The sequence below is a fragment of the Toxorhynchites rutilus genome, chromosome 3 (genome assembly GCF_029784135.1).
Source record: "Toxorhynchites rutilus septentrionalis strain SRP chromosome 3, ASM2978413v1, whole genome shotgun sequence".
Taxonomy (NCBI): Eukaryota; Metazoa; Arthropoda; class Insecta; order Diptera; family Culicidae; genus Toxorhynchites; species Toxorhynchites rutilus.
In genome coordinates this window covers 213,134,076-213,422,433 of record NC_073746.1, presented here as the reverse complement: position 1 = coordinate 213,422,433, position 288,358 = coordinate 213,134,076, and the positions used below count along the sequence as shown (strand labels likewise).

At 40.1% G+C, this 288,358-nt stretch overlaps 10 protein-coding genes and 1 pseudogene across 14 annotated transcripts; 6 read left to right on the top strand and 5 right to left on the bottom strand.

The window, feature by feature from the left end:
- Positions 1–10,670: 10,670 nt before the first annotated feature.
- On the bottom strand, positions 10,671–11,658 carry LOC129778413 (zinc finger CCHC domain-containing protein 10). The gene is made up of 3 exons (XM_055785301.1): positions 11,497–11,658; positions 11,281–11,442; positions 10,671–11,223 (listed from the first exon to the last, which is right to left on the bottom strand). Exons 1-3 carry the CDS (start codon positions 11,532–11,534, stop codon positions 10,941–10,943), a joined length of 483 nt encoding a protein of 160 aa, XP_055641276.1. The 5' UTR covers positions 11,535–11,658; the 3' UTR covers positions 10,671–10,940.
- Positions 11,659–14,310: 2,652 nt separating this feature from the next.
- Positions 14,311–16,005, top strand: LOC129773913 (tigger transposable element-derived protein 2-like). Its single transcript, XM_055777578.1, has 3 exons — positions 14,311–14,315; positions 14,368–15,474; positions 15,624–16,005. Exons 1-3 carry the CDS (start codon positions 14,311–14,313, stop codon positions 16,003–16,005), a joined length of 1,494 nt encoding a protein of 497 aa, XP_055633553.1.
- Positions 16,006–22,590: 6,585 nt separating this feature from the next.
- On the bottom strand, positions 22,591–23,839 carry LOC129777920 (protein unc-50 homolog). The gene is made up of 3 exons (XM_055784508.1): positions 23,459–23,839; positions 23,331–23,396; positions 22,591–23,270 (listed from the first exon to the last, which is right to left on the bottom strand). Exons 1-3 carry the CDS (start codon positions 23,706–23,708, stop codon positions 22,774–22,776), a joined length of 813 nt encoding a protein of 270 aa, XP_055640483.1. The 5' UTR covers positions 23,709–23,839; the 3' UTR covers positions 22,591–22,773.
- An 8,259-nt stretch (positions 23,840–32,098) lies between these two features.
- On the top strand, positions 32,099–41,336 carry LOC129773912 (uncharacterized). Its single transcript, XM_055777577.1, has 3 exons — positions 32,099–32,413; positions 39,955–40,237; positions 40,288–41,336. The coding sequence occupies exons 1-3, from the start codon at positions 32,099–32,101 to the stop codon at positions 41,334–41,336; spliced, it is 1,647 nt and encodes a 548-aa protein (XP_055633552.1).
- Positions 41,337–49,579: 8,243 nt separating this feature from the next.
- LOC129780924 (U4 spliceosomal RNA) lies at positions 49,580–49,661 on the top strand (annotated as a pseudogene).
- A 554-nt stretch (positions 49,662–50,215) lies between these two features.
- On the top strand, positions 50,216–81,590 carry LOC129774998 (ubiquitin carboxyl-terminal hydrolase 8). 3 transcript variants are annotated; one of them, XM_055779132.1, is made up of 12 exons: positions 50,216–50,346; positions 50,410–51,196; positions 51,258–51,743; positions 51,802–51,932; positions 51,989–52,232; positions 73,901–74,031; positions 74,086–74,185; positions 74,253–74,369; positions 74,431–74,640; positions 80,655–81,016; positions 81,081–81,198; positions 81,258–81,590. In XM_055779132.1, exons 2-11 carry the CDS (start codon positions 50,465–50,467, stop codon positions 81,187–81,189), a joined length of 2,622 nt encoding a protein of 873 aa, XP_055635107.1. In that variant the 5' UTR covers positions 50,216–50,346; positions 50,410–50,464; the 3' UTR covers positions 81,190–81,198; positions 81,258–81,590. The 3 variants fall into 3 exon arrangements, with proteins under 3 accessions (XP_055635107.1, XP_055635106.1, XP_055635108.1); XM_055779131.1 differs by having other exon boundaries at positions 50,265–51,196; XM_055779133.1 differs by lacking the exons at positions 50,216–50,346; positions 50,410–51,196; positions 51,258–51,743; positions 51,802–51,932; positions 51,989–52,232 and adding an exon at positions 60,031–60,550.
- LOC129774999 (transmembrane protein 169) lies at positions 81,515–106,048 on the bottom strand. The gene is made up of 3 exons (XM_055779134.1): positions 105,754–106,048; positions 105,028–105,487; positions 81,515–86,085 (listed from the first exon to the last, which is right to left on the bottom strand). Exons 1-3 carry the CDS (start codon positions 105,916–105,918, stop codon positions 85,478–85,480), a joined length of 1,233 nt encoding a protein of 410 aa, XP_055635109.1. The 5' UTR covers positions 105,919–106,048; the 3' UTR covers positions 81,515–85,477.
- A 14,308-nt stretch (positions 106,049–120,356) lies between these two features.
- LOC129777412 (mitochondrial import inner membrane translocase subunit Tim16) lies at positions 120,357–121,049 on the top strand. 2 transcript variants are annotated; one of them, XM_055783665.1, is made up of 3 exons: positions 120,357–120,435; positions 120,499–120,710; positions 120,768–121,049. In XM_055783665.1, exons 2-3 carry the CDS (start codon positions 120,548–120,550, stop codon positions 120,986–120,988), a joined length of 384 nt encoding a protein of 127 aa, XP_055639640.1. In that variant the 5' UTR covers positions 120,357–120,435; positions 120,499–120,547; the 3' UTR covers positions 120,989–121,049. The 2 variants fall into 2 exon arrangements, with proteins under 2 accessions (XP_055639640.1, XP_055639639.1); XM_055783664.1 differs by having other exon boundaries at positions 120,384–120,710.
- LOC129777413 (uncharacterized) lies at positions 120,851–121,626 on the bottom strand. The gene is made up of 2 exons (XM_055783666.1): positions 121,334–121,626; positions 120,851–121,278 (listed from the first exon to the last, which is right to left on the bottom strand). Exons 1-2 carry the CDS (start codon positions 121,469–121,471, stop codon positions 121,087–121,089), a joined length of 330 nt encoding a protein of 109 aa, XP_055639641.1. The 5' UTR covers positions 121,472–121,626; the 3' UTR covers positions 120,851–121,086.
- A 13,501-nt stretch (positions 121,627–135,127) lies between these two features.
- On the bottom strand, positions 135,128–268,355 carry LOC129777133 (uncharacterized). Of its 2 annotated transcripts, XM_055783212.1 has the most exons (7): positions 267,004–268,355; positions 215,872–215,908; positions 158,469–159,399; positions 136,519–136,946; positions 136,204–136,464; positions 135,966–136,145; positions 135,128–135,900 (listed from the first exon to the last, which is right to left on the bottom strand). In XM_055783212.1, the coding sequence occupies exons 2-7, from the start codon at positions 215,879–215,881 to the stop codon at positions 135,365–135,367; spliced, it is 2,346 nt and encodes a 781-aa protein (XP_055639187.1). In that variant the 5' UTR covers positions 215,882–215,908; positions 267,004–268,355; the 3' UTR covers positions 135,128–135,364. The 2 variants fall into 2 exon arrangements, with proteins under 2 accessions (XP_055639187.1, XP_055639188.1); XM_055783213.1 differs by lacking the exon at positions 215,872–215,908.
- On the top strand, positions 209,606–211,176 carry LOC129777134 (putative nuclease HARBI1). Its single transcript, XM_055783214.1, has 4 exons — positions 209,606–209,845; positions 209,909–210,341; positions 210,405–210,549; positions 210,611–211,176. The coding sequence occupies exons 1-4, from the start codon at positions 209,733–209,735 to the stop codon at positions 210,868–210,870; spliced, it is 951 nt and encodes a 316-aa protein (XP_055639189.1). The 5' UTR covers positions 209,606–209,732; the 3' UTR covers positions 210,871–211,176.
- Positions 268,356–288,358: the final 20,003 nt, after the last annotated feature.

The following is a 288,358-nucleotide window of genomic DNA, read 5'->3' as shown; positions in this document are numbered from 1 at the left end:
CCCCAGACATGCCCTGTCCTCCATCTGACATTATCCGCTGGGTAAAACAGCAAGTCCGTGAAAGTTGGGACATAGGCTGGATAAACAGCCGTCCCACTCATCTTCATAAAATCAAAAACTCCACTCTCCCTTGGGAGGACTGTCTCAATAGTAGGGAAAGGCGAGTCCTTACCCGTCTTCGAATTGGGCACACTAACTTCACCTACTCACACTTGTTCGACAAAGCCGAAAAACCCCAATGTGCTTGCAACGAAGCACCCGTTTCCGTTAGCCATCTTTTACTAGAATGTCAACATACCAAAGATGCTCGAGTCCGACACAATCTAGGTCAAAGTCTCCGAGATATCCTCAGTAGAGATGAGACCCAAGAAACCAATCTAATTGCGTTTCTGAAAGAAACCGACTTCTTTGGTGAAATCTAAATCGAAATACTAAGTACTTTTGAAATTGTTTATTTATAACAGCTTGCCACTTCACAGTCATGTATGCGTGTTTATGTGTGTATACACATGCATGTACGGGTCGGAAGGAAGGAAATCATACATGTGTATACACGCATTTAATAATAATAAATAGCAAAAAATACAATATATACTTACATACTCACATCTATCTTCTATCCATTACATTATACTTTAATCAACTCCCTATTCCTACAGCCACACACACCAAGGAGGATAAATCCATTAAATAAACCTCTCCATTTTTCAGCTCTACTATACACCATTAAATTCAAATCCACTATATTTTATCATCTATTCAAACTGTATTTCATTTCATTTCACCCCACCCCACACCCCACTCCTCCCCTCTTTCCTTCCCATACCACTCCCACCCCCTTCCACTCCTTTAATCCCACCCAAATCCTTTCCACTCCTTTCCTTCCCATCCTCCTGAGAAGGGCCTTTTTTTTATTTTTGGAGCACGCCCTGCACTTGGAGTCTAGGTCATTTGTGCTTCGTCACTGCGTCGGTCCTCGGATCAGTAAATATTTACTTTTCATTACAGCATATATTAAATATCTTATGAAGCATAGGATCCCTTCCTACCTTCTTTTTTAACCGAGGGTCGAGCGGACAGATCTGATGAGTGATTTTTTGGTTTCCCTTTCGCCAGTCCCCTCTGGACTGGTTTTATTGTGGCCCTTCACTGGGCTAGAGGCGAATGAACTGCAAAGTTTAAAGCCTCTTAAAAACAAAGAAGATGCTTTCGTTCATTTCTTACTCTACTCTCGCACCGTGAGGACTCGTTTGTGTGGGACCAAGCACACAGCTCGTTAGTCTTTCGGTGGTAAGGTACCACGAAAGCAGCTCGGATAAGTGTACCAACCGCGGGGAGTGTGACCACATCGCTATCGACCGGGAACTTTGCGTGAAATTCGTCGCTATCAGAAGTCGACCGAATTGCTGATCCGCAATCTACATTTGCAGCATTTGATTCGTGGAATTGCTCAGGACTTCAAAACCGATTTGCGCTTCCAAAGTTCCGCGGTTATGATGCTGCAGGAGGCCTATTCGAAAATAACAATTTGTGTGCTGTCCATGCAAAACACGTCACATCATGCCCAAGGACATCCAGCTGGCCCATCGTATCCGAGGAGAGCGTGCTATTAGCTTAGCATAAAATCAACGGCCCTTTTCAGGGCTACAAATTTGATGGATAAGAGTTCAGAAAAGTTTTTTGCAGGCCGGCCGAACTGAAGAAGCATTTAACGAAAATCTTTGTGTCGATGATAATTCGATACCAAGAAGTGCCATGGATATGGATTTGATAATGAAAAATATGAAATATATAACATGATGTAGTGAATATATCCCCATATCAAAGAAATCTCTTTGATGAAACTGTTTGCCGTTTGTTGTTTTTAATTGTTGGCACGAGGGGATTATTTTTGCTGAGTAAATTCCAAGAAAAAATCCATCCCTTCTTTAAGCGTGATTCATTCTGCTTCGGATCATTTCATACAAATTTCATACAAAAGATAAAGTGTCCAAGAGTTATATGATTGCTATCTATTGACTTGAAAAATTGTTTCAATAGCTTAATAATAGCTTCGAAAACAGGTTATTGAAATCATTCGTATCCGTATGTAGCGCGCCCTCTTGGAAACCCATTAATCTTATTGGAATGTGAGATGGGGAAGCTCATACTCACGTTTATGCATTATGCTGTACTCTTCCAATTAATTTCGTTTTTGCAGGCCGAACTGAAAAATTTTCAGTCGAGTTAACTCTCTTTTACAGTAATGTTTTTGAATCCGGACGCTTTTTAATCCGGACACTTTGCATTACATTCAATATCATATCACAGCCATAACATTTTTTTCATGTTGAATTTATGCGATTAATAGTTACTAACATAGTTACTGATAGTTACTAATCAATCGTATTAATTCAACATGCATAAAATGTTGTGGCTGCGGTATGATATTAAATGTAACACAAAGTGTCCGGATTCAAATACATTACTGTATACTTACTTCGATGTTATTCGTTTCTCTCTCAGGCTAAGCTACGAATATAATAAAGAGGGTGGGGTTTACATTTTATACTTTTATGGTTTATAATATGATGCTTCCTTTGCTTTAGTTCATTTCTTACTCTACTCTCGCACCGTGAGGACTCGTTTCATCGGGACCAAGCTGACAGCTCGTTAGTCTTTCGGTGGTAAAGGACCACGAAAGCAGCTCGGATAAATGCAGCTGCGGGAAGTGTGACCACATCGCTATCGACCGGGAACCGGGAATTCGTCGCTATCAGAAGTCGACCGAATTGCTGATCCGCAATCTACCTTTGCAGCATTTGATTCGTGGAATTGCTCAGGACTTGCGCTTGCGCAGGAACCGACTTGCGCTTTCAAAGTTCCGCGGTTATGACGCTGCAGCTATCCATGCAAAACACGTCACATCATGCCCAAGGACATCCAGCTGGCTCATTGTATCCGTGGAGAGCGTGCTATATTAGCTTAGCATATAATCAACGGCCCTTTTCAGGGCTCCAAATTTGATGGATTAGAGTTCAGAAAAGTTTTTTACAGGCCGAACTGAAATGAGCATTTAGCGAAAATCGTGGTGTCAATGATAATTCGATACCGATAGGGGCCATGGATATGGATTTGATAATGAAGAATATGAAATACATGACATTATGTAGTGAATATTTCCCCATATCGAAGAAATCACTTTGATGAAACTGCATTATAAAATTATTTGCGTACGAATGCCGCAATCGATGGTCGACTCTAATTTGCGCTGGGTTATTTCCTCGGAGGACTCGATTCCTCCTTTGAGCAATAATAATCTCTTTCCGGCAAAACGAAGTGGTATGAATCACATTATTCGAAAGATAAAATGAAGATATTTTCTGCCAATTTTCTTCAACCTCCAAACATCTTCTCTCCCGTTTGTCGTTTTTGCGTTCGCTAATCCTTTCTCACTTGAGAAATTGTTGAGTAAACATCGTTTGTCAGTGCGCGTAGAGCGGGAATTCCTCAAGATTCATTGCACCTCTAATAAATTGCCGAAAGACGTGGTCTTACTTTGATCGCACTTGATTGAAAAATCCAAAACGAAATGTATTTGGTCGCAGCATTATATGAGTAGGAAGCAAATGATTACTCGAAAATTACATGTTTTTCATGTTATGCATCCAATATTGGATACGAAAATTATCTACTGATGGGGAAAAATAATAGAAGCTTTCCTGTCAATTGCGATTGATTGAAAAATCACAAAACCAAATGTATTTGGTTGCAGTGTTGTATGGATAGAAAACATTCAAATAAACTCTTTCGCATGAATATATTTTTTCAATTCCCAGGGGAACTGGTAGATTATTTTTCAGCAACGATGATAGCAACGAGGGTTCCGCGCGTGTATTTGTGTGTGTGGCGGCTGCTCCGTTGTTTCAAGCGGAACCGTGGCATCACTCTCCTCCTGATGGATTCCCTTCTGGCCTAAGGTGTACAAACAGGCACTTGGTAACACCGTTCATCAGCGCTTTCATGATAAACGAAGTGATCTTCATCACAACAGCGACAACATGCTTCAGTCGCTGTTTAATTATAACTGAGTGGGTTTACGAGCGGCGCTCGCTTATATACCGATTGGTGATTTCAATAGCCTATTTTGAAAGCAATTTTAAGGCTATTGAAACAAGTTTTTGGATGAAAAAGTAACAAGTATATAACGCGTAGACATTTTATCTTTCGAATGAAGTGTTTATCATACCATTTCGTTCATTTGTTTAGGAGCTATTAAAGCTCAAAATCTCGGTCTCCGGCGTAACGCTTTCGTTTTCGAAACTTTGATTTTACACCCCGGTATAGAAATGAAAGACGTAGTCCTACGTCAAAAATGCCATTTTGCCATTGCCAAAAATGCCATTAAAATTGTAAAATAATCCACGCTGCAGAAATCTGCAAAAAGCGTGAGTATAGCACAATTTTCACCAGAGAAACGGTGTTGAAAGATTCCAATCGATAAATTATAAAAATGTTCTAGACTTTCAAATCCACGTAGCAGAGACAAAAACTGCAACACACGTGAGAATCACCCACCAGATAATCGGTGTTTAAAATTTTTAATCAATAAATTCGAAAATTTCAGCCTTCCAAATCCACGTAGCAGGGATAATACCTGCGACATGCGTGAGAATCACCCACCAAAGGATAGGTGTTTAAAATTTTCATTCGATTAATTCTTATATTTTTTCAACCATCCAAATCCACGTGACAGAGATAATCTCTGCAACATGTGTGAGAAAAACCCACCAGTGATTTGGTGTTTAAATATTCAAACTGATAAAAATTTGTAATTCTATGTAATTCATTAAGAATAAACCACGCAGCAAAATGAATTTTTGAAACATGCGTGAGAACAGCATACGACTACCTGCAAATAATCCACCAAAAATGGTGTGTTCCCTCATAACCATAAGAATTACAGAATATTTGTTACAAAAGAAAATATATAAATAATTTTCATATATGAGTTATCAAAAACTGTGGAAAAACGACGGAATGATAACTAATTGAAAAATATATTTCGTATTATTAATTTTCAATTATAGGATATGATGGAGCAACATAGCCCAGATGATCGAGAGTTCGATTCAAGCGGAATGAGCTCATCGACGAATCAAAAACTTATCTCTCCGTCATCTCCCCAATCCCAAGCCCAAACTCAATCGCAATCTTTTGTTTCACCTAATCAGAAAGAAGAACGTAATGAAGATGAACGAATTGCGGAAACACATAAAATGTTCCAGCAAGCGGATATAATATTAAAATCTCTGCAAACTCCACAAGCGGTACGTGAACTACAGCCGTTTGATGGGAACCCCGTTAAACTGCATAGCTTCATAAGAGCAGTTGAAAATATCATGCCATTCATCGAACCATTGAAGAATACACCGTTCGAAAAAATTTGGCTCCAAGCTATTAGAGCTAAAATTATCGACAATGCTGACCAAGTACTAGAAACCTATGGAACCACTCTCGATTGGGCTACAATTAAAGCGAATCTAATAACATACTACAACGACAAACGTGACCCTGTAACACTTACACGAGAATTATTCCAAATCCAGCAAACGAGCTCCATTGAGAATTTTTTTGGACAAGTTCAGAACTTACTATCGCTGCTTATTAATCATACTTATATATCTGTAAATGAAGAAAATGTTAAACAGGACCGCATTCGTACGCACCAAGAAAATGCCTTACAAGTCTTCCTTGCTGGATTAATGGAGCCAATTGGGGGAAATGTTCGTGCTCGACAACCAATGCATATCAAACAAACGTTCGATGTTGCCATAGAGGAACGAAATTTCCAAAGCCGAGCTGGTTTATTGAGACTGAATTTACCAGTATCAATTCAACAACCTAAACCAACGAATGTTTACCCTCAACCGATGCAAAATCAATTCAAACCCTTACCAACAACATTCCAGTCGAAGGCCCCAAGAAGGTCAAATTTTATCCCACGTCCACATATGCCCTATTACAACTCAAACCCTAGGTATACTCCAAGAATATTGGCACCTTCAATACAAACGAATGCAAATATCTCAAATCGATCGAACGGTTACGTGAACAGACGTTATAACAGCAATCAACAATACTTTCCTCGAGCACCTCAATCTACTTCAAAGATACCCCCTAGAATACATGAATTACGAAATATAGAACAAGACAACCAAAATAGATATATCGCACATACACACGTCGCTCCTCAACACGAAGTTTACAACAATCAACGGTTGGCTTCCGATACAAATGGAAGTAATATTGTGGGATATGAACAAGGTCGTACAAATAATGGAACAAATTCAATCGGCGGAGACGTTCAACAACAAAGAAATTGTGACAACGTAAATTTTCAAATGGAATCGTGGATACACTTCCCCAGATAGAATCGATGAACTTTATCCCCTATTTGAGACTCCCTACGAAGCAAGGATTCGAATTGAAATTGCTTGTGGATACAGGGGCAAATAAAAATTATTTATGCCCGAGATTTGTTAAGAATTCCTGCAAACTTCCTGTTCCTGCAATGGTTTCGAATATTTCGGGACAACACATTATTGATAGATATGTCAACTTTAACCCATTCCCGGATCTCACGAATGAAATATTCAAATTTCATATTTTCAATTTTCATAGCTTTTTCCATGGCCTGATAGGCTATAGACTCTTCAGAAGTTGAAAGCTAAAATTGATGCACACGAGAATACCTTAACTATATTCGAAACAAAAATTACAATGCACAAAAAATATCTGGAGCCATTTTCAAGAGACATTGCAGGAGGATCGATTTATAGTATAGAAATACCTGTTTCCGAAAAATCTGGCGACTTCTTATTGGAGGATGACCATAAAATTGGTCCATATTTATATATTCACGCTGGACTTTACCAAGCAAAAGAATTCAAAGCAGTTGTCATCATGCAAAATAACTCGGTGCAAACTCAAACAGTTTCGCTATACTATCCGTTTGAAATATCTACGAATAACTTCAAAAGTCCGGTTATTAGAAATGAATTTAATTACAACGGAAATATTCCAAATCGATGCAAAACACTTATAGACCAACTCCGTTTGAACCATCTGAACGTCGAAGAAAAGCGTAATCTACTTTCTGTAATCGGTAAAAATCAAACTGTGTTTCACTTGAATAATGAATCAACAACTAATGTTGTAAAGCATAAGATTTTGACGTAAGATGACATACCCATTTATCAGAGATGTTATAGATACCCTCACTGCCATAGAGAGGAAGTTTGTAAACAGATCGAGAAAATGTTGAACGAGAATATAATACGACCATCAACCTCGCCATGGAATTCACCCATATGGGTTGTACCAAAAAAAATAGATGCCACTGGTGCTCAAAAATGGAGAATCGTTGTGGACTACAGGAAGCTCAATGCAAAAACAGTAGATGACAAATTTCCTATCCCGAACATTACCGATATCTTGGACAAGCTGGGTAGAAGCAGATATGTCACTACGTTAGATTTAGCTTCGGGATTTCACCAAATTATGATGGATGAACATGACATACAGAAAACAGCCTTCTCAACGGAAAATGGACACTATGAATATTTGAGAATGCCTTTTGGGCTTAAAAACGCTCCAGCAACTTTCCAGAGAACGATGAATACTGTGCTTTCTGGATTGACCGGATTGATTTGTCTCGTGTACATGGATGATATAATCGTATTCAGTTATAGTCTCCAAGAACATTGCATTAACCTCAGTCGGGTTTTTGAAGCATTGAAAAAAGCCAACCTGAAAATTCAACCCGATAAGAGTGAATTTATGAAGAAAGAAGTTTCTTTCCTCGGTCACATAGTGAATGAAGAGGGTGTCAAACCCAATCCCAAGAAGATTGAAGCCATACGAAATTGGCCAATACCGAAAACCGAAAAGGACATAAAATCCTTTTTAGGGACTCTAGGCTATTACCGGAAATTTATTAAAGACTTCAGCTGTATTACCAAACCACTTACACAGTGTCTCAGAAAAGAGAGAAAGATTGAACACACGCCCGAATTTATAAAAACCTTTAATAAATGCAAGCAAATTCTCAGCAGTAGCGCGATCTTGATTCACCCCGACTTCAACAAAACTTTTGTATTGACTACTGATGCATCAAAGTATGCAATTGGAGCCGTGTTGTCACAAGGACCTATCGGGAGAGACAAACTCGTAGCATTTGCCTCACGCACCCTTAACAAAAGCGAAGAAAATTACTCTACAATCGAAAGAGAGCTCCTAGCTGTTTATTGGGCCACACAATATTTCCGTCCATATCTTTTTGGATACAAATTCATCTTGTATACAGACCATAAACCATTAACATGCGCAGTGAATCTCAAAGATCCATCAGGAAAAATCGCTCGATGGATGATTGCACTTCTAGATTATTCATATGAAATTCGATACAGAGCTGGTAAGCAAAATGTAGTTGCTGATGGTCTTTCACGAATTCCCGATGAGATAAATCAACATGAACAAGAAGGTGAGCGATTTTCCGAACATGAGACGACGCAATCTGTTGACACAAATGATCCAGAAGTTATTCCTCGTACTGAAAAACCAGTCAACACATTTTCAAATCAGATTGTATTGAATATTGGTCCAGACGAATCTGAATCTACTGGAGAACAAGTTTTTCCCAAAATTATGAGGCATACATTCACCAAAGACCGTTATGAGGAGTCCTTTTTATCAACAATTTTCAAAAATTTTATGGATCCAAAACGAGTCAATTGTATCTACTGCCCAGAGAATGTTATCAATTCACTCTAAGTAGTCTATAGAAAATATTTCTCTCGTATTCGGACATTCAAAATTATGATTTCTCAAACGCTTTTAGTTGATCTAAAAACCGAAGAAGAACAAAACGAAATAATCGAAGCTACACACAAAAGAGCGCATAGAGGCATTCAGGAGAATCTATTAGTCATCAGCGATAGATATTTCTTCCCGGGAATGAAAAAGAAAATCAGAAAATACTTGATATTATGCGAGACTTGCAAAACTGCCAAGTATGAGAGACACCCGTACAAACTCAGTTTGGCTGAAACGCCAATACCCAACAAGCCTTTAGATACAATTCATATTGACGTCTATATTTGCCACCCGAACATTTTTTTATCTGCGGTTGATAAATTATCCAGATTTGGAATGTTGATACCAATCAAGTCTAGATCGATTCCCGATATTCGTTCAGGATTGACAAAGCTTATCTCCAATTTTGGTATCCCAAAGGTCTTGGTTAGCGACAACGAACCGGCGTTAAAATCTGTGGAAGTAAGAGAAATGCTCGAGGAACTTGGAATTAAAATGTATTTCACTCCATCCAATAAGAGTGAGGTGAATGGAATCGTTGAACGATTTCATTCTACAATTAACGAGATATTTCGATGCATACAAGGAAAATACGAAGAATTGAACCGTAAGGAAATATTTCGCATAAGTGTTGGGTTATGCAATGACACTATACATTCTTCGACAAATATGCGACCCAAGGAAATTTTTTACGGCTTAAAAGAAGGAGAAAAAAGACCCACTGATATTGCAGAAATCATTGAAAAAAGGGATAAAGTTTATGATGAAGCCCTAGTAAACCTTCAGAAAAAACAAAGAACGGACCTCGAATATCACAACAAGAAAAAGGAAACTGATCCACTTATTCAGCCTGGCGAAGCAGTATACGTCTCTCGCCAAGGAATAAAAAGTAAAACAGCAAACAAATTTCGGCGACACCTGGTTACCAAAGACAACAGCAAAACCTTTGTGGATGACCAAGGAAGGAAAATTCACAAAACAAAGATCAGATGTCAACGAAAGTAGTATCAATCAATCATAACATAAATCATAATGTTTGAAAATACCAATAAATTCAATTTCTTTTCAGATTCAGACTTTTCAGATAGATTTCCTTCTAAATGCACAGAAAACTGGAAACCGGAAATTGTCGTGATGGGATTTTTTTTAATGAAATGATGAAGAATATTCAATCGCAAAATTAATTCTTGTAATAGTTCATTTATATAGGCTAATATCTCATATAAAAACCATATCTGAATTAGAAAAAATTCTTGAAGCAGTGCTTTTTATGAACCAACAAAAACAATTGGAGAATATCTTGAAAATTATAGAAAATGTAAAGCAAAAAGTAGTATAGTTTTCCAGGATTCGAGACGAATCTCGTTTTAGGGATGAAATAGTTAATATCTTAAAATTAATAAATAGCAGGTGATAATAAAATAGTAAAAATCCAGGGAGCTCAAACTTGAATGTCTGTAATAATTATACAAGTACCAGGCACTCACAAATTCTCAGAAGAGAGAGGAATAATTTCGGCAGCTGCAGCAGGAGTACGAGTGCAGAGCCGAAGAAGTTCAGGGATCCGAAGAGTTCAAAATCTCAGTCTTTGTCGTACCAGTGTCGAGTTTAGAATCATACTCAATAAACGCGCAATATCAAAACGTATTCCACCATATCATAAAATTATAATTTATCCGAAAAGTAGTTATATCGGATAATTTATATATATATATATATATATATATTTCAGCAAATCGATCATCAACAAAAATTCAGTGTGAAATACTAGAGTATAATGCATTACATCAGAAATACAATATTTATTTCCAATTGCTTTATATATAATTCATAAAATAATTTTCCAGTGTTATAAAATTCATGATAAGTGAATAACGACGAATCTCTCCAAGACTTATGCTATTTATGCTATGCCGAAAAAAATATTAGTTTAATTTTCAGGCAAGGGCCTTCTTATTAACGAAAATCATTTTTTCTTGGTTGGAAACTAGCGATTCTATAGTCTTCCCGAAATCAATGAATTATAAACAACGTATCGTTTATTCGTCAACAGCAACGGGATAAAAGACTAAATGCAAGTGTTTTCATTTTTTCCTTTTGGTTTTTGATTTCTTTTTTGTGGTGTTTTCATCAGAATCTGAACTAGATGAGCTACTATCCGATTCACTATCGCTACTATTACTACTGCTACTACTGCTGAAATCACTTTCAGAACTGCTGCTCGAACTACTATCACTATCACTAGAGCTCGAGTCAGATGAAGAATCTGAACTTGATGAGCTATCATCGCTGCTACTACTATTTGCTGTTTCGTGATTATTTTCATATTTATCCTTCTTGGCTTTTGGGGCGTCACTCCTCATGACTCTATAAAAGACACTATATTAGTATTGTTTTACAGAACCAAGCTCCATTCTAACTTACTCTTTGCTTTCCAGTTTATTTAAATTCTTCTTCAGCACTTGTGTCCGGGAGGAACGATGCACATACTTTCGTTTGCCTTTACATTCATAGCTCCAATGACCGAATTCTAGACATTTCTGACACCGTATTCCTTTGGGAAATGCTGCAGCTAGTTTCGCTTCCCTGCGGTAGAATGGGTTTGCTAGTGAAAACACTTCGAGACTCTTATATGCTTACTTTTGTTTTTTGGCTAATTTCAAAGCTCCTAGATGCATTTCAACAACTAATAACTATTTACTGAAGTTAGTCCCCAAAAGCTGAAATTGTGGCAATACAATTGGAATACAATATTTTAGGAAATTAATGTTTATGTTTCGTTCTTAAACGTTATGGTTGGGCATATGTTGAAGTCCTGAAATAAATGTCCGTACATATAACACGAACAGCTCAAACCAAGATACTTAAGTAAGGTAGAACGTTTTTTTAAATTTATGTTCAGCCTCTGCTCGACTTGTTTGGTTCAGCTTTTGTTCTAGAGATGTGCCATCCGCTCATGAGCTGTTCATCCGACTCACTTCATCATAGTAAGCTGATTCGGATCGGCTCGCAATAAAAAACGCTGAGCTGTTGAGCGGCAGAGCTGCAAAGAGTGAGTTGCGAAAGAATTATCTGTCTCCCGCTTTTTGTGATATGACGTCATTTTATTTTCGTTCGTCGCTCTCCGTTCTGTAGCAGAGATGTCGGATGGAAAAGGGTTTAAATTGAATCGCTCGTTTTTTAAATTATATTTTCCATAACACGCATTACATTATGATTTCTATCATCATTATATCAAAAACTATATTATATATATATTAGGCTGTCAAAAAAGTCCTGCGGTATTTCCGCGAGGTGTCGTTGTAAGCGCGTAGTTCTAATTGTATTCATTGTATCGAGTCATACTATAGCTTGTTGGAAAGGTATTTTTGCGCGCTATATATAGTCCTTGACTTTGTTTGGTTAAGTCGTTCGTGAGTTATAGTGTCGCAAATATGGAGCAAAATAAAGAGAAAATCCGACATATTTTACAGTACTACTATGACAAAGGCAAAAATGCAGACAATCGGATATCCCCGTCCGGGATATCTTAGGTAGCCGTGATCCTGATCTTCTGCTTCATCTATACCTGTTCCTCAGAAACGCCGATGTCAACGTTTAATGATGTTTCCTTCGTTGTGTCCCTGTTTCATATCCCTCCTATCCGATCTATGAACTATGAACTTAGTCGCGGCAATACATACACACACTCTTTACAGATACACGGGCTAAAGGTTGTGCAGTCCACTGATCATTCAACAAGAGCCAAAGGTTGTACCGATCATGACAACTCTACACGAGCTGATGTTTGCGCCGGCTAGTGACCATTCTATCCTGGATTCCTCGAGTCGAGAAGACGCACCACGCTAGATATGGGGTACAGACTAGGGAGGCGTTGCTGATTAATGGTCAGCTGCATCCCAATAGGAAGTATCCCGTGTCGGGCACAGGTACAGAGCATTGAAGACAGCAACATCACAATTACGAAAACACTTGTAATACTAACCTCGAGCCAACCGCGAGTAATCGGTTACATATTACTAACATAGTTATAAGGCAAACATTGTCGAAATATTGAACTCCCGGCCCCGTCAGGTTGACGCCATATGAGCCTTAATAAAAATATATATTTTGGATAAAAAAAAGGCAAAAATGCATCTCAAGCTGCCAATAAAATTTGTGCAGTTTATGGACCCGATACAGTCTCCATTTCCACCGCACAACGATGGTTTCAACGTTTTCGTTCTGGTGTAGAGGTCGTCGAAGATGCGCCACGCTCCGGAAGGCTTGTCGTCGAAAATTGCGACAAAATCTCTGAATTTGCCGAGAAAGACCGGCATAGTAGCAGCCGTAGCATCGGCCAAGAGCTGGGGATAAGTCATCAAACCGTTATAAACCATTTGAAGAAGCTTGGATTCACAAAGAAGCTCGATGTATGGGTGCCACACACGTTGACGCAAAAAAACATCTTTGACCGTATCGACGCATGTGAATCGCAACAAAATTGACCCGTTTCTGAAGCGGATGGTGACTGGCGATGAAAAGTGGGTCACTTACGACAACGTGAAGCGCAAACGGTCGTGGTCGAAGCCCGCTGAAGCGGCTCAGACGGTGGCCAAGCCCTCATTAACGGCCAGGAAGGTTCTGCTGTGTGTTTGGTGGGATTGTCAAGGAATAATCTATTATGAGCTGCTTCCCTATGGCCAAACGCTCAATTCGGACCTGTACTGCCAACAACTGGACCGCTTGAAGGTAGCACTCATGAAGAAGAGGCCATCTTTAATAAACATAGGCCGCATTGTCTTCCATCAGGACAACGCCAGGCCTCACACTTCTTTGGTGACGCGCCAGAAGCTCCGGGAGCTCGGATGGGAGGTTCTTTTGCATCCGCCGTATAGTCCGGACCTTGCACCAAGTGACTACCACCTGTTTTTGTCCATGGCGAACGAGCTAGGTAGTCAGAAGTTAGCCACAAAAGAGGCCTGTGAAAATTGGCTATCCGAGTTTTTTGCCAATAAGGAAGCGAGCTTCTATAACAGGGGTATTATGAAGTTGGCATCTCGTTGGGAACAAGTCATCGAACAAAACGGCGCATATTTGACAGATGATTGTAACGAATTTTATGAACAAATGAAAATTCAAAAAAAAATACCGTAGGACTTTTTTGACTGTATATGACTGTATATATATATATATATATATATATATATATATATATATATATATATATATATATATATATATATATATATATATATATATATATATATATATATATATATATATATATATATATATATATATATATACAGTCGAATTTCACTCGTTGGGCTGAACTGTCAAAGTCGAAAATCGATCGAGGGTCACACCGATTGTTTGTTGTTATGGGAAACGCAGAAAAGTTTTCACACCACTGACGTTTATTTCATTCGTGGTTGAGTTTCGTTCTAGGTTGGATTAATTGGTAAGTTCTTAATGAAGTTTGATATTAAAATTAGCGTAGATTTAATATACGTTCATTTCGATCGCCAGGCTCAAAATAGATGGTTTGCAAGGATCCAGTACGAACGTTAACCGGAAACGGAGGAGCAATTTCCTGACGCTGGTGGAGAAGGTTCGCATAATTGAAGATTTTGAAGCAGGAGGTGGTACGCATGACTTTCTTGGGAAGAAGTACGGCGTAGGATCTTCTACGGTCACGAGAATAATCCAAAAGAAAGAAGCAATTCGTGAGGCGGTGGACAAGTTCAAGGAATATGGTGTAAATAATCGAAAAACATTGAAAGAGCAGACGTTCCCTTTGCTGGAAGAAGCTCTTTACATCTGGATTTTACAGCAGCGGCAGTCCAACATTTTGTTGACAGTGGATATTCTTAAAGCAAAGGCGGAGCTGCTGTTTAAGATGTTCCAGGACCGGGGGCTCTATGCGGTGCACGGTTTTTCTGCTTCGGATGGCTGGATGCATCGTTTTAAGCAGCGGTTTGGATTGCGCGTGAAAGCCGTAACAGGAGAAAAGGCATCGGTAAACGTTGAAGCGTACCTAAATTTCAAGAAGGTTCTACAGAAGAAGATTCAGGAAATGCAGCTATCACTATCCCAAGTCTTTAATGCAGATGAATCTGCCTTGTTCATCAAGCTCCTAGCCACACGCTCTATCGTTACCTGTGATGAGACCGTGGCAAGCGGACGGAAGCAAAACAAGACAAGGTATACGTTTATGCCTTGCTCCAACATAGATGGTTCCCTAAAGCTTCCGTTGTATTTCATTTGCACTGCTGCAAAACCACGAGGAATCAACATCGAAGAACTTCCCGTTTCATATAATCATTCCAAAAAGGCTTGGATGACCAGACTGTTGTTCCGTCAATGGTTCCACGAAGAGTTTGTCCCCGCTGTTCGAAAATTTTCGGCCGAGAGAGGATTGGAGCCAAAGGCATTGCTGGTTCTTGATAATTGCACCAGTTATTATGACGTTGACGAATCTCTACAGAGTGACGATGGACTGATTCAAGTGATCTACCTCCCACCAAATGTAACTGCTGAATGCCAGCCGATGGACCAAGCGGTCATCAATGCAGTCAAGCGAAAGTATAAAAGAAAACTGATGCTCGCATTAATTCTGGAAAACGAACACTTAAGGTAAATTTCCAAATATTAAACATTAAATTTTTGTAATTAATTCCAAATATAAACACAAAACTATGCGCACGATAGTTTTTCGTCTGTGCTTTTTCAAAATTTAAATTCAAATTCTAATTGAGGTTTTATTTATGTACTTTCCTCTTTAGTTTCGAAGAACGATTGAAGAAGATTAATCTTCAACAGTGTATTTCGTGGTTGGCAACCTCTTGGGAGGAGATATCTGACAAAACTATACGTAATTCGTGGAAGAAATTGATCGATGGTTTGCCGGAGGATGCTGTTAATGTAGACTCGAAAGCGGCCGATGATGACTTCAAAGCGCTTGTGTCCAGGATTGACAGTTTGGCAGGAACAAAAACATCTGAGCAAGATATTGATCTGTGGATCAAAGATCAGGTGTATGATGCTGATCATAATCCAGATTGGGTAACCAGTGAAGTGTTCTCTGATGACGAGATTTTGTCATCAGTTCTCAAGAAAGATCAACCTGAAATGCAAGAAGAATGGTTGGTAGACACAAAAGATTGAAGTAATTCGTTTGATACTTCCATTACTAGTACCGGAGATCCTGATTTTGGCGATGCAATCAAGTCAATTGATTGCCTAGTTCGCTATATGAAGCATGATGTTGCAGAAGTATGCCGTTTGAACGCGCTACGTTCGAAAATCACTGAAGTTGAATGGCTAAAACGAGCATGTTGAAGAACTCTACCATTTTGTTGAAAATGAATTTACGTGGTTTGTTTAATTTTGTTTGAAACGTTTAAAATAAATATTGTTTTTGTTGAATAATATTCGATTTTATTTATTTTTTATTTTTTTATTATGATTCATTTAAAATTTATTTTAAACCTAAAAACACCATCCACGAGCCCCTCGAAAAAAATTTTACGTTGTCAGAACTGACGTTTGTCTTCGATTTAGTTGGGCTATAGCCCAACGATATATATATATATATATATATATATATATATATATATATATATATATATATATATATATATATATATATATATATATATATATATATATATATATATATATATATATATATATATATATATATATATATATATATATATATATATATATATATATATATATATATATATATATATATATATATATATATATATATATATATATATATATATATATATATATATATAAATATATATATATCATTATATTATAGTTTTTGATATAATGATGATTTCTATCGTGTAATGCGTGTTATGGAGAATATAATTAATAATAACAGACTTTTAGAATGAAACAAATACTACTATCTTCGCTTTTGCTAATCTGGTAGAGATGGAGGGTGGCTGTGATACGAACCAAGGCGCGTAGTAGAAGTATATCATAAGGTGGGTCAACTTGCTAAAACCACTCTTCAGCTATCTACTAAACATAGTCTACTATGTTTTGTTTGTAAACAAAACACAATACGCTTGTGCCCAAGCTCGCTCGTGATCGGTCTGTCTCTTTCACGCTTCACGGAAATAATTCCCCTTCTGCTTTATTCCGTACTGTTTTCATATACCGCTTCCTTAACCAACTTAGTGACGAAACGGCCTCACCTAGTACTATTCCTACATTATATTTCTATTTCTAAACGTTACGCCGGAACAACAAGATTTTGAGCGGCAATACCTCCTAACCAACTGAACGAAATGGAATGATAACCACTTCATCCGTAGGATAAAATACCTACGCGCTATATGTCATATGTTAATTATTAATCCAAAAACATGTTTCAATAACCTAAAAATTGCTTTGGAAGCAGGCTATTGAAATCACTAATTGAAATCACAAATCACATTTGCATTTTTGGTGAACGGACGGAATATGTGTTTCCGAACACGGACACATAATCAAGTCGCTACGTTTCTATTCAGGACTAGCAACAAGTGCAAAGTAGCTGAATTTCCGCACACTAGACGGCTCTCCCGCGTGGATTTTGGAATGTTGTGCCGCAGCGGGGCTTCATGTAATGGCGGGTTCACATGAGGGAGATCTTTAGCTATTCACATACAACATCCACGTCACGTTCACGTCCCGTCACATTCCGTTACGTCAGTTATTCTACCATGCAATTCATGTGAAAACATTCACATACACCGGCAACGTAACGACCCGTCAGTATACGTTCAACGAAAACGACCAGCAGGATTTGTAGAAAAGAATAATTGACGGAGACGGACGGCTCGTTGGGTTTTTGTCTGGGCTTTGTGTCTCGGCTTTTGTTTTGATTTTGGCTGCATTTTTTATTCCAACTTATCTCCCAGTTTCAAATTTCTCAGTCAAAATCAATTCACGACCAGCTCAGGAAAACAGTATATATTATAATTGTTAAGAAAGGGTCGGGACTACAGGTTTTAGGCATTTAAATAATATAGTTCAATGATTTTCACTGAATTGTTCTTAATTTAGGACTGATTCTAGGCATGCTGATTTGAAAGAAGGCATTGCAAATTAAAATTGTTGTAGATGGCGACACCATGAATAACATTGAATAAATCATTCGTTTGACATTTGACTTGACGGTGCTGGTGCAAGCATTGACTGCATGTGTGAATTGGTGGAGACGTTGACGGAACGTAGACGTTCTTTTCCGTAACGTTCTATGTGAATCGCACATTACTCATCAATTTGGATATGTATCATATATATTCTCACCCGTTTACATCTATTTTCGGGTGAATAAATCCATCTATAGCTATAGATCTCCCTAATGTAAATCCGCCATTACTGTCCAAATAGTTGCACCTTTTACCATAGATTTGTCTTGCATCCGTCCATAATAATATAATAATGGCAGCCAAGTCAGGGTACGTTTATGAGAAGGTATCCTGGACTCGAACTGTGTCCGACACAATTCACTTATACACTCTCAACTATGACATCTTAGCTTTGACGGAAAGCAGCGATCACAAAGCAATTCATAACAAGAGTTTTTTTTTGTTGCGAATGTTACGTGTTTAGCTACTTTTTATTTGAAAATACGTCAATAATACGTGAGATAGAGGAGCTAGTGAACCATTAGGCTAGGCGCAAATTGAGAAGCGTATAGCGCTCGTAAGCGAACGCGAGACTACCAACACGACTCATACGTGCCACGTAGCGTGGTGGAGCGCATATTGAGTCGCAGTTTGGTGTAAATAACATGCCACTCGCATACAATGACTAACACAGAGTTGCGCGATATATTTATTTACTAACACAATCACCCGACCAGTACAGCCATACAGTGTCAAACCCACGGCGCTATATGATTGTTCACCAACACAACTACCACAACCGGCATGACCAGCACGAGAAACTGTGGTTCAGCCACAGCGTCGCGCGAGTCGTGTCTCACGAGCGCTCCACCATCTCGCGTCATCTGGCCAATTTGCGCCGTTCTATCTGTTTTCATTAGCCACAAAAACAGGCGCTATATCGCGCCAAGTTACTCGCGCTATACGCGTCTCAATTTGCGCCTTGCCTTAAAGTTGGAATAAATGAACTAGCACCCAGGATGTGTTGTTTCTGTGTTGCTTTTTAAAGTGATCTTTTTACGGCGGCCCGACGGCGATGGAATTTATATATAATACTAGCTGACCAGGCAAACGTTGTTCTGCCAAATAAATTATTTCTAGTGAATATTTTGGGTGTTGAATAAAACACACTGTTTTTCTCAGCTAGTCGTGAATTGATTTTGACTGAGAAATTTGAAACTGGGAGATATGTTGGCATAAAAAATGCAGCCAAAATCAAAACAAAAGCCGAGACACAAAGTCCAGACAAAAACCCAACGAGCCGTTCGTCTCCGTCAATTATTCTTTTCTACAAATCCTGTCGGTCGTTTTCGTTGAACGTATACTGACGGGTCGTTACGTTGCTGGTGTATGTGAATGTTTTCATATGAATTGTATGGTAGAATAACTGACGTTACGGAACGTATACGAGACGTAGATGTTGTATGTGAATCGCACTTAATGCAATATTTCAGACGTTTGTGATCAACTTCTCTCTCCCTCTTGCTCAGATAAACCCCAATTTTAACCTGCATTCCCCTATTTTTAATCGCGATTTTAGTGTTTTCGTATGAACAATACATTAATGATTTAACCATGTGGAGGCGATCTGGCGTAGTGGTAAAATCCATACCTCTCACGTTAAAGGTCACGAGTTCAATTCTCACTCCCGACATTCCTCCAAAAAATGGAAGTATAAGTGACGAGCCAGCCAAAAGTGTTGAAAGTCACTAATACAGAAAAAAATCAACCATAGTTCGTTTTTCAAGCAGAACGAATTTATTTACGTCGTTAACACTCCTATACTCGCGCATTGGTCTGTCAGACCGAGAAATCAATAATTCGTTCATTTCTCAGAAAATATCAACACTACGACTTTGCGATTCTCTCTAGCTTCGTTATTCGTCGTTCGTCATCGTTTAGCGTATCGCATGTGTTGGCACAAAGGGAACGTGTGCCACTTTTTTAACACTTTCGGTCTGACACACCGACGCGAGTATAGGAGTAACTTTTTTGGACAAGTGCCTTTTTCATATTCTAGAATATTGTTGAATGAAATTATAAATTAATGTTAGTGGCGTGGAATATTTATTGAATATAATGCATAAGAACATTACCGGACTATTCTTATTTGATTTCAGTCCCTTTTGTAACTGAATAGAACGGATCCATATATTAACTATTCGTCGATATATTCATTGTTAGATTCATACATTCAAAAGCAAAATATAAATGTTTGACTTTCGTATAGTTATTCGCTAAATATAATGGTCATACATATACAAACATTTGTGAAAGAATTTCACTTGTGGAGGAATTGTAAACAGTAAACTATAAACTAATCGGTAGCTTATGATAATTTTTAACAGTAACATTTTCGGAGATATTTTTTATAATGGACAATATCGACAATAAAACAAGAAAAAGAAAAGGAAGTTCCTAGAAATCCTTTTATATAATTTTTTTATGCCCCTCTGAAAAAAGCATTAATTCTTAGTTTATCAAGAAAACAGAGACAAAAAATATTAGAAATATGCAAACTTTGTATTCCAGAACCTTTATCATCTGGTAATTATCTATAAGGTCGTTATACATTCTTCTCTTCGATAAAAGACCCGAAAAACATGCAATAATTGCATGAAATGCAAAAAATATGTTTGTTTCGAACATGCAGTTATGCTATGTTCTGATTCTTACTCCAATGAAACCACAATCGATTAATACGTTTTTATGTTATTTTATAGCTCTTGATACTTCCATTCAATTAATAACAATAAAAAATTCGAATTTCGTTATTTGTGTTGGAGTATCAAAAAATACTCAACTTTAAAGGAGGCTGATTTAATTCTATTAGAACATAATAAAGATGAGGAAAAGATATTTTTTGGAGTTTTTTCATTCAATCATACCCTCTTCTTCAAATGAATACCTATAAAGCCTGAAAAATACACAATGGTAACATTACAGAGAAGTTCCATTTTCGGTCTGTGACACCGCGCGTTTGGGTGTCCATATACAGGAAATCGATAGTGTAATTTCCTCAGAAATTCCTGATCTGTCAACTGATAAACTGAGGGGGTCTCCGTAGCCTAATTAGTTGCGTGTCCGCTACTAAGCGAACGATCATGAGCTCATAACTCAGGGCCCCTCAACTGACCATCTTTATGTGTTATTCTAGCTACTATGTCCACGCAACAATCATTATGTGAGGGTAATCCCAGTCCCTTACCGCTCACATTTTCGGTCTGCTGCCTCATATCAACAGTCCCACTGTGAACAGCCCATCTGTGAACATTCGAACAATAGCAATATTCTTACGCCGAAAAAAGCGACATGTGTTGTGCATCGATAGAATTAGGAATTACGCCGAACAATAGCAATATTCTTACGCCTAAATGGCAACTGTGTTATAGATAAAACAAATGTTTATCGATAGATAGCGATACTCTGACGCCTCAAAAATGGTAACAGTGTAACATACAACAAAAGTTATCTTAAGATAACAAATGTACACGAATGAATTCGGCTCTGTTACAGCTGAATTGCTAAATGAGCCTGATAAAATAAAACTGTTGGGATAAAAAAAAACTACTCATCCGTATTCTGGAAACCGATTGAGAACTGCAATTTTGCATTCTTCAATCCGTTCGACTCAAGTCTACAGGGGTTGTGCAAAAGTGGCAGCATTGTTGTGTAATTTGACATTGACAACACTGAGCTCCGTGTTCCATTTCTGTGAAGCAATAATGATAGCGGATATTCGGATGGAAAAAACGCTCTAAAACAAAAATTTCAAACGAAAATTAGCTCTACATATCACATATGTGTTCTATGTAAAAAAGTAATACATTCTGTATACGTGAAGAAAAATCTTGAGCGAAAATTGTGTCTGATGACGATTTTATATTATGGATAAAGTTGCACCTAAATTTCCTTACACGAAATCCAAGGAAATTTATAGAAAAGGTTGAGATAGGATCAGGGCTGTCTTCTATGTATTTAAACAACATCAAGTGATAATCTTCATTCAAATTTCAGCATTTCAAAATTGCTTTCTGGTTTCGTTGGGAACAGATTGCACATAAAATTATCATATAAAAATTTCACATAAAAATTAAACACATAAATCCTTTTACGAAACACGACTTAGCAAAATTCTTACTGTTTGCTTACTGAACCAGATGGTAAGGATGTCGAACGAGACAGACACCCCTATTCTGTATTCCGATCGATTAGAAATATTTCGACTTGATAAAATTGCATTCTGTATTCCGTTCGAATTGTTTTTGTATTTCGTTCGATCTGTTTCTCTTCGAATAATAGATGGGTATAACGTTCGGAATAGGGAATGCGAAATTATAACTCGGACGAAATGGAAATCCGCCGCAATACAGAATGGGACTGAGAATTTGAACGAAAATAATATTGATTTTCTTTTTTTAATATTTCTACTTTACGGCAAAAATATATTACTTTTTTTTTTAAGAAATCAAACATGTTAGTTCCCTTATGAAATACATTGAAACAAGAAACATCGTACAAACATCCGATCGAATCGTTTCATTCGTTCGTTTTTATCGATCACATTCGATTAATATGTCCTTGTCCGTTAACTACCTTATCTGATAGGTGTCCGTAAATTACCTGATAGGTTTTTATTGAACTCGTTTGATTATTATAAAACAAAATAACAGCTGTGTTCGCATTTTATTCTCTATGATGAATTGATCTAATAATTTCACAGTATATATGCGTTTATTATCTCATACAAGTTTGCTTATAAAACTCTATAGTGATAAAAATACATCAAAGAAACACTTAAATTCCAACGTATTATGAGCGTAACTACATATGAAAGAAAGACTAATGGTAGGGTGACAAGAATTATTCGGGTATTTCGAAGATTCGGTATCACATTGTAACCCAAGAAGGTAATGTATATGTAATAACTCAATGCCGCAAGCCAAATCGTATTTCCAATAAGTGTTGAAATTATCCAGTCCTGACTGATGAGGTGGTGGTAGAAAAATAATTGAATAAAATGAAGAAGGATTAAAGGTGGGAAAAATGCATTCAGATGCACATCGAACGCATATCCCCATTCCACATCAATATCTGTAGCGGATGAACGTAAGTATCTGTTGGCTATAAACCACAGCAAAGTTGCCACAACCATTCCACAAAGAATGCAATCCACGAATACTACATATAGAAGAAAGAGAATGCTCTGGCCAAATCCTAAACTGAGTACCCAAGCAAAACCGATCGATGTGACTGAAAAAGAAAAATATATTGATAGTTTTGCGATTTTAAAAAATTTGAAGCATACAATACCGCATAGACATCCTACAAGTAGCACCAAAAAAGCTGGATCATCTCGGGCAAATTGTGATTTGGTTTCTGAACGAATAGAAAATCCATAGAGAAAAAGCACGAATGAATTTAGAGTTTTCGATACTTACGTTTCCGGTAATTGAAATCCCTATATACCTTTTTGGGGGAGATAAATAAATAGAGCATTTGCCAGAGGGCGTATTCAAAATCCATTTGATCGAATTTTATAAATCGCCGAAGATATTTGTAACTTTTGCTGGTGGCACTCATGCAATCGGTCCGATAGTTGGCCGGTGGGGGCAATGGTGATGTGGTTCTGTACATTCCCGTTAATGAGCTATTACTACGCGAAGGCGTAGGAGACGTGGAGTATTTCATTCTCGTTGCGTCGAGTTGTTTCAACCGTATTAATCGTATTATTCAAGCAAAACTAAAAACAATTGAATATTGTTTCGTCCAAAACACTGCTTGAAAGAAAGTAAACAATCGTCATAACATTTTGACGGTACATATTGCACTCAGAGAAACAAATAGGTAAATACTATTAATTCGTTAAGGTAAAAGTACAATGTTTAACTGAAGCCAAATGTTTGACATTGTTTTAAATATTTGTCTGATACTGATATGGTAGGCGTCGTATTTGACCAAAGCAATCCGAATTTTTGACGTAGGACTACGTCTAACCGGAAGATATAGGGTGTGAAATGAAAATCTAGGCACTGAACAAGTAGGAAAAAATGCAAGATTTGGAACGCTTATAACTCGAGCATTTCTCAATAGATCGCAAAGGTGTTTGCATCAATTGATAGGAAATATATCTACGCATCTATCATAACGAATAACATTAAATATTTCTTGAGATAAACAATTGAATAATTGTGAAATATCAAGCATTGTCCAAATGCACTATGTGCCCATTTTTGATTGGTCCATTTTGTGCTCCTCAAATCGTACCGACCAAAACGGGCAACCACAGCAGCAGCGAAATACAATGAAGCACGATTGGAAAGGAAAAAGAAAAAAATGAACGAAACATTGGTCGCAGTCTCACACATGCGTAATTCTCGAGCGAGCCAGACGATCATTCTCATCCAAACCGTACACCACATAGTTTCGCATCACATCACATCAACAAAGCAACACAAGCAGCAACGTGGACGTGACAAAGGAGGACAAGTTAAGGGAAAGGCAAAATCCCGCTCGAACCGTGTTGGACTGCAGTTTCCCGTAGGTGTATCCGCCAATTGCTCCGCAAGGGTAGCTAGGCCGAGCGCGTTATTACCAGTGCACCAGTCCACCTAGCCGCCGTTATAGAGCTTCGTTGCCGAAGTGATCGAGTTGGCTGAGAAACTATAAGAAAAAATTTTGAAAAGAAAAAAGTTTTTTCTTTATACAAACTGCTTTGGTGGCAAATCCAGAACAAGGCGGCATCGAGGGCGTTCGAAATGGTTTTTTTCAAAGCCACGAATACTAAGTTTTCTAAATTGGAACCATTCCATAAAACACGGCGCTTATCAGGACCATTAAACCTTTCCAAAAAGAGTTTACAAAATACAGTTCAATGCTTTCTAAAACAATATCCAAAATAATAATAACACAAATAGATTTTTTCATAATCCTGTTTTCCAGGATATGATGAGTATGAGAATTTGGCAGTTGTTCTGAGCTTATTGATGGTTGGGGACTTTCCCGATTATTCAATTTTCACCAATTCTTAAATTGTTTCCAGATTGAAAGTACAGTAATTTACATTTAGTTCGATATTTAGCTAATTGGACGGTCATGCAATGCGTCATATTTAGTTGGATATTTGTAAACATAGAGTTCGGGTCCAAATTATGACCCCACATTGAAAATCGACACTGTACCACTGTCATCGCAAATCGGCACGTCGCATTAAATATAATTTACCGTACAACATGTCACGAGCTGGATGGGAAGAAATTTTCCAACTGTGAAAGCTGTGGCGAGTGGTAAACGCAATCGCTAAACAGGAAGGTTTAGCCGAACAAGATGGGGATATCGAGTGATAACAAAACATTAAACTCTTTAGATTAAAGGTAATTTTGTGATCCTGAAAAGCACCCTTTTTAGCCTGCATCTGAATCCAACGAGCGAACAAATCGTAATGAACGTATTTTTCTGCCATCGCTGCCTTTTAACGCTCTTTCGTTCGTCTCGTTGGACTCGCCCCTTTGGCTGAGTCTGCCGATTTGTCTCTATCCTGTGACCGTGTACCGCTAAAGTACAAAACGCGCGGAAAAATTTATCATTCTCTTTCAAACCGTAAATCAGTGTGGTTGTATGGCATCGTTTCACATCACATCGCTTCAACGGATTGGTGCCGGAGCACCAGTATACCTAATAGCGGTTATAGAATTTCGGCCGCCGGAGTGCTCGAGATGGCTTGCAAAGCTGCTCACGACAATAAGAAAACCCGCTTACAGAACAGAGCATATTCGGTTCGGTGGCAACAACTAGTATCAGCGAGTGGCAAACGAAATCGCAAAACGGCAGCAGGTAGAAGAAGGGAAAAGTTTGTTTACTGACTGTTTTGGTGGCAAAACCAGCCACCGTAAAACACGGCGCTTTTCAGGGCCATTAAACCTTTCAAAGAAGAGTTATTAAAAGTTTTTCACAATACCAATGCATTCTAAAGTGACATAATATGACATATAATATAAACTGATTTATTTTGTTTATGCTTATTCTTGAACTTATTGGTTTGGGGTCTTTTAAATTGATCATTCAGTTTTCACAAACCCATGCATGGTTTCCGAATTAAAAGTGGCTTCAAATTACAACACATTGTATGCAGGATGCGATTAACGAATTTTCTCGGTACCAAGAACTGCTTTCTTTGGTTGATAACTGATGTTGAAAATTGACTGACGTTACATCTGCATTGTATAGAAAATTAACTAAGGAGCAACATGATGAGCTATATATTTCCTGCTGCTCTGTTCTTATTTTAAAGGACTTTAATCCTGTGTTAATTTACTGTTGGTTTTTCAGAACGCTTATAGCTCGTTTAATTCTCGGCAGATCGTAGAGTTCGTCTCCAAAACCTCAGTTCTTTTTCATTTCTATTTACTTTGTTTGCGGAGATACAAATCTTACAATTCATTCGTCTCCGAAACCACAGTTTAAGGTACGGTAATGTGCTCAATAGTGAAATATATGATAGTGAATGAGCTGATGACCACCTATGCATTCCCTATCACAGCCATCATTTTGATTGTACGATATGTGCATATGCCAAAAGATGCCCGGCGTTGAACATTTAATAAGTACAAAGCCTTCAGAAAAAAATCAAGAATCAACTATAAGATAGTGAGAAAAAATTGAAAAAGTTTGTAAAAAAAAAGCAAAAGGTTCTTTTCAGAACCCCCAACATGTTCATAAAGAGTAAACAGTAAACTAATCCATTTTTCAGGTAGATAGTTAGGTACCCAGCAAACATTAAATCGCATAACAAGCGTATATATAACATCATATGCCCTAAAATTTGGTTGGCATATAATGCGCCTAATACCATGGACAGACATACAACTGTACTAGCGCTGTACGTGTACAGCGTTGTACAGGTACCACGATAGCATGACACACATACTTTGGTTGTACATTGTACCGCATGTCAGACTGACAATCTGAAGTTTGAATTTATTGCATTGTATTTTCACCAATATTTCAATGAAAAAGGTTTTTATTTAGCGTCTAAACTATCGAACACAACAAATATGTTTCAATCTGAGTTATTAACTCAACAGAAAGTCAATGAAAAGAATGTATACCAAATGTTTTGATTCGTTTTGTTCATGCTACCCACCACTAACCGTCTATGGCGCTGCGCACAGTACAACTGTAGCCATGTACAGCGGAAAAATAGGTCGGTACAGGTACAGCGATTGTACCGAGTTGCTTGCATGGTTCTAGCGCTGTACATGGTGACTAGACATACAATTTTCGAAGTACAACGCAAGTACAGCTGTATGTCTGTCATAAGTATTATACCAGGGACAGACATACAGCTGTACTTGCGTTGTACGTGTACAGCGTTGTACAGGTACCGTCGTACCATGACAGATATACTTTGGTTGTACATTGTACCGTATGTCAAACTGACAATCAGATATTTTTCCAATTTCCACCACATATTTCAATGAAAAAGGTTTTTATTTAGTGTCTAAACTATCAAACACAACAAAAAAGTTTCCAATCTGAGTTATTAACTTAAAAGAAAGTCAATGAAAAGAACGTTTATCAAGTGATTTGATTCTGCTTGTTCATGCTATCCACCATTAACCGTCTATGGCGCTGCGCACAGTACAACTGTAGCCATGTACAGCGGTAAAACAGGTCGGTACAGGTACAGCGATTGTACCGAGTTGCTTGCATGGTTCTAGCGCTGTACATGGTGACAGACATACAATTTTCGAAGTACAACGCAAGTACAGCTGTATGTCTGTCATAAGTATAACAGACATATGCATGCAAAAGTGGAGGCCATATACATACATGGCAAATGCTTACCGAAATTGTTTGGATGAATATGCAACTTTGACCGGTTATAATAGCGATTATGTTGAATTGAATTGCGATCTAATATGAATATATTCATGAATTGTCAAAGCACCAAACACGACTTTTGCCATACTCATATACGATTTATTACAGTCATAGAAAAAAAAACAAATGGCGCAAAATATTTTCGTGAAATGTTTATTATAGCCTCACAAATCGCCATTTTAATATATGAGTATTTATGTTTGTAGAAATAATAATTGTTAGATTGACTTATGTTGGGAGTGGACTATGAATGTTTAAAATGGCACAGATTGATGTTTGGTGAAAACTGCTGCGATGTGGGTTCGAACTCCGGTCGTCTGGATTATCATCCACCAGCTATCTCGCGCGGCTATCTGAAATTTAATTCAACAGCAGTTAAAACTCTCGAGTGCATCAGCATTTCATTGACATTTCAATATGATGTAATATGTTCTTTATTAGGATCTAATATGATTTACTGTTTCATGATTTTCTTCAACATGCAACACGATTTACTACAGTACTGAATCGATTTAAATTATACGCTTATACGACACACAAACTGCATCAGCGTAATATACGCATATGATGCGGATTAAATATATTTTACGACAATGTACATCATAAAATTGATGTTTATTAGACCAAATTGCGACTTAATTTGATAATGGAATATAAAATCAATTTTTTACATTTCATGCGATTTCAAATATACACGATACATACTTTGATTGATATTATATGCGATTATGATTTACTTGGATTTCTTGTAAGACTTGGCACGTGCAAAATTATACGATTTAATGTTTGCTGGGTATTCACGTAGGAGAAGAAAATAAAACAATATATTGACGTAGGACTACGTCTTTCATTTCTATACCGGGGTGTAAAACCAAAGTTTCGAGAACGAAAGCGTTACGCTGGAGACCGAGATTTTGAGCGTTAATAGCTCTTAAACAACTGAACGAAATGGTATGATAAACACTTCATTTGAAAGATAAAATGTCTACGCGTCATATACTTGTTACTTTTTCATCCAAAAACTTGTTTCAATAGTCTTAAAATTGCTTTCAAAACAGGCTATTGAAATCAAAAATCGGTATATAAGCGAGCGCCGCTCGTAAACCCACTCAGTTATGATTGAACAGCGATTGGAGCATGTTGTCGCTGTTGTTGTGAAGCTAATTTCGTTTATCATGAAAGCGCTGATGAACGGTGTCACCAAGAGCCTGTTTGTGCACCTAAGGCCAAAAGGGAATCCATCAGGAGGAGAGTGATGCCACGGTTCCGCTTGAAACATCGGAGCAGCCGCCACACACATACACGCGCGGAATTCTCGTTGCTATCATCGTTGCTGAAAAATAATCTGCCAGTTCCCCTGGGAATTGAAAAATACATTCATGCGAAATAGTTTATTTTAATGTTTTCTATCCATATAACACTGCAACCAAATACATTTGGTTTTGTTATTTTTCAATCAATCGCAATTAACAGGAAAGCTTCTGAATATTTTTTTCCCCATCAGTGGAAATTTTCGTATCCAATATTGGATGCATAACATGAAAAACGGAAAATGTTTCACATCGCGAAAATCAAGTCATTTTCGAGCGATTATTTGCTTTCTACTCATATAATGCTTCGACCAAATACATTTCGTTTTGGATTTTTTCAATCAAGTGCGATCAACGTAAGACCACGTCTTTCGGCAATTTATTAGAGGTGCAATGAATCTTTAGGAATTCCCGCTCTACGCGCACTGACAAACAATGTTTACTCAACAATTTCTCAAACTAGAAATGGGTGTTGTGAGAACGGATTAGCGAACGCGAAAACGACAAACGGGAGAAAGATACGTTTGGAGGTTGAAGGAAATTGGCAGAAAACTTCTTCATTCTATCATTCAAATAATGTGATTAATACCACATCGTTTTGCCAGAAAGAGATTATTAATGCTCAAAGGAGGAATCGAGTCCTCCGAGGAAATTACCCAGCGCAAATTAGAGTCGACTATCGATTGCGGCATTCGTACACAAATAATTTTAAAATGCAGTTTCACCAAAGTGATTTCTTCGGATATATTCACTACATCATGTCATGTATTTCATATTCTTCATAAGGAAATCCATATCCATGGCACCTATCGGTAACGAATTATTATCGAAACCACGATTTTCGCTAAATGCTCCTTTCAGTTCGGCCTGTAAAAAACATTTCTGTACTCTAATCCATCAAATTTGGAGCCCTGAAAAGGGCCGTTGATTATATGCTAAGCTAATATAGCACGCTCTCCTCGGATACGATGGGCCAGCTGGATGTCCTTGGGCATGATGTGACGCGTTTTGCATGGATAGCACACAAATTGGTATCTTCGAATAAGCCTCCTGCAGCGTCATAACCGCGGAACTTTGGAAGCGCAAGTCGGTTTTGAAGTCTTGAGCAATTCCACGAACCAAATGCTGCAAAGGTAGCTTGCGGATCAGCAATTCGGTCGATATCTGATAGCGACGAATTTCATGCGAAGTTCCCGGTCGATAGCGATGTGGCTTCTTCACGCTTCCTGCTACTGGTGCGCTTATCCGAGCTGACTTCGTGTGCCTTACCACCGAATGACTAACGAGCTGTCTGCGAAAGACTAACGAGCTCGAGTCCTCACGGTGCGAGAGTAGAGTAAGAAATGAACGAAAGCAAAGGAAGCGTCATTTTATAAACCATAAAAGTATAGAATCTAAATCCCACCCTTATTATATTCGTGAGTATACAGTAAGCTTATACAATAAAGAGGGTGGGGTTTACATTCGATTCTTTTATGTTTTATAAAACGACACTTCCCTTGCTATCGTTCATTTCTTACTCTACTCTCGCACCGTGAGGACTCGTTTCATCGGGACTAAGCAGACAGCTCGTTAGTCTTTCGGTGATAAGGCACCACGAAAGCAGCTCGGATAAGCGCATCAGCCGCAGGAAGCGTGAAGAAGCCACATCGCTATCGACCGGTGTTACGGACAGCTGAGGCTTATCGCGAATCGAGTTAGAGATCCATAAGATAAGCACTATTTGAGATTATATTTAGAAAAGACCTCCAAGCGAGGTATAGAAACGTTTAGAAAGGACCAATGTAAGGCAATTAAAAGATGTAAGAGCTCAAGTGTTTTGTTAGGCTAGAAAACGCTTGTAGTTCGAAATTATTGCCGGTCATAAATTCAGAATGGACGAATATTTAAATAGCGTCCGGTAAACAATTTAATGCATGCATCATTTAGGATGCATTTTTATTACCCTTTTCCATCCCTAGCTGCGCTCAGCCAGATACACCAGCAGGGTGTAATAAAATAAAAGGATGTTATTTAGAGCGAAGGATGGAAAGGGGAAATCCAAGAATAAGATAGGCGCACCGACGAGGTGCTATAAACTTAAGGTATTTTCTTAGGGTAGTGCAGCCGTCTCAGACTGCACGTTACCATACGCTAGAAGAAGGGACAAGGAAGGTAGATGATCTAAACGAAACCGATATGTTATCGGTTTTCAAGAGAGAGAGAGGAGATGTTCCTCGTCAATCTTAGTTTAAGGAACCATGTATATATTGTGAAACTTTTGAATAAATTTTTTAGTATTGTAACAGAACTCACGCGAAAGCGTTAAAATTTTTCTTTCAATAGAGAAATTTTTCATGGTGGCTCCAGAGAGGAGCAAGTTTTTCCTTTTATTTAAGTACAAAATGTGTTAATTTGCGAACTCTTCTCGGCAGTGGATGCCAGAGGTGATGTTCGTGAAATCTTCTCAGCAGTGAATGCGAGAAGTGTGAATTTGTGAATTCTCAAAGGCAGTGGATGCCTAAAAAGTGCATTTCTTTCGTGAATTTTATCAAAAGGCAGTGGATGCCTAAAAAGTGTATTCGTTTCGCGAATTTTCCTAAGGCAGTGGATGCCTAAAGAGTTTATTATTTTCGCGAATTTTCCTAAGGCAGTGGATGCCTAAAGAGTGTATTATTTTCGCGAACTTTCCTAAGGCAGTGGATGCCTAAAGAGTGTATTATTTTCGCGAACTTTCCTAAGGCAGTGGATGCCTAAAGAGTGTATTATTTTCGCGAACTTTCCTAAGGCAGTGGATGCCTAAAGAGTGTATTCTTTTCGCGAACTTTCCTAAGGCAGTGGATGCCTAAAGAGTGTATTCGTTTCGCGAACTTTACTAAAGCAGTGGATGCTATATACACACATAAATATATGTTAATTCAAGTACCAGAAGGCAGTTATTATAAATATGACCAACTGCCGCAGCAGCACGTGGTCGTGGAGTTAGAAGCAAGAGGTAGCAGCAGTATCCTCGGCACAATCGGAGAGACCATCGCTAGAGATACCAGGAACTGTCAACCAGCGGAACCAGAAGCAAGCGGTGGCATTAGATGCAGCAGCACCAGCATTGGCACTATCAGAAGTGACAAGAACAATCCGAGCCAGAAGGTTTGGACCACTCAAGAACCAGTCGGCACCAGCAGCAGCAGTAGTATCCCAGCACCAGATGAGTTAATCGAAAAACAGGTATAGAATTAATCTATATTAAGAATTATAGGGGTTGCGATAGCAACCATGGGAGTTTTTAAAATAGGGGCCAAGAGAGCAAAGAAATGATAAAGGAATAAATTCGTACGGTCAAGTGAGCCAACATTAAAATATAAACAATAAAATTAGTAGGAATATGGAAAACACATACAAGATGATTACCACTAAATACTTCACACGTAATGTGAAGGGTCACTGTCACCTATGTCACGAGTCTGATGAGGAACAGATGATTTATTGTTGCGAGTGTGAGCGATGGTTCCACTTGAGTTGCACTAATCTAAAGCAAGCCCCTCTAACGGGTGATCGGTGGATCTGTGTCAAATGCACAGATCTAGAATATAATTATTCGAAGAAAGTGCGAATAAGTGACTTAATAGGAATACTCGCTACTAGCATATATCCTAGTGGGTGGGGAAATTATTATAAGGAGGATATGCCAACCAAGCCGCCTCCATTTAGGGTAATTAGTGAATTGCATAGGCGAGTAAATGGCAATTCTGAATCTGAGTTTAGAAACTCAGAGGAATGCCATCAATTAAAAATGCCTCCTCCTTGGAATCCTGATCTAGTTGATTGCAGGAGGAAAGGTAATGATTCAGATGACAAAGTATTTGAATCATCTAAAGTAACCAGATTAATTGCACCTCCTCCGTGGAACCCTAAGTTGGCTAGGTATATGAGGAGGAAAAATGACAATTCATCTGAGTCAGAAGATTCAGATGATGAAGACAAACTTGAAGTGATACAAGTTGAAATGAATGAAAAACTAGGAGATGTTAGTCCTCAGAGCGGTGAAGATGGCTGCTCATTCCCAGTGAGGAAAGAGCCATTTAAAACCATATCAGTCGCAAAACGCGAATCTGATTATGAGAATAGTTTGCCCGCAATAGGCAAAACGGGTATCATCACAGATGTATGGGCTGTGATAGAAGAAAATACGAAAACCTCCACAGAAAGAGGAATTATGGCGGAAAAGAAAAAACCATGCGTGATGCATGAAGTCAGGGCGGATGAGATATCTGCAAATAAAGAAATAGCGGATTCCAATAATGGAAACGCTAAAAATTTTAAGATAGAAAAACTATCTATCAACCTTCAAGATCCAGAATGGGAAAGGCCAGCTACTGGATTAATTAAGAATTCTGTTGCAACACTGATTGTTGAACAGAAAATAAAATACCCAACTGAAAAACGGTTTGAAGAAATAGAACCACCTGTAGCAGTAGAGGAAGTAGTCCTCAGAAATAGAACAAAAATATTAGCAAAATTTTATTTGAAGACGAAAGCCTGGCGTGAAGGTTTTAAAAAATTCCTTAGAAGTGCAAAGTTCATCCCAAAAATTGGGAGCCAATGTAAAACCAAAAGTGTTATCATCAAGATGGATGATTCATCACAAGATGCTAACATACAATTTGAAAACTCAACAAATATAGAGATTTGTGTTATTGAGCCTCCGAGGAAGGTAGCGCCAGAAATAACACCAAAGGAATTGTTTATAAATGAATCTTCATTTCTTCCAAGGAGAAATAATTCCCACAATAGAAAATCATATTCAGTCGATAATTATAGTATTGGAAATCTCGATAAATACTGTACCCCAGATTACCAGTATCCTCGACGTCGTATCAAAAACGACTTCCACTCTGTAACCGCGAGTTACACTATTGTACCATCATTAACGAAATATGATGAATATTCTATTTTGCAAAATTTGTGACATGTTGACAATATTTAGTCATAGGGCAACACATATAAAATAATGCGATCGTTATAGTTAAAAGCCATAGATTCGTATAAAATAGGACTACTTATAACCAAAAAAATTATGGCTCTGAATAACTTTCAAATCTTTAGAAGACTGTTTCCTAAGTATTAGGGGCGTCTATTTACCTGTATGACAACGAGAGCAATACATCTTGAGTTAGCGCAAGATATGAGTTCGGATTCTTTCATTATATGTTTCCGCAATTTGCAAAATTATGGCCCAGATAGGGAAATTATTACCGTAGATCAAAACTATAAACTCTCTAATATAGAGGTTGGAAAGTTTGTTTTTCAACGTTTGTAATATGTTGATATTCTTTATATCTATATAAAGTATAGAAAATCTTAAGCTTGATAAAATATAAAGACGAAAATCTTAAAATGGAAATTTAACAAAACTGTTAACTGAATTAATTAGAAAATATTTTTAGGCAAATGATTTGCTTGAAGTTCAGCAAGTGAGCTGCTGAAAGACTTTAATACAATTTAAGATACAATTGTTTCGTTATAAAATGGACCCAATAAAATGATAACTTGTAAGGTCCAAAATATCAATTAGAGCAAAAAAGAAGAGACTGTCTGGTCAAGCGTCAAGCATTTGGAATGCTCAAAACATTACTCTGATGGGTTAAAAGTATAGCAAGTATTCTGCTGAAAAATATACATTGACCACTAAAGAAAAAATTATGGCGCAGCAAGTGATATGCTGAAGCCAGTTTCTATACGAATGATTGGCTCAAAGCTCAGTAAGTGAATTGCTGAAAGGAGCGATATCAACTGTAAATTAGTTGATGGTAGAAAAAATTAAAAATACAGCTATGAAGAATTTGGAAGACTGATTTGTTAGCAAGTGGATTGCTTAACCTTCAGCAAGTGATTTGCTGAAGGGGTCAAAACCAAAAGTTTCTTTTTTAAGCAAGTGAATTGCTTAAAACTCAGCAAGTGGATTGCTGAGAGTAACAACATCACCAGTAAGTCGGTTGATGAAATACAGCATGTGAGATGCTGAAGAAAGATTTTTTAAACAAGTGGTTTGCGAAGCTCAGCATGTGAGTTGCTGAGAATATGATCAATGCATTATTCAAATGAATATTAAAAGCATAGCTTCCAGTCTTAACTGAGGGAAAGATTGGAGATGGTTAACTATACAATGTAGATGACATTATGAGTTATTTGAATACAAGTAACAGGAAAAAAAAATTGAATGAAATTTTTAAATGTATTTCAAAGTATATCACACTATGAGAGCATGAGTTGCATGCATAAAGAAAACGACTTGAAAAAGTTTATGTGAGCTACGATCAGTCGTATTATATGATTAGTCGGAACAGTTACATGAGAACTGAGGCTTTAAAATTGGATTTAGTATTCAGAGACAAACTTTAATGTTAATACTTGCTGAAGGAACGGTAATTGTACTACCAAAAGATTAGCACATTGACTAATTATTTCAAAAGGATGTTTTGAGAAAAACAATATCAGCAATGTAACAAGACAACTAGCAAAGGGATGTTGGATTCAAGATTCCTTTCTTGGCAACGAGATAACTTAGCATTAAAATAGAACGTTGTGTTTGATGAAAGAAAATCTTATAAGAGAAAAGAAAATGTAATTTGCATTTCCTTTAATGGAAAATATTATATAACACTGAACCTCAATGAATAATTTTCCAAAAAGAAACTTGAAGTTAGTTTATATAATTAACGGTTATATCAAATTACTAGTGAGAGCAATTATTCGAAATTTACGAATGTTTACGATTAGTTTGCATAACTGTATGCAGAATAAAAATGAAACAAAAAATACTATTATTAATAAAACAAATAATAAGTTATGTTTTCTAGTATAAACTTGTAAGTGTAAGTGTAAGGAAAAGATAATAATGTGAGTGAAATCAAATCACACAATAAAACACAGAATAAAGCGATACAGCTACAGATGGAAATATGTTCAAGCAAATGTATATGATTTAGAACATGTAGAACGACTATCAAAAATTTAAATTAAAATGTAGAAAAGAATGATAATACTGAAGAATTTGGTAAATCTATGTAGTAGATTTACGGAGTCCGGAATGTTACGGACAGCTGAGGCTTATCGCGAATCGAGTTAGAGATCCATAAGATAAGCACTATTTGAGATTATATTTAGAAAAGACCTCCAAGCGAGGTATAGAAACGTTTAGAAAGGACCAATGTAAGGCAATTAAAAGATGTAAGAGCTCAAGTGTTTTGTTAGGCTAGAAAACGCTTGTAGTTCGAAATTATTGCCGGTCATAAATTCAGAATGGACGAATATTTAAATAGCGTCCGGTAAACAATTTAATGCATGCATCATTTAGGATGCATTTTTATTACCCTTTTCCATCCCTAGCTGCGCTCAGCCAGATACACCAGCAGGGTGTAATAAAATAAAAGGATGTTATTTAGAGCGAAGGATGGAAAGGGGAAATCCAAGAATAAGATAGGCGCACCGACGAGGTGCTATAAACTTAAGGTATTTTCTTAGGGTAGTGCAGCCGTCTCAGACTGCACGTTACCATACGCTAGAAGAAGGGACAAGGAAGGTAGATGATCTAAACGAAACCGATATGTTATCGGTTTTCAAGAGAGAGAGAGGAGATGTTCCTCGTCAATCTTAGTTTAAGGAACCATGTATATATTGTGAAACTTTTGAATAAATTTTTTAGTATTGTAACAGAACTCACGCGAAAGCGTTAAAATTTTTCTTTCAATAGAGAAATTTTTCAACCGGGAACTTCGCATGAAATTCGTCGCTATCAGAAGTCGACCGAATTGCTGATCCGCAAGCTACCTTTGCAGCATTTGGTTCGTGGAATTGCTCAGGACTTCAAAACCGACTTGCGCTTCCAAAGTTCCGCGGTTATGACGCTGCAGGAGGCTTATTCGAAGATACCAATTTGTGTGCTATCCATGCAAAACGCGTCACATCATGCCCAAGGACATCCAGCTGGCCCATCGTATCCGAGGAGAGCGTGCTATATTAGCTTAGCATATAATCAACAGCTCTTTTCAGGGCTCCAAATTTGATGGATTAGAGTTCAGAAAAGTTTTTTACAGGCCGAACTGAAAGGAGCATTTAGCGAAAATCGTGGTTTCGATAATAATTCGTTACCGGTAGGTGCCATGGATATGGATTTGATAATGAAGAATATGAAATATATGACATGTTGTAGTGAATATATCCCCATATCGAAGAAATCACTTTGATGAAACTGTTTACCGTTTGTCGTTTTTAATTGTTGGGAAAGGGCATTATTTCTGCTGACTAAATTCCAAGAAAAAATCCATTCCTTCTTTAAGCGTGATTCATTCTGCTTCGGATCAACGGAACAGTATGATAATCATTTCATACAAAAGATAAAATGTCCAAGAGTTATATGATTGCTATTTATTGAGTCGAAAAATTGTTTCAATAGCTTAATGATAGCTTCGAAAACAGGTTATTGAAATCATTCGTATCCGTATGTAGTGCGCCCACTTGGAAACCCATTAATCTTATTGGAATGTGAGATGGGGAAGCTCATACTAACGTCTATGCATTATGCTGTACACTTCAATTAGAGCCCCCGCACACTACAGACCTTCCTTCAGCCGACAGTTTGGTCGGATCGGCTACTGGTGCAAACACCGACCCAACGGAATCGGTGTAATGTGCGCACATGCATACCTCTCCGTACTGATTAAGAAGCCGACCGAACTATCGGTCGACAAGTCAGTCTGCAGTCGGCGGGGCTCTTAATTTCGTTTTTGCAGGCCGAACCGAAAAAATTTCAGTCGAGTTAACTCTTTTTTACAGTAATGCTTTTGAATCCGGACACTTTGCATTACATTCAATGTCATACCACAGCCATAACATTTTTTTCATGTTGAATTTATGCGATTAATAGTTGCTAATATAGTTACTGATAGTTTCTTGATAGTTACTTATCAATCGCATTAATTCAACATGCAGAAAATGTTGTGGCTGCGGTATGGTATTAAATGTAACGCAAAGTGTCCGGATTCAAATACATTACTGTATACTTACTTCGATGTTATTCGTTTCTCTCTCAGGGTAAGCAACGAATATAATAAGGGTGGGGTTTAGATTCTATACTTTTATGGTTTATAAAATGACGCTTCCTTTGCTTTCGTTCATTTCTTACTCTACTCTCGCACCGTGACGACTCGTTTGTTTGGGACCAAGCAGATAGCAGGTTAGTCTTTCAGTGGTAAGGCACACGAAAGCAGCTCGGATAAGCGCACCAGCCGCAGGATAGGTGAAGAAGCCACATCGCTATCGACCGGGAACTTTGCGTGAAATTCATCGCTATCGGAAGTCGACCGAATTGCTGATCCGCAAGCTACCTTTGCAGCTTTTGGATCGTGGAATTGCTCAGGACTTCAAAACCGACTTGCGCTTCCAAAGTTCCGCGGTTATGACGCTGCAGGAGGCTTATTCGAAGATACAAATTTGTGTGCTATCCACGCAAAACGCGTCACATCATGCCCAAGGACATTCAGCTGGCCCATCGAATCCAAGGAGAGGGAGAGGGGTTTGATTTCGTAATTTTTCAATCAAGTGTAATTAGCTGGAAAGCTTCTGAAGATTATTCTTTCCCATCAGTAGGATATTTTCGTATCCAATATTGGATGCATAACATGAAAAACGGAAAATGTTTCGTATCGCGAAAATTATATAATTTTCAATCGATTATTGCTCAGTCGCCGAAATTTTCATACTCAGAGAGTTCATTCTCCTCTAGTTTGCCTTCCAAATTGCCATCGTAAACCACACCTTCTCTCGATTCAATCACGCACAAAAACATACTGAAATGATATTCTGGTGGTGAAACCGATTCATTTTTCGTGAGGCGTCGTGCACAAATTACGTAACGCGATAAGGGGGGAGGGGGTAGATGTTGCGTTACTTTCTGTTTATTAGAGATAGGAAATTGCGTTACGAAAGGGGGGGGGGAGAGGTGGTTCAAAATTCGGATTTTTAGCGTTACGTAATTTGTGCACGACGCCTGAGGACATCGACAAGACAACATCGTTACTGAACGAGCTGAACGGCGAGGGATCGAGGGATTCATTACCTGGCCTGACCTGACCTGAAATGCAATCAGTTTGTTTTAACTGTGAGGGAGCGCAGAAAAGCCGATGCTGATACTCTCGTGACGAAGAGAGTATCAGCATCGAAATACGGTTCCTCGGGAAGACATAGAAGCAGCCGCCACACACACACATACACGCGCGCAACTCTTTTCGTTTGCTGGTTATCGAGAGGAAACCTGGAAAAAAATGATCGTTGCTGAAAAATAATCTGCCAGTTCCCCTTGGAATTGAAAATTACATTCAAGCGAGTTTATTTTAATGTTTTCTATCCATATAATACTGCGACCACATACATTTGGTTTTGTGATTTGTCAATCAAGTGCAGTTAGCAGGAAAGCTTCTGAAGATTATTCTTCAGAACAAGGTTTTTTGTATCCAATATTGGATGCATAAAACCTTGAGTCTCCAACGTAACACTCTCGTTTTTGAAGTCACCCAAATATTTATTTATTCATTCATTCAGGATGGATTTAGATTCAACTTCAAACAAATGATCTCTAAATCAACGATAGTCCTACGTCACCCTTGCGGTTATACCATAGATATAACCCACTTCCTGTTTTTAAAATATATATTTAGCAAAAGCTGTCCCCTTTGTATAATCCTACGTCACTCCGGTTATGTCCCCGACAGTACCCACCCGTCTTTTGTGATGCCAGCAAAGCGGCGTTCTCATGTGCTGCTTACTTTCGTGTAAAACTAGACGGTGAAATACAGGTGGCATTCATCGGATCCAAGACTAAGGTTGCTCCACTCAAAACGATTTCGATTCCCCGGCTCGAGCTGAATGCCGCCGTGCTCGGAACTCGCTTTCTGGAAACTCTACAAAGCTATCACAGTCTACCAGAGATCTACGGAGATTTCTCTGGAGCGATTCGAGTACCGTCCGCTCGTGGATTTGTTCTGAGCATCGCCGGTACAATAAGTTTATTGCCGTCCGCGTCGGTGAAATCTTATCAAGCACAGATCAAATAGAGTGGAAAAGGATCCTCACGAAGCTTAACGTCGCCGATCAAGCAACAAAGTGGAATAGTGGACCACGGCTTTCGACAGAGAATCCTTGGTTTCGAGGACCAAATTTTCTGTACGAAGAAGAAGTTTCATGGCCAATACAGCGTTTAGTTGCTCCGACTACAGAAGAGCTCCGCTCAGATGCCATCATTTTGTGCCACCACACACCGCGGTTGGATATCCCAATCGATGTATCCCGGTTCAATTCGTGGACTAGGATTCAACGAACAGTAGCATTCGTGCTCCGCTACGTGGATAACTGTCGTCGAAGGAAAAGACACGAGAGTCTGCAACTGGGAGTTCTCACTCAGGACGAACTGAAGCGAGCTGAAGAACTACTGTGGAAGGTCGCTCAAAAGGAGGTATTCGCGGAAGAATTGTCAATTCTCGCTAAGTCACAGAGACCTCCAGAGAAACGACACTGTACAGTGTCCAGATCCAGTTCTATTTACAAGACATGGCCATTCATGGACGATCGTGGAATCTTGAGGATGCGTGGCAGAATCGGTATGGCTCCTTACATACCAAAAGAAGCTAAATTTCCCGCAATCTTGCCGAGAAATCACCCAATAACATTTCTGACAATTGACTGGTATCACCGTCGCTTTAACCATGCAAATCGGGAAACAGTCGTGAACGAGATCCGTCAACGATTTGAGATTCCGAAGCTTAGATCGATAGTGGAGAAGATTGCAAAGAATTGTGTTCCGTGTCGTATCTTCAAAGCTGCTCCGAATCCTCCACCAATGGCTTCTCTACCAGCGGTGCGTCTTACATCCTTCGTCCGTCCTTTTTCATTCGTTGGGCTCGACTACTTTGGACCGGTTTTCGTAAGAGTTGGTCGAAATCTCGCAAAACGGTGGATTGCACTGTTCACATGCCTGACAGTTAGAGCAGTGCACATGGAAGTGGTGCATTCTCTCAGTACGGTATCCTGTATCATGGTCGTTCGTCGTTTTGTGGCTCGCCGCGGACCCCGCGAGAATTCTACTCGGACAACGTGACATGCTTTCAGGGTGCCAGCAAAGAGCTCAAGGAGGAAATTGAAAAAAGAAATGACGCCCTCGCATCAACATTCACGAGCGCCGAAACAAGCTGGAAATTCATCCCTCGTGCTGCGCCCCATATGGGGAGGTGTTTGGGAGAGATTAGTTCGGTCAGTCAAGGTGGCAACAGGGGCTGTACTGGATGCGACCCGCAAACCCGATGATGAAACCTTGGAGACAGTCATCCTAGAAGCTGAGGCTATGATCAATAGTAGACCGCTCACCTTCGTGCCACTGGAGACAGCTGATCAGGAGGCTTTGACTCCTAACCACTTTTTGCTGGGCGGTTCTACTGGAGTGAAAATTCACCCTACGGCTCCCGTGGACAGCCGCACTGTATTGAGGAGTAGCTGGAAGCTAGCGCAATTCATCACTGAAGAATTTTGGCGGCGTTGGCTCAAGGAGTACTTGCCTTTAATCACCCGCAGGTGTAAATGGTTTGAAGAAGTGAGGGATCTGGCCATTGGCGACTTAGTGTTGGTGGTCAGTGGATCCACGAGGAGCCAGTGGTCAAGAGGACGCATCGAGCAGGTGTTTCCCGGCAAGGACGGGAGAGTACGTCAGGCGCTCGTACGCACTGCAACGGGAGTTCTTCGACGACCAGCAGTAAAACTTGCCGTTCTGGACGTCGTGGACAGTGGTAAACCTGGTTCAAAGACATCCGGAGTTCCAGAAGACCACCAAGGTTTACGGGTGGGGGAATGTTACGACGGACCCCCTGTTGCAACAGCGCTGTGCGTACGTAACGCGAAATGAACCATTGTCCTGAACTTCACGAAATTTATGGCGGTCTTTTATAATAATCGCTATTGGTTTATACCAGAGGCAAAAACAAAAACAACTCAATAGAAATCCAACGTGTATTCTCGATTGTATCAATATTTTGTTAAATTCATTACATAAATCAATTGCACTTAAACTAGTGGACTTAGTACCTATTTCTGTTCATTCTGTTCATGTAATCTAACTACACTAAAAGTGAGTCAATTTGCTTAAATCTATCTTATATATATTGAACTAATAATATCTTAACCTAAATATAGTCCTAAATACTGCAGCGTAGAATCCGACGACTCACAACTTCAATCGCTATCAGTTTACCAAATTTGTAGGTTAATTCAATATTTTGTTAAAACTTATACTAAATATATTATTTTCTAGCTAAAAGCTAACAGCATATCAAACCAGCGTTTGCTATAAAGAGTTGGAAACCCCCTTCGAGTCTTCTATCGTACACCATCCATAACAGACAGAACGCGAAACACGAGAAAACTCGTGGGCGGTCCGCAACAGATGAGACGCGAAGCACTAGAAAACTCATGAGCGGTCCTTAATATGTTAAGAGGAATATGGGCTAGTATAAAACTCATTGGTCCAATGCAGTAGTTTTTGTCGTTACATTTCTCTACTTAAAAAAGATACTGGGATGTTCTTACGTGACGAGTAAATTACTGGGCTTTCGAACTAATTTCGAATTTCAAACTAATTCCGCTTCATCGATTTGGGAAATTGCGGACTCAATATATTCTACTTTGACGGTCCTCCATCCACATCAATTATGATTACTGGCTTGATTATTTCTTGATATCGAATAAACACGAATTCAGGCAGGCACGTAAATTTATTCAGGAATAAAAATGGAATTATGTTAAGTAACAACCACGGCTACGCCTCTCCCTCCTATGACACATTAAGGAACGCAATCTTTACCCCCCTCCCCTCTACTCGCGTTACCTAATTTGTGCACGACGCCAAAATCGAATCTTTTAAACTTGAAAAATTAATTCGATTGACTCCGGACCACATAGATTCAGGAGAATACAACGTACAATCTTCCCAAGCGCAAGTCCAAATACGCATGAATTATTCATTGGATTCGCGAATAAAGGTGTTTAGACAGGAATTTTACGTTTTATTTCTGTGAAGAAAATTTATCGTAATGTAAACGTACCCTAATTTCATGATGAAACGTAGCGTAGCAATAATGTTGGACTCCTTGGCGAATGTTTCGATCAAGGCGCCTAGAAGTCGATCCTAAGGTGGGCCAATGTGTAAAAACAGGAAGTGGGTTATATCTATGGTATAACCGCAATGGTGACGTAGGACTATCGTTGATTTAGTGATCATTTGTTTGAAGTTGAATCTGAATCCATTCTGAATGAAAGAATAAATGAATAGTTGGGGGACTTCGAAAACGAGAGCGTTACGTTGGAGGTACAAGGTTTTATGCATCCAATATTGGATATGAAAATATCCTACTGATGGGGAAGAATAATCTTCAGAAGCTTTCCTGCTAATTGCACTTGATTGAAAAATAACAGAACCAAATGTATTTGGTCGCAGAAAAACAAAAAAAAACATTAAAATAAACTCTTACGCTTGAATGTAATTTTCAATCCCAAGGGTAACTGGCAGATTGTTTTGCAGTAACGATGACATCTTTCTGGATTCTTCTCGATTCTTCTCGAAGTCCACCACCAGTGGTTAATGTTAACTTGATAACCACCTGCTAATTGCACTTGATTGAAAAATCACAAAACCAAATGTATTTAGTCGCAGTGTTATATGGTTAGAAAACATTTAAATAAACTCTTTCGCATGAATGTATTTTTCAATTCCCATGGGAAATGGCAGATTATTTTTCAGCAACGATAATATTCTTCCGGAATCTTCTCGATGCTGGATGGCATTTAAACGAAAGAAGTTCCGTACGTATATATGTGTGTGTGTGTATGTGTGTGGCCAGGTAATGAATCTCTTGATCCCTCACCATCCAGCTCGTCCAGCTGGTTCAACTCGTTCAGTAACGATGTTGTCTTGTCGATGTCCTCACGAAAAATGAATGCGTTTCACCACCAGAATATCGCTTATGTATGCTTTTTGTCCGTGATTTAATCGAGAGAAGGTGTGGTTTACGATGGCAATTTGGAAGGCAAACTAGAGGAGAATGAACTCTCTGAGTTTGAAACTTTCGGCGACTGAGCAATAATCAATTGAAAATTATATAATTTTCGCGATGCGAAACATTTTCCGTTGAGCGCGCATACAATATTGGATACGAAAATTTTCTACTGATGGGGAAGAATAATTTCTGAAGCTTTCCTGTTAATTGCCATTGATTGAAAAATCACAAAACCAAATGTATTTGGTTGCAGTGTCATATGGATAGAAAACATTAGAATAAACTCTTTCGCATCAATGTATTTTTCAATTCCCAGGGGAACTGGCAGATTATTTTTCAGCAACGATTAGATTTTTCCCGATTTTCCTCGATACTCGAAGCCCACCAGTGGTTAATGTCACTCGATAACCACCTGTTAATGGCACTTAATTGAAAAATATTTGGTCGCAGTGTTACATGGATAAAAAACATTAAAATGAACTCTTTCGCATGAATGTATTTTTCAGTACCCAGGGGAACTGGCAGATTATTTTGCTGAATGGCATCCAAACGAAGAGTTCCGCGCGTGTATGTGTGTGTGTGGCGGCTGCTCCGATCTCTTCCCGGGGAACCATTTGCGGCGTCACTCTCCTCCTGATGGATTCCCTTCTGGCCTAAGGTGCACAAACAGGCTCTTGGTGACACCGTTCATTCGCGCTTTCATGATAAACGAAGTTAGCTTCATCACAACAGCGACAACATGCTCCAATCACTGTTCAATTAGAACTGAGTGGATTTCCGAGTGGCGCTCGCTTATATACCGATTGGTGTATTCAATAGCCTGTTTTGAAATCATTTTTAAGACTATTGAAACAAGTTTTTGGATCAAAAAGTAACAAGTATATAACGCGTAGACATTTTATCTTTCGAATGAGGTGTTCATCATACCATTTCGTTCAGTTGTTTAGGAGCTATTAATGCTCAAAATCTCGGTCTCCGGCGTAACGCTTTCGTTTTCGAAACTTTGATTTTACACCCCGGTATAGAAATGAAAGACGTAGTCCTACGTCAAAACCACTCTGCAGATATCTTGGAAATCTACTGCGTTTTGTTTTAAAAAAAGGCAAACAAGGGCAAACAAAACACAATACGCTTGTGCCCGAGCTCACTCGTGATCAGTCTGTCTCTTTCACGCTTCAAGCAAATAATTCCCCTTCTGCTTTCTTCCGTGCTGTTTTCATATATCGCTCCCCTAACCAGCTTAGTGATGAAACGGCCTCACTCAGTACCATAGACCCGTCTTGGTTTCAATCAAGGCGCCTCTATATATACCAGGTGAAACAATCATATGAAATGCACTTTCAGCCATATTGGAATTGCTGTCGGTACCCAGCAAACATTAAATCGCATAACAAGCGTATATATAACATCATATGCCCTAAAATTTGGTTGGCATATAATGCGCCTAACTGGCATATGCATGCAAAAGTGGAGGCCATATACATACATGGCAAATGCTTACCGAATTTGTTTGGATGAATATGCAACTTTGACCGGCTATAATATCGATTATGTTTAAATTGAATTGCGATCTAATATGAATATATTCATGAATTGTCAAAGCACCAAACACGACTTTTGGCATAGTCATATACGATTTATTACAGACATGGAAAAAAACAAATGGCGCTAAGCCTCACGAATCGCCATTTTTATATATGAGTATTTATGTTTGTATAAATAATAATTTTTTGATTGACTTGTGTTGGGAGTGGAATATGAATGTTTAAAATGGCACAGATTGATGTTTGGTGAAAACTGCTCCGATGTGGGTTCGAACTCCGGTCGTCTGGATTAACATCCACCAGCTATCTCACGCGGCTATCTGAAAATCAACAGCGGTTAAAACTTTCGAGTGCATCAGCATTTCATTGACATTTCAATATGATGTAATATGTTCTTTATAAGGATCTAATATGATTTACTGTTTCATGATTTTCTTCAGCATGCAACACGATTTACTACAGTACTGAATCGATTTAAATTATACGCTTATACTACACACAAACTGCATCAGCGTAATATACGCATATGATGCGGATTAAATATATTTTAAGACAATGTACATCATAAAATTGATGTTTATTATACCGATATGCGATTTAATTTGATAATGGTATATAAAATCGAGTTTTTACATTTTATGCGATTTCAAATATACACGATACATACTTTTTTTTTGTCCCATTTATTTTATTTTAGGCTCATTGGCATTTTAGCTGTAACAGAGCCGAATTTTATTCGTGTACATACATGTCACATGTTTATCATATCTATAATTAGCACATTACACAGTTGCCATTTTTCGGCATTGAAGTATTCCCTTATATACCATTGCATATGGTACTCATTTACACAGTAGCAGCCATTTAGGCGTAAGAGTTTTCTATCTGTTTTTGCATTATCCAGTTAGACCGGACAGCGGAGACAGTTGATTGATCATTATTGAATTATTTATAGAACAGCAGCCTGATGTGTCTTGCAGAGCAGAGCAGTTGTATGGATGAATCGATCATATTTCGACCGTGGATCGATCTCCATCGCTAATGATTGTTGCGTGGACGTAGTAATTCTGTAATAACACAAAGATGGGCAATGAGGGCCCTGAGTTTCGAATTCACGATCGATCGCTTACTAAGCGAACGCGCAACCAATGTGGCTACGGAGGCCCCCTGATACATACTTTGATTGATATTATATGCGATTATGATTTATTCGGATTTCTTGTAAGACTTGGCACGTGCAAAATTGTACGATTTAATGTTTGCTGGGTATTGTTTACAAACAGCATCAGAACGCTGCTGTCGGCTCTCTACAAACTGATACGACGCTCATTCGATCGATGCCTACTATGTTCGCCTTTGCGAATTTATGTGAAAAAGGATGGATGATTTTGTAGAATTTCATTCTCATTTCCACTACTCTCGCCTGTGAAAATGCAAAAATGGCGTATCCTAGCAATAACAAAACAAACAACCCTCGCTCCACAAACCGTAATAGCCTTCTTATTGAAGTGATGATGTTGCTTCACCTGTTACACATTGATATAAGCGCCTTGATTTCAATCAGATCAAACGCAAAACGTAAACGATCGATGAGGCATCTGGATTTTGTTTTTGAACTAATAAAACGATGACAATGTAAGAAAAAGCTCAAAAATAAATTAAGCATATTTTACTTCCGGGCTTTCCAAGATAGTTCTCACATGCAGAAACCATGCACTTTTCAACTTGTTTTTGATTGTATTTTCGAATTTCCTTTTTTGATTCAGCCATTGTTAATATTTATACATAAAATCGCGCAGAATAAAATTTCTTCCAAACTCATCGCAATCAAATATATTTTTATGATTAGAACATTCTAATTTATAGAAAGAACTACAAACCTTCATAAACTCACATTGCAAAATTGAAAACCATCAACACAATCAGGTGTAGATTTATACGTTAGATCGCCCAATTGTAGATTTGTACGTTAGATCGCCAATTCCGCAACTGCGAACTAAATTTTATGAGTTTAGAAATGACAATTGGCTTGAAATGCCGCTGATTGAGTGAATATCGCCTTAGCTCTCCCACAAAAAAGGAACTGTAACTCAATTTGTTTATTCTAGCCTTGACGTTTTGGTTGTAACTCAAACCATATCCAAAAAACTAATTATTGAAACGGTATGTAACCGGAAAACCTTCGTTTTGTGAAGTTGTCGTTTGAAAGATCTGGGTTAATTTATTGTCTAGTCAGTGCGGGACGCGCCCGGGTACACGATTTTAGGGCGATGCATAAACACCCCTACACTAACAAAAACTTTACCATTTGGCATACACCATATACATAGAGCAAAGAAGAGAGGGGTGCAACCAGACACTTCCGCCCGGGTGCGAAAGCTTCACTCGACGCCACTGTGTATAGTATAGGCCCAAAATAATGAAAATGCAATGTCACAATCATTCTGATTCTCGAGTGCAGATGAACAAATGTCTTCTAGAGACAATATGTATTCAGACTAGGACTGGGCGATCTTTATAAAAAGATCGATCTTGACGAATCGATTTTCAAAACGGCGTAGGGATCGATCTTTAAAAAATCGAAAACGTTTTTCCCAATTTATCTGTCTATTTTATATGAGTATCGTCTTTTCTTGGAATAAAAATTTCATGATTCTATTCAAAAATCAAAAGCGGTTTGTTTTGCCACAAAACAATTAGATCTCCAAAAAAAGTGTTTCCAGAGCATCAATCTTGTACCATCATGAAGTCATTAAATTAAAAAAAATAATTGAAAACGCATCATTAGAAACTCAACAACCAACCGATGTATATTGAAAAACAAATCTACAAATAAATTGTCTTAGAAAAAAAAAATCGAAAGAAAAAATCGAGAAAAAAATGTATCTTCTTAATATCGATCCAAGATCGCCCAATCCTAGACCACAGAAGGATTGGGCGATCTTTTCAAAAAGATCGATCTTGTCGAATCGATTTTTTTGAATGGCTTAGGGATCGATCCACTAAGTAAATCGGTACCAAAAAATCGATCTTTGAAAAATTAAAAGCTTTTTTTCGATATATCTGCTTAATCTATATGAATGTCGTCTTTTGTTGAAACAGGGAATACAAATTTCATACTTTTTTTCAAACATCAAAAGCATTTTGCTTTGTACCTAAGCATGAAGGCCATAATGCATTCATATTTTGCCGTCAGGCAGTCGTTTTATTAGAAAAATTGATTGAAAAAGCGTTAGAAATTCAACAACCGCCCAAAACCAAACCAAACCTTTCGCCTGTAATTGGTGTCAACATCAGGTTCAGTGATCCTATGCGTAACTGGTTACAGTACATTGCCTCAGTAGCTGCTGCTAGTTCGCCTCTGTCAGCATTTGTATAGAAGTAAATCGTAAAAGAAGCGATCTAAATGTTAACATTATGTTTCAAATAAATGTTAGTTGGCGTTTGGTGAGATAAGAAGTCGATGTATACCGAAAAATAAATCAACAAAAAGTTTTTATAAGATCGAAAAGATCGAAAGCAAAAAAATCGATTTTCTCGATTTTCTAGAGTACAAAAGATCGATCCAAAAAATCGGAAATCGGAATGGAAAAGGTCGATCTTCTAAGAATCGATCCGAGATTGCCCAATCCTAATTCAAACAGTATGAAGTTCTCCAGAATTTGAAGTAAAAGTCACTTTGTTGTTGAATACATTCAATAAAGTTGTGGATTCTTGGAAATGTTTGAAAAAAGCGAGTGAATGACCCCGAGACTAGCATTGTGCAGTGGCGATATCGTAACCAATGAGGTTTATCCGAGGCGCGATGGTTGTTAGCTGACAACTAAAAAAAAGCCGAGACAAAAGTCTCCGTTGATTACTAAGAACAAAAGTAAACAAGTGACATTGATAAAACAGCGAGCAAATGACACTGAGACAAAAGACCTGCTTCTTTTAACAATATTTTCCAATAATTAGAATTTTTTGGAAATATTCCTCAAAAATTCACATAATTTCATACTGAAAAGTCTTCACAGTACCAAATGTCTTCACAGTAAGCCAAATGTCTTCAAAACGAAGACATATCTTCAAACCTGGCATCTCTGGTTTCGATTCTGAAAATCAAGACGGGTCTATGGTACTAGGTGAGGCCGTTTCGTCACTAAGTTGGTTAGGGGAGCCGTATATGAAAACAGTACGAAAGAAAGCAGAAGGGGAATTATTTGCTTGTAGCGTGAAAGAGACAGACTGATCACGAGCGAGCTTCGGCCCTAGCGTATTGTGTTTTGTTTACAAACAAAACACAGTAGACTTCCAAGATGGCTGAAGAGTGGTTTTAGCAAGTTGGCCCACCTTAGGATATACTTCTAGGCGCCTTGCTGAAAATAATGTCATTAGTGTGCACTGTGTCTTAGTGTTTTACATTCGTCGTGTACTGTCAAATGCACTGTTTCTTGTTATGTGGATACATTGTTTTTCTGCAAATTAAATTTAATTCTGCGCTGGAGTTGGTCGAAAATTTGGTATACAAGTTAATCATAAAGTATGTGCTTTCGAATAGGTTGAGTCGAATTGAGTTAATGAAATTTGCGTACCCCGAGTGTAGCTTCGTTTAGGGCAAACTATTGAAAGGAAGCCGGGTTTGTAATAAACCACCGATAATGACCCAACCAAAGCTTTTGCATCTAGGCCGCAGTCTAGATGATTTGGAAAAACACTATCAGTTTCCGAAATCAGTTACCAACAAAAAAGTTATGCTGTTATGTTCCAGTGCCAACACATTGAAGCAACGCGCAGATATATGCTATTTAGATCGAGATGAAGAGCTGGCTTTTGTTTACTATATGAAGTACATGAACCTGATAAAAATCATCAAGGAAAACAAGGAATATAGAGAGAAAAAATCTCTAATTCATTCAGCGTTGGGAACAAACAGCGAACTACTATCCATTTACGGCAAATTGGAAAAACTTAAGGGCAGCTTAGAACGTCGGTACGCTGAGCTAAGGAAGCCGGAAAAAGAAATTAATGGGGTACGAAATATGCCGGGGAATGCACCTCCAATCACCTCACATGTGAAACATTCAATCGATGTCAAGGAATTGTTTGACATGATAAACAGCAATCAGCTCAGCGTGTTGATTGTGGATTGTCGCCCAGCGAAAGATTTTGACAATTCTCATATACGGTATCAGTACATTGTCAATGTACCTGAACATTTGCTGGTGGCCGGAATGACCGCCGGGAAGATTCACGACCAGTTGGAGCCCCCATCGAAGACCATGTGGACTTCTCGTAAAGTTAAGGAACACATAGTGTTGATGGATTACAACAGCCAGAATGTGCCAGCGAAGGATACTCCGTTGTGGATTCTGCAGGATGTTTTGAATAACGTAACTAATTCAAATTTAATCATTTAACTTTTCAAATTAACTAAAATGATTGTATTGTTAGTGGGATCAGGATGTTGCGTACAAGAATGCTCTACTTAAGGTGGAAGGTGGATACGAGGCGTTCCAACTAAGCTACCCAATGTGTTGTACAAATCCCAGTTATTCACCGCCCGTTACAATAATGAACGATTATGCTCGACTTGAGGACATCGAATATCCCAACATCAGTGACATACGGATGAAGGATGATAGCTTTGGGTCCCAACCAAGTCGCCCGGTAGTGGACCGGAATAGTAAAGCAGCAGCGCTGCATGTTTATGAGGCCAAAAGTAAACCGATCACGGAAATCTTAGACGAACAGGAGAAACTTATCGATAAGACGCTTCAAAATGAGATCGCGATGCTTACGGCTGAGAATGAGTTGGAACAAATCCAGGACGAGGAAGAAAAGGCGATGTCTGATGCTGAGGAGAAAAAAATGCTCCAACAACAGGCCACTGAATTGGCCTATAAACTTATGCAGTTGGAAAACTCGAAGAAAGACTATGTAAGTGAAAATGTTTACTATATCCTTAGTCTTTAATCCCAAAACTTTGCCTTCGCAGATGACTGAAAACAAAAACCTGCGTGAGCAGATTCACAAGTATGAGGAGATTGAAAAGGGTTTGACGGAACGGGGTGAACGTATTTCAGCGCGGGAAGCTGCAATACTGGCCGACGAGGCCCGCATCAGAAGGTATTCTTTGTTTGATTGACATTCAACAAAGTCTATAATCCTTATCCTCTGTTCAGAATGAAAGAAAAAGAGGAAGAACAGAAACGAATCGAAATCAAGCGCGATCATCAGGCTAAAGAACGTGAATCTAAGCTAAAAATTGCCAAGGAACACAAGCGCCACCTGGTGGAGAGTAAGGACGACACGGAAACCCCGCGGTCGAAAATTCCTCAGTTTGATCGCACAGCCAAGCCGACGAACGCATATCCAGATTATAATCACAACGTTCAACGCGATTTTGCTCCAGTTCATGGGGTTGTGGTGAGTATGAATGATCTGTTTGGAAATGATTCAAATGTTCTAGCTTTGAGTTGTTTTGTTACGTTGATAGTTTTGATCGCCATATTGTAGCATCAGAAATATTCGTGTTAATTCATTTTCGCAGAGCATTGGAGGGAATCTGCTCGGGTTAGAACTCGAAAGTTCCATCTTGGTTCTCTATTTCTTATTCCTAAACTGCAAATATCGCAAGCAGTGTTGCGACATATAAATCTGTACCAGAGGGGTCAAAAATCATCAAAAATATTCGTAGTAGAGAAAAAAATAATAATTTATTAGCATTAAATAATTATAATTATTCTCTACAAATACTACAAAAACTACATTTACAAATACTACATTTACATTTGCAAGTCATTCGTGTGTTTCATGATGCTTATACACAGTTTATCTAAATCTAGATTGTAACCTATCATTTTTTTAAATTTTCGAGCTGCCATCACGATGTTTGACCAAATCCTTTGATCACAAAATAGCATTCAAGATATCATTGCTGAGCCGATTTCAAAGCTTATATTTGTTTTGATTATATTCAGAAAAAAATCGCTCGACAGTTGCCGAGGAGTGAGGCATAGTGAGAACGCTACAAACAAGGCATCGAAGAAAAATAGATGCAAGCTGCGTGTACGTTTGTACTTGTTTGCGTTACTGGATATTAGAATGTTTTCTTCCAAGCACCTCCAACGCCGAACAGCAATTTCTTTGTTATCTGGAAGACGAACTTTATCAGAGCGCCACACCAGTCCCGTTCTATAGCGAAGTCCATTGAAGCGTGTGCGGGATTCAAGCAGAAGCATTGCCCGTTCATCATTCGTTGACAATTGTGGATGATTTTGATTGACCACCAAACTGTCGATGGAAAAATAATCTTTAACCATCTGATTAAGATTTATCGCGTTCTGTTCACTGCAGGTACAAATGTGATACGTATGGCTGATAGTATGTACGGAGTTCTCATTCGCCCTGACTCCGCATACGGTCCAACCGAGGTTAGTCTTTACTGCGATCGGCGCACCAACTTTTCCCTCTCGACTCTTTCGCACTAGCATAAGGTTAGCGTGGCGTAAGTCAATTAGTATGCGTGGGCGAACATTTGAGTACGAGTCAATCGGAAGTCCGTATAGATAACCGCACTTTGATCTTAGATGTTGTATATCTAAAGTTTGAAAAGGTAACTGCGGTTGCTTTACCGTTCTGGCGTCATGGAGCGAGGACCGTTCATCCCACGTCCACAGATCTCGACATTTACGCTCCTAGAATTAGACTCATTACGGTGTGTTCCGCCCGTCCATTTGAGACAGAGAGGGCGAATATCTCCAGATAGCTTGAGCTCATCGGCTAGCTCCTCATCGATGAGGGTCAGCTCTGATCCGTCGTCTAAAAACGCATAACACTGCACTTGAACTTCTTCACCAAACAACGTCACTGGTAAGTATCGAAACGACCCCGGAACAAGACCAGATTGATGAGTACAAATATTGCGTTCCTCTTTCTGATTTGTGGTCTCATGCCTACTGCCATTACTTGATCCTGCTGGAGGAGTGAAATCTTTATGGAGTAATACATGGTGTTCAAACGTGCAGCCGTTCTCTAAGGGTTCTGTTTCAATACAAATGAAACACAAATTTCTACATTACTCGAGAATTATTCAAGTAAATTAAACCAACTTTGGGATGTGGGGGTTTAAGGATTTAATAAATATTTCTATGGTGGTTACACTCTCCACTCCCTCTTTAAGGGGGGCTGCCATACAAATTTCTGCATTACTCGAGAATTATTCAAGCAAAACCAAATTGGGCATGTGGAGGTTTTAGGGTTGTTTCTATGGTAGTTAGACTCTCCACCCCCCTCTCTAAGGGGGGGCTGCCATACAAATGAAACACAAATTTCTGCATTACTCGAGAATTATTCAAGCAAATTAAACCAAATGTGGCATTAACCAGATTCAACCATGCAAATCTGCAGTCAAAGCAGTATGTACACTTGAGAGATGCAACTAGTTTGAAGGGATATAAAAAAACATTAGTCGTTCGATAAATCTACTGTCACATATGTCGGAAGTCCACGATACATGAATATCATACGTCCATACTATTTCATTACATTTATTCGCAACGAAGAACGTAACCACACAGAATTGAATTAATCAAATATGTGATCCGTTTTATCTACAAAATAAAAAAAAGTCTGAAATTCAATCGAATTCGAAAGGTGTTTCGTGAAGTCACTAATTGAATTACTATTGGAAAAATTATTTGGAGAGAAATGTGAATGTTCAGAATTATTGGAATCTATAAAACGATTTTGGGCGGGATGAGATTCGCCCAAATCTGCTGGTAATAAAATTAATCAATTGCATCCATTACCCGTCCGCTGTTTATCGGGCGGGAGACGACAGCAAAATAAAATCGACACGAGACTGAGTCAGCCACTCACTGCGGTCAGTGCAATAGAGAATTAAAAATCCCTCGATGAGTGTCGTAAGATTTCAGTTGGTCGTCTCTTGTACACTTTACGATCAAGAACTCATCATCCGCTCTATGGAATGGGATTAATCGTTTGTGACTTGCACTCACGATAAAACTTGAGTAGTAGAAGTAATGCTTCGAGAGTGCAAGCAGTGGGGATTCCGTTTTCATATTGCTTTTTTGAGATCTTGGTAGCTCACCGTTCCAAGTAATCTCTCTGTGTACATATGAAGAATAAAAGAGCATCGCCTGCTGGGGGTAATTTAAAAACATCCGACTAGAGGGATATACTTATTCATTGATCGTTGAATGTGATTTTTTACCATCCCTGCTCGAGAACTAATCAAGATGTGTAGAATAAAGGTGTGACCGTGTGGTCAATAAGTGCGCGAGGGGAAACGGTATAAATATACAGAGGATTGTGGGAAGGGATTTGACTGCAAGTAGAGATGTCTAAATTTTTCGTTTATTCGATTGTCGATTAATCGTGGGGTGATTTTTATATATTCGATTGATTCGAATAATTGTCTTTCAGCATGAAAAAAAATATATTTATCCAGATTCTTTCAGGAGGTAATAGACGATCATATTTGATGAATTCCTTCTTGAAATAAGTCATACTTAAAATATAAAAAAAATATTTTTTTCCAAACTGTATATAATCGAGTTCAAAATTGTATATAATCGAATCACATATTATCGAGTCTGTCGATATTAGTCGAGTCCGACATGCATTTTTTTTGCACCAACCAAAATTTTGGCTGTTCAAAATTATCTGTTCTTCGAATGTTGTTTGTTGAAATAGCTGATTTGTTTGAATATCTCTGCTTGGTCATATAATCATTGATCACTAGTATGGTATATTTTCCTCGGCGCTCTGAATTTGAATACTACTATTTTAGAACGGGAGCTGAGACCACCTTCTTCAAGTCCGCATTTTACTCCTGCAGACCCTGAATTCTTCTTCCCAGTCTTTTCCACCACCTAGGAATCAAGCTTCTACCGTAAATGATTTAGCATATTCTATGAATTTCGACGAAACACCATGACGGTTAAACAAATTTTGCACTGTATTTTCTGAAAAAAAATGGTTCCATTTTTCATTAATCACGATTACTTTGATAATTATTCGATGTATTCATACCTTGATTTTTCATTATTTGATATAAAATTACTGATACAGATATTCGATCATTTGAATTAATCGAACGATTAACCGACGTCTCTAACTGCAAAACACGGGAAAAATACCTCCATCTCCGACCGACACCGAAAGTCGATTTAATCTCTTGAGCTGAAACATATAAGATAGAGTATATTACAAATCTAACTTTAACCGTAAAAGACTTACCTTTCAATTTTTCAATGCTCTTATTCCCACCAAAACAATACCTCACACAAAGAGCAAAAAAAATATATTGCAAAATATTGCGGATTGTTTACATACAAAATCCAAGATGGCTGAAAGGCCTTTCTCATAAGTCGTGCTACCGTATTGTATCTATCGTGGAACTAATCAAGCACAATTTGGGATGTAAGGGTTTTTGGCTATGAGAAATGTTTCTATAATGGTATGACACCCCTCTCTCTTCTGGAATGGAGAAGGGGTCCCATAAAAATATTACACATATTTCAACCAAAAATATTCCAACCAAGCATGACAATCGAAAATTTTCGAAAAACTCTGAAGGAAAAGGGAAAATTCGGAAAATTAAATTCCCATATGTTCTACAATTACATAGTGACAAGTGCTGTTAGTCCATTCGATGTTTGCGCTAGCGAAATTGATCTTTGATCGAAACTGGAAATGGATTTTAATGTGATGAAACGCACTCCTATATATTCTTCTATGTATACAAAAAAAAAAGGATCGCCGGATGTGTTGATAAGAACAGAACTCGAGGAAGGAAATCTCCGATTTAGGGTTGTCTTTATTCTATTATATTTTCTGTATAAAATATTTATTCCATGTAACGGAGAAACATGTTATTTACAAGTGGTTGAAAAATCTTGAACGAGAATTGTGTTTGAAAATAATCTGATATTATAATGATGAGTTTTGTTAGAAAGGCTAGTTTGCTATAAAACAATTTATGCCTCCATACGTGCAGTAAACGGAATCAGAACAAACTTCCACTGATGATCGTAAATTATACCGAGAGCCTTGAAAACCGTAGAAACACTAAATATGTAATATTTTACTTTTATTAACAACCTGCAGAAATCTCACACAGATCACTGGGACTGACTGGGAAATATCGAACTGTTGTGCTATTAATAACACAACAATGATCATATCAATTGTGTCCGCTGCCCGTTCTACTGAACAATCGAAGAACAGAAGGAATACTCTTGTACATGTACACGATTAACACGTTGAGCGCCGAATTATTTTTGCTATGCTTTCCATTCAACCCGCATCAAGAGCATTTGCACAATATCAGTGACGATCCCCTTTCTCAAAGATATATATTGTATAAAAAAAATAGTCAGAAATTCGACTAGAAAGTAGTCACATATCGTAAAACATCCTAAACAACAATTTTTTTTATGTTTCTTCATTGTGTAACTGTCAGTCCCAGTGATCTGTTGGAATTTCTGCAGGTTGTTAATAAAAGTAAAATATTACATATTTAGTGTTTATACGGTTTTAAAGGCTCGCGGAATAATTTACGATCATCAGTGGAAGTTAGTTCTGATTCCGTTTACTGATGTTTACTGATTCCGTCCGTATGAGCCAATATTTTGCAGAGGGTATTTTATCGTGCAAATCAACATTTCCTAGGGAGTCCCGTATGAAAAATCGATATGACGATTATCATTGGCATCCAAAACCATACGTTTTGCCTCGTATTCCGAGAAAACGACGAAGTCCCAGAGTGTCAATCTTTGACATAAAAAAAAACGAGATGACAGTAGATTTCATGCAATTTGAAGACATTTGGCACCAACTTTTTTTTTTCGAGAACCCCGATTTCCTTTAATCACCCAAGGGTGGTGATTTTTCGGTATTCAAAAAACTCAAACTTTGACCGCTGTGCGACACTAGTAAATGAAGTCCGATGTAGCTGATATTTTGCATAGGGTAGTTTTTCGTGGGAATCAACATTATTAATCAAGTTCGCTTTGAAAATTCGAAGGTCACTTTTTTCCCATACATCCATTGGCACTCTAATGCTCATGCATTCCTGGCCTGACTTCAAGTGGATACCTCTTATCGGTGACTTTTTCGATCAGATTGTGGAAAATAAGTATTATTTTTTTACAAATTTTGTTACATTCAGGTGTTATATGACATTTGGTATTTTAAATGTTTATTGTCACACAATTTTCACCGCTCTACTATCACAATTGGAAATATTCTATGTTTCGAGTTTTGATTTCACAACTCTATGTTCACAAATATGTAATACATTCTGTCAAATTTATACCGGGAATATATTTTATAAAAAATTACTTTATTTATCATCTAAATTTATATTGTCGCCTTCAAAACATGTCCCTTCTTAATCAATAAACTGTTTCCAATGCGGAACGCATTTTTTATAGCTGTATTCAAAAATTTCCTTAAAATAGTACGTTCAAACTCGATTAATTATGAAAAAATCATGAATATAATAAATATAACTACGAACACAGCAGCAGTGTGTCTCAAAACTTAATTTAATAATTCCAAAATTTCAAATTATTGAAAAATTGTACCGCAAAAACCCTCTAAAATTCTGAAAAACACACATCAAAAACTAGTACATTTAAATGAAAATTATGTTTAAATGGATCTAAAAATTAAAAAAAAAAACAAAATTTCGAAATATCAAAAAATTACTTTAATTTTGAAAATTTTATTTTCCATAATTTTTTTTATAATTTGTCGTGGTACACCATAAGAGACGTACTCTTATAGTGAACTATATAGGGATTCAAAAGAAAAATACTTTATTTTCTGATTTGATATTTTATACAACTTTTTCCATAGCGCTGGTGATAAGATTTGATGGCACTTTTCACGAACATATGAACAATACAATTATAGATTTTAGGATAATAACAAAATATTAGAAAATGAATAAAAAATTTTTTTAATTATTGTATATTTTCGCACCGGGTAGTTCTCTGAATTTTCTGAAAATAATCACAAATATTAAAAATCGCATACGAACACATTCAAATAGAAATTGAACCAATACTAAGTCTCAAAATTCTAAAAAATTTTATAAATACAATTTTTTCGTATCGCGCAACACTGTTAAAATTCTGAAAAAAATGATACATATCTAGAAAAGAAGAAAACACATTCAAATACGAATTAGTAGTTAGTAGTAGTGAATCTCTAAATCTTCCAATTTTTTTTTTCAATATTTCAGGATTTTTTTAGTACTTAAATTTTTGATGAAATTTTTTTTAAATAATATTTCTCGATACTGCACTTTCAATATTTTTTTCAAATTTTCATCTCGAAGCTGTCGAGAATGGCGTGAAAAACATTGGAAAGTACGTTTTCTACCATAGATCCTATGGTAAACCTCATAGGAATTCAAAAAAATAGTCAAAATTTCTTATTTAGTAGCCTACACAATATTTTCCATAGTGCGGGTGATTATGGAAGTCCTGGCCAGGCCCTTCACTCCATTATGCAAAGAAGGGTTGATGTCAACGTCGACAGAGTTTAATAAGTAAAAATCGAATGCTACATAGTCAAGTTTAAAACATTTGTCCTAAGTGATATATACTAATATTTATGCGTCGTCCTTTTCAAGTGTTAAAATGAAAGATGCGTGGTGTTTATCAACAAGTAACAACGGAGCAGATATTTTAATTAAGTCAAGATAGTTTTAGTAAGAGCCATGTCCAGAAGTCCATCACTTGTCATATCTGCCCTAAGCCGCCCGCAAGCATCGCCTTAATAAATTGTTCATGTGATTACGATTAATATTTCCTCATACTCCCTCATCACTTCAGTAACATAATTTCTAATTGACTTCACAAAACTAATGTTACACAACAGCTACTCGAATGATGTTCCTTGCATGTTTATTCGAGCATTTCTTAGCTCGTCCTCCTACCGTTACACCACCTCTGGTCAATTGAATCCTGGTCAATCGGTGGTAGGCACGTTTTCCTGGCGATGGTGTAGCATTCCACACCGATTGTTCCTCTGCAAGTTCGTCATGTGCCTGTTACACTCCATTCTGAATAGTGAAATTCTTTCCTGTCCACGTGCACTCTTCATTGTCACTGCCGTTGGCGCGTATATAACGATACAGTTTAGAAACATAATTGCGTTGGGGGTGAAAAGAGAGGGACAAATAGTGGCTTCGTGAATACGAACCAACGGACGACGACGAGGTTGTTCAATTATTCATTTTCAAATACATCCCGCGCTCAGTTGTTCTACGGGAACGTTACTAAAATGTAGTGCTTTCGGTGGAGTGTTTCGGAAATTATGCTGTCGGGAATCAAAACGGTGGAATTATTTGGCGGTGATTTTTGTTTCGCAGTTAGCGTGTTGAAGATCGGATCAAGCAGCATGTGATTTGTGTTTTTTCGGTTACTGATTTGCATCGAAGATAATAACAGTATCGAAATTGAAACACGCGTTGCAACGATACGAGTATTTATGAATTGTTCCTAATTGAAACGTCTTCAACGCACAAAGGAAACATAAATAATCAGCAATAAATCTGAAGTTTACATGGGAAGAAAAACGGACATAATTCAATTATTTCGACTAGCGTTGCCGAAATTTAGCTGCTGCCATCAGCAAACATGGTTGTGGTAGCGGGATATAAAATCAAATTGCCACACTACCATCTGCTGATACCATACAAAAAGGTATGTTTTCATGTGTACATCAATTCCACCTCGTCAATTTGCTGAAATTTTGCCTTCCTGTTCGGTTTGCTTGGGGATAGAAAACAATCAAAAAGCTCTGAGCGGAACACTTCCAAAGGTAATCCAACAGTCAGAGCCATACTGGCATGCTGCTGCTGCTATTTCTGAACATATTACGTTCATTAAACGAATGTATTACTTTGTCGCACTAATTCTGTTGGAAATTTTTCTTCGTGTAATTCGTTTATATTAGGTTGGGGAAAAAAGTAATCCATTATTTTTGGGTGAAATTCAAAACCATTTTTTAATATGATTTGGATTTTCCGATTTGGATCAAATATACACCGTTTTGTTGGAAAATTTGTTGCCATTCTAAATGTAGCTTCATAATGTCTCTATCATAGAGGTCTTGGTACTTATTAGCGAAAAACCATAGCATTGTTTTTTTCAATCTTCTCTTGATCCCAATTTCTTATCACTTTGGAAATTTTCCAATGCGAGAAAAAGGTTATAATCGTTTGTTGCCAGGTTTGAACTATATGGTGGATGCATTAAAACATCCTAATCAAGCTCTCGGGATTGTGTGGCCATGCGTTGACCTGATGGAACACAACGCCGCTTCTGTTGGCCAATTCTGAACGTTTCTGGTCAATCGCTAACGTCAAACGGTCCATTTGTTGACAGTAGAGATCATAATTTAGTGTATAGTACTGAAAAAAAAATTAAAAACATTTTTTTTAATTTAAAATTTTTTTTAAAAAAATCTTTAAAAAATAAATTGCACGCATTTTACTGTTGCAGTATCGGTGACAGAAACATCAACCACCATTTCAGCGGCCTGGCTTGCATTTTGGCATTTAAAAAAAAAGTGTGAAATGCACTGAATTTTCTCTTTGTAGACCTCCATTGTTAACACCTTGTAACTTACAACTGAATGAAACAAACAAAAAACAACAAAGTTTTTTTAGTGTAAAATGCCACCTTTACAAGGAACCTAAACTTGAAATTGTACGATCGATATATTGATATTGATGATTGATATTGATCACTAAAGCCAGCCAACGATAAAATAATGGATAACTTTTTCCCCAACCTAATATTTGTTGTGGTTTTTTTTATTTTACATAATGTGTATCTGATCATACCGCTTTGAAATGATGATGTTTACTATTTATACCAGATGGTTTTATATAATTTCGATGGTGTCTCTTGTTCATATTCTTCACTGATCAGTTTTGGTCGAATTTTTGTCGTTTTTTTGACTTTTGGATATTTTTTGTGTTTCATTTTATAACATTTGTGGGAATTATTCCGTTTGCTGTTTTATTTGTAATTCTACATAGCAAACCCATTTTTTTGTCAACTTTCAGTCAAATCTTCCTGTTTATGCATATTTACAAGAAATTGAAAATCTGGGTATGAATATTCCTTATAAATTGGGTGTCTCGGTTGCGTCAAATTCTTCGATTCTAATTGTTATGCTGTTGATGTTGAATCATCTGGAATTTCGATTATTGGGTTGCCCGAAAAGTAATTGCCGATTTTTTTTTATCACAAATAAAATACCTTTTTTTCGTACATAAAATGAACATAAATCAATTATATAATTTCCTGTTTGTTCGTTAACCTTTTGCCATCTTTCTGGCAAATATGTAATTCCACGCTCATAGAACTTTTGGTTTTCAATCGGCAACAAACTGATTCAAGTGCGATTTCACAACTTACCAAGTTTTACCATCCAAGTGGTTCTGCAAAGATCGAAACAGATAGTAATCTGATGGTGCAAGGTCAGGGATAGAAGGTGGATGTAACATCATTTTCCAACCGAACTCCATCAATTTTTGGCGAACGACCAAAGATGTATGTAGTCTGGCGTTGTCTTGGTGAAAGACGACACCCTTACGATGGGCTAATTTTGGACGTTTTTCGATAATCGCTGCATTCAGTTTGACCAGTTGGCGACAGTAGACTTCCGTATTGATCGTTTTATTCCTTGGAAGCAGCTCAAGAAATAACATTCTATTCCAATCACACCAAAATTGGAAGCAAAATCTTTTTTTGTTGAATATCAGCTTTCGAGGTGGTTGGTGGTAGTTCATCATGCTTGGACCAGCAATTTTTCGCTTCAAAAAAAGGATCGAATTTCTTGCGTCTAAGATGCATACCGCAAACATTGATACGCTTTATTAAATTAATTTCTCATGTGGTGCCCAAATATATATTTTTTTAACTTGTCCAAGACGTCGATTTCAATATTTTCAACTTCTTTGCAATATTTTGCTCAGTTGCATGACGATCCAATTCAATAATGGTTTTTATTTGCTCATCATCAGCTTTCACTGAACGATGCTCATCTTGCTGTGTTTTTTTTCCTCTACGGAAATGAAAAGCAATTTTCATATGAAGGAAACTGAAAGTGACAGCTAACAAATCTCAGAGAAAAACAAATCATAACATTGACATAAGACTCTCAAAAACACCATTGACGCCATCTATGTGTGAAATCGGCAGTTACTCTCCGGGTTACTCTTTCTACAGTGTGTAGAAAATGATCATTTTCGCACACTTCCCATCAAGAATTATCAACCAAACTCTCATCGATGACTCATAAGATATTAAATTTTCATCTGCCGTCGCAATGTATAGTGGAAAACGTCGGAAAACTCGAGCTTGTGCTCTGAAAGTTAAATTTTCAATTTTCCGCAATGGTTTTGTTTGTATTGGTGAAAGCATCGTTATTTTTTCGACACTGATGCCAGACAACATCATCGAAACAGGTATAAACACCACTCAATAAAATGTTATTCCAGGGTCATAGTGTCTCATATCATGAATGGTAAGCGGCATATAACATTAAATTTGAAATAAAACACAAATGAATGATGTTAGTTGCCATGAATTTGATTTGTTTTGAAAAATAATACTTTGTCATTTCTATTTAAATATGAAGAGAAGTCCAATTTTCGATCACTTTTTTCAGCGATGGCGGATGTGTATATCAGTGGCGAATTTTCTCTTCCAAGGCGCTGATCGTTCACATATTATCGGATTAGACAGGAGATTCTGCATAGCTCTACAAATAATAGCCCAATGGTATTAAATCGCATGATCTTGGAGGCCAAATCACGAGTCCATTTTACTATGATCGGTGATCAAGGCTCTAAAGTGGTCACCATTGACAGTTACGTTCTGGTCGATATCATTTTGAAGAAAAACGGATCAATGAGCGTCTTCATTCATCTTTGGCTTCGACTTCAACAGAACGTGGACGACCTCCAGTGCTATTCACCGAGCAATAGTGTTAGCCCAACAAATTGATCAACGTGGAATGATGCCAAGCATTTAGTGTTCTCATCGAAATAGAAATGAATAAATTCGCAGCCGTTTCTAACGATATTCTTAGTGCCGACCATCGTAGCATCAGCCTGTTCTCTAGCTTCAATTGGAGCGACATATTAGACACCGTCAACGTCGAAACTGCAGCTGTAACATTCTCCGACTTCATATGTTGTCGATTGATATGTGCCGAAGAAAAAGTGCCACTATACATCCCGTAAACCATGACAAACCGGCGCACTACAATGAAAGAAATTCTTGAAAAGAACCGCATTGAGAAAGATCTTGAGACTAGACAACACTAATTAGCTAAAATCAACGACGAATATAAACATATTGTAAATTATCAGTGGGAATCCAAAGGAAACTCAAATCACGTCCCTAATGGTTTTTGAATTTTGTCAACGAGCAGCGTCATGAAGCTGGTCTGCAGCATCCCTAGTCACTTTGGTACCCTTCCTCCATTTCCGTTGATTTTTAAACAATATTTTTCGATTGTACGAAATTGGGGTCACCCGGGAGGATTGAAGTTTTTTCAATGTAATGGACCCAATTGTCACGGACCTATAAAGCATCTATTGACTATAGTGACGGCTTGTCGAATCTAGCTAAAACTTCGCCGGATTTTGTGAGTTTTAATAAATCGAAAGAGACATTTCTGCAGGCACTCTTCCCTATACATTTTCGACTCCATTGTCTTGTTTATGAAGAGAACCTTGGCTACAGCTGCAAACCCTTTGTCAAATCAAGAATATCATGACAAATGGCCTGGCCGGGTAAGGGAGTAAAAAGTGCCCCCAAACCAAATCACCATCTGTATGGCAAATATTGTATAGGATATTAAATAAGAAATTTTGGCGGTTTATTTGAACCCCTATGTGGTTTAACAAGGGATCTATCGTGAAAAACGTACTTTTTCTTTTATTTCACGCCATCCTCAAAAGCTTCGAGATACAAATTTGAAAAAAATACTGAATGTGCATCTTACTACGGTGTATCAAGAAAAATTATAAAAAAAATTAATCAAAAATTTTAGTATTTAGTATTGAAATTTTGATTTTTTTTTGGGATTTAGAGATTCAGTACTACTCTAATTCATATTCAAATGAGTTCCTACGGCTTTTCTAGATATTTGTGATTTTTTTCAGATTTTTTTCAGTGTTGCGCGGCACAAAAAATATTTTTTTATATTTCTAAAGAGCCTGGCTGGGTAAGGGAGTAAAATGCCCCCCAAACCAAATCACCAGCTGTATGGGAAATAGGGATTGTTAACCGGTTTTACCGTTACCGGTTTTATCGGTAATACCGGGCCATTTTCCATTACCGAATTACCGGTCATTTTACAATCAATAACCGGTAATATCGGTTATATTTATTTTTACACTATAAAGAATATTTGCCTTTATGCCGCTTTGAAATATTACTCGAGAATCAAATAAAATCGAAAAAAAACACGCCGATTCTAGGTTCTCTGAACTTCAGTTCAAAAATCGCTACCCGATCTGAAAACGAAACAAAAGATAAGCTTCAGTGATGAAGAACTGACAGCGATGAAGGAATTGGTTGATGCCCTCAAACCAGTTCTGGTCGCTGTTGAACCCTTAATGAAGCTGATGCCAGATTGCACTTTATGCTAGAGCAGCTATCGGAGCAACCATCAGGAACTTTGAAGCAGCTGCTGGAAGTCCTGATTGGAAGGATTGCAGAAAAACGTTTCGTATATGCAGATTTGTTTCCGTACATGAATAATCATTCTGCTCGTGGTGGTAACACAATTCATGATGATTTTGGCGTCTTCTATCCAATGTCACGGACTGCATTGATCAAACAGGCATTTCAAATTGTTCCTGACTAAATCAAATTTGACGATAATGATATTGATTCAGTAGCTGGACAACAGGAGGAAGAAATCCTGCGAAACCTGCAGAACAGTTGAGCATCAACTTGAACGACGATTGCAACAATGAAAAGTATCAACGTCCAGTCCAAGTTCAACGTCAATTAACGGATTGATGAAAAGCCTCGGACAAGAGTTTTCGTACAGAGGGCATCAGAGGCAAATACATGACAATCAGGGTTGCCACATTTAACTCTGTATTTTTTTTGGTAAAAATCTGTATACCTGTATTATTAGCAAAAAAAATCTGCATAAAAAATCTGTATCGAAAAATTAAGGAAAACAAAAATGAAATGTAGGTTTATTTTGTTGAAGTCGTATCAATTCAACAAAGTAAATCATAAAAAGGTTCTATTCTTCTAATCCTCTGAATTGTATGTTGTTTATACACTTTGCTTTAAAACTTTTCGTCCATATCATCCTTGAAGCTCCTCCTTGAGCCGATACATAGTTTTTCGCTTCCAAAATAGTGTCTGTAATTGTGGGGGCAAACCGATTTCCGGTTTTCGTTGGCATGCGAAAATACTTGCTCTACAGACGCTGATGAATGTTATCAAAAAGGCGCCTTTCGACATCCAACAGCTGGGACCAAATTATTCCTGACTCACTCAATTTTTGCCCAATAAGATTCGTCTTGAGTAGCCTGAATTCGTTCCCCAAGCCTAGTCTATTACTTCAACAAATTGTGGAATTTGGCGTATCAAATTATTTAGGTTTGGTAATTTGACGAAAATTTGAAGGGTTTATCAAGGCCGTAGTTTTGATAACCGGATCGCTGAAATCAAATTTGAAATTTCTTTGAAATCTGTTTCACGAGTTTAATATAGAAATCACAACAAATCGAATTGAAGGTCAGCTTCCTAGCTACATCCAATATTTTTTCAGCTTCTTCTTCCCGATACCAACGTAAACATTCTCAGGCTTCTTCAGAACGTGTTCAAAATCTTTCACATTATAATCAGCATTAACGAATCGTTGCACGTAGCTCTGAAATCATAAGTTACCCGACATGATCAACAATAATATATTTGTCTCATTATAAAGTTCGCAAAATTGAGAACTTTCTGATTGAAAAGTGGAATGACTTCATTGATGAGCGATAGAACAATGTTTAGGAACAGCATAACCGATTTAGTCATAGGACAGTTTAAATGAGTGTATGGTGTATGGTGGATGTATGGTGGATTGATTATGGTCATACTTGACTTGGAATGAATAGAATAGTTTAAGCTCTTCGATTCGCTCAAGATTTCGCTTAACAACTGCCTCCAATGAAAGCCATATTGTTGCGTTGTGTTCTACTTTTTTTTTTGTGAATCAAGGTATCAATGTATGCGCAGTAATAAATTCAATATTTAAAATTGAATTTAAAAAAATTCTATATTTTTGCTGAAAATCTGTAATTCTGTATATACAGATTCTGTATCTGAGATTTGGCGAGAAATCTGTAAAATACAGAATATTCTGTATATGTTGCAACCCGGATGACAATGGTATTCGATACTCTTCGTGCGGTACACCCAACATAATTGGACTCTGAACGGGCGTTTTCCTCTTTTGGAAATTTTGTTAATGAGATCCGATCGAGATTAGAAGTCAACCAAATTAACATTCTCTGTGTCCTTAAGTATTACTTTAACACTAGGTTTACACGTCATTTTCACGCATTTCGAATTGTATATGGAAAATTACAAAAATCGGCTGCATTTATATTCCATCTCCACATATTCCACTTTTATGAATTGATCGAGGTAAGTAATTGATCGCGTGTTCGTAGAGATAGGTATATAAGAAACGTCCGCAAACCTAGTGTTAATCAGCAAAAACTTGCAAAATGTTTATTTGTAAACTGATCATTATAAATAAAAGTCGTTCCTTCATTTTAAATTTTAGTAGGTTTTTTACCGATAATTTACCGGTTTTACCGGTAATAAAATTTTCATTACCGAATAACCGGTTATTGAAATTTTGGCACGGTAATGCAATCCCTAATGGGAAATATTGTATAGGGTACTAAATAAAACATTTTGACAGTAGCACCATATATTTGAGTCCTTATATGGTACACCATAAGATCTATGGTGAAAAAGGATCTTTTGGTTTTTTTCACGCCATTCCCAATAGCTTTGAGACAAAAATATGAAAAAATACTGAAAGTACATCTTACTTAGGTGTGTCGATGAATATCTTCAAACTATTTTTCATCAAAAAATCTAATAATAAAAAGAAAATTAAATACGCAGTACAAAATAATTTTATATATATTAGGCTGTCAAAAAAGTCCTGCGGTATTTTTTTTGAATTTTCATATGTTCATAAGATTAGTTACAATCATCTGTTTTAAGTCAAATATGCGCCGTTTTGTTCGATGACTTGTTCCCAACGAGATGCCAGCTTCATAATACCCCTGTTATAGCTGCTCGCTTCCTTATTGGTAAAAAACTCGGATAGCCAATTTTCCCAGGCCTCTTTTGTGGCTAACTTCTGACTACCTAGCTCGTTCGCCATGGACAAAAACAGGTGGTAGTCACTTGGTGCAAGGTCCGGACTATACGGCGGATGCAAAAGAACTTCCCATCCGAGCTCCCGGAGCTTCTGGCGCACCACCAAAGAAGTGTGTGGCCTGGCGTTGTCCTGATGGAAGACAATGCGGCCTCTGTTTATCAAAGATGGCCTCTTTTTCATGAGTGCTACCTTCAAGCGGTCCAGTTGTTGGCAGTACAGGTCCGAATTGAGCGTTTGGCCATAGGGAAGCAGCTTATAATAGATTATTCCTTGACAATCCCACCAAACACACAGCAGAACCTTCCTGGCCGTTAATGAGGGCTTGGCCACCGTCTGAGCCGCTTCAGCGGGCTTCGACCACGACCGTTTGCGCTTCACGTTGTCGTAAGTGACCCACTTTTCATCGCCAGTCACCATCCTCTTCAGAAACGGGTCGATTTTGTTGCGATTCAGCAGCGATTCACATGCGTCGATACGGTCAAAGATGTTTTTTTGCGTCAACGTGTGTGGCACCCATACATCGAGCTTCTTTGTGAATCCAAGCTTCTTCAAATGGTTAATAACGGTTTGATGACTTATCCCCAGCTCTTGGCCGATGCTACGGCTGCTACTATGCCTATGCCGGTGGCGCATCTTCGACGACCTCTACACCAGAACGAAAACGTTGAAACCATCGTTGTGCGGTGGAAATGGAGACTGTATCGGGTCCATAAACTGCACAAATTTTATTGGCAGCTTGAGATGCATTTTTGCCTTTGTCCATAGTAGTACTGTAAAATATGTCGGATTTTCTCTTTATTTTGCTCCATATTTGCGACACTATAACTCACGAACGACGTAACCAAACAAAACACTGTCAAAGACTATATTATAGCGCTATATTAAATACCTTTCCAACAAGCTATAGTATGACTCGATACAATGAATACAACTAGAACTACGCGCTTACAACGACACCTCGCGGAAATACCGCAGGACTTTTTTGACAGCCTAATATTACTGGCATTTTGATATTTTGAAAAAAAATATGACTTTGATACCCACTTCTGCTCTGATTTTTATTTAAATGTGTCTTTATTTCTACATGTGGCGTAATTTTTCCTGAATTTTTAAGAGCATTGCATCGACTGCATTAATATTTTTGTTTTCTTGAAATCGATTATTTCATTGTATTCGTGGTTTTCAATTGTAAGATTAAAATAAAAAAAATTAAAAACAATTCGGATTTTTTTAAGTGTTCTTCTCATTAATCCGAATGATCTTTCCACAAGGACTTTATTTTTTCTCACAGAGCTCTATCGTACTACTGACTCCTATGAATTTGGTAAACCATCTAAATCCAATGTAAAGATAACCTCATGTATTTTAAGATACGAGAAAAACAATTGCACAGCGCAATGCTCTAAATATACCGACAAAATTTAGACATATGAAAAGCAAAATTTTAAAAAAATATTAGAGCAGTAATGGGTCTCCAAATTCAAAATAAATTAAAAATGCCCAAAGGCCAAAAAACATTTTTTTTGCGCAATTCTTCTAAAAATTCAAGAAAAAATTACGCTACATGTGGAAAAAAAACACATACGAATGCATTTAAATAAAAATTAGAGTAAAATTGCGTCTCAGAGTAATTTTTTTTCATGATTTCGAAATGCCTGAAAATATATTTATATTTTTTTTTTACCGCGAAAAACACTCTAAAAATTCTGAAAAAAATCACATATACTTAAAATAGACGTAGGAAGAAATTTCAATACAAACTAGAGTAGTACTGAATCTCAAATTAAAAAAAAAAAATTTAATTTAATTTAAAATAAAAATAAAAATTAATTTAATTTTTTTTTTACTGTTTGATTTTCTGATGAAAAAGTTTTTTTAAAATATTGATCGATACACCTAAGTAAGATGTACTTTCAGTATTTTTTTTCATAGCTTTGTCTCAAAGCTATTGAGAATGGTGTGAAAAAAATGAAAAGGTGCATTTTTACCATAGATCCTATGGTGTACCATATAAGGCCTCAAATATACGGTACTACTGTCAAAATGTTTTTAGTACCCTTACCCAGCCAGACTCTTTGGAAATATAAAAACAAAAATTGTTGTACCGCGCAACACTGAAAAAAATCACACATATCTAAAAAAGCCGTAGAAACACATTTAAATATGAATTAGAGTAGTACTGAATCTCAAAATCCCAGAATTTTTTTTTCAGAATTTCAATATTTTTTTTAGTATTAAAATTTTTGATGATTTTTTTAAATAATTTTTCTCGATACACCGTAGTAAGATGCAGATTCAGTATTTTTTTTTAAATTTTTATCTCGAAGCGTTTGAGGATGGCGTGAAATAAACGAAAAAGTACGTTTTTCACTATAGATTAACAACCACATAGGGGTTCAAACAAACCGTCAAAATTTCCTATTTGATATCCTATACAATATTTGCCATACAGCTAGTGATTTGGTTTGGAGCACTTTTTACTCCCTTACCCGGCCAGGCCCTTTATCAGCGAAACCGAACCTCAATTTGCTGGGGATATCTCCTCTGGCAGTCGCCTTACAGAATATCAGGCCTGGGAGATGTCCAAAACTCGTCTTCACGTACGTTTCGTCATCCATCAGCATGAAACCCTGGTTCTTTGTCAAAACCTTGTTCTACAACTTTTGAGTACGTCTTCAGCTTCAGCGTTTTGTTTGATTGATTGCCATCCGAACAAAAGTTATACTTTACGGAAACGTTTCAGCACTCATACTCGGTCGTTTTAGCTACTTTCAGCGATTTCGCGATTTTAGTGCTGACCACACCGGATTTCTAATCTGGGTGTTCAAAATCAAATTTCTTCTTTCGGCTTCCATCCTGCGTATTTTGACGTAGGACTACGTCTTTCATTTCTATACCGGGTGTAAAATCAAAGTTTCGAAAACAAAAGCGTTACGCCGGAGACCGAGATTTTGAGCGTTAATAGCTCCTAAACAACTGAACGAAATGGTATGATAAACACTTCATTCGAAAGATAAAATGTCTACGCGTTCTATACTTGTTACTTTCTGATCCAAAAACTTGTTTCAATAGTCTTAAAATTGCTTTCAAAACAGGCTATTGAAATCACCAATCGGTATATAAGCGAGCGCCGCTCGGAAATCCACTCAGTTCTGATTGAACAGCGATTGGAGCATGTTGTCGCTGTTGTGGTGAAGCTCTTCGTTTATCATGAAAGCGCGAATGAACGGTGTCACCAAGAGCCTGTTTGTGCACCTTAGGCCAGAAGGGAATCCATCAGAAGGAGAGTGATGCCACAAACGGTTCCCCGGGAAGATCTCGAGGCAGGCGCTACACACACACACACACGCGCGGAATTCTTTCCGTTTGGATGCCATTCAGCATCGAGAAAGATCCGGAAAATAAGCTGCCAGTTCCTCTGGGAATTTAAAAATGCATTCATGTGACAGAGTTTATTTGAATGTTTTCTATCCATGTAACACTGTGACCAAATATGTTTCAATCAAGTGCTATTAACAGATGGTTATCGAGTTAGCATTAACCACTGGTGGGCTTCCAGTATCGAGGAAAATGTGGAAATATCTAATCGTTACTGAAAATAATCTGCCAATTCCTCTGGGAATTTAAAAATACATTCATGTGAAAGAGTTTATTTGAATGTTTTCTATCCATGTAACACTGTGACCAAATACATTTGGTTTTGTGATTTTTCAATCAATCGCAATTAACAAAATAGCTTCTGAAGATTATTCTTCCCCATCAGTAGGATGTTTCCGTATCCAATATTGTATGCGCCCGCAATCGATTATTGCTCAGTCGCCGAAAGTTCCGAACTCAAAGAGTTCATTCCCCTCTAGTTTGCCTTCCAAATTGCCATCGTAAATCACGCCTTCTCTCGATTCAATCACGCACAAAAAGCATACTTAAGCGATATTCTGGTGGTGAGATGCATTCATTTTTCGTGAGGACATCGTCAAGACAACATCGTTGCTGAGGGTGCTGGACGGCGAAGGATCGAGATCTGCCCTGAAACTCAAGCAGTTTGTTTAAACCTGTGAGGGAGCACAGAGAAGCCGATCCTTCAGGAGAAGAGAAGGTGACCATCAAAGCAGCCGCTACACACACACATACACGCACGGAATTCTTTCCGTTTGGATGCCATTCAACATCGAGAAAGATCGGGAAAAAAATCTGCCAGTTACTCTGGGAATTTAAAAATACATTCATGTGAAAGAGTTTATTTGAATGTTTTCTATCCATGTAACACTGTGACCAAATACATTTGGTTTTGTGATTTCAATCGCAATTAACAGGATAGCTTCTGAAGATTATTCTTCCCCGTCAGTAGGATATTTCCGTATCCAATATTGGATGCATAAAACCTTGTGCCTCCAACGTAACACTCTCGTTATCGAAGTCCCCCAAATATTCATTCATTCAGAATGAATTCAGATTCAACTTCAAACAAATGATCTCTAAATCAACGATAGTCCTACGTCACCCTTGCGGTTATACCATAGATATAACCCACTTCCTGTTTTTTTCCAAACAATCGAACAATCGAACAATCGAATTAATAAAAATGAACGAACTACATTTCTTCATCAACTAATAGTAGCGATTCAAATCATAAAGGCCCAACTGACATTCTGCCAGATACTGAACCTTCAGTGTTATCAACTTCTGAACATACATAAACTTGATTACGATTTAGTTTCACTCTCCGCCAAATATTAGGTGTTTATTATTCTGAAAGATAAAATTATATTATTTGAACTTTTATCTTTGATTATAAATATATTAAAAAATATTAAACACAAATTACAACAATTATTCAAACACTGGTTCGGTCAAAAAAGTTAATAAATAAAACTCAAGTTACGAAATCGTTGGCTCTTTTTATAGGAGAAACATCTGACAGCATGGGGAAAAGTGCAGTGCAGAAAATTCATTTTTATTGACTCCACATGACCCAGGTTAGAACCATTGGTGGCGAAAACAGGTTTAGTTTTAGTTTCACCAAATAACATTCATTTACATTTACATTTCCAGAGGAACATTATCTTTATTATGAGTTAAATGAAAAGTGCAATTAAATTATTTCCAATTAAAAAAAAACAGAAAAGATAAGACACGAGACAAATACAAATAGTTACTAGATTCATACAACATCGGCCATCCTTTTCTATTTTCGAGCTCGGTAAAATTTCATCAAAACGGTGCAACTAATCTTTACGCAACGAACATTTATTTATGTCTACTTCAAATCGACGGACGAAAGCAGAAAACAACACGTGTAAAGAGATTACAGTAGTCCCGGGCACTGCAAAAACTTACCAAATGCCATTCTGATTACACCATGAACACCAGACTAATTTTTCCCCGTTTCCCTTATGGGGTGCCCTTCCGATGTCCAATGTGATGCAAATTTTTCGCGTTTTCTATCACCATCAAAACGGAACCTGGTAAATTGTATGACGTACTCTACAACGGATTTGTTCATGTTTCTCTTTGTTGTGCCAAACACTGGAATTTTTGTTGTTTAATTTGATTAGTTTTTCATTGCTTGGATTTTGGATAACGTTGTTCTGTTTTTTTACACTTCCACGCAGGGATTTGGGTTAACTGGTCTCAAGAACTTGGGAAACACGTGCTACATGAACAGCATCCTTCAGTGCCTGAGCAACACATTTTTCTTGAGAGACTTTTTCGTCGATGGCAGCTTCAAACAGTATCTCAATAGGTATATGTTTTACGCTAAAAATCATATAATAAAAATAAATGAATAGTTTCATAGGAACAACAAAACGCAGGGGAAAATTGCAGAGGAAGTCGCCGCGGTAATAAAAGCTCTGTGGACCGGCCAGTACAAGTGCATTGCTAGTAAGAATCTGAGGGTGAGAAAAAAATTGTTTTTGGTGTTGTGTTGTAAGAAATGAGAATATTGTTTGTGCTTAATTTTAGTATGTGGTTGGGCAGTATGAACGTCAGTTTGGAGGAATTGAGCAACAAGATTCTCATGAATTCCTAACCATTTTGATGGATTGGCTTCATTCTGATCTGCAGACCGTAACAATGAAGGTGGGTCTTCGGATACACGATTTCTTCGATGAATATGAATGCCAACAACTTTTTTTTTCAGCTGGAGACAAGTCTTGAAAATCGGCCGGCGTCCGAAAAAGCTTGGATAGAATATTTGAAAGGCAAAGAGAGCTATATAGCAAGGCTATTTTACGGTCAAATAAAAAGTACAGTAAAATGCGTAAGGTGTGGGAAGGAAAGCGCTACATATGAATCTTTCTCCAATCTCAGCCTTGAGTTACGCCCGGACTCCAATCGATGTGATTTGAGCGTGAGTACTGTGTTTGTCGATATTAAATTACACTGATACCTTATTGTTGTAAGAAAAACGCAAACAAAGGAAAAACGACCGTTTCACACAAATGTCTAATACCGAATGACAGATTTTATTATTCCAATTAGAAAAGAGAAACTGAACAAATTGTCTAGAATAATTTCATTTACGTTACTTGTTTAATTCGTTACATGCGATTTATATCTACACGCAACACTCCTGCTCAACGAAGACAACTATCGCTTTCCACGTTACCTCGGATGCCAACTGCATTTCGATGCCTTTCCAGCTTGATCCGCTCTAACGGCTTCGTCATCAGGGCGGGTTCCATTTCCGTGGTTGGTAGATATTGCAGATCAATTAATCCTTGTTGACGAAGATCTTTGGTGAAGGCGTATCGCATTTCGTATCACTATGTTTAGACCTCCTTCCCAAACGATCGGATTCCACCATCTTGATACACGACTGATTGTCCTCCCACACGACGATTGGGTATGCTGGTTCTTCGTCGATGTCCTGCAGAAGTTTCCGCATCCACAACAGTTCTTGGCATCACTAAGCCAATGCAACAAACTCGGCTTCTGTTGAAGAGAGAGCAACACAGGTTTGTTTGTGGGTGCCCCAACTTACCAGTCCGCCACCAAATTTTATCAGGAAGCCAGAGTTTGATTTACGATCTCCTGCCCAATTTGCATCGACAAGACATTCCACGTTTTTGTTCCGGATCCTAGATGTAGAGAAAGGTCCTTGGTTGACTTGAGGTATCTCAGTCAGTGTCTTAGAATATCAACAAATATTCACGAGAAACGAATATGATTTTGTTCCAGTGTAAATGCCTTTTTTTTAGCTTAAAACACACTGCCCTCATCATATTGATGACAATAACAAACAAGTTCATTTTGTTCATATCGCTGTTGCATGAGCAAATTTTCTATAATGAATGAATGCGACATTGAGTGGGGTTCATAACTTCGCTGTTATTTATACTTTGGATATCAAAAGCAACAAATTGATATTCATCACATCCGAAACGATATTCGTTCTGGCAGTGAATTTAAGTTCAAAATAAATTTTATTTGGCGAGACGGTAGCAACGGCATATGCAGAATGGATACAATGAGTGGTTTTAGCTACCGTCAAGTCATTTGCGACAACGGGAATTTCATAAGGTATTTCCGATTACGGCATCCAGCAACTGCAAAACCTAACCGCACACAGCAGCCTCAGGTTAGAAGTTAACAACAGCTGATATTCATTTGGCTTTAATGAAATTCAGTTCTGACGTTTCCGATAATCAAGATGAAAATGACACTGGGTGGAAAAAATAACCATCAAAACATATTGAAGTACAAAAGTTCATTTGCTCATATTCAATGGTTGCCTGGATCTGTCATTTTAATTTTCGTTTGGAAATATATAGGTTTTCGATGCAACCTAGCCGGAAAATCTGTGCAATTTTCTGGTTCCAGACCCGTGCCGATTGTTTCAGCAGCATTTATGCGTTTCAAAACTTTATTAGCTTCAGTTTTGAATCCAGGGGGTGGTCGTTTGTAGATTTCCTCGTCCAACTCGGCATACAAAAAAGCAGTTTTCATATCCATATGCTGTACCAGCATGTTGTCTCGTGCGGCAATTGTGAGTGAAAACCTCGTCGTAGTCTGTCCCGTATTTCTGAGTAAAACCTTGGGCTACCAACCTGGCCATGTATCGCACGATATTGCCAGTTTCGTCAGGTTTCTTCTTGAATGTCCATTTGCACCCTACAGCTCTTCTTCCGGGAGACAGATCTACCACCTCCCATGTTTGGTTGTCCAGTAACGACTGCACCTCTTCTGACAGCGTTTTTCCAAGCTTCTGCTTCTGAGCATTGCGTTGGTTCGGAATAATTTCTTGGTTCATAGCAAATAGTACTGGTGACACTAGTTATTTCTGTATAACGTTTGGCTTTGTTCCCTTCGTGGCTCTCGTGGATCGTCGCACTTCGTCTGGTGGCTCGACATTCACATTGGCTTCATCATCGCTCTCGATAATTTGACTCGGATCTTCAATATCATCGCTTTCGTCGTTTTCGGATTTGCTCCCAGCAGCAGTATCATCACCATCATATCCGTCGTCGTCTTCTGCTATTTCACTGTAGTCGTCTTTTCCATCGGTTGTATTGAATGCGGTGGACTTCAATCTCGAAAAGAATTCAACTTTGTTCACCTCCTGAATATTTTCGATGGGATTTCCTCGTTTGCCATCGACAAACGTTGCGTCTCGGCTGATGTAAATTTTTCGTGTTGCTTTAACTAGAAATCGGTACGCTTCATGGTCTTGGGAGTATCCGACAAAAACTAACCTATTTGCTGCAGGCTGAGCTTCTTCCTCTGTTGTTTCGGGATGTGTACCCAGGCGCTGTTACTAAAAACTTGAAGATGACTAACGTCTGGTTTTCGATCGTGCCATAGTTCGAATGACGTGAATGTAACGGATCTTGATGATGATATATTTTGCAAATATACAGCCGTACTCAATGCTTCCGCCCAATAGCAATGGGGCAATCCGGAATCAAACAGAAGGCATCTACTCATTTTGAGCAGATAACGGTTTCGGCGCTCCGCAACTTCGTTTTGCTGTGGAATATACACGCAGCCGTGTATTGTGCCTTGATCCCTTCTTCTTCTTCTTCTTCAATGGCACTAACGTTCCTAGAGGAACTTCGCCGTCTCAGCGTAGTATTACTTGCGTCATTTTTTATTAGTACTTAGTTGAGATTTCTATGCCAAATAACACGCCTTGAATGCATTCTGAATGGCAAGCTCTAGAATACGCGTGATCACAGTGCAAGTCGAAGGAAATTTCTTTGACGAAAAATTCCCCCGACCAGAACGGGAATCGAACCCGAACACCCGGCATGTTAGTTATGACGCTAACCACTCGGCCACGGGAGCACACAATCAATCCTTGATCCCTTCTCGTCGGTAAAACGAACGTAATATTTCACTGCTGTATTCTCTTCCTTGATCGGATCGCACAATTTTTGGTTTACAGACAAATTGAGTTCTGACCGCCTCGATGTATTCTTCTAACTTTTACGCTACCTCCGATTTCTCTCGCAGAAAGTACAGTGTGCAATACACCATGGTTTTTTACGCGGTTTTTTATGAGGTTTTTTTTCGCGAATTTTCCAACTAACGCGGTTTTTTACGTGTTTTTTTTACGAGGTTCGTATCCCCCCGGGGAAAAAACCTGGGTGTACCTCAAACTGTCATCAATAGCGGTCATGGAATATCTGAACCCACTCACCGAAGGTACTTCTACTGTTCCACACAAATCCGTGTGTACTATGTCCAATGGCGTCTTCGTACTCGACTCCGATTCCTTGGGAAATGGTGTATTTGAGCTTTTACCCTTACAGCAACATTCGCAAGTTTCGTTAATTCTGCACTAGTGGATCTTTAATCTGCTGACTAGGATGTCTCTCTCTCCATTCTGAATATCGCGTTGAGATCACGATGGCCTAACTTCTTGTGCCACTCGTGTTTGCAGCCCTTTTTGTGGTTTCTATTCGCCAACATGATGACTTCATTCGGTTGCTTCAAATAAAGGGTGTGTCACATCAAATTGCATCACAGGAAAAACGCTGTATAAATTTAATTTTTAGAAATTATATTTTCAGCTTTCGCTTATAATCAGATAAGAGTGTATAGATCACGTTGGCCATGCTTCACTGTCAATTTTTCGTAAATTTGGAAAAATGTCGTCGAACGAAAAAGAGCGTCGTGAATTAATCTTGTACACTCATTTCGAGAATCCGGAGTTGTCACATCGGGACATCGGTAAGATGCTGGGAATCGTCAGATCCACGGTCAGCAGAGTACTAAAACGATACTTCGAGAACCTAACCATCGACCGGAAGGTGAAGAACGGCAAAAATGGATGCTCCGTCAGTGAAAAAGATCACAAGCGCGTAGTTAAGCAGTTTAGACGTGATCCGAGAAGTTCGGTCCGGGATGTCGCCAATAAGCTGAATTTGTCAAGTTCATTCGTCCAGCGGACCAAGCAGCGGGAGGGCCTGCGTACATACAAGGTTCAGAAGGCTCCTAACCGCGACGAAAGGCAAAACATGGTGGGGAAGACGCGAGCCCGGAAGCTGTACACCGAAATGCTGACGAAGCCGCATTGCCTGGTAATGGACGACGAAACCTACGTCAAAGCGGACTTTCGTCAGCTGCCGGGCCTGTTGTTCTTCTCCGCAGAGGACAAATTCAGCGTTCCGGAGGAGATTCGCAAGCAGAAACTATCCAAGTTTGCCAAAAAGTACATGGTGTGGCAAGCGATCTGCTCTTGCGGAAAGCGGAGCGCCCCCTTCGTGATGACCGGCACGGTAAACGGGCAGGTTTATCTTAAGGAGTGCCTACAGAAGCGCTTACTACCATTATTGAAGCAGCACGAGGGCCCGATCATCTTCTGGCCGGATCTCGCTTCGTGCCACTATTCAAAGGACGTGTTGGAGTGGTACGAAGCCAACGGGGTCACCTTCGTGCCAAAGGAAATGAACCCGCCCAACGCGCAGGAGCTCCGCCCAATAGAGAAATATTGGGCGATTATGAAGCAGGCCCTCTGGAAGAATCCAAAAGTTGTCAAATCGGAGGCGGACTTCAAGAGAAAATGGATTTCTGTTCAAAAAAACCTACAACATGACGTTGTACAGAACCTTATGGACGGGGTAAAGAGGAAGGTGCGAGCATACGGGCTTGGGCTCGAAGTATGAATAAAAAGAAAATGCCAAAAGTTGTTTAATAGTTTTTATTTTACTGTCTAAAATTTTCAAAAGGATCGGTCTACTGGGCGAATTTCTACAGCGTTTTTTCCGTGATGCAATTTGATGTGACACACCCTTTAGTACAGACCTTGCTTAAGCGTTGCTGAGGCAGCCGTTTGTTTGCCATACATCACTCTGCAACCGCTAATATCAAAAATAACAGTTGCGTTTTCCTGTGCTAACGATGGGACTGACAATAGGTTCATCGCCAACGTAGGCGTATAAAGTGCTTTGCTCAACTTAAGTTTGGTTTGTTTACCTTTATCATCGTAGCACTGGATAACGCCGGGACCTTCTCCTCGAGCGATTGCTTGTTTACCATCAACAAGTGTAACTTTTTTCACATCACTCTCGTACAGAGAAAATCGCGGCTCGCGACAGTGTACATGACTACTCGCGCCCGAATCCACGACCCAAGGCTTATCACCACTTGCTTCTCCTTGCTCTTCGATTAGAAACGCAAATGAATTTTCTTCTTTCTTCACAGGAGGATTTCCCTGCTTTTTCGGCTTCGAATCTTTTTCGTTATCCCGAATAAATTGTCGACACTCTCTCTGTATGGGGCCTGCTTTCTTGCAGTAGTGACAGACTATCGTTTTCTTATTCTTCTTGCCCTCTTCTACCTTCATCGTGGAATTCGTTTCGATACCCAGCCGTTTTGCAGCTTCGTCTAGGAGTTTCCGTTTAGCAAGATCCAGGGTCAGGTCAGGGTCATCTGACCGACTTTCAAGAGCGGTAGTCAAGGTATCGAACGTACTTGGGAAACTCCTCAAGATCATCGCGACCATTAGATTTTCCTCCAGCTTCTGTCCGGCATTCGCAAGGCTACTGAACAATTCCTTCATAACGACAATATGATCGACCATATCCTCTCCTTCCGTAAAATGCTTGTCGCAGATTCGCTTCAAAAGCGACACTTTTGAGGTTAGGCTAATCTTTTGATGATGGTTTTGGAGCGCCGTCCAAGCTTCCTTCGTGGTTTTCGACGGACGGATCAAAGCATGTTGATTGTCTTCTATTAGCAACCCGATAGTTGACCTGGCCTTGGCATCTCCTGTTTTCCAATATGTAGCGCAGATTTTATTATTTCAATTAGAAAAGAGAAACTGAACAAATTGTCTAGATTCATTTACGTCACTTGTTTGCTTCGGTGTATGCGATTTATATCTATACGCAACATTTATGTCGTTGCTTCAATTCACAGGAATGTTTGGATATGTATTTCAACGGCGAACACATACGGGGTTGGAGTTGTCCCCAGTGCAGAAGCAATCAGGATGCCATAAAAAAACTGGATATCTCCCGGCTGCCGTCGATACTGGTTATCCACTTCAAACGGTTTTATGCCGATCCGGACTCGATGACAACTGTGTACAAGAAAAAGCAAAACTACGTAAAATTCCCACTATCAGAGTTGGATATGTCGACACATATCGCTCCATCTGAGTTGAATCGCAATCAAAGGCTGAGAAGTCATCGGTATCATCTGTACGGCGTTTCGAACCATTATGGTTCGATGGAGAGTGGACACTACACAGCGTTTTGTCGCAATTCAGAATTTCAGAAGTATTTTTACACAATATGTATTTTAGAAACGCACGGTGTTTTACAATTTCTTTTTCATGTTCAGATGGTACAAATTCGATGATCACACCGTTTCGAGCCTTGACACGTCGGATGTATGTTCCAGTGCAGCTTATATTCTATTTTACTCGTTGAAACCGACGTCCGACATGTAAATACAAGAGGTAAGAAGGTGGCCAAACAGGTATGACAATTACTAGCGCATTCTCTTCACCTCTTCCAGAGAACACCGGCTTTTCAAACCAATAATTCCAAATTCTCCGCATATTGACGCCTTTGTGTGAATCTGTGTATATCAACCAAGGGAGGGTCATCATTGACAGTTGTACTGTGATCGTGAATCAAATAGTTTTGAAAGATATATCAGAAACGTTAGCAGACAGAGAAGTTAAGTTATTTAGATATATTTTACGAGACGAATCGAACTGTTTGAGCTATTCGACTTCAAATTCTGTCCTCGATTGAAAGGAAAGATTATTTTCGATGACAAATAGCGTTTTATTTACTAAATATATAATAAACGTTTTCAATCGATTAAGTATAGTCTGCGATTTCACGGGTCGCATTTTTTTTTGATTATGTTACATTCCAGTGGCGATGACAATTATATTCCAGACTAAAATGTTGACTTTTTGCTAACTCATTCGTTTATGATAAAGTTATAATATATTTTTTGTTTTTTCTTAATTATCTTGCCGTGGTATAATTTTCTTAGCATATTGTTTTTTTTTCATTTTCTTTTGCCTGGTGATTAGTTTGAATAATATCACATCAATACATCACTTCAATTAAACTATTTTCGCGGAATATTATTCCTATTCATGTTTTTAGAATGCATTTTTTTCAAATATTTCAGACAACCATTTTGCAATTTAGTTTCTTTAGATGCGAAGAATCCGGTGACCTACCGGCGTGGGTACTAAATACAGCCGGTGTGTTTTATAAATTACCCGGATGGACCTATGTCATGCATTCACCTTAACACCTGGTGGTGAGACCACTTGTGCACCACCAATCATAGTAACCCATGAGTTTTAAAACTGAATTTGACAGCGCTATCAGTTGAACTACGGAATGGCGAAAACAGTAAAGCAACTACGTTCCATGGGTGTTACGTATTGCGAGCTCCATCCCGCTACGAAGAAAGAGGACAACGTATTTTGATTCCGCCCGTTCCGGCATCTAAATGGTTTAGATAATTATCCATTGGTCATTTTCTATTGAAAATTTGAGTAGAAATAGTTTAGAGTATATTGTTTACGCTGTATTTTTATCGCTGTCAGTTATTCAAAAAATTGAAAAAATGGCGCGAGCACCTGGGAAATCCTCAACTCTCCCATCGAGACATAGGAAACTCGGAATCGTGCAGCCAACGGTGAGTTGTGTGAATAAACGTTACTAAGAAACTCTAAGCATCGAACGGACGGGAAAATGCGGTTGTGGTGTACCAGTAAAGGCTGAGTAAATGTTGAATACCCCTGATAAGAAAATGACTCTACTGTAAGTGTATATTGAAGGAGAATGGATAAAACGTTCAGTTTAAATAGTGAACTGAGGACGTGAGGGTGTCACTCTAAAAGTTGTATTTCAATTATTATCAGATAAAGAACATAAACGCTGTCAGAATGGTTGTTCTATTAGTTATCGAAATCAAAATCGTGTCGTGAAAGCGTTTAAGCGGAAAACTCAATGCTTCGGTTAGGGATGTGACCAAAAGTAGAATCTGTCCAAGTCTTTCACTCAGAGAGCCAAGGTCCGGGAGGGACTGCTTACGTATAAAGTGCAGAAAGCTCCCAATCATGACGAACGGCACGGGTCCGGAAACTGTACACTCAGAGGCTGACGAAGCTCCATTGTCTCATCATGGATGATAAGACTAACGTCAAGGCGGACTTCCGGCAGCTTCCGGGGCTATTGTTCTTCACCGCACAGCAAACTTTCAAAGTTTGCCAAGAAATACATGATTTGGCAAGCGATCTGCTCACGTGTCAACGGAGTGCGTCGTTCGTGACTACTGGGAATGCGAACGGGAAAATCTACATCAAGGAGTGTCGACAGAAGCGTCTGCTACTTCGGTTGAAGCAAGGGCCTGGCGATTTTGTGGCTGAATTTAGTTTCGTGCCACTATTTAAAGGATGTCCTGGATGTTTAAATTGGTCATATGATAATAAAAATTGTAATTTAAGATAGTTTCCATCATATGTACCAAGTTTCAATAAAATCGGAGAGGGTCGTGTCAAAACTTGCTGTTTTTTTGCAGATTTGGGGTGGAATTGCTCTATATCAATATTTGCGTCTCCATCGCAATCAAAATTTGAAAATTTGAAGTGCCACGCGTCTCCATATTGAAATTCAAGAACACATTAACAACTCAGTGTCTCCATCGCATCTCTTCAAGGTGAAAGCAACGATCTTGAAATATTGGGCCCTATTGTAGAAATCGAGTCGATAAGAATTTTGCTCGATAGCTCCATTTTGCTATCATAGATACCGAGCAAGTCGATAGCATCGACCGAATGAAAGCTATCGGTGCAATTGTCAGAATTTTTCGCGTTGTTTGGTTTGCTTGTTTCATATCGTCAAAGAATTCTTTCGTTTTGGTTTGCGTCCCTGATATTTTCCTTTGGAAAACGATTCAGAAACGCTTAAATATATGCAATTGCTTCACATGAAATTCGAGCTCGACAAGAGATTATCTCGATTTGCAAAATACGAACTTTCGTTCGGTGATAGTGATTGTATCGACTTCTCGATTCGATTTATATAATCAGCCATTCCATATCAAATCGTTACAGTGGTTCTCAGATTTTCGTGAGAAGTGGTAGTTTTGTTCCTTTTCGCAAAATACTAGACCCGTATTTTTAGGGTGATCCGAAAAATCAATTTTTCCTTTTTTTTTTTTCCTAAAATGACTTTTTTCAAAAATTCAGAGCTTTTGAACTTGAGTAGTTCAATTCAGATGATCAACGTATCAAATCTGAGCCAGTTAGCTAGTTTTCCTTGGAAAAATATTACATTTGCAAAAGCAATTGGATTTTGTTTTTCTAATTATTGATTGTATTTGTATTTTATTTGCTGATTACATTGCGATTGGACTAGAGGGCGCTATATTTTTTAATATTTTTTTCTTGAAAGCTGAGGTTTTACATAACATATCCAAAAATAAGCCTCGCTGATTTTTAGTTTATGCGTAATGATTTTTCAAAGTTAACCGATGATTCAAAAAAACTTTCCCTTCTTTTTCCACTATAAAAATTAATAACTTTCTATGTGACTGGAATTCAACCTTTTTCTTTTTTTGCTAAAAAGGTTAAATTATTGGCTTTAATTTATTATGTCAAAAATTATGTAAAAAACCCTCAGCTTTCAAGAAAAAATATAAAAATTATATCGCCCTCTAGCCCAAAGTCATGTAAACCGTAAAAAACAAACACAATCAATAATTACAAAAACAAAATCCAAATTTTTTACAAGTGTAATATTTTTCCAAGATTAGCAAATTGGCTTTATTTTGATATGTCGACCACCTAATTATGTTAACTAGTTCAAAAATTATGAAAGAAATAGTCATTTTCGGAAAAATTGGAAAAATCTGATTCTTCGGACCACTCTAAAATGGAAATGGGCACCCTAATGAAAAAATAAAAAAAAAATTCAGGTCTAGTATTTTGCGAAAAGGAACATAACTACCACTTTTCACGAAAATCTGAGAACCACTACATCGGTTTGACAAGGAATGGCTGGGAATGGAATGGACATGGGAATGGTCCATTGTGATCGCTTTATTCACGTGAGTACTGAATAACCAGGGGGGGGTCATCCGGGAAAGGACCCTCTAGATATATGGTTAAGGAGACTTTTCTGGACCAATCGAGAATGCACATTGAGCAGAAGTGTATCCGATAAGGACCAAAAATGCAACAGGTGGAAAAAATATTGAAAATGACTCAGGTAATTGACGATACGGAGAAATTATGTATTCCATTCCACGCGCAACGTATCCGCCATCATCCGCTAGCGGATAATCGGGGGTCTACTGTATTATATACGAAAATGTATATCGTTGCAGACACATTATCATTTATTCACTAACTCTACCTAGAATTTGTATAGAATTTTTGATATTTCAGTGTTTCTCGCATGTCTTAACTTTTTCGTTTTGATTGATGCATGGACACTAGAAAATCAATTAAATTATATTAAAAGTAATCCATAATTGATTTGATATCTTTAAAAATTGAAAATCGAAAACTCTGCTACAAATGGAAACAAATATTTCAAACTATTCTAGGGAAGATTCAAATTGGTCCCTCGCACCTCTTTGTGCATTCGGAAAATCGAATATATCAGGGTGAGGGATTTGAAATAACCCAGACTACAAATAATAGTATCACGGCAGTTGTCTTCATTACAGTATATACAAAACATACCCAGCTTCCGACATTACAAGGACAATTCCTCGGTAGATGAATTGATCTGGAGCGATTCGTTGTGCAGCGGCATTTCCGATCCTACCCCAACGCTTCCGGTTGGGCAAATGTCCGTCAATATGACTACCTCGTACGGGCTACAGTCGGAAAGGTGCAAAAAGGAACACAACCAACCGTAGAACCCTTTCTCGATATCGCAGATCTCATTCCACCACGTGGTGAAATGCAAGCTAACCTGCCTAATGCCGGCGTAAATTCCTAGACCTAGAGTGCAAAGTGTGATAGCTAGTGGATATGCCAATATCAGCAACGGAGACATGACTAGTTTATGGAGATACGACTTTTCCTCGTTGAAGTAGATGAACATGTTGTACCACGTGACGGTACCGATGTAGAACGAGTAAATACTGGTGGCTATCGTAACGAAGGGAAGACATAGGATCGTGAGAATTAGAACGTGAACTCCGGTACGGAGTGTACACTGACAGCAGTTTTGTTTTGTACGACAAGCCTCGTCGTGAGCAGCAATCGCTTGCTTGTTGATTTGTTCTAGTTCTTCTCGTGAAATGTTCAGCTGTACATCCAGAGACTGTCCTTTCTTGCGGCCACGTTTTATGGTGCCTGTGAAGTACATAAAGGAACAATTTGTTGTATTAATAATTTGAATCTATATAATATGTCTCTTAAAAAGCGTTTATGAATCATAAAATTAATATGTTTTAATTGCATGTTTAGAATTCGAAGGCTAATCAATTAACATTCCATATAATCAAATTATGATGACAAAGGTAAGTGAAGCACCCTTAACGTTTCGCGTCTCAATTGAATCGAAAAATTCAAAATTAGTGGACGATAAAAATCAAGTGTCTCCATCAATTTTCTCTACCAAACATAATTCAGCGGTGAGTGACGAGCCGAAATAGTTTAGTGTAGAAGCATTTAAATGTAACACCTCTATTACTATTACTCTATTAAGAGTAGGGACGTCCACCAAGAAGATAAAGGAATGAACGCTTCTCCTCACGGGGTAAAACGGAACAAACCTACCATGTAACTAGTTTATAATAGGGAAGACTATTGGAAAATTTGCCGAGACCGAGAGATGCAAAAAGTCTTACGAAACGACGGAACTGAAGTATAAATCGAAATACATCCAACACTTAATGTACGTTCGATTTATTACTTCTAAGTTAGGAGGAGATTCATCATTCATCATTCGCAACAACAAACATCAGGCATGCCATTCCCGAAACAGAAAAAAGCCCGATCAGGCATGTTACCATCTCCAACAACCCAAGAAGCCCAATCATGAGAAACTAAGCAGCAAACCACCAGTTGTGATGCAGTGCAGAAGGTTCATCTAACCGATTCCGAAACCAGCCATGGTTCCGATTTTCCTAAAATTTTACGTATATTTGGCCTTTTACAAAAATGCTACGAAGCCTTTATCAGTTGACCTGCAGTAGCATTGGCGGAAACTGTGAAACAGCAACGTGCGATACTTTGTTCGTACAATCAGTTTCTCCCCAGACCGCGAAGAAGTTTGACATCGTGTCGACTTTTAATTCGGGGCCATAATTTGGGTCCCGAACTAGATAGTGTAATCTCTATCAGATTAGAAGGCAGGCACGAAATTAGTTTTAAAATGTTGAAATTTGAATGAAAGTGGTGGAACAAGATAGCAAATATGGTTACCAGCAGTATTGTGCAGAAAATGATGGGTGGTATCACACGAAAAGTTCGAAAATTCATCCAAACAGCTGACGAATGATCTTCATGTATTTTCCCTTAAAGTTCATTTAAAAAACCTACAAAATAACATCCTTCATTTTTTGTACGTTATTTCTATGCTGTGAAATGCCTTACTTTATGCAACCAAATTAGAACTGAAATAAACTTTACTTGAAGCACGTATTCTTGACACTTTTCTAACGTTTCTGACATTTTTACTTAAACTTTTCAAACAAAATTGTCTTTAAAAACAATTTTCATATGAGTTTTTTTTCACCATTTGCAAAAAAAAATTTTTCATTTAAATAGAATACAGTAGAATCCCGATTATCCACGGAATAGTCTGGCAACGTCACCTCGGATAGCGAAAATCGCGGATAAAGCAATAGTTGACTAAAAATGTTGTCCAAACGTGAATAAAAGATATTCAAGCATGAAAACTATGTGTTATTAAGACAGAAATCATTCAACTATCCATCTATAAGATCGTGAACACCAGTGCACAATGGTCCAGGAAGTGCATTTAAGTGGAAATTAGCATCTGGAGCGCTTATTTTGATGAAGTAAAAATAGGGTTACCAAAATTATGGATGAAATAAAAAATATATCTTTCTTATCTTTATGGATAGAGATAAACATAGTTCGACAATGTTGTAGTCCAAGTTAGTTGAGACATATTTGTAGAACAAAATTTTTCCCTATCTCTTGAAATAACCGGTATAGCGCCTTTTTTCTAAGTTGGGTCACCATGAAAAAAACTGTTTTTTTGTTCTAACTTTTATGTTGCCAATTTTACATGCAAACTGTCTTCAGAAGACTTTTAGAGCTTACTAAGACAAACATTTTGCGATACGGAACTTGTCAATATCTCAACTCTACTCAAAGTTATTGATATTTCTTCCCGAAAATTACGCTCTCTTCATTCGCTTATCATTGTTTTTGGGGCAAACATAAAAAAATGTTCATTGACGGCATCTGAAAGAGCATATTTGACTCTACATAATGTGACATTTCCAAAACTATGTTATTTTTTGTATTTCGGAAAACTAAAATTGAAATCATGGGTTTTTGGGAGAAAAAGCATCAAAATTTAGGTAGGATTAAGATATTGACGAGTTTTGCATCGCAAAATATTTGTCTTAATAAGTTCTAAAAGTCGTTCCAATACAATTTTGATGTAGGATTTGTAATATAAAAGCAAAAAATCCCGTTCATTCATGGTCACTCTAATGAAACTTAGAATAAAAAGCGGTATATCGGATATTTAAAGAGGTAGAATAAAATTTGGTTCTACAAAGCTGCTTAGAATAATAGAATTTTTATTTGCTAAATACATTTTTAATACTACACTTTTTATACTACATTGTCGATCTATGTTCATCTATAAAGATAAAAAAGTTAGATTTTTTATTTGATCGAAAATTTTGGTCACTCATTTTCTGATGACAAGAAAATGTCATGTCAATCACGTAGAGCAACTACGAATTGTACAGTCTACCCAAGCTCAAGCTCATTTTCTGATGACAGGAAAATGAGCGCCGTATCATATTGAACAACTTTGTCGAAGACAGTTTTTGTCTAGAGAATAAAGATCTTCCATAAAGTTGTATTCTATCTAAGTTGCGTTAGGGACACTATGAAAAAACGGGTTTTTTGCTCTAACTTTTATATTTCAACCTCTACATCAAAATTGTCTTGGGACGACTTTTAGAGCTTATCATTACCAACATTTTGCGATGCTGAACTTGCCAATATCTAAATACTACTCAAAGTTATTGATGGGTTTTCACCCAAAACTCATGATTTCAATTTTAGTTTATTCAAATACTAAAAATAACATAATTTTGGAAATGCCACATTATGTAGAGTAAAGTATGCTTTTCCAAATGCCATCAACGAACATTTTTTATGTTTATCCCAAAAAGATAGACAAGCGAATGAAGAGAGTGTATTTTTTGGGAAGAAATATCAATAACTTTGAGTAGAGTTGGGATATTGACAAGTTCTGCATCGCAAAATATTTGTCTTAGTAAGCTCTAAAAATCTTCTGGAGACAGTTTGCATATAAAATTTGCAATATAAAAGTTAGAGCAAAAAAAAATGGGTGGGTTATAACTATGATATAACCGCAAGGTTGACGTGGAACTACCTTAGCTTAGCAATCATTTGTTTGTATTGATTGAGTTTTTGATTGAATGAAACAATTTACGAATTCAACTGAATTCAATTTAATTGCTGTGTGAGTAAAAAGACTGTATAAATGCCATGTAAGGTCAATTCATACATTGTGATAGATCATGTTCTCCACTACAAGTGAATTTAATGACAGTCCCTGTACGTTTGGTATGATTCCTAGGACAAAACATATGAACGGAAGAATTATCAAACAATTATTTTATTTTACATTTCCCTCTGAAGTTTGCATCTCTCAAGTTTACGTACTTCTCGAACCGCTAATTTGCTGGATTTGATGAGCTTCAGGCACTCAATTTCGATTTTGACATGTACGTCGAACGCATATTGTATAATCAATAGGCGTTATCGTAGAAAATGGTTTTCAATATTTTGCCTAACCATCAAATGGTATGCGTAGAAATTCAGTGAGTAGAGGATATGAAGGCATATCCTTCAATGCAATCTTGAATAACCGAGCCAAAGCGTTGTGTTCGTAGCCGCTTTTGTAATTCGTGTTAGGAGAACGCTTTTTGGAGTGCAAAACAAAACATACGTGTGCAGAAGTATTACCGGCTTGCATGAATCAATAACTTCTACTTCTACTTTTTATACTACAAATGCTTTAAACTTGAATGTTCTTCTAAACTCTTTGAATTAGTAGTGATGGAACCCGTCTTCTCGTTTTGCAAACAGTACATAACTGATGACCAGCATGGATTCATGCCGAAACGCTCAACATCGACGAACCTGTTAGTATTTTCAAATTATATAGTGGATAGTTTGTCACGGAATAGCCAAACTGATGCCATCTATACGGACTTGACTGCTGCATTCGACAAGATTCATCACGACATCGCAATCGCAAAACTGGAAAAGCTCGGATTCACAGGAAGGATGTTAGATTGGTTCAAATCCTATCTCAAAGAACGAAAACTTCGCGTTACCATCGGTGATAGCAGCTCCAACATTTTTTCTGCAGCTTCCGGTATTCCTCAAGGAAGCCACCTCGGACCCCTGATCTTTCTAATCTACTTCAACGACATTTGCTTGGTATTAGAAGGACCTCGCGTTTCGTTTGCGGATGATTTAAAAATCTATTGCCGTATTAGTTCTGTAGCCGACTGCTGGTTTCTTCAACGACAACTGGATATTGTAGCCGAATGGTGCGCCACGAACTGTATGGTTATAAATCCATTAAAATGTTCCACGATATCCTTCTCTAGGAAAAAAGAACCGATCACGTTCGAATACGTTCTCTCTGGTGTTCCCATTCCACGAGTTATGAAGATCAAAGATCTTGGAGTGATACTGGATTCGAGACTGTCGTACAAAGAACATGTATCGTATGTTGTAGACTTGGGATTCATTATGCGGGTTTCAAAAACTTTCACGGACGTACATTGTCTCAAATTCCTGTATTGCGCTCTAGTTCGGCCTGTTCTGGAATACTGCAGTATCGTTTGGAATCCACACTATCAAACTGGCATTACGAGAATCGAGTCCGTTCAGAGAAGATTCATTCGGTACGCACTTCGCCTGCTTCCGTGGCGCAATCCTCATCAGCTCCCTAGTTACGAAACCCGATGCTTGTTGATCCATCTGGATTCACTGCACTGCAGAAGAAAGCTAGCTAAGTCTTTGTTTGTAGCGGATACACTCACTGGTCGCGTCGATTCTCCAGAAATTTTAAGCCACCTAAATCTCAACGTACCACCTCGACGGTTGCGGAGAGTTCCTTTTCTGCGGACTATACTTCGGCGAACGAATTATGGCATGTATACAGCAATAGCAAGCCTTCAGCGTGCATTCAACACAGTTTCTACGGCGTTTGATTTTAACATTTCGCGTGTTACATTGAAACAACGGTTTTTAGAATTAATTAGAGTTAGATAATTGTATCATTTGGACCACTGTAGTCTGTTGATGCCAGAACAAATAAACAAATTGCCTCTAGTGTCTGCACGATTTTCCCAGGTTCTTAAGTCTAGAAGACCGTGTTAAGGAAACATATTCTAAACTGTACAAAGGCAAGCGAGTATAAAAGATCTCGCATTTTGCATCGAAAGCCGATTTCCCCGGACACCTTGCCAATTTCCACACGCTCCATGGATTTGAAGTCTGTGTTAGGGAAACACATTTCAGTCGGAACAAAAATACCCCCGACTTGCACGTATTTGCAATGCCGATTTCCCCCGGGCACCTTAGTTTAGAAATTTCTGTTAGGGAACAAAAGCTCTCCCTACTTTCATGTATTTGCAATACAGATTTCTCCAACCCTGCTTGGTTTTGAAGTCTGTGTTAGGGAACATATTTCGGTGAGAACAAAAGTCCTCCTACTTCCATGTAGTTGCCATGCTGATTTCCCCAAGGCTGCTTGGTTTTGATGGCTGTGCTGGGGAAACAGTAATTTGGGCCAATCAAAACGAGGCAGTTAGGGCGTTTAGATAACGCATAACATTTTACAATTATTCAATTGTTTATCTAATGAAGAATAACATTTTATTGACTGCGATAGATGCGTAGAAATATTCACTTTCGATTGATGCAAACATCTTTCCGATCCAGTAAGAAATGTTTGAGTTATAAGCATTCGAAATCTTGCATTTTTTCCTGCATGTTCTGTGTTTAGGTTTTCATTTTACCCCCTATATATTCCGGTTAGACGTAGTCCCACGTCAAAACCGTTTTTTTATGGTGACCCTAATGCAACCTAGAAATTGTACAACTATGTTTACCTCTATCTATAAAGATAAGAAAGTTAGGATTTTTATTTCATCGTAAATGTTGGTCATAACCAAAACAAAAGATCAAGAGCTTACCACTCTCCGAAAAATTTCAGAAAGCTCTATAGAATTACTATACAATTCGCTTCAGCGGATAATCCGTTCGCTGATAATCGAGGTTCTACTGTACTAATTTGATCCCGACCCCGTCAGGTTGACGCCATATGAGGTATGTTTTTAAGATGGTATTTACTCGGACAGTGTCCTGTTACAAGACCAGTGAATGTGCTGAAGTCTTTCTTATTAAGGCTCAGCAGTTGTTGAGTAATTTTAATACTCGGCGTAAATTTTTTATTTGCCTTTTCAAGTTTTGCAGCCATCCAATTGGCTGTCATTTCCCTTTCTTCCCATTTCTTCAGCTCACTTTTCAACACACAGTCAGAAAGTCCACAGAATGGTTCTGGACCAGTGAATGGTGAGTTTGAGCCGTTCCTGGCAAGTTCGTCTGCTCGCTCGTTGCCCTCTATACCGCAATGGCCAGGAATCCAGTACAGTTGTACCGAACTTATCTGACTTTAATTCCGTGAAAGGGAAATGCATTCCCAGACAATTTTTGAAGAGCATTTAAAAGCATTTAGAGCTTTAAGTGCCGTTTGACTGTCTGTGAATATGGAGATGTTAACATGTCTATGACCATTTTTGTCCCTGTCTAGTATTTTTTTTGACGTAGAACTACGTCTTTCATTAAGGGTGCAAATCAGAAAACAGGTCACGTTTTTATGAAATAAAGTTAACGTTAATAACTATTTTTGTCGTGAACGGATTCTGGCGATTTACACACCAAACGAATCGGAAATTCTCTAAGATTTGTTTGATATGCTATACATTACAATCTCATAGTCTGTATATGGTTTCAATTGATGAAAATAGGAAGCATTCCAATTTCCTCATACATTTGTTCTGTCCATTTGTGTGCTTTCCCGAACAGAACTTTTAATAACGAGCAACGAAGGGGAAATCGTGAGATGTAAAGTCTCCGTGAACAAAGGAAAAGAAGAAGAACGAAGGAGAGTATTTGCTTAGGGTATAAACAGTGGATCTTGCTAAGGCAAACTTCATTCTACATTCTTCATATTTAGTTGCTTCAAGCCATCAATATATGGATATTTGTGTGCGTACGTGTATGCTTCATAACCCGTACGTAAAAATAGTGCATCTTCGCTACGCTGTAACCCCATTTGTAATGATGAATATAATCTAGGAGGGGAGATAGCAGGAGGGAATTATTTACGCTCACGAGTTCAATTCTCACTCCCGACATTCTTCTAAAAGTAAAGTAAATGTGACAAACCAGCCGAAATGAGTTGAAAGTCACTATAATAGAGAAAAAATAATTATTTACGCTATTGTATTAGTAACGAACCTCTACTGAGCCAAATATTCAGCCTTTTTACAAGCAGTTAACATTGCTTGTGTTCTGTCACATAAAGGCTTCGTTGGTGCCTTTGACATTGCATCAATGCATTGAACTAATGCTATAGTGAAGCAGGTGTTAGGGTTGTGCACCAAGAAATTATTTGGGAAATACCAAGTTATTCAATAAGTTATAATAAGTCATTAATTTATTTGGATTCGCGTGCGGATAGAGTTTATTTAGTCACCAAGGAAGTAAATGTCGTTCTGAAATTTTGTATGTGATTTGGTTTCGCTTGCAAGTAGCAAAACTTTCTCCACTAAAGATGACAACTGCGCTTATATCGAGCGTGTATTGTTCTGCGAGCACAAGAATGAATCATCAAACAATTATCGTCACATGATTCTACAATAAAAAAAACATTTCAGGACTATCAAACTGGTAGAATGGTTATTTCAAAATTTTTGTATCATTATAAAATAATATCCGCATTTTAAACAAGCTACTTGAATTAAACTACAGCGTAGCTCTACGTCAACAATGCGGTCGTGTCCTGAACACAACCTCCTATATTTTTTCCATCTTTTGAGCTGTAGAGCACTTTTTTAGCCTCTAGCTGAACATATTGGTGCAAAGGTACCAGGTGAAGGATAGCCTCCAATGCCTTTGAAGGAGTGCTTCGCATTGCTCCAGTGATTGCAACGCATGCTAGTCGTTGGAGTTTGTAGGCACTAGGTACTAGCCTAAGATGTCACATTACTGACTTACGCTGACCCGGCTCTGAACACGGTCTCCCGTGTCAACCCTCGCACTCAAGGAATACTGGCGAATGGCAACTGTGTAATGTGCTAGCATTAAAGATATGATAACCATGTGACATGTACACGATTAAAATTCGGCTCTGTTACAGCTAAAATACTAATGAGCCTAAAATAAATAAATAAATGGGATCAACCCTCGCACTGCACAGATAACCAAAAAGCGATTATGTTCAACGAGTGGAGATAGCGGCCTGAAGCTGGGACCCAACAACAAATATGAGTTTTCAAACAAATTGCACAGAAATCGGGAGCGAAATCGAAGAGATAGGCATCTTTGCCAGAAGGGCATAGGTGATGAGATCACCGCCGCTGAGCCAATAACTAGCACCAAAATCCAGCAGCGACAAATACATCGAAGAGCAGCCTATTCTGCAATACGGAAGATTTAAGCCAAGAGAGCATCTGAGGAACTCTACGAGTACATTAAGCCTCGCAATAAAGCTCAAGCAGTCATAAGGACCTTGACGATCAATATCAAATCGGTCCTTGCGGCAGCTGAACGCGAACTGCAATCTTGGAGAACAAGAGCTGAGGAGTCGAGAATGCACTGAAAGAAGCTATGCAGAGTGAGAAGCGGTTCCGAACCAATGGCCGACTCGACCCCATTAACCACCAAAAGGAGAAGACAAACTCCTGAAGAGAGAAGGGCTGCCAAAAAACAAAAAGAAGGTAGCGAAGTGGCCAACAGTGAAAAAAATCAAAGCAATGCAGATATAAATGAGTGGTAAGAAGTTGAAAGGAAGAAAAATGAAGAGAATTAGGGAGAAAACGTGGCCTGAGTAAGGCGCATCCTAAAAGGAGAAATGCTTTTCGAACCGAAAAAGGACCCAACGATTAAAAGCTCGGCCTTTGAACAGTTTTTTTTTATTAAATCGTTTGTTTTTACAGGCTCAGTTACATAAGTTTAAAGGAGCCAAACTCTGAACTATATTTTAACTAGAATATATTAACATGTTTCCTTAATTCTATGGTTAATAAAATAGGAAACCGATCACTCGCGGTCGACTCGAGTTTAGAAGGGTGACACATTTTCGTTAGGAAAAGGATGGGATGTAAGGAGATTGAAACAATATTCACACTCATACTCACATTCTCATTCATACTCACACTTCACACTCTTTTCTTAAAAACTATCCTTACATCTAATATGTATTACAATTCACCTTATTCTAATGGAAGTGAACCGATAACTCACCAAGGACGAAAAAGAGGGGAAAGGATATAATGAAAATCACATACGAAGATCGATAGCTTTTAGGAAGACATATATTTGGGACATGTAATCAAGATCTTGCCGAGCCAACACATCTCTCACCGGCATCCATTGTACAGTTGGTTGAGAAACAGCAAAAGTTAGAGCTCTGTCCCAGGAAAAAGTGGTCGAATGCAGAAACCTGGATGAGATCACTACATAAGCCAAGTTGACAGAATCCCTAATTGAGCAGTTCGAGCTGGAAGTAGTCTCCCTAACAATTCGGCTGAGGAAAGCATTTGGAGATACTCAAACAGCAACCATAAGACTACCAAGCAACGCAGCAAGCAAGTTGTTGGAGATTGGCATAATGAAAGTCGGGTGGACAGTGCACTCTTTGAGAGCTACTCAGCAAGTATTGAGGTACTTCAAATGCATGGATTTTGGCCATCAAACCAAATACTGCAAAGGATCTGATAAATCGAGCCTTTGTATAAGATGCGGTGACAAATGACATTTGGCAAAAGCTTCTACTAAGCCTCCAAGATGCATGCTCTGCACGACAGAAGCAGAAACCGATCACGCTACAGGTTGCTCGAGATGTCCGGTCTTTAAAAGGGCGTTGGCTGCAATAACTAAATGGAGGTAACGAAAATGAACCTTAACCACGGCAACAGCAACTGTTGGCTATGGCAAGTCGCATCAGAAACCAAATGCGATGTGGCGATCATAGCAGAGCCGTATCAAGAACCTCCAGATAACGGAAAAAGGTTGTCTGATAGAGCTAGAATGGCTGCAGGCTGCACTAACAACGATGGGAAGATACCCCATCCAGGAAGTGGTATCCAATGCATACGAAGGGTTCGGGATAGCTAAAGTAAACGGAATCTCCGTATGCAGCTGATATGTTCCCCGAGATGGACTCGAATAGTTCGATTTGATGCTATATGACCTAACAGAAGAGACGGAGCACGGAGTCCCAGAGTAGTTAGGTAGTTAGGGACATTCAGGCATAAAGTACAAGGAGGTGGTTTAGTGAGTAGAAATCTCACGCTATCCAGTCAACATGTCGACTGGGTGTCTATTGAGTTGTGATTAGAGGACGCCAGTCCGACGAGTTTGTGGAAGAGAATGGTGATCTTCAGGGTTTCTCAGTGTCAACTCCACGTTCCAGTATAATATAGAAAGTGGACCGTGCTAACTGCTCTGCGGTATTCCCGAGGACGATGCAAAATATGAAGACAGGCACCCGCCAATCCTCACGCGGCTTGTTCTGCCAGTCAGACAAGATTGGAACCATTGCTTGGCCAACTGCGACTGCGTGACTCGTCTCGTCTATCCGAGAAGCCTTCGGTGACATGCGATATGAAAGTGAGCAAGTTCGTAGTTGTGGAGCGTCTAGGTATGAATTCGTGTTGATTGTTGCTGATTAGTTGCTCATAATGGAACAACATAGAAGGCAGAATTGCGAGTTCGTAAAGCCCGTTGGGACCCACTGATGTTGTTGACTATAGTTTGGCAACAGCCTTAGGGATTTACTCATCGTTGATAAGAATTCGGTTCAACGAAACCACATGAACTGAAACATTTCAGACCGCTGCTTGTTCGGGTGATAGTGTATTGCAGCGACCCCATAATAACCAGGGGTACGACTAAAACGTCAAATCCCTCATATTGCCAGTGTACCCAATATTGCTGCGGTTTACTGACATTTTGGTTCAATCAATTACTGTTGTGTACAACTCGGTGCGGTTATATAGTCGAATAGTGGCTAACTTTAAACTCCATGTTAAATGTGAACACCTCCATGTGAAATCGAAATATGAATATCGCTCATGCAGTTAGAATAAAGCAGCGCATTTTTCGATTTCAATCCTCGTAAATGATATGTTGATAAACAAATGACGCCATATTGATTTTGATTTTGGGTAGCCTATATTCAATTGATGTCTAACCCCTGATAATAACAGACGGGTTTATTTACCCAAGTTTACGATAGGGCCCGATCTAGGCAAAATAAACACATCATTATCGCATGATCCTTTTTCCGGATCGTGTGAAACATAGGTATAGGTTTATGATAGGGACGGATCGATCCCAAATAAATAAATACATCTCTCCTCGCACGATCCTTATTTGCGGATCATGTGATTCATAGTTCGTTATATTTATTCTAAAAGAGTTTTATGATAGGGACAAAACTAATCGCAAGTTCGTTTTGTTTATTGTAAAGGAAGACGAAATAGATATACCAAACTTGGGTATAGAAAGATAGGCAGAAATAGAATAAAGTATTGAGTTTTTTTTTAGCTGTTAGAGGAAGAACATCGTCGCGTTTTTGATCGTCCGAAATTGCTGTTGCCTAGACCGCTAGGCAACGTGTTCATGTGGTGACAGCGGTGGGATGCTGTCCATGTGGGGACAGCAGCCCACCCATCGAAGTGTTTAATCAATCAAGAGGAAATTGATTTGGATGAAGGAAATCATTGTCAATCATTATTGTCGTACGATGGTGTATTGTGTGCAATTAAAAAAAAGTGACTGAACATTGAACGTTGTACACGCGAATAAAGAGTAGTGTAAAGCTATTGAAAATTGTTATGAAAAAAAATGCAGAAGACAATAAACCAGTGCTACGAAGAAGGATTTATTCTATTGATACCGGATTTATTCTATTGAACAGATTTAAGATAAGAAACATTAACAACGAAGTGAGCGCGAGTGTGAGAAAGCGCGAGGTAAGGGAAGATACCCATCGCTGATTTGCCAAAACAAAATTCCCAGAAACAGTAAAATTCTAGTTTAGTGAGTGCTTTTCGCGAGCATCGTGAGCAGAGGCGGCAAAACAACTAGAATAGTGGAATGCATGTCTAAAAAAATGATTCCCGCTCGGAGTCTATTGGAGAAGCTCATTTGGTTGAGCCACCACGGTTGCAGCTGTCTGCTGAGAAGTTCGATTCTTGATCGATGTTTTTGCTGGACTGTGACCCCGAGATGTTCATCTACGTCAAATCGAATGTGGCACCAGCCATTTTGAGGGATGTTATGGGAGTAAACTCTGTTTCGGAGATTCCCGTTCTCTGCATTGATCCATTGAGTCGGGAGACGACCGCAAGTGAGGCGCTGTTTGCTGTTGTAGTAAATTATATGTAGTAAATAATGTGGGACCCATTTAATGCTTGCAAATCATGGGTTGAAAAAAAAAACAAACATAATTGTATAATATGTAAAAAAATAATAAAACCTAGACTACCGTAAACGAGAAAAAACACTTACATTTTTTGACGTAGAACTACGTCTTTCATTAAGGGTGTCAATTCAGAAAACAGGTCACGTTTTTATGGAATAAAGTAAACGTTAATAACTATTTTTGCCGCGAACGGATTTTGGCGATTTACATACTAAACGAATCGGAAATTCCGTAAGATTTGTTTAATATGCCATGCATTAGAATCCCCTGGTTAGTAAATGGTTAAAATTCATTAAAACTTTAAGTGTTTCTATTTTCCCATACATTTGTTCTGTCCATTTGAGTGCTTTCCCGAACAGAGCTATCAATAACGAGCAACTTATCGACGACCAACGGAGGGGAAATCGTAGGATTTAAAGTCTCCGTGAACAAAGGAAAAGAAGAAGAATGAAGGGGAATACTTGCCTAGAGTATAAACAGTGGATCTCGCTGAGACAAACTTTCATTCGGCATCGGACTGTTGAGTAATCCAGTTCACTTTGTTTTCGCTACGCTTCGATCTAAGATTGGACCCCACCAGTGGTAATCCAACTTGGAAATCGTCGTTTGATTTTTCTGTTCGTTTTTCGCGTTGTTCGTATCGTGTGCTCTTCTTTCCGCGTCGTAAATTGGACGCTCCGCGTAGTGTGCGATGAGCAAGAAGAAGAGGAAGGCAGGCTCGAGCCCTGCAAAAAACGAACGCATTGCTAGGGGCAATAAAATTTCGAGGTAAGCGTCATCTAATGATGCACGCGGTGTTGGTGCAGTGATAGTACTCGTGATAGCACCGCACCGAACAACAGCGAAGTAGGCGATTTCGGCGCGTCGGTCGAAAATGTAAACGCCCAGCCAGCAACCAAAATCAAGCTCCCCCCGCTGGTGGTGAAGGCGGTCGCTCTTGACAAACTCATCAGCGAATTCGCATTGATGGGTGTTACAGCAGTGTAAAAGCTGTGTGGCATAATTCAGTCTTTTTCCAAGCAGTTAACATTGTTTATTTTCCGTCTTCATAAGGGCTTCGTTGGTGCCTTTGAGAATGCATCAATGCATTAAACTGACGTTATGGCGAAGTAGACGTTTTAAGGTTGTGCACCAAAAAAATATTTGGGAATACCAAGCATCTTGAATATCTTACTGGAATGTTTTAAGTTATTTGGGTTCGCGTGTCAGTCGCAAAACTGCCTTCAACTAGGATTGCATTTGCGCTAATATTGATCATAATGAAGCATTGCTACTGTTTTCGAGGTTGTCATTAACAAAAAGAGTTTATTTCTCTTGTTTATTCATCAAGAAAGTAAATGTTCTGGAATTTTGTATGTGATTAGGTTTTGCTTACCAGTAGCAAAACTTCGTCCACTAAGGATGACAGCTGCGCTTCTCTCGAGCATGAGAAAGTGATGCAACTCTTTTCGAGGCCAGTAATATTAACAGAAGCGTTTCTTTTGAGAATAACGCAAAATGATGAGAAATGTTTAAATTGCTAGTAGTCTCAAGCCACCAATGTATGGCTCTGTATGCATGCTATGGTGAATAATCGACTGTAGCCGAGTCTATGTCAATTTCGAAAAAGGCCACCGGAATAGCCTTCGAGGTAAATTTCCAATGCATTGACATGAATTAAATTGCGACATACGATTGTTTTGCGAGGGCAAGAATAAATCATCAATCAATTATCGTCAACTGATTCTACAATGAAAAAATCATTTCAAAGATTATTCTATTAAACAGTTGTTTCTAAAATTTCACAGCATTATAGAATAATATCCGAAGGTATAAACAAGCGACTTATATAAAATGACAGCGTAGTTCTACGTCAACAAAGCGGTCGTATCTTGGACACAACCTCCTATAATTTTTTCACGGCTGCAAAACTCAATTCCATTGTAACAAATTAGGATAACAGCGAAGAATAGGATCAATTTACATTTTAATTGCATGTTTTGCATCATTAAATGTTTCAGTAAACTGTTGATTTTAGTCGATAGTTTTAACTATGCTTGATTAAGTTATTCGACCCAACAGCGAAAGGCATTGTGAAACATAAATAAATGAAGGGACAATTGTTATTTCATCAATTCTGTAAAAACTGTTTATTTTGTTTGAAAAAAACATTCTAGTCTCCCATACTTTGATAGTATGAACCTGAGAGAGAGGAGCCAGCTCGCGTTTGTTGTGATCACCCTTATGTCAGCGCGAACCAGTCACGGTGAACCAAGGGGAAGTATTGAAATATGTAGAAAATTTCAACATGACATTTTTTTGCAAGACGTTTTATGTGAAAATAATGTTGACGCCGGACTACATCTTTCATTTCTATACTGGGGTGTGAGTTCAAAGCTTCGAGAACGAGAGTGTTACATTGGAGAAACAGGATTTTGAGCAAACCCTTTTCGCCGGTTGAAAGAAATGGTATGATAACCGCTTCATTCGAAAGATAAAATGTCTACGCGTTATATGTATGTTACTTATTGATGCAAAAACTTGTTTCAATAGCTCAAAAATTGTTTTGGAAGCAAGCTATTGAAATCACAAAAATCTGTATATAAGTAGGTGCCAGCTCCACTCAATTATAATTGTACAGCGGTTAGATCATTTTGGAACAGTTACTGCTGCAAAAAAAAACAAACTTGCTGCTGTGAAGAAGGCGACCAGCAAGAAGAAAGCTGCTGCTACTGTTGGTGTGGCTGCCCGAAAGCAAAAGTCAAACAAATCCTCAAAAATCGTTGCATGCAAGCCGAAAACGCCGAACTCATAAAAATCAGTAGCAGCTTCGAAAAAACCACACATAACGCACAACACGAGAGAAAACAAGATAGTGTTTTCAGCAAATCAAATCCAGTTCTTTTCAGAAAGAGTTTATCAAATACTGCGGTCAAATACATTCTTTTTGTAATTTCTTCGATCAAGTGCGATCAACGTAAGATTACATCTTTCGAGCACTTATTAGGAGTACAATGAATCTTGAGAAAGACAATTCATTCCTGCTCGACACTCGCACAAAAAATGTTCACTCATCAATGTCACAAACGGGAAGTGGGTGTTGTGAGGGAGGGCAGAGTGAGCGCAACATTTATGCAGACTGATTGGAAGCGACAGATATGTTGTATATGGGAAATGGTATACAAATTATATCACACATAAAGGGGAGAAAGAATCTTGATCCTTTTAGTCTTTTGGACAAGACTATTGGTTCACCTTCACTATCGGTCAATTCGATTGGATCTTCAGTGATACTATTGCCTTGATTTAACCTGCATGTCAAATTTGAATATTGCATATGAATGGTCCATCAGTGATATCATATCAGGAATATCATGGCAAAGATGATGAGAGACTGGTAGTATAATTCTCATCTTTATCCGAATGCCTGTTAAAAATGCAGACACAGCATCCTTTTTAGTCAACCTAGTATTATTTCCATCGGACACAAACAAAATTCCCTCAAAATGCACCTGAAAGAAATCAATGTTGGCTATTTTCATTGGAAGATTAGCTCTTATTTTTTGTATTCCACAGACACACTGGTTTTTTTTACGCGGGGGATACGTATCTCGTAAAAAAAACCGCGTTAATTGGAAAATCCGCGTAAAAAAAACGCGTTAATTGGAAAATCCGCGTGAAAAAAACCTGGGTGTACGCTGCATATTCAAATTGCATCGGAGATAGACAATCATCGCCCACATTGCAAAAAGCGATTCGTCGAGCTTGCAGCAATAGATCAATCTGAAACCAGTGAATGAATACAAGAATTCGCGAAAACTGAATAAACGATCAGGAAAAGTCACTAATGGGCCCAAAACACCCATAAATTCACACAAGATCTCCACCGACAAACAAATCATAAAAGTCAGTTTGCTTCTAATTTTGGATTTTGTTTTAGAAATCATCGAAATAATTCTTTAGGACAACTATATCGAAATTATCAAAAGTAAAAAATGTTTGAATGGGCCGATGCCGCTAGAAGCCATGATGTGGGCTGACCTGGTACATCTTTTATTATTTCCTACATGATCAGTGTTCAAATTTTTACCCCCCATATATTCCTGTTAGACGCAGTCCTATGTCAAAAATCAAATCGGGGATAAAACGCACAAAAGTACTCACTAACAAAGGTTCACGTCAAGTTTGAACACTTTTCTCATAAATGAATGACAACAACTTGCTTGATTGAAATTGTCAGTTTGGAATTTTCTTGATGAGAATGCGTAAAAAGAATAAGAAGAAAACAAACTATCTGTCATTCAGCTGGCTCCTCTCTCTCAGGTATGAACAGGGCAATATGGGGAAATGCACTTATCGAATTTTAAATGTGTGATTTAAATGTTTACTAAAACATAGTGGGATTTTTATAAAAAGCACAATTTGCATTAAAGTTCATGAGTGACTCAAAAGGTGGAATAAAATTATATAATGAAACATATAAAAATGAAACAAAATAGGCAAAATGCGAATATAATGCGAAGAAAATTAATGGAAGAGACATTCAAATATATGACAAAGGAAATAAATAAGAAAACAAGTGGATATAAATAAACGAATTATACAAAGAAATAGTTTTAATGTAGCTGTAATAGCTCAACAATGTTGATCGATAAGACGTATTGGGAAATGTTATGGAGATATGATCATTTTATTTTTCATTTGGAATTGCAGAATTATAGAATTGCAGGAATTAATTTTGTTTTGATTACAACCGGAAATTAATTATATTTCAAGTCAAGCTCATTTGTAGGAGGCGGAGCGAGAAAAAAAACAAACATTCGGATGTAATTCGTAATTTTACCAACTTTTCAACAAATATTGTACATTAGGAAGTTAAGATATATACATATTTTATAGTAAACGTCAACTTATGAAGAAAACAGTTTTATAGAGATACATACATTTATATAACATATATCCTGATGAATATTAATCACAACAATGAATAACAATAAATAATAATAATAATAATATATTGAAAAAAAAGATACATAGTTATATAGACAAATATTATGACGAACAAAATTATATTAAATCACACATCAAATATTATAATACGTTATGACAAGGTCAGCCTTACAATAAATTTAAAAAAAAAAACTCTTCTAGTTTTCCCTTTAAACTCGTTGAGTAGGGGGAAATGCAGCGACCGTAACAGACGGGTTTTTGTATACCAATAATTATCAATAGCTCGAGCCTAAATAAATACATCTTTATCGCACGATCCTTATTGCGGATCGTGTTAATAAGTTTCCGATAAGGTCGGGTCGATCCCGAACCTAAATAAATACATCTCTCTTGAGTCTAAATAAATACATCTCTATGAGTCACACGATCCTTTTTCGCGGATCGTGTGACTCATAGTTCATTTTTGTTTATTCTAAAAGAGAAAAGGTCTAGTTTTACGATAGGGTTTTTGTTTATGCTTATGTGTTACTCATAGTCTTACTGTTAGGTTATCGCAAGTTCGCTTACTCATGTTGAGTCATAAATTTTAAGAAAAACTTGTATTTAATTTCTAAGGACAGAAAATAAAGGAGTTAGTTTTTGGACAGAGAAGAGAACGGTTGTATCTCTCATATAGAAAGAAAGCCTAAGACCGCTAGGAAACTGTTCAGTATCATTAGCAAACATTCCGAAGAATTTGAGCACAAAAAGATCGACGTATATCTTCGGTATCTGTCGCAATTCAATCCTTGTGAAACATTTATGAAGGCTTTCCCTCCGTTGATTGTTGAAATATTTCCAATAGGCCTTTGGGTTATATTTCAGCTTTTCCTAGGGATGTATATGATGGTTAGCAAAACAGCGTCTACCTTCCAATTATAAACTTGGTTCAGTCTACGGTAATGTTCTCCAAGCTGTAGCACAACGTGATTCACGGAACGACGTGCATGAATCCAGAAATATCAATTCTTGACAACACTGCGCACATGCCGTCGATGTCAGCTTTAGAGATATTATAGTGGACGGGAGCAGTAGTTGATTCTAAACTGGTGAAGGCCTTTGTGTTGAGAGATAGCATCAGAGTAGGATGATGGAGAAAATGTTTCACAATTGGAGCGATAGCCTCGGATATTACGGCTTATTAATATTATTGCGAAACGAAACAGAGGTCCAACATTCTCATTTTTGATGTTGTTAATATGAAATGAGTTCAAAAATCACTTTATGAAAGCAATGTTTCCGATCTTTCTGCTTAACAAAAAAAGGCCACTTCAAAAACGCGTATATATATTCTTCATTACAGCAAAACGACAGTAAGCCAATTTATATTGACGGTCTATTACACTTACCTGTCAACGTCAGATAGTTGTCGGATGAATGCGAACGTCTAGTGTTGTATTGATCCAAACTGCATTGATCCATATCCGCATTCAGAATACTAGTCTCCCCCGATTCTAGATTTTCATAATTACATATAGCAGACGGAGACTGCCTACTACTGATTTCGTCGATATCTGTACGAATATTAACCCGTTTCTTGGAGCGTTTTCCACTCCCTGTCAGCAACTCATGCGATTTACTAGACTTTCTGTCGAGGCTGCTCTCGGAAATACTGCTTGGAGTTACGGTTGAACTATCTTTCAAAGGATTGAAATGCTGCAGCTCATTCAGATCATCATCCTCATCTAAACGATCATCCTGAATGCTTGAATTGGCATTGTTGAACTCAATTATTTCCTCACTATTCCATCTTTTACTTTTAAGCACATCATTGCGGTCTGCCGATAAATCCCAGTCTTTCTTGTTTCCCTAGAAACAACATCGATCATGAGCACGTGTTTATGTTGGCGCAAAACGAAAAAAAAGAAAACAAAACAACCCTCACACAATGAACCACCCTCTCGGGCGTGTTGCATTCACAGCATAGACGTCAAAACAAAACTTGATGCATGCGCATAAGCCGAATATGAAAACAAGCATAAGGCGGCTCAAAGTGGACCCACCCCGAAGGAAAATATGCGATAATGTTGAATTATTTTCTGCCTTTGGAGAGCATTTCAATGATTTCACCGTACCTGTACATTTGCTATATGATCTACGTGATTGCCAAGCGGAGTCTTCTTCCCGGCGAGCCGTTTTCTCGGTGGTATAAAGACCGGTAAATCTGGCTGTTGTGATTGAGATTGACGGGGAGATAATTGTGGCCTCACAATCATTTCTTCACCGTGTCCAACCATCATTTATGATTTAAACTGACATCCAATACAAACTAGCATCAATATATATCACTCGGCTTATACTTATCGGTTAACTACACTATTAACAAAGAGGGAAATGTTGCAGAAGGAAAATGTTAGCCTGCCATTGCGGAGAGGCGAAAATCTACTGATAACCATAGTGAACCGACGCATCAGTCACATGCTAGTGGAGGAGCGTTTGGGAGTTCATTCGCGTATATTCATTCGTTTTAGTTTCATGTTTCCTCCCACAACTTGCGTCAGCATTGCCAGTATTCAATAGATTTGGTTTCCTATTTGACGAACACAGGGCCCTGGAAACCCTATTCCAACCAACACAAATTGAGCGTAGGCAGCATAAAGCTGGCTCAGGGCTCACGCATTGTTTATTGTTTGGAGTCAATATTGATGCAATTATGTTCAGTATTTGCAATGACATGTAGCCAACGATTCCATTGGATAGTTGTTTGAAGTTTGGATACCTGCCCGGAAGCTTCATTTTGTGATTTGCACTGCTGCAGAATCGCACGAAGCAAACCATTTTTAAAGGCGAATGAACTCTTAGAGTTTCAAGTCTCTATAATTCAACACAACAACAACAACAACAACAACAACTACTACTACTACTACTACTTCTACTACTAATACTACTACTACTACTACTGCAACTACTACTACTACTGCTACTACTACTTCTACTACTAATACTACTACTACTACTACTGCAACTACTACTACTACTACTACTACTACTACTACTACTACTACTACTACTACTACTACTACTACTACTACTACTACTACTACTACTACTACTACTACTACTACTACTACTACTACTACTACTACTACTACTACTACTACTACTACTAATACTGCTACTACTACTAGTACTACTAATACGACTACTAATACGACTACTAATACGACTACTAATACGACTACTAATACTACTACAACAGTTACTTCTACTACTACTGCAACTACAACCACTACTACTAATACTACTACTACTACTATTACTACTACTATTACTACTACTACTACTACTATTACTACTACTACTATTACTACTATTACTACTACTACTACTACTACTACTATTACTACTACTATTACTACTACTACTACTACTACTACTACTATTACTACTACTACTATTACTACTATTACTACTACTACTACTACTACTACTACTACTACTACTACTACTACTACTACTACTACTACTACTACTACTACTACTACTACTACTACTATTACTACTACTACTACTACTACTACTACTACTACTACTATTACTACTACTACTACTTCATTTTTAATTTTAGGTTATGATTACTATGCTGATGATTTTCTGCTGTTTTTTTTTTTTTTTTTAAAGTGGTGAGGAACGCTCTACCAGCCTTACCTGGGAAGGGTTAACCCAGACGTCGAGTGGGGATCGCACCCACAAAAACCAAGCCCTCTACTCGTTGCCTTATTCCCCCTGGGACCACATCTAGGCGACTACTTCAGGGGGCGGCTGTGCTCATGCACTTCTTGAGTTTTCAACGCTAACTAGCGTTGTCCTTCCCTTTTTCTCAATATTTTTTCCTTTCTATTCGTTATTAATTCCACTGCGCTGATGTCCTCTTCGCAGGTATCCAATTACCCGTCGAGACGTGAACCGATTAGGAATTGCCCTCCAAATTGACGCGCAACCCGTCACAGCCACCCTCGCGGGGTTTCTCACCTGTCGAGACGTGAACCGATTAGGAAGCGCCCTCCAACTTGACGCGCGCCCCGTCACAGTCACCCTCGCAGGATTTCTCTTCCCAGCGGAGAGCCGATTAGGTGGTGCCCTCCAACACAACGCGCACCCCGTCACAGCTACTCTCGTGAGGTACCATCTCTTGCAACAGCCGTCGCCGTTGTTCACCTTTCACCGTCGGACGTTGTCAGCACTTTGGTCAGCCCTCCACCTTCGCATCAGCTCCGACATGATTTGTGTGATTGCACTGCTCACGGCATTATCTCGTCGCGACACATCTCCTCCACGATATTCCCGACATGAAGTGCAGGCAGCCCCTCGCGCCTTTCGGTGAACCTGGGACAGACAAAAACGACGTGCTCCGGTGTTTCCTCCATATCTCCACACTCCGGACAGAGGGGTGAAACTGCGTGCCCGAACCGGTGTAGATATTGCCTGAAACAGCCATGCCCAGACAGAAACTGCGTCAAGTAAAAGTTAACTTCACCGTGTTTCCTGTTCAACCAGGTCGAAAGTACCGGTATCAGCCTGTACGTCCATCTACCATTTTCTGCCGTATCCCATTCATACTGCCATTTGTCCAACGACTCCGCCCTCATCAATTTCCGGATACCTCTGCTTTCCCGTCGCTTGTAGCACTCGCTATCTTCCGCCAGAGTGATGCAGATGGGAATCATTCCGGCGATTACACACACAGCCTCTGTCGAAATGGTCCTATAAGCACTTACGACTCGCATGGCCATGAGTCGGAATGTGCTGTTCAGCTTCCTCCGATTTCGGTGGGTTTCCAGAGCCGCCAACCAGGCAGGGCCACCATACCTCAGTATCGACGAAGATACACTTGCCAAGAGACGCCTCTTGCTGCTGCTTGGGCCAAAGCTATTTGGCATGATCCTCGCCACCACGTTGATGGCCTTTGACGCCTTCCCACATGCATAGTCGACGTGCTGGTTGAAGTTCAGCCGGTCGTCGATCATGACTCCGAGGTACTTCACCGCCCGCTTCGAAACGATGGTATGTCCTCCGACCGATACCTCTGCCCGCAGCACTGCCTTACGATTGCTCACTAACAGCACCTCGGTTTTGTGATGTGCCATCTGGAGCTTTACGCTGTCCATCCAACTACCGATCATGTCTACAGCCTCAGTCGCCAACATTTCCACCTCCTGAAGCGTCTCGCCGATTACCGTTGTTACGATGTCGTCCGCGAAGCCCACGATCTCCACACCTCTGGGTAGCTTCAGCCTTAGAACACCGTCGTACATCGTGTTCCAAAGCGTGGGACCTAGGATGGAACCTTGTGGAACTCCCGCCGAAATATTCTTCACTATCTGTCCCCTGTCTGTGTTGTATACCAGGATCCGATTCTGGAAATAACTCCTCAGTATCCTGTACAGGTAGCCAGGGACCTTCAATCTGTGTAGCGCCTCGGCGATGGCCTCCCAGCTGGCACTATTGAAGGCGTTCTTCACGTCAATCAAAATCACCGCGCAGTAACGGTCGCCTCTTCGTTTTTGTTTAAGCGAGACCTGAGCTTTCTCGATAACTGTCCGAATAGCGTCCACTGTCGACTTTCCTTTCCGGAACCCGAACTGCATTTTCGACAATCCGTGGTCATCCTCCGTGCATTTCACCAGTCTGTTGAGAATAACCCTTTCCAAGAGCTTTCCCAAAGTATCCAGCAAACAAATAGGCCTATACGACGCTGGATCTCCAGGTGGCTTTCCTGGTTTCGGGAGCAGCACCAACTTTTGTATCTTCCATTCCGCAGGGAAGAGACCGTCATCCAGGCATTTCTGCAGCACCACCCTGAACATGTCGGGGAAAGCAAGGATCGCCGATTTCAGGGCCACATTGGGGATTCCGTCGGGGCCGGGTGCTTTTTTCAACTTTAGACCTTTTGCCACCACGATGAGTTCTTCGTTGGTGACTTGTGCGTTCTCTGCTTCGTCCTCACCGTACAGTGTGGGTGGCCACGTCGGTGGGTCGTGCTGCGGAAAGAGTCCATTCACAATGACCTCGAGTTTTTCCGGACATAATTCCATGGGAGTCGTTGAACTACGGAATTTCGCCATCACGATTCGATAAGCTTCACCCCAAGGATTTGCGTCGACGTCTCGACACAGCTCCCTATAGCAGTTCGATTTGCTCCTACGTATCTCTCGTTTCAAGGCGGCTCTGGTCGCTCGGAAAGACGCGCGGTGCTCCTCTCTCTCTACATCGGTTCGTGCCCTCTGGACTCTTCTTCTGGATCGTAGACAGTTAGCGCGGAGGATGTTGAGTGTCTCGTTCCACCAGTAGGCTGGACGTCGTTCATTCGTCGGGTTCAGTCTTCTCGGCATCGCTGTATCGCATGCCCTCACCAATGTTCCTGTCAGCCCGTCGGCGCTCAGATTAAGAGTTCTGCTGTCTATGCGTAGTGCTTCGACGAAAAGCTCCTTGTCAAAAACCTTTGTCCTCCACTTCCGCTCAAAGGTTCTTGTATTCCGTACCGCTGCGGGATTCCGTTGGCCGACACTATACAGGATTGCCTGGTGGTCGCTGTGTGTGTATCCCTCCGACACTCTCCACTTCGTGTTAGCCGCCAGTGATGGACTGCAGAAAGTTACATCGATGATGGATTCGCGGCCGTCCCTTCGAAAGGTGCTGCTAGTGCCTTCGTTCAGAAGTGTGACGTCTAGTTTTGCGAAGGCTTCTAGTAGGCTGTACCCCCTGGCGTTGGTGCATCTGCTTCCCCACTCCTCAGCCCAGGCGTTGAAGTCTCCTCCGATGATGACTGGTTTGCGGCCGCTGACCTTATCCGTGAGTACGTCCAACATCTCGTGAAACTGTTCCGCTGACCATCTTGGGGGTGCATAGCAACTACACATGAAGATTCCTTTGATTTTGACGATCACGAAACCTTCCTGTGAGCTTTCCACCACTTCTTGGATGGGGTACCTTCCCTTCACTAGTATTGCAGCCATCCCTGCTTTATCCACCACCCATTTTCCGTTATCGCGAGGAACTCGGTACGGTTCTGCGATCATTGCAACGTCGCATTTAGTTTCAGTTGTTGACTGCCACAACAATTGCTGTGCTATGTCGCAATGATTCAGGTTGAGCTGGGTAACCTCCATTACTGCGAACCCGCAATCGCCTTTTTGTACGCCGGACATTTGAAGCTACCTGTGACGTGGTCGTTTCCGTCCTCCTCCTTGCACAACATGCACCTCGGTTGCTTTGTGCAGTCTCTAGCAACGTGACCTTCCGTCCCGCACTTCCTGCACAATTTCGATCTGTCAGGACCACCGCAGTTTTTCGCCTGGTGACCGAAGCCCATGCATTGAAAGCATCTCTCCATTTGCTTGGCCATACGAGGGGTAGCTTTCATCGGGCACACGGACCACCCCACTTTTATTTTACCCTTCTCCACCAGTTTATTCGCAGCTTGTTTCGAGAGCCGTATCGAGGCCGTTTGTGTCCCACCGTATGCCTTTCTCAGCCGGATTGTCATTGGCACATCGCCAAGGTCACATTGTGACTGTAACGCAGTTCTCAATTCCTCAACAGTCGTGATCTCGTCCAGATACCGGCACTCGATGGTTGATTCCTGAGAGAGAGCTCTCACCTTCGCCTCCTCCCCTAGTGACTTCTCAATGAGTTGTTTGAAAGCAGAGCTCTTAACCGCTGGATCTTTTGACGTAGGACTACGTCTTTCATTTCTATACCGGGGTGTTAAACCAAAGTTTCGAGAACGAAAGCGTTACGCCTGATACCGAGATTTTGAGCGTTAATAGCTCTTAAACAACTGAACGAAATGGTATGATAAATACTTCATTTGAAAGATAAAATGTCTACGCGTCATATACTTGTTACTTTTTCATCCAAAAACTTGTTTCAATAGTCTTAAAATTGCTTTCAAAACAGGCTATTGAAATCATCAATCGGTATATAAGCGAGCGCCGCTCGTAAACCCACTCAGTTATGATTGAACAGCGATTGGAGCATGTTGTCGCTGTTGTTGTGAAGCTAATTTCGTTTATCATGAAAGCGCTGATGAACGGTGTCACCAAGAGCCTGTTTGTGCACCTAAGGCCAAAAGGGAATCCGTCAGGAGGAGAGTGATGCCACGGTTCCGCTTGAAACATCGGAGCAGCCGCCACACACACACACACATACACGCGCGGAATTCTCGATGCTATCATCGTTGCTGAAAAATAATCTGCCAGTTCCCCTGGGAATTGAAAAATACATTCATGCGAAATAGTTTATTTTAATGTTTTCTATCCATATAACACTGCAACCAAATACATTTGGTTTTGTTATTTTTCAATCAATCGCAATTAACAGTAAAGCTTCTGAATATTTTTTTCACCATCAGTGGAAATTTTCGTATCCAATATTGCATGCATAACATGAAAAACGGAAAATGTTTCACATCGCAAAAATCAAGTCATTTTCGAGCGATTATTTGCTTTCTACTCATATAATGATGCGACCAAACACATTTCGTTTTGGATTTTTTCAATCAAGTGCGATCAACGTAAGATCACGTCTTTCGGCAATTTATTAGAGGTGCAATGAATCTTTAGGAATTCCCGCTCTACGCGCACTGGCAAACAATGTTTACTCAACAATTTCTCAAACTAGAAATGGGTGTTGTGAGAAAGGATTAGCGAACGCGAAAACGACAAACGGGAGAAAGATTTTGGAGGTTGAAGGAAATTGGCAGAAAATTTCTTCATTCTATCATTCAAATAATGTGATTCATACCACATCATTTTGTCAGAAAGAGATTATTAATGCTCAAAGGAGGAATCGAGTCCTCCGAGGAAATTACCCAGCGCAAATTAGAGTCGACTATCGATTGCGGCATTCGTACACAAATAATTTTATAATGCAGTTTCACCAAAGTGATTTCTTCGGATATATTCACTACATCATGTCATATATTTCATATTCTTCATTATGAAATCCATATCCATGGCACCTAACGGTAACGAATTATTATCGAAACCACGATTTTCGCTAAATGCTCCTTTCAGTTCGGCCTGTAAAAAACTTTTCTGTACTCTAATCCATCAAATTTGGAGCCCTGAAAAGGGCTGTTGATTATATGCTAAGCTAATATAGCACGCTCTCCTCGGATAAGATGGGCCAGCTGGATGTCCTTGGGCATGATGTGACGCGTTTTGCATGGATAACACACAAATTTGTATCTTCGAATAAGCCTCCTGCAGCGTCATAGCCGCGGAACTTTGGAAGCGTAAGTCGGTTTTGAAGTCCTGAGCAATTCCACGAACCAAATGCTGCAAAGGTAGCTTGCGGATCAGCAATTCGGTCGACTTCCGATAGCGATGAATTTCACGCAAAGTTCCCGGTCGATAGCGATGTGGTTTCTCCACCTATCCTGCTACTGGTGCGCTTATCCGAGCTGCTTATCGTGTGCCTTACCACCGAATGACTAACGAGCTGTCTGCGAAAGACTAACGAGCTCGAGTCCTCACGGTGCGAGAGTAGAGTAAGAAATGAACGGAAGCAAAGGAAGCGTCATTTTATAAACCATAAAAGTATAGAATCTAAATCCCACCCTTATTATATTCGTGAGTATACAGTAAGCTTATACAATAAAGAGGGTGGGGTTTACATTCGATTCTTTTATGTTTTATATAATGACACTTCCCTTGCTTTCGTTCATTTCTTACTCTACTCTCGCACCGTGAGGACTCGCTTCATCGGGACTAAGCAGACAGCTCGTTAGTCTTTCGGTGGCAAGGCACCACGAAAGCAGCTCGGATAAGCGCATCAGCCGCAGGAAGCGTGAAGAAGCCACATCGCTATCGACCGGGAACTTCGCATGAAATTCGTCGCTATCAGAAGTCGACCGAATTGCTGATCCGCAAGCTACCTTTGCAGCTTTTGGATCGTGGAATTGCTCAGAACTTCAAAACCGACTTGCGCTTCCAAAGTTCCGCGGTTATGACGCTGCAGGAGGCTTATTCGAAGATACAAATTTGTGTGCTATCCACGCAAAACGCGTCACATCATGCCCAAGGACATTCAGCTGGCCCATCGAATCCAAGGAGAGGGTGCTATATTAGCTTAGCATATAATCAACGGCCCTTTTCAGGGCTCCAAATTTGATGGATTAGAGTTTAGAAAAGTTTTTTGCAGGCCAAACAGAAACGAGAATTTTCGTTTGGATGCCATACAGCATCGAGAAAATTCCGGAAAGATCTAATCGTTGCTGAAAAATAATCTGCCAGTTCCCTGGGAATTGAAGAATACATCCATGCGAAAGAGTTTATTTTAATGTTTTCTAATTATATGGCGAATACAGCGACCAAATACATTTGATTTCGTAATTTTTCAATCAAGTGTAATTAGCTGGAAAGCTTCTGAAGATTATTCTTTCCCATCAGTAGGATATTTTCGTATCCAATATTGGATGCATAACATGAAAAACGGAAAATGTTCCGTATCGCGAAAATTATATAATTTTCAATCGATAATTGCTCAGTCGCCGAAATTTTCATACTCAGAGAGTTCATTCTCCTCTAGTTTGCCTTCCAAATCGCCATCGTAAACCACACCTTCTCTCGATTCAATCACGCACGAAAAGCATACTGAAATGATATTCTGGTGGTGAAACCGATTCATTTTTTGTGTGGCGTCGTGCACAAATTACGTAACGTGATAAGGGGGGAGGGGGTAGATGTTGCGTTACTTTCTGTTTATTAGAGATAGGAAATTGCGTTACGAAAGGGGGTGGAGAGGTGGTTCAAAATTCGGATTTTTAGCGTTACGTAATTTGTGCACGACGCCTGAGGACATCGACAAGACAACATCGTTACTGAACGAGCTGAACGGCGAGGGTTCGAGGGATTCATTACCTGGCCTGACCTGACCTGAAATGCAATCAGTTTGTTTTAACTGTGAGGGAGCGCAGAAAAGTCGTGATACTCTCGTGACCAAGAGAGTATCAGCATCGAAATACGGTTCCTCGGGAAGACATAGAAGCAGCCGCCACACACACACACACACATACACGCGCGCAACTCTTTTCGTTTGCTGGTTATCGAGAGGAAACCTGGAAAGAAATGATCGTTGCTGAAAAATAATCTGCCAGTTCCCCTTGGAATTGAAAATTATATTCAAGCGAGTTTATTTTAATGTTTTCTATCCATATAATACTGCGACCACATACATTTGGTTTTGTGATTTGTCAATCAAGTGCAGTTAGCAGGAAAGCTTCTGAAGATTATTCTTCAGAACAAGGTTTTATGTATCCAATATTGGATGCATAAAACCTTGAGTCTCCAACGTAACACTCTCGTTTTTGAAGTCACCCAAATATTTATTTATTCATTCATTCAGGATGGATTTAGATTCAACTTCAAACAAATGATCTCTAAATCAACGATAGTCCTACGTCACCCTTGCGGTTATACCATAAATATAACCCACTTCCTGTTTTTTAAGCTCGAAGAGCATCTCGCCTTTCTGCGTGCGCCTAGTTTTCACGACGTTCTCGCCCAGTGTCTGCAACTCCGGATCGTCTCTCACTTTCCGAAGGATAGCTGCATACGATACTCCTGCTGACACTTCAACGATCAAAGCATCGCCCTTGATTCGCTCCACTTGAGGTCCGAGTTTCTTCTTTTCCTGCTCAACTTTTTTCTTCTTCTCCTTCTGTTTTTTGCGTTTTTCTGTCTGGTTATCGACAGTACGCCATTCACTGCTTTCACCTCCTTTCGCGTTACTCAGATCGTTCTTGGCCTTTTTCAGCTCTTCTTCTTCTCCTGGGGTGTCCCTCCTTCTCTTGTCCGATCGTGTGTTCAGAGGACCCTTCGGCGTCTCAAGTATCTCGACGGGTTTCTCATTCGCCTCGAGCAGAGCCTTTTCAGCACCCTCTGCTCTCATCTGCAGCTCCTTATGCTCGCGTTCAGCAACCATGACGACTGATCTGATGCTCGTCACCAGATGTTTTATTTTTAAGTGGACATTGTTTTTGTCCTTTACGAACTCGTAAAGTTCGTTGACCTTTTTCCTAACGTCCGTGATGCTGAGCCTCCCAAGTTGCCCTTCTTGGGATGCGCTTGAGGTCAGCGTAAACAACTGGCTCTGTACGGAGCCAAGATCTCCTTGGAATGCTTGGGCAGCAAACACTTCTTGTGGTTTTGTGTTGCTTGTACTCGTTGTGGCTACTCGAGTGACAGGTGACCTCAGCATTCGTCCGCTTCTCGCGAACACATTCTCCTCTCCATCGTTTGTTGGTGTGTTATTTTCTGCTGTCGGTAAGCCATCGTGTTCGTGGGTACCGTTCAGGATTCCGCGGTCAGGGAACTCTTAAAAACAGCACAACGTATGATGACGGACGCTGCGGGGCACTGCGAACACGCCGAGTGCCGGTCGGACGATCCTCTCTCGACTCACGTCCGATCATTGTGGATAAAGATTCCTTTGCTCAGCAAGTAATTCCGAATCATTGGGGGATCCAGAATACACCTTTTCATAGTATAGGTTCAAGAAAGATACCTTTTTTTGAAACAAAAGGAATAGGCGTAACACTATATGTTATGGAAAATTACCCGGTACTGGGAGTAAATGCGTGCGAGAAACCAAACAGGTTCTTCGTGAATTGCGGACTCAACCACGAGCGGTAGATGAAGTGTTAACCGTTTTCATTGGGTTTGCCATAGGACTTCGTCTAAAAGCCCCCGCAGACTGCAGGCTGATTTGTGGGCCGATAGTGTGGTCGGCTTCTCAATCAGTACGGAGAGGTATGCATGTGCGCACATTACGCCGATTCAGTTGGGTCGGTTTTTGCTCCAGAAGGCCGACCCGACCAAACTATTGATTGACAGAAAGTCTGTAGTATGCAGGGGCTCTAACCGGAAGATATAGGGGATAAAATGAAAATCTAGGCACTGAACATGTAGGAAAAAATGAAAGATTTCGAACGCTTATAACTCGATCATTTCTCAATAGATCGCAAAAATGTTTACATCAATTGATAGGAAATATCAATGTTATATCATCAATCACAATGAATAATATTTTATTTTTCTTGAGATAAACAATTGAATAGTTGTGAAAAGTCAAGTATTGTCCAAACGCACGACACTGAGTGGTGCCTCGGTTTGTCGAATTAGAGGTAACATAACCGCCAATCGTACATTGTTGACTCATTTAACGATCCTATGACTAAACGGATTATGCTGTTCCTAAACTTTGTTCTACCGCTCTTCAATAACGTCAATTGCACTTTCCAATCAGAAAGTTCTGAATTTTGCGAACTTTATAATGAGACAAAAATGTTATTGTTGATCATGTTGGGTAACTTTTGTTTGTAGAGCTACGTGCTACGATTCGCTGATGCTGACCTTGATGTGAACGATTTTAAAGACTTTCTGAAGAAGCCTGAGTATGTTTACATTGATATCAACGCAGAATAAGTTGATGAAGGGTTATATGCAATTAGGAAACTGACCCTCAAATTTATTAGAGATATTTTTGTATTCATTGCGAAGGTCGTTTGTAAGACACCAACAGAATCGATTAGGTTTTTTTTGTTTCCGTTCTGCGAAAGATGCTGAATAGTATAATTTGTGAATTATTTGTTTGAGAATAATGTTTTTGGATCGTTGGAGATGAAATTTTGTTAATAGGTACAGAAAAACTACTCGTTTTCCAACTATAAGTTATTTAAATTCGCAGCCTTTGTTGTAGTTCTAGAGCTCTTCGGTTATGTCCCCGACAATACCTACTTTTATTTAATTTTTTAAATTTTATCTTTTATTTTATCAATTAGAATATTCGTTTTACGAGCATCTTCTGAATGAGTATTGCAATATTTTTGTATGTTGCTATTATACTCTCTTCTTCATAGAAAGAAACATTGTTTCATTATTCCAGCGATACCATAATGATAATATATTTACATAGAATCGTATCCTGTTTCAAGCCAACCGGACAATCAGGTGTGCGTGCGAGAGATCGCCGCTTCCGACGGTCGGTCGGCGGTCGACTCGGATCGTATCATCTTGGCGGCTTGGGCCGCCTCGATTCCTTATTCTTGTTAAATGATGACTTCGTCCCATTATATTGACCTCTGAATGAATTTCGAGAATCGAAAACGAAAAATTATAATAAATTTTTTTTTTCAGTGAGGCATTTAAACCCGTGATGTTTTTCCCGCGCCACAATATTTCAAGCTTACTTGTTACATTACACTTTTCTGAGCGATTCTTTCTGTTGCAGTTGGTTTCCGGAGCGATTTTTTCCAGTCACTTGCTAAACGTTCCCCTGTTTATACCTAAGTGGTGCGGACTCAATCCACTTCATTTTCAAGCAAATTCATGCATGGTTTCAATCAATTTCTTGCATTAAATTCTCAGCCCACCAGAGATGCCAGATTTACAAATATGTTTGTAAATTTACAGACATATCTGTGAAAAACATTTTATTTTTGTTGCAGACTTTTTTTTGCATATACACAATATGCATATTGCCACAAGTCTTGGTGGATGTCCAATATATCAACGAAGAAATACTGATTTTTATAAAAATTAACAACGCAGGCATTGACATGCTGCGTGAGGTGCAATATTCACCTCAGTAGTGATCCCCGATAATCGTTCGATTAATCGATTAATCGAATACTTCCTACAGAAATCGATTATTAATCGAACGAATACTGCGCAACCAATAATCGAAGTGAACGAAGAATTTTCCTTAATTGGGAAACAAAGCTCAATGCCGTCAATGCGAATTGAGCTTCATCTACGATTTTAGGGGAGCATAAAAGTTAATAATTGATTTTCAGGCGGAACGAACACTGTTTTCATTCCAGATGGCTTTCTAGCAAATGAGAAATGTTAGTCTAACTAATTATTTCTCTCAGTGTGACAATTAATCGATTATTTGGGGCAATTAATCGTATCGAATATCAAGCTGCTGAAAAGTATTCGATTAGCTGATGAGCGCTTAATTTCAAAAATCGGGGATCACTAAAAACAACACATTTGCAACAACGAAATTTACATTGATTTTCTTTATTTAATTCGTCAACTTTACGACAAAAAGATATTCCTTTTTTCACTGTATATTTAACGTTCAAGAGAACAAACATGTCAGATTCGTAAATGAAATATCGGGAATAGAATACAAGGAATGGCTTGCGTTTTTTTTTTATTTTTGTCGGTGGTCATCGACTTGGCGCTCTATTCCTCGGTATGTAAAACACAAGTATGGTAATCGAAACACAAAACGAAACACGAGGAAGTAATCGAAATTCACCCAAAGGGTGGAAGGACATCATTCTTCAATCAACCCATCGAAAGATTCTTATTGGAACGAAAAAAACACTTGTTCATCGCTCCCAACTTATTCGCCAGCACGTATGCAATCAGCAATGCCCAGACTAGACATGACTACTATCCTTTTGTTCGCGTCGTTAGTTAAACTATCGACTACGAGAGTATTTACATGCTGATTTCCCCAGACACCTTGGATTTGAAATCTCTGTTAGGGAATACATGTCGGTGGGAAAAAAGATCCTCCTACTTTCATGTATTTGCAATGCCGTTTTCCCCCAGGCAGCTTGGTTTTGATGTCTCTGTTGGGGACCCGCAGCATGTGTCGTCAATTCCGACCAATCAGAAGTGGGTATTTCCGTTAGGATAGAGGTTGAGATTTTTCAATTGTTCGATAGTTAATTTCATGTCATATATTGTTTTCTTCAATATAAAAAATTGTTATGAAGTGCCGAAATCGATTGACGCAAAAATTTCTTCAATTCATCATTAAATGATTGAGCAATAAGCGTTTGGAATTGGAAAATTTTCACGATGTACTCGATTTTCGATTTTCAATTTGTACCCCAATATGTTCCCGAAAGACGTAATTCTACGTCAAAACGCCCCATTAAAAAACAACTACAATCAATAATTACGAAAATAGTGTCCGCATTCTCTTCCAGTCCAGTGTTTTTTCAATTGAAAGCTAGCTCATTGGCTTCAATTTGATATGTCGATCATTTAAATCGGTTAAGTGGTTCGAAAGTTATGAATTTTTGAAAAAAAGTCGTTTTTGGGAAAAAGTGGAAAACATTGATTTTTTGGACCACCCTAAAATGGAAATGGGTACTCTAATTAAAAAAATTAAAAAATACGAGTCTAATGTTTTGCGAAAAAGAACAAAATTACCACTTTTGACGAAAATCTGAGAACCACTATATCGGTTTGGCTGTATGGCTGTATATATATACAAAGTAAACATTTACGTGACTCTGACTTCGTTTGTTTTTATTTCGTTCGGAAAAACGTTATGAAAAAGAAAGTGGACAATCAAAATGCGTTGCTCAGTGAAAGACTGAGATGCTCTTTCAGAGATGCAATGGTCAATTAAACATTTGACGGGAAAATGTAGTTCGTTCATTTTATAATTTTAATTATTTTTGCCCTTGATAACAATACCCTTTTTTAAGTGTTGATTATCATAAGAAGAACAACATTCCTGATCGTTGGATCTCTTTTGATATTTCAATTGGATCTTTTTTGACAGCCGTTTTGATTCAGTCCGCACTACCTAGGTTTATATCATACAAATTTCATATTCGAAGCCATTAATGACGACACAAGTATTGTTCACCTACACAAATATACTTCGTCAACTACTCCACCCTGATATGTAAACACTGACACGAAACCATCGATCAAACGTCAAAGCACTTCATGCTCTCTCCTCGCGACGTTGTTTACTGTTGTGTAACAACATGTATTGTATGATTTTGTATATTTCGCATTAGATATTGAGATTGAGCTGTATTTATTTGTTAAGTATAGTTCGTGGAAGGAAAAGTACAAACGAAATCTAGGAACGGACACTGGAGTGATGGCGAAGTACATCGCACAAATCATTGTTCTGGGTACACAGATAGTCGGCAGGGCATTCGCTCGCGCATTGAAACAGGAATATGCCGCATCACAAGAGGCAGCTAAAAGAGCCGGTGGCGGCATGGAAGGACAAAACCGTGTTACAGCTAATCTTAAAATGGGTAAACAGATAATTATCAAATTCAAGAAAACACAAATCAAGTTCTTTTTCTCTGCAGGAATGACGTTGGAAGAAGCTCAGCAGATTCTGAATGTTTCAAAACTCGATAGAGAATTAGTCCAAAAAAATTATGATCACCTGTTTCAAGTGAATGACAAGTCAAAAGGGGGATCATTTTATTTACAATCGAAAGTATTCCGGGCGAAAGAGCGAATAGATCAGGAATACAAAGCAAACAAGCCACCGGAAGAAGAACAAATCAAAGCGGAGCAAAAATAGGTTTATTTCCAGTGGCTGTAAGTTTCGATTAGAACCAATTCAAAGCATAACTAAAAATCAATGAACACTTTATCAGTCATTGTTAATATCACAGCATATCAGTCGTCTTCTTCACTCTCCTCCAATGATTTCAATAGCTTTCCACATTGGATGTTTAGATTCAATTCCTGTTGATTGATCTCGGCCGAAGTGGCTGCAGTTTCCTGCTTAACAGAGGTTCTCTCATCCGTATAACTGTCCTGGGGAAATTTCTGATCCAGTTCTCTTGATTTTAGTTGTAGTTCTTCCACCTGGAATAGTCACCAATTTTGTCAATTAGCTTGGAAAATAAGTGAATATACTTACGAGTAATTGATTTAACTGGTTATTGATTTTGTTAATCATCGATTTTAGTTTGGCTTCCGTTGCATTGAGTTGGCGTTGTTCCTTTAGTAGCAAGCTGATTCCGTTGCGAGAACTAGAGGATGATTTTTTGTTTTCCATGTTTCGAATTTACTATTTATCATATCTTAAATGTTTGTTTCTAATAATTTGTTTGATATTTGAGGCTGTTCGTCTTCGAGATAATCTATTAAATGGGTATAAAATATATTGTGTTTATTTCAAAGTTGTACATTACAGGGATGCCAGATATGAAAACATGTCATCAATTTTAAGATGTTTGACTTAAGGCTGATTTAGACCTGAGGCGAGACATGACAATAGGGGGCTGATTCCGGACCACTTTTCTGTCAAACTCGGACCACTTGCAACTCGACTCCTGATTGGTTGATGAGACAAACAGTTGACAAAGATAAATATACTAAAATGGGATTTCCAACATTTTCACAGTGTTGCGAAATATATTCAAAATTGACTAATAGTTGCATTCATATTTCAATTTAGCGAAAATTTCTATTATGGATTCTTTGTATATTTTCGTTTCTGCTACGTCCTGTGTTCAGTTCCCGAAGAGAGGGAAACATTGTACAGTACTGTTAGTTTTTGAACGATGTCAGAGTTGAATTTTAAGGCCTTATTTCCGTATACACTGCACGGTGAAAACGAAATGAAGTGTATCCGCGATGACAACTATACAATGTTGACACCTGGAAACAAAATTAGTTTTTAACAAGGCTTACTACTCTCACCACATCAGATTAGCCGGCCCGAAGGCAGTTTTAAATTTGTCAAGATCTGAATGAAAATTTTTACTTGGCGTTGTTTATTTACTTGAAGCACGTCTTTCTTATCATAACTCAACCCATTTTCTATACACTTTCCGATATTCTCATTAAAATTTATTATAATATAAAATTATCTTCAGATACCATTTTTGTGAGAGATTATTTTACCATATGAAGAAAACAAATTTTTCCAATCACATTGAACATTAATTCGATACGGAGAAGTTAATTTTCATTCAATTCATGTATTTCAACATATCATACTCCTGTTATCAAATCTACGTTTCCTATTTCTTTTTGCTTTCCCTACATTTAAATTTGTTTTGGTTACCAAAATAACAGGAAAATACTAACTGTTTAAAATATGACACCCGATTTTATAATTAATATGAAAAATTGTACAGCTCAAATAATACATGATACGAAGAACACATGTTTCTCTTATGGAAAAATAATCTTCCGAAATTTTATAACATTTGGCAACCTTCACATCTCGCGTGGCTCGGCTCCCTGTTAGAAGAGTAAGAAGCCAGTTGTCACGTCTTGTCTTAGATTTAGACCAAGACGGGTCTATGGTACTAGGTGAGGCCGTTTCGTCACTAAGTTGGTTAGGGGAGCGGTATATGAAAACAGTACGGAAGAAAGCAGAAGGGGAATTATTTGCTTGTAGCGTGAAAGAGACAGACTGATCACGAGCGAGCTTCGGCACTAGCGTATTGTGTTTTGTTTACAAACAAAGCACAGTAGACTTCCAAGATGGCTGAAGAGTGGTTTTAGCAAGTTGGCCCACCTTAGGATATACTTCTAGGCGCCTTGATTTAGACGATGCCAGTCAGTGCTGTAGTTGAAGTCTCCAGTGAACAGAGAACAGACACTCTGTTCAAGTTACTTGTACCAGTATCAAACAAGTAATTGGCCTCTAACTTAAACAGAGTGTCTGTTCTCTATTCACTGGATACTTCATCTAGAGCGCTGACTGGCATCGTCTAAATCAGCCTTGAGTGTATATTAAGCTTCAGGCCATCGATATATGGGTTTGCGTGCGTACGTGCGTGCTTCATAACCTGTATGTACAAATAGCACATCTTTGCTATGCTGAAATCCCACTTGCATCTGTTCTCGTGCAATTTTTTTGACGTGGGACTACGTCTAACCGGAATATATGGAGGGTAAAATGAAAACCTAAACACAGAACATGCAGGATAAAATGAAAGATTTCGAATGCTTATAGCTCGAACATTTCGTACTGGATAGGAGAGATGTTTGCATCACTTGATAGGGAATATTTCTACGCATCTATCGCAACTAACAAAATGTTGTTTTTCATTAGATAAACAATTGAATAACTGTAAAATATTAGGCGTTATCTAAACGCCCTAACTGCATCGTTTTGATTGGCCCGATTTACGGTTTCCCTAACACAGCCATCAAAACCAAGCAGCCTTGGGGAAATCGGCATTGCAAATACATGAAAGTAGGGGCACTTTTGTTCTCATCGAAAAATGTTCCCTAACACAGACTTTAAAACCAAGCAGCGAAATCGGCATTGCAAGCACACGAAAGCCTAGCCTAGAGGCGAGTGAACTGAAAAGTTTAAACCCTCTTAAAGCCAAAAAGAAGAAAAAGAACACACGAAAGTAGGGGGAGCTTTTGCTCCCACCGAAATGTGTTCCCTAATAGAGATTTCTAAACCAAGGTGCCTGGAGAAATCGGTATTTCAAATTCATGCAAGTCGGGGGTATTTTTGTTCCGACTGGAATGTGTTTCCCTAACACAGACTTCAAATCCATGAAGCGTGGGGAAATCGGCATTGCGAATTCATACAAATCGGGGGTATTTTTGTTCCGATTGAAATGTGTTTCCCTAACACAGACTTCAAAACCGAGGTTTCTGGGGAAATCGGCTCTGCAAATAAATGCAAACTGCGAGTACTTTTGTCCTCGCTTGCCTTTGTGCAGAGTGGAATATGTCTGTCCTAACATGATCTTCTAAACTTAGGAACCTGGGAAAATCGTGCAGCCACTAGAAGCGAATGAACTTCCCAGTTTCAAGCAAATTCGAGATTCGAGAAGTATGTACACTTTTGGGATGTAACTTCAGAGGGAAATGTAAAATAAAATAATCGTTTGATAATTTTTTTTTGTCTTTATTGGAAAGATTTTCAGCCTTAGGCTGGTTCATCAAACGTTTGATAATTCTTCCGTACATATATTTTGTTCTAGTCATCATACCAAACGTAAAAGGTCCGTCATTAAATTTACTTGTAACGAAGAACAATCAATCACAATAAATGAATTGACTTTACACGGCATTTGTTCATTTTTTTCACTCACAGAGCAAATATATTGAACTCAATTGAATTTGGAAACTGTTTCATTCAATCAAGAATTTAATCAATACAAACGAATGATTGCTAAGCTAAGGTAGTTCCACGTGAACCTTGCGGTTATATCATAGATATAACCCACTCATTTTTGACGTAGGACTACGTCTAACCGGAAGATATAGGGGGTGAAATGGAAATCTAGGCACTGAACAAGTAGGAAAAAATGCAAGATTTGGAACGCTTATAACTCGAGCATTTCTCAATAGATCGCAAAGGTTTTTGCATCAATTGATAGGAAATATATCTACGCATCTATCATAACGAATAACATTTCATTTTTCTTGAGATAAATAATTGAATAATTGTGAAATATCAAGCATTCTCAAAATTCACTATGTGCCCATTTTTGATTGGTCCATTTTGTGCTCCTCAAATCGTACCGACCAAAACGGGCAACCAGAGCAGCAGCGAAATAGAATGAAGCACGATTGGAAAGGAAAAAGAAAAAAATGAACGAAACATTGGTCGCAGTCTCACACATGCGTAATTCTCGAGGCAGCCAGTCAGCTTAAAAATCCCCGCTCCGCTGCCGTAACGATCATTCTCATTCAAACCGTACACCACATCGGTTCGCATCACAACACATCAACAAACCAACCCAAGCACCCATGTCTGGACATGGTAAAGGAGGAAAAGTGAAGGGAAAGGCAAAGTCCCGCTCGAACCGTGTTGATATGGAGTTCCCCGCAAGGGTAGCTAGGCCGAGCGCGTTAGTACCAGTGCACCAGTCGCCGCCGTTATATAGTTTCGGCCGCCGAAGTGATCGAGTTGGCTGGTAAAGCTGCTCGCGACGATAAGAAAAACCGCATTCAGAACAGAACACATCAAGACAACAACAGGCAGTTGCAGCGAGTGGCGAGTGGCAAACGCAATCGCAAAACGGCAGCAGGTAGCAGAAGAAAAAAGTTTGTTCTTTTTACAATCTGCTTTGGTGGCAAATCCAGAACAAGGCGGCATCGAGGGCGTTCGAAATGGTTTTTTTTTCAAAACCACGAGTACAAAGTTTTCTAAATTGGAACCATTCCATAAAACAAGGCGCTTTTCAGGGCCATTAAACCTTCCAAAAAAAGAGTTTAGGAAATAAAGTTCAATGCGTTCTAAAACATTATCCAAAATAATAATAAAACACAAATTGATGTTTTCATAATTTGTTTGCCAGGATCTGATGAGTATGTGAATTTGGCAGTAGTTCTGAGCTTATTGATAGTTGGGGACTTTCAAGATTATTCAATTTTCACCAACTCTTAAATTGTTTCCAGATTGAAAGTACAGTAATTTACAATTAGTTCGACATTTAGCTAATTGGACGGACATGTAATGCGACTTATTTAGTTGGACATTTTTGTAAACATAGAGATCCAAATTATGACCGCACATTGAAAGTCGACACTGTACCACTGTCATCGCAAATGTTCAATTACAGGTTCAAATCGCCTCCAATGCGACACTGAGTGGCGCTTCGGTACGTTGCATTGAATGTAATTTACTGTAAAATATGTCACAAGCTGGATGGGAAGAAATTTTCCAACTGTGAAAGATGAGGCGAGTGGCAAATGCAATCGCTAAACAGAAAGGTTTAGCCGAACAAGATGGGGATATCGAGTGACAACAAAACAATAAACTCTTTAGATTGAAGATAATTTTGTGATCCTGAAAAGGACCCTTTTCAGCCTGCATGTGAATCCAACGAGCGAACAAATCGTAATGAATGTATTTTTTTTGCCATCGCTCCCTTTTAACGCTCATTCGTTCGTCTCGTTGGACTCGCCCCTCTGGCTGAGTCTGCCGATTTGTCTCTATCCTGTGAGTGTGTACCGCTAGAGTATAAAACACGCGGACCCCAAAAAAATATCTTATTTTCTTTCAAACCGTAAACCCGTGTGGTTGTACGGCATCGGCACCGTGGACGTAACAAAGGAGGACAAGTTAAGGAAAAAGCAAAGTCTCACTCGAACCGTGCAGGTCTCCAGTTCTCTGTTGGTCGCATTCACTGATTGCTCCGCAAGGGTAACTAGGCCGAACGGATTGGTGCCGGAGCACCAGTATACCTAACAGCGATTATAGAGTTTCGGCCGTCGGAGTGCTCGAGTTGGCTTGCAAAGCTGCTCACGACAATCAGAAAACCCGCATCAAGAACAGAGCAGCTTCGGTTCGGCGCTCATCAAGGCAACAATTAGTTTCATTGAGTGGCAAACTGCTTCTCCGGCACGTCGCATTAAATGTAATTTACTGCACAATATGTCACAAGCTGGATAGGAAGAAATTTTCCAACTGTGAAAGCTGTGGCGAGTGGCAAACGTAATAGCTAAACAGGAAGGTTTAACCGAACAAGATGGGAATATCGAGTGATAACAAAAACACAACACCAAAGGTTCTTTTCAACCCTCAACATATTCATAAAGAGTAAACAGTAAACTAATCCATTTTTCAGGTAGATAGGTAGGTATTCACGTAGGAGAAGAAAATAAAACAATGTATTTAAAATATATATTTAACAAAAGCTGTCCCCTTTGTATAGTCCTACGTCACTCCGGTTATGTCCCTGACATTACCCACCCGTCTTTTTTTTTTAAATGGTTTTAATTGTCAGTTTATTTTATAAAGGTTGCTTGTTTCATTTTAATTCTTCAAAATTGCATATGTAGATGAAACTTCAATTGATCTATATCAATTCTATCATTGGAATCATTGATAAAGCAAATATAATTAATGAAAAGTTTAAGAATTTTCACTGTTTTCCTTCTGTTAATTCCTAGTAGGGTAGGTTTTTTTCAGCTCCTCGAAATCAAGCCTCCTCGATCCGCCTAAGATGCCTGATATCATATGTTGAAGTACCGTCCAAGCTAGTTGGACGCGAACACATGTGCAAAACTAGTGATTTACTGTTTCTGCAACTCGGTTGTCGCAGTGTGTACAATTTTCGTCATCTACACGCTGCATCACGAAAAATAATTTTCGATGTTCAATTTTCTCGTTCACAAATAAGTACAGTTTTGAACGCTGTTCTGAAGTAAGATGCTTCGATGCAATATTTCGCCACGTGCGTGGCCAGTCATCTGCTGGATTATTTCGTTCCACCCTTGGTGTTTCGATTTGAATGACGAAGTGATTGTGGATTTGATCGGCGGAGTGGTTTTGTAGGATTTGGTGTGGAATTTGGGATAAGTTTTGTAGGATTTGTTTGAGGTCAGGAAGATCTAATGAAATTTGTGGTCGAGGATTTGTTTGGAAAAGAAAGGAACTGTAATAAGGAAGGGATCCGATCTCTTTCAAATGACGATTAATTGCGAGCGACTTACACTTAAGCGCTGGTAATTGTAACTTCAGACCGCCTTTTTTCTTGCAGCGAGCCAACTGCATCATCGGGACGCGTGCAACAGTCCCTCTCCAGAGAAATGTTCCCATCGTTGATGTAATTCTCGCTATATGTACGTTCAACGGTGGGAGAATGGACGCGAGGTACCATATCCTGGAGGTACCGAACGTGTTAAGCATGATCACTTTTTGATGCAGCGTCAGCATACGCAGAGAGTGCAGCCACATTAGTTGCGAAAACTTCCCCACCAGCGCATTCCAGTTTAGTGTTGTCATGTGTTTTATCGAGTTTGCGAAAACTACACCCAATATTTTGACTACATCGGCTGTTTGCAGCCACTGGGTGTTGAAAATGTCGTTTTCGCGAAACCCAACATCGATAGCAACAGTTTTTCTCAAATTCAATTTTGCCCCAGCAGCATTTTCGAAGCGAGTAAAGAGTTCATGCATCGCTTCAATTTGCGCTGCCGATGTGACGATCACGCTGATATCATCTGCATACGCTACCAGCAGATCGTTCCCGCATACACTTTCGAGTATGCACACTAGTGGATGGAGATACAGTACGAAGAGGTGCATTGACAACGGGTCCCCCTTTCGTACCGATCGTTGAATCTCGAACGACCGTGAGAGATGTCCGTTGATAAGCAGTCGAGACGCAGATCGACTGACGATGCGCGAGAGTAGAGAGATGAAATTGTCGTTGAAGCCGAGAGAACGCATGATTTGGAAGAGAAAAGAATGCCGGACCCGATCAAACGCATGGTCGAGATCGAAGCTAATTAGCTTCCCAGCACGACGGTCATGACGGAGACTCGCTATGCGGTCTTTCAGAGCAAGAGTGGCTTGGAAAATGTTCCGCTCTGTGTTCGAGCATTTCTGACCTTCGCTTAGCACGTGGTGTTCCCTCATCACCCGCTCCAGCCTGGTTTTGAGGATACGGGAGAACAGCTTATAATCGCTGTTGAGCAGTGAGATCGGACGGTATGATCGGGCCGTATGGTCGCCTCCCCTCTTCTTGACCAGCACGATGATACCCTCTACAAACGCTGGAGGAATATTTCCGCTGAGCGCCTCGTTCAGCAGAAGGTTCAGCTCGCGGTGGATGACGTCGAACATGCGATGGTAAAACTCTCTCGGTATTCCATCGCAGCCAGGAGATTTTCGTGGTGCGCTTTCGGTTATCGCAGACCATATTTCTGCTGTCGTAATGTCGCTCATGCAGACTTCGTCGTTTGGCGGAATAACACGTTCACATATGAAACTGTTCCAATCGGCCTCTCTCGCCTCCTCTGAGTATAGTGATGAAAAGTAGGTGACCATGTGGTCCTCGATCGATCTCGACTCTGTTATTGTTTGCTCCCGCTCTGTCTGCAGCTGCGTGATTATGGTTTTCTTTCTCCGTCTTTCCCCCAACTGGAATATCGATATGGGTTCTCCCGCCACGTATTTTTCGTTGATTCTCATGAAATTGTGAGAAAATCTTCTTTGGAGCGCTAGCATTTCGCCTTTCAGTCGGTTGATGGTGGTCAACATTTCTGGATGCTGATAGTATCCGTCGTATGCACGTCGTAGTTCGCCGTACAGACGTTGATGTTCACTGTGGAATTCATCGAAAACGGATCGACTTTTCCACTTAAAGAAGCGCTTTATTTTGGGTTTCGCTAAACAGAGCCACCACTCAATCCAAGAGCCGTAATTTCTGCGTTGTCGGGTCCAGTATTGCCACTTATACTGGAATTCCGCAACGTTTTCGTTAGTCATAAGATATGGTCGAAGGGACCAAAATCCACGACCATGTTCTTGTCCATGGTGGGGAAGACATAGACGAAGTGTGAGCGCTTTGTGGTCGGTGAACGAGCAGACATGGGTGTGTGCTACTCGCAAGTGGTCGCGCAGACCGCTGCTGACATAGATGCGGTCTAGGCGCGACTGGGCGTTGCGACAGACGTACGTTAAACCACTATCTCTGGGACATAGTTTCTCCCATACGTCGTGCAGCTGTAGTTGCTGGACGGCTGCTTTGAGAGCGGGACTCGCATTCGGGATGCTTGAATCGCATGTTCGAAGCACGCAATTGAAATCGCCGGTCAAGATTACATTCGTGGTGTTATGACGAAGGTAGTAGGGAAGCGTTTCGTGGAAAAAAAAATTCCCGAACGGCGCGTTGTGAAGAACCGGAGGGAGCGTAAACATTGCAGATCGTCGTGTCTTGCACTCGCAGCGCAATCAGTCGGCTGTCCAGACTTCTCTCAACGTTTGTAACTTGTATATGTTGTTTCAGAGCAATAGCTGTGCCCCTTTTCGTATGGTCTACATTGAAGAAAACGACGTAGCCAGGCAAAGAGAGCTGCTCGTTCTCTACTTCTTGCAGACACACGATGTCGAGGCTCTGACTGTTGACGAAGTTTCGTAAAGCGTTCAGTTTCGTGGGGTTCGTGATGGTAGCGATGTTGATGGACGAAATGTTATACGATGTGGGAGCCATTTAGATTAGCATCACTTCAAATCTCTCTCCGTCGGTATCTTCCCGGCGAGGTTTTTTACCAGCCGGTCGTCCTCGGTTCGATTTGCTGCTGTTGGATGTGGTAGAGTCATCTGTTTCATTACCATTGCTACTCTTGCTCTGCGATCGCAACGCTGGTTTTTTGAAAAAATCGTCCACAGCTACGACAGCTTGCGGTGGCGCTAGCAATTTGATTCGTTGAGATTGGGCTACAGGCTGGCTGTTTGCATTCGGTTCTGGACATGAGGTGCTTTCGGGCTGCCCACTTGTGTGCGTTTTTGAACCCGAGGGTTCACTCTGGTTCGTAAAGGCGCGTCCACATTATGCCGAATGATGCCGATCGGCCTGTACCAGGCGGTACATTCGGTTCGTTATGTAATGTGGACGCCCCATCGAGTGCACGAAGCCGAAGCCCCATCGGATGGGGCTTGGACGCGTCTTAACACTCGGCAGTTCCGGAAACACTTGTGATGATGTCAGTGGTGGAGCGGTAGATTTCTTCGTTTGTGTCGGTCTCTCACCAGCTGATTTCTTGTGTTGTTGATTGGAGGTTGACCTATTCGTCTGTCCAGATTGCTTCGCCACGTTCGCGTAGCTTTTCTGATACATAAGCTTTTTGTTCTGGACACATGATATGCCAGTGTGTGCTTGCTCTTTGCAGTGGCGGCAGGAATGAAGCTGTCTCTCATACACGACAAACGCTTGCTCTCCGTCGATTGTTACCCACGAATCTATATTGCGCTTTACCAGCATACGAGCGGACCAAATGCCGAGCGGTATACCTTGGGATTCATTGTTTTCGCCCCACGATACTTCTCTGATCGAGATTACTTCACCGAACGCAGTGAGAAAATCGACGACCTTCCTTTCGGATACATCTTCCGGGAGATCGTAAACACGTACTTCTACACTACCATCTTCCAGCGTAATTCGAAGAGTGTGTTTCTTCCCCTCACACTCCACTTCGTGCTTTCCGTCATGTTCATCGACGACTTTTGACGTAGGACTACGTCTAACCGGAAGATATAGGGGGTGAAATGGAAATCTAGGCACTGAACAAGTAGGAAAAAATGCAAGATTTGGAATGCTTATAACTCGAGCATTTCTCAATAGATCACAAAGGTTTTTGCATTAATTGATAGGAAATATATCTACGCATCCATCATAACGAATAACATTTCATTTTTCTTGAGATAAATAATTGAATAATTGTGAAATATCAAGCATTGTCCAAATGCACTATGTGCCCATTTTTTATTGGTCCATTTTGTGCTCCTCAAATCGTACCGACCAAAACGGGCAACCAGAGCAGCAGCGAAATAGAATGAAGCACGATTGGAAAGGAAAAAGAAATAAAAATGAACGAAACATTGGTCGCAGCCTCACACATGCGTAATTCTCGAGCCAGCCAGTCAGCTTAAAAATCCTCGCTCCGCTGCCGTAACGATCATTCTTTGTGTGGACACCGACTGGACAACATCGTTGCTGGACGAGCTGGACGGCGAGGGATCGAGTGCCTTTCTCAAGGCAAGAGGGTGGAGGTGGTAGCGCTGGAGTAAATAGAGTAGAGTTTTCAAAGGGCCTTTCTCAAGGCTAGAGACGAATGAACTGCAAAAGTTTAAAGTCTCTATAATACAAGACCGACCTACCTACCTACCGTAACGATCATTCTCATCCAAACCGTACACCACATCGGTTCGCACCACAACACATTAACAAACCAACCCAAGCAGCCATGTCTGGACATGGTAAAGGAGGAAAAGTGAAGGGAAAGACAAAATCCCGCTCGAACCGTGTTGATCTGGAGTTCCCCGCAAGGGTAGCTAGGCCGAGCGCGTTAGTACCAGTGCACCAGTCCACCTAGCCGGCGTTATATAGTTTCGGCCGCCAAAGTGATCGAATTGACTGGTAAAGCTGCTCGCGACGATAAGAAAAAACCCGCATTCAGAGCAGAACACATCAAGACAACAACAGGCAGTTGCAGCGAGTGGCGGGTGGCAAACGCAATCGCAAAACGGCATCAGGTAGCAGAAGAAAAAAGTTTGTTCTTTATACAAACTGCTTTGGTGGCAAATCCAGAACAAGGCGGCATCGAGGGCGTTCGAAATGGTTTTTTTCAAAACCACGAGTACTAAGTTTTCTAAATTGGAACCATTCCATAAAACAAGGCGCTTTTCAGGGCCATTAAACCTTCCAAAAAAGTGTTTACGAAATACAGTTCAATGCTTTCTAAAATAATATCCAAAATAATAATAAAACACAAATTGGTTTTTTCATAATTTGTTTGCCAGGATATGATGAGTATGTGAATTTGGCAGTTGTTCTGAGCTTATTGATAGTCGGACATGTAATGCGACTTATTTAGTTGGACATTTTTGTAAACATAGAGATCCAAATTATGACCCCACGTTGAAAGTCAACACTGTACCACTGCCATCGCAAATGTTCAATTACAGGTTAAAATCACCTCCAATGCGACACTGAGTGGCGCTTCGGCACGTCGCACTGAATGTAATTTACTGTACAACATGTCACAAAGCTGGATGGGAAGAAATTTTCCAACTGTGAAAGCTGTGGCGAGTGGAAAACGCAATCGCTAAACAGAAAGGTTTAGCCAACAAGATGGGGATATCGAGTGATAACAAAACAATAAACTCTTTAGATTGAAGATAATTTTGTGATCCTGAAAAGGACCCTTTTTAGCCTGCATGTGAATCCAACGAGCGAACAAATCGTAATGAATGTATTTTTCTTTCTTTCTTTCTTTGTTTTTAAGAGGCTTTAAACTTTGAAGTTCATTCGCCTTTAGCCCAGTGGAGAGCCACAATAAAACCAGCCCAGAGGGGACTGTCGAAAGGGAAACCAAAAACCGCAAAAACACAACGCCAAAGGTTCTTTTCAGAACCACCAACATGTTCATAAAGAGTAAACAGTACGCTCATCCATTTTTCAGGTAGATAGGTAGGTATTCACGTAGGAGAAGAAAATAAAACAATATATTTAAAATATATATTTAACAAAAGCTGTCCCCTTTGTATAGTCCTACGTCACTCCGGTTATGTCCCCGACATTACCCACCCGTCTTTTTGTGCGATCGCTAATTCACTGACTTTTACGAACGCACATGCATCTCCTCTGTGGCACTGAAGTCGTTTGATGTCTTCCATCTTCAATCCGAGAATTGAAGAACAAAATCCAACAAGCTTTTCGACCGACGGCATAACGGCGAATTGAGAATAGTCTATTTTAAACGTGTTTTCTCGCCTCATCGCGGAACACTGATCACGCGACGCGGCACAGTATAGTATTAGAAAAATCAACGGTTAATGCTTCACTTGTGATAGGCGCAATGGGAATATACGTCTGCACGTCTCAAAAGCTGAGCGGTATATACACATTGGCATTTGCGCTAGTTTTGATCATAATGAAGCAATGCAACTCTTTTCGAGGTTGTTGAGATTAACAGACACATTTTATTTCGTTTAGTTAGTCACCAAGAAATATACAGAATTTCTAGTATGTGATTGGGTTTCGCTTGCCAATAGCAAAACTTTCTTCACTAAGGATAACAGCGAGGACGAAGCCACCGATCCCTCCGCCCCCCCTCCCTACACTACGCCACTGCTTGCAAGTATTGCCATTATTGTTGTTTCCATTCGGTGCCAAAGAAAGATTGATCTAGTTATGAGATGTGGAAGAATGGTGCTTATGCAACAAGTATATAATCGCCTGTAGCCGAGTGTATGTCATTAGCGAAAAAGGCCACCGAAATAGCTTTCGAGGTAAATTTTCGATGCATTGACATGAAACAAATTGCGTCATACGAACAGCTTGTGCCAAACCATTTTACTAAATAGTTATTTGTAAAATTTCGCAGCGTTCTTAAATAAAATCAGAAGTTATTAACAAGCGACTTGAACAAAATAATAGCGTAGTTCTACGTCAACAATGGAGTCGTGTCTTGGACACAACCTCTTATAATTTTTTTGTGATATTGACGGTGATGAATTGCAGCACTGGGTGTGTTTGGATTTATTGGTGTAATGATGATGTTTTCATTTATAGAGGCCTTTTCAGAGTCTCAGATTTTCTTAGTTCTCTCGCACTAGCCTTAGAAAAGGCCAATTTGGGAAACAACATCAAATACTCGACCTCGTGAAAGGCTATTTAGAAAGTTTCCCTGTCACTTCCATCTGGTCACTAGCAGGATGACAGATAAATCGCGAATGACTTGTTGGTGATTTTTCCCGATCCCTCAATTAATTTTCGCGAATTCAAGCATTGTTTCCGGGTTAGAAGAGGCAGTGTAGTGCATCTCAATCCGAATGTGAAGAGGGTAATTTTTAACAATGCGGGTTGCGTGTTTATGGCCCCACTGAGGAAAAGGTTGAGTATCACTGACTTAATGGAATGGATCAGAAATTGGTAAGACTTTCTGTCGGCTGATATTCTAAGAATAATATCAGTCAGAAGGAATGGAAAAAATATTGATATTGCTGTAACTTCAGTAAGCAAGATGACCGTTGCAAGAAAGATGAACTATCAGAGGTTTTGGGTGAGATATTTGAATGACGGAACTCGATTTCACACTGGATTCGCTTTATGGTTTTATGAAGCTGAGCGTGTACAATTTTGAACATCCGAGGTAGTTCTAACGGATCAAACGGTTTGGCTTTTGAGATTTTCCACTAAAAATAACTTCAATCATGAAATAAATACAGTTTATTTTATCTAAAATTCAGATAATTGAAAAGCTATACAGACGTCGATAAAATAAGGAAAATAAACTATAGCAATCATTTCAAATAGTTAGTATACATCATAAGTTTTTTTTACAACACAAATACAAAACAATCCACATATTTAAATAATGATATTAACAATTTTCTGTTCAGAGTTTTTGGCAAAACTGTATTAAAGGTTTGCTTTTCAAAATAAAGAATTGGCTACGATTCGTTCACGCCAGGACAGCGTGTCTAGTTCAAGTTCTGCAAATTAAGACGCTAACAAAATCCGGGATTCGTATGTTCAATAACACATCGTTTGCAGTACTTTTTCACAGCACGGTAGCCTTCGACTGAAATTTGGCAATCTTGAATGTTGAGCTGTTGTAATCCTCGACAGTAATACGCAATGCACTGAATCCCTCGATCCGTTATCATATCACAATTTCGCAGACTAAGTTTCTTCAGATTGGGACAACTTTCGGCTAGCGCTCGCAGTCCGGCGTCACTAACGTCGCACTTGCCAATGTCGAGGGCACGCAACCGAGGACAAGAACGGGCGAGAATATTGATCGAATCATCACTAACGGCCTCGCATCCCCGGGCATTCAAATACCGCATCTTGTAGCACCGTCTAGCGATAACCTTCAGACCAGCGTCCGATACTTGGTCACATTTGGCTACCGACAAATACCGCAATGTAGCACCCAGCTTGGCCAACTCATACAGCCCAAAGTCCGTTATGTTGGTACAATCTGAAACGCTTAGTTCTCGTAAAGCTATGCAGAAGTTTGGGATGAATTTGAGGCCTGCATCTAAAATGAAAGAAATGGGTTGATGAACACAGAAAATACAATTATTTTGACTTGTGAATACGTACCAGTGATTTGAATACACCGTCTCAAATAAAGATACACTAAGAGTGGACAGTTTCTAGCTATGATTTTTAGTCCCGAATCCGAGATTGAAGCACAATCTGTGAGATCCAGGTACTGTAGAAGAAGACGACGGGGTGGTTCCAGTCCCGGGTTCACGTTGATGCAAGTAATTTGAGCACAACCTAGAAAGTTATATTAACTTGTTCATCAATACTTATAAGTTTAATTTATCTATTTTACCCGTGATATCGAGGTGCTGCAAATTGGTGCACTTTGTAACCAAATCAAACAAGGCTTGATTTGTGACGGTCACACTATTCTGAATCTGCAGATGCGTTATCTCAGGGCAGCGCCTCGTCAGCAATTGGATACCTTTATCCGTTAACCTACAACCATCGCTTAACAGTACTCTCTCTATGCCAGGGCATGCACCGTTCCTGGTTTGACCACATAATCGCCTTAAGATTGTTTTGATGGCTCTGTCCCCACTGTTGCTCTCCCCTGAAATAGCCAATGATTACGCTGAACCTCCAGAACTTGAAGATGTCATATTACCTTTAATTTTAATGATTCTCCAAAGCGTTGGGCTCCAAATAACGACTTCGAATCGTTTGCAAACACGCGCAATATTGCACAGTTCGTGGCTGTCTAGCCATTCGAAAATTTTCACCATCATCTCGTCGGACAAACGATCGAAAAGGGGACCGGAGCGGAGCAGGATATTCTTGCTTCCGTTGATGAAATCATTCCCCACATGGCCACTGTTGTGTTGACTACTGCTACCGAGATTGTTCGATCCGTTCACGGTAGCAACGCTATTGCTTGGGGCTTGGGTTGTGTTCCACGAAGTTGGAATGGACGATTGCTGTTGGCCGGATGGAGACGGTGAAACCAGCGTATGATAGCCTTGATCCAAGCTAGGCGAGAAGCGACCATACCGCGTGAGACCATCATTGAAATGATGGGATTTGTTTAGGTTAATCCTGGAATGAGATCGAATAGGATGTTAGCTCTCAGAAATTCATTATTCTATTCATTCACACCATATTCAATTCAATGTTGTTTTCGTATAATAATATGAGGAAAAATACAATAAAACCTTCGAATGATGCTAAATAGTATAGGGATGTTTAGTGAGATGAAAAGTAAAATTCGAATTGCAGTTTTATGCGACTAAGCGCTCCAGAAATGTGTTTGCTAAGGTAATAAATCGGTTCTAAAACATTGGGATGTTTCGCAGAAACCAATCATCGATTTTCATTTCCAGTTCTGCATGTTTGGAGTTGTATTTGGTTAGATAGAAAGTTTTTACAGAATCCATTACACTTAACTTTACATTGAATTTCAGACAGATTAAAACAATTTTGTTCTCTTCATTTCCTTGAAGAATTTCTCAGGGCTTGCTCGACTTTCTGTTGTTGAGGATTCTGCGCCGTGAGAAGATTGTTCCCTTTGATTTTGAAGGGGAAGGCACAAGGATCTTCGTGGTTGGTCTATTGTTGATTTCTCAAATTCGGCATCTTTCCAGTAACAGAATAATGCTTTTCGTCATATCGTCCTTCAGGACGTTCCGTACACTCCCACTGATCCCGTGCATGTTCCTCGGGTTCTTATTTTTCGAGCAGACGCATCGGAATTGCTTTACCTAGTCGTGGATGTTGCAATGGTCGCAGAGTTGGTGGAAAGGTCTCCTGTTGTAGAAGTGCGAAATTGAGCAGTATTCAGTTCTTGCCATTTTCGAAATCTGGAGGTAGAACATTTTACTTTCCGTAAAAATTGACTTCTCTCTGCAAGTCACCTTTCGGTCCAAACTGTACAAAAGAAGTTGCTGATCCACAATCCACAGCGGCACCTCCTGTGTAAAAAATTATCCAGAAAACCGGTTAACCACTTCGTTACCTTCCGCACAGATCGCCGAGTCGGAGACGGCCAAGAGCGGCTTTGTTGACTGGATAGTAGCTGTCGGTAAGGCTCTTACTGGAATCGGGTTTGTAATTTCTGTTACTTACTACAATGGCTGAAAAGTTCCGGGATTATGAAAACAATCGTTTTTTGGACAAAGTTGTATTCATTCCTCAACATAGTTTTTTTCGAGGGCAATACATATGGTATAGAGAGTTTCCAACATTTCGATTCCCTTTCTGTAGAACGAAACATCTATGTCTTCGGAATAAGCCTCAGTGCCACTTTGCAGACCGTTTATTGAACTCAGGGGTTTGGTAATGGATCCACGTTTCATCCAATGTCACGTAACGTCGATAGAAGTCCACTCGATTACGCTTCACAACGTCAAACCGGCTGTTGAATCATCAACGCACCGCTGTTTTTGGTCGACGGTCAGCAAACGCGGCACCTATCGCGCGGATAGCTTTTTCATGCCCAAAATGCCGTGCAAAATGGATCTCACTTCGCTTTACGATTGTTCAAAACGAGTCGATGCACTTGTTTTACGACTTCTGGATTCGTAACATCTTTTGGCTTTCCAGAGCTTGTAGGCCCATTTTAAATTCACTAAACCTCCGATAAACTGTTGTTCTCGAAGGAGCAGAAGTGGAATAACATTTCGTCAACCACTACATTGATTGTTCAGTAGTTTTTCCCATGATAAACAATGTTTGATCAAAATACGATATTCCTTTTTCTCCATTTTCCATACGAATGTTCAGTGACACTCAAACAACTGTAGTTTGTGAACAAACAAACGAAATGCCATGAAACTTCACACATAAGCTAGTGACAGATGAACCTCTCGAAATGAATCTTGTTCATTTTTAGTGCCACCATCTGTTGAAAAATCCCGGGACTGCCGATGATTTCTTAGAGCCTCCTGATCTAGTGGAAACGGTATATATCTGCTCTCATTGCTATGAAAATCTGTTGCAGGCCTACCGAGCTCGTTCCAGTGTGGATGTCGTTATTGATATCGTTTTCCTCTCGAACAACTAGGAACCTCCGAACATTTGGCACAACCAGTTTTGTTAGGCCAGCGTGGGAAGGTTGGAACATGACACCCGCTACAAGATGGTGTTGTTAAGAAAATTTGCCGTCTTGGACACGAAATGGGGTTATCCCACTTCAGAGCATACAGAGACTGCTGACGTGGGTGGCGGTATACCGGAGACAGTCCATAGTGCCTTGTTGTTAATTGGTGCCAGTGTTTTTGGGAGCATGTCTCCGGCCAAATATGTCAGCTCAAGATCATGGGCGAGGCAGCTGTTTTTGAGATTGTTTAATTAAGTTTAACCGAGTGTTGATTGTTTTGAGTAAGTTTAAACCGAGTGGTGCAGCTCTTCTTAACTTCCTCCAAGTGCCGCTGGAAGCTAAGGTTGTGGTCGACCAATAGGCTTGTTGTAAATTGCTCCAAGGATCTTGAATGGTGGGTTGAACCGCCATTGAGTGTTTGCTCATAGCAAGACTGATTTCCTATAACTCTTCTTCAAGATTTTTGCTGGCGCCTATGAAGTTCGTACCATTATCTGTGTACATCTCTTGCGGTGCTGCTCTGCAAGCGATGAATCGTCGAACTGCCTTCTTACACGAGTCGGTTGTTAAACTTTGCACTACCCCCATGGATATAGCTCATACAGTGAGGCATGTGAAGATGGCTACCCAGCGCTTAACAGCCATTCGACCTATCTTTATTAGATAGGGCCCGAAGTAATCGAAGGTGAAAGGTCGAACAAAAGGTGTAACACGAAACCGAGGTAGTTAGCTCGTATTTGGAACCACAGGGGTGGCTTTGTATACACGGCACCACTGGCAGCGTTTCGCTATGGATCGAATCTGCGTTTTTAGCGCCGGAATGGTAAATTTTTGACGGATTTCTTTAACCACCGTTTCATTATTTGCGTGACAAAACTTCCGATGGCACCAATTTACCAACAAGTTTGTGATAGGATGACCCTTAGGCAAAATTATTGGGAACTTGATATCATGTTCCACGTAATCTGCCATAGCAATTCGACCATCCACGCGCATTAATCCACTTTCCTCCAGTACTGGAGAAATAATTTGAAAGTTACTTGCAGCTATATATCACATTGTTCATTAGGTGTATACAAAATAGCTTGCCTCCATCCGTAAGTCATCGCACATTACAACACCATATGTTCTCCTACCCAAAATATATTGGACAGTGGATCCGATTGTACTTGATTGTACGAGTCCGACGAAGAGAAATAAACCAACGCCCGAAGCAGACGAGTTTGAAAAGGAAAGCAATACAACCACACCAATACGATCCAATGCATAGGATTCCACGAGTGCACACGACCCGTAAGGCCACACTCTCACACTCAGCCGCATCTATAAGGCGCTTGCAGCGTGCATATGTATTAGTGATCTGTTGGGCAGGCAAAAGAGATCGCTGCATAGGATTTATATGGATCGACTAGATTAAGCTTTGTTTAAAAAGGGTGGGTTATATCTATGATATAACCCAAGGTTGACGTGAGACTACCATAGCTTACCAATCATTTGTTTGTATTGATGAAATTTTTGATTGAATGAAACAATTTCCGAATTCAATTGAATAAAATATATTTGCTTCGTGAGTAAAAAGATTGTATAATGCCATGTGAGGTCAATTCATGCATTGTGATAGATTATGTTCTTCGTTGCAAGTAAATTTAATGACAGTCCTTTAACGTTTTGTATGATGACATCTTGGTTTTGAAGTCTGTGTTAGAAAGACACATTTCAATCGGAACAAAAATGCCCCCGATTTGCATGTTTTTACAATTCCGAGTTCCCCAGATACCTTCGTTTATAAGTCTATAATAGGTAAACACATTTCAGCCGGAACAAAAATGCCCCCGACTTGCATGTACTTGCAATCCCAATTCTCCCACGCTCCCTGGATTTGAAGTTTGTGTTAGGGAAACAAATTTGAGTCTGTACAAAAATGCTTCCTGCTTACATGTATTTGCAATGCCAATTTCCCCACGCTCCTTGGATTTGAAGTCTGTGTTAGGGAAACAAATTTCAGTCGGAACAAAAATGTCCCCGACTTGCATGAATTTGCAATGCCAATTTCCCCACGCTCCTTGGATTTAAAGCCTGTGTTAGGAAAGCACATTTCAGTCGGAACAAAAATGTCCCCGACTTGCATGTATTTGCAATGCTAATTTCCCCACGCTTCATGGATTTGAAGTCTGTGTTAGGGAAACACATTTCAGACGGAACGAAATTACCCCGACTTTCATGTATTTGCAAAGCGGATTCCCTCAGGTACATTGATGAGAAGTCCGTGTTAGGGAAACACAGCTCGGTTGGATCAAAAATACCCCCTACTTGCATGTATATTTATTAAGCGGATTTCCGTAGGTACATTGATTTTGAAGTTTGTGTTCGGGAAACCATAAATCGGGCCAATCAAACTAGGCAGTTAGAGCGTTCAGATAACGCTTGACATTCCACAGTTATTCAATGAAAAATAACATTTCATTAATTGCGATAGAACCGTAGAAATATTCCGTATCGATTGATGCAAACATCTTTCCGATTCAGTTAAGAAATGTTCGAGTTATAAGCATTCGGAATCTTTCATTTTTTCCTGCATGTTCTGTGTTCAGGTTTTCATTTTACCCCCCATATACTCCGGTTAGACGTAGTCCCACGTCAATCATTATTTATTATGCGGATATATGTTTCTTTACATAAAAATATTTACTTTTAGCGTCAAAGCCATATAAACGGAGAAAAATAGAAATTTCTGTTACGGTTTTGATCCATATCAATGGAAGCAGATTGATTGTTCGAATATTTTCACAGAAACAGTGCAAACTGCACATTGTGATTAGGTGAAGTGTTTTCCCATTTAGCCTTTGTGCTTTTTCCCCTAGAATGCTGGTCTCGAGACATATAATAAGCTATAATAAACATTCGTGTGCAGATATCCTTGATCGGTGGTTAGTTCTGCCGAAGAAGCAGTTGACTATGTTGAAATTAATGACATATTCAGCCAGAAAGATTAACCAGCTTTCAGATATGATTTTCGGATACCTGAGAAGTTAAATATGTTTATAAGAAAATTGATCGGAAACGGAGAAAATTAATCGATTAGCCAATTCGTGGAATATACAAGGAAGCATTCGAACGCTGAATTTGTCCTCTGCAGAGAAGAACAACAGGCCCGACAGCTGACGAAAGTCCGCTTTGACGTAGGTTTCGTCGTCCATTACCAGGCAATGCGGTTTCGTCTGCATTTCGGTGTACAGCTTCCGGGCTCGCGTCTTCCCCACCTTTCGTCGCGGTTAGGAGCCTTCTGAACCTTGTATGTACGCAGGCCCTCCCGCTGCTTGGTCCGCTGGACGAATGAACTTGACAAATTTAGCTTATTGGCGACATCCCGGACCGAACTTCTCGGATCACGTCTAAACTGCTTAACTACGCGCTTGTGATCTTTTTCACTGACGGAGCATCCATTTTTGCCGTTCTTCACCTTCCGGTCGATGGTTAGGTTCTCGAAGTATCGTTTTAGTACTCTGCTGACCGTGGATTGGACGATTCCCAGCATCTTACCGATGTCCCGATGTGATAACTCCGGATTCTCGAAATGAGTGCACAGGATTAATTCACGACGCTCTTTTTCGTTCGACGACATTTTTTCCAAATTTACGAAAAATTGACAGTGAAGCATGGCCAACGTGATCTATACACTCTTATCTGATTATAAGCGAAAGCTGAAGATATAATTCCTAAAAATTAAATTTCTACAGCGTTTTTTCCGTGATGCAATTTGATGTGACACACCCTTTAGTTTCGCCAAAAAAGCAGATGATTATGTTGAAATTAAGAACATATTCAACCAGAAAGATCAACCAACCCTCAGATATGATTTCCGGGTACCTGAATGCTCTGCTCCGCTCTGTGAAATATGATTATAAGAAAATTGATCGGAAACGAAGAAAATACATCAATTGGCTAATTCATGGAAAATACAAGGAACCATTCGAACGAGCCTCTCGAGCCTCTGTGTCTTGAATCTAGGTCCGAACATTCTGATATTCCTTTTCTGTTATTTTTTCGATTTAAATCTAGTGGAAAAGTCGCTCAATGAACATATGAAATATGAAATATGAATTAGGTGCTAGTAAGTTAAGCGATATGCGTCACCCAAAAGTTCTTGTTCGGAGAATAGTTTGTCTAATTGTTTCACAAACTTCATGTTAGTTCTCTCTACAAGTTAGTTAATCTACAAGAATGTCGATTGATAATGAATCCGCTTCTGCTGCCTAGAAGCTATGAATGTAAACAAATGATGTTTGCCCAACAGATGCTCTGCATGTATGTGTAGCAAGAGCCCTATTGACTGACGCTTTCTCTCTCTCACACTACACCGATAGACTCTCTGCATACGGAATACATTACGCGCTGCTTTCGGATTGGTCATCGAAATCGCACCACACTAACACATAACCACAGTACACGAGAACGACGTGAAAAGAAAGACGCCAAAACTTGGAACTGCAAAACTGAATATTTAAAGTTCAACAAATCTTCCATTATAGCACCATTATCACACTGGAACTAATAATAATTTTTCACAGTAGTCTTTGCGAACAAACCGTCCCCAACACCGGATTGGACTGAAGCATGCTAAAACACGTTAAACGACAAAGAAACAAAAACCAAACGTGGAGCAAAGAAAAACTCAACCGCACCCGACGACTCGAGACTCCTGTCCGGAAATTCGATGATATTTATTTATTTATTTATAATGATACTACATCCCATTGAGAGATTAGATCTTCTTCACAATTTTTCGCCAATAATCCCGATCCATGGCTGCAGTTCTTCAACTCCCGGATGCACCGATTCTTGCCAAGTCCTGCTCCACCTGGTCCAACCACCTCGCTCGCTGGGCTCCTCTCCTTCTTGTTCCTACCGGATTCGATGCGAACACTATCTTTGCAGGGCTGCTGTCCGGCAATCTTGTAACATGCCCTGCCCATCGCACTCGTCCAGCCTTGGCGACTTTCTGAATGCTGGGTTCGCCGTGGAGTTGCGCCAGTTCGTGGTTCATTCTCCTTCTCCATACTCCGCTTTCCTGTACACCACCGTATATTGTTCTGAGCACTCGGCGTTCGAAAACTCCAAGCGCTTGTGAGTCCTCTTCAAGCATCGTCCATGCTTCGTGCCCATAGAGAACAACCGGTCGAATTAGGGATTTGTACATGGTACACTTCATACGGGGTCGGAGTTTGTTGGACCTCGAGGATTTGCGGAGCCCATAGTAGGCTCGACTTCCATTGACAATGCGTCTTCGAATTTCACGGCTGTTGTTGTCAGTTGTTATCAACGAGCCAAGGTAGACAAATTCCTCTACCACCTCGAGCTCGTCGCCGTCGATCACAACACTACTACCAAGAAGAACTCTGTTGCGATCAGTCCCTCTTGCTAGCATGTATTTAGTCTTAGACGCATTGATCCCAAGCCCAATCAGCCCTGCTTCCTCTTCCTCTACCACCTCGAGCTCGTCGCCGTCGATCACAACACTACTACCAAGAAGAACTCTGTTGCGATCAGTCCCTCTTGCTAGCATGTATTTAGTCTTAGACGCATTGATCCCAAGCCCAATCAGCCCTGCTTCGTGTTTCAGTCGGGTATACAAGTCGGCTACCGTCGCATGTGTTCTTCCGATTATGTCCACGTCGTCGGCGAAGCAGATAAACTGACTAGACTTGTTGAAAATCGTGCCCCGCATGTTGAAGCCCACTCTCCACATAACACCTTCCAGCGCCACGTTGAAGAGCAGACAGGAGATTCCATCGCCTTGTCGAAGTCCCCTGTGAGTCTCAAATGATTCCGACAGCTCACCTGAGATCCGCACACTGCATCGCACACCGTTCATCGTTGCCTGAATCAGTCTTGTCAGCTTTCGTGGAAAGCCGTGTTCGTCCATGATCCTCCATAGCTGTCGTCGGTCGATTGTATCATATGCGGCCTTGAAGTCGACGAAGATGTGGTGTGTAGGGACCTGATACTCGCGGCACTTTTGGAGGATCTGCCGCAGTGTAAAAATCTGGTCCGTCGTCGAGCAACCGGGCATGAATCCGGCCTGATAACTTCCCACAAATCTAATTACTATTGGCGATAGGCGGCGGAAGAGGATCTGAGACAAAATTTTGTAGGCACCATTCAAGATTGTGATGGCACGATAGTTCCCACAATCCAACTTGTCGCCTTTTTTATAGATGGGGCAGATTACCCCGTCCTTCCACTCCTCCGGTAGCTGTTCTGTGTCCCAGATCCTGACTATCAACCGGTGCATACACTCTACAAGTTTTCTCGGACCTCCCTTGAAGAGCTCCGCTACGAGGCCATCCTTACCAGCTGCTTTGTGGTTCTTGAGCTGATTAATGGCCTCCTTAACTTCACCCATCGTCGGGGGTGGTACGTCGTCGTTGTTCATTGCACCGGTGTAGTCCTCCTCAACGCCGTCTAGGTCTCCTGTCTGCGCGCTGTTCAGGTGTTCATCGTAGTGCTGCCTCCACCTTTCGATCACCTCGCGTTCGTTCGTCAAGATGCCTCCTTCCTTGTTTCTGCACATTTCGGCCCGCGGCACAAAGCCTTTGTGCGAGGCGTTTAGTTTCTTGAAGAACTTCCGCGATTCTCGAGAACGATAAAGCAGCTCCATCTCCTCACACTCTTTCGCTTCCAGGCGGCGCTTTTTGACGTAGGACTACGTCTTTCATTTCTATACCGGGGTGTAAAACCAAAGTTTCGAGAACGAAAGCGTTACGCTGGAGACCGAGATTTTGAGCGTTAATAGCTCTTAAACAACTGAACGAAATGGTATGATAAACACTTCATTTGAAAGATAAAATGTCTACGCGTCATATACTTGTTACTTTTTCATCCAAAAACTTGTTTCAATAGTCTTAAAATTGCTTTCAAAACAGGCTATTGAAATCAAAAATCGGTATATAACCGAGCGCCGCTCGTAAACACACTCAGTTATGATTGAACAGCGATTGGAGCATGTTGTCGCTGTTGTTGTGAAGCTAATTTCGTTTATCATGAAAGCGCTGATGAACGGTGTCACCAAGAGCCTGTTTGTGCACCTAAGGCCAAAAGGGAATCCATCAGGAGGAGAGTGATGCCACGGTTCCGCTTGAAACATCGGAGCAGCCGCCACACACACACACACATACATACACGCGCGGAATTCTCGTTGCTATCATCGTTGCTGAAAAATAATCTGCCAGTTCCCCTGGGAATTGAAAAATACATTCATGCGAAATAGTTTATTTTAATGTTTTCTATCCATATAACACTGCAACCAAATACATTTGGTTTTGTTATTTTTCAATCAATCGCAATTAACAGGAAAGCTTCTGAATATTTTTTTCCCCATCAGTGGAAATTTTCGTATCCAATTTGCATAACATGAAAAACGGAAAATGTTTCACATCGCGAAAATCAAGTCATTTTCGAGCGATTATTTGTTTTCTACTCATATAATGCTTCGACCAAATACATTTCGTTTTGGATTTTTTCAATCAAGTGCGATCAACGTAAGACCACGTCTTTCGGCAATTTATTAGAGGTGCAATGAATCTTTAGGAATTCCCGCTCTACGCGCACTGGCAAACAATGTTTACTCAACAATTTCTCAAACTAGAAATGGGTGTTGTGAGAAAGGATTAGCGAACGCGAAAACGACAAACGGGAGAAAGATACGTTGGAGGTTGAAGGAAATTGGCAGAAAACTTCTTCATTCTATCATTCAAATAATGTGATTCATAGCACATCGTTTTGCCAGAAAGAGATTATTAATGCTCAAAGGAGGAATCGAGTCCTCCGAGGAAATTACCCAGCGCAAATTAGAGTCGACTATCGATTGCGGCATTCGTACACAAATAATTTTATAATGCAGTTTCACCAATGTGATTTCTTCGGATATATTCACTACATCATGTCATGTATTTCATATTCTTCATAAGGAAATCCATATCCATGGCTTCTATCGGTAACGAATTATTATCGAAACCACGATTTTCGCTAAATGCTCCTTTCAGTTCGGCCTGTAAAAAACTTTTCTGTACTCTAATCCATCAAATTTGGAGCCCTGAAAAGGGCTATTGATTATATGCTAAGCTAATATAGCACGCTCTCCTCGGATACGATGGGCCAGCTGGATGTCCTTGGGCATGATGTGACGCGTTTTGCATGGATAGCACACAAATTGGTATCTTCAAATAAGCCTCCTGCAGCGTCATAACCGCGGAACTTTGGAAGCGCAAGTCGGTTTTGAAGTCCTGAGCAATTCCACGAACCAAATGCTGCAAAGGTAGCTTGCGGATCAGCAATTCGGTCGATATCTGATAGCGACGAATTTCATGCGAAGTTCCCGGTCGATAGCGATGTGGCTTCTCCACCTATCCTGCTACTGGTGCGCTTATCCGAGCTGTCTTCGTGTGCCTTACCACCGAATGACTAACGAGCTGTCTGCGAAAGACTAACGAGCTCGAGTCCTCATGGTGCGAGAGTAGAGTAAGAAATGAACGAAAGCAAAGGAAGCGTCATTTTATAAACCATAAAAGTATAGAATCTAAATCCCACCCTTATTATATTCGTGAGTATACAGTAAGCTTATACAATAAAGAGGGTGGGGTTTACATTCGATTCTTTTATGTTTTATAAAATGACACTTCCCTTGCTTTCGTTCATTTCTTACCTTACTCTCGCACCGTGAGGACTCGTTTCATCGGGACTAAGCAGACAGCTCGTTAGTCTTTCGGTGGTAAGGCACCACGAAAGCAGCTCGGATAAGCGCATCAGCCGCAGGAAGCGTGAAGAAGCCACATCGCTATCGGGATCCGGGAACTTCGCATGAAATTCGTCGCTATCAGAAGTCGACCGAATTGCTGATCCGCAAGCTACCTTTGCAGCATTTGGTTCGTGGAATTGCTCAGGACTTCAAAACCGACTTGCGCTTCCAAAGTTCCGCGGTTATGACGCTGCAGGAGGCTTATTAGAAGATACCAATTTGTGAGCTATCCATGCAAAACGCGTCACATCATGCCCAAGGACATCCAGCTGGCCCATCGTATCCGAGGAGAGCGTGCTATATTAGCTTAGCATATAATCAACAGCCTTTTTCAGGGCTCCAAATTTGATGGATTAGAGTTCAGAAAAGTTTTTTACAGGCCGAACTGAAAGGAGCATTTAGCGAAAATCGTGGTGTCGATGATAATTCGATACCGATAGGTGCCATGGATATGGATTTCATAATGAAAAATATGAAATATATGACATGATGTAGTGAATATATCCCCATATCGAAGAAATCACTTTGATGAAACTGTTTACCGTTTGTCGTTTTTAATTGTTGGGAAAGGGCATTATTTCTGCTGACTAAATTCCAAGAAAAAATCCATTCTATGTTTAAGCGTGATTCATTCTGCTTCGGACCAACGGAACAGTATGATAATCATTTCATAGAAAAGATAAAATGTCCAAGAGTTATATGATTGCTATTTATTGAGTCGAAAAATTGTTTCAATAGCTTAATGATAGCTTCGAAAACAGGTTATTGAAATCATTCGTATCCGTATGTAGCGCGCCCACTTGGAAACCCATTAATCTTATTGGAATGTGAGATGGGGAAGCTCATACTTACGTCTATGCATTATGCTGTACACTACAGACTTTTTTTCTCCGTACTGATTAAGAAGCCGACCGAACTATCGGTCGACAAGTCAGCCTGCAGTCGGCGGGGGCTCTTAATTTCGTTTTTGCAGGTCGAACCGAAAAAATTTCAGTCGAGTTAACTCTTTTTTACAGTAATGCTTTTGAATCCGGACACTTTGCATTACATTCAATATCATACCACAGCCATAACATTTTTTTCATGTTGAATTTATGCGATTAATAGTTGCTAATATAGTTACTGATAGTTTCTTGATAGTTACTTATCAATCGCATTAATTCAACATGCAGAAAATGTTGTGGCTGCGGTATGGTATTAAATGTAATGCAAAGTGTCCGGATTCAAATACATTACTGTATACTTACTTCGATGTTATTCGTTTCTCTCTCAGGGTAAGCAACGAATATAATAAGGGTAGGGTTTAGATTCTATACTTTTATGGTTTATAAAATGACGCTTCCTTCGCTTTCGTTCATTTCTTACTCTACTCTCGCACCGTGACGACTCGTTTGTTTGGGACCAAGCAGATAGCTAGTTAGTCTTTCAGTGGTAAGGCACACGAAAGCAGCTCGGATAAGCGCACCAGCCGCAGGATAGGTGAAGAAGCCACATCGCTATCGACCGGGAACTTTGCGTGAAATTCATCGTTATCGGAAGTCGACCGAATTGCTGATCCGCAAGCTACCTTTGCAGCTTTTGGATCGTGGAATTGCTCAGGACTTCAAAACCGACTTGCGCTTCTAAAGTTCCGCGGTTATGACGCTGCAGGAGGCTTATTCGAAGATACAAATTTGTGTGCTATCCACGCAAAACGCGTCACATCATGCCCAAGGACATTCAGCTGGCCCATCGAATCCAAGGAGAGGGTGCTATATTAGCTTAGCATATAATCATCGGCCCTTTTCAGGGCTCCAAATTTGATGGATTAGAGTTTAGAAAAGTTTTTTGCAGGCCAAACTGAAACGAGAATTTTCGTTTGGATGCCATACAGCATCGAGAAAATTCCGGAAAGATCTAATCGTTGCTGAAAAATAATCTGCCAGTTCCCTGGGAATTGAAGAATACATCCATGCGAAAGAGTTTATTTTAATGTTTTCTAATTATATGGCGAAAACAGCGACCAACTACATTTGATTTCGTAATTTTTCAATCAAGTGTAATTAGCTGGAAAGCTTCTGAAGATTATTCTTTCCCATCAGTAGAATATTTTCGTTTCCAATATTGGATGCATAACATGAAAAACGGAAAATGTTTCGTATCGCGAAAATTATATAATTTTCAATCGATTATTGCTCAGTCGCCGAAATTTTCATACTCAGAGAGTTCATTCTCCTCTAGTTAGCCTTCCAAATTGCCATCGTAAACCACACCTTCTCTCGATTCAATCACGCACGAAAAGCATACTGAAATGATATTCTGGTGGTGAAACCGATTCATTTTTCGTGAGGCGTCGTGCACAAATTACGTAACGTGATAAGGGGGGAGGGGGTAGATGTTGCGTTACTTTCTGTTTATTAGAGATAGGAAATTGCGTTACGAAAGGGGGGGGGGGAGAGGTGGTTCAAAATTCGGATTTTTAGCGTTACGTAATTTGTGCACGACGCCTGAGGACATCGACAAGACAACATCGTTACTGAACGAGCTGAACGGCGAGGGATCGAGGGATTCATTACCTGGCCTGACCTGACCTGATGATGATGATGTTGAATTAAAGAGGCTTTAAACTTTTCAGTTCATTCGCCTCTAAACACCTGACCTGAAATGCAATCAGTTTGTTTTAACTGTGAGGGAGCGCAGAAAAGCCGATGCTGATACTCTCGTGACCAAGAGAGTATCAGCATCGAAATACGGTTCCTCGGGAAGACATAGAAGCAGCCGCCACACACACACATACACGCGCGCAACTCTTTTCGTTTGCTGGTTATCGAGAGGAAACCTGGAAAGAAATGATCGTTGCTGAAAAATAATCTGCCAGTTCCCCTTGGAATTGAAAATTACATTCAAGCGAGTTTATTTTAATGTTTTCTATCCATATAATACTGCGACCACATACATTTGGTTTTGTGATTTGTCAATCAAGTGCAGTTAGCAGGAAAGCTTCTGAAGATTATTCTTCAGAACAAGGTTTTTTGTATCCAATATTGGATGCATAAAACCTTGAGTCTCCAACGTAACACTCTCGTTTTTGAAGTCACCCAAATATTTATTTATTCATTCATTCAGGATGGATTTAGATTCAACTTCAAACGAATGATCTCTAAATCAACGATAGTCCTACGTCACCCTTGCGGTTATACCATAGATATAACCCACTTCCTGTTTTTTCCCGAAAGAGATGTGTTTGCTGCCTTCGTTTCAGTCTGTATCGTTCCACGTTTTGTCGAATCGCTCGGTGCAGCATGGCTGCGCGTGCTGCATCCTTCTCGTTCAGGAGCGCTCGGCACTCGTCGTCAAACCATTCGTTCCGTTGTCCTCGTTGTTCATACCCGATGACGGTCTCTGCTGTGCTGCTAATTGCTGATTTGAAGGAGTTCCAGCATTCATCGAGGAGAACAGCATCCAGTTCGTCTACCCCCGGTAACGCAGCTTCAAGACGCTGCGAATATGTTGCAGCAACGTTCGGCTCCTGTAGTCGTCGTAGGTGGTACCGTGGTGAGCGCTGGTGTCTTATGTTATTGACGACTGACAGTTTAGAACGCAGTTTGACCATCACCAGGTAGTGGTCTGAATCGATGTAAGCGCCACGATACGTTCTGACGTCGATGATATCCGAGAAGTGCCGACCGTCGATCAAAACGTGGTCAATTTGTGTTTCTGTTTGCTGTGGTGATCTCCAGGTGTAACGGTATTGGAGGCTGTGCTGGAAGAAGGTGCTACGTATGGCCATGTTCTTGGAGGCAGTGAAGTCGATAAGTCTTAGACCGTTTTCGTTGGTTCGCTGATGGCCGCTGAACCTACCAATTACCGGTCTGAATTCCTCCTCCTGGCCGACCTGAGCGTTCAAATCACCGATGACGATTTTGATGTCGTGTTTTGGGCAGCGATCGTATTCACGCTCTAGCTGCGCGTAGAATTCTTCTTTATCGTCGATGATATCTTGTACCCAAATTAGACTAGTTCCGAACAATCCGCGTTTCGTCCGAACCGTCGTCTCTTCGAGGATTTTGCGTGTTTGTTAATCCTCAACTCCTTCCAAGTTGGGAGCTATAGCAACTCCAAGGCTTTCTACCAAAAAAGACGGGTGGGTAATGTCGGGGACATAACCGGAGTGACGTAGGACTATACAAAGAGGACAGCTTTTGTTAAATATATATTTTAAATATATTGTTTTATTTTCTTCTCCTACGTGAATACCTACCTATCTACCAGAAAAATGGATTAGTTTACTGTTTACTCTTTATGAACATGTTGATGGTTCTGAAAAGAACCTTTGGTGTTGTGTTTTTGTTATCACTCGATATCCCCATCTTGTTCGGCTAAACCTTTCTGTTTAGCGATTGCGTTTGCCACTCGCCACAGCTTTCACAGTTGGAAAATTTCTTCCCATCCAGCTTTGTGACATGTTGTACAGTAAATTGCATTCAATGCGACGTGCCGAAGCGCCACTCAGTGTCGCATTGGAGGCGATTTTAACCTGTAATTGAACATTTGCGATGACAGTGGTACAGTGTCGACTTTCAATGTGGGGTCATAATTTGGATCTCTATGTTTACAAAAATGTCCAACTAAATAAGTCGCATTACATGTCCGTCCAATTAGCTAAATGTCGAACTAATTGTAAATTACTGTACTTTCAATCTGGAAACAATTTAAGAATTGGTGAAAATTGAATAATCAGGAAAGTCCCCAACTATCAATAAGCTCAGAACAACTGCCAAATTCACATACTCATCAGATCCTGGCAAACAAATTATGAAAAAATCAATTTGTGTTTTATTATTATTTTGGATAATGTTTTAGAAAGCATTGAACTGTATTTCCTAAACTCTTTTTTGGAAGGTTTAATGGCCCTGAAAAGCGCCTTGTTTTATGGAATGGTTCCAATTTAGAAAACTTAGTACTCGTGGTTTTGAAAAAAACCCATTTCGAACGCCCTCGATGCCGCCTTGTTCTGGATTTGCCACCAAAGCAGTTTGTATAAAGAACAAACTTTTTCTTCTGCTACCTGATGCCGTTTTGCGATTGCGTTTGCCACTCGTCACTCGCTGCAACTGCCTGTTGTCTTGATGCCCACCGAACCGAATGTGTTCTGTTCCGAATGCGGGTTTTCTTATCGTCGCGTGCAGCTTTGCCAGCTAACTCGATCAATTCGGCGGCCGAAACTATATAACGCCGGCTAGGTGGACTGGTGCACTGGTACTAACGCGCTCGGCCTAGCTACCCTTGCGGGGAACTCCAGATCAACACGGTTCGAGCGGGATTTTGCCTTTCCCTTCACTTTTCCTCCTTTACCATGTCCAGACATGGCTGCTTAGGTTGGTTTGTTGATGTGTTGTGATGCGAACCGATGTGGTGTACGGTTTGAATGAGAATGATCGTTACGGCAGCGGAGCGGGGATTTTTAAGCTGACTGGCTGGCTAGAGAATTACGCATGGAGAGACTGCGTCCAATGTTTCGTTCTTTTTTTTTCTTTTTCCTTTCCAATCGTGCTTCATTCTATTTCGCTGCTGCTCTGGTTGCCCGTTTTGGTCGTTACGATTTGAGGAGCACAAAATGGACCAATCAAAAATGGGCACATAGTGCATTTGGACAATGCTTGATATTTCACAATTATTCAATTATTTATCTCAAGTAAAATGAAATGTTATTCGTTATGATAGATGCGTAGATATATTTCCTATCAATTGATGCAAAAACCTTTGCGATCTATTGAGAAATGCTCGAGTTATAAGCGTTCCAAATCTTGCATTTTTTCCTACTTGTTCAGTGCCTAGATTTCCATTTCACCCCCTATATCTTCCGGTTAGACGTAGTCCTACGTCAAAACTCCTGCACGTAATAATGAAGATCGTGCACTGATGTATCCGTGCTCTTTGTAAATTCTTGGCCGGCAGATGTCACATGTGCTTGAACTCTTTGGCCAGCTGTTCAAAGTCGAGCGATTGCTCTGGAAGCCCCATGCTTTCCACGGTATATACTTCAGACAGACTGAAGTGTTTTCCTCTTCCAGTCTCCGAAATACTCAGGTTCTCAAGTTCCCTAGTCTCTATCTTCTTATTTATTCATCTAAACTAAAGGATGCATAGGGAATGCGGTCTACTGCATTCCCCAGCCCGTCTGCAAACGCCTGCTCTAAGACTGTCACAGACGAATCATCTAAGAACGCGTAGGTGTTCACCGTACCTTTCCTCCCATAAAGCGTCACTGGAATGACCTTAAACAATGTCGACGAAACTGGATACCGATGAATGGACACAGTAGCATCGGTGGAATTTACAAACGGCTTTCTTTCAGGCTCGGAGTGTAGCAATCGATGCTGGCGTTTCTGACAGTAATTATTTCAAAAACTTCGCCTTCGCATGGCCAGTGAGTGTGTGACATCGGCGACAAAGCTTGTTATCTTTGACAGAAGCTTTTTAAAGGCTACACAGTTTTCAGTTTGCCCGTCGATCGCAGAGTGGATTGCTTGTAAAGGGTATTTCAATAGGGACGCTACAAAAATAGACCGATAGGGACAGCAAACAACGCCATATTTTCCCCCGCTCTTTTGACATTTCTTTTCAGTAAGGTTTGCCATTTTATGATGAAAGGTATACGATCCAAGAACGAGTCGAGATTATAAACATTTACTACCAAAATTCTGAGTCAATGGCCTCAACTTTAAGAGCGCTACGTCCAATTTATGGTTGTCATAATCGTCCTGCCAGATCAACAACTGAGCGTCTAGTGAAAAAAATTGAATCTACAGGCACAGTACAGAATGTTCCCGTGTCAGTGAGACAAAGGAGTTCCCGTAGTGTCGAGCAAATTGCTGCCGCTAGCGCATCAATTGAGGAAGACCCAAAACAGTCTCTCACACGTCGTTCTCAAGCGTTGGGCATCTCTGTGACGTCGTTATGGCGAATTTTGCGAAAAGATCTTGGCCAACATCCTTACAAGATAAAATTAACGCAAGAGCTGCAGTCGCTTGAACACCAGAAGCGTCGGATGTTCGTGAATTGGGTTGAGCAACAACTTGAAAATGATTCGGATTTTCATCGAAAAATCATCTTCAGCGATGAGGCCCATTCCTGCTGAATGGCTTCGTCAATAAGCAAAATATGCGTTATTGGTCAGACAGCAATCCACACGTACTCCATGAGTCACCATTGTACCCCGAAAAAATTACGGTTTGGTGCGGTTTATGGTCCGGCGGCGTCATTGGGTCGTACTTCTTCCGTGATGATCAAGTCCGGCACGTTACTGTGAATGGGAATCGCTACCGCTCAATAATAAGCAAATATTTGTAACTTGGACAATATGTGGTTTCAACAGGACGGCGCCACAAGTCACACAGCGAATATAACTATGGGTTTATTGGAAACCAAGTTTGGTGAGCGTGTTATCTCACGAAATGGCCTAGTCAATTGGCCGCCTCGGTCGTGCGATTTGGCGCTGTTTGTACGGTAATTTGTCCACCAGCTCTTGAAGCAAGATAGAAAGTTAGAAGGTAGAAGGTTAGAAAGGTGCGTCATTCCTACAGCCACCAGGTGACCGCACAAGTTTTGCACAGCCAAGCCGAACTGGATTAACGTTTTCAGACATTCTGCTTTGGGAGCAGTCGTAGCTCGAACTATGGCCACTAAATGGCGGACAATCTGTTCTGGCCTACCAAACAACGCGTGTACGGTAGACAAAAGTGTGACACGATAGAAGGATGGAGGAAAAAGCTACTGACCGCTTCTTTTGCAAACCCTTTCAAAGCCCGTTGCAAACGCAGCAAATTTTCTGACTCAGTGTATCCACACGCTACTAATGAAAAGAGGCCCCTCGATGGGATCCCCACTGAAAACGGGAAGCTCTCTTGAGCCAACTTGCCTCGCTGTCAACTGATGAGGTGTAGGATCCTGTCGATGTTCAATAACTTCAAAGGGGTTTGAATGTATATTTGGGGGTCCTAACGGATCGACAACAGGAGGAAAAGGCTACCCTAGTCTTGGAGGTACATATGGTGTATGGAGTATGTCCCTACTCTCTCTACTCCGTTCGGAATCGTTTACGGGTAGTCACTCACAGTAACTCCTTTCTGCTGGGTTGTATCTGGTGCGTCATACTGAAATGGTCCCTATACTGTTCTGCTGCCGATTGTTGTTTGCTCTGCATGCGTAACGACTTAAGTTGCTCAAGAAGATCTTGTTCCTGCGCCATAAATTGTTGCTTCACTTCGTCTCGTTTCCCTCTCTCCACAAGGCATTGCTGTTCCAGTTGTTTGAATCGTTTCACAAGGTCGTATTTTTTCTACTGGTACTGCTTTCTAATCTCGTGTTGCTTCCACTACGCAGCTTCGATTTGCAACAGATGTTGTTTGTCCTGTTCACGTTGATCCTCTGCACGCTTCAGTACGTTGGTCAACTCCTGCTCACGTTGTTCTCGACGTTGAAGCTCTTTCTCCTCATTCTGGCGCTGCTGTTGGAATATTTCTTCCATTCGATGTCTGTCCTGCACGCGCTTCAGAAAATTCGTCAGCTCCTATTCTCGCTGTTCTCGACGACGGAGCTCTTCCTGCTGGACAAGCTGGATTATGCTTCTCACTCGTTTCGCGTTGCCATTCTAGATATGGAACGTGATTTCCAGTCATCTTCGGGTGTACATCTACCTTTGACGATTTCGGGATCTGTTCGCTGATGTCCAGCAATCTGACAAACGGCATAACTAGCGGTATATTTGTCGTGTTGGCAGTATGTTGTATTTGACGGTGGGACTGCGACTCTACAGCATCAACATGGGATTTCCTCGATGCAAATACTATCGGTGGTGCGAGGAACGAGGACAACATTTGCGACATCGGCCTGTGCTCTATTCGGGTCTTCATCGGCGGCTTCACTAATTTCTAGAGGAGTCGATGATCCTACCGGTTCCACGGATTGAACGGGTACTGGTTGATTTGACTTATTTTCGATCGAACCAGGCATCACTTGTTGGTTGAACCAAGCTTCAACGTTAATTCGTATGCTCCGCATACTGTCCGCATCTTCATCCTGCTGGCGAAGCAACTCAAGCTTTCGAGCCAAGTATTATTTTTCACGTTGAAGTTTTTCGTTCATCGCCTTCTCGACTATTTGCTCCAACTTCTGCAACTTTTCTTCTTCCAGTTTCTCCCGCAGACACCTTTCGTCTTCCAACCATTGCTGCTCTGCGGAAACTTGGCGTGCCAGACATTCCAGTCCTATAGCATGCACGTGACGGAGGAACACATATGAAGTCTCTGGATCGCACTGTAACTACGTCCACTTTCGCACATGAGAAATGGTACCGAAGCATGCATTTTCCGCTTTGTCCCATATACAAATCCGCACTGTTGGGCCGAGTACATTCCACGCAATCGAAATCCTCTCCATGTTCGATGTTGATCACCCATCATTCAAACCCATCTTCTTTCGACTCCGGTGAACGGTGAACTAGCTGAAGCTTGTCGAGTTGCTCGAGTTTTCGATCGAGTCTGACAAACAAACGAGCCCTGCGTGTTCATGTTCGAATTCATTGAGATTGTTACGTCCTTGGGGTTGGGTTTACTGTTTCGAGGACTTCGTAGAGGAAATCACCAGGGCTCCCGATGATATCAGCTCAAAGCTGTAAATTTATTGGTTCGAATCAATTTTGACTGTCGCACCAGTGTAGCATCACAAATTTAATATTATAGGGTATTTCAATTTCTAGTCTGTAAGTAGGTTTTTCAATTATAATAATTAGCTATATAATAATCAAAATCAAATTTACTTCGAATGCTGTTTCTTTTCACTATCAAGTCAATGATAATGATAATCTGATATTGGTTATTTCGGTTATTTGATAACAACAACTGCATCGGGAGGGGACCGTAGCCACATTGGTTGCGCGTTCGCTTAATAAGCGATCGATCGTGAGTTCAAAACTCAGGGCCCTCATTGACCATCTTTGCGTTGTTAGAGAATAACTGCGTCCACGCAACAACCATCAGCGATGGAGATCGATCCACGGTCGAAATAAGATCGATTCATCCATACAACTGCTCTGCTCTGCAAGACACATCGGGCTGCTGTTCTATAAATAACTCAACAATGATTAATCAACTGTCTCCGCTGTCCGGTCTAACTGGATAATGGAAGAACAGAAGGGAAACTCTTACGCCTAAATGGCTACTGTGTAAATGTGTACCATATGCCATGGTATTGAAGGAAATACTCTAACGCCGAAAAATGGCAACTGTGTAATGTGCTAATTATAGATATGATAAACATGTGACATGTACACGATTAAAATACGTCTCTGTTACAGCTAAAATGCGATAGAGGCGAATTAACTTCAAAGTTTAAAGCCTCTTAAAAACAAAGAAAGAAGAAGAAGCTAAAATGCTAATGAGCCTAAAATAAACAAAAGGGATAAAAAAACAGCATCGGGGGGCACGATGATGGATTCATCGAAGCAATCCGTCGTAATAGTATAGTATAGAATGTTACTAAGGTATACTCTCGATATTGCGCCTAGAGAATGTAATCAAGAGGGTAGATCTTTATTGAATTAATAGTCGAAAAAAACAATTCACTTTCAAAGTTTGAAAAAGTTTTGGAAATAATATAATGAATTTAAATTTTGCTATAGGGCATACTGTAAGAGGTGATTATTGCGCTACTTTAAGAATCTAGTTGGTGTGGAATTGCGACAACTTACCTGCCATCAACAAAATCTGCAGAATTCACATTCACCGGCTGGCCAAGCCGAGCGCCTCTTCGGTGATACGCGGGAGAGCTTCGTATCCTATCGATGAGGTACCGATCGGACCCGCTGGTTTCCGGACTGGATGTACGGCGCAGCAGGTTCGGTGAACTAGAATCCAGACAATCGTTATGGCTGGAGGAAGCCTTCGAGGAGGAATTGTGCGAGTTGAGTGCCGCGACACCTGCCGTGGAGTGACAGAAGTTGTAGATCACATCGATGTTTTCGTTTTCCAAATAGTAGCGCTCGGTGCTACTGCTAGATTGGTTCCTTGTTAGGCTGGACGGAGTGTTGGCGTTTCGTCGAATGGCACCTTGAATGTAGAGCGAATCCATTTTCTCCTCCAGAAAATAACGATCCGCCTCCGAGAGCGAAGTGAGTGCTTGCTCCTCTGGTTGGTAGTTTACGTGATTTCGCTGGATGTTCATCATAACCGGTGACAACCTTTGATGATGTTGATAAGTGTTTGTGAGGAGGGCATCTATTGGAGTGTATGTTCTGGGTCGTAACGGGCGGTAATCTACCCGTCTATTGACTGTCGGTGGGGGCGGCTGATGTAGAAAGGAAGTATTTTGCTCAATCGATGACGATGAGCTCCTAGATAGCATGATGCCATTTTCTAACACTTTTTCCTTCTTGCATCCGTTCGAGTTTGCGTGATTGGTCACGAGGCTCGTTTCAGCGGTGTAAATATTGGAATCAATGCCGAGAATGGGTGATTTTCGTGACATTTGATAAGCTTGCGGATCGAGCGGACTGGAGCTCAATGGATGGTGATATTGGAGGGCATCCATTGACGGTGAATTGCGCCCCAGGGATGCTAGAGGACACTCGACTGGCGCACCTCTCCGTTGTGGGTGCGACATGTTTGATGATTCGATGCTATCTGTAAAAAAATAGAAAGAGAGGAAGGAAATAAAATTTAATACACATTGTTCTTTGAAAGTTGCTCAAAAATCATATATATCCATTTACTGATCCCAGAGATATCCCAAATTTGATGACAAAAGAACATCGAATTTACCCCCCTTTGCCCTATGTGAACTGCAATGTATATAGTCAGATAGGTTTTTCCCCACGGGGCGTCAGATTTGATAGATATTTTATATCATTGCATTTGCTGCTGTTGTGCTTCTGCATCCTAGCCTGGAGTGCTGAAATTGTTTGCGATGAATTTCTCGATTTCAACTTGATAAATTTCGCGTATCAGGGGTAATAAAATACATTAATCAATAGCAGCGTCCGAGATTAAAATCAAGCAGCTGAACGGCGCCGGATTGCGCAAATTCCTGCGGGCATCCGTCTTTTCTGCACTGGTTGATGCTGCTCCATCTCTCGTGTCTAAGAGTAGCACAGGAGCAATCAAATGCACATGTACATCAATCAGTTTCTTTCACTGCGATAAGGTGCATTTCATTGGGAAATTCTATTTGTTGGACAGACAAGAAGCGGAGGTCAAGCAACTCTTCAAGTGGCTTGAAACTTTGTATTCGAAAAGATTAAAAAAGTATAGAATACAAGTTAACCCGGCGAATGTTATTCTGCCGTATGAATTATTTATAGTGGATATTTTAGTATTAAAATAAAAAAATAACTAATCTAAAAAAAATAAGTTTATCGAATGTGAACGATAAAATAGAAGGAAGGAAACGATTTGAACAAAAGTGTGTTTGACGTTTATGCTGCCGGAAATGACGGTGCGTATCATCATTCGAAAAACACACATGAAATGTTTGTTCGTTCGTTCTATTGGAAGTAAAATGTCACAGCGCTATATCGACGCGGAACAATTCAGAAATATCAGTAGGATCATGTTTTTCATAGCATATCTCGTCGGTTCGTCTCGACACCGAGGCGAAGATTTCAAAGAAATCGAAAGTAAATTAAAATTCGAAACTAAAGTATGAAATACTTTAGTTTCGGGCCCGATTTCGGATGCAGCTCTATTCGGCCTCAAGTACGAAGACAGTAAACACAACTCATACGCCGATTGAAAAACGACAGATATGCCCGAAAACTTCATTGGAGTTGATATTATTATGTCATTCGAAGAGTATGTCATCGATAGTGGTACCGGACAACGGATATCCGGCCAGCTTCGAGGCCAGATAGCCGGATATCCGGCGGCCTGATATTCGACTCTTCATAAGTTTATACTATATTTAGAGAAACGACAGACGCACATGAAGTAAATTAGGCGTTAAATTTTAGAAAGAAATAAACACATTTATAACACTAGTTCACGGGACGCGTCATTTTGACGCATTTCGAATTTAATGAGGAAAATTACAAAAAATGATTGCATTTTTATTGCATTGCTTGTAATGACTTTTATTCATTGATCGAGGTAAATATATATTTTTTTTTTGTTCCTTTTATTTATTTTAGGCTCATTGGCATTTTAGTTGTAACAGAGCCGAATTTTAATCGTGTACATGTCACATGGTTATCATATCTATAATTAGCACATTACACAGTTGCCATTTTTCGGCGTTAGAGTATTCCCTTCTATACCATTCCATATGGTACACTTTTACACGGTAGCAGCCATTTAGGCGTAAGAGTTTTCTATCTGTTCTTCCATTATCCAGTTAGACCGGACAGCGGAGACAGTTGATTGATCATTGTTGAGTTATTTATAGAACAGCAGCCCGATGTGTCTTGCAGAGCAGAGCAGTTGTATGGATGAATCGATCATATTTCGACCGTGGATCGATCTCCATCGCTGATGATTGTTGCGTGGACGTAGTTATTCTGTAACAACACAAAGATGGTCAATGAGGGCCCTGAGTTTCGAACTCACGATCGATCGCTTACTAAGCGAACGCGCAACCAATGTGGCTACGGAGGCCCCCGAGGTAAATATATATTGAAGTCTATTTTCTTCAAAAGTGTTGAAATATCGAAATTCTCTATGTGGTATACCTATCTCTACGGATATGCGTCAATTTGACGCATTGTAGTGTAGACAAAATTTTGTGTAAATATACAAACACCAATAATATAAGAATAGTATATAGGACTGTACCGACACTTCGATTCGTTGTATCCGTTATCCGATATAGTTATCTCAAAAGAACCTTAATTTTAATATTTTCATTTTTTGCTTTTTTTCTGTTCTGTTCTTTATTGGAGGGAAAAGGAGGGAAAAAAACCTCATCTTTTACGTATCAACATACTACATAAAATCCTACAGATACATTTACCTAAACCTAATCTTAAACTAAACGCGAACACATTAAAAAGGCCTGGATACAAAAACAATCAATTAATAAGAAGAACACCGTAAAACAAATTCTTAAGCCTAACAGGGACACATTAAAATCGAAACAATTGTAACACTTATTGAACGCCTTGCACATGCCGGTTATCGGCTCATTTGCACCGTAGTTCGTAGGAAAGACTGGGACGTTTAAAAAATAGTAAGAACGTAGATTCACGCGTCTGATGTTGATGTTCAGTTGTTGCAATAATGCACCACAATCAATATCAGACTGCAACAGATCAGCGATAAATATAGATTTTGAAACGTCGCGGCGAACGCTTAGTAACTGTAGGTCCATCAAAATGCATCGGCATTTATAATCTGGAAGATTGAGCCGATTCCTCTAAGGTAACCAACGAAGAGCAAACCGTACGAATTTTCGTTGGATGGATTTGATGCGATTCACACTGTTACCGTAAAAAGGAGCCCATACTACCGAGCAGTACTCCAGTGTTGAGCGAACCAAAGATGAGTAGAGAGCTTTCAAACAAGAAACATTCCTGCATTCTTTGGCGAACCGAAATATGAAACCGAGTTGACTTGACGCCTTGGCGGAAATGTAATCAACCTGATCCTTAAAGGTTAGTTTCGAATCAAGTATGACACCCAAGTCTTTGATGTTTGACTCACGATTGATAATATGATCCGTCAGGCAATATGCGAAACAGATTGGCGATTTTTTCCTGCAGAACGTGATAACTGCACATTTTGAGGCGTTTAGCACCATTCTGTTCTTGTGACACCAATCAACGAAAACGTATAACTCCTGCTGCAGAAATAAAGCGTCACCTCGGTCCTTTATAACAGAATACAATTTGAAATCGTCGGCGTAAGACAGCTTCATGCAATGAATTGAAAAATAAACGTCGTTCAAATAAAGTAAAAAGATGAAGGGTCCTAGATGACTACCCTGAGGCACGCCAGAAGATACTGGAAACGATTCGGAAATATGATCACCTATTTTGACTGCCATATGTCGACCGGTAATAAATGAGCGAGGCCAATTAAGAAGAGAACCGTGGAAGCCAAGTATCTCTAACTTGGCAATTGCAATGTCATGATTAATTTTATCAAATGCAGCCGAGAGATCGGTGTAAATAGCGTCGACTTGATGTCCCTTTACCATCTCGCGTATGATTGAAGAGGTGTATTGTACGAGATTTGTAGCAGCTGATCTCTTCGGCATAAACCCGTGTTGCTCGGAGGCAATGTAGCTGGAACAATTGTACTTCAAATAATCCAGCACCAACAGTTCAAATAGTTTAGAGACTGCACATAAAGCAGCGATACCTCGATAGTTCGTAACCGATTGCTTATCACCCTTTTTGAATATAGGAAAAACGAACGAGAACATCCAGATCTCGGGGAAAATTCAACGAGAGGTTGAAGATCGATGCTAATGGTGAGAACAAAACTTCAATGCAATTCTTAATGACGAGCGAAGGTATTCCGTCTGGACCAACGGAGACAGAGTTCTTGAGACGGAGGCTAGCTTTCCGTACGTCATCACCCGAAATTGGCGGATGCGACCCAATGTCACGATGTATAGGAACCTCACTAGCGGCAGCTGATATATGGTCTCTAGACAAATGTTCGTTGACGAAAACACTGCTAAATTGCGACCGGAACAGATCAGCAATTCCCACAGTATCCGTTGCATCTTGATCTGCATTGAACATAGAAGAAGGTAATCCTGACTCTTTCCGTTGATCATTCACGTGTCTCCAGAAACTTTTCAGATTCACTTTAAGCTTGTTTTGAAGTTCACGTTGATGGGCTTGGTAAAGCTTATACTGTTTGTTGACGTTGTTATAATTCCGTTTTGACACGACCGTACGCTGTTTGCAAAATTTCTTTAAAGCAGCACGTTTATATGACTTTAGTCGCATCAGTCGAAGATTGGACCAAGGTGCGTTAATAGGTGGGGACGGAATTTTCTTTGGTACGATCTGATCGATTGCATAAACAACAATATTCGAAAAAACAGGAAGTGGGTTATATCTATGGTATAACCGCAAGGGTGACGTAGGACTATCGTTGATTTAGAGATCATTTGTATGAAGTTGAATCTGAATTCATTCTGAATGAATGAATATTTGGAGAACTTCGAAAACGAGAGCGTTACGTTGGAGGCACAAGGTTTTATGCATCCAATATTGGATACGGAAATATCCTACTGATTGGGAAGAATAATCTTCAGAAGCTATCCTGTTGATTGCGATTGATTGAAAAATCACAAAACCTAATATATTTGGTCACAGTGTTACATGGACAGAAAACATTAAAATAAACTCTTTCATATGAATGTAATTTTAAATTCCCAGAGGAACTGGCAGATTATTTTCAGTAACGATTAGATATTTCCACATTTTTCTCGATACTGGAAGCCCACCAGTGGTTAATAGCACTTGATTGAAACATATTTGGTCACAGTGTTACACAGTGAAAACATTCAAATAAACTCTTTCACATGAATGTATTTTTAAATTCCTAGAGGAACTGGCAGATTATTTTCCGGATCTTTCTCGATCCAAACGGAAAGAATTCCGTGCGTGTATGTGTGTGTGTGTAGCGGCTGCTTCGAGATCTTCCTGGGGAACCGTTTGTAGCATCACTCTCCTCCTGATGGATTCCCTTCTGGCCTAAGGTGCACAAACAGGCTCTTGGTGACACCGTTCATCCGCGCTTTCATGATAAATGAAGAGCTTCACCACAACAGCGACAACATGCTCCAATCGCTGTTCAATTAGAACTGAGTGGATTTCCGAGCGGCGCTCGCTTATATACCGATTGGTGATTTCAATAGCCTGTTTTGAAAGCAAATTTAAGACTATTGAAACAAGTTTTTGGATCAGAAAGTAACAAGTATAGAACGCGTAGACATTTTATCTTTCGAATGAAGTGTTTATCATACCATTTCGTTCAGTTGTTTAGGAGCTATTAACACTCAAAATCTCGGTCTCCGGCGTAACGCTTTCGTTTTCGAAACTTTGATTTTACACCCCGGTATAGAAATGAAAGACGTAGTCCTACGTCAAAACGGATGAGGCTGCGTTCGCGTCACAATCTCGAAATTCATCGTCCCAGTTGATATGATCAAAAAAAGCGATCATTCCCTCGAAGTCAGCTTTACGATAATCGTAGGAAACGGTGTCTATTGTACTACGAAACGAACAAGCCTGACGGAAACGTAATGTTACTTGCAGCGGTGGATGACGTCTGCTTCGTTTGACTAGTGGTTCGAGTGCCTCAAGAACCGCGCAATTAGAGGCAAGTTCGCGGCTGACGAAACAAAGATCGAGTAATCTGTTGTTGTCATTGAAGACCCCATTCAATTGCTGAAGATCAGCGGTATTATAGCAGTCCAGCAAAGATGTTACTAGAGATGTTGTACTAGAGCCATTGATGCGAAAGTGGTAGAATCCTGTATCATTCTTGGTCCAGTTGATTGAAGCCAGGTTGAAATCACCGACAACAAATCACCGACAACAAAAATACTTACAGTATATAATGAAATTGCTTTTCAAATGTTGTTATACATTCCATGCCAAACCGATATAGTGTTTCTCAGAATTTCGTGAAAAGTGGTCGTAAAACATTAAAAAAAAGTGGTTGTTAGTATTTCTAACAAAACTCATCATTATAATATCAGATTATTTTCAGAAATAATTCTCATTCAAGATTTTTCACCCACTTGCAAATAACATGTTTCTCTGTTACATGGAATAAATGTTTTATACAGAAAATATGATAGAATAAAGACAACCCTAAATGGGACAATTCCTTCCTCGAGTTCTGCTCTTATCAACACATTCGGCGATACTTTTTATTGGTATAGATAGAAGAAGATATAGGAGTGCATTTCATCACATTAAAATCCATTTCCAGTTTCGAACAAAGATCAATTTTGCACGGGCAAACATCAAATGGACTAACAGCACTTGTCACTATGTAATTGTAGGACATATGGAAATTTAATTTTCCGAATTTTTCTTTTACATTCAGAGTTTTCCGAAAATTTTCAATTGTCATGTTTGGTTGGAATATTTTTGGTTGAAACATGTGTAATATTTTTATGGGACCCCCTCTCCATTCCAGAGGAGGGAGGGGTGTCATACCATCATAGAAACATTTCTCATACCCAAAAATCCATCACATCCCAAATTGTGCTTGTTTAGTTCTCGAGTAATGCAGAAGTTAGTGTTTCGTTTGTATAGCAGCCCCCCTTAGAGAGGGGCAGGAGTGTATTCACCATAGAAACGTTTCGTGCCCCGTAAAACCTTCACATGCCAAATTTGGCTTCATTTGCTTGTTTAATTTTCGAGATATGCATAAATTTGTGTTTCATTTGTATGACAGCCCACCCTTACAGAGCGGGAGGAGTGTCTAACCACCATAGGAACATTGCACCCTAAAACCTCCAAATGCCAAATTTGAGTTCGTTAGATAGGGAGGTGGGGGGGGGTGGAGAGTCTAACTACCATAGAAACATTTATTGCACCCCCCTAGAGATGGGAGAGGGGTCTCAAACTATCACGAAAACCTTCCCCGGCCGGACAGACAGCATACAGACAGAAATCAATTTATATATATATATATATATATATATATATATATATATATATATATATATATATATATATATATATATATATATATATAAATCCCAAAAATCCCAAAAATCAATTTTGGGTGTAGGACGTAAAGCGAGGTATGGGTGTACTAATAAAAATTAGGCAATAAATACCACTACGTTAAGAAGGCGAACATTAGGAACGTTAGGATCGTTAGTGCTACTTCACTTGGTGAAAGAATCTCTTGTCAGAAAGACAATCGAACCTGAAGCTGATATGTGAGAATCTAGCCACTGGGCACGGGAGCCACTTCCCCAACTAATAGGGGAAGTGGGGGCATAGTGGTCACCCTAAGGAATATGCCCATTTTCAGTGCCCACATACCGATTCAATTCCCGTTTCTCGAAGAATATTATAGTTCAACTCATTGTTCTTCAAGATAGCAAACGGCTTTTACTATAAAAATTCAAAATATTACACTTGTCATCATTAGAAAAAAGGTGAAAAATTGAACTTTTTTTTTGCTTGGAGGTAAAATGGTCACCTAGTGGGGGCAAAGTGGTACATATCAAGCTAAATTGGATAGATTTATGCGTTTTCCGTCGTCCAAATTTGTTCGAATCATATTTGATATAGTAGATACATGTATGAAATAAGCTTGGCCTATTCACCTACAGTCTCAATTTAAGTTTTCTCTTGCATACAAAAACGTAGTAAGAAACACATAACGTACACATAAACATAAGGCTTGGATTGGTTGGAGTGGCATATTAATCCAGGGTCAAAGCCACAAAAGGATCTTTTTCAAGAGCAGAATGTGATAAGGTATATCAGCTTCAGTAAACAGAACATTGTAAGTTGTTATTCACCTATGACCATTCTGCCCCCAAACATCAAGATCATTTTAATGCTAATTAATCGCTGAAATTAAACAAAATATCTGTTCACCTCTTCCAGAATATGTGAACAGTCGTCCAAACTCATTATATGTCCAACATATCAGATTGAATAAAATAAATTTCACGAGAAATTCCTTAGATACCATCCGCACAGAACTACGGCCGAATGGCTATCAAGAGAGTAATTTCTGTTTTTATTTGTATTTTGACATGCGACAGCTCTACTGAAGAACAGGGTGACTCAAAAGTCATTAAATTCTTCAAACTTAAGGTGACTAGCACTACACTGACCACTTTGCTCCCCATGACCAATTTGCCCCCACTACCCCTACATCTCTTTTTTAAAGTTTAACTAAAATATCTTGAAGGGTAAAAGGATAAGAGTTTGTCGGTGAGATTTAGAAAGATGAGGATCACAAAGGATATCATTCAGTCAAATGTTAAATTTTGTGCCGTTCCATTTTATCGTTAGTTGAATGAGTTGTTAGTCGAACTCTCTGTTAAGTAAATTGAGATATGAAAAAGTAATAAATAACGCGTTCTTGATCCCACCCCCTTCACGAATTACGTAATTTGTGTATGAACAACACAAAATTACAACATACAACAAATTTTGGTAGGTAGTAGTCTTATAATCTCATAGTAAAAATAACATTTTACTCAAATTTACAACTTTTCTCAACATATTTGATCGAAATGAACGAGAATTGTTGGCAAACGATCATTCCGTTACGTGTTGTTGTCGAGCACGAGATAAAAGGGTTGATTCGGCCAAGTACACACAGATTCCAACTCCAGACAGCAGTTGCGTGGAATGTTATGGTTGGATGTAAAGCGGAGAGTGCCCTCGAGCTCCCCTATCAGAGCAGGAGGAGAGCGAGAAAAAAACAAGCGTAAAGATTTTCCCTACCGCGCGCGGTGCACATACTTTTCTTTATAAATATCTTATATTCAAAATCAGATCTCGAAAAACAATTGCTGGTAGTTGATGGATGTGCTCTGATCGATCCTGCCCCTCGTCATCGGCATCAGCAGCAGCAGCAGCAGCAGTCTTGCTACTTCTTATGAGCGATCGATGTTGTTCTATTTACTACCGTGAGAAGGCATCCATTCGCTGCTGCAGCATGAAATTTAAATGACGCTGTAATTTGTATATCCTCTGCCAGTTATAAATTTTATCAGATTATTAAAGAAGGTTCTAGTGCCCCTTCGGCAGTTGGTACGACAGCGATTATCTTACACGTATCTGAGCCACATTTTGGACAGCTGGGGAAGTACACATAATTCGTTCGTTCAGCAGAACTGCAACGAACTATATATCTCAGTTAAGCCACTCAAGGTTTTTGAGGTCGATTACACATCATATGTTCATGCAATACAAAATTTGCTATCTTCTGTATCAACCCCGCTCGAATAAAAATGACCAGACATTCAATATCATATCCTAAGCTTTACCATTCCAGCAAGACAAATGAATTCATATGTGGATAATTTGAATTTAATTAGCAGTTTTATGAGCATTCTGACAAACCAAGGCACTTGTGCATATCGTAATGGTATAGCAGTTTGTTTTGCCATGGGCAAACTTATGCAGTAAAACTTGTGGAGGGCGTAGAAAGTTTAGGTGGACCATCAAACTTAAAAAAAACGCAATGCACATAAGAAGAATTATATCATCCACCATCAATTATACTTTTGCTATTTGTTGCCCCGTTTGCATCTTGCACATGCTGCTGATTGTATAAGTTCTTTCTTTTTGCTACAATCTTAAATCAAAATGGAACGAGTTTCGCATGATTATTTATTATGTTCAAACTAAACTGGAAATGGTGAGTGGCCACTTACCCACAATTATAGGGTTATCCATTTCGTTGATAGGAAGACTTAACACTGTTCTCTGACAGTGGTTAAACTTGGATGAAATGTAACTTCTGATTTGTTTACAAAACAAAGAGTGGTGATTCTGTCGGGCCAGCGGCCCATCGAAAGGTTCCCGAATAACGTTATTTCAAGATTTGGCTCTACGGATGAACCATTTTTGAATCTGTTCAATCATGACGATCCACATGTGCGAAGTAAACCCATGCTGACGATTGGCGTTGGATATCAATGTAGATCGGTGTGAGTCGAAGGTGAGCTTAGGGTCGAGAGCTACCCACAAGTCGTTGACCTGACTGACTTTTTCCAAGATGGAATCATCGGTCGTGTAGTCGAATATAATTGGTTGTCTTTTTCGATAGAAATTCGTGATGACACAACTAGTTATGCTGATGGTTAGTGTATTCAGGCGATACCAACTCACGAACTGGTCAAGCAGGCTCTATAACCGACGGCAATCCTGGAGAGTTTTGATGGCTAGATAGATTTCAAGTCGTCTGCATAGATCGACACACAGTCAGATACTAAAGGGTGTGTCACATCAAATTGCATCACGGAAAAAACGCTGTAGAAATTCGCCCAGTAGACCGATCCTTTTGAAAATTTTAGACAGTAAAATAAAAACTATTAAACAACTTTTGGCATTTTCTTTTTATTCATACTTCGAGCCCAAGCCCGTATGCTCGCACCTTCCTCTTTACCCCGTCCATAAGGTTCTGTACAACGTCAGGTTGTAGTTTTTTTTGAACAGAAATCCATTTTCTCTTGAAGTCCGCCTTCGATTTGACAACTTTTGGGTTCTTCCGGAGGGCCTGCTTCATAATCGCCCAATATTTCTCTATTGGGCGAAGCTCCGGCGCGTTGGGAGGGTTCATTTCCTTTGGCACGAAGGTGACCCCGTTGGCTTCGTACCACTCCAACACGTCCTTTGAATAGTGGCACGAATCGAGATCCGGCCAGAAGATGGTCGGGCCCTCGTGCTGCTTCAATAGTGGTAGTAAGCGCTTCTGTAGGCACTCACGAAGGGGGCGCTCCGCTTTCCGCAAGAGCAGATCGCTTGCCACACCATGTACTTTTTGGCAAACTTGGATAATTTCTGCTTGCGAATCTCCTCCGGAACGCTGAATTTGTCCACTGCGGAGAAGGCCCGGCAGCTGACGAAAGTCCGCTTTGACGTAGGTTTCGTCGTCCATTACCAGGCAATGTGCCTTCGTTAGCATTTCGGTGTACAGCTTCCGGGCTCGCGTCTTCCCCACCATGTTTTGCCTTTCGTCGCGGTTAGGAGCCTTCTGTACCTTGTATATACGCAGGCCCTCCCGCTGCTTGGTCCGCTGGACGAATGAACTTGACAAATTCAGCTTATTGGCGACATCCCGGACCGAACTTCTCGGATCACGTCTAAACTGCTTAACTACGCGCTTGTGATCTTTTTCACTGACGGAGCATCCATTTTTGCCGTTCTTCACCTTCCGGTCGATGGTTAGGTTCTCGAAGTATCGTTTTAGTACTCTGCTGACCGTGGATTGGACGATTCCCAGCACCTTACCGATGTCCCGATGTGACAACTCCGGATTCTCGAAATGAGTGTGCAGGATTAATTCACGACGCTCTTTTTCGTTCGACGACATTTTTCCAAATTTACGAAAAATTGACAGTGAAGCATGGCCAACGTGATCTATATACTCTTATCTGATTATAAGCGAAAGCTGAAGATATAATTCCTACAAATTAAATTTCTACAGTTTTCCGTGATGCAATTTGATGTGACACACCCTTTAGAATAAGCAACACATCAAACAAAAAAACGGAGATAAAGTGTAAGACAGGAATTTGACACGGAGTGTTCTTCCAGGAAGGTAAGACCTCAGGCAGATGATGGATCCTTCAGAGGCACCAAGACGCGAAAGTTCTCTCAGTAGGATGCAGTGGTCAATTCGATTGAAAACGGCTTCAATGTTGATGTAGATAGCATCAACTTGAGCACGTTCATCTAGAGTCTAGACGGTTGACACAAAACGATGAGAACTCGAGAAGATTGGTGCTAACCGAGCGTCCTGGCATAAAGCCATGTCTCAACCATCTGTGATGTAACGACGAATGGTCCCAAGTCTATTAAACTCTCTGGAACGTTAGCTGCAGCTCTCTAGGCTTCTGACGGGTTGGCTGCATCGGCGACAAACACCGATGCAAAGTGTTTTGAAAATAAATCACACATTTCAGGAACAGAGGACAACTCCTGAACGCCCGAGAACATCTTAAACGGAATATCTGCAGTTTTTCGTCTGGAATTGACATACATCCAGAAACTCCTTGGATTCATACGCAGGTTTGTCTGGACACGAAGCACATATGATTTGTAGAGGGCACGGTTAAGGCTGCGGTATGCACTGTTAGCGAGTTGAAAGTTGTGTATGGTTTCAAGAGTTCGTCGACGGCGTAATTTACGTTGGCAGGAATTTTTGTCGCGCCGTAGGACACGAAGGAGTGGAGTGCTCCGAGCTGAAGACATTGGAGGTTTCCTTTGTGGAGTATTCGTTACGAGCCAGCTGCAAACGATTTCGCAAAAACGCGTCGCCATGTCATTGACGTCCTGACCAAGGGCACTCCAATTGTAGCTAGTCAGAAAACGCAGCATAATTAATTTCAGCGTAATTCAACGCTTGTTCGCCTTTGTTACGATCCTCAATAGCCAACACTGCTCCTCCTGTAGCCGATAATGATAGAACTAACGGAGGATGGTTCCCATGCAATATTAAGCTGATTGCAATCGCCACATACGAATACGGTGTCATCAGAAGACGCACGGTCGTGCAGCTCTTGCACGGAAGCCAAATGGGAATCATAAAATGGAGTGTATACTGCGCAAAGTGATGCCGTAAATCGTACGTTCCAGTGGTCGAAGCTCATCATCGAGTTAATCGGTCCATATAAATTGGTGATTGCTGCTGATAAGACTCGCTGAATACATATTCTACTCGTTCTCCTCGTCTAATCTGCTTTTCTACTTCAACCGGGGTGTTTTAGAGAACCCCGACTGAGTTTTCCGATCTTGGTAGTCGATGAATTCGCGAAAGTATAGTCCATCAAGCCACGTGTCAGCACATAGAGCCATTTCCCGTTATTTTTCTTCGATTCCAATTTTGAACGAGACGAAACGCATCAAATTCAGGTCAGCGTCCTTTTTTACCAGTTTTCTAACAACTCTGGGTTCGTCGCACGGAATGCATTCGGTGACTCGGGCTCGACCACGGTTTTTGAGTTGTAGAAACAGTGGAGACCTTTGTTGTTAATAATGCCACTTGCTCCCGGTCCTTCACCAACTCTGATTGGATACCTTCTAATGCAGTACGATGTGTTTCGCTCAGTTTGTGAAATGCATTATTCAAAGTGGCGAACGCATCACGAACATGCTTTGACTTCATTTGATGAACTTCAATGTTTTCACCAGCTCAGAGCACTGAAGGCAACTAAATTCCATCATAAAGCTTAATGCGGGAGAAACCAACGCCAACAGTTATGCAAACCTTAAGGTATGCAATATTGTGTGGTGAAAGTTGATGTTGTTGGTAATTCACAGTACCACTGCTGAACTGTATGGTAAACAGTCGTTGGATTGTGCGTATCAGATAAAAGATACCAAAGTGGAACGAGATGTGATGAAAATCGCTCTCTGTGATCCTAGAAGAGATGCCTGTGTTATGTATGGATGAAATAAAGAAAAAAAACTCACCAATGTTATATAAGATAATTACCAATACCGAACTGAGTTATCAATTTTTCTCATCAGTATAAAGATGTTACTTTAATATAGAGAAAACATATTTGAAATGGAAAAAATAATTTTGTTTTATAATTTTTACTTTCTGAGTGTTTATTCATCCCAATGCGAATTTTAATTGGACTAACAACACCTAATACTATATGTAGAGCAATAACTTTTTTTTAATATTTCTTAACTTTTCTAATTTTTCTCGTCGTATAAACTTTTTTTGGGTGAAAATGAACACAACAAAACAGACAGCTTAAACCAGACGACCCATTCTTGACCGGGAAAACACCTTGGTTTTAATTTATATAAATTGAAATAAACCGTTTCATATATCAAGTCATTTTTAACACAACTGCTACCATATACAATTTTACACCTACACTTGTGATAAAATTTTCCCAATACAGATCGGTCATTAATACGAAATTTCACGAAGCAACCAACATTAAAGTTTCAAATTTAAATTTTATTTGCTAGAATTAACCGTATCACTCACCTTACTTGCAATATAAAAATACCCCCGACTTTCATATACTTTCAATGCCGATTTCCCCCTGGCACCTTGGTTTTGTTCTTTCTGTTAGAGCCCCCGCACACTACAGACTTTTTTGACGTAGGACTACGTCTTTCATTTCTATACCGGGGTGTAAAATCATAGTTTCGAAAACGAAAGCGTTACGCCGGAGACCGAGATTTTGAGCGTTAATAGCTCCTAAACAACTGAACGAAATGGTATGATAAACACTTCATTCGAAAGATAAAATGTCTACGCGTTCTATACTTGTTACTTTCTGATCCAAAAACTTGCTTAAAATTGCTTTCAAAACAGACTATTGAAATCACCAATCGGTATATAAGCGAGCGCCGCTCGGAAATCCACTCAGTTCAAATTGAACAGCGATTGGAGCATGTTGTCGCTGTTGTGGTGAAGCTCTTCGTTTATCATGAAAGCGCGGATGAACGGTGTCACCAAGAGCCTGTTTGTGCACCTTAGGCCAGAAGGGAATCCATCAGGAGGAGAGTGATGCCACAAACGGTTCCCCGGGAAGATCTCGAAGCAGCCGCTACACACATACACACATACACGCGCGGAATTCTTTCCGTTTGGATGCCATTCAGCATCGAGAAAGATCCGGAAAATAATCTGCCAGTTCCTCTGGGAATTTAAAAATACATTCATGTGAAAGAGTTTATTTGAATGTTTTCTATCCATGTAACACTGTGACCAAATACATTTGGTTTTGTGATTTTTCAATCAATCGCAATTAACAGGATAGCTTCTGAAGATTATTCTTCCCCATCAGTAGGATATTTCCGTATACAATATTGGATGCATAAAACCTTGTGTCTTCAACGTAACGCTCTCGTTTTCGAAGTCCCCCAAATATTCATTCATTCAGAATGAATTCAGATTCAACTTCAAACAAATGATCTCTAAATCAACGATAGTCCTACGTCACCCTTGCGGTTATACCATAGATATAACCCACTTCCTGTTTTTCAGCCGATAGTTTGGTCGGATCGGCGTACTTGTGTAAAAACCGACTCAACTGAATCGGTGTTATGTGCGCACATGCATACCTCTCCGTACTGATTAAGAAGCCGACCGAACTATCGGACGACAAGTCAGTCTGCAGTCTGCGGGGGCTCTTAGGGAACACATTTCGGTAGGAACAAAAGTTCCCCCTACATTCATGTATTTGCAATGTCGATTTCCTCCAGGCAGCTTAGTTTTGATGTCTCTGTTAGGGAATACATTTCGGTAGGAACAAAAGCTCCCCCTACTTTCATGTATCTGCAATGCCGATTTCCCCCAGGCAGCTTGGTTTTGATGTCTCTGTTAGGGACTCGCCGCATGTGTCGTCAATTTCGACCAATCAGAAGTGGCTACTATTTCCGTTAGGATAGGGGTTGAGATTTTTTAATTGTTCGATAGTTAGTTTCATGACATATAATATTTTCTTCAATCTAAAAAATTGTTATGGAGTGCCGCAATCGATTGGCGCAAAAATTTCATCAATCCATCATGAAATGACTGAGAAATAAGCGTTTGAAATTGGACAATTTGCACAATGTGCTCGATTTTCTATTTTCAATTTGTACCCCAATATGTTCCCGAAAGACGTAATCCTACGTCAAAACAAAAGAAGTATTTCAAAAAACGGTACACAAAAAAGAACAACAACAAAACCGTACAATCAGTCAACTAGTGTTGCCAAAGTCAGTTCCAAAGTATTCTCTCAGTGATGGAGTATGGCCGTTTCTGTATCCAATCAGTTGCCAAAACATACCTCATAAAACTCGAGAGAATCTTCAGTATCTTTGTCTTCGTATTGCGTTGGGATGTATGCCCTCAACGCACACTATGAGTCTCGATGTTTTGGCAGGGATATTCCCACTAAAAGATCTTCGGTTCCTCATCCGGTGTAAGGTTATAAACCCATTGGTGATCAGAAATTTTGAGCAACTGATCGAGCTAAACTTTCACTCTGGATTCATGAGTTCATATCATGAATTCATCTTCATGCAGGTTGATCCTTCTTCGTATATTCCCAACCGTGTTTGTTTTCCTGACTACATCAATTGGACATTTTGATGTGTCCATGAAGCAGGATATCCACGGCCAGTCTAGCTAATGGTCACCATCGTATGACTGTTCATGGAGACGTATGTGCTGTGTCACTAATGAACATCATAAAATGAACAGTCAAACAACCGTCGAACTAAAAATGGCATATGACATTTCGGCTTTTTTTCGTATTATACATTAGGTATCCATCGCCCCATATGTATATACAACAGTGTTCACGGGGAACGCTCACCGCTTTAAACGTTCATTCAACACATTCGCACTTGATAGGAGAGAGTTTGACGGTTGCTTTGATGTAAGCAATCCGTCTAAATACCATCCATCGTGTATGGATGTGTAAGTAAGCAGGTGGATGTATGTGTGCAGCTACGCTTGAATACAAAATAAAGAGAGGAAAAGCATGCACACCATTGCAGTTTTAATGTCAAATGACATTAAAACTAGTCATATTAGCCCGAATTAAAGGATGGTTATGAGCACGAATGGTGGAATGGGAATAGCATATTTTCACCGCTCTTCTGGGTACGTTCGACAGAAAGAGAGAACATATAAACGTTTATTTGATGGTCGTGTTTGCAGCTGTGCGTTTATTTCTGATGAGACTGTTGAAACCGAGCAATGCCTACTTGGTCACATTCGCAATACATATTGAGCCGTAACTCTTGAACAAGAGCAGTATGTGATGGTAGAGAGAAATGTCGACCGTTTACAACACTGTCCACGGCATTATCATCCATCGGAGTTCGTTCCAATGATCTTCGATGCAAAGTATGGGGGTATCAATTGTGATAATATGTACTTTATTGATGAGTCCTCTATGAATGAGTTCACAGGATTTGGAGTGTTCAACGAATTTTCTAGCACCTCCCACAGTCTTCAGTATCCCTGCTCAGTGTCTCAGTCTTAGTTCTGTCGAAGCTATCCGTTCACTGAGGCCGGAAAAGAACTCGTCGTACTTCCTTGAGACAATACGAGAAATTTTGAGTGCTTTATCCAGACGCTGGTATGTCATTACCTTTGTCTGGGTTCCTTCACATTGCTCAATTCCGGGTAATGAGAGAGCTCATTAGCAAAGCTGGGTGTGATTTTGAAGGCGAGATTTATTTGCGTCAAACCGCCTTCAATTAATTTTACTCTTCAGTCCATAAAAATACCATTGCTAACTGGCAACGCAAATGGAACGAAGATGAATTAGGCCGGTGGCTCCACTCAATTATCCCTGAGGTTAGCCTTATACCATGATTCAAAAGTCTGGACTTGAGTCGGGACTTTATTCACACCCTCTCCCGACTCATGTCCAATCACTACTTTTTCGTTCAATCTTGCGAACAGCAATCACTGCGTTTGTTGCCATGGGTACAACGACATCGAACACGTTGTTTGGTCGTGCGAGTTGTTTCTTGTCGCCAGATCGAATTTAGAAAATCCTCTTCGGGCCCGAGGAGGGCAGGCCAATGTGCCGGTGAGAGATGTGTTGGCTCGGTTAGACCTTGATTACATGTCCCAAATATATGTTTTCCTTGAAGCTATCGATCTTCGAGCGTGATGTTCTTACATCCTTATCTGATCCTTTTCGTCCCTCGCGAGTTATAGGTTCCCTTCTTATCAACATGAGAATAAGTTAAATTGTAAATACATGACGGATGCAAGATTAATTTTAGGAATTGAGTGTGATGAGTGTGAGTGTGAGTATAAACATTGTTACAATCTCCTTATATCCCATCTTTTTAATGAGGAAAATGTGTCACCCTTCTAAGCTTGTGTCGACCGCGAGTAATCGGTTCCCTATTTTATTACTCTTAGAATTAAGGAAACATATTACTATATTCTAGTAAAAATATAGTTAAGAGTTTAGCTCCTTGAAACCCATGTAACTGGGCCTGTAAAAATAAACGGATTAATATTAAAAAAGAAAAAGTCAAACATTATTAGAAAATATTACACAAAATTTCAAGACAAAATCCTGTGAACAAATGATACAGATACAATGAAATGGTGCTTTTTCGAAGCAATAAATGCTTTTTGACTTCATGTTAAAGTAATGTAATCACAACACACAGTCAATTGAAACCGAAGTGTTGCGCGGGCGCTGACCACAGAAGAAGGTTCATGGAGTGCAATTAAATTACTTATTTATGACGAAAAACGTTGTTGTTTAGTAAAAAAAAATATATTGAAATTCTTGAATGTGTTTCCCTTTTGTTTGTGAAATAATGAAATATGCTTGTGTAAAATGTCGTTTTGCCAATAATACTGCAATATGTGGGTAATTATTATAATTTGGGAAGGCTTATGTTTTGTTTGCAATTCACGCGGTCGCGAATTTATGCAGATAGTCGGCACAAAATATGCGACAAGCTCCGATGGAGATGCTGATGAATGCATATGCAGCGCAAGAGCAAAACGTGGTAGTGATCCGATCTTTATCCCTTCTTCCTTGTTAACCGAGTGCTCGGGGTACCTGTTCCTGTGCGGAGAAGGTAACTCGAACCATTTTGCCGCAACAACTTCTGGCCAGTAGTGGGTAAGGGTAAGCAGCGGTGTGGGGAGAACAAATTGGTAACCGTGCGACAGCCGCATCAACGCACAACCATAACTTCACATAAATACAAACGGTTGATGGATGAATTAAGCTTTTTCTGCACGTCGCTCGATTTCGCAGCTCAAAGGCCGCTGATGATGATGACACACGGAGAATCGCAGAAGATGCACAACACCACAGTGCGAAACAGGATGGTCATAATTCCTGTCCGAGTATTTGTGATAAGGATCTGGATGCTGTTTCATTATTGTAATCGTTTGCAATGGTGGAACGGATAGCTTCGATCCCAGCGTAGGAATTGAGTAATTCGTGGGTTTTTTGTGAGCACAATTTTGAAATGAATATACCCATATTGTCCCATATCACCCTTTTTTTAACATGCAATCAGCAGGAGATAAGCAATACATACCGTTTGATCACTGAAATTTACATGCTTACACATACGAAGACGGTTCATCGCTCGGTGCGTTAATCCCTCAGAGAGATTCGTGAATGCGGCATGTGCAACTTCCTCTTCATGATAGATTGCGCGAAAAGCAAATTACTGGGTATCCCGAATGAAGGAAGTTCGCGCCGGCGGCAAACGGCTTTTCAATAGTAATTTCGCAAAAGCTCACTGCCGTTCTACGCATAGTTGTCCCATGTCACTTTTTGACCATTTTCACTTTTCTTCATAAAACGATGTTTTTATGCCTAGTCTTCCGGAAAAACACAAAAAAAAAGTTATAGTTTTTTCCCAACTTTAAAAAAACAACATCAAGCCCAATTTTCCCATGTTGATATTCTATTCATAACTGTCCCACCATATATTTTTTGTAGATCCATATCAAATAAATCGGTTCGAATACAATAATTTTGAATCTCGCTTTCAGCAGGGCGAATGTGCTCATTTCTGGTTTGGAAGAACGAACTAATTTTCAAAGAATGGGGCGAATGTGCTCATTTCTGGTTTGGAAGAACGAACTAATTTTCAAAGAAATAAAAAAAAGTTTTACAGAACACGTGTACACCTTGTTAGCGAATGCTTAATAACAATGAGATTTATATTCCGCAAATGTGTTGCAGCTCACTTCCTTTTTCATAAAACGATGTTTTTATGCATAATCTTTCTGAAAACAAAAAAAAAACTTGGTGTTTGTTTCGAGTATTGAAAAAAACAACGTCAAGTTCAATTGTCCCATGTTGATATTCTATGCATAACTGAAGATTGATCGATTAAAGGGATCTTTTCTCATTTGATTAAACAATAGTTTACTGCTTATGAAAAAAAAACCCTGTGTATTGGTAAACTGAAACGCTTAAAACTTCTGGTAAACAAATATTTTAGAAAACTTTGATTGCGTTTTTCTCAGTTGCTGATTTTGGAACATGGGACATCTATGCCTAGAACGGCAGTTCAGCTTTTGCTAGATAAGAGAGATGTGGTATTTGCAAGTTGTGCGCTGCAGAAAAACAACAACCCAAAGAAAATGCATTGGACTTAAAAAAGCCGAGAAAACTCGTCTGGTTTACTGTTTTGGTTAATGTGTTCCTAATGCAATTGGGATGAAATGTTTCGCTGCAGTTTACTCACTGTTCAGGAGCTGGCAGGCTTCTATCCGCGATGATTAATGTACAGTGTCGACGTATGGTGACTTATGAAGCAAATAACAACTTTTAAATGAAAACCTTTACTTTATGTTATATGATTACTTAGGACATGTAGTCCAGGCCCTTACCTAAATTTTTGGCTATAGATTTACCTATATTTTCACTAAAACCAATCGTTATAATATAAAATTCTTATTCAACACAATTTTCATTTGATATTGCTTCATTTCTTCAAAGAAAAAAACGTTTTACTGTATTATATAGCAGCCATTCCATTCCAAACCGATATAGTGGTTCTCAGATTTTCGTCAAAAGTGGTAGTTTTGTTTTTTTTTTGTTTTTTTTTTTTTTTATTAAATTCGTTTATTTTTACAGGCTCAGTTACATAAGTTTAAAGGAGCCGAATTCTTAATTATATTTTTATTACTATACATAAACATTTTCTAAATCTAAGGTAAGTAAGGTAGAAAACCGATTACTCGCGGTCTACTCGAGTTTAGTAGGGTGACATATTTGTTCAGGAAAAGGATGGGATATAAGGAAATTGTTACAATAATGATAATCTCACACACTCAATTCTTAAATATATTCGTATATCTATTGTGTATTTACATTTCAACTTATTCTACTGTTTGTAGCAAGGGGACCAATTGCACGCAAAGGATATAAGGATATAAGGATAATCACACACGAACATCGATAGCTTTAAGGAAAATATAGATTTGGGACATGTAATCAAGGTCTAACCGAGCCAACACATCTCTCACCGGCACATTGGGCTGTCTTCCTCTAGCCCTGAGGGAGTTTTCTAAATTCGATCTGGCGACAAGATACAACTCGCACGACCAAACAACGTGCTCGATGTCGTGGTAACCGTGGCCACAAACACAAAGATTGCTGTCGGCAAGATTAATACGAAAGAGTAGCGCGTCTAACGAACAGTGGTTGGACATGAGTCGGGAGAAGGTGCGAATAAAGTCTCGACTCAAGTCCAGACTTTTGAACCATGGTTTGAAGCTAACCTTAGGGATAATTGAGTGGAGCCACCGGCCCAATTCATCTTCGTTCCATTTGCGTTGCCAATTAGCGATGGTATTTTTACGGACTAAAGAATAAAATTCATTGAAGGCGATTTGACGCTGATAAATATCGCCTTCAATCGCACCTACCTTTGCTAATGAGTCAGCCCTCTCATTACCCGGAATTGAGCAATGAGAAGGGACCCAGACAAAGGTAATGACATAACAGCGTCTGGTTAAAGCACTCAAAACTTCTCGTATTCTCTCAAGGAAATACGGCGAGTGCTTTTCCGGCCTCACTGAACGGATAGCTTCGACAGAGCTAAGACTATCCGTTACAATGTAATAGTGTTCAACAGGTCGTGAGGCGACGCTGTCCAGCGCCCAGTGTATTGCTGCCAATTCAGCAATATACACTGAGCAAGGATACTGAAGACTGTGTGAGGTGCTAAAAAATACGTTGAACACTCCAAATCCTGTGGACTCATTCATAGAGGACCCATCAGTAAAGTACATATTATCGCAATTGATACGCCCATACTTTGCATTAAAGATCGTAGGAACGATCTCCGATAGAAGATAATCTGGAATTCCATGAATTTTCTCCTTCATGAACAGATCAAAATGTACAGAGGAATTGATGTAGTCAGGAAAACAAACACGGTTGGGAATATACGAAGAAGGAACAACCTGCATGGAGATGAATTCATGATATGAACTCATGAATCCAGAGTGAAAATTTAGCTCGATCAGTTGCTCAAAATTTCCGATCACCAATGGGTTCATAACCTTACACCGGATGAGGAACCGAAGAGATAATAAATTGAAGCGATCTTTTAGTGGGAGTACGCCTGCCAAAACCTCGAGACTCATGGTATGCGTTGAGGGCATACATCCCAACGCAATACGGAGACAAAGATACTGAATTCGCTCGAGTTTAATGAGGTGTGTTTTGGCAGCTGATTGAAAACAGAAACTGCCATACTCCATCACTGAGAGAATAGTTGTTCGATACAACATTATAAGATCTTCGGGGTGGGCTCCCCACCATGTGCCGGTAATTGTACGGAGAAAGTTTATTCTTTGTTGGCATTTTTTACTCAGATACCTAATATGGGCCCCCCAAGTGCATTTGGAGTCGAACCAGACCCCAAGATACTTGAATGACATAGCATGAGTGATCGGTTTACCCAAAAGTTGAAGCTTTGGTTTTGCTGGTTTATGCTTCCTAGAAAAAACCACCATCTCTGTTTTCTCCGTGGAGAATTCGATCCCTAGCCCAATGGCCCAGGTTGAAAAATTGTTCAAAGTATCTTGTAAGGGTTCTTGCAGGTCGGATTCGTTTGATCCTACGACAGACACCACTCCATCATCTGCAAGTTGTCTTAGGCTGCAATTTTGTGTAAGGCAATTGTCAATGTCGCTTACGTAGAAGTTGTACAAAAGGGGGCTTAAACATGAGCCCTGGGGGAGGCCCATGTAAGAGACCCGACTTACTGCCGAATCTCCGTGAGAAAAGTTCAAATGTTTCTCACAAAGCAAGTTATATAACATATTATTCAATAGAGGCGGCAGTCCCCGAGAGTGTAATTTGTCTGACAAAACCTCTATTGAAACAGAATCAAAGGCCCCCTTTATGTCCAAGAATACTGAAGCCATTTGTTTTTTTTCGGCGTAAGCCATTTGAATTTCTGAAGAAAGCAACGCAAGACAATCATTCGTCCCCTTGCCCCTGCGGAACCCATATTGTGTATCTGAGAGTAGGCCATTCGTTTCAACCCATCGATCAAGGCGAAACAAGATCATTTTCTCCAACAATTTCCGTATACAAGACAGCATTGCTATTGGGCGGTACGAATTGAAGTCGGACGCGGGTTTTCCGGGTTTTTGAATAGCTATAACTCGTACTTGTCTCCAATCATCTGGAACAATATTATGCTCCAGAAACCGATTGAATAAATTCAACAAGCGATGTTTCGCCACATCAGGGAGGTTTTTCAACAAGTTGAACTTAATTCTATCCGATCCCGGAGCAGAATTGTTACATGAAAGGAGAGCAAGAGAGAATTCTACCATCGAAAACTTGGAATCAAGATCGCACCTATTTTGTGGTATATCTCGAACAATTTTCTGCACGGGAGCGGAATCGGGACAAACCTTCCGTGCAAAATTAAAAATCCATCGATGTGAATATTCTTCGCTTTCATTCGTTGAAGAGCGATTTCTCATGTTTCGAGCCACTTTCCATAATTTTTTCATTGACGTTTCTCGTGACAAACCCCCCACGAAATTTCGCCAATAAGCACGTTTTTTCCCTTTGATCAAATTTTTGAACTGATTCTCAAGGGCTAAATACGTTTGAAAATTTTCAGGAGTTCCACGTTTCCGAAAAGCTTTAAATGCATTCGATTTTTCTATATAAAGCTTGGAGCATTGGCTATCCCACCATATATTGGGAGGCCTTCGGCAAATGGTGGAACCTGGGATGGGTTTCGTTTGAGCGCGAACTGCGCTGTCATAGATCAAACGAGAAAGGAAGTTATACTCCTCCAATGGAGGTAAACCATCTCTGGAATTGATGGCTAGAGCAATCGCGTCCGCATATTTTTTCCAGTCAATGTGTCTTGTGAGGTCATATGCCATATTTATAGATTCAGAAGAATTCGACCCAGTGGTGATGGAAATTTTGATTGGCAAGTGATCACTACCGTTGGGATCCTGTATTACATTCCACTTGCAATCTAACGATAGTGAGTTCGAGCAAAGCGAGAGGTCAAGAGCACTTGGCTTAGCAGGTGGTTTAGGTACACGTGTTGTTTCCCCAGTATTCAAAATGGTCATATTGAAGCTGTTACAAAGGTCATATATCAACGATGAACGGTTGTCATCGTACTGTTCCCCCCAGGCGGTTCCGTGAGAATTGAAGTCTCCCAAGATCAACCGTGGCTCAGGAAGGAGTGAGCACATGTCAGCAAGTTGCTTGCGGCTAACCGCAGCTCTCGGAGGCCAATACAAGCTGACAATACAGAGGTCTTTGCCTCTGATGTTTGCATGACAAGCAACAGCTTCGATCCCACCAATAGGTGGAAGATCAATTCGGATGTAGTTTTGTTGTTCATCGCAAATTATGAGGCCCGTATTTTTGTATTTTTGTTAGGGTAACCATTTCCATTTAAGGGTGGTCCAAAAAACCATTTTTTTTCGCATTTTTGCCAAAAATGACTTTTTTCAAAAATTCATAACTTTTGAACTACTAGACCGATTCAGATGATCGATATATCAAATTGAAACCAATTACTTGGTCTTTCTTGAAAAAATACTATACCTGCAGGAAATTTGAATTCTGCTCTCGTTATTATTGATTGTATTCGTTTCTTGTTGTTTTCATAGTCTCGGGACCAAAGGCGCTATAGTTGTTTATATTTTTTCTGGAAAGCTGAGGATTTTTCACACAACATATCTCGAAACCACCGTAGGGTAGTACGTATATTCTATGCGTATGATCCGGAAACTAAATAGCTTTGTTTTAAGATGAGTCAAAACAACAAAAGTTGTTTGTGTTCAACGCATTTTAGAACAATTAGTCACCTGGGAAAATTGATCATGTCGTGTCATCACGGCTATTTAGGAATTCATTGGATTGATAGATTATTCGCTTTCGTTCCAGCATATTTTTTTTTTCTAAAAATTGTCTTTGTGCCCGATAATTTATTGCTTTTTATGGCTATGCTCAAAATCTAAAAATTGACCGCAGAATAATTGTTTCATTTGCGCATTTTTGAGCATCCAACACACATTGTTCATGGTTTCATCCAAACAATCCAATTCTGCACATTGTCACTTTCAGATACAGCAGGTTGAGTGCATCTCAACGGAGTAACTAAGACGTAATATCTTTTCGTAATATATGTTATGTTACACAAATTCCTGCATCCATTTTTCTGCTGCCGAGATGAGTTTGTCTGCACAGTGAAACAATAATTTCATATCAATTATCGGTTTGCTGCTATAAGGTTACCGACATTAATTATCTACTGGCCCGAAGCGCTTATGTCATAATTAAAGTAACGTAATGTGGGCACAGAAAATAATGAATCGAACAAATCGATCGAGATTAATATTTTCTCCTAGTTTGTCTTAGCAACAGTGAAGCATGAATCAAGCTGTTAGCAATGGAGATCGACACCTACTCTGGAAATTCGATGCTAGTAATCAAATGGATTCATCATCGGGTGGCATTTTATTTGACAGTACCTGTGGCAGAATCACACTTGAACCGAGTTTATAACCTTTATAGCGTTCATAGCGCAAGTACCATACGAGTTCCCCTACATATTTCACCACAATCTTTTATACAGATACTTTTGTTTTGGTTACACGGTTTGACAGCACAATATTAAATACATCCGACATAAATTAGAGCAAAGTGCAGAAATGCATGTCAACAGTACAGCTCCCTAACCAATCTACTAACCTAAGCTGGGCTCAGAGTATAGCAGGCATCTCTCCGCCACGGCCTGTGCCGGAAACTATAACTGTTATTGTGTCATGTTGCATAACCAGAGCAATAACAGGAGAAGATGAACAGTGAAATACCACCAAATAAAGCGTGGAAGATTTGGCTCCAAACTCCTCAAGTGTCAATCAAAACAAGAGCAGATCCGTGTTCTGGATTATTGGGTGTCCAACTTAATTCGTTTCGTTTCCACAAGATGGCTCAATGTGCTGAATCGTGAAGTGTCGACATCTGTCAAACAAATATTGTTTACATTATTTGTTTATTTGTTTAATTCGTAAAATTCAACTGACAATTGATGTCTCAATGAATAAATACTTAAACTAATCTTTGTTGGCCAGCAGTACGGAATAGATCAAGGAGCCGTTGTCGGAAATTGCTGGCAGAAATAATGATTGTCGTTGAAGAGCTGACAGATTGAACGAAAGGGCTCATGTAATTCACAATTTCTGTTTCGTGGTTCCAACAAAAAATTACGTTGGAGAAGTGGTCTTTCATGTACAAACACATTCAGTTGAGCCAGCAATGGAGGGCAGTCAATTTCTCCTGCAAATAATTTAGCAGCAAATGTAGCTTGAGCGATCTTGCGTTTAACTGAAAGTGGTTGAATGTTCAATAGACGGCAACGTTCCTCGTAGGGTGGCAGGTTTCGCGGGTCGCGCCAATCAAGAAATCGAAGGACGTATCTAATAAACTTCTTCTGTATAGCTTCAATAGGGGCGATCCATCTGGCGTGATAGGGACACCATGCAACTAAATTCGATTCCAATATTGACCGAACAAGTGAACAGTACAGGGACCTGAGACACAGGATCACGAAATTCGTCGGCAATTTTGAATATGAAGCAAGTCTTTTAGTATTGCAGGTTCAATTGTTACTGCTTTGAAAACGTCGAGTTTCGTTGCAAATATGCACCATTTGTAGTAAGTTTTAATTTCCTGTTTCCATTGGAAGAAGAGTGCAGCTGAAGTGCATCGAATGCTTGTGGGAGTTTATGGTGACTCTGCACCATCGGATAGATTTTGCAGGGAATGGAAAGATTTAAAAGTGGCGATTTAGTGTTACATACAAAAGCGTCCGGGTCTACCTAGGAAGTTTGAAGACTAAGAATAAGAGACATGACTCGATGAAAGCACAAATAGATCTTGCATAATAATTGCGTGTAACTCGATAAGCTATTTCTAAATGATTCAAAGCCGCAGGATACATCCAAAAGCAAAGAAATTATGTTCCATATGAATTGAAAGCGAGCGATGTCAAACGGCGAAATGTTGCTTGAATGCAGAGATGCCAGTTCAAAGATATGTCTTCATTTATCGCGGACTTACAATGGATTCATTACGATAATCCAAATCGCAAAAGATCACGTGCAAAGCCCGATTAACCACTAACATCAACGCCGAAATCCACGATGCCGCATTAATGCTCTGTATTTGCTGGGACCAAAAGAGTGTGATCCACTATGACCTGCTATAATAATGTAAAATTGTAAAATGATGTAAATGTATTAATTCGTTTTCTAATACAAATGAATATGTTCATCATGCAAAACGGAACGAATTTGGTTGCATGCCCAAATCGCGCGAATGTAATGGGTTTTTTATAGAGGTTCAGAGCTGTAAGTTGAGATGCCACCCTTCCGAATATTTCAGAATTTCCCAGAATTTATGGCACGTTCCCTGATATCCTGATATACACTGAATTTTGCCTGATTTTCCTGAAATGATCCCGATTTTTTCTGATTTTTGTATTGTTACTTCTTCAGAATAAACATTATCCGTAATAATTATACTAGGATTCCTGTCAATGTTTTCCTCGTTGGAGATAAGAGCTGTCATGATAGCCTATATGAAAAAGTTCTCTACACTTGTATAATGCTCAAGCTGATTATAGAATGAGCGAATTTTTCGAAATTCATTCATACGGAATGTTTTCGCTAAAGTCATTCACAATGAATTACGAAATCATGTGAATCTGTCAAACTTTCGTACTCCAGTGACAGCTTATTATTTAAGAACAACATTCACAAGTTGTACGAGATTGGTGAAACAAATTCGTATTACTCACAAATGTGAGTTCAAGTATGTCTTGAATTCGTTACAATTCAATATTTAGAAAATCAGTAGAGTATAAATAGAAATTCAGAAAATTATTTATTATCCCGCAGCAATAGCCAGTCAGCTTTAATATTGCTTACATAATTCTATAGATGTGAAGCTGAGCGAAAATGTTTTTTATTTTGTTGTGTTCATCTAGATCGTCTTCTTCCAAATTTCTGATGTGTCAAAGTGACGCGATTCGTATTTTTTTGCAGCATAAGCTTGAGAAGTTATATCTTTTTTCGCGGAAAAATACGCAAAAACTCGCGCAAATTTTTCTTTGTTGTGATGAGCTTTGTAAAAAAGAGTTCCTCTTTTATGTAGAATACATATTCGATTCGGCAAAGTAGAATTTCATTCTTATTTTTTTATTTGAAAAATGCGCTTATCACACCTGATGAACCAATTGTAATTTTCGACAGAATATGAAGCTCAATAGCGTCAACGCTAATTGAATGAATGAGCATTAAGGATAGTATTTATCTTTTTTTCCTATCATTCATGCTTCTAGGATGACAGTTTTACATACTTTTGGCAGATTTTATATGAAGTACAATAGATATAATTCAAAAATGAAATTATGTAATACGTAATCAAGGACAACGTCGACGTCGTGTTCTATCAGGACAATGCTAAACTTCATGTCTCTCTGACAACACAAAAAAGCCAAACCAACCATATATTGCACCATCAGATTATCATAGGTTCAGATCCCTGCGATGTTCTCTCAAGGGAAAAATACTTCGACTTTCTGGACAGCAAAAAAAAAATACCTTGAGCAGCCTTTGATGATAAAACATAGATGTTCTGGGAAGATGATGAAAGATTATGGAAAGAAACTGTAAACGTATGTCTGCCTTCGAAAGTTATTTCTTTTGTTCTTTTGCTTCTTTTTTGCATTTGTTCTCCCCAAAATATTGGCACGAACTTTCTGGACAATCTAATATGAACTATCCAGATTTATTCCAGGTTTTTATTTCCATTCTCCCTGATTTTTTAAAATTATCGTTGGCAATCCGGGCGGCAGGAGGTCTTCTTCTCAATTGACTATTTTTGTGTTGCTACAGAATAACTACGTCCACGCAACAATTATCATCGATGGGGATTAATCCACGGTCGAAATAAGATCGATTAGCCATACAACTGCTCTGCTCTGCAAGAAACATCGGGCTGTTGTGCTATTAATAACCCAACAATGATCATATCAACTGTCTCCGCTGTCCGATGGTCTAACAGCTATGTAAGAACAGAAGGAATACTCTTACGCCTAAATGGCTACTGTGTAATGTATCATATGCAATGGTATAGAAGGAATACTCCTACGCCTAAGAATGGCAAATGTGTGAATGTGCTAGCTATAGTATTTGTGAATTAAATAAATAAATAAATATAGATACGATAAAATATGTGAAATGTACACGACTAAAATCCGACTCTATTACAGTTAAAATGCTAATGAGCCTAAATAAGAAAACAAATGGGATAAAAAAACCCTGGCTGCAATAATTGTCACTTGTTTTGTATTTAGGTTGATTTGCCATCTCATCATGAATAGATTTATATCTGAACAACATCCGAAAATTGTGCAGATTTTTCACGAAAAGCTTGGTTATTGATTTTTTTGGGCAGAGGAACAAGTAATGATCGGATGGAGTATGTGTGATCTGGGGAGTACGGAGGATGAGATATAACCTCCCAATCAAACTGTAATAATTTTTGTCTTACGGCCAACGCAACATCTTGCGTTGGCGTGAAAGAAAACTACGCATCGTCGTTTCGCCATTTATGACCGTTTTTCTGCTATGATGGTTTTCAATTGGTCCAGTTGATTGCAATATTAGTCAGCATTGATCTTATCACCTCGAGGAACGAGCTCATAGGGCATCCGCACCAATGCGTTACTATTCAGGGCTTCTAGTCTCGAGTTTTAGCCGTTGCCATTTTATTAACACGTCGATTTGCGCACCCGTCGTTGCTATCGCGGTTGATATACCCTTAGAAAAATCCTCGGTCGAAAACTACTAAATACATTTGGTAATGCAAAATTAGTAGGATGTACATATTTTTGTACATATTGTCAACAAACCCGCATCCCTACCAGAGATTAGTATATTTTACTCGATAACATTAGTAAGCTTGGATATTGTCATATCTGAAAACTGGTGAGAAAAGCGCGTATTAACCATTTTCATTGTTCCCATAAGGCAATACGGAGGTATAATAAGGATATAATTCTGATACGTGCATTTTCGGCGAGAAAATGTAGCCGATATTGGGCTTCCGAATCATGGTTCTGCTTGACATATGTGTTTATTAGTACGGTCGATAATGACTATAGATTGGTAGTATTTACCAAAAAATTCGTTATATTTACTAATTATTTCTCTCAGTGTAGTATCGCTTCTTTTTCGCACCGCAGGTTGCTAAATACGATTGCTATTCCTAGAAGAAATGACAAGTGTCAGTTGATGCTCTTTTTGTCACGTTCATTTTTTGGTAAATAAATGTAATATATACACTTCCGAAATAATACTTCAGAGCAAAATCACAAAAAACGAACACAAGACGAATGAAACCCACAACAGATGTTTGACATTTGTTGAAAATAGCAACACTTGGCTCGGTTGCTATCGCGCTGTCAAATTTGTTAACTCACTATTCACCGAGAGGCAGATTACTATTTTCCACATCTGAACCGCAACCACCAGTGGGGTTGCTGCGTTATGGTGAGGGTTGTCAAAAGGTCTGTAACAACGCATTGGTGCGGATTCCATTAGGGCATCCGCACCAATGCGTTACTATTCATGGTTTCTAGTCTCGAGTTTTAGCCGTTGCCAATTTATTAACTCATCGATTTGCGCACCCGTCGTTGCTATCGCGGTTGCTATAGTATCACTTCTTTTTCGCACCGCAGGTTGCTAAATACGATTGCTATTACTAGAAAAAATGACAAGTGTCAGTTGATTCTCTTTTTGTCACGTTCATTTTTTGGTGAATAAATGTAATATATACACTTCCGAAATAATACTTCAGAGCAAAATCACAAAAAACGAACACAAGACGAATGAAACCCACAACAGATGTTTGACGTTTGTTCAAAATAGCAACACTTGGCTCGGTTGCTATCGCGCTGTCAAATTTGTTAACTCACTATTCACCGAGAGGCAGATTACTATTTTCCACATCTGAACCGCAACCACCAGTGGGGTTGCTGCGTTATGGTGATGGTTGTCAAAAGCTCTGTAACAACGCATTGGTGCGGATGCCCTTAGGGCATCCGCACCAATGCGTTACTATTCAAGGCTTCTAGTCTCGTATTTTAGCCGTTGCCAATCTATTAACTCGTCGATTTGCGCACCCGTCGTTGCTATCGCGGTTGCTATAGTATCACTTCTTCTTCGCACCGCAGGTTGCTAAATACGATTGCTATTACTAGAAGAAATGACAAGTATCAGTTGATTCACGTTCATTTTTTGGTAGATAAATGTAATATATATACACTTCCGAAATAATACTTCAGAGCAAAATCACAAAAAACGGACACAAGACGAATGAAACCCACAACATATGTTAAACATTTGTTGAAAATAGCAACACTTGGCTCGGTTGCTATCGCGTTGCCAAATTTGTTAACTCACTATTCACCGAGAGGCAGATTACTATTTCCCACACCTGAACCGCAACCACCAGTGGGGTTGCTGCGTTATGGTGAGGGTTGTCAAAATGTCTGTAACAACGCATTGGTGCGGATGCCCTTAGTACACTACACCTCTCCAGTCCCGCCAAATACACAAACGGACTTTTTGGAAGAAGTCCAAACTTACAATGACGAGCTGGACTCGCCAGAAATTATTGAGGTTTGATGCTGAGCAGTATCGGTAAGTCGTATCGATTCATTGCTTTGATATACTTGTGTGCATGTTTCTAGAAAAGTTAAAGAGCAGTGTCGACTGGAAATAAATTGTCGTTTAAGGGGTTTAGAAGGAATCCCTTCCATGTCACTGAAAAAGCAAATCGCACGTAAAGACGTGGAGCATTAGGTTACTCTCAATAGGTGTGGAACCCAAACTCCATATCGATTTCCGTATCCACTCTTGATTGAAGCTTAAGTACCGTTTCTTGGGAATTTTTGTGGCATTCGCTATCTTACGCACACTATATCGCGGATTTTCAATAAGTACAGAGATAATTGATAATGTCCGTATCCGTCGTTTCTGAGAGGTCGCTGCGGTCCCTTCATCTTTCGTCTCGGAATTGTCAGCTATAATTTTTTAAAACTAATTGCGGACGGTTCAAATAGTCGCAGCACTTCTCCCAAGAACGGTGCAAATCTCATGTGCAGTTTCCTTTGCAGGGCGGATTATGACGAAATTGCCCTTCTTATCAATTTGAAATGACTTTTGGTTTTTTTCACGCAGTTTCTTCGTCAACATGACTCAATAGTCAGTCGGGCATTTAGTCGCTATCTCACTCTACGACTCGACTATCTCATTTCATTCTTCCCCGTCAAATGGACGTCATTGAAGTGACTTCCATCGAAATGAATTCGTTGCTCTCTCTCATGTATCTCGTATGCATGTATCGATGTTTGAGTTCAACGTGGTTTGACATATACTACAGGTGCGCTAAATTTTTTGTTTCGTACACGAAAATTACTCACACGTGTAAAATAGCGTGCAGTGTTGTGTTCAGAACCACTGACAAATTTGTGAATTTTGTTGGTATAAACCCGTTCTCCTGTATGTTTTTGACGTAGGGCTACGTCTAACTGGAAGATATAGGGGGTAAAATGAAAATCTAGGCACTGAAAACTCGAGCATTTCTGAATAAATTGCAAAAAAGGTTACATCAATTATTAGGGAATATTTCGACGCATCTATCACAATGAATAACATTTTATTTTTCTGTAGATAAACAATTGAATAATTGTGAAATGTCAAGCATTGTCCAAACGCACTATGTGCCTCGTGCTACTCAAATGGATCTCAAAAGGAGCAACCAGAATAGCAGCGGAATATAATTTGGATATGAGCAAAGAATTGTGTTGTGATTCTACCGCTGGTCGAAAGAAATAAATTTGTTTGTTGCCATCCGAAAACAACATTCATTTTCTAACTGCGAAGCAGAGCTGATGTGCTAAGGCCATCGTTCTAGCATGTAGCGTTAGAAGTGGCCGAAGTGCAGCAGGAGTGGCGGAAGCGTCGGCAGGAGTGGCAGGAACGGTGGCATGAGTGGCAGGAGCGTAGCGGTAGTAACGAGTTTTAATTTTGTTACGCTCATACTCTAAGCGCCTCCGCAGACTGAAAAACATTTCATCGACCGTTAGTTTGGTACGGCTTGAGCTAGTTCAAACACCGACCCAACTGAATCGATACATTGTGCGCGTAAAGATATATTTCCGTATTGATCAAGAAGCCGATCCAACTATCGGACGATAAAAAGTCTGCAGTCTGCGGGAACATCAAGGCCATTGTTCTACGAATATCAGCAACAACGACCACCGAGTTTTTATCAAATGGACAACCGTTACGTATCGCTTTCGTGTAAACGATCCAACACACCATTGCCTGTGGCTGCACTCAGTTTTTCGAGAAAAGTGCTTCTGCAAAACGAGAACAAAACTTTCGGCATCGCGAGATCTATAATTAATCTGTTGGCGCTTTTCAGGGCCACCAAACTGTAAGTCCCGGCTAGCTCAGCGGTACTGGTTTGTTTGATTACCTCAGGGTCGGCTCTTACCTTTGAACCAGGTGGACTCAAGAATACAACGGAAGCTATTGGTGATGAATTGAAAATATGCATGAAATAAGAACGGAATGGTAAATATTTTTTTTATTTTATATATATTTTTTCCTTTTTTTTCAGGTTAGTAAATTAGTGGATCGTTGCGGCCGAGCAGGAACGGGTTGAATCCAGGTAGGTATGTTGGTTTGGTGGGAGAGAGAGAGGGTTTGGTGTTTTTTTTTTCGTTTTTTTCTACTCACGGTGCCCGCACACGGGGATCGGTCTCATCGGTCTAAGTGACGATGAGCGGGGGCTAGGCTCGACCGGACCTCACCACACTGCGACCTCCGAAACGTTCGACCGACTCACCCGTATACGTGGAGCAGCGATAACGTTGGGGGCTCGCTGACCACCGGCGTTTTCTCCGAGGTATCTTTCTTCGTCGTCTGATTCCTGCGAGGAGGGTGAATGTTGCCCGTCGTGTACGGTTCCTAGGACTTCTGCAATTGCTTTTTCCCTTATTTCCGCTCGTACTTCACTTTCAAATTATGATTTTTTTTCGATCGATATGTGTTCTTCGACGGTACGTGAGCTAAGAACGATTCGAGCCTCCTGAATCTTCCTTCACGGCTCGAATCCCCCTTTTACCTCTCTCTCTTCCATCATATCTCCCTATCCGCTTTCTCTCTCTCCCTTATGCATCTTCTGCTCCTTTTTGTCGTCCTTTAGGACCAAAAAGATCCAAATTCGTTGAAAGAATTAATTGTGGTCATTGTTAGGTTTCACAATAATTCTTTTTTGAATTTGCATTGGCAGCATGCAATGCCTTACAGGTAGGTAGGTGATGAGAGGATTTGGGTAAGTAATAGTAAGATTAAGCGATTTGAACTAACTCTTCCATTCTTACCATAGATTCAATGGTTCGTTTTTTTGTTGCGGTTTATTTTTATTTTTAAACCGTAACAAAACAATACGACGGATTCTAAAGTGATATCCGAATAATAAAGTAAAATATATAAACCGTTTGTTTGGTTTTCTTAGGGAGAGCTCGTGTTTATTTAAACGTATTTTGAGCTTATTGGTGGTTGGAGTCTTTCAGATCGATCATTCAGTTTTCACGAGTTCGTACATGATTTACAAATTGAAAGTGGCGTCAAAGTACAGCACATTGCAAGCCGGTTATAAAGAAGATTTTTTTCCAAAAGCGAGAGCAGTGTTCATTGTTGTAGTTACCACCAACACAATCGATTTCGGAATTTTTTTTGCCGTTCTGCGAAAGATGCTGAATAATATAATTTGTGAATTATTTGTTTGGGAATGATGTTTTTGGAAGCGTTAGAGATGTAATTTTGCTAATAGGTACAGGAAAACTAATTGGATATTTGATAAGTTATTTAAATTGACAGTCCTTGTTGTAGTCCTACGTCTCTTCGGTTATGTCCCCGACATTACCCACTCGTCTTTTTTCACAAAATTGAACTCGAAGACAAAATGAACTGAAATTTAGTTTAGAATTCTTCCCAAACTGCACGCTACTTTGCACACTGTTTACTAATACTAATGCGAGGACCTTTATAGCATACATAATAGCAACTGTCTAAGTTCGTTGGTTTGAGTTCACGGTGGGTAGACAATGAACCGTCCATTAAAGGTGTAACTACTTTTTTGCATCAGAAATCAAGTTTTCGTTTCACTTTGTTTGGAAGTAAAAATAAGATTGTCCACGCGTCTAAAGAGATTCATATCAGGGGAAGTACAAGTGTGGTCGGTTGAGTCAGTTGTCAGTTGAATGAAGAGGAAGATTTGTATTCATTGGCCATGCCGAAGTAGTCCTAGTCGAAGCACTACAGATGGGAGATTCGATCTTAATTTTTCATCTTCGAAGATTCCGGGCACTGCTCCTTTGCACTATTTTCTTTTTGTAAAGCAATGAAGCATAACATGCCGCAAATCCTTCTTTTGGCTCTCCATATTGAACGGCGCATAAAAAACACAAAACAGACTTTTTCACCAACGATACCATAGAAAGCTAAGAGATAAGCCTGCATAAAAAGAAAGTAAAGTAAAAGTAATAGAAGCATCACTATATGGGCTGAAAAGTCCCGGGATTTTTAATGCAAACAATCGTTTTTTTGCGTTTTTTGTTCTAGGGGTCATTGAAACACTGCCCATCGACCACTATTTTTTTTCAGATAGTCTCAGCTCAAAAGAAGCAATCCGCTCAATGAAAGTTGATAAACGCTCATCTTATTTCTTAACAATAATAAGACACCTATTGAATGTTTTGGTCGAAAAATTATTCAATATTACCTTAGCATGGGTTCCCTCTCATTGCTCGATTCCGGGGAAGCGGACTCGCTAGCTAAGGTGGGCACTTCAGAAGGCACACTTTTTGAAAGGCAAATTTGCTTGTAATGAATTTTTCCACATTCCTCGTCAGAACACACTCGTAAGTTGGCAGCGCATGTGGAGTGAAGATGAGTTCGGTCGTTGGTTACACACGATTCTCCCTAAGGTCACGACGAGTGCATGGTTCAAGGGATTGAATGTAGGTCGTGATTTCATTCGCGTGATATCTCGGCTTATGTCCAATCACTACAACCTAAACGCGCATCTCTATCGCATTGGACTCGCCGCAAACAATCTTTGTGATTGTGGTGATGGCTACCACGACATCGAGCATGTTGTCTGGTCGTGTAATCGGTTCCATGCTGCTCATTCTCAGCTCACCAGAGCATTAAGGGCACAAGGCAGACAATCGGATATCCCCGTCCGGGATATCTTAGGTAGCCGTGATCCTGATTTTCTGCTCCATCTATACCTGTTCCTCAGAAACGCCGACGTCAACGTTTAATGATGTTTCCTTCGTTGTGTCCCTGTTTCACATCCCTCCTATCCTCCTCCTAGTATTGCAGACTGCAACATCCCAATTATGAGAACACTTGTAATACTAAACTCGAGCCAACCGCTAGTAATACGTATCACTGACATAGTTGTAAGGCAAACATTGTCGAAATATTGAACTCCCGGCCCTGATTTTTTATTAATCAGGGCCGGGAGTCTTTTTGAAAAAATATCGTGTTTTGGGCAAAGCTGGCCGACTATCGTGGCTTGTCAGCCACTCTGCAGACTGTCTATTGAACTCAGGAGTGTGGTAATAGATCCACGTTTCATTCATTGCCACAAAACGTCGAAAGAAGTCCACTCGATTACGCTTCAACAACGTCAAACCGGCTGTTGACCCGCCGCTGTTTTTGGTCGACGGTCAGCAAACGCGGCACCCATTGCGCGGATAGCTTTTTCATGTCCAAAATGTCGTGCAAAGTGTATTCCACTCGTTCTATTGAAATGCCTACGGCCTCAACTAACTCGCGTAACTTCACTTTACGATCGTTCAAAACGAATTTTGTAAATTTCTTTATTATGCCGTGATTTCAAATCCAGACACTTTTTTTATTCATGATTTGAATTCATGATTTGAAAAAAAATCATCGTTTACTTTGATCCGCCGTTCGGATGTAAATTAATCTTCTGAATGGGCTTTTTACTCCGGAAATGGGTTAGTGAAACACAAGTACCGTCGATGGGGGTGAAAATGGGTCAAAAAAGGTAGTTCTCGAACTTTTTGTTGAATAACTATCGTAAATTAGAGTAAAACACAATTCTGATTACGTAGAAATGTTCGCTAATACACTCGTAAGTGTTCAAGGAATTGTTGAATAATATTAATTTTTCACTGAACTACGATTAAGGTGAAGGTGGAAGCTAGCCACAAATGGCTGCTACAATGGCGCTCATTTCTTTCATCTCCCTTCCTCACCCCTCGCCAGAAAATCAATAATATTGCGAAACAGTGTGAAGAAAATGATCGTTTTTGCACACTTCCCATCAAGTAATATCAACCAAACTTTAATCGATTACTCACAAGATATTAAATTTTCATCTGCTTTCGCACCGTATAGTGAAGAACGTCGAAAACTCGAGCAAGTGCTCTGAAAGTTAAATTTTCGTTTTTCAATCTTCAGCAATGGTTTTGTTTGTATTGGTGGAAGCATCGTTATTTTTTCGACACTGATGCCAAACAACATCATCGAAACAGCTATAAAAACCACTCAATAAAATGTTATTCCGGAGTCATAGCGTCCCATGTCATGAAAATGAATAGAATAAAATTGTGTTGATATCAATACAATTATTATTTCCACGTTTAATGGGTCTATAATGTAAGTTTTAGCAACTTTAACATTGGGTGAGAAAATTGTATTGCAGAGCTCGGAACACTGCCACGGCTGCCTATGCTTTCAAAAACAGTAAACGGAAAAGTATTAAATTCAATCTAAATGCCTCGGCCAACGAAGAGAAGGGTTAAGGCTTTCCAACGTGAATATGTGAAAACAATACGATCAACGAAGGAAAATATTAAGGAGTTATCAACATCGAGTTACTATGCGGAAGAACTTGTTAATACCAAAAGAGCCCCAATTCGCATGTGTTATAAATTTGCTCATGTTACACTCGCGTATAATCAGAATCATATGCAAATGCACCTTCTATATATATTTATATTTGCAACTGTTCATCGGAACATATCGTTCATACATTTTACTTTAGTATTGAATTGTTATTTGTTTTTCAAATGTATTCAAAGACTCGTGTCAATGAAGCGCCACACAGTCTGATAAGTGAATTGATCTATTTACGTGTGCTTTGCTCTTCTCTCACAAACACTATTACCCCATTTTTACACGAGGGTTTACCTATACTACTACAATGGCTAGCTTCCACCTTCACCTTAAATGAAAGTTGACCCAATCTCACCCTTTAGAGGGGGTTCTATTAAGAATTGTGTCTAGAAATCAATTTCTCAATAAATTTCAAGATAATTTAAACACATGTAAGTGTCTTGAATGAAAAATAGTGTCACTCTACCTATAAGTCTATAACTGTAATTTGAAATGTTATGAAAATTTACATCATTTTTACATGACACAACAAAACAAAACAATGATTAAATTACAGAAAAATAATTTCCTCAAATTTTAGTTCATACCTGTTGTCGCATTCAATGCGAAACTTCCATTGGAATCCTTTTGTTTATCCAATTTCATGATCAACGTGAATCAATAACGCGTAGACATTTTATCTTTCGAATGAGGTGTTTATCATATCGTTTCGTTAAGTTGTTTAGGAGCTATTAACGCTCAAGATCTCAGTCTCCGACGTAACGCTTTCGTTTTCAAAACATTGATTTTACACCTATATAGAAATGAAAGACGTAGTCCTACGTCAAAAAAAAATCTACACAATCTAAACTATGGCAGAGTTATTGAACTTTTTCTGATTTGGACTCACTAATTCAGAAAGTAGGCTACTTAAAACGACCATCTATCAGCTCCTGCAAGATTCCGGGTCAGTGCCTAACACTCTGAATGTATCTTTGAACTTGCCACACGGAATACGAACGAATCAATTTGAGATATATGGTCGCAACTCAGGATCGACTGTTCAGTGAAAACGTCGCACAATCTGTTGGAGCAATATTTTTTTCTACCAAAATTTTAGTTGAACAATAAATGTTGTAAGTTTGAGCATGTGTTTGTGTCGATATCCAACGGATACCGCGCATCAAATCCAAGCATACAAATATGAAGGTATATTTTGATAGTGGTTCCTCGAAGCGATCCTTAATTGACATCAGTCATTTGCAATTAAAATCCCCACCAGTATCTGCCAGCAGCTCTCTCCAGGAAAAGGAAAGAAATCTTCCGGCTGCTGTTGCTGAGCGATCAACAAATTGAAAAATAAACTTATTTACTGCGAATTAATTAAAACAACTATGGAAGTGCACGTCGCGAAATCGCCGGAAAAAAGAGGGAATAGCAACATTTCGACCCTTTCAACAAGCCCTATTGCATACCGTTTGAGTTACACAATGTCCTCACGTCATCTTGCGCAAAAATGCTTCTTGCTCTTAGCTGTGTAAACCGCGCTGCTTTGTGTTTTGGTCGGTGGAAAACAAAAAGAATGCAATTTCAGAACATTGTGATTGTATTGGCTTGGCTTTTGACAAATAAGACAAGGTAAATTAGAACAACTTAATTAGCCCCAAGAATGTCTGTTGGGAGAAAAATCGACGTATGCTCAGGTCAGTGGAATTTCTGCTGTTCCATCCCATTTTAATCAAATTGCAGGGTGTAATCACATTGCAGGGTGTATGTTTTTTTTTTTTATAAATTCGTTTATTTTTACAGGCTCAGTTACATAAGTTTAAAGGAGCCGAAATCTTAAATATATTTTTAAAACTATATATATGAACAATTTTCTTAAATCTATGGTTAGTAATGTGGGAAACCGATTACTCGCGGTGGACTCGAGATTAAAAGGGTGACATATTTTTCTTCTCAGGAAAAGGATGGGGTATAAGGAAATTATTACAATGTTGATAATCACACACACTCAATTCTTAAATCTATTCGTACATCTGTTGTGAATTTACATTTCATTCTCCTGTTTATAGCAAGCGGACCAATTACTCACAAAGGAAGAAATGGAGGGTATAAGGATATAAGGATAATCACACACGAACATCGATAGATTTAAGGAAAACATATATTTGGGACATGTAATCAAGGTCTAACCGAGCCAACACATCTCTCACCGGCACATTGGGCTGCCTTCCTCTAGCCCGAAGGGAGTTCTCTAAATTCGATCTGGCAACAAGATACACCTCACACGACCAAATAACGTGTTCGATGTCGTGGTAACCTCGGCCACAAACGCAGATATTGCTGCCGGCCAAATTGAAACGAAAGAGTAGCGCGTCTAACGAACAGTGATTGGACATGAGTCGGGAGAAGGTGCGAATAAAGTCCCGACTCAAGTCCAGACTTTTGAACCATGGTTTGAGGCTAACCTTAGGGATAATCGAGTGAAGCCACCGGCCCAATTCATCTTCGTTCCATTTGCGTTGCCAGTTAGCGATGGTATTTTTACGGACTAAAGAGTAAAATTCATTGAAGGCGATTTGACGCTGATAAATATCGCCTTCAATCGCACCTACCTTTGCTAATGAGTCAGCCCTCTCATTACCCGGAATTGAGCAATGAGAAGGGACCCACACAAAGGTAATGACATAACAGCGTCTGGATAAAGCACTCAAAATTTTTCGTATTCTCTCAAGGAAGTACAGCAAGTGCTTTTCCGGCCTCACTGAACGGATAGCTTCGACAGAGCTAAGACTATCCGTTACAATGTAATAGTGTTCAACAGGTCGTGAGGCGACGCTGTCCAGCGCCCAATGAATTGCTGCCAATTCAGCAATATACACTGAGCAAGGATTCTGAAGACTGTGTGAGGTGCTAAAAAATTCGTTGAACACTCCAAATCCTGTGGACTCATTTATAGTGGACCCATCAGTAAAGTACATATTATCACAATTGATACCCCTATATTTTTCATCGAAGATCGTTGGTAATCTGAATATCCATGGATATCTTGCTTCATGGACAGATCAAAATGCACAGAGGAATTGATGTAGTCAGGGAAACAAACACGGTTGGGAATATACGAAGAAGGATCAACCTGCATGGAGATGAATTCATGATATGAACTCATGAATCCGGAGTGAAAATTTAGCTCGATCAGCCGCTCAAAATTTCCGATCACCAATAGGTTCATGACCTTACACCGGATGAGGAACCGAAGAGATAATAAATTGAAGCGATCTTTTAGTGGGAGTAGGCCTGCCAAAACCTCGAGACTCATGGTATGCGTTGAGGGCATACATCCCAACGCAATACGGAGACAAAGATACTGAATTCGCTCGAGTTTAATTAAGTGTGTTTTGGCAGCTGATTGAAAACAGAAACTGCCATGGGCTCCCCACCAGGTGCCGGTAATTGTACGGAGAAAGTTGATTCTTTGTTGGCATTTTTTACTCAGATACCTAATATGGGCCCCCCAAGTACATTTGGAGTCGAACCAGACCCCAAGATACTTGAATGACATAGCATGAGTAATCGGTTTACCCAAAAGTTGAAGCTTTGGTTTTGCTGGTCTATGCTTCCTAGAAAAAACGACCATCTCTGTTTTCTCCGTGGAGAATTCGATCCCTAGCCCAATGGCCCAGGTTGAAAAATTGTTCAAAGTATCTTGTAAGGGTTCTTGCAGGTCGGATTCTGTTGATCCTACGACAGAGACCACTCCATCATCTGCAAGTTGTCTTAGGCTGCAATTTTGTGTAAGGCAATTGTCGATGTCGCTTACATAGAAGTTGTACAAAAGGGGGCTTAAACATGAGCCCTGGGGGACGTTGTGAAAGGATCAGTAAAAAGTGAATCCGATTGCATTCTTACTGATGCGTCCGATCATTGTAAATTCATTACAAGAGTGGCTATCATTTACACACATATTCGAACTGTTAGCCCCGCGAATTAAAGAGGTTCGGTATATTTGCATTAAGCAGACAAACGTGGCTCAATTATTCAAATCTTACAGGTTACCCTTAAGTCTTGCACAAGCTTCGCATTCACTACCATTTCCTCCGTTATTTCTCAAGTTCAGTCGGCAATCAATTACAAGAATATGGAGCAAGTAACCAAATTTGAATGGAGAAAGAACAAAAAAAACTTAATCTGACAGATTGACAACCGCATTTTCCATAAAATGAAAGCACATATGTCCGATAGGCTCTCCACATCGTTACGCACCACACATATTATATTGGAGAACTGATATGAACCACTTCGCACCCTGCTTTCGTCAGTTTCGTTGGACTCGCCAAGATCTGCACCATTTTCATCACCAGTCGCCGCCCTGCCGAATAAATCAAACGTTCACTCGCTCTCAGAGTGTTTAATAAATCCAAAGTAAAAAAGCATCTGAAATATTTTAATTCCTGTTAATTCCTGTTTTCCATGCATAATTATAAACGTTTTGTTCCACTTGTATCTCTTGCGCTACCGCGATACCCTTCGCTTGGCTGATTTCAGCATTTCTGTGTTGATTCGGTCACGTTGCGTTCCGTGAGTGTTTGATTTGGTTCGGATCAGCTCGTTGGGGACATTCATTATTCCTTGGAAGAGATATTTTTTTCTCAAAAAGGACGTTTGGTTCCTTTTCAACTATTACGATACGAGTGATGGAAAATTTGTTCCTCAGTTGCGAAAGGATCGTTCATTTCATATAAACACATAATGCCTTAAAAAAATAACATGGAAGTTTTTTTAATTTTAGAATGCAATAATTTTATTATTTTTCAATAATAATTTGGTTGTAAGATAGTTCGTCTCCTCGCGGATAACAATCAATATAAAATTTCGAGTGTCTGTTCATCATGGAGGTGCGTCTGGCTAGCATCCAGCATCTGATCATGAAACGGTTCAACCCGATGCTAAACCCAAGATGGCAGCCCGACCGATCAACACCTTTCCATCGGAGAAATCAGCCAGAGCGTGATGCGGTTTCAACTCAAGAAGTAGAAGCACGGATGGCGGTTCAACCCATGACGACTGAAAGATCCTGTTGTCCAGAGGTACTTTATTGAATTCGGAACCCGAGCTGCGAATGTACTAAATGAAGGTGGTCGAATACCAGGTGACTGCCATGAAAAACGTCTCCATCGCGTCAATCGAAAATATGCTAGGTGCACATTAGGGTGCCAATGGAAATTGTCATCTCGAAAAAGTACCCTATGCAAAATATCAGCTCAATCGGACTTAAATGAGAGTGGAGCAAAGCGGTCGAAATTAGAGTTTTTTTTAAATCGAAAAATCACCCAAGTGGGGAGTAAAGGAAATCGGGGTTTTGAAAAAAATGTTTTGATGCCAAATATCTTAAAATGGCATGAAACGTCTAGATCTATTTTTTTTTTATTTAAATCGTTTATTTTTACAGGCTCAGTTACATAGGTTTAAAGGAGCCGAGCTCCTTACTGTATTGTTACTAGTATATATACATTTTTCCTTAATTCTAATGTTAATAATATAGGAAACCGATTACTCGCGGTCGACTCGAGTTTAGAAGGGTGACATATTTTCTTTAGGAAAAGGAGGGGATATGAGGATATATTGACAATGATCACACTCACACTCAATTCTTAAACCTATCTTATATCTAATATGTATTTACATTTCATCTTATTCTTAAGAAGGGATCCGATCTCTCACAAAGGAAAAGGAAAAGGAAAAACTAAGGGTATAAGGACAATCACACACGAAGATCGATAGCTTTAAGGAATACATATATTTGGGACATGTAATCAAGGTCTAACCGAGCCAACACGTCTCTCACCGGCACCATGGGCTGCCTTCCTCGGGCTCGAAGGGTGTCTTCTAAATTCGATCTGGCGACAAGATACAGCTCGCACGACCAAACAACGTGCTCGATGTCGTGGTAACCTTGGCCACAAACACAAAGATTGTTGTCGGCAAGATTAATACGAAAGAGTAGCGCATCTAACGAACAGTGATTGGACATGAGTCGGGAGAAGGTGCGAATAAAGTCCCGATTCAAGTCCAGACTTTTGAACCATGGTTTGAGGCTAACCTTAGGGATAATTGAGTGAAGCCACCGGCCCAATTCATCTTCGTTCCATTTGCGTTACCAGTTAGCGATGGTATTTTTACGGACTAAAGAGTAAAATTCATTGAAGGCGATTTGACGCTGATAAATATCGCCTTCAATCGCACCTACCTTTGCTAATGAGTCAGCCCTCTCATTACCCGGAATTGAGCAATGTGAAGGGACTCAGACAAAGGTAATGACAGAACAGCGTCTGGATAAAGCACTCAAAATTTCTCGTATTCTCCCAAGGAAGTACGGCGAGTGTTTTTCCGGCCTCACTGAACGGATAGCTTCGACAGAGCTAAGACTATCCGTTACAATGTAATAGTGTTCAACAGGTCGTGAGGCGTATCGCTGCCAATTCAGCAATATACACTGAGCAAGGATTCTGAAGACTGTGGGAGGTGCTAAAAAATTCGTTGAACACTCCAAATCCTGTGGACTCATTCATAGAGGACCCATCAGTAAAGTACATATTATCACAATTGATATCCCCATACTTTGCATCGAAGATCGTTGGAACGATCCTCGATCGAAGATAATCTGATGTTCCATGGATATCCTGCTTCATGGACAGATCAAAATGCACAGAGGAATTGATGTAGTCAGAAAAACAAACACGGTTGGGAATAAACGAAGAAGGATCAACCTGCATGGAGATGAATTCATGATATGGACTCATGAACCCAGATTGAAAATTTAGCTCGATCAGCTGTTCAAAATTTCCGATCACCAATGGGTTCATAACCTTACACCGGATGAGGAACCGAAGAGATAATAAATTGAAGCGATCTTTTAGTGGGAGTACGCCTGCCAAAACCTCGAGACTCATGGTATGCGTTGAGGGCATACATCCCAACGCGATACGGAGACAAAGATACTGAATTCGCTCGAGTTTAATGAGGTGTGTTTTGGCAGCTGATTGAAAACAGAAACTGCCATACTCCATCACTGAGAGAATAGTTGTTCGATACAACATTATAAGATCTTCTGGATGGGCTCCCCACCAGGTGCCGGTAATTGTACGGAGAAAGTTTATTCTTTGTTGACATTTTTTACTCAGATACCTAATATGGGCCCCCAAGTACATTTGGAGTCGAACCAGACCCCAAGATACTTGAATGACATAGCATGAGTGATCGGTTTACCCAAAAGTTGAAGCTTTGGTTTTGCTGGTTTATGCTTCCTAGAAAAAATCACCATCTCTGTTTTCTCCGTGGAGAATTCGATCCCTAGCCCAATGGCCCAGGTTGAAAAATTGTTCATTGTATCTTGTAAGGGTTCTTGCAGGTCGGATTCGTTTGATCCTACGACGGACACCACTCCATCATCTGCAAGTTGTCTTAGGCTGCAATTTTGTGTAAGGCAATTGTCAATGTCGCTTACGTAGAAGTTGTACAAAAGGGGGCTTAAACATGAGCCCTGGGGGAGTCCCATGTAAGAGACCCGACTTACTGCCGAATCTCCGTGAGAAAAGTTCAAATGTTTCTCACAAAGCAAGTTATATAACATATTATTCAATAGAGGCGGCAGACCCCGAGATTGTAATTTGTCTGACAAAACCTCTATTGAAACAGAATCAAAGGCCCCCTTTATGTCCAAGAATACTGAAGCCTTTTTTTTCGGCGTAAACCATTTGAATTTCTGAAGAAAGCAACGCAAGACAATCATTCGTCCCCTTGCCCCTGCGGAACCCATATTGTGTATCTGAGAGTAGGCCATTCGCTTCAAACCATCGATCAAGGCGAAACAAGATCATTTTCTCCAACAAATTCCGTATACAAGACAGCATTGCTATTGAGCGGTACGAATTGAAGTCGGACGCGGGTTTTCCGAGCAAGAGAGAATTCTACCATCGAAAACTCGGAATCAAGATCGCACCTATCTTGTGGTATATCTCGAACTATTTTTTGCACAGGAGCGGAATCAGGACAAACCTTCCGTGCAAAATTGAAAATCCATCGATGTGAATATTCTTCGCTTTCATTCGTTGAAGAGCGATTTCTCATGTTTCGAGCCACTTCCCATATTTTTTTCATTGACGTTTCTCGTGACAAATCTCCCACGAAATTTCGCCAATAAGCACGTTTTTTCCCTTTGATCAAGTTTTTAAATTGATTTTCAAGGTCCAAATACGTTTGAAAATTCTCAATGGTTCCACGTTTCCGAAAAGCTTTAAATGCATTCGATTTATCTCCATAAAGCTTGGAACACTGGCTATCCCACCATGGATTGGGAGGCCTTCGACGAATAGTGGAACCTGGGATGGGTTTCGTTTGAGCGCGAACCGCGCTGTCATAGATCAAACGAGAAATGAAGTTATACTCCTCCAATGGAGGCAAACCATCTCTGGAATTGATGGCTAGAGCAATCGCGTCCGCATATTTTTTACAGTCAATGTGTCTTGTGAGGTCGTATGCCATGTTTATTGATTCAGAAGAATTCAACCCATTGGTGATAGAAATTTTGATTGGCAAGTGGTCACTACTTGGGATCCTGGATTACATTCCACTTGCAATATAACGATAGTGAATTCGAGCAAAGCGAGAGGTCAAGAGCACTTGGGTTGGCAGGAGGTTTAGGTACACGCTGTTTCCCCAGTGTTCAAAACGGTCATGTTGAAGCTGTTACAAAGGTCATATATCAACGATGAACGATTGTCGTCGTACTGTTCCCCCAGGCAGTTCCGTGAGAGTTGAAGTCTCCCAAGATCAATCGTGGCTCAGGAAGGAGTGAGCACATGTCAACAAGTTGCTTGCGGCTAACCGCAGCTCTCGGAGGCCAATACAAGCTGACTATACAGAGGTCTTTGCCTCTGATGTTTGCATGCCAAGCAACAGCTTCAATCCCTCCAATAGGTGGAAGGTCAATTCGAAAAAATGAGTGGCACTTATTGATCCCCAATAGCACCCCTCCGTATCTGTCATCACGGTCCAAGCGTATAATATTGATATCATGGAAAGAGAGATCATCTCGTGAAGAAAGCCAAGTTTCGGACAGAGCAAAGACATCACAATTGAACTTATGAATTAAAAATTTGAATGTATCCAATTTAGGGATAAGACTACGACAATTCCACTGTAAAACAGTGATATCTCCGACCTCTCTATTTAAATTAGACATCAAGAGAGATAATCATTGCAAGGATGGGCCATGTTTGCATCAATTGTTGCAAAATTGTCTTTAATACTGGAAGCATTGAAATGACAATGGTTCTGATGGAGTCGGAAACGTTAAAACACTTGAAGATTTGATCCAAAAGGTTAGACAACTTTATAAATCCCGATTGGGAAGTTGAGCTGGACGGAAAAATAGGGACAGTTGGGGTTTTTGATGTCCCCTCGAGTGCTGGGTCGTTCGAAGGTGAACTATTCCCACGGAAGCCAGGAGGAACCTGATTTTGCTTGTCCGCTGCACTCGCTTTTTTAGGCAAGCTAACAGGGGATATCACCGGAGGGACTTGTGATTGAATTTTGGGAGTGGTCACATTTTTGCGCCGGGGATTCCCTTGGGAAATAAACGGTGTGCCCCCGTGAGCTGTGTCCGCTTCTAATTCGTCAACTGGCAACGTGGAAAAGATATTGTGTGAGGAGATTGGATGTTGTTGTTGTTGGGCCTGTGGAGAAGCGCCCTTTAAAATTTCCGCAAAAGCGCGATTCGAGCGTTCCTTTAAAGAGCGCTTCTGTTTCTCCCAGCGACTCTTGTAAGTTTCACAAGCTGAGAGCTCATGTGGGGTCCCCCCGCAATATGGACACTTATGCTCAGTCGCACTGCAGGATTTGCCCACATGTTGCTCTCCGCAAGTGGCACAGAGCTCCTTGTTGGCGCAGTAGTCTGCTGTGTGACTAACTGACTTGCATTGGTTGCAAGTCATAGGCTTTGGCACGAAGAGACGCAGCGGAAGCCTCAATTTGTCCACCATAACGTAGTCAGGGAGGGCGGAACCAGCAAAAGTTACTCGAAACGAGTCGGACGGCGTGAATTTTGTTTTTCCCTCTTCCTGGGACACTTTTCCTAATTGATGACAATCCAAAATCAGCCACGACAACACGCAGTTTGTTCGGTCGAACCTTTCTAATTTCGACCACGGAGGAATAATTTTTTGTCAGATCTTTCATGATCTGAATGACGTTGAGCGATTTCCCGTTGGGTTTTGGCCGGAAGAAAACAACCCATGGGCCAGATCCAGATGCATCTTCTGGATAGACCTTGACACGCGGAGAGGGGACAACTGAGGGGGAGGACGAGGTCGATTGTTGAGCGGGAGCGGGAACAGTTGGGCTGGGAGGCAAGTTCGGGAGATAATCGGAAGCGGGAGATTGACTGCATGATAAACGTCTCCATCGCGTCAATCGAAAATATACTAGGTGCACATTAGGGTGCCAATGAAAATTGTCATCTCGAAAAAGCAAACGCAAAATATCAGCTCAATCGGACTTAAATGAGAGTGGAGCAAAGCGGTCGAAATTAGAGTTTTGTTAAAATCGAAAAATCACCCAATTGGGGAGTAAAGGAAATCGGGGTTTTAAAAAAAAATTTTTGATGCCAAATGTCTTAAAATGGCATGAAACGTCAAGATCTACTATCATCTCGAAATTATTTTTTTGTCGAAATCGACACTCTGGGACATTTTTCGGAATACGAGGCAAAACATATGGTTTTGGGTGCCTATAAGAATAGCTTGCTGCGAAATGTTGATTTGCACCATAATATACGCAATGCAAAATATTAGCACATTCAATAACTTCGTTTACTAGTGTTGCAGACGTTAAAATTTCAGATTTTGAAAACCGAAAATTCACCGGAAATCGGGGTTTTCAAAAAAAAAATATGTCAAATGTTTTATAACTGCACAACTGCTTTGCGCCACTCTCCCTTGAGTCTGATTGAGCCGAAATTTTGCATAGGGTGTTTTTTCGAGATGGCGAACATTTTGTATGGGGTATTTTTTTTTGAATTTTTAGGGTCTATTTTTTCCATACATTCATTGGCACCCTAGTGCACATCCAGAGAAATGATTAGATTTCAGAAGATACTTGGAAAACAGTAGGAAAACGAAGAAACGTAGATGCTTATATCGACGGGAAAAACCAGTTGGTGAAGAAAAGAGAATCTCCAACTGATAAAGTCCGGCTCCCCTACACCCAAAATTAATTTTTAGCACATGTTTTGGCATCTCGATTTATACACTAAATGAGACTAAAAATAACATAAAATGCGCTTCTTCCCAATACTTGTATATCATTTGTATATAATACATATGCTAGAGCAATATATGGTCAATATGAGCGAGCGGAACAGGAGACACATGGCGAATAAGCACGTTTTAAATCTTTTCGTATAGTTTGTCAAACACGCGGTCCAAACCGAGAAAGATATAGATTTTCGTTTATGCTTTTCTTTTTTACTTTTAGAAAACACTTTCCAACTTCATTTTATAATGAGGTGTAATATTATGATGTATTTATACAATAGCACCAGTAGCTATGCCGATAGCGTGGTCGTGTTAAACAGCTTTGCATTCCATCTGGCATTGGTTCGATTCCCGTTGAAATCGCATGGACTTTTTTTAGTACAATCCCAAAAGAAATGATAAAGGAAAAAAAAGAGATGTCTGCTCCCATACATACAAACATTTTCAAGTTTTTGAAACAGCTCATTATTTGCTCATTTGACCCTTCGGCACAGGAAGAAGCATTATTTCTGCCGAAGATGTAATGTTTTCTGCCTACGTTAGTTTTTGGGTGTACTATGTCTCACGGCGCTCGAACGGAACTAGAATGAGAAAGACCCTACTTATCAATTACAAACTAAACCGCACCCTTTCCCCCACACTGAGCATCTCGAACGCTGGTTCGAGCTGTCAAAACAATTTGAAGATATTATTAGTATGTTTTTAGTTTGTTAAAACCGATCCCTAACAGGGAAATTGATAATGGTGCCTATTCTGTATTCCGACGGATTTCTATTTCGTTCGAAAGTGATATTTCGATCGTTTTCGAATTTACCATTCCCTATTCCAATCGTTTTGCTCGTTTCGAACGGAAGTGTTAGAAAATTTCGAATATGCATCGATCTGTCAAAAACCGATAAACAAAAAGAAACACCGTATTAAATAGCGGCGAGTGCGAGTTGAATTTCAGTTAATTTTTGATCCTAAGAGAAATTTGTGAGAAAATTTTCTCGTTCAATGGATTCCGTTTTGTTACCGAATTTGGCGGAGCAAGAAGAAATTGGAATGCCTTGCTACCATCGGCGAAACCACCGAAAATCAACCGACTTCATGAAACTTTCTGATGAAGCGTAAGTATCCGTCTCAAAAATCCCATGTTTGTTTCTCTTATTGATTATTTTGCCCTTATTCAGATTCATCAAAAGTTTTCGTCTAAGTAAGGAAGCTTTTCGGTACGTTTTAGAGGAAATTGAGAACTGCCTTACCACAAGGAAAGGTGGTCTATCCACGGAGGTGAAACTCGCAGCATGTTTGCGATTCTTTGCTGAAGGAAATTATCAACATGGAGCAGGGCAAGATTGTCACATTGCCATAGCACAGCCCACATTTTCCAAGGTGCTGACTGAAATGCTTAACATTCTGGAGCGGACACTGTGTAAGAAATGGATTTCCCTAAATATGACGGAAGACGAACAGCGGCGTGCTAAACTACACTTCTATCAGAAAACATCAATTCCGGGTGTTATTATGTGTTTGGATGGAACCCACGTAAAAATTATTCCACCTAAGCTGAATCGAAATTTGTTTTTTAATCGGAAGGGATTTTATAGTCTCAACGTTCTGATTGTAAGTATTATTAGTATTTGAATTAACAAATCAATGAACAAATACTCTTTTTTATCAACATAGGTTTGTGACGATCAGCAAAGGATTCGTTTCGTTGATCCTACCTTCCAGGGATCTAATCATGACTCTCATATATGGCGTGTAAGCCCTGCAAGAACTCACTTTGAGCAGCTTCACCAAAATGGTGAAGTTAATACTAAGATTCTAGGTAATGTTCAACTACAATATTTTAGTATACTTGTATGTACTGTGTGATAAAATATTTTCAGGTGATGCTGGTTATCCATCGGAACCTTGGTTAGTTACCCCATTCAGAGCAGCGGAGGAAGGGAGTTTGGAGAGCGATTTTAATCGCAGGCATGCCTTGGGTCGTGCTATCGTCGAGCGGACAATCGGTTTACTAAAAAATCGGTTTAGATGCATCCTTGGCGCGAGACAACTTCACTACAATCCTACTAAATGCGCTCAAATTATAAATGTATGCTGTGCACTTCACAATATATGCTTAGAATTTGGTCGTTCTCAGTAGTTATAATATGTTATGCAGCTGTTTACATAATAAACTTTTGTTTAAATTAATATTTATGACTGTTAAATTTCATCTAACTTGTTTGCAAATGCTCAAATAAATAACAACCACCGGAAAAGGAAGTGTCTTCCTTACTTAACTATGGTTTCGGCAGAATTATTTACTCTTATTCCTGCCAACACTTTGAGAACATGTCATTATCGATTTCTCGTAAGCAGGCCAAGTATTCAAATAACCATTATTAATACTTTTTGCGTTGTTTTAACCCCTTGCTGTACGATTTAATTTCCAACAGCACGGCCCAAAACGAGCATTTCGAGTCGTTCCGCTACTCTGCTGAGTGTGGGTATCTAACATGGGTGCCCTATGATGAGCAAATACATGTTGTGTTTAAAATAAAAACGAAGGAGTTATTACTACGTACTAACTCGTTCGTTTTTATTTTAATTATAATATTCAAATTATATTTTATATTTTTAGCTCATTCAATTTTTTTTTTTAAATAACGGAAATTTGATAATCTTCAGTTGTCGGTATCCTCATCATATGCCTGAGGCTATGTAATTATTTCACATCGAGAAACAACGAGTGAAGTTCAATGTTGTACGTGAAGGGGTTAAGGAAGTTCCATAAACTATAGGCGAAATTCGTGAATTTTAAAAAAGTTTATATAATTTTGATGCTATTCCAAACAAACTTCAAAGAAAAAATTAAGTAAGATTTTTCTTCCATGGAAAGATATAAAAATACGATTAGAACTTTTTTCATTTTTTTATACTTGAGTTACAATATAAAGATAAAAAAACAGATCACTGATATTTTGAAACATTATTCTAATGTTCTGAAATATACGCAATCTGCGTTTCAAGGATTTGTCGCTATTGATTTCTCCGGCGCGATCTTCTCCATCTCGTGGTTATGTCGTTTTTGTTCACTCAGATGTTCTTTGAGTGTGGCATCCACGGAAAGAATCGCTCGAGCTGATTGGCGCTGATAATGAACCAGATCACTCAAATTCTTGTTTGTGTTTTTTAACAGGGATTTCACATTGGTGTGAAATTTGTTTTGTTGCTCGACTTGCAGCTCTAATAGCCTCGTGGTAGAAGGTCTGGATTTTTTCGGCTGAGAGGGCTGGAAGTGAATGGTATTATTGATACCGTCACACTCGTCGGAAGTACCATAATATATAAAATTTTCCTGGTCTGCAGCTTGAGGTTCACCCGAAGGCGAACCCAACTGTGTTCCATGAGATGAGGTACCCGGGATTCCTTCCACGGTCGCAAGTAACCCAGTTAGTAGAACTGCCTGCTCCTCCAGCTCGGACAAATTGATAATTTTATTGGGTCCTCCACCTGTCGCCCTCTGCTCCCGTTTGTTGTGAGCGAGTTTTCGCTTTAATCCGGACTTATAGTCCGCCCAAACCTACACAGAAAACCAGGGCAAAAATAAGACTATAAACATATGTTTCGGATTCGTTTTAGTATATACCTTTTTCCATCCACTTCCATCGCGAATAGGCGGTCCCAAACTATTGACTTCTGCCGCCAGATCATCCCAGAAGGGTCCGGAATTTCCTCGGGAGAAACCCTTTGCTATGTCCGGCTCTTGCTCCAGAAGCAGCACAATCCGCTCGAACTGATTTTTAGTGGTTGTTTTGTTTTTGTTTTTTTCCCTGTTGAACGTTAAAATTAATTTAAAGAAAAAAATGATTAAAAATTAGCTTACATTTTTGCAGTTCACCGCTCATCCGCTGCGGAAATTATTCACTCCTTCATAAACAAAGTGGGTTTGACGTTTGGTTTGATTCGAATGAAAGATGTTCGAAAACAAAACAGTCCGAACGAAAGGTATTCGAATTTGAAAACACCTCGAACGAAACAGGGAATGGAATTTACCAAGTCGTTCGAAATATTTCGAATCGATTGAAATACAGAATAGACACCAATGTGTTTCAATTCGATCCCTTCCACCGCTTTTTTTACATTTCTTCAAAGACCAGAAATGGGGGTCTTCGTAGCCACATTGGTTACGCGTTCGCTTACTGAGCGATCGATCGTGAGTTCAAAACTCAGGGTACTCAATTGACCATCTTTGTATTTTTATAGAATAACTACGTCCACGGAAGAATCATCATACAGGTTTCTGCCATTGGGGAAACATTGGGCTGTTGTGCTATTAATAATGCAACATGATCACCAGTGGCGTCTTTCTTATTCTGGTTCCGTTCGAACGTCATGAGAATATCAGCCGAGTGACTCTCTTCCCTTCAGGTCTACGCTCGTATTTTCCATCGATACAAGCATCTACGTTTCTCTGTTCTCCTATTGTCTTTCAAGTAACTTCTGAGAATTGCAAGATTCTGGATCGCAAAAAAACTGGAAGAATTCAGTTTAAACTGGAACATTGACAACCCTGCACATACCACGTGGACAGAAAAAGCACGTTATTAGACTACCCCCTCTCCCTCCGTTGAACACGTGGCCATTGTTCCATTTTTTTTTCGAAAAGGATTGGCAAAAATTATTGAGTTGCACTTAATGGAAAATCCCACGTGGCTGCAATGCCGCCATGTTTTCAATATTAAGATGTGGAATGTGGAAATGTCATGCCCTTAGGAAGAATCTTCAATCGAACTGTCAGTGGGGAACACTATATGTTGGCACTTGTCAGTTCAATAGAAGTTCAATGGGGACGTCACCCGGGTGGAGGACTGCGGCTTAGAGAGCCAAAAACGTGGAATCTCTTGCGTCGTGTTTAGTACATGTCTAGAAGTGTGTTTAAGATATTCTGAGATTAATAATATTGTACGATTTTTATCTCCAGAGAATTATTTACAGATAAGTTACTTTATGTTTTGGGGTTGTTATCATTTTTAATGTTATACTCTACCCAAAAATGTCAAGATAAAAAAAACCGATGAGCGTTGGATACTGACTCAAGTCAGTATCAAATACACGCATTGCGAATGTTAACTTATTCTAAAATAATCATTGAATCTAATCCGGAGCGCATTGCTAGCGAGATCAAAATCAAAGAAGTGAAAAATCCTATTGAATGTAGCAGACATAAATTGCAGCGGATCATGCTGGCCATACAAACTATTCCTGAAATCGAGCCTAACGAAATCACGATGACGTAGGGTGCGTTATGGAGCATAAATATTTAGATTAGCTAGCAAGGAAGGGGTATCAATCTCGTTCCTCAGCAACTTCGCAATAAACATGGCTTGTGCTGCAGAACGCCTGTTCTCCAGAGTATCAATTCGCAGCTGGTTACAGCATTTCTCGTGAGGAAACAATTCGACGTACGACGTACGAACTATCTTTGTACAGATTCAATGCGCGTTTTCCAAATGCCGGGGAAACTGCACCATACGACAGAAGAAAATTCCAGGATAGAACGAACCAGCGCATAGTACAGAGATTTCAAGCAAAGCGGTTTCTTAAATCCATTGGTGACCTTCAAAAAAAAACGAGCTGCTTGTTTGCCTGGAGATAATGTCGTTGTAGTGATAGATGAATGTGAACTCCTTGTCAAGAATTCGTCCAAGTCGCGAACTCGTTGAACCCACTCGATGGCTTTGCCGGAACATGAAGAAGAAATTGATGGGATTCCGCTTCCTGGTTAACGAAATAACTTGGCATTTTTTGACGCTCAGCGTCATACAATTTCGTGCACACCACGTTCAACAAGCTTGAAGATGATGGCAATCATCTATGTTTTTGTCGATGATGTAGACCTTAGAATTATCAGCATAGAAGAGTTTCGTTCTTCGGGGCAGGGTCAAGGACACGTCGTTTATAAACAATGAGAAAAGTAAGGGGCCCAAATTGCTCCCCTTATGCACTCCAGATATGTTTGTGAATGACTCGGACTCATGAGACTCTATTCTCACACACAAAGCTCGATTCTCCAGGTATGACAGTGCAGAACTGCATTTTTTTCAACGCTGCAGGTGAAATTTTCATCCGGACCTGGAGCATACGAGAATTTCAGCTTTTGAATTGCTTTAACTACATTCTGTTCAGATATTTCGAACATTTTAACGCTATATACACCACGAGGAGCATTCTGGACAGCTAATCTAACCTGTTGAGGTTGAGCTGTTTAACCGTTGAAAGGGCGCTTGAACTGTCGTGTCTGATTGATTGAATTATGATTGATGCAAACATCTTTGCGATCTATTTAGAAATGTTCGAATTATAAGCATTCGATATCTTTCATTTTTTCCTACATATTCAGTGTTAAGATTTTCATTTTACCCCTCATATAGTCCTTTTAGACGTAGTCCTACGTCAACAACTATTCCAGCGATCTTGTCCACTGTGGACTATTATCGATCATTGATTTTGAATGTTTTTTTCAACCATGTCCCCGCCTAGCTACAGTATATGAGCTCAGTCGTTATCTCGAGCGTAAGTGCACTCGTGGCCGAGTGGTTAGCGTCTCACATTATCATGCCGGGTGTTCGGGATCGATTCCCGTTCTGGCCGGGGGAGTTTTCGTCAAAGAAATTTCCTTCGACTTGCACTGTGGTCACGCGTATTCAAGAGCTTGCCCCTCGGAATACATTCAAGGCGTGTTATTTGGCTTAAGAAATCTCAACCAAGTATTAATAAATGACGCTAGTTAATGCATACGTTGAGACGGCAAAAGTTCCACAAGGGAACGTTAACGTCATTCAAGAAGTTATCTCGAACGTAATACAATACTTGTACCATTATCGTTCGAAGAATATCGGCCAAGAATTCTCGAAAGATTTACAGGACCAGGACCACCTCTCTCTGTAATAATCAAATACTTAGCAATTATTCGTAAACATTTGAAGCGGTTATATTTGGTCTGGCCCAACTATCATTTTAAACCAAATATTTGGAATGGAGATGCAAGTAAACTGTTTGTGTTTTTATATTCTGTATATTCCAAAAACAGTTTCGCTGGGTCGTAAAACTTTTCCGCGAATAAATGGAATGAGTAATAAATTAGTAAATTTCTAATCACCTGGTTTCATCAACGTGAAACTCCATGACTGGTCGGCCTGAAAAGGGAATGAAATAAAATATTATTAGTTGAATATTGATATACTAGTAGAGTAACACATTTATGCAAAGTATAGGAAACAAAATATTGGGTTGGGGAAAAAGAAATGTCGTACATTGTCAATATATGGCAACACTTAAACATATCTTGTGTTGTACTTATCGCATCGGGTCATATTATACGGCTATTTAAAGACTATCTGTGCTACAAGTGTCGTTTTGACAGTGTTGTGATTGTTATTTTCAGTCTCAAGTTATAGCGCGTCAAAGACGGAGTCCACCAAGCAAGAAATTCGTCATATTTTACGTTTTTACTACCTGCGAGGTAAAACTGCAAGGAAGGCGGCCGAAAAAATTCGTGTAGTTTATGGACCCGATACTGTAACGATTCGCACAGCACAGCGTTGGTTTGATCGATTTCGTTCTGGTGTAGTGGCTGTCGAAGATACACCCCGTAGGCCAATCGTCGAGGAAACCGATAAAATCGTTGAAATCATCCGGCATGTGAGCACTCGCTCGATTGGCCAGGAACTGGGTATGGACCATAAAACCGTTTGGAACCATTTGCAGAAGATTGGATTCCAAAAAAAAGCTGGATGTATGGGTGCCACACGAGATGACGCAAAAAATATTTTAGACCGAATCAACGCCTGCGATGCACTGCTGAAACGGAACGAACTCGACCCATTTTTGAAGAAGATGGTGACTGGTGATGAAAAGAGGATCACGTACGACAACCTAAAGCGAAAAAAGTCGTGGTGGAAGCGCGGTGAGCCGGTCCAAACCATCGCCAAGCCCGCATTGTTTTGCCAGAAAGGTTTTGCTGTGTGTTTGGTGGGGTTGGAAGGGAACCGTCCATTATGAGCTGCTCAACTATGGCCAGCCCCTCAATTCGGTTCTCTACTGTGATGTGTGAGCAGCTTGACCGTTTGAAGCAGGCGATTGACCAGAAGCGACCAGAAATGATCAATAGGAATGGTGTTGTTTTCTACCAGGACAACGCTCGGCCTCACACATCTTTGATGACCCGCCAGAAGCTACGGGAGCTCGGATGGGATGTCCTATTGCACCCACCTTATAGCTCTTGGTGATACTAAGTTGGCCTCAAAACAGGCTTGCGAAAACTGACTGCCTGATTTTTTTGCAAATAAGGTGCGTGGTTTTATTAGGGGAGGGGGGGGGGGGGGTGTGCGTAGGGGGAATAATGAAGTTGCCTCCTAAATGGCAACAAGTTTGCAAACTAAACGGTGCATATGTGATTTAAATTGGATAATTTTAAGTATGTTGAATAAAGCGTCAAATTTCGATCAGAAATACGACATTTCTTTTTCCCCAACCCAATATTAATAATTGAATCGGAATTTATTTATATATTTTCGGGGTTATTCAATAACAAGAATATTGAATATGCATATTTTAAAAAGTATGACACTTGTTTCTCGCATTCCTACTAGAATCCTACGATCCGAGTATAAAGTTCGAACACGGAAAAATCTGGACACCAAATCCGTATTTATTTTCAGCATCAAACAAATTTTGTAGCTGTACGAAACTTCCGATATTTCGATTTTTTGACAGATGTTAAAAACATAAAAAAATTACGATCAACATGGCTTTGAAACCTTTTACATTTGCATGCAGCGTTGCCAATGTTCCAGTTTAAACTCAATTCTTCCAGTTTTTTTTCTCGATCCAGTCATCCAGTCATCCAGTATTGTTTCACAGCAATGTTCGTACAAATGCGACATGACGCAGCAACCGCTTCCATATAGAGAAATCTTCCCACCTAAACAGTACACGCTTGACGGAGGGATGTAGCACATTGAGTCGTTTCTCTTCTGCGGTGTAATCGAAGCTCAATACTTCTCCTTTGCCTCCCACAAGAATTCTGAACCACGGAACCAACGACTGGCAGGAGAAAAATCCGGAAGTTTTTGCCATTTCGTCGCATCGCCAGCAACGTTCAGTTTCGTCGGAATCCAATTCCATTCGTTAACCTCGGTCAGCTCTAGAATTTCGTTGATCCGCACTGCGACGAATTGATTATACCTCCGGTGATCGGAATTTGGCCAGCAAAGAACGTCACGCGCATCCGTCCAGAAGAACTGTTTTGTTGGTTTGAGCTGGTGAGACTTCATGATACCGTTCGCTAAGCGGGCCCTATAACTGCTGTCTGAAGTTGAAGTCTGGGAATTGACACGAATCGCAACCGAGCTACCCTTGTTTCCGCGCCAACGAGCGCACATTCCACTTCGCCATCTTCTTCAAACCGGAGGTAGGCAACTGCGGCATACCCGTTTTCGGACGCATCTACGAACACTTGGAGTTGAATTTCATTTTGCACGCCTGTGCTCGTTTTCATTCGGTAACACCTGGGTACACTGACGGACTCCACTTGCGGAAGAACTTATTTGCCATTTCTCTCACTGTTCGCTCTTAATGGGTTCATTCCAATTTACACCACTACGCCAAATTTCCTGAAGCAGCATTTTCAGGAACATTAGGAAATTCGTGCACCCGTGGCCGAGTGGTTAGCGTCTCACATTATCATGCCGGGTGTTCGGGTTCGATTCCCGTTCTGGCCGGGGGATTTTTCGTCAGAAAAATTTCCTTCGACTTTCACTGTGGTCACGCGTATTCTAGAGCTTGCCCCTCGGAATACATTCAAGGCGTGTTATTTGGCTTAATAAATCTCGAGTAAGTATTAGTAAATGACGCTAGCTAATGCAAACTTTGAGACGGCAAAAGTTCCACAGGGAACGTTAACGCCATTCAAGAAGAAGGAAATTCACAAGTAGTCCAATTCGGTCGTAGATGGTCATTAGCGTACTCAAAATCTGCCTTTTTGTTGGTACGACATGACCCTGCAGTAGGTCGACATTCAACCTCGAAGACACTTTGAAGGTGAAGGTATCGGCTACGGTACACCACCATAATCCCAGAACTTTCTCGGCTCCCATTTCGCTCAACAGATTCATGTTCTTCTCTCCAGGATTCGCCTTCAACTCCTACAGCCAGTTCCTTATTTCAAAAACTGCTTCTGCGTGGAGAAATCGGACATCTTCAGCTAGCTTTATCGCCTCATTTTCCGTCTCCACACTGGACAGCATATCATCCACGTAATGTTCTCTAATTATCGCTTCAGCTGCCCTCGGGAACTTATCCTGAAACCGTTGCGCATTGTGGTTCTTCACATACTGTGCACAGCTGGGCGAGCACGTTGCCCCGAAAGTCATTACTTTAGTAGTATAGGTATCTGGAATATACTTTGATTCTCCATTCCGCCATAGGAACCTCAAACACTATTGATCGCGCCAGTTCATCGACACTTGAAAAAACATCTCTCGAATATCGCCCATTATAGCAATTCGAAATTCTCGGAAGCATTGTAAAACGGAGAGAAGAGAAGAAAGCTGATCTGGTCCGGTTAGCAAGAACGAGTTTAGTGAAACACCCGCCACCTTTGCGGCTGCGTCCCACACTATACGCCACTTTCCCGGTTTATATTGGAAGGTACCGCACGCGTTCGAATCTCTCGGCTAGTTGGTTCTCCGTCAGCTTCTCGATGTATCCAGACCGCTCGTAATCTCTAAGCTTCTCCTTCAGGGCTTCAGCTAAATCAGGATCCCGTTGCATTCGCTTCTCCAGACAAATCAGCCGCTTCATTGCCATCGACTTACTGTCCAGCATTCGAACATCGTCATACCGCCAGAGCAATCCAGTTTCATAGCGCCCTTTGTTCACATTAGTCAAGGATTTGAGCAAATGTTCGGCTCGCTCGTCGTCCTTCGACATCAGTGGTTTAACAGAACTTGTTCCGATGCTGTCCAGCGAAAAGTACGTTTTAACTGCGGTGTGTAGCTCTGCGTCGCTTTCTTCGGTACATGGACACACATGAAGATTGTGGTGTGCGATTAAACTAGTCGAATACTATCCACCCCAGGCGTGTTTTAGCAGCGTCGGTTCATCCTTCCTTCCTTCTCTGCTGTCGAGCGCGTGACCCAAACGGCAATTATCCATACCAATAAGTATCCGTGGTCGAACATTACGATAGGAATCAGCCGGCAAGGCCGTCAAATGATGAAAGTGTCTCGCTAATTCCTCCATCGCGAGAGTTTGCCGAGGTAGAGCGAGGTTTCCACGGTGTGCACTTTCGGTATCTGTACTCATGTCATGCACTCCGGAAATATCTACCGCCAACTTCACAGAATTCATTTTCTGGCGTTGATGGTCCCCTGTCCAGCCCAGACACAAGGGATACGATTCGGCTTGAATGTCTAGTTTCTTTAATAAACTATGTTCCATCAGCGTCACTGACGAACCGTCGTCCAAAAAGGCGAATGTGCGTACCATCTTCCCTCGTCCGTGGAGTAATACTGGCACGTATCGGAAGAGAATCTTGCTGACACCGTTAATGTGAAGATGAGAATTTTCGGTAGGTGAACTTGCACCCGCCTGTAGACTCGATATCTGAGGATTCTCCATTCGCTGGTATCTGGAATCGTCGTGTTGCAACCTGTGATGCATGTATGAGCAACCGTTTCTACCGCAGGCTTGCTTTACCGCACATGCTCCGAAATGTTTTGACAGACACTTCCGACACAATTTGTTCTGCTTCAGCGCAGCCCACCGCGCCTTGATATCCAATTCTTGAAAGATTCTGCGCGACCCTACATTACTGCAATCTCCGTAACAAATGACACATTGTTTGTTGACAGGTTTCGACGTACTATTGGATGGCAATGTAGAGTTTGAAATCTGATTAGAGTCGGACTGGATGTGAATATTAACTTCCTCCTGCCGAACACGCTTCTCAGATCTGCCAACGTACGTACTGATCGTCGACGGAATCGTTACTACGCAAGCTGCTTCCACCAGCTTGCCCAACCAGCTGCTGAAGTCCGATAGTGTGACCGCTGACATCGCTTGTCGATGCTTAGCCCAGTCGAGCTCCACGGTTGGTGGTAGTCTATCAACGAGTTCTTGAAGAAGTGCCACATTACAAAGATGCTCGTTCAATCCACATGCCACAATCGTTGCGCACATGTTCTGGACAGCGACGCCGAAATCTTTCAGAGTTTCTAACTTCTCCGCCTTTGGCGCAGGCATTTCCCGAATCTTACAGACTAGCCAGTGGACGATAATTTCTGGACGACCAAACAGCATACAAAGCGTATTGATAACACCGTCGAGTCCTGCTAAATACAACAACCGACTGCGAACTGTCTCGAGAACTTTGCCTTTCAAACTACGCTGAAGTCGAAGCAGATTTTCTTCATCACTGAAACCGCACATCCTTGTGGTACTCTCATACGTGGCGATGAATAAGGGTTACCCGAGAACGTAGGCTGCTCTTTCGACACCGCGTGCCGTGCAGCGAATTGACTCCTGCTGAGAACCATCATTCCTCGTTGATTCACTGCTGCTGATTTCCATAGCCCTTACTCGTTTCTCAAGACTCTTCGTTTCTAAATCTTGCTTCCTCGCCATCTCAGCAAGTTTTTTTTTTGTATCTGCTCGATCGCTTTGCTAACGCCATTCGTTTGACGGTTCTCAGTTCCCAACGTTGTCGAATTTGCATTCGGTGGAGGAACAACTGCGGGAACGCTCAACTCCTCTCATATCTGCCGTTCTCTTTTCTCCATACGACGCTCAAACTGAGACTGCAAATCATTAATCGCGTTCTGCATCTCGCGATCCTTTTTTTCACGAAACAGTTTTTCGTACGCCTGCTGTTTTTTGAGTTTTTTAAGAGCAATCTTCATTCGTTAACCAGCTTCCGAGGCATCCAGACGTAGAGTTGTTTGCGTCTATTGTACCGTTACAACAATACCGTTATTGGCTTCGTGACTGGTGGAGTGCTTTTGTTTTCACCCAAGCGGGTTTGTGAATGTCGCGTGTGATCCGTGCTGTGGAAAAGCGGAATACCAGTGCCACAATCAGCGGAGAACAAAGGCTGCTACAGCGGACGCTGTGACCTTTTGCTGGTGTCGGATTATCGGCATTGTTTTTCTGGCATTGCCATATTATCACCGAGGTATACCGATTCATCGCATTATTGGCCGATACACCATCTCGTCTGTATCAACGTGGTCTGCCGTTCGATTTGGTGCAACGAGGTACATATAAAAAAAATATAAATATAAGATTAGAAAATTAGTTAGAACATTGATTATAATGGAGAATGATGAGGGATCTCCAGAAATGGAGACCTTCGACTCTGAAACCAATTCAAAAAAAGTAAATGGGAAAAAACATAAACGAGTCCCTCCTACAGAATGTAGTTCGTCTGGGGACGAATCTGCTCATCCTACCAAGCCCCCCTCGAAAAAAATTGCCTCCTCCCTCCTCCCTGAACTCCCCAAAACTCCCACTCCTCCTCTCCCACCATCGATTTCATTTCCTTCTTCTGATATTTCCGAGCCAGTTCCAACCTCGTCCTCGTCTTCCTCTTCTGTTGTATCCTCTCCCCGTGTCAAGGTTTATCCAGAAGATGCACCTGGAACTGGTCCCTGGGTTGTTTTCTTCCGGCCCAAACCAAACGGAAAAGCACTGAATGTTATTCAGATCACGAAAGATCTGACAAGATACTACTCCTCCGTGATCGAAATTTTAAAAGTTAGACCGAACAAACTGCGTGTTATCGTGAGTGACCGGAAACATGCAAACGGTATTGTGATCGACCAGAGGTTCACCCTAGAGTATCGTGTCTACGTGCCGTCCCATGACGTAGAAATCTCGGGGGTGGTAACTGAAACGGGTCTGACGTGTAAAATGATAAAAGAAGGATTTGGAAAATTTAAAAAACTCCCTTTGGTGAGTGTTAAAATCTTGGACTGCCGCCAACTAGGGAAAGTCTCCCAAGAAGGGGGAGAAACTAAATTCACGCCGTCCGACTCGTTTCGAGTAACTTTTGCTGGTTCCGCCCTCCCTGACTACGTCATGGTGGATAAATTGAGGCTGCCTATGCGACTCTTCGTGCCAAAGCCCATGACTTGCCAAAAATGCAAGTCTGTTGGCCACACTTCAGCTTATTGTGCCAACAAGGAGCGCTGTGCCACTTGCGGAGAGCAACATGTGGGCGAATCCTGCAGTGCGACTGAGCATAAGTGTCCATATTGCGGAGGAGCTCAACATGTACTCTCAGCTTGTGAAACTTACAAGAGTCGCTGGGAGAAACAGAAGCGCTCTTTAAAGGAACGCTCGAAACGCACATTTGCGGAAATTTTAAAGGGCGCTTCTCCACTGGCCCAGCAGCAACAACAACCAATCTACACACACAATGTTTTCTCTACGTTGCCAGTTGATGAAATGGAAGCGGACACAGCTAGCGGGGGCACACCGTTTATTTTCAAAGGGAATCCCCGGCGCAAAAATGTGACCACTCCCAAAATTCAAGAACAAGTCCCCCCGGTGATACCCCCTGTTAGCTTGCCTAAAAAATCGAGTGCAGCGGACAAGCAAAATCAGGTTCCTCCTGGTTTCCGTGGGAATAGTTCATCTTTGAACAACCCAGCACTCGAGGGGACATCAAAAACCCCAACTGTCCCTGTTTTTCCGTCCAGTTCAACTTCCCAATCGGGATTTATAAAGTTGTCTGACCTTGTGGATCAAATCTTCACGTGTTTTAATGTTTCCGACTCCATCAGAACCATTGTTATCTCAATGCTTCCAGTATTAAAGACAATTTTGCAACAATTGATGCAAACATGGCCCCTCCTTGCAATGATTATCTCTCTTGATGTCTAATTCAAATAGAGAGGTCGGAGATATCACTGTTTTACAGTGGAATTGTCGTAGTCTTATCCCTAAATTGGATACATTCAAATTTTTAATTCATAACTCCAATTGTGATGTTTTTGCTCTGTCCGAAACTTGGCTTTCTTCGCGAGATGATCTCTCTTTCCACGATTTCAATATTATTCGCTTGGACCGTGATGACAGATACGGAGGGGTGCTATTGGGGATCAATAAGTACCACTCATTTTTTCGAATTGACCTTCCACCTATTGGAGGGATCGAAGCTGTTGCTTGTCATGCAAACATCAGAGGCAAAGACCTCTGTATTGTCAGCTTGTATTGGCCTCCGAGAGCTGCGGTTAGCCGCAAGCAACTTGTTGACATGTGCTCACTCCTTCCTGAGCCACGATTGATCTTGGGAGACTTCAACTCTCACGGAACTGCCTGGGGGGAACAGTACGACGACAATCGTTCATCGTTGATCTATGACCTTTGTAACAGCTTCAATATGACCGTTTTGAATACTGGGGAAACAACACGTGTACCTAAACCTCCTGCTAACCCAAGTGCTCTTGACCTCTCGCTTTGCTCGAATTCACTATCGTTAGATTGCAAGTGGAATGTAATCCAGGACCCCAACGGTAGTGATCACTTGCCAATCAAAATTTCCATCACCATTGGGTCGAATTCTTCTGAATCTATAAACATGGCATATGACCTCACAAGACACATTGACTGGAAAAAATATGCGGACGCGATTGCTCTAGCCATCAATTCCAGAGATGGCTTACCTCCATTGGAGGAGTATAACTTCCTTTCTCGTTTGATCTATGACAGCGCAGTTCGCGCTCAAACGAAACCCATCCCAGGTTCCACTATTCGCCGAAGGCCTCCCAATCTATGGTGGGATAGCCAGTGTTCCAAGCTTTATGTAGAAAAATCGAATGCATTTAAAGCTTTTCGGAAACGTGGAACCCCTGAAAATTTTCAAACGTATTTAGCCCTTGAAGATCAATTTAAAAACTTAATCAAAGGGAAAAAACGTGCTTATTGGCGAAATTTCGTGGGAGGTTTGTCACGAGAAACGTCAATGAAAAAATTATGGAAAGTGGCTCGAAACATGAGAAATCGCTATTCAACGAATGAAAGCGAAGAATATTCACATCGATGGATTTTTAATTTTGCACGGAAGGTTTGTCCTGATTCCGCTCCTGTGCAAAAAATTGTTCGAGATATACCACAAGATAGGTGCGATCTTGATTCCGAGTTTTCGATGGTAGAATTCTCTCTTGCTCTGCTTTCTTGTAACAATTCTGCTCCGGGATCGGATAGAATTAAGTTCAACTTGCTGAAAAACCTCCCTGATGTGGCGAAACATCGCTTGTTGAATTTATTCAATCGGTTTCTGGAGAATAATATTGTTCCAGATGATTGGAGACAAGTACGAGTTATAGCTATTCAAAAACCCGGAAAACCCGCGTCCGACTTCAATTCGTACCGCCCAATAGCAATGCTGTCTTGTATACGGAAATTGTTGGAGAAAATGATCTTGTTTCGCCTTGATCGATGGGTTGAAACGAATGGCCTACTCTCAGATACACAATATGGGTTCCGCAGGGGCAAGGGGACGAATGATTGTCTTGCGTTGCTTTCTTCAGAAATTCAAATGGCTTACGCCGAAAAAAAACAAATGGCTTCAGTATTCTTGGACATAAAGGGGGCTTTCGATTCTGTTTCAATAGAGGTTTTGTCGGACAAATTACACTCTCGGGGTCTGCCGCCTCTATTGAATAATATGTTATATAACTTGCTTTGTGAGAAACATTTGAACTTTTCTCACGGAGATTCGGCAGTAAGTCGGGTCTCTTACATGGGCCTCCCCCAGGGCTCATGTTTAAGCCCCCTTTTGTACAACTTCTATGTAAGCGACATCGACAATTGCCTTACACAAAATTGCAGCCTAAGACAACTTGCAGATGATGGAGTGGTGTCTGTCGTAGGATCAAACGAATCCGACCTGCAAGGACCCTTACAAGATACTTTGAACAATTTTTCAACCTGGGCCATTGGGCTAGGGATCGAATTCTCCACGGAGAAAACAGAGATGGTGGTTTTTTCTAGGAAGCATAGACCAGCAAAACCAAAGCTTCAACTTTTGGGTAAACCGATCACTCATGCTATGTCATTCAAGTATCTTGGGGTCTGGTTCGACTCCAAATGTACTTGGGGGGCCCATATTAGGTATCTGAGTAAAAAATGCCAGCAAAGAATAAACTTTCTCCGTACAATTACCGGCACCTGGTGGGGAGCCCATCCCGAAGATCTTATAATGTTGTATCGAACAACTATTCTCTCAGTGATGGAGTATGGCAGTTTCTGTTTTCAATCAGCTGCCAAAACACACCTCATTAAACTCGAGCGAATTCAGTATCTTTGTCTCCGTATTGCGTTGGGATGTATGCCCTCAACGCATACCATGAGTCTCGAGGTTTTGGCAGGCCTACTCCCACTAAAAGATCGCTTCAATTTATTATCTCTTCGGTTCTTCATCCGGTGTAAGGTCATGAACCCATTGGTGATCGGAAATTTTGAGCAGCTGATCGAGCTAAATTTTCACTCCGGATTCATGAGTTCATATCATGAATTCATCTCCATGCAGGTTGATCCTTCTTCGTATATTCCCAACCGTGTTTGTTTCCTTGACTACATCAATTCCTCTGTGCATTTTGATCTGTCCATGAAGCAAGATATCCATGAATATTCAGATTACCAACGATCGAGGATCGCTCCAACGACCTTCGATGAAAAGTATGGGGGTATCAATTGTGATAATATGTACTTTACTGATGGGTCCACTATAAACGAGTCCACAGGATTTGGAGTGTTCAACGAATTTTTTAGCACCTCACACAGTCTTCAGAATCCTTGCTCAGTGTATATTGCTGAATTGGCAGCAATTCATTGGGCGCTGGACAGCGTCGCCTCACGACCTGTTGAACACTATTACATTGTAACGGATAGTCTTAGCTCTGTCGAAGCTATCCGTTCAGTGAGGCCGGAAAAGCACTCGCCGTACTTCCTTGAGAGAATACGAGAAATTTTGAGTGCTTTATCCAGACGCTGTTATGTCATTACCTTTATCTGGGTCCCTTCACATTGCTCCATTCCGGGTAATGAGAGGGCTGACTCATTAGCAAAGGTAGGTGCAATTGAAGGCGATATTTATCAGCGTCAAATCGCCTTCAATGAATTTTATTCTTTAGTCCGCAAAAATACCATCGCTAACTGGCAACGCAAGTGGAATGAAGATGAATTGGGCCGGTGGTTTCACTCGATTATCCCTAAGGTTAGCCTCAAACCGTGGTTCAAAAGTCTAGACTTGAGTCGGGACTTTATTCGCACCTTCTCCCGACTCATGTCCAATCACTGTTCGTTAGACGCGTTACTCTTTCGTTTCAATCTGGCCGGTAGCAATCTCTGCATTTGTGGCCGAGGTTACCACGACATCGAACACGTTGTTTGGGCGTGTGAGGTGTATCTTGTTGCCAGATCGAATTTAGAAAACTCCCTTCGGGCTAGAGGAAGGCAGCCCAATGTGCCGGTGAGAGATGTGTTGGCTCGGTTAGACCTTGATTACATGTCCCATATATATGTTTTCCTTAAAGCTATAGATCTTCGTGTGTGATTGTCCCTACATCCTTATACCCTCCTTTCCTTCCTTTGCGGGTAATTCGTCCCCTTGCTATAAATAGTAGAACAAGTTGAAATGTAAATACACTATAGATATACGAATAGATTTAAGAAATGAGTGTTCATCAACATTGTTACAATTTCCTTATATCCCATCCTTCTCCTAAAAATATGTCACCCTCCTAAACTCGAGTACACGGTTTTCCACCTTACTAACCATAGATCTAAGAAAATTGTTTATGTATATAGTTTTAAAATTATATTTAAGAATTCGGCTCCTTTAAACTTAAGTAACTGAGCCTGTAAAAATAAACGAATTAATAAAAAAAAAAAGGTCACGAGTTCAATTCTCACTCCCGACATTCTTCCGAAATGGAAGGTAAAAGTGACGAACCAGCCAAATGTGTTGAAAGTCACTATAATACAGAAATAAAAAAAAATAAAAAAAAAAAAAAAAAAAAAAAAAAGCGTTGAGCGCCACAACAACGTGGCCCGTATTGTTCATCGACAACTGGCGCTCCAATGTGCTCTACTGGAAGACAACGTACCAAACTACCGGTACCTGCCTGCACCTGTCCTGGAAAATGACCGTTTCAAGCTGTACTGGGATCGCACTGTTCTGACCGACCTCTCGATCCACCACAACCGCCCAGATATAATGGTTTACGACAAGAGCGACCGCAAAGTCACCATCATCGATGTCGCTATTCCACTGAACCAGAATCTGGAGGAGACCCACGGTCGCAAAATCTGCAAGTACCGACCATTGGCCGTGGAGCTCAAGGAACTGTGGGGGCTAAGGGAGGTCCCAAGAATTGTTCCAGTCGTTCTCTCTGGAACTGGAATTATCCCGAAGACACTTCTGGAAGCGCTAAAGGTGTTGAACATCGAGAAGGAATTGGCCGGCATCCAAAAGTCGGTCATCCTTAGCACCTGCGCGATTGTCCGACAATTTCTCGGTCAGGACTGAAACAGCACGAGCATGCAGATACGTGCATTCCGCAGAGCCTAGTCCCCCTTTGGCATTCAGAAGCCCGGGGGCAGGTGAAAATTCTGGCTAGGTTCGCCTAGTTAAGAAGTGAGATAAGTCTGCCAAAAAAAAAGAGCAATCTTCCAGTTTTTGGAAAATATTATTGTAAATGTTTGCATGTACAGGCCGGACTCGATTATATACAGTTTTTGATTTCTTTTCATTGAGTATAATCCTGTATATAATCGAGTCAAAAAAAATCTTTTATTCGTTTTTTTGCATGTATTTTTCTTTTATTGAATAAAAAAGAAGAATTTCATTTTCGATTCATCCTCTTAAAGTCAGAAAACACCTTTCTCATATGAAAAAAAATATTTTATCCTGATTCTCTCAGAAGGTGATAGAAAATCATATTTTATGAAAAAATCCTTCTACGCATATGTTCGAACTTTAACAATGACATAATTATAGAACTTTTTTTTTGTTCAAACTTCAAACTTCAAAAATCACTATTTTTATCCCACTTTACATGAAATAGCCACTTAAATTTCACCTTAACGTTGAAAGGTTACATTTGTTCTTAAAATAAGTCGTATTTGAAATATAATTTTTTTTTCAAAACTGTATATAATCGAGTCCAAAATTGTATATAATCGAATCACATATAATCGAGTCGTCTGTGTATAATCGAGTCCGACCTGTATATTAATGCGTGAATTCCGGTTTCATATTTATACATCTGGTACTTTAAAAGTATTGTGTAAATAATTAATGTTTTATCGGCTGTTGCGATTTGCTACAAAAAACGGCATGTTTTTGTTTACTTTTTCAAAGCGAGTCCCTAATAGGGATGCGTTCCTTTAAAAGTTTTTCGGTGAAATTGTATGGATTTGTGAAATTGAAGGCAATAGAAAAAAATAATGTTTAATCTTGGAATTTTTCTCAAAGACCTGAAATTTTAAGGAATGTATTAAATATCGACCAACACGTTGGCTGGCTCAATAAATTTGATGGGATTAAATCTACGATGAGCATCGGTAAAAGCCAATGAACTTCGCCAACAGTCCTAGCCATATGGGCATATTTCATGCTATCTATTTCTGGGGTCCGTCCACCTTAAAGGTTTAAGTTACCTGAAAAGTAACGAAATAAATAGGTGTAATGTTTAAGTGGCTATTGTAAGTGAAAATGAAATTACCACCATTGGCGCCTAGGCTGCATGAGGCGGGAATGCAAATGAATGGAAAGAAGAGCTATGTTCCACTAGGGAACAACTTTGTTAAAATATTGAAGCTGTGCTCAGATGAACTTCAAATGGAATTATTATGTTTCAGTAGCACACAGCACAATCCTTGCTTAGATCAAGGGAGTGTTCTCTCGGAAGCAAATAAGTTGGATAAATGTCATAAATTTATGAGCCTGGGCACATGTTGAGCATATATTCAAGCTTAATCGGTAGCAATAATGGATACCTATACAATTCCCCCTCCGTTTAAGCTTTCACGAGACTAGTAACTCGTAATAAAGATCAAACTATTGAAAATTTAACCTTTCAGTAGTGAGGCAGCAAATGGGTTATTTTGTTTGGCAAAGAATTCGTAGCCTTTTCGTGCGGAGATTGTTGGTTTCCGCAACCTTAACCCATATCTCTAGACGAGAGCAATCGACGAGGAAGATTGAGTGCGGTGCGAGATCACACCGAACGATTTTCTCTATTTCTATGTATTGAACAGTTTTAGCAGTGCAAAAACGTTGAGAATTTGCACGAACAGTAGATAAGTACAAGAGCTGGTATGACGGCACAGATTACCCGCCTGGAAGTTGTTTTTGTTGTGCCGTTTGCTTCACTCGTGTTCTTGGAATTATGCATCAGAAGAAGGTGAAACAGCGAACCGAGGAGCATAAGTTTTTTTTTCTACATGCTGCATTAGTACAAAATGTCATGAGAAATAAACAGGCGAAAGTGGAGAGTAGATTGCGAAGAAAGTAAAATAAATAATTGTTTTCACTCGCCCAGGTCGAGGGATATGGTTCGTCAGACGAATCCCTTGAAGTGGGTTACCTAATTGGAATAACACCAATATGAAACGTTGGATGTATGTATATCATTCCATCCATTCGAATAGGTTTGGTGGTACTCGAGAGTACTCAGTGTCGAACATTTAATTTTACCGCATTTAAAATTTTGAAATTTAATCCGAAAAAACTATTATGAAGAAGTGTACATTGCACCATTTTATAGCAAATAAAAGTGCGGTCGAGTCATGTAGGTCATTCACATCCACATTCATCACATTCATTCATCCAAAGCATCGTGCATAGTTGATTGACTGTATTCGCTATAACTGCTGCAAACAAACTGATAAGGACGTCGATGCATTTTAGCCTCTATAGATGAAACGGCTATCAAATCAATAAATTATTGAATGGTTGGGCGTTATAAAAGTCGTTTTCAAATGTGCTACACATAATTATACTTTATTTAACAAAAAACATGAATGAAACATTAGAGTTTCAATACATTTTTTTCGGACACTGCCATTTGTGAAACTATTGCAGAACGCATTCAAGATTGTTTATCCTACACATCGTCGACACAGTTTGGAATATAACATTTCACTTTATTACATCTATCTATCAACCGGAAACCCAACATGGTCGAAAACTGTACCCGACGAGAGGTATTATCAACACATATTCGACTCAACACCATGAGATCTTTCAGTGAGCCTAACTGCGTGCGATTGATTTACGTCCCCATGAACAAGTTTTATATTTGCCGATCCAGCCAAACCAACCAAGCGGCCGTTCCGATCGGTGATTACACACAAAAGTGACATAAAATAAATTCTTCAGATGCTGAATAGATAAAAACTAAATCAATCTTAAACGCTCACACAAAAAAGGAGGGTTTGACGATCATGATAGCAAAGACGTTCTGTGTGCCACATCTCCGCGCACATCAGTAATGAGTCAGCTCGCCGGGGTCACATTTCTAACACTGTTTAGCTCGCTCATAAGCATCTGGTCAAAATAAGTGGCTGCCTGGGAGGTTGGCTAAGCCCCGTTTTTTTGATTGGCCCCAAACATCGCCAATAATGGGTCCAGCCACCTACATCGAAAACTCGACAGATAAATTTGTTTACTATGTACCAATAGGTCATAAGCTGATACGATCCACTTATGGTGGGGGTGCCGTAATATCTGCACAATCCTCGGTCTTTGAAATTGATGTCTTCCTCTCATACATTTACAATGCCAGCAACACACACGGAAAATGGAATTTAAATTTGAAATCCAAAGTATCATTGATCACTTTTTATTTCCTATCGTAATCCGAATATGTTTCACTGTCTCTTCTATCATTGCGTTTATAATTTGAATAATTTTTATTATCGACAATATATTTTATTTACGACAGAATTCGGCTTGTGCCAATGGCCACTCCACTATCTACCGCGGCGGACACGCCATCGGGAGTGTTCCTCCTAGGCGTGCAAACGACGCGAAGGGGGATACTGTGCGATGCTGTACGAGACATAAAATGCATTGATGGGCACAATGGCTATACAGTTTGACAGAAGAGAAACCAACCTCAACAGGAAAGAAAAAAATAGAGAGACGAAGAAAAAAGTCCAAAATTGTCAGCTAGCCGACAGGGCTGAAATCGGAAATTAGGCTGATGGGCTCACATCATAATGTACGAGTATATGAAGCAGTCGAAATATTCACTAATAACACGAATGCTACAGGAGAAGATACAATGTAAGGTGGCTTTACAATCAGTTGGAGATTGCTATAGAATCAAGTGGATTCGGGAGAAGCTCCTGGAATTGATTATAAAACAGCAAATGCAAAACTTCAAATTGAATATGACGCCTCTTATTAATAAATAAACGGGCTGTAGTCTAGTTAACGCACACCCTGTTGATGGGCAGTCAATTTAAAGTAGACCCAGTTAGTGAACGATTACTGTATCTCAGCCAAAATTTATTATTTCATCGAAATAATAGTAAAAGAACTAAATATTCCTAAAACCTCAATGAATGTTACACTGGTACACTGACTGACCAATTGGGTTCCGGATGACCTTCTTTGTAAAATTCCACATAAATTGACTGATGTTTTAAAAATAATCAAAACAGTTTACAAGTGACTGATAAGTTACAGTGTAAACATTTGGAGAAACTTTTTTTTCTCGACAAGTTTAGTTCACCCACTCAATTTCCGCACCCAGTGCAAACAGTGTATCGAGTGAGCTGCTTCTGTTACGCAACGAATCACTATGGTGCAAACAGTATATTGTCACAACATACTGATTCCAAGAAAAAGTTCAATAAGTTAAACGCAACATTTCCTGTCGATTGGGAACTTTCCTAAGCTAACACGAGCTTTGCTGTGGGTGACAGTCAAACACGTTTTCCCTAAGGCATGTGAAACATACAGAACAAAATTTAGTGTAACAAACTACAATCAAACTTTGATATTCTTCGATGTAACTTAACCGAGCAACCAAGTAGAGAACTTTCATAATGAAGATGAATTCTACTGTTTGCTTTTCTCTGGATAACCACAAACAACGCAACACTTTATCGTTGAAAAAGACTCAGAGAGTGAGTGGGATACAATGTTTTATGAAGAGTGGGAATCGGTGGAAAATCAGAGTCATGACTCACTTGGGTAACAGTGTTTCCAACGATTTCTTCGCCTCGTCGATCGAAATCGATGATGCCCTCTGATGTCTGATTAAAAAATTGTTGGAAAATCGACGCACTGTTTCGTAATAATAATACTTTAAATAGATCGTTTAAATAATTTTATTCAGACACTCTAATCAATTCTTTAAAATGGTCATAGCTTAAAACATGACCCCTTTTTTTTTTTTTTTATTAAATCGTTTATTTTTACAGGCTCAGTTACATAAGTTTAAAGGAGCCAAACTCCTATCTGTATAGTTACAAGTATACATAAACATTTTTTATTAATTCTAATGTTAATGAGGTAGAGAACCGATTACTCGCGGCTTACTCGAGTTTAGAAGGGTGACATTTTGTTTCAGGAAAAGGATGGGATATAAGGATATGTTGACAATGTTCACACTCACATTCGCACTCACATTCATCATACTCAATTCTTAAGCCTATCTTATATCTAACATGTATTTACATTTCACCTTATTCTATTGTTAGTAAGAAGGGATTTGATTTCTCGCGAAGGAAAAGGAAAAGGAGAATATAAGGATATAAGGACAATCACACACGAAGATCGATAGCTTTTAGGAAGACATATATTTGGGACATGTAATCAAGGTCTAACCGAGCCAACACATCTCTCACCGGCATATTGGGCTGCCTTCCTCTAGCCCGAAGAGAGTTTTCTAAATTCGATCTGGCAACAAGATACTCCTCGCACGACCAAACAACGTGTTCGATGTCGTGGTAACCTTGGCCACAAGCACAGATATTGCCATCGGCAAGATTAAAACGAAAGAGTAGCGCGTCTAACGAACAGTGATTGGACATGAGTCGAGAGAAGGTGCGAATAAAGTCCCGACTTAAGTCCAGACTTTTGAACCATGGTTTGAGGCTAACCTTAGGGATAATCGAGTGAAGCCACCGACCCAATTCATCTTCGTTCCACTTACGTTGCCAGTTAACGATGGTATTTTTACGGACTAAAGAATAAAATTCATTGAAGGCGATTTGACGCTGATAAATATCGCCTTCAATTGCACCTACCTTTGCCAATGAGTCAGCCCTCTCGTTACCCGGAATTGAGCAATGTGAAGGGACCCAGACAAAGGTAATGACATAACAGCGTCTGGTTAAAGCACTCAAAATGTCTCGTATTCTCTCAAGGAAGTACGGCGAGTGCTTTTCCGGCCTCACTGAACGGATAGCTTCGACAGAGCTAAGACTATCCGTTACAATGTAATAGTGTTCAACAGGTCGTGAGGCGACGCTGTCCAGCGCCCAATGTATTGCTGCCAATTCAGCAATATACACAGAGCAAGGATTCTGAAGACTGTGGGAGGTGCTAAAAATTTCGTTGAACACTCCAAATCCTGTGGACTCATTCATAGAGGACCCATCAGTAAAGTACATATTATCACAATTGACACGCCCATACTTTGCATTGAAGATCGTAGGAACGATCCCCGATCGATGATAATCTGGAATTCCATGGATTTTCTCCTTCATGAACAGATCAAAATGTACAGAGGAATTGATGTAGTCAGGAAAACAAACACGGTTGGGAGTATACGAAGAAGGATCAACCTGCATGGAGATGAATTCATGATATGAGCTCATGAATCCTGAATGAAAATTTAGCTCGATAAGCTGCTCAAAATTTCCGATCACCAATGGGTTCATAACCTTACACCGGATGAGGAACCGAAGCGATAATAAATTGAAGCGATCTTTTAGTGGGAGTAGGCCTGCCAAAACCTCGAGACTCATGGTATGCGTTGAGGGCATACATCCCAACGCAATACGGAGACAAAGATACTGAATTCGCTCGAGTTTAATGAGATGTGTTTTGGCAGCTGATTGAAAACAGAAACTGCCATACTCCATCACTGAGAGAATAGTTGTTCGATACAACATTATAAGATCTTCGGGATGGGCTCCCCACCAGGTGCCGGTAATTGTACGGAGAAAGTTTATTCTTTGTTGGCATTTTTTACTCAGATACCTAATATGGGCCCCCCAAGTACATTTGGAGTCGAACCAGACCCCAAGATACTTGAATGACATAGCATGAGTGATCGGTTTACCCAAAAGTTGAAGCTTTGGTTTTGCTGGTCTATGCTTCCTAGAAAAAACCACCATCTCTGTTTTCTCCGTGGAGAATTCGATCCCTAGCCCAATGGCCCAGGTTGAAAAATTGTTCAAAGTATCTTGTAAGGGTCCTTGCAGGTCGGATTCGTTTGATCCTACGACAGACACCACTCCGTCATCTGCAAGTTGTCTTAGGCTGCAATTTTGTGTAAGACAATTGTCGATGTCGCTTACATAGAAGTTGTACAAAAGGGGGCTTAAACATGAGCCCTGGGGGAGGCCCATGTAGGAGACCCGATTTACTGTCGAATCCCCGTGAGAAAAGTTCAACTGTTTCTCACAAAGCAAGTTATATAACATATTATTCAACAGAGGCGGCAGACCCCGAGAGTGTAATTTGTCTGACAAAACCTCTATTGAAACAGAATCAAAGGCCCCCTTTATGTCCAAGAATACTGAAGCCATTTGTTTTTTTTCGGCGTAAGCCATTTGAATTTCTGAAGAAAGCAACGCAAGACAATCATTCGTCCCCTTGCCCCTGCGGAACCCATATTGTGTATCTGAGAGTAGGCCATTCGTTTCAACCCATCGATCAAGGCGAAACGAGATCATTTTCTCCAACAATTTCCGTATACAAGACAGCATTGCTATTGGACGGTACGAATTGAAGTCGGATGCGGGTTTTCCGGGTTTTTGAATAGCTATAATTCGCACTTGTCTCCAATCATCTGGAACAATATTATGCTCCAGAAACCGATTGAATAAATTCAACAAGCGATGTTTCGCCACATCAGGGAGGTTTTTTAACAAGTTGAACTTAATTCTATCCGTTCCTGGAGCCGAATTGTTACAAGAAAGGAGAGCAAGAGAGAATTCTACCATCGAAAACTCGGAATCAAGATCGCACCTATCTTGTGGTATATCTCGAACAATTTTTTGCACAGGAACGGAATCGGGACAAACCTTCCGTGCAAAATTAAAAATCCATCGATGTGAATATTCTTCGCTTTCATTCGATGAAGAGCGATTTCTCATGTTTCGAGCCACTTTCCATAATTTTTTCATTGACGTTTCTCGTGACAAACCTCCCACGAAATTTCGCCAATAAGCACGTTTTTTCCCTTTGATCAAGTTTTTAAATTGATTTTCAAGGTCCAAATACGTTTGAAAATTCTCAATGGTTCCACGTTTCCGAAAAGCTTTAAATGCGTTCGATTTATCCTGATAAAGCTTGGAACATTGGCTATCCCACCATGGATTGGGAGGCCTTTGATGAAAAGTGGAGCCTGGGATGGGTTTCGTTTGAGCGCGAACCGCGCTGTCATATATCAAACGAGAAAGGAAGTTATACTCCTCCAATGGAGGCAAACCATCTCTGGAATTGATGGCTAGAGCAATTGCGTCCGCATATTTTTTCCAGTCAATGTGTCTTGTGAGGTCATATGCCATGTTTATAGATTCAGAAGAATTCGAACCAATGGTGATGGAAATTTTGATTGGCAAGTGATCACTACCGTTGGGGTCCTGGATTACATTCCACTTGCAATCTAACGATAGTGAATTCGAGCAAAGCGAGAGGTCAAGAGCACTTGGGTTAGCAGGAGGTTTAGGAACACGTGTTGTTTCCCCAGTATTCAAAACGGTCATATTGAAGCTGTTACAAAGGTCATATATCATCGATGAACGATTGTCGTCGTACTGTTCCCCCCAGGCAGTTCCGTGAGAGTTGAAGTCTCCCAAGATCAATCGTGGCTCAGGAAGGAGTGAGCACATGTCAACAAGTTGCTTGCGGCTAACCGCAGCTCTCGGAGGCCAATACAAGCTGACAATACAAAGGTCTTTGCCTCTGATGTTTGCATGACAAGCAACAGCTTCGATCCCCCCAATAAGTGGAAGGTCAATTCTAAAAAATGAGTGGCACTTATTGATCCCCAATAGCACCCCTCCGTATCTGTCAACACGGTCCAAGCGTATAATATTAAAATCGTGGAAAGAGATATCATCTCGCGAAGAAAGCCAAGTTTCGGACAGAGCAAAAACGTCACAATTGAAGTTATGAATTAAAAATTTGAATGTATCCAATTTAGGGATAAGACTACGACAATTCCACTGTAAAACAGTGATATCTCCGACCTCTCTATTTGAATTAGACATCAAGAGAGATAATCATTGCAAGGAGGGGCCATGTTTGCATCAATTGTTGCAAAATTGTCTTTAATACTGGAAGCATTGAAATGACAATGGTTCTGATGGAGTCGGAAACATTAAAACACTTGAAGATTTGGTCCAAAAGGTCAGACAACTTTATAAATCCCGATTGGGGAGTTGAGCTGGACGGAAAAATAGGGACATTTGGGGTTTTTGATGTCCCCTCGAGTGCTGGGTCGTTCGAAGGTGAACTATTCCCACGGAAGCCAGGAGGAACCTGATTTTGCTTGTCCGCTGCACTCGATTTTTTAGGCATGCTAACAGGAGGTATAACCGGAGGGGCTTGTCCTTGAACTTTGGGAGTGGTCACATTTTTGCGCCGGGGATTCCCTTGGAAAATGAACGGTGTGCCCCCGTTAGCTGTGTCCGCTTCCATTTCGTCAACGGGCAACGTGGCGAAGACATTTTGTGTGTTGATTGGTTGTTGTTGTTGGGCCAGTGGAGAAGCGCCCTTTAAAATATCCGCAAATGTGCGTTTCGAGCGTTCCTTCAAAGAGCGCTTCTGTTTCTCCCAGCGACTCTTGTAAGTTTCACAAACTGAGAGCTCGTGTGGGGATCCCCCGCAATATGGACATTTATGCTCAGTCGCACTGCAGAATTTCCCCTCATGTTGCTCTCCGCAAGTGGCACAGCGCTCCTTGTTGGCACAATAATCTGAAGTGTGACCAACTGACTTGCATTTTTGGCAAGTCATGGGCTTTGGCACGAAGAGTCGCACAGGCAGTCTTAATTTGCCCACCATGACGTAGTCAGGGAGAGCGGAACCAGCAAAAGTTACTCGAAACGAGTCTGACGGCGTGAATTTAGTTTTTCCCTTTTCTTGGGATACTTTCCCTAGTTGGCGGCTGTCCAAAATTTTAACGCCCACCAACGGGAGTCTTTTAAATTTACCAACTCCTTCCTTTATCATTTCACACGTCAGACCCGTTTCAGTTATCACCCCCGAGATTTCTACGTCATGGGACGGCACGTAGACACGATACTCTAGGGAGAATCTCTCGTCGATCACAACTGCATTTGCGTGTTTCCGATCACTCACGACAACACGCAGTTTGTTCGGTCTAACCTTAGAGATTTCGACCACGGAGGAATAATATCTTGCCAGATCTTTAGAAACCTGAATGACATTGATGGATTTTCCGTTCGGTTTGGGCCGGAAAAAAACAACCCATGGGCCAGCTCCAGGTGAATCTTCTGGATAGACCTTGACACGAGGAGAGGAAGCAACTGAGGGGGAGGTCGAGGTCGATTGTTGAGCGGGAGCGGGATCAGTAGGGCTGGGAGGCAAGTTCGGGAGTTGAGCGGAAACGGAAGCGGGAGAATGAGGGGGTGAAGAGGAAAGGTTTGCAAATTTTCTTGAGGGAGGCTTGTTGAGGTGAGTTAACTCTTCCTGTGAAGAGACATCTTCTGAGGGGGGAACGCGTTTAAGCGACTTCCCAGCACCCGTAGCTGGGGAGGGGGAGACAGTGGATTCGATATCCATGTCAACGCTTTCTTCCCCTTCTGCCATTTAAAATGGCAGATGTACACTTTCTTATAATTTTTGCAATTTTTTTTTATAATTCCTTAACCTAATAACCTTAACCTATTAATTTGAGTATACTTATTATGCACACCAGTGCGGATTATTTATAACGGTGCTGCGTGTTGATCGTTCGGTACAGCTGAACCCGTGTATCGCACCACGCGGTGATGATGTCGAAGACGGTGCTACGGCGATAACACACCAGCACTCAGCGCTCGCGTGCAGCGTTTCTTCCTCTCGCTTGTTGTGTCTGCTTCAATGAATTCACAGGGAATCCCGTTAGTGTCCAACACTCACTTCACCAGCCACGAAAATAACGGTATCACTTCAACGATGGACGATAACGATATAAAACCGTCCGGCGGCTTCGAGCTTAGGAAGACGAATGATGACCCCTTTGATATTTTAAAAAATATTTTTATTTGCAAAACTTTTTCAATTTAACAAAGTTTAACGTATAGTGGTGCCATGTCCAACTCACCAAAATGGAGATATGAATTTTTAAAAGTTTTGTGAAATTTCAATACTTTGCAAAATCTTAACTGTTTAGGAAAAGTAATGGAAAAAATGTAATCAACATGCGATTTTACATCAAAAACTATGTATAACATTTTATCCTAGGATTAACCGTTCTCGAAATATAATAGCTATATCATTTTTCGTTATGACATGGAAAGAACGAAGATTTCGTTCTTATCGCTCTTATGGGCACCTTACAGGTTCAAAATTATTGACAATAAGGGTCTTCAATATCGTGACAGCTACGCCTTCGACATTCGATCTAACCTCAATCAATATTACACCTTACACGGTCAATATCGCCCTCAACCCGAAACAACGAAAGTATCCGCGAAGGCTAGTGGCGACATTCGAGTTTGGAATCCAAACTATTCTCCATCAGATTAAAAGGATAAAAGGTAATTTTCAATTGATAAAATATGAATTAAAATATCTACTTGGTATTATTTAATTAATTCGAGCGCGTAGTACCAACCCTAACTTAACCTATTTCCTCTGAATTTTCGGATATTCCTACTAAAATTTATTATTATAATACAACGTCATTTCAGACACAGTTTTTGTATAGGATTTTCTCACCGCTAGCAGAGGAAAAAATGATTTGCATTCACATAGAATACTAATTTGATTCGGAAAAGTTAATTTTCATTCATAATTTACACTTTAGAATACGTTTTTCCTTCTCAAAAACACATCATAATACTCGCTTCATAAATACGGACTGTTCCTTTCGGTTTCAGAGATGCCAGATTATTTTAGTTTGCGAAAATATATGCAAGTTATATTATCTGCAAGCAAATGTTTTTATTTCATAAATAAGACTATGACAATAGAACAATAATACCCCGATTATCCGCGAGTGGGTGATCCGCCCTGCGGAATATTCGCGACTGCGAGTTCCATAGTAAATTAGTAGGCCTTTCCAGAATTTGTTAGTGAGTGGTAGGCCCATGCTCTTTTGTTGTGGTCATGGCTTTTACATTATTTAGCCACTGGTGTACACGGCCTTTAAGATGGATAGTTTTATGATTTCTGTATTGATAAAACATAGTTTTTATGTTGAAGCATCTCTTTTTTGGTCCATTAATGGGCCATCCGCGATTTTCGTTATTCGCGGTGAGTTAGTCCGACTATTCCGCGGATAATCGGGATTCTACTGTACCTTGATTTAACACATGATGTTTTTTATCTGTGATTTTCCCAGATCTTCTCATTCTCCAAATTTTACAGCGGAGTGTGAAGAAACACACAACTCGCTCGCTAGCGCAAAGAATGACCGAGTTCAACGTTAAAAAAAATCCTAAACGTTGTTAAGTTTCTTCCACTCTCTCCCCATCACATTGTCAGTTTACTTTGATGTTTTGATTTGTATCGTGAAAAGTACCGTATTTTGTTATTAACCCTTTTGTTACGAGCGTCGTCTATAGACGACATCCGCGCATCCGTGTATACGACGACATGAAATTCATACCGCTTTCTTTTAACGAAAATTGAAATCAGTTCACAAATGTTTACAGATAACCAAAATCAATCCTCTGGTATTTGGTATGGCCCGCCTTTTGCGTCCAGCACTTCCTGCAAGCACCAAGGCGAGATTTTTGGTCACTGTGGACGGAAAGACCTCCCAGATCTCCGTAATTGTCGATTTGAGTTCCTCTTCGTTCCCTGGATTTCGATGGATGGATGGTTCTTGAATTCCCACCATAGATACTCAATAGTGTTCAAGTTCGGTGATTTCCGCACCACGAAGTCAGTTTGCTTCGGGTCATTTTTCTGTTGAAAGTAGTAATCACGAGGGAGGCCGAATTTCTGAACGGGAGACTGCAGGTTACGTTTCAGGAAGATCACATAAGCCACCTTGTCCATCGCTGAATCGATGGTTCCAGTTCCATCTGACTACCACCGCCGTGTTTTACTGTGGTAACCAAATGCTGAATCCGAAGCACCGATCCTGGTTTCCTCCACGCCATCTGTCTTCCATTCGATTCAAAGATTTTGGTTTTCCGCTCATCCATATAAAAGACCTTGTTCCAGAACTCCTTAGGTCTGTTAACATATGCTTTGACAAACTGTAGTCGTTTTTTTTCATATTCAAGATGAAATACTTTTCACGGCCAACACGACCTCTCAGATTGTTCCTGTATGCTACTCTCCGGACAGTGTCTGCGCAGGCAGATCTCCCAATGGTGCCGGCTATTACGGTAGTCAATGTAATGGTAATGTTTTTTTTACGGTTCTTCCGCAATGTTCGAACAATTACCCGTTCATCATCAGAAGATGGGATCCGTCTGTGTTCTCTACCGATATATTTTCCATGGTTCATTCGTATTTTCACTTGTTTATGATTTTCTTTACTGTAGAGTGGGTTCTTCGACAGCAGCTGCTATTTCCTGCAATGTCTTTCCTCGACAAGTCTTACTTATTATCATTGTACGTGTAACAACATCTAATTCGTTCCTCTTACTTGCCATTTTGATAAAAACTTTTTCAAACATCTACAAGAACCAACACTGCCCAAACAGTGGTTTGGTGTTGACGTCACATACTGAAGAAAACAAGTACGCTAATTGTTTGGAGAAATTTAGAGTGTACACTCAATTTTGCGATGGTCAGAATAGATATTGTTTTTAGTTTTTTAGAATGAATAATTAGAAAAAAAAACTTTCCGCGAAATTTTCTTGCGCTCATAGTTAGTTAAATGTGTGTGTTATTGATATGCATCAAAAGAAGAAATGTATTCAAAATATTTTGTACCAAATAAATTATGAGTATCGTCAAGTAGCATATGTATACTCAATTTTGCGATTGACCGTACCTATATGTCAGCATCTTTGTGTTCTTCTACAACAAATTACTGATGAACAGAATCATCGAAAGCTATCAGCGCTTTTAGTTTATTTGGTAGCATCTTCACTTTACGATTGAACTGCGCTGCCAACTCGCACCAAACTTGATCATTCCACTTCGCGATCACAAACTATAAATACATTTGTTGCTATATTTCGCTTGAAGTGGGATCGAACCCGCAGAACATGCAAACAGTAAGGTTTTCCTACTGGGATTTGAAAGCACACTTCCATGAAAGATACGTTGTATCTGAATAAATGCAGTGTATCTCCGTTAGGGTGGAAAGAGTGTCGAAAAATTGAAATCGAGGTTTTCAAAAAAAAAAAAAATATTGATGACAAAAGTCTTCACCTTGTATGAAACGTCGAGATCTACTGTTTTCTCGAAAAAAAAAGTTTATCAAAAATCGATACTCTGGGACTGTCTGTCTTTTTTCGGAACACGAACCAAAATCTATGGTTTAGGGTGCCAATGAAAATGATCTCGATTTTTCATATGGAACTTCGCGAGATGTTGATTTACACGATAAAATACCCAATGCAAAATATTAGCTCAATAGGATTTCATTTACTAGTGTTGCAGACGTTGTTATTTAGTTTTTTGAAAACTAAAGTTATTTGAAAACCGAGTTATTTGAAAACCGTTATTAGTTATTTGAAAACCGAGTTAGTTTTTTTTTTATTTGAAAACCGAAAACCACCGGAAGTCGGGGTTTTCAAAAAAAAATCGGTGTCAAATGTCTTATAATTGCACAAAACGTCGATATTTACTGTTATCTAAAAAAATATCAAAAATAAATTGTTTTGGCACTCGGTCGTTTTCTCATCCGAAAGCCGATTTTCGACAAAAAAATTTTTTTTAGATAACTGTAAATCTCGAAGTGTCATGCAATTCTAAGACATTTGGAATCAAAAACTTTTTTTTGAAACCCTGATTTCCTTTACTTCCTTCTTCTTCTTAAATGGCCCTAACGTTCCTAGAGGAACTTCGCCGTCTCAACGGAGTATTACTTGCGTCATTTTTGTTAGTACTTAGTTGAGATTTCTATGCCAAATAACACACCTTGAATACATTTTGAGTGGCAAGCTCTAGAATACGCGTGACCACAGTACAAGTCGGAAAAAAATTCTTTGACGAAAAATTCCCCCGACCAGAACGGGAGTCGAACCCGAACCTCCGGCATGTTAGGTGTGACGCTAACCACTCGACCACTCGACCACCAACATTCCTTTATTCCTTATTTTTCGATTTACAAAAAACTCAAAATTTGAATGCTCTGCTTTTCTCATTTGTTGAGTAAAGATTCATTCCGAAGCATGGACGATGAATTCAGTGAAATTTGAATATTGATTTCTCTGCAATTGACTGTAGTGATGTTGTAGGGGTTTCGGAAAAAATATAAACCATCAAAAGGTTTGGCGAAACACTAGCATTTCCACATATGCCAGGATTTATACCATGATTATAAATTCTTTTACATATCCGGTCTTCGCCCGAAGAAAGATATACTCTGTTTCTGGTGGGATGTGGAATGGAATTTGTATTATGAGGTACTACCAAGCAACCTGTTTCTCACATATATGGCTCGCAGCAGTAAGTGACGAGGAAGTAAACATTTTCTCGGAGGATAGAATATTTAAGCTGTATCAAAGATGACGAAAGATTGTGAAACAGAACTATCGATATAAAATCAAATTATAATGCTTTGAATGAAAATTTCGTTTTTGTTTTCCCAAAAATTCACATTAACTTTTCGGACAACCCATTATGAGCTATCCTGATTTATCCTGATTTTTATTTTCATTCTTCCTGATTTTTTAAAATTATAGTTGGCAACCCTGGTGTTTGTACTGAAAATGGTATGTTTTTAAAGCATTTCATAGAATTATTGACACACTTTTGCTTGATTCATAGCGTGGGCAAGGTGGCTACTATTGTAAGAGATGAGATTTGCCATAAACGCACCTTTGAACGCGCCTAATTGACGAATTGAATGAGAACATCATGTTGGTTGAATAACTCAAGGCGCATTCATGATAAATTTGATGTTTGTTTTCGGATACCAAAATATAATTAATTTTAATTATGATAGTTTCGCAAGGATTGCATATTAAGCACGTTATAGTTACCTATAACCTATAAACGGTGACCGGAATAAATCGCCACAGTAAACAACTGCAACAGAAACAACCGCTTAGAAAAAGTGTAGTAGGCTAGAAATATTTGGCGCGGGAAAAACATCATGTGCCTCACATTTCTATTATAAATTTATTCTCTTGTTCTCGTTTTTCGAAATTTATTCTGAGGACAATGTAATGGGGACGAAGTCCCCATTTGGCGAGGATAAGGAATCGAGGCGGCCCATGCCGCCAAGATGACGCAATCCGAGTCCACCGCCGACCCGCCGTCGGAAGCGGCGGTGTCTCGCACGCAAACCTGGGATCCACTGATTGCCCGGTTAGTTTGAAACATAGGATACGATCCTTTAGCAATGTCCGACCGAGCTCTAGCGAGCGTCGGACGGTATACGTCTGCCCGGGGCGTTACGTTTGCCTGGGGCGATACGTTTGCCCGGTTAATTCTTGTTTTGAAATACAATACCGCGCCACAATATTTATAGCCTACTACACATTTTATAAGCGGTGGTTTCTGTTGCAGTCGTTTTCTCCTGCGCTTTATTCCGGGAATCCCTATAAACAACACCTCCCACTCTTGTCACACTTGATCTAAAATACAACGACCTTGATATGTAGCACAATTTTGCCGGAAACAATCATCATCTAAACGCCTAGATTCACGAGTCACTTCATGTGGCCATCTCACCCTTAGTGGTGGCCAACTTGACCCGTCATGATTTTAGTGGCACCTTTTTCATACCTTTTTTAATTTATCATATAACAACATGAAATAAAAAGAAAAACTTTTGGAAGTCAACGTGATTGCGGAAAACATTCTAAAGATCGATGCTGACATAATGAAATGCCTCAATTTTGTATGGTCGGCTTAAACAAGAGATATGGCATTCCCTCACAAATATAGTCCAATAGTGTTAAATCGTACGATCTTGGTGACCAATTCACTTGTCAAGCGGCCCATTTATGCGCCAACTTCTTCCAAAGCGTATTCAGCACAGCGGCACCCGAGTTGTATCCAGGGTGCTTTCAGCATATCCCAACGTACGACATCAATATTCCTGTATTTTCATTTTCACTCGAGGAAGTTCAAAAAGCACTCGAAAATATTGATGCGTCCAAGGGCGCTATAGTCGATAGGCTACCACCGCTTTTTCTCAAGTGTTCGGCCTCCTCATTGGCTTTGCCTGTCACTTGTCTTTTTAATCGGTCACTTGTTGAGAAGATATTCCCGAAGATTTGGAAAGCAGCTCGAATTGTTCCGATTCAATAAATCGGGCAGCACTCGTCGTTGTATATCGATATTATGTTTATTGGAAAAGTTTTTGAAACCATGGTTCAGGCTATACTGCAGAGAGCAGCACATTCGCTTATATCAGAGCAACAACACGGATTTGTACAGCACAGGTCAACGACAACAAATCTTATGTGTTATACTCGCGTTCTTTTCGATGAAGTCGAGAACAGAAATCAGGTTGATTCACTTTACCTCGACTTTTCTAAGGCATTCCATACTGTAACGCATGACTAAACTGAAGCTGGGATTTCCAGAACACATAACTGGATGGCTACATTCATACCTTACCAACCTTACCAACCGTTATCAGCACGTCTGGTGTGCCACAAGGAAGCGTGCTTGGTCCATTCATTTTCATTCTATTCGTGAATGATCTATTTCAACTGAAGTCGCCGAAGAAAATGTTTGCTGACGACCTCAAATTATATCGAGTGATTTCATCTGTTCTTGATTGCCTGGTTCTGCTAAACGACTTCGACGAACTCATGCTGTGATGCCGTGAAAATGGTATGGCGATGAATATCTCAAAATGCAAAGTGATCTCATTCTCACGGGGGCTGCCATACAAATAAAACACAAATTTCTGCATTACTCGAGAATTAACCAAGCAAATGAAACTAAATTAGGCATATTAAGGTTTCAGGGTGCAATAAATGTTTCTATGGTGATTAGACTCTCCACCACCCTCTCTAAGGGGGGCCTGCCATACAAATGAAACACAAATTTCTGCATTACTCGAGAATTAATCCTCTCTCTTTGGTTGTGTTTCTGCCATACAAAAGAAGCACAAATTTCAGTTTAACTCGAGAATTAATCAAGCAAACGAACCCAAATTCGGCGTGTGGACATTTTAGGGCGCAATAAATGTTACTATGTTGGAGAGACACTCCTCCCCCTCCCTAAGGGGGGGGGGCTGCCACACAATTGAAACACAAATTCCTTTGTAACTCGAGAATTAATCAAGCAAACGAACCCAAATTCGGCGTGTGGACATTTTAGGGTGCAATAAATGTTTCTATATTGGATACCCACTCCTCCCCCCTCCCTAAGGGGGGGGGGGGGGGGGGGCTGCCACACAAATGAAACACAAATTTCTTTATAACTCGAGAATTAAGCAAGCAAACGAACTCAAATTAAGCGTGTGGACGTTTTAGGGTGCAATAAATGTTTCTATGTTGGATAGACACTTCTCTCCCTTTCTAATGGGGGGCTGCCATGCAAATGAAACACAAATTTCAGCATAACTCGAGAATTAAACAAGCAAACGAACCCATATTTGGCAAATGGAGGTTTTAGGGTGCAATAAATGTTTCTATGTCGGATAGATACTCCTCCTCCCCTCTTTGAGGAGGGTCTGCCATACAAATGAAACACAAATTTCTTCATAACTCGAGAATTAATCAAGCAAACGAACCCAAATTTGCCCTGTGGAGGTTTTAGGGTGCAATATATGTTTCTACGCTGGATAGACACTCCTCCACCTCCCTCAGGGGGGATGGTGCAGAACTCGAGAATCAATGAATAATAATACAGGGTGCGGCAGCATAACTTCCTGTTTTAAAATGCGCGCCACCCAGTTCGTTGATGTCATAGCGGAGCGCTAGTCTGCCGTAATCTCGCAAAGTGACGCAAGCGCCAGAGGTAAGAATTTTCAGTACGAGATTTTTTGTAAAATTGCATGTATAATAAGCATACGCGTACATTACGAAAATCTGATCTATACAAAATGTGTATTGTTGATGGAAAAACATTGCCATCGGCTTGATTTTGCCACCAACGCCAGTTTGTTGTGGAAACAGCAAATTTGAATCGCTGTTTCCACAACCGATTGGCGTTCATCCATCAAAGTATGTGAGAATCTGTTTCCAATTATTTTCTCCAACATGCTGCCTTTGAGCGAAGCATCAGGAAGAAAAATTCACACATTTTCCCAACTTTGTAGCATGCGTCGAACAGGTTAACGTAGCTGAGAACCCGATTGTAATAATTATGGACAGCACCGATTTTTTTCGAATTCAAATTGCAATTGAAACCATCCGTGTTAAATAACATAATGCCGTCCGAAATTATCCGAAGTAAAACAAATACAGTTTACACGAGGATGTTTTGAGTTTTGTTACAAGATGCGTTTCGTTTCGTTTGGAGCGTTGAGAAGAGTGCAGCTTTTCACCAAATTCGACATTTACCCTTCAATCAACACTCAGCTTCAAATTATCCGAAAGAGGAATTGAACAGGCGAGGAAAGTAAACATCGCAAAGAAGCTTTGTCCTTTGATGCCTGAAGAAAAAAGATACTACATATTAGAGAATCCTTGTAATAAACAATTAAATTGATGAGTTTGAACTATTTAGTTCTAATCTTTATGAGCTATATGTGAGAACAGCAAAACACTTCAATCTAGGATATCCTTTACTTTAAGATGAGTTTGATTTTATGAATTTAAAGTACATGGTTTTGTGAGCTTCTTAGTACATGATTTGTAATTCTGAAACAAAATTGCTATTATAAAAGTAACATTATATAGGGATACTACTTTTGATTAAAATATTTGGCATGACGAGCTTTTCGGAAAAGTGTTTTTTTTACAAGAAAGAAGGCATGTGACTTTTATTATACTAAACGTTCATTGCGGAAGATGTTGTTATGTGAAATTTGCTGTCCCTGCTCGTTTATCGTACTCTATCAGAACAGATCAAAAAATCACATCGCATCACTATCAAATTACGTCACAACATAGGGAAAATGGCGCTTGCGCCCCATCACAGTGGAAATGGCGCTTGCGCCACTCGGTTTTCAAGCTTTTACGGGGTCGTTTTTCCACATTTCTGTAAATTTCCACAGTTGTTTGGAAGGATTTGGTATTCTTTATCGATCTATAACAAAATACGCAAAATGTTAATGTTGGCGCTTGCGTCACTTTGCGAGATTACGGCAGTAGTGGTCTCGTTCAAGAGGGGATACTGTAAAGTTTTGTCCCGACACGGTTCAGTCGCCATCATGCGTTGGAATAGTTAGGAGCGTACCTTTGCCGTTGAGGTTAACTTTTCAAGCGGATGTTCGGTTATTGCGATGAAGCCCATTTTCATTTGTGTGGGTCGATTAACAAACAAAACATGCGCTACTGGGCTGACACCAACCCTCGAAGCCTTTCATTCACTTTCATTCATCAGAAGCCTTTGCATTCACCCAAAGTCACAGTGTGGTGTGCAATTTCCTCAGCTGGAATTGTTGGTCCCTGTTTTTTTGAGGAAAATGAGGTTACAGTGACAGTGAATTCGGGCTGGTATGTAAACATGCTACAATTTTTTTTTCCCACGGCTAGAAAATTTGGATTTGGGGGACACTTGGTTCCAACAAGACGGTGCAACAGCACACACTTCAAGAGCATCGATGGCTTTTTTGAGGGAACACTTTCCAGAGCGCCTTATCTCAATTAGAGGCGATTTGGATTGGCCGGCACGCTCTCCCTATCTGTCCCCTTGTGATTTAGTTCTATGGGGTTTTTTGAAATCCCGTGTTTATGTGAACCGTCCAAGAACCCTACAAGATTTGAAGACCAACATCCAAGAAGAAATTGCCAACATAACACCTGCTATGCTAACAAGAGTCATGACAAACGCCAGAAATCGGCTTACGCAATGTATGGAGAATGGGGGACGTCACAACAGATTTGATCTTCAAAACAATGTAAATAAAAACTATAGACATGTACCTACAATATGAAAAATAAATAAATATTTTCCGATGCATACGATAGTTTTCACTGAGTTTTGAAAAAAAGGAAGTTATGCTGCCGCACCCTGTAATATAAAGGGGCAATAAATGTTTCTATAGTAGATTGACGCTCGCATAACTCGAGAACCACTCAAGCAAACGGAACCAAATTTGGCATGTAGATGTTTTAGAGGGCAATAAAACAAATAAAACACAAACTTCTGCATAACTCGAGAACTAATCAAGCAAATGGAGCCCAATTTGGGATGTGAGGGCTTTTGGGCTAATGTGATAAACGCACTCGTATATCATTTTCTAACTATATGGATAAAAATGGATCGCTGAATGTGTTGATAAGAGCAAAACTCGAAGAAGAAATTATCCGGTTTAGGGTTATCGATGTAACGGAGAAGCATGTTATTTGCAAGTTATTGAAAATCTTGGACAAGAATTGTGTCTGAAAATAATCTGATATTTTAATGACGAGTTTTGGTAAAATTACTAGGAAATTTATATTAAAAGTACATTGTAAAGGGTCAATTAGAAGATGAATCAATGAACAGTTCTGCGATTGGACCCATGATCGTAAAAAAATAAATATTGGGCGGGACGAAGTTTGCCGGGTCAGCTAGTAAATAAATAAATAAATAATATAAAACAATTAAACGAGAGATGAATTTCGTGTGCTATGTGGCATGTGGGGTAGTCTTGTTAAAATCACATGTCGACCCAATTTAGCTCGTGTATTCATTCACTAGGTGCCATAGAAACGCAAATAGTTAGTAACAGCATCAAATTCACTGTAAAATTCTGTAGCTTTTCTTGGAAGTCCCATGAACTGTAACACTTCCAATGATGTCTAATAATAGGCATCATCTAGGATAATTTCTGTGGCCTAAAAATGGTATACAAACCCTTGAATATGACTTTTTTCATTCTGAGGTCCTTCATTTGAACTCGACATGGTTGGAGCGTTGTTGAAAATTGTGGAAGGCACTCCATGAAAGCTGAACTGTCACACTTCATAACGGATGTCTTCACTCGTAGTGGCATCCTTTATCACATCCAAAACGAAAATTCCCCGCCCCCTTACACTATGCCGCTGTATGGAACCTAGGTTTAGTCAAAACAGGAGATACAAAAATATGTTACATGTACACGATTAAAATCCTAATGAGCCTAAATAAATAAACGAATAGGATAAAAACATATAGGGGAAGGGGGGGGGACAGTTTCGGACAACGCTTGTAAAAATTAAGTGGTACAATTTTAAACCAAATTAAAAATATAAGTAAGTTACCAGGCCTTCCACCAACAGCTGTCATATGATTTGACATCTCCTGGTCGTTTAATTCTTACGAAAACACCACAGTGCCCTTTTTCAAACACGTTCCGAAACTTTTGAGCTTGAAGTTGTAAGTATTTCCCTAATTCCTTTGTGAACGATTTAGAAATTTAAGTACACCACCTCAGTTAGAAACTAATATGAAATGAAAAAAGGTGCATACAACGGGGAAATAAAGGTCTATTTATTAGACGAAATTATGATTTGTCTTCGGCTGGTGGTGGGGCACATTCGGACACTGTTTAATACCTCAGAAAATTTGTGTCTGATTGTTGTTTACTAACAAACCTAATGATGGTTCGAAACTACAGACAGAAAACCGATAGAACCAGCATCAACGAAATGACATGGAAAGAGCTATCGAACTAGTTTCGAATAGATTGTTTTCATGGTGGCTCACAGGTGGTCCAACTGGGTCCATTGTCTTTGCTAATTTCCCAACTAACGGTTGCATAACGGGAAAACTGTTTCTCAATGTTCTGGAACATTTGAAAAATGTAGCAAAAAGCAACGTGAATGAATCAATTTTATAAAATAAAAATCAATCAAAAAGGCATTGCACTTTGGAAACAATCAATTTTCCACCTTACGTCACAAATCGCTGACAACCGCTGGATGTTTCAGTTAAAGGGCGAACACGAAATTATTGCGACACATTCAACAGGGCATAACTTTTTTACCATTGAGTAAAAATCAACCAAATTTTGCACACTTTCTCATTGATGTGTATTGTCTACATGTTGTCAAACTCGAAGTCGTGTTTTTCGATTCAACGAAAATGGAGGTGAATTAACGCGAGTCGAGAGAACAAATTCTTTCCAAACACCTGGAATTTCCTGACCTGTCGCACCGGAAGTTGGGAAAAATGTTGAACATTCCCCATTCAACCGTCTCAAGAGTGTTGAAGCGGTTCCAGGAGCGGTTGACGTTGGACCACGGCAAAGGAGCTGGAAAAAACCGGGACCGGAGAACAAAAAGACAGAGGGAAAGGTGAAGCGGATGATTAAAGCAAATCCCAACGTCTCAAGCCGTGATTTGGCTAAAAAGATCGGCATGTCGCAGAGCTACGTCCAGAATGCAAAGAAGAGAGCTGGACTACATACATACAAGGTACAGAATTTCCCAAACCGCAATGAGCGGCAACACTCGACGGCTAAAACTCGTGCACGGAAGCTCTACGAGAAGATGCTGACAAAATATGGCTGCTGTGTGATGGACGACGAAACGTATATAAAAGCCGATTTTAAGCAAATTCCGGGGTTGGAGTTTTCACCAGCAAGAGCAAGTTCGATGTGGACGACAAATTTAAGAAGGAGAAAATGTCGAAGTTCGCCTCCAAATATCTCGTTTGGCAGGCCATCTACTCTTGCGGACTGAGGAGTGAGCCTTTCGTGACAAAGGGCACAGTAAATGGCAAGATCTACAAATCTGAGTGCCTCGATAAGCGCCTTTTGCCGTTCTTGCAGCAGCACGACAAAGCTCCGCTATTTTGGCCAGATTAGGCATCATGCCACTATTCTAAAAGTGTCCTGGAGTGGTATGAGGCCAATTCTGTCCATTTTGTTCCAAAGGACATGAACCCGCCAAACTGTCCGAAGCTGCGCCCGGTGGAGCAGTACTGGGCAATAATGAAGCGGGAACTTCGGAAGAGCAAGAAGACAGTCAAAGACGAGAAGGACCAGTTAAGAAAATAGAAAAAAAAACTGAGAAACTGGTACCGGATGACACTGTAAAGACTTTGATGGAGGGCATCAAGCGAAAATGCGTTCAATTTTACACTCAAGGCTCCATCGATTAACTTTTCTTTTGATTTTTGAAGTAAATATATGTATAAAACTACCCTAAAATTTTGGTTTGATTCTAAACATTATAAGAAAATAGGCATGACATTTTCGGTGCCGCAATAATTTCGTGTTCGCCCTTTATGGGCCCTTTCAAGCAAAAGCTCTCAGTTTTCCAGAACGATTGGCTACTCAACCATTTTGGAAAAACTATTTCTATACACGACATTCCAGGTATAGTTGCATCGGCTTATAATGCTTCATTCATTCTGAGTAATATCTTAGCTGGATTCAAAATGACATTCTATCCATTCTCAGGAAAGTTTTTTTTCGGACAAGGACTTAGAATGCTCAAATGATTCCACCTACTAGAGCGGAAGTAGCAACTGAGTCAACGGGTAATACAACAATGCTACAGAACATTGTGTCTACAGCACAGATAGATTTTACTTTGGGAGTGGAAAATCACCACTCGAAAACGGAAGAAAGCAAAATCACGAATTTTTACTGACTCTCATAGCAAGCAGTTTTCTTTCAGACATATACAAACAGAAAAATGTCGAATATGCCGGAAACAAGAGGAACTAAAGTAATTGTTGATAAACATTAAAATTCATGACAACTCTACACGAGCTGATGATTGCGCCGGCTAGTGACCATTCTATCCTGGATTCCTCGAGTCGAGAAGACGCACCACGCTAGATATGGGGTACATACTAGGGGGCGTTGCTGATTAATGGTCAGCTGCATCCCAATAGGAAGTATCCCGTGTCGGGCACACGTACAGAGCATTGGAGACAGCAACATCCCAATTACGAGAACACTTGTAATACTAACCTCGAGCCGACCGCGAGTAATCGGTTAAATATTACTAACATTGATAATAAGAAAAATTGTCAAAATATTGAACTCCGGCCCCGTCAGGCTAACGCCATATGAGCCTTGATAAAAATATATATTTTGGAAAAAAAAACATTAAAAAGATAAAATTTAATTTTTTTTTTTCGTTATTCGAAAGTGCCCCAGGATTGTCTGAAACTGCCCCACACATGGGGTACATTCGGACAAAAGGCAATTTTCAAAAATTCGAATAAAACATTCGTATTCGCATCAACGCACACCTCTACACGCTCATATGGTACATTGATGTCCAAATGAAAACCAAGATGAATTCAGGATTTTTTTTTAAGTTTACAAAAAAATATTAAAAATCAAGGAAAAATAAGTGTCCGAATGTGCCCCCTCTCCCCTACAGATCAACAATGAAGGCGAAAAAAACTAATATTTTAGAAACTTTATGGCCATTATAATCAAAAAGGGTCGATTCAGCACCACTCTCCTCTATATAGTTCAACTTACGCAACTTGTTTTACTTTACTAGTTCATAGACTTCGTTGAATTTCATGACTAGAATTGAAAACACATATAAATCCATGAACAATTTTGTCTGTTTGAAAGACTTATGAGATTGCGACTATGAAATACGAAAAAAAACAGTAGCAAATTCAACCAAACTGTATCGAACAGAAACTCTGAGGTATAATGCTCGGCATCAGTACCATCTGTCTGTCGCATGCAACTGTTGTCCTGCTCTATTTCAGAGGCTCTATCGATTGCCGCTCAAGTTCGACCTATAAATGAGATGACGTATGTAAAATAAGCATGACTAAGTAAGCATTTGTAAACTGTACCACCATGTCGTGTCAGGTGGCCAAGACAATTGCTTGTAATGAACAGAAAGTCGAAATTATGGGTTTTCTGCATGTCTCTGACCAACGGTGACATGTGCCCATCCGGTTTTACACTGCGAAGTCCGGCATGTTGTCACGTGCATGGTCCGAAAAATTGTACTTGAACTTGTCCTTCTTTATATATCTGGTTAGTTGCAGTCTACACAGTTATGTATTTTACATAACACTTGAAAAAGAATATTCAAGATAGTCTATCAATTAAAAATCATCAATCAAAATTGTTTCATTATGATTTGACGCTATTTTATTATCAAACAGACATCGATGAACCACATTTGCGTGAAACGTAAACAAAATGGAATATATTTGGAGGAAATAATGAGATTTTTTTTATTTCCTCGAGTGGCTGCGAAGTCGAGGGGAGAAAAGTAAACAGAACCCATTAAAGTGTGAAAACATCTCGGAATGTGTGTACCAAGAGTACTGAGAAAGCTGTTTAAAATTAAACGCTCGCGGGAGTGACGAGATGCGAATCCACAAATCAAATCAACGGGATTCTGTATACAAATTAAGGAGTGTATCTACTGGGACCTGTTGGTCGAAGTGTTTCTAATCAAGATGTGTAAATAACACTCATATTATTTATTTCAGCGTATGTCTCCATTGAAAGTCCAATCCATGTTTATTCAGTCATACAATTAATTTCATAGGATAACACACTCTAAACGTGGGTGAGAATTTTCTTATTTAATTCTTTGCGAAGGTTTGCTTCATTACTTTGAAATCTTGAGATACTATTTTCATTCGTTTCTGAGATTTGTTTCCAAAAAAGAACATGTTATTTTTTGCTTTTTTGATATTCATTCATAAAACCGTAAGTGTATGTTATCATTAGCATGTGAACTATCTGTCAAATTGTTAATTTGTGTTGCGTACAATAGAAAACTATATAGTTAAAACATATTTGTTCAAGTTTGACGTGTGGTTGCTAAATTCGTGAATTATTATTTCAGAAGACTTCTGTCTGGCTAACAGTTCCAATTTATTTGCAAGTAATGGGAATTTTAAATGAAAGCAAAACTTAATTTTATAAACCTCTTCGTGACAGTTTTTATTTCTGTCTGAGATTGATAAAATGATCTTGCGAAAATTGAGAGGTAAAATGACACTATATTATTATTCCTCTAATTAGAATTGATTAGACCTACCATTGGTTGGATAGCAGGTGAAGCGGGTAGGGCTCGGCTGCTGTGGCTGCAACAGTGTCTCTCGTTGAGCGCCAGACAAACCTTTATCCAGTTTCGGCAGGCTCTCCCGTTTTCCACATATTTTTACTTTTTATTGTGATTCGTCGTGATTAATGCAAAAATAGCATACATAACATTGCCATTTGGCAGTCTTACGGCTGAGAATGTTTTTTTTCGCGATTCGCGTTTACCACAGATCACGATTCGGTTACATAATTTGCGACCAATTATGCCCGGGAAAAGCAAAACAAACAATATGCAGTGGGGTAACCCGTGAGACTCTTCACTCATGCAATATCTTCTACAACAAGTCTATTTGTTTTTATTTCATGATATAAAAATAGCATAATATATATTGTTACCCTCTGTCGACAAGAGGGAATGTTTCTGATTTGAACATTGTTTCGAGGTGAGGTTGAGCAGCATCTAGACTACAGTCAACATTCACTAACTGGGCGAAAAGGAAAGACCAGTTATCGATATTCGCGTTTTAACTGGTCCGGAATGTTAAACGTCAAATAAAATCGAGGGGAACTTCAATGAATTGTTTGATTCGCGTTGATCATGAAATTGGATGAAAAAAAGGATTCCAATGGAAGTTTCGCATTGAGTGCGACAACAGGTATGAAATATATTTTGAGGAAATTATTTTTCTGTAATTTAATCAATGTTTTTGTCATGCGAAAATAATGTTAATTTTCATAACATTTCAAATTACATTCGAATGCCCCTCACAGCAAATCTTCTATTTGAATATGGCGTCCAAGGACCAGTTAACGTTCGCCCAGTTAAAAAGCAGACCAGTAACGAACGATTACTGTACCAGTTGAAATTGTTAGAAAAAACTCAACTCATAACCCTATTGCCTTACACTCCTGTCATGGCTTCCTTATAATTATATTTCTATCCTTTCTTATTAAAGGACATCATATCTTTTCAAATCCTTTTGAATACATGAAAAATTCAAGAAAAAATCGTACTTTTATTTTAAATTAAAGTAATTAAAATCACACAGAACACTGAACGTCTTGGCTGTGTTGGTTTTTATGTTGAACATTACTTTACTAGTTTTTCCATGAAAGCACTTTGAAAAAATTCAGTGTTGCAAAATGGTAATAATGAATTATATATTTTGGATGACTTTTTTCGGTTCTCAAGAACAAAACTACACTCTATTCAATTTACATAAGACATAAACGAAGGAAATCAATTTTCAATGAGATTGGGGGTAACAATGTAACGTCTGGTTTTTATATGTGTATGTCTAGGAGTTCGTGATGCAAACAAATTCTTGCGCTTTTTTGACAGTGTTCATTGAACGTGGAGTAAGTGGGGGCATAGTAGTCACCCTAAGGATTCCCATTCCTAGCGTCCACATACCGATTCAATCCCCGTTTTTAGAAGCATATTGTAGCTCAACTTATTGTTGATAGTAAGCGGCTTTACTATAAAAATTTAATCCAGTACATTTTTCGTCATTAGAAAAAAAGTTGAACAATCAAACATTTGTTTGACCAGGAGGTAATGTGGTCACTGGCATATATCATGCTAAATGGGATAGATTTATGCGTTTTTTCGTCCAGATTAGTTTAAATCATCATTGAAATAGTATGTACATGTATTAAATAAGCTTGGCCTATTCAATTACAGTTGTAATTTAAATTTTCTCATCTTCATTAAAAACGTAGTAAGAAACAGATAACGTTTCGCAGGCTTGGTTTAGTTGGTGTGGCATATTTTTCCAGGGTAAAAGTCACTAAAGGAACCCCCTTAATGTGAAGGTGGAAGCTAGCCATTGTAGTAGTATGTGGAGCCGATCTGGCGTGGAGGTAACATCCATACTTCTCACGCTCAAGATCACGAGTTCAATTCTCACTCCCGACACTCTTCCAAAATGGAAGGAAAAGTGACGAACCAGCCAGAAGCGTTGAAAGTCACTATAATACAGAAAAAAAAGGTTCTCAAATGGGGATCAACACTAGGGTAGAAGCCTGCCCGTTGGTCTCAAATGTTCCTATCTCACGCCTCCACGAAGATCATATGACGACATTTTTAGATCGGGCGTGAACTGGAAACACACACCTGGTCTTGGCTCCGAGAACGGGTGTCGAAAGTGGCTAAGTGAGGGGGTGCGAGCGAGTCAGAGCGCTATATCTCTCCCGGGGAAGGCCTCCCGGGTCATGGAGGCCTTGCCAACCCGCTGTCTCCCGGGCAAAGGAGATACACCCAGAAAATGGAGCTACGTTCACGAAGAATACTTAGAATGCGATCGCCCGAGGAGGATCCCCTGACTGGAGCTGGTCCTGGAACGGGAGTAAGAGCGAGCGGCCAGCGGCTGGAGGGCGAGGTGCAAGAGCGGGCCACCAGCCGGGTTCAACCCGAAGAGCTACCGCCACACGGAAACAGCAGCCATCGACATCACCAACGAAACGCTGCGCCTACGAGGCGTGTTGCGACTGTCAGACGACAGTCGTCCACACTTGTGGGTACTACTAGGCGACGGATCATGTGGACACACGAAATGAACGAATTCGTGATCCGCGCCTATTACATCTGCACTGCTTTGGAGACGGACATGAGCGGTCGCCCTCGAATACTAACAATGTTCGAGGAAGCGTATCCAGAGTTCGTCGGGAGGCTTGACCAAAACGCGATGAACGCGAGGCGTAGAGCGATTGTACGCAACAATATGCTCTCCCAAACGCAAGTCGACGAGATCAAGCAGCAGGTGCAGAGAGAACTAAGCTCCAGAACAAGCAGAGCAAGCGATGTGTCAAGACGAAGTTCAGTACGGCTGAGCAATTCATTCGCGAGTGGGGCACGCGAATCAGCACCGGTGGAGGCCACAGTACAACAACCCCCTGAGCCGGAAGACCCACAGCCAGATCAACAACTACTACGCGATCTGGTCTTCCATTACGACGAGGCGATCTCACAGTTCCGCGACACGGACCCTTTGTCGCGCCCCAGGATCCCGAAGTTACAGCATTCCCGCAGGCTGACAAGTGCAGTAAAGCTCATGAACGAGCACGTTCTTCCGCTGCACTTGGTTGATGCTGAGAACATGGAGGAGCTGCAACTGAAAGTTTACTGTGCTGCTGTGGCGACCGCCAAAAGTTTAGGATACCGTATTAGGCCAAGAGGCAGACTGCTCCAACATCTCCGTGAAAGGCGTGAGCCTCCATGGCGAAGGAGATTGGAGCAACAGATCCTAAACAAGCGCGCCGCAATTGGAAGACTGATGGCGTACAAAAGAGGCAGCAGATCGGCGAAATTATGTCGCCAAGTTGCTGTGATCGTGCGGCCTACTGAACTTCGCCAGCTGGGAGCTCACCAGCTGACGGAAAAACTCGACACACTGGTACAGCAATTGAGCGTCCTTACAAAACGGCTGAAACGTTACTCTGACTCTGCAAAGCGCCAGGAACAAAATCGGATGTTCAGAGATAACGAGAAAGCGTTCTACGACCACATTAGCGACGAGAAGCCCGACTACCGCGAAGGTTTGCCAGATATTAGCGATGTGACGAACTTCTGGGCTGGTATCTGGGAGACCCCAGTAGAACATCGCGACGGGCAAATGTGGTTAAGACGGGAGGAGGAGAGTTGTGGTGAAATTGGAGAGATGCCAGCTATCATCGTCGGAGAGAACGATTTCCGCGAAGCCTCGCGGTACCTGAGGAACTGGGCAGCACCGGGCCCCGATGGTGTCCAGAACTTTTGGCACAAGAAGCTGACCGTCGCACATCCAAAGATAGCTGAGTGCTTCAACAAGGTGCTACGTGACCCACACAACCTTCCTGAATTCGCCACCCGTGGCGTCACCTTCCTCCTCCCGAAAGACAGCAACACATTGAACCCATCAAAGTACAGACCGATAACGTGCCTATCGAGTCTGTACAAAATACTGAGCAGCATAATTACCGCCAAAGTTTCTGCTCACTGCGAACAGCATCACATCATCGCAGAAGAGCAGAAAGGATGCAGGAAAAATACGCATGGCTGCAAAGACCAGGCCATCATCGACGCAGCCATAGTCGGCCAGGCGGTATATAACCAGCGGAACCTAAGTATGGCCTACATCGATTACAGGAAGGCTTATGACTCCATACCTCACTCGTTTCTCGTCCGGGTATTGGAGCTATACAAGATTGATTCCGTCGTCGTTAGGTTCCTGCAGCATGCGATGAGGCAGTGGAGCACGTCTCTGCACCTCAGTGATGGGGAAAATGTGTTGCAGTCTAGAACGCTGCAGATAAAGAGGGGGATATTCCAAGGCGACTCTTTCAGCCCGCTTTGGTTTTGTCTGGCACTGAACCCCCTCAGTAGGACGCTCAATAGGAACGGTCATGGCTATAAAATAAGGTATGGCGACGGCGCCCACGAAGAAGTGACCCATACCTTCTACATGGATGATCTCAAGGTCTACGCTGATTCACGTCAGCGTCTAGGTGTAGCTATCCGGGTTGTCGAAGACATAAGCAGGGACATCTGCATGGAGTTCGGCCTCGACAAGTGCCGCTGTGTCCATCTGCTGAAAGGGCAGCTTACCGAATCCGGAGGTTACGAGGTCTATGACGGCGAGTTCATAAGAGACATGGTTCGTGGCGAATCCTATAAATATCTTGGATTCCGACAGCTCACCGGGATTCGCCACTCCGACATCAAGACGGAGCTGCGAGACAAGTTCTTGAGTCGAGTGATCTGTGTCCTGAGGACTTTCCTCAACGCGGGGAACAAGGTACGCGCGATCAACACATTCGCGGTTCCCCTGCTGACCTTCAGTTTTGGTGTAGTCAAATGGAGCAAAACTGACCTAGAGGACCTTGAGAGGAGGATGAGGAAAGCATTCAAAGAGGCCGGAATGCACCATCCTCAATCGGCACTGGAGAGAGTTTCACTGCCACGCAAAGAAGGGGGACTTGGAATAGTCGACATATCTGCACTGTGTGTTGCCCAGGTACGACAACTGCGCGAGTACTTCGCAGAACGCGCCAACCAAAACGCGCTATATCGGGCTGTCTGCGCCGCCGACAGAGGATACAGCGCTCTGCACTTGGCGCAAGCGGAGTACCAACTCAACTGCAATCTGCAGACAGTGGAGGAGAAGATTGCAGCTTGGAAGCAGAAGGCAGTGCATGGTGCCCACCCCCATCAACTGGACCGGCCACACGTCGACAAGGCCGCATCTAATCTGTGGCTAACGCGTGGTGAACTCTCTTCAGTAGTAGAAGCCGACATGATAGCCATCCAGGACAGGATAATGCCGACGAGAAACTGCAGGCGGTACGTCTGGCATCAAGACGTTGATGACATTTGCCGGATGTGCCATCAACCAGGTGAAAACATAGAGCACATTATGGGAGGCTGTACCGTTTTGGCCAACGCAGCCTACACCGAGCGCCACAACAACGTGGCCCGTATTGTTCATCGACAACTGGCGCTTCAATGTGCTCTACTGGAAGACAACGTACCAAACTACCGGTACCTGCCTGCACCTGTCCTGGAAAATGACCGTTTCAAGCTGTACTGGGATCGCACTGTTCTGACCGACCTCTCGATCCACCACAACCGGCCAGATATAATGGTTTACGACAAGAGCGACCGCAAAGTCACCATCATCGATGTCGCTATTCCACTGAACCAGAATCTGGAGGAGACCCACGGTCGCAAAATCTGCAAGTACCGACCATTGGCCGTGGAGCTCAAGGAACTGTGGGGGCTAAGGGAGGTCCCAAGAATTGTTCCAGTCGTTCTCTCTGGAACTGGAATTGTCCCGAAGACACTTCTGGAAGCGCTAAAGGTGTTGAACATGGAGAAGGAATTGGCCGGCATCCAAAAGTCGGTCATCCTTAGCACCTGCGCGATTGTCCGACAATTTCTCGGTCAGGACTGAAACAGCACGAGCATGCAGATACGTGCATTCCGCAGAGCCTAGTCCCCCTTTGGCATTCAGAAGCCCGGGGGCAGGTGAAAATTCTGGCTAGGTTCGCCTAGTTAAGAAGTGAGATAAGTCTGCCAAAAAAAAAAAAAAAATTGTAGTAGTATAGGTAAACACACGTGTAAAAATGGGGTAATAGAAGGCAGATGAAAATTTGATATCTTGTGAGTAATCGATTAGAGTTTGGTTGATATTACTTGAGTTTTCCGATGTTTTTCACTATACAGTGCGAAGGCAGATGAAAATTTGATATCTTGTGAGTAATCGATTAGAGTTTGGTTGATATTACTTGATGGAAAGTATTCGAGAACGATCATTTTCTTCACACTGTTTCGCAAAATTATTGATTTTCGTGCGAGCCATTTGTGGCTAGCTTCCACCTTCACCTTAAGAGCAGAATGGGATAAGGTATATCAGCTTTAGTAAACAAAACATTGTATGTTATTATCCACCACTGACCACTGTGCCCCCAAACATCAAAGTAATTTCTATGTGAATTTATCGTTGAGATTAAAAAATATCTGTTCAACTCCTAGAATATGTGAACAAGCCGACTAAACTGATGAATTATCCAAGATATCTGATTGAATAAACTTAATTTCACGAGAAATCCCTTAGAGAGTGATTTCGGTTTATATTTGTATTTTGACATGCGATAGCTCCACTGAAGTACAGGGTGGCTCAAAATATCTTGAAACTCATCGAACATAAGGTGACTCTCAATACGGCAGCTATAGTCAATAGTTATATTACAAAACAGGCAGGTGATGAATTTGTCTTCTTATCGGTTTCATGACTTTAAGTTTTGACGTAGAACTACGACTTTTGATTTCTATATAAGGGGGTTACTCTACGAAAATGGGAAGGAAAATTAAGGGATTTCAAATGCATATTACGCAAAACCAAGGGATAGGAAATTTATTCAGATTTTTTTTATTATAGCACACACGCTGAAAACAGTAAAACAAGTAAACAATTCAACGAATAAAGTAGGTATGTTTTTATAATTTTACTCGCGGTTTGTGCTGTGAGGGAAGAAAAAAAACATGTTTGTATAAAACTCGGGCGTTATTCGTTCTCACATGTTTTTTTTCGTGACGGACAAGGTGAATCGATATGTATTAAAAATTATTCTACGTTTGCCGATAGCAGGCACTTATCAGAATCAAAGGAAAGGAGATGACCTGGCAATGGCGACACTCTCCAAAGTATCCTCAATGTTTCGCCAAGAGCCTGGTTTAAAAGGTTTAACGTTGTTGGAGATTTTATTAGAAAATTTGTTGCCTAATCATATCGTGTTCAATGCACGTCGCTATCATTAAGGATACGATATTGAGTACGTAGGTAACCTTCAAAATTTTGCAAAGGATGAACTAAACTGGCTGCCGATTGAGAGGTTCCAAAGCGTACACTCACGCTTCAAATCTGCATCACCTGGCGATATAGTTATAACTAGCCACACTGGGGCTAGTTATAACTGGGGATCCATCATATACGATAAGGATCCATCATATTACAGTGCCTGGGGAAGGCACTGTAATATGATGGATCCTTATCGTATTCATCTATATTAAATAAACGAAAGAAAAAGGCGACCGATCGATTAATCGATACTTCTATTGGGACCATTTTATCAATAAAGATTTTTATGTATATTTGTGAGCATCGATACTAAGTTACAGTTAGAAAACAAGAGAAGTTTTTCGTGTTGATGTTGGAATATTTATCTGATTTATCTCACAATCCGTTCAGTTCAGTTCAGTTCAGTTCATATGATACAAGGTTTTTCTAAGGCTTCCATTTGGAGTTTCGGATGAGTGAAATTTACGGGTTTCTGAACAGTTACAAAAACTCAATTCAAAAGCATTTGTCCTCAAAGTCCTATGTCAAGTTTTCGTCCTGGCCTCTAGGCACAGACCTTGAGAAATATCGAAGGGGAAAGTGCTTACGGAGAATGAAAAGGGACAAGAACAACTTTTAATGCATAAGGAATACAAAAATACAAACTCTATCTGTGAATGACGGATCTCTATAATAGCATGTCCAAAATGAACCTGAAACTATTGAGAATCAGAGCAGAGAGTCCAAAGCCCCTAAGGAGGATGAATAAACCCCTAAGACAGCAATTTTCTCAGCGATCTTCTCAGGTTGAAAAATATATCGTCTATTCGAGGAATATTAAAGAAGTTTCTTGGCGACCTTTTCAGGTTGATTCTTTTTACCCCTTTTCCACTAACATTTTTTCCTTCCATGATTTTTGCCAAGGAACTACGCCATAGAGGTGACTTTTCTTGCCGTGAATATCATGCTAACATTCCTTCATTTCCCTGGTGATTACAGGACGTGACCGGTGTCATTATTGACTATTTAATGCTTGAATTACCGGAACTTGCACAATGAGAATGATTTGCTACTTCCAAGAGTCGTTCAGTGTGCTCTTTGTGCAGATTCGCTGGTTCAGGTCAATCACGGAGAGCAACTAAGAAGTGGTTTAAACCCTCTTAAAGCCAAAAAAAGAAGAAGAACTAAGAAGTGTACAGTCTACCAGAGCACAATCTATGGGATACAAAAATACGTTATGGAGGGAAATAGAAGATATTTTGAAATACTTTTAGCGTTACGTAATATATAAAAAGCACGTAGAACTGCGGGGTTTTGCCTGCCACTCAGCTTAGCGTTCTTTGAGCACTTCCACAGTTTTTAATTGAGGTGAGGTTGAGGTTGTCGAACGAATTGCCAATCCGAAAAAAGGTGTTATACGGTGGTGGGGTTCGAACCCTTAACTTCCGGATTGGAAAATCGACGCGCTCACCATCTGCATTCTTAATCTCTGATTTTACAGTCATATAACACTTAAAAAAGTTTTATTTTTGCAGCTGCTATGAAAAGTCATGTAAATTGATTGGAATATTTCATATTCATTAAACAAATTTTGAATTGTTGCAAGCAAACTTCTAAATGGTTTTTGGACAATTCATAACTTGAACTTAGTCACTTGAACTGGATTATCGGGATTCTGTGTTATACATAGGTCAATCTGTCAAAATTACATTATAAAACCTCATTATAAAACCACTCAATTTTCTCTATGTTGATCGGAATTTCTCAACCTGTATATGCAGGATTGGCAGGAAGACTCAGTTGTTCTGGTTTCGATTGCAGAGGCCGAAGAGCCACCACCAGGTACTGCAAATCTTCCGAATGAGAAAATTGGTTGAACCGCGAAACCTTGAAGTGCACCTTTTGCCCCTTTGGTGGTTTGAAGTCAACAATATCTCTTGCCTCAAAGATTTGCACATCCAATATATTGTCCTAGGAAACCCATTTGCTAAGATCTCCATACAGCTGTACTGTGTAGACGCGATCCACCTTATTTATCTTCTTTTTCAGGACTGCACATTCTCTGTCGCATGGCAGGAAAGAATGCCCTCTAATCGGGAAATACTGGTCAACGGATTCATTTTTTTCAGTTATTGATTTTTATTCAAGCAAACCTATCTGCAGTTGCTATTTTCTCCTAGTTGTATAGCTGTAACATACTTTCTATTACAGTTTCAGTGTGCCATTCGATTGATTCTTGACCATGTCCGGGTCGCTATCCGAATTAGAAGATGACCCGATTGAGTTGAGTTGCGGTGCTTCTTACGCTGCCCATCTTTGTATAGGAGACGTAAGCGACAAAATGAACGAAATCGACTTTTTCGCCGTTATGCATTCTACGCAATGTAATACGTTTGCTCAACGTGCAAACAAACATTTTTTGTTCGAAAACGATTGAGCAATTTTGAAAATTTTTCCAAAAAATCACTGTTTGTCCGCATAACGGACGTAGTTCCATACAGCTTTAATACATCGTTTGGAAATCAACCATTGTCAGTATTATGTGCTATAAGCTAAATCTACATTTGAATCACATTCTTTGTAGAGTCCAAACATGTCTGTCAATATAGTGTCTTTTTACTTAGTGTTTCCTAATATATGAATATAAGAAACCATTGAAACGCTGCTCATATAATTACTATTTTCTGCACTGCGATGAACAAAGAGAAACAATTGTGTTTTTAATGTTATAATTACCTAAAATTCTGCATTTGAATCTTCAAATAGATAATGAAAGAATCAGATCAGTAGTAAAATTAAAATAATATTGGCTCTTAGCATTATAACACCTCGGATTCGATATTGAATTATTCCACATACTCTGCATTTACTCATACCGTTGGTGTAAGTCACTGCACCATCTGTAAGTGATTGATCGTGATATCGGTAAATCATGTTGCTAAAATTACCAACATTGCAGATTACCTTTACAAATTCAATTAATTGAAAAACACGAACCTGCTGCGCTCATTATATCCCAGAGTATTCAGGAAAAAAGTACTATCATAAACTCGCAACGAATCCAGAGCACCTTTTCCAGCAATTTCACTAAATTTCTTCCAATCCTTCTTGGTTTTATCCGATAACAACTGAAACTACCGACGGAGACGTTTTGACTATTATCGAAAATGTAAATACTAACGCAACAGACAGAGCAAGCTGGTGATTACGTCTAGCTATGCGAACGAATGTTCATTTAAACGATTGATTATCCGCATAAATAGACGCAAGCGTTTTCCAATTGGAAAAAAATCAATCCGCAGAATCTCTTAGGCCCTCTTTTTGCCGATAATATCCTTCAACTGGAAATAATATTTCAATGGAAACTTGCATGGATGGTTTGGCGAAAGAGTGATGAGGGACAGACATCTCCAATCAACGCCAACCAACTATGGAAATATTATGGTTCGGGACTGTTTCTCATAGTTTGGCGTAGTAAATCCGACCCGAATCAATAGGATTATGGCAGCAGAAAAACAGTCGAAAAACGTTGGTCACGCATACTATTATCAATATCGGGAATTAGAAGAATGCATTGCGGGATAAATCAGGATTCGAAGGCACAAACACGATATTTTGGACGTCCAAGAAATCATTCGGTCGAGTCGTTGTATGAACGCTCGCATTAGTTGAACGGCCAAAAGTTTGTGAAATATTGAATGTATTGAAGTGAAACTAACGCCCAGAAGTGTCTCAATCTCACGATACGGCACGTGAAAAAAATTTCAATATAAACGATCTTGGGTGTCCCCCACGAAATTTGTCCTGGAACGCAAGACGACCACGGTTGAATTCAGAGAATCAGCGACATCCTATGGTTCGAGTTGGTGCTTCATCTCCAAAAGTTGAAACAAGTTGATCGGCACACTGTCATTGAATTAGGCCACGGCGAAATTAAATTTTTTGTTGAAATGATCAAACATCGCAAACGATATCAGATTTGGTGATTTGTAACAAGTGATCGTGAATCTCAAAACATATCAAACAGCCCTCGGTATAATGTCAGGATTTTCATTAGATGTCCATTAGCTTAGATTGACTTCTATTGATATGATGGTAAAACATGCTTCTACGAAGAACAGAAAGTTTTCCGAACATTTAAACACTCTTGTTGGGCTTTAGAGACTACACGTCTGCAGGAAACAACAGCCACAACAACCCCGTCGATGTTGGTGGTAAATGAGGTACATTTTTAACAACAAGTGGGTTGTAATAAAACCAGACGAGAGGCTATGCAGAAGAGCTCTAAAGCTAAGTAAATAACATAAATCATTCGATTCATACCTTGTTATGACCTTATTGTTATACATTTCTCACAGACACGCGTTGTCGTATTCCGATTTCATCTTCCAATTCAGCAGTGGTAATATGCAAAATTCCTCACACTCGTAGAACCGTCAGCGTGGCACAGGACGAGAGTTTGTTGTTTTCAGCTACTTTTCCGCGCAGTCTCTGCTCCTCGAGCAATGACCAGGCGCAGAAGGTTTGTCGGGCCCCGTCGAGCTGAATGACGGTGGTTACATTCGCTGGATACAAACACATCAACACATTCGCATTAACACTTTCATTTTAACAGCGACGAATACACTAGAAGGCTCATCTGTATGTATGAAGCTGTATGTGTGGTTTAATTTTCACCTCACATCAGCGACGACCATCATTTGACTTAATTTTATTTGCAGAAAATCGACTATTTTTTTTGGAAACAGCAGAAAGACATTACATGCATCCGCCACAGACACAAACTAATTTTCCACACACGATGCACTACACTCTTCCGTGTGCCCTCAGCAGCTTTAGCATTTCCAACTTTATTTTCACTTTTTTGCCAGATGTCAACTGCACTTAACCCCACTCATCTGTGAAATTTATGGAAATATACTTTAGGAGACACTTTTTCGTACCGTCGCGGGTTCCACAAGAGTCCATTAAACAGCTGCAAATTGTTGGTCCACGATCAAGCGAGATTTCATCCTATTCCAGTATCCATATTCGAGTTTAAGCGAACCTTTTCTTGTAGTTGTTATGACTGGACCAGGTTTTTCGGTGAGCCACGAAGAATAGTTTAATTTTACACTTCATCTCAGCATGGTTATCGAATCATATTTTCCCTTCATAAAACGTTACAAATTTTGTAGTTGATTCAGGGCAGTGAGGTGTAGCGCGGGGAGTTACGTAAATATGTGGGTAAAAAACAAAAACATCAAAATCGTACAAAAATTTTCAGTACAATGGCCTGTGGAATGACATGTCCTCACTTCTACTAGTGCAAGTTTTTCAACATGGTATGGCGTAGTACTTGGAATGATTGCTATTAATCTTTCACTTTATGCTGTTTCAAACTGGTACCACTGAATGATCTTCACTCGCATGGGCCGCATTCAAAAGGTGTGCGCGCGACAGAGACGAACTCGAAACGAAAACAGCAACAAGAACAACACCCATAACACTCACACAACCGTGGCTTGGCCTCAGAAAGCTGCTTAAGACCAGCAAAAGCAGAAGAATGTAGTGCCCGAAGCACCACACGTCAATATCGCGAACTTCCTTTTTGGGGTCCCCTTTGCGTAGAATCCACGACGACTTCTTGTAAAACCGTGATCGCGCAGATCAGCCTCTTACGCTAAACTGAGAAAGTGAGCGAGCATCGGAAAACTTTGTGCCATTCGCCACTGAGCCACACCGGTTGAGCAAAGGTGCGGTGAGTTTATGCAGACCCCAATTCGCTCTCTTTCTCCCTCACCTGGTACAGGCTCATACCTGTGCAGCCTGTTTATTCTCCAGCGGCACTGAGATGCACTCTCATGCAATGGTTTTCCTTTCTGCAACAGTTATCTCAAGAGAACCAACCTGAGCGGGAGAGAATACCAAAATTCCACCCATTCGAATTGGATTCACGAATCGAATAAGAATTTAGCTTCATATTGCACCAGCCGTATTATATATTGTTCTGAGCCAAACTGACATAGGCAATTCTCTAATGTGTTGCCAATCATCGATATTTGTTCTACACTTTCGACAACATATTGTAATCAATCATGCGCAATCATAATACTGTCAATTGAAGGGTCGTAATGAATAAGAAAGTCAAAACAAACTATGCGTATAATTAAAAGCAGAAAAGCTCAGATTGATTTCATAAAAGTTGTATTAGGGGAAATGGGGGGAATTGGACCACTTAAGCAAATCGCCTAATATTTCCAAACAAATAAGGTCTAAATCAAAAATGTCACATTGTATACTGAGCTACACTTGTTTTCTCTCAATCAATAATGTTGAATCATTATATCAAGCTTAAAACTACCAAATATAGGGTTGGGGAAAAAGAAATGTCGTATTTTTGATCGAAATTTGACGCTTTATTTAACATACTTAAAATTATCCAATTTAAGTCAAATATGCGTCGTTTTGTTCGCAAACCTGTTGCCATTTAGAAGGCAACTTCATTATGTACGTGATCCACTTTTCATCACCAATCACCTTTTTTTTTCAAAAATTGGTCGAGTTCGTTCCGTTTAAGCAGTGCATCGCAGGCGTTGATTCGGTCTAAATGATTTTTTTGCGTCAACTCGTGTGGTACCCATGCATCCAGCTTTTTTGGAATCCAATCTTCTGCAAATGGTTCCAAATGGATTTATGGTCTGTACCCAGTTCCTGGCCAATCAAGCGAGTGTTCACATGTTGGTCTACTTGGATGATTTCAACGATTTTTTCGGTTTCCACGATGATTGGCCTACCAGTACGGGGTGTATCTTCGACAGCCACTACACCAGAACGAAATCGTTCAAAGTAACGCTGTGCTGTGCGAATCGTTACAGTGTCGGGTCCATAAACTACACGAATTTTTTCGGCCGCCTTCGTTGCAGTTTTACCTCGCAGGTAGTGAAAACGTAAATATGACGAATTTCTTGCTTGGTGGACTCCATCTTTGACGCGCTATAACTTGAGACTGAAAAGGACAATCACAACACTGTCAAAACGACACTTGTAGCACATATTGCCGTCTTTAAATAGCCGTATAGTATGACTCAATGCGATAAGTACAACACAAGATATGTTTAAGTGTTGTCATATATTGACAATATACGACGTATCTTTTTCCCCAACCCAATATATCATAAAATAAAAGATGATTTTTGGACATTAAAATTTGATGCGGGATGATTTGGACCGTCAGGTAGTAAAAACGTAAATATGGCGAATTTCTTGCTTGGTGGACTTCATCTTTGACGCTCTATAACTTGAGACTGAAAAGGACAATCACAACACTGTCAAAACGACACTTGTAGCACATATTGCCGTCTTTAAATAGCCGTATAGTATGACTCAATCCGATAAGTACAACACAAGATATGTTTAAGTGTTGCCATGTATTGACAATATACGACATATCTTTTTCCCCAACCCAATATATCATAAAATAAAAGAGATGATTTTTGGACATTAAAGTTTGATTATTTACGTAATACCTACCTGTAATTTACGTAACTCCTACCTGTAACGGGTGTGTGTTTCATCGAAAAAAACATGCTTATGTTTATGTAAAGTATTTTGGGATAACGTTACAATCAGTAACAGTGTTTTGGGATCGATACCAGGTGTCTTGGCCAGATTCCAGATCAGAAAAATTAGATTGACACCATCTCGAATTCTGCATGATTCTATTAACTGTTGTTCGAGCATTTTCAAACACTTTCGTTGTTGGTCAAAGAAAATCCGTTCTTGATGGTCTGAGTTGCTCTTTCAAGCTCCTCCTACTTCCAACGTTGTCTGCCCATTCCGTGATATCTGGAATCAATTAGATCAAAGAAAAGCCTCAAACCTGTAGGACCAATTCACCCCACAGAAACGTGTCCATATCATACCACACAACATGCAAAAATTAAAATGCAATTCATTTAATTTATTGTTATCAAACTTACAGTTTCGCTGCACCAAATTGTTCCTCTTCTGTAAACGAACAGAAAAATTGTAGGGGGATGCATCCAAGACACGATCGCTTAGGACGTAGGACTACGCATTCGTTTCATTCAATTTGCTTGATTATCATTTCGAATATTATTCATAAATGTAATGAAATTTTATAAATCACTCTTTATTAGATTAGTTCCGGTGAGCCTGAAAATGGTAAATCATTAAGCCTCGGCTTTTTTTATCCCATAAGCTGTAACAGAGCCGTTTTTATTCGTGTACACTTTTATCTTACGATAATTTTGTTGTATATTACACAGTAGCCATTTTGTGGCGTAAGAGTATTCATATCATATCGATACACATTTTTTTTATCACACAGTAGCTTTTGAGCGTAAAAGTATTCCCATTTCATCGAAACACATGTATTCCCATTTTTTCAGCGTGATAATATTCCTATTGTTCGAATTTTTACAGTTGGACCATACACCACAGGACTGTTGATATGAGGCTTCCATTGTTGTGTTATTAATAGTATCAATTGCCGATGCAGCATGCCGTAATGTGAGCGGTAAGCGACTGGGATTACCGTCATTTGATGATTGTTGCGTGGACGTAGTATCTAGTATGTCAGTATGGCACAACGCCTGGACGATTGGATATCATGTCATCCTCGATATCCACTCTGTAACGGTGTTCTTTTTTCCATCAGCAGCATTGTAGGAAATCCAGACATGAATACTATGCAAAAGACAACAACACTCGCAACACTTAAAGGGTGTGTCACATCAAATTGCATCACGGAAAAAACGCTGTAGAAATTTAATTTTTAGGAATTATATCTTCAGCTTTCGCTTATAATCAGATAAGAGTGTATAGATCACGTTGGCCATGCTTTACTGTCAATTTTTCGTAAATTTGGAAAAATGTCGTCGAGCGAAAAAGAGCGTCGTGAATTAATCCTGCGCACTCATTTCGAGAATCCGGAGTTGTCACATCGGGACATCGGTAAGGTGCTGGGAATCGTCCAATCCACGCTCAGCAGAGTACTAAAACGATACTTCGAGAACCTAACCATCGACCGGAAGGTGAAGAACGGCAAAAATGGATGCTCCGTCAGTGAAAAAGATCACAAGCGCGTAGTTAAGCAGTTTAGACGTGATCCGAGAAGTTCGGTCCGGGATGTCGCCAATAAGCTGAATTTGTCAAGTTCATTCGTCCAGCGGACCAAGCAGCGGGAGGGCCTGCGTACATACAAGGTTCAGAAGGCTCCTAACCGCGACGAAAGGCAAAACATGGCGGGGAAGACGCGAGCCCGGAAGCTGTACACCAAAATGCTGACGAAGCCGCACTGCCTGGTAATGGACGACGAAACCTACGTCAAAGCGGACTTTCGTCAGCTGCCGGGCCAAATTCAGCGTTCCGGAGGAGATTCGCAAGGCGAAACTATCCAAGTTTGCCAAAAAAGTACATGGTGTGGCAAGCGATCTGCTCTTGCGGAAAGCGGAGCGCCCCCTTCGTGATGACCAGCACGGTAAACGGGCAGGTTTACCTTAAGGAGTGCCTACAGAAGCGCTTACTACCACTATTGAAGCAGCACGAGGGCCCGACCATCTTCTGGCCGGATCTCGGTTCGTGCCACTATTCAAAGGATGTGTTGGAGTGGTACGAAGCCAACGGGGTCACCTTCGTGCCAAAGGAAATGAACCCGCCCAACGCGCCGGAGCTTCGCCCAATAGAGAAATATTGGGCGATTATCAAGCAGGCCCTCCGGAAGAACCCAAAAGTTGTGAAATCGGAGGCGGACTTCAAGAGAAAATGGATTTCTGTTCAAAAAAAACTACAACCTGACGTTGTACAGAACCTTATGGACGGGGTAAAGAGGAAGGTGCGAGCATACGGGCTTGGGCTCGAAGTATGAATAAAAAGAAAATGCCAAAAGTTGTTTAATAGTTTTTATTTTACTGTCTAAAATTTTCAAAAGGATCGGTCTACTGGGCGAATTTCTACAGCGTTTTCTCCGTGATGCAATTTGATGTGACACACCCTTTATTCCGCATATCAGGATAAGAATCGATCATTTGTAGATCGATGAGTTTGCTGTACAATTTCCTTTTTTGTGATCTTCTGTACTGTTTCATCGTCTGTTCCATCATCATTCACTTATGAAAGTCTTTCGAACATTGTGAACATTGTGAATTGAACATTACATTTCAGATTTGGAAATGTTCGCCGAGGACCGCAAATTTGAGCGTATCCAAAAAATTTGTTTTGCCAATTTTTGCTAATCATTGTCATCATCAAAACAATGGTCCCACTTGGGGGGAATTCCCCACCGGTTGAAAATCACTGATATAGAAAATGGAAATAGAGGAATACCGTATTTTGATCAAACTTTGTGTTTTGGTGGGGAAAACTCTTGAATAATCATCGACTCGAACGATCGTAAAGTAAAGTTACGCGAGTTAGCAGAGGCCGTAGGCATTTCAAAAGCATGAAAAGTGCTGATCTTTTCGGATACACATTGCTGACATTGATTACACATTTATTGTATTGTTCAACGAATAATAAAAATAAAATTATGTATTGATTATCCTCATATGATTTACTCTTGGAGACTAAAGACTAAAGATTTCACTCGAAGACAAATTATAAAATATAATTTTTATATAAAAAACATCACATTAAAATACATTGTTAAGTTAATACATATGTGTAGTTCACAAAACAAAATTTAAAAAATGTTAATTTTTCGTGATCTTGCATATATCACTGTTTCTTGAAGGAAAAATAATTCCGACCAGTACGACAACCATGCCCAAATTTAATACGATCGTAAAGGGTTAACATTCTCTGTGTCCTTAAGTGTTACTTTAACCAGCAAAAACGTCAAAATGTTTTTTTGTAAACTAATCATTATAAATGAAAGCCGTTTCTACAAGAAAATGGTTTATTTTAAAGTATATTTTTACCGGTAATGAAATTTCCACTACCGAATAACCGGTTATTGGAATTTTGGCACGGTAATGTAATCTCTAATGGAAAACACAGTCTAGGCACAAAATAGTATAATTTGGGGGACTAAAACACTTGAAAATGGCGAAAAAATAAAAAATCTGGATAAAATTGTAAAAATTTAAAAACGCTGGAGTTTTTTTGCCTTTGGATGTTTTGCTGGCATGCTTTAAAAAAACTGGCAATATTCAGGAAATACTGGAAGTTTGGCAATTCTGGGTGAGACTGGCGACTGGTTGTCGCAGACAACGCGGCTGGCGAGCCAATCGAGGAGACGTCCTCTGATTGTTATGGCAGATACATGCAGCTGTGATTCTTTCTGCATTTTGAAAAATCTTTTTTTGGATTAGGTTTTCAGAATTAAGCTAGTCTCGAATTTCGCGCTTGGATATCGGTCTGTATCAGTTCAAGAAGGTACTGATACAGGAACTCAATCTGGAAACCATTGAATGTGGAAGGCAATGAGTGGCAATTCTGGCCATTTTCGAGATGCATCATGCCCACGACCCGGCATATGAGGCCACAGTTTCGAGGCAGATTGTTGTCTAGTTTTCTCGATTGAAATTATTTTGTTCTTCGTTTCAGGGTTTGCGATAATATCATCCAAAATTCGTTAACATCTTGAGGATTTCTCCAGTATCGACTCAGGTTTCGAATATGCATTATATAGTGGTACATAAGGGAGTGAGCACGAATCTATCACCATTATAACCTCCAAGAACAAGTCCACCTCATAAGTAGGATGTCGTGTAAATTTCATTTCTAAAAATGCGTTGCGCCTTTGCTAGAGTGACCAAACGTAGCGTTTTGAACGGGACTGTACCGTTTTTGGACCATTTTTCATTGTTCCATCTTTTTATCAAATTGTACCGTATTTTGATTATAAAGAAATAACATGCAGTCGATTGTTTGTGTTTTGTTTTTCAAATCTACTCGGTTCGTGTAGAAAAATTGAATATATTTTGTGTTTCTTATCGATGCTAAATTGCTTAAGAATGGTAACATACGATTCCTTACTCTCCGACCTCCTACCGAGTGGATTCTTAGTGTGTTAGACGGAATACGTTCCTGTTTCTCTGTTTCCATGTTCCTGTTAAGCAAAGTTTGTTTTCTACGAAGAATAATATGTGGACCACGGGAAAGGCAGTAGATAATTGTCAAACTGAACTTTGATTTGGAATACGACTAATTTTATGATAAAATTTCTCAAAATCATAAACTCTTTCGCAAAACCGCAAATGTTCGCAAAATATTATCTTCATTTGTAAAGAACAAAGCGGGTACATCTATGAATGTTTAGTTGTTTGTTCTAATCCACTCAATAAAGGTTTCAAGAAATATTATGGCTTGTGTGTACATCGGTTTTAGTCATCCCAGAGCTCTTCCAAAGTTCGTTTCGAAGATGACAAAGTATCTTTTAAATTTTTTTCCTGTGTCGCACAACATGGTGAGCCAAAAGGAGGCTTCAACTTCAACTGCAAATATTGTACTATACGACGATCAAAAATCCAGAAAAATGATCAATGCTTGACCATTATCGTCACACATTGGTGCTCGGAAAAGTTCTCTCAGCTTAAGTCGCTTAGCAAAATCCTCTCACCAGATGGCTAAAGTTTTCTGCATTCATGCTGTGTTGGAATGGTGGCTCATAGCTAATACACTCTTAACTGTTTAATTTCAACCGAGTTTTCGGCACAACCCACACCAACGAATGCGTAAAGTTTATGAACCTTTCGGATGCTTTTCTCAGACAACAGCGCAGCACATACCTACCTGTTGATACGTTCTTTTAAAGGCCCAGCCTCCTGTCCGTCTCTCTTTGACCGAAGGCTTGTTGTTTTTATTTCATTCATTTGATTCCTTCCTGTGGCTGTTTTTCGAACTTTATTACCAACTCACCAACACTTTTTAATGCTCGTTTGACTTTGCTCAGCTAGTATTTCTGTTCACATTCATTGCGCACTCTTCAATGAAGAGATTGTGTTGCTTTCTTTTCTCTCAATATTGGTCGCAAAATTTATTCGCTTCAACCATAGTTTATCTGAATCGAGAATAGCGATGGAATCTTTTGGTTTTATGCAGTTTATCATTTCCTTATGCTACACGATAGGAAGTAATCATCGTCGAAGAATTTGGTTCCCTTTGCTTAGCGGAGGATTAATCCAGAAATGGCAATGGCTCTTTCTCTCATTACTGCATCGGATGGTGGCTGGCGAATTCATCTCTGTTCTCTTTCTGCTTTGGAACGCAGCACAACCTTCGACAACTGGGCTGCGACAATAATTTGTGGCAACAATATGGTTTTTTTTCTCTTGTGGCATTTTACTCCCGTTGGACAAATTTACCTATAAATTATGCACTGCATGAGCTGAGCGGTGTGCAAAATGTGGGCAATCGTTGTAGGCCTTTTGGGTATTAGCATAGTCAGCGATTTTCATATGCAGGCGAGGAAGGTTTTCTCTTTTGGATCAATTGATGATGAGATTATTGTCATCCCGGTAGGGCTAGACCAGCTAGACCGCCTCAATCATGGCTTATTTGCGTTATTTTATTATTGGTACTTTATTGATATTTCTGTGTCAAATAGCTCGTCTTGAATATATTCTGAGTGACAACGTTTTGACTCACCAAAAACAGTTTTTGTTTGTTTGACGTAAAAATCCCACGATTTTCAAATAGTAAACATGTTGGAGAATACTTTACAGATGAATTCGCTCATTGCCAGCCCAATACTTTTGTGACGTGACAACACCTGTTTTTTGTAGTTTCCGACGTTGGAACATCAATGTTGTATCTTCAGTTTGGTTCCAAAACATACAAATAAACTTTGTACTATGATTTGTCAACAAAGGATGAACGTGGATTTCTGTATGTTCAGTTTTTCAAAAAAAATCGCAAGAACTTCTGCATAGATTAAGAAACATCACAAAACAAGGCAATTTTAATTTCTTATGGTACCGTTCTGAATCATATTTCGGACGCCTAAGGCATATGATGCAGAAAACAGATCTAAACTTTATGCACATGTATTATGTGGTTGATATTTTTAATAAATTAGTTCAATATGCTTTTAAGCTTTCTACTTTGGTACCTATTTGATTGAAAACATAAAAAAATCATCGAATAAAATGCTTTTCAAATGAAGCGAATAAGAATCAAACTTCGGACACTAAATCAAATTTCGTACAGATTGAATTCAAATTTCGGACACTTTATTTTGTAATTTTTTGGACGAAAATTACATTACACTTGATTATATTATATAGTCATCTGCGAAACACTTACCAAGCAATCACAGTAAACTGTTAACGATGATGAGAACTGGTGAAACACGGGATAAATTTAAATATTTATGAACGGGTAAATTCTACGTGCTCACGCTAAGGAAACGTCAAACACAAACGATAATGAGTAGTGTTGTAAGATTTCTGCCGATTATTTTATAATTCAAGTGTATTTCTCATGTGAAATGATAGCGAAACCAAGGGATTCGACCCGTTTCTGAAACGGATGGTGACTGGCGATGAAAAGTGGGTCACTTACGACAACGTGAAGCGCAAACGGTCATGGTCGAAGCCCGCTGAAGCGGCTCAGACGGTGGCCAAGCCCTCATTAACGGCCAGGAAGGTTCTGCTGTGTGTTTGGTGGGATTGTCAAGGAATAATCTATTATGAGCTGCTTCCCTATGGCCAAACGCTCAATTCGGACCTGTACTGCCAACAACTGGACCGCTTGAAGGTAGCACTCATGAAGAAGACGCCATCTTTGATAAACAGAGGCCGCATTGTCTTCCATCAGTACAACGCCAGGCCACACACTTCTTTGGTGACGCGCCAGAAGTTCCGGGAGCTCGGATGGGAGGTTCTTTTGCATCTGCCGTATAGTCCGGACCTTGCACCAAGTGACTACCACATGTTTTTGTCCATGGCGAACCAGCTAGGTAGTCAGAAGTTAGCCACAAAAGAGGCCTGTGAAAATTGGCTATCCGAGTTTTTTGCCAATAAGGAAGCGAGCTTCTATAACAGGGGTATTATGAAGTTGGCATCTCGTTGGGAACAAGTCATCGAACAAAACGGTTCTTGTTTTTGAAGCGACTTTAACCCAAAGGTCATTCGTCCCTATTGAGTGGATTTTTGAGCGGCGTTCGCTTATATGCCGATTGGTGATTTCAATAGCCTGTTTTGAAAGCAATTTTAAGGCTATCGAAACATGTTTTTGGTTCAAAAAGTAAGAAGTATATAACGCGTAGACATTTTATCTTTCGAATGAAGTGTTTATCATACCATTTCGTTCAGTTCTTTAGGAGCTATTAACGCTAAAAACATCGGTCTCCAGCGTAACGCTTTCGTTTTCGAAACATTGAATTTACACCCCGGTATAGAAATAAAAGACGTAGTCCTACGTCATAAAAATCACCTTCAGCTTTCCACTGAAGAACACAGCTCTTCATTTTTGTTTGTGTTAACGTAAGGACAATTATCAACACTTACGAGACGCGACACGGAACTAGAATACAACACTTATAGTCCTTACAAAACATTAAAAGGGTTAAAATTATAACCCCGAAACAATGCTGTATTTCACGATAATTATGAGATCGATCGGAAAGAGACACCAATAAGTCGTTCAGGATTCAGGATTCAGGTTCAGGTTTCATCCAGCTAGCGATCAGGCGACAGCGATAGTGAGGTTTTCCAAATGTCCTTTCCCAAGGTCGAAAGTTTAGTTTAGTTTTCCAAATCGGCTTTTTTTACAGCTGGAAACGAATGAACTGAGAAGTCTCTATAATTCAGAACATCATCATCATCATCACCAATAACTTCGAACACACCCCTAAATTCACACAAGCTTTCTTCCTGGGAAAAATGTATAAAAAACAATTTGTCATTCACTACTTCGGTTATGCATGCGAAATGTTTAAAATATCTCTTCAGTAGAAAGTGCCCTGAAAGGACTGATGGGTTCTCGTGATTCTGTAGAAGCCCCTGAAGATGTTTGATTCATTATTCATTTTCGTTCTCGCGAGAACAATACCGATAAAATGTGTTCCTGTTTTTTTTTATTAAATCGTTTATTTTTACAGGCTCAGTTACATAAGTTTAAAGGAGTCAAACTCCTATCTGTATTGTTACAAGTATATATAAACATATTTCATTAATTCTAATGTTAATGAAGTGTGATTTCCGGTCTCACTGAACGGATAGCTTCGACAGAGCTAAAACTATCCGTTCCAAGTACATTTGGAGTCGAACCAGACCCCAAGATACTTGAATGACATAGCATGAGTGATCGGTTTACCCAAAAGTTGAAGCTTTGGTTTTGCTGGTCTATGCTTCCTAGAAAAAACCACCATCTCTGTTTTCTCCGTGGAGAATTCGATCCCTAGCCCAATGGCCCAGGTTGAAAAAATGTTCATTGTATCTTGTAAGGGTTCTTGCAGGTCGGATTCGTTTGATCCTACGAAGGACACCACTCCATCATCTGCAAGTTGTCTTAGGCTGCAATTTTGTGTAAGGCAATTGTCAATGTCGCTTACGTAGAAGTTGTACAAAAGGGGGCTTAAACATGAGCCCTGGGGGAGTCCCATGTAAGAGACCCGACTTACTGCCGTGAGAAAAGTTCAAATGTTTCTCACAAAGCAAGTTATATAACATATTATTTAATAGAGGCGGCAGACCCCGAGAATGGAGTTTGTCTGACAGGACCTCTATTGAAACTGAATCAAAGGCCCCCTTTATGTCCAAGAATACTGAAGCAATTTGTTTTTTTTCGGCGTAAGCCATTTGAATTTCTGAAGAAAGCAACGCAAGATAATCATTCGTCCCCTTGCCCCTGCCGAACCCATATTGTGTATCTGAGAGTAGACCATTCGTTTCAACTCATCGATCAAGGCGAAACAAGATCATTTTCTCCAACAATTTACGAATACAAGACAGCATTGCTATTGGGTGGTACGAATTGAAGTCGGACGCGGGTTTTCCGGGTTTTTGAATAGCTATAACTCGTACTTGTCTCCAATCATCCGGAACAATATTATGTTCCAGAAACCGATTGAATGAATTCAACAAGCGATGTTTCGCCACATCAGGGAGGTTTTTCAACAAGTTGACCTTAATTCTATCCGTTCCTGGAGCCGAATTGTTACAAGAAAGAAGATCAATAGAGAATTTTACCATCGAAAACCCGGAATCAAGATCGCACCTATCTTGTGGTATATCTCGAACAATTTTTTGCACAGGAGTGGAATCGAGACAAACCTTCCGTGCAAAATTCAAAATCCATCGATGTGATTATTCTTCGTTTTCATTCGATGAAGAGCGATTTCTCATGTTTCGAGCCACTTTCCATAATTTTTTCATTGACGTTTCTCGTGACAAAACTCCCACGAAATTTCGCCAATAAGCACGTTTTTTACCTTTGATCAAGTTTTTAAATTAATTTTCAAGGTCTACATACGTTTGAAAATTCTCAATGGTTCCACGTTTCCGAAAAGCTTCAAATGCGTTCGATTTATCCTGATAATGCTTGGAACATTGGCTATCCCACCATGGATTGGGAGGCCTTTGACGAATAGTGGAGCCTGGGATGTGTTTCGTTTGAGCGCGAACCGCGCTGTCATATATCAAACAAGAAATGCAGCTATACTCCTCCAATGGAGGCAAACCTTCTCTGGAATTGATGGCTAAGGCAATTGCGTCCGCATATTTTTTCCAGTCAATGTGTCTTGTGAGGTCATATGCCATGTTTATAGATTCAGAAGAATTCGACCCAATGGTGATGGAAATTTTGATTGGCAAGTGATCACTACCGTTGGGGTTCTGGATTACATTCCACTTGCAATCAAACGATAGTGAATTCGAGCAAAGCGAGAGGTCAAGAGCACTTGGGTTAGCAGGAGGTTTAGGTACACGTGTTGTTTCCCCAGTGTTCAAAACGGTCATATTGAAGCTGTTACAAAGGTTATATATCAACGATGAACGATTGTCGTCGTACTGTTCCCCCCAGGCAGTTCCGTTAGAGTTGAAATCTCCCAAGATCAATCGTGGCCCAGGAAGGTGTGAGCACATGTCAACAAGTTGCTTGCGGCTAACCGCAGCTCTCGAAGGCCAATACAAGCTGACAATACAAAGGTCTTTGCCTCTGATGTTTGCATGACAAGCAACAGCTTCGATCCCCCCAATAGGTGGAAGGTCAATTCTAAAAAATGAGTGGCACTTATTGATCCCCAATAGCACCCCTCCGTATCTGTCAACACGGTCCAAGCGTATAATATTAAAATCGTGGAAAGAGATATCATCTCGCGAAGAAAGCCAAGTTTCGGACAGAGCAAAAACATCACAATTGAAGTTATGAATTACAAATTTGAATGTATCCAATTTAGGGATAAGACTACGACAATTCCACTGTAAAACAGTGATATCTCCGACCTCTCTATTTGAATTAGACATCAAGAGAGATAATCATTGCAAGGATGGGCCATGTTTGCATCAATTGTTGCAAAATTGTCTTTAATACTGGAAGTATTGAAATGACAATGGTTCTGATGGAGTCGGAAACATTAAAGCATGTGAAGATTTGAGCCAGAAGGTCAGTCAACTTTATAAATCCCGATTGGGGAGTAGAGCTGGACGGAAAAATAGGGACATTTAGGGTTTTTGATGTTCCCTCGAGTGCTGGGTCGTTCGAAGGTGAACTATTCCCACGGAAGCCAGGAGGAGCCTGATTTTGCTTGTCCGCTGCACTCGATTTTTTAGGCATGCTCAGGGGTACCAAATGTACTGCATCACGACAGTAAATAATCTCATGACTGTCGCCACCATTGTCCCGTGACAGTCACGCGATTGAATTTTTACTACAGTCACACAGTGGAAATGTTATGCGACATTTATTGTTACTGTCGTGTACTGTACACGAATACATTCCCATGTGAGAGTATTTTGGTCTTTCGTCTGCGACAGACCCGTTTGTTCATTAGTGATGTTTTTGTAGATTCTGAATGCAATAGTTATACGTTGCTACCGTTGTTGATGATTTTTTTCCCTCGTGCTGATGATGTCGGGTGTCTTAGTATGTATTTTTCCACTACAACGTCATTTTATTTCATTTCATTTTCGCAAACTAAAGAGATTAATCTGCTGTGCAGCGAAGAATTAATAACAATTAATAACTGGCGAATTCTGCAGCATATTCCGATATGGGAAAATTTAATTTGTCGATGACGCGGCTATTCTATGTAGAGAAGTTTTCGGGGGAAATAGTGTGAGCAACAGAAGTGAATCTGTTGAAAGAGGTGCGTGGTGAAGTGTCGTGTGAATGAAAGTTACGCGAATGCAACTGTAGGGCCAGATTAGAATGCGGCTGGGGGAAGTGTTGCGCACTTAGCAATGTAGGTTTGGACATGAAGGAGATTTTATTTTATTTATGAATAAAATATGTTTAGCGCGTAATCTGAATATTATCAACAAAATTTTAGTATTATTATCATTATTACTAACTAACCCGGTAAACGTTATGCTGCCATTTAGATAATTTTTAGCGAATATATTCGTTGTTATATGACAAACAACAAGTGTATTGCAAGTGTATTTCATATTCAAATCGATATACTGAATTTGAAATACAGCCACCTTACTGCCCTCATTCACGGACTTGCAAATGTATTTAATGCTTTTCACGGAACTACAGAACTGCACAACATTAATATATATGTTGTTCATGCAAGATTTTATTACTCTGTTACATAGAACACATGTTTGATACGGTAGAGTGTGGCTAGGATGCATAGCTCGATTGAACTTGAGTCGTCGAACGGATTACTGAATGCAAAATTGCGATCCGTTCGGGTAATTCTAACTCGATTGTATTTCAGAATACGACGTTATACTTTTACCTGGTGAATTAGGTTTGCCTGGTTGATTCTTGCTTTGAAATATATGATTCATTGACATTCAAAACTATAATTATATCATGATCTGAAGAATTTTCCACATATAGAGATATTTTGATTTGAACATTCAGCTATTTTTGAAAGTGTGAAGTTAATAAAAAAAACATTGCCTTTTTTATGTACAAATTTATTTCCATGAAATCTTCTACGTGCGAAAATTTTCGTTATACTTGTTTCATTTGCGATTTTTTCGGGAATCTGTTTAATGGGGGAATCAACTCTGATAAATCGAAAAAAGGGTTTTATGCAATGTTGTACCGGAAAGATTCTTCGATATTTAATTTCGTTGAAAATCTGCAGTAAAAACTATGGGGTCATCTCAAGAGTAACATGGCTGTACGAATCTTTAAGCGCATTTTTTCAGCTGGTGGTACGTTTATCTCAGAATCTAGTGGACCAATTTAGCAGAAGTTTTTTTTCAGCATGCAAAAATGAATTCTGACCTACGAAAAGGACCTATCTGATTTGATCGATTATCATCATTGATAACTTCTCTGATAACCACGGCCTTACGATTTTTGTTGAATTTTTTTTATTATTCAAATGGCCGACATTTTGGCAATTTTCATAATGTTCAAAAACAGCTACGTAACAATTCAGATAATAAGATTTTTACATGCTAAAAAAATCAGCCATATCGGTCCACTGGATTATGAGAAAAACGAACAATTAGCAAGAAAATGTTTTAAAGATTTAAAAAAAAAATATCTTTGAAATGAAAGCAACATAATTGGCTCACGTAGCGTACTTTTTAGTGTAGAGGCAGTTTAGTTCTATAACTCTGTCATTGTTAAAATTCGAACATATGCGTAGGAGGGTTTTTTCCATGAAATAAGATCATCTATCACCTCCTGAGAGATTCTGGGAAAATATATTAAATTCTTCTTTTACATTCTATAATCAAAAATTATATGCATGAAAAACAAATTTAAAAAAACATTTTTTGACTCGATTATATACAGGATTCTATTATATACAGTGAAAAGAAATCGGAGACTGTATATAATCGAGTTCGCGCTGCATTAGTTTCCAACTTGGAGGATAAATCTAAACACTCCCAACACTGAGTATTTCCGACGTCACCAATATATTATCGAAGAAACTCTCGCCTAGAATTATTAAGCTGTGCGTGTTTTTCTCATATGAATTGTTGGTCATTTGTGTATCTGGATTCAGGCATCCCAACAGTAAAGCATTCTTATTACAGTCGATATGAAATTAACTCGGCTTCCTATGTGTGCACGCAACTAGTGATCACAGCCATATGTCCGATACACATCTCAAAGAGTACTGGTGAAGAAGCACAAACGCATAAGATACAGGCTAGCATTACGATCGCCAGAAAAATGTCATGACATTCTTCTGCTGACAGTCACGTGTGACAGTAACCCGGGTAAACCGATGAGATTCATCGCTTCGTCAGCGACTGTTACGACGACAGAGCGAACGGAATAGCAGACACGAAAAAATCGGAAACGTACAGTCTCCCCGGCTCACTACGGTCGGGCACGACAAATTAGATGAATTCGACGAAACACCGACTGTTGCTGTATAGTATTACTTTATGCATTCATGCTCTGTCGCTTGTATACGAGTGTAGCGCGCTCACAGAGACTGTCGATTCAATTTCATACCGACTGTTATGAAAATGCAGTACTTTTGGGATGCCTGGGCTGCTAACAAGAGATATAACCGGAGGGGCTTGTCCTTGAACTTTGGGAGTGGTCACATTTTTGCGCCGGGGATTCCCTTGGAAAATGAACGGTGTGCCCCCGTTAGCTGTGTCCGCTTCCATTTCGTCAACGGGCAACGTGGCGAAGACATTTTGTGTGTTGATTGGTTGTTGTTGTTGGGCCAGTGGAGAAGCGCCCTTTAAAATATCCGCAAAAGTGCGTTTCGAGCGTTCCTTCAAAGAGCGCTTCTGTTTCTCCCAGGGACTCTTGTAAGTTTCACAAGCAGAGAGCTCGTGTGGGGATCTCCCGCAATATGGATATTTATGCTCAGTCGCATTGCAGGATTTCCCCTCATGTTGCTCTCCGCAAGTGGTACAGCGCTCCTTGTTGGCACAATAATCTGAAGTGTGACCAACTGACTTGCATTTTTGGCACGTCATAGGCTTTGGCACGAAGAGTCGCACAGGCAGTCTTAATTTGCCCACCATGGCGTAGTCAGGGGGAGCGGAACCAGCAAAAGTTACTCGAAACGAGTCTGACGGCGTGAATTCAGTTTTTCCCTCTTCTTGGGATACTTTCCCTAGTTGGCAGCTGTCCAAAATTTCAACGCCCACCAACGGGAGTCTTTTAAATTTACCAACTCCTTCCTTTATCATTTCACACGTCAGACCCGTTTCAGTTACCACCCCCGAGATTTCTACGTCATGGGACGGCACGTAGACTCGATACTCTAGGGAGAATCTCTCGTCGATCACAATTGCATTTGCGTGTTTCCGATCACTTACGACAACACGCAGTTTGTTCGGTATAACCTTAGAGATTTCGATCACGGAGGAATAATATCTTGCCAGATCTTTCGAAACCTTGATGGATTTTCCTTCCGGTTTGGACCGGAAAAAAACAATCCATGGGCCCGATCCAGGTGAATCTTCATGATAGACCTTGACACGGGGAGAGGAAGCAACTGAGGGGGAGGTCGAGGTCGATTGTTGTGCGGGAGCGGGATCAGTAGGGCTGGGAGGCAAGTTCGGGAGTTGAGTGGAAACGGGAGCGGGAGAATGAGGGGGTGAAGAGGAAAGGTTTGCAAATTTTCTTGAGGGAGGCTTGTTGAGGTGAGTTAACTCTTCCTGTGAAGAGACATCTTCTGAGGGGGGAACGCCTTTAAGCGACTTCCCAGCACCCGTAGCTGGGGAGGGGGAGACAGTGGATTCGATATCCATGTCAACGCTTTCTTCCCCTTCTGCTATTTAAAATGGCAGATGCACACTTTCTTGTAACTTTTGCAATTTTTTTTTATAATTCCTTAACCTAATAACCTTAACCTATTAATTTCAGCATACTTATTATGCAAACCAGTGCGGATTATTTATAACGGTGCTGCGTGTTGATCGCTCGGTACAGCAGAACCCGTATATCGCACCACGCGGTGATGATATCGAAGACGGTGCTACGGCGATAACACACCAGCATACAGCGCTCGCGTGCAAGGTTTCTTCCTCTCGCTTGTTGTATCTGCTTCAATTAATTCACTTGCAATACAGGGAATCCCGTTAGTGTCCAACACTCACTTCACCAGCAACGAAAATAACGGTATCACTTCAACGATGGACGATAACGAATTAAAACCGTCCGGCGGCTCCGAGCTTAGGAAGACGAATGGTGTGTTCCTGTTGTTAATGCACGTAACGCAATCAGTATGCATTTCTTCTTCTAGACACCCACTGCAGTCACAGGCGATTCAATATTTGTTCTATCGTCATTCTATTTAGTATTTATCTTCTGCTTTGCTTCTGTCCGTCCGTGGATGCTCTGCACTAAGCATGCTTCTACGTATTCTGAGAATGCATTTTGAGGTAAAAAATTTATCTCGTCCGTTTACATTTCTTAATTTAGTTTACATCACAAAATAGTACTACATTAATGTGATCAACCCAGGGTTCTACATCTACAAGAAGCAATGTCAACGTACGTTTTTTTTATCGTACATTCGTGATCAATAACAGACAACATCACTCCAAGTTCAATTAAATTGAATTGGATTAATTTGACGAATTCGGTTGCATTCAGTTTCTGTCATTAGTTTTCTAAAAAAAAGATGGCAGGTTTATTCAATTCTTCGATGTATATTAAGAAGTGTATCGGAAAGTAATCTCACACTTTCAAAAATCAAAAAGATGCACATGCAACCACCCTTTTCGAATAAGCCCTTGACAAGTGCCTAGTAACGTTTGTTTGGTCTCAGTCGGGTTGATTGCTTACGTACATGATGTTGGTTCCCGCAAACCACTTGAGAGTAGATTTGGAGTATTGAGCCGTTGCCAAATCTGGCCAGAATAGAGGAGGCTTCAAGCATTCGTCCAAATAATTTTGAGAATTTATGGCCCCTTTCGCAACAAAAGGAGAAGATCACAAGCCACATGTGCAAATGGATTGCCAGATTAGCACATTTTGGCCACGTATTTCCATCGCAAAAGTCGCGTCAAAATGCAGTGGTTTAAATTGTCCAAAATACACTCATAAAACTTTGGAGCCCTCGTTTTAGCACGATGTTGTTGTTCGGAGATTGTTTGGGTACTTTCTGCTTCTTAAAGGTTTTCAAATCATGACTCTTCTCAATCCGCAGGATTAATCCGATGCTGATATGAAATTACTTGGCCAAGTCACACATAGAGGCATATCGGTGCTTACGAATATAATTCACGACTTTCTGGTCCAATCCGGGGTTGCTAGAACCGGGTTTACGTTCCTCTTTTGATAGACCCTCCAGGGAACACTCATCGCCAAGCTTCTCAATTATTTGTTTCAACTTCTCGTGCAAATTTTGGTACTTTTCGCGATTTGATTGTTTGTTATACCCTTCTCGATGCACCAAAGGGGCTAAAGATTTTTTTTTTGGTTTCCAATTTGAGTCGCGATGTCTTGAAAACAACTTTGCAAACGTAAACAAGTTATCTGCTGCTATGTTTTTGATAAGTGAACAAAACATGCTGTGAATACATGTCTAGAAAATATGAACCCGGCTAAGAGTAATGACGTGTCAAATATTTGAGATTACTTTGCGATACACTCCTTAGTTACAATTGAGAATGCTTCCGCCAAATCAATCTTCAAATAACCTTTTCGAGCGAGATGTATTACGATATCGTCTAAAGGGTGTGTCACATCAAATTGCATCACGGAAAAAACGCTGTAGAAATTTAATTTTTAGGAATTATATCTTCAGCTTTCGCTTATAATCAGATAAGAGTGTATAGATCACGTTGGCCATGCTTCACTGTCAATTTTTCGTAAATTTGGAAAAATGTCGTCGAACGAAAAAGAGCGTCGTAAATTAATCCTGCGCACTCATTTCGAGAATCCGGAGTTGTCACATCGGGATATCGGTAAGATGCTGGGAATCGACCAATCCACGGTCAGCAGAGTACTAAAACGATACTTCGAGAACCTAACCATCGACCGGAAGGTGAAGAACGGCAAAAATGGATGCTCCGTCAGTGAAAAAGATCACAAGCGCGTAGTTCAGCAGTTTAGACGTGATCCGAGAAGTTCGGTCCGGGATGTCGCCAATAAGCTGAATTTGTCAAGTTCATTCGTCCAGCGGACCAAGCAGCGGGAGGGCTTGCGTACATACAAGGTTCAGAAGGCTCCTAACCGCGACGAAAGGCAAAACATGGTGGGGAAGACGCGAGCCCGGAAGCTGTACACCGAAATGCTGACGAAGCCGCATTGCCTGGTAATGGACGACGAAACCTACGTCAAAGCGGACTTTCGTCAGCTGCCGGGCCTGTTGTTCTTCTCCGCAGAAGACAAATTCAGCGTTCCGGAGGAGATTCGCAAGCAGAAACTATCCAAGTTTGCCAAAAAGTACATGGTGTGGCAAGCGATCTGCTCTTGCGGAAAGCGGAGCGCCCCCTTCGTGATGACCGGCACGGTAAACGGGCAGGTTTACCTTAAGGAGTGCCTACAGAAGCGCTTACTACCACTATTGAAGCAGCACGAGGGCCCGACCATCTTCTGGCCGGATCTCGCTTCGTGCCACTATTCAAAGGACGTGTTGGAGTGGTACGAAGCCAACGGGGTCACCTTCGTGCCA

Coding starts and splice junctions, on each gene's coding strand:
- LOC129778413 (XM_055785301.1), bottom strand. CDS start 11,534: ATGCATCTAGGAGCTTTGAAATTAGCCAAAAAACAAAA. Junction 11,443..11,496: donor AAATTAGCCAAAAAACAAAA/GTAAGCATATAA, acceptor ATTCTACCGCAG/GGAAGCGAAACTAGCTGCAG. Junction 11,224..11,280: donor AATAAACTGGAAAGCAAAGA/GTAAGTTAGAAT, acceptor TGTCTTTTATAG/AGTCATGAGGAGTGACGCCC.
- LOC129773913 (XM_055777578.1), top strand. Junction 15,475..15,623: donor CTGGAAAACGAACACTTAAG/GTAAATTTCCAA, acceptor TTTCCTCTTTAG/TTTCGAAGAACGATTGAAGA.
- LOC129777920 (XM_055784508.1), bottom strand. CDS start 23,708: ATGAAATACTCCACGTCTCCTACGCCTTCGCGTAGTAATAGCTCATTA. Junction 23,397..23,458: donor GGATTTCAATTACCGGAAAC/GTAAGTATCGAA, acceptor CTATTCGTTCAG/AAACCAAATCACAATTTGCC. Junction 23,271..23,330: donor ACTTGTAGGATGTCTATGCG/GTATTGTATGCT, acceptor TTTCTTTTTCAG/TCACATCGATCGGTTTTGCT.
- LOC129773912 (XM_055777577.1), top strand. CDS start 32,099: ATGTTAATTCAAGTACCAGAAGGCAGTTATTATAAATATGACCAACTG. Junction 32,414..39,954: donor ATGAGTTAATCGAAAAACAG/GTATAGAATTAA, acceptor TGTCCCCGACAG/TACCCACCCGTCTTTTGTGA. Junction 40,238..40,287: donor ATTTGTTCTGAGCATCGCCG/GTACAATAAGTT, acceptor TATCAAGCACAG/ATCAAATAGAGTGGAAAAGG.
- LOC129774998 (XM_055779132.1), top strand. CDS start 50,465: ATGACCCAACCAAAGCTTTTGCATCTAGGCCGCAGTCTAGATGATTTG. Junction 51,197..51,257: donor TGCAGGATGTTTTGAATAAC/GTAACTAATTCA, acceptor TTGTATTGTTAG/TGGGATCAGGATGTTGCGTA. Junction 74,370..74,430: donor TGCAGACCGTAACAATGAAG/GTGGGTCTTCGG, acceptor TTTTTTTTTCAG/CTGGAGACAAGTCTTGAAAA.
- LOC129774999 (XM_055779134.1), bottom strand. CDS start 105,918: ATGATGGTTGGACACGGTGAAGAAATGATTGTGAGGCCACAATTATCT. Junction 105,488..105,753: donor ATCATATAGCAAATGTACAG/GTACGGTGAAAT, acceptor TGTTGTTTCTAG/GGAAACAAGAAAGACTGGGA. Junction 86,086..105,027: donor CAACTATCTGACGTTGACAG/GTAAGTGTAATA, acceptor TGTACTTCACAG/GCACCATAAAACGTGGCCGC.
- LOC129777412 (XM_055783665.1), top strand. CDS start 120,548: ATGGCGAAGTACATCGCACAAATCATTGTTCTGGGTACACAGATAGTC. Junction 120,711..120,767: donor TACAGCTAATCTTAAAATGG/GTAAACAGATAA, acceptor TTTTCTCTGCAG/GAATGACGTTGGAAGAAGCT.
- LOC129777413 (XM_055783666.1), bottom strand. CDS start 121,471: ATGGAAAACAAAAAATCATCCTCTAGTTCTCGCAACGGAATCAGCTTG. Junction 121,279..121,333: donor ACCAGTTAAATCAATTACTC/GTAAGTATATTC, acceptor TGACTATTCCAG/GTGGAAGAACTACAACTAAA.
- LOC129777134 (XM_055783214.1), top strand. CDS start 209,733: ATGGATTCCGTTTTGTTACCGAATTTGGCGGAGCAAGAAGAAATTGGA. Junction 210,342..210,404: donor ATAGTCTCAACGTTCTGATT/GTAAGTATTATT, acceptor TTATCAACATAG/GTTTGTGACGATCAGCAAAG. Junction 210,550..210,610: donor AGTTAATACTAAGATTCTAG/GTAATGTTCAAC, acceptor AAATATTTTCAG/GTGATGCTGGTTATCCATCG.
- LOC129777133 (XM_055783212.1), bottom strand. Junction 136,465..136,518: donor GAGAATCATTAAAATTAAAG/GTAATATGACAT, acceptor TGGCTATTTCAG/GGGAGAGCAACAGTGGGGAC. Junction 135,901..135,965: donor ACGGTGTATTCAAATCACTG/GTACGTATTCAC, acceptor CTTTCATTTTAG/ATGCAGGCCTCAAATTCATC.